Source organism: Triturus cristatus, chromosome 6 (assembly GCF_964204655.1).
Source record: "Triturus cristatus chromosome 6, aTriCri1.1, whole genome shotgun sequence".
Lineage (NCBI taxonomy): Eukaryota > Metazoa > Chordata > Amphibia > Caudata > Salamandridae > Triturus > Triturus cristatus.
Genome location: NC_140589.1, coordinates 1,295,243,406 through 1,295,531,763, shown reverse-complemented (window position 1 = coordinate 1,295,531,763; position 288,358 = coordinate 1,295,243,406). Strand labels below are relative to the sequence as shown.

At 44.5% G+C, this 288,358-nt stretch overlaps 1 protein-coding gene across 2 annotated transcripts; it reads left to right on the top strand.

Annotated features, from left to right (window-relative positions):
• The first annotated feature begins 77,862 nt into the window (after positions 1-77,862).
• GINM1 (glycosylated integral membrane protein 1) lies at positions 77,863-263,696 on the top strand. Of its 2 annotated transcripts, none has more exons than XM_085612251.1 (8): positions 77,863-78,083; positions 151,867-151,923; positions 152,052-152,148; positions 154,951-155,099; positions 191,370-191,529; positions 224,016-224,146; positions 226,387-226,550; positions 258,246-263,696. In XM_085612251.1, exons 1-8 carry the CDS (start codon positions 77,991-77,993, stop codon positions 258,367-258,369), a joined length of 975 nt encoding a protein of 324 aa, XP_085468377.1. In that variant the 5' UTR covers positions 77,863-77,990; the 3' UTR covers positions 258,370-263,696. The 2 variants fall into 2 exon arrangements, with proteins under 2 accessions (XP_085468377.1, XP_085468378.1); XM_085612252.1 differs by having other exon boundaries at positions 77,864-78,083; positions 224,013-224,146.
• Positions 263,697-288,358: the final 24,662 nt, after the last annotated feature.

The window sequence follows — 288,358 nt, the reverse complement described above, 5'->3', positions numbered from 1 at the left end:
ACATGGGCACATTTGCTAGATATGCATGCATGGGCACATTTGCTAGATATGTTTTTGTCTTCAATTAGCACACTATATTAATGTATTCATTAAGTGGTGAAATGCTGAAAAAGGTAGATTCTGTTGCCAGAGATCTGTCACATTCGTTAACTTCATTGATGATTTTAAGTAGTTGCTGTTGCCTGATTGGGTGTCAGCTTCCTGAGCCCTCCACAGGGTGTTATTGAGTGAAATTTGATGATTTTACCAGATTGTGTACCATCATTTTATTGTTGCGTATCTTCTTGCTAGAGATTGCTGTAGCAGCCCAATTTCCAATCGGACCTGCGCTGGGGAAGCATTCAGTGGTAGACCAAATACTATTTTATATGTCCTTATTTGAAGACTTTTGAGAGGTCCTTCACTTGCATAGACCACAGTCGGCAGGAGTTTAGCTTTTATAACTGCTAGTAGTGGCTTGTAAGAAGGACCATTTAGGCTCTTCGGGATTGAGCAGAAGGCATATATATCAGAGCATTTCCTTTTTTAACTGCATACTGATTATTTGTTTATAAGTTAAGTCAGTTGTCTATGTATAAACCAAGGTACTTGTAGTTACTGACCACCTCCAGGCTCGTGTTGGCCAGCTTACATGAGAATTGCTTTTGGACACGGTGATTAATGGTCATGACTTTTGTTTTTGTTGTATTTATTTCTAATAGGTTTACTTTGGCAAAATCTTCCAGTTCATCAACCACTCTTTGAAGACCTACTCTTGTATAGCTTAGTAAAACGACATCATCTGCATAAGATAGATGCGTAACATGCAGTGTTCCCAGACATGGAGGATGCAAGTTTACCTGATCTTGTTTTGGCGACAGATCGGCAATAAAAAGATTGAACAAGTGAGGGGCTAAAATATAGACTTGTTTAAGGCCTACTTCAGTGTATATTTTCCTTCTGAGTCTCGTGCCATCAGGTAGTTTGACTTGCATCCACGTATTTGTGTACAACTGCATTATGGCTCGAAGAGTTCACTCAGGGAGACCCCTCATTCTTAGTTTATTCCATAGGTGGCCTCTAATAAATCAGTCAAATGCCGACTTAATATCTATAAAACATAAATGCCGATTTTTCCGCATGCGCATGCTCTTATCTGCCATTAACCCTAAAGCTAAAATGTTTGTTATGGAACCAAAGCCCCTTGCAGAATCCAGACTTGTTAATAGGAATTATATTGTTTGACTAGTCTACCAGGTCTCATGGGATAAGTGAAGCATAATATTCTGCTTCTGACTCTATAAGGGCGACAAGTCTAAAGTTGGCTGGATCTGTCCATTCACCTCCTTTGTACACCGTGTTAATTATTGACCCTCTCCAACTCTCAGGAAGTGTACTTGTACTGCCCACCTCGTTGAATTACAGTGATAACAGGGCTGCCCAATAGTCAGGATCCCATTTATAGATTGCCTGCGGAATACCATTTGGGCCTGGGGCACGATCCACTCGACCTGAGCTTATTACTTTAGATACTTTATCCTCTGTGTATTGTATTAGGGGCCTGTCTGTTGGGTGATTCAAGGTCTTTGAGTGAACTTGTCTATTTTGTCACCTGTATACGGTAGTGCAGCCTGTTCCGTTGGGCTAACCGAATCCACAGACATAGCATTAGTGCTTAGCATTCTGGGAAGTAGGTCTGCTGTTGTATTATGCGTCAAAACTAAAGGATGGTTGGTGATCCTCGTACCTTCATCACTTTTGTGTACCTGTTAGAAATGGGATTTCTGGTTGGCTAGGGCTTGCACCTAAGCGAGACAGAAACCACCACTCTAGTCAGGGCAAGGGAGTTACACACTGATGATAACCCCTGCTCACCCCCTTGGTAGCTTGGCACGAGCAGTCAGGCTTATCCCAGAGGCAATGTGTAAAGCATTTGCGCAACACACTCACACAGCAGCAACACACTGGGACACTACAAAAGAAACTCCACACAAGGTTATATCAAAAATAGCCTTTGTACTATCATAAACACATTAGAACCATAATCACACATTTTACACTGTGCCAACTGGCACTAGGCAATAGTCACAGGGGATTATATACAGGACCAGGCCAATTGGGCCATGGTCAGAACCATCAGAACAGGTAAGTAAATATAAACCACAACCAGTAACTACTGGCACAATGATGGCCTAAGCATTATCACAGTCAATCAATCAATCAATCAATCGAGACTTTATTTCGGTATTATTTCACACCATAAAAGTACACATATACAACACATTAAATATTAACATCAATCATACATAAAAAACGTACATAGTACATGAGGCAGATAAACAGAATAAAATATAAAGTGCAAATGATGTCAGGTTTGGTAGGTGCTAAAAAGATCTTCCTGTGGGTAAACTGATCATAATTTGAGTGATACAACTTCACTGTTCCAAACAATTTCTCATTTTAACAGTTAATTTTAAAAATTCTATTACATGTAAAACACTATCACTATGCAGAAGCTGTAAATACACAAGAGCTGGTCTAATTTGATTAAAATTAAGTTTTTTTAAAAGGGCAACAAGATAACGTCTACGCGGATATTCATAAATCTTACATAAAAATATAAAATGCAGCATGTCCTGTGGAGACTTTCCATCGCAGCCACAGGGAGCAGCAGTCTTATTAAAAATATCAAGTTTTGGTCTAATTAAAAGGTGATGAAAAATATTGAGCCTAAACCTTGTCAGCAGAAATTTTTCATGCGAAGTAAAACTGCCCGTTAAGTACGGCTCCATCGTATCACAGGTTTTAAGGATCACGTATTTTCTGATACTGGGTTTCATAAGCTCCACCCCTTCTCTTTGGGCCACCCTATCCAAGAAAAAAGCTTGCTTGATTGCTACCACGTCCCCCTTTACAATCCCGCCTGGGTTTTCAAACAAATTCAGACGGCCAAGCCGGAAAAAGCAGGATTTCAAATATTTTAGCCAGGGGACGCACATTGAATTATCCTGGGATACAAGGTCTTTCACAATCAGATGGGTCAGCGGTATATCTTTATTTAGCCACAAATTTACCCAGCAGATCAGTGGTCTTAGGGCAAATATATCACATAAATACTTTGTCCCCAATTCTTCATGAACTGCCATATTCGATGTACTAGCGGGAACACAGAGAAGACGTTTAAGAAAATTGTTTTCTGCAACCTGTAACTGTTCTCCAGTTACATAACCCCATAATTCGCTGCCATATACAGCGGTAGCTACTGATTTGGCATTATAGAGTTTAATCATTGCATTAGTTGGCTTCTTCCCCAGTTTTGTTGCAAAATTAAAAATAGAGGCATTTACCCTTGCCATTTCCCCCTTTTCTTTAGCCAGGTGAGGGCCCCAACTAAGCTTGGAGTCGAATAAGACACCAAGATATGAAAATTATTGTGTAGTGGGGATTGAAACATCATCTAGTTTGAAAACAAAATTCTTTTTTGGTTGGCGGCCAACATGCATAATATATGATTTGGCATTATTGACCATTAAGTCTCTGTCAGTCATAAAAATGTTAAAAGCGTTTAGGAGAGCCTGAAGCCCCTTCTCCGTTCTAGAAATTAAAACCGCATCATCTGCGTATAAAAGAACTGGAATACTCTGCCTGCCAACTCTAGGGCAGTCTGCCTGTACCTCCTGGAGTACAACATCTAGATCATTAATATAAAAATTAAAAAGAAATGGGGCGAGAATGCAGCCCTGGCGTACTCCCTTCTTAATGTCAAAGTTACCGGTAGTATCCCCATTTGCAGAGTACCTAACATTGGCACTGGTATTACTATGCAAGTCCACCAGAGAATCAACAATCCCCCTATCCACACCCTTCTCCCTCATGGTCTGCCACAGCCTTCCCCTGTTAACACAGTCGAAGGCCGATGACAGATCCATGAAGGCAAGGTGAATAGTCCCCTTCTGAACCACCGTATATTTGCTCAAAACCAAAAAAAGATTGAGGCACTGAGTTATGGTAGAGCGACCACTGCAGAAACCGTACTGAGAGATTGACATAATATCATTGTCAGCCACCCAACATGACAATCTCTGCAGCAGGATTCTCCCCATAATCTTGACCATAGAATCAATCAATGAAATTGGACGGTAACAAAGAGGGCTGCCCTTGTCTCCTTTCTTAAACACAGGGACAATCGTTGATAATCCCCAAGCCATAGGACAACCCACTTTAGCAGCTGCATTAAAAACTACAACCAAGATGGTGCCCCAGAAACTCGGGTCGGACTTATACAAGTCTGGAGGAATCCCATCAGGTCCTGGAGCTTTCCTGGCTGTCAATCCCTCTATGGCCTCCATAACCTCACTTCTATTGAACTTAAGAGTATCTCCCTTAACACACAGTATTAAGTTAGTTTTTACAGGGAGTACTGAATGATACAGTTGTTTAAAATGAAGTTCCCACTCCTCTTTGGTTATGCAACAAACTAGACCATCACCTGGGTCTTCTACCAGAAATGGTTTTTTAACTAGCGCCCAGAATCTAGAACTACTTTTTAAGGTGGCGGGGTCAAGTATCTCACTCCAAGCCTCCTCTCTTAAAGTTTCCTTATGAGATGCAATAACAGATTTATATTCTTTCCTGCATAGTTTTACATCCACCTGATTTCTCGGTTTGACTGCCAGGGCTCTCCTAAGATTGCGAGCGGCTTTAGAGCAGTCATGATTAAACCACCTTGGGTCACCTTTCTCCATATTATTTACGGGGACCAACATCAGCTTGGACATCTTCTCCGTCAGGTTTTGATATGCAATAAGAACCTGCCTTGGATCTCCCCCCTCATATGTACAGGTCTTTATGTCCTCAGTGCATTTATCTATAACATTTTTATATAATCTATCTTGTGTGACCATTGACCATTTAAGTCGCCTCCTCCCATCAGTTGTACCCAGCCTGCCTGAACTGCAGATCTGTTTTTCCATATTAATCCAGGGTCCCTTTAGACGGATTGTCAAGGGATTATGATCACTAAATTCACTATGAGCTATATTGAACGAATCCAAAAAGGTCTGCATTGGCACTGAAAAAAGCATATGGTCAATAATGGTGCCCCTGCCATGCCCTTTAAAGGTAGGAATATCAAAACATTTTGAAGGATCCCTAAGTGTCATAGCCAAAACAAGATTTAGATTGTTCAATAAATCATTACAAAGTTCCCCGTCTGCCGTGTGTTCCAGATGTAAACCACCCATGCACTCACACGGTAGATCTGTTAGACGATTCCTCAGAGGGTCACCACACGGGTGCACATTAAAATCACCCATGATCATAAGATTATGAGTGAAATCCTTCATAGACGTAGTAATAAAAACATGCAAAGCAGGTATTGGAGTAGACGTTGTGCTAGCATTAGGGGCATTATAAAAATTCACCAGACCAGCCGAACAGTTTTCACCAGTTAAAACTAACCCCATCATTCCAGAATGATATGATGCGATTCTACGAATCTTGCAGGGGAATGTAATAGAGACAAAGGTCACCAGTCCCCCCTTTGGTCTACCTCTGATTGATGGTATAGCTGGCACATAAAAGGCCTTATATCCTTCTATAAAAAGGTCACACTCTACTGACCAGGTCTCTTGTAAACAAATTACCTTGAATTGCTTAATATAATTAACCCAATTGACATCCGCCAACTTAGCAGCCAGTCCCGCGATATTCCACGGGACAACATTACTGGTCAATGCTTTTCCCTGTAAGTTTTCAGCGGATGCTAAATCATCTATTACTTCAGTACCCTGGCCCGTAGGTGCTGTATGTCAGTCACACATCTCTAGACCGGATAGCACTTCATACCTATTCTGTGTATAGACATTAGACCCATGGTGGTAGTGGCCAACAGAATTAATCCCGTTCTGAGTCTCGGCAGCATTACCAGACCCATATGATTTTGCAATGTTATATACAAATTGTGTGTTCAACATCGGGGTCTGAAATTCAGCCGCTGAGCTAATTAACTTTTGTTGTGGTGGATTTTTGCACAGATGCGCATAAAAGTACCCTAGTGGACGCACACATATACTATTCTCGTTATATATAAGTGTGGATGCTCTTAAAAGTACAGTTGCCACATGTTGGGGATGTTTAAAATTCACAACAATTCAATCCCCATTTCCTAACTTTTTTGACGGGCCTACCCAGTCCACCCTCCTTACTGCCATTATCTGATCAAGGAATGGAGTTGGGAAGCCACAGTTTTTATTAAGCCATGCGACTGTCTTATTTTTGAGTGAGTCATGCGATTCACCATACGGTGAGGCAGGATGGGAGCCACAGGGTGGAACATTAGTTAGGACTACCACATACGGTGCACAGTCAGGTGGCAAGTTAAGATAGTGATTGCTCCTAGAAGGCCTATGATCTAGTCTACTCCTCGGGACTATGCTAGTGGCTATATTATGTTGCACCAGCGGGGCAGGAATTGCTAAAGTATCTGGGGTAGTTAGAGCCTTATTCACAGTGGTGGCTCCTTCAGCAAAATTACGAGTGTTACAAATGTTCTGATACACTTTACCACTCGTCACGTCTCTCAGCCCTCCTGCCGTAGCCTTAACCTTGGCCCTTTCGCTTGTGACTACTGCCATGTGTGTAGATACAAGTCCACCAAGCCTAGCCACCTCCATAGTCAGGATATCTATCTTAGTAATCAGAGGTCTCATCATCTCCTCTAGCCTCTCCTCTAACTTTGCCTTTAGATTTTTAATAAGAATGGCAAACTGATCAATAATCATATTAGCACCGCTTTCAGTATTTCCAGTAAAGATGAAGGGGTTTATGGTTGGACCGGTGCAAATTGACTGATCCAAGTCACATCTTTTTTTGTTATATTTGGTCCCCCGTTTAGGCTGCACTTTCCTGCAGTTTCGCACTGGCCTTGAAACTAATGGCGCTTCCTCTATTTGTTCACTTGCCATATTGTGTTGGACTGTGTGAACCTCCACACTCACCACCGTTGGCACCATTACATTTTCTGTGGCAGTGTTATTCGTAAAATCACACTGGGTGTCCACCACTGGTAAGGGCAACTCCACCACGACCGGTGCTGGGCTCTCCCTCCCTAGTGAAGCACGCCGGTCGCTGTTAATCTGGCTTACTCTCTTCACCAAATAATTGTCAATAGTGCCCTGGCCGGTTGCATACGTTTCATTTTTAGATCTCGACATGCTGGGCAAATAATGATGAAATTAAATTTAGAAGCAAAACTCACAGTGTATACCCCGATATATTTCAGTCTCACACAGTATATGAACCACAACAGTCAGATAGAAGCGGACTAAAGGTGATGGTCCAGTCTCGATTGAAATGAGCCCACAATAAATCACACAATATCACGATTTAAATACTTGCAGCATAGAATGACTCCTCCTGGCTTAGGGGGGTGGCCCGACCCAACCTCTACCGGCCCCCTAACGGCCACACAACGGCCCGCCCTCTGCTCGGGCTCAGCCCGTCGCCGCCCGCGCGCGTCCCGCTACGCGGAGGGAATCGTTCCAATTCAGCGCCTCCAGGTGCGGAAGTCGTCGTGGGTGGGGGCGGAGCTACTGGCGGGAATGCTGGGCTTTGGAGTTCTAGCCCTCCTGCGAGCGTCACCAGAAACAGCAGCGCGGTAGGGAGCGTCCACCCTCCGCGCACGTACTGCAGCCCTCTCTCTGCGCCCACCGACCCCAGGTGCAGTTTTAGCAATAGTATTCCTTGGCTTCAGCGTGCGGCAAAGTACACCCGCTCTGCCGAGGGAGTCGTTCCAATTCAGCGCCTCCAGGCGCGGAAGTCGTGGTGGGTGGGGGCGGAGCTACTGGCGGGAATGCTGGGCTTTGGAGTTCTAGCCCTCCTGCGAGCGTCACCAGAAACAGCAGCGCGGTAGGGAGCGTCCACCCTCCGCACACGTACTGTAGCCCTCTCTCTGCACCCGCCGACCCCAGGTGCAGTTTTAGCAATAGTATTCCTTGGCTTCAGCGTGCGGCAAAGTACACCCGTACTGTCATATTAGACACCATCCTAAAATATCATAGCATGACATTAGGCATAGCCACATTAGTCCCAAACCTCATTAGCATAAACACATTAAGCACTAGGGACTCAGCAGCCCAAACACATTAGGCAATAATCATGGTGCATAAATCACATTTGTCCTAGGCATCACATAAATGACATGGGGCAATAAATTACCAACGTAGCCACATTACGCAATAGGCATCATAAGCCTAAACAGGGCACCACCGTAACACAGCACCTTATGCATAACCCACATTATGCATCACATCACAGTAGGGCCCACCTTAGATACTGACCCCATGCCAGCTGGCATTTTCTAGGGCTCCAATGCCCTATGTCCAGCAAATTCAGGGCTCAGCTGCCAATGCAGTGAAAACTCAGGGCTCAGATGCGCTGGGGTGCGGGGTGCAAATCACCCCTTTCTCAACAAAAGAACTGGCCGCCAAGCGTTGCAGCTGCCCACTGTCCTGCGGGGCAGCTGTGAAATTGCTTCTGGCACTACTGTGCCTGGGGAGCCCCACTCTGGGACTCCACCTCACGAGGCCTCCACCGGCCTCTACTGCGAGGGGGGGTCGTAACTCACCCGCCCCTATGAATCTCGGGGGAGCAGCTGCCCACTGCCACATGTGGCAGCTGCTCTGTGTGTAGAAAACTGCACCAGTAAAACTCAGCGGTGGCACCACGGTGCCTCTTGGAGCACCAATGCTGCTCCGCTTAGCCCCCACTTCACCTTGGCTTCTCCTGGTGCACTTCCCTCCATACAAGCTATGGAGGGAAGTGCTTCGAGCCCCACTCACCGGGCTCTCGGGGGATTCATCCGGTCTTCCTCTGTCACGCGGACTTCTCCCCTCCACACAGGGAGGTCCTGCCAACCACACGCGGGTCTCTCTCTGGTCACGGGAGCCCCGCTTTGGACCCAAAGGCTTGCCTGGCTTCCTGTCGCTTGTGGCTACGTCCGCTTCCGGGTCACGCTGCCACCCCTCCGGCCACGCCCCCAACCAGGCCGCAGGGGTTCCTTTCTTCTTGCGGTGCAATGTGGGGTGGGCACCCGCTTTTCAATGAATCTCACATGCAGGGTGGGCACTCACCGAACTTGGCAAAACGCTGGGTAGGCTCCCGCTAGACCACAAAATGCGGGGTGGGCAGATTCCCTCTATAATCGCTGCACGCCGCCAGCTCCTCACTCTCCTCTTGGGCAATCAAAATATAGCACTCTCGAGGCGCTAAGCCCCTCAAGGTTCCTGGGGTAAGCTGGGCAAGGAATCCAGCAGGCATAACAAAAAAGTCCTTGGGGCTGAGGACCCCAGCAGGGAGCAGCCAGGCAGGCCAGCACGCAGGGACCCCAAGAAGCAGTTCCTCCTGGCAGAGTGTCTCTCCTCAGCCCAAGTAAGCACAAGAACAACCTTTTTTCATGGGGTCACAGCCCCTATCTTTATACCACTTTTCCCCTTTGTCTGCAAAGCAGAGGGCTTGGGCAAACCAGTTCTAACCGGTTCTGGAGCACTCTGTTTACCAGTCTCCTCTTCTCTATTGTTAGGTGGGGGCTCGTCATCAGACACACCACAGGGGGGCGGAGCCAGCATTCACTAGGGCAGGCACCATCCTATTCAGGGACCAGGGACTTCTCCTCCCACTACTCCAAATGCAGATGTCTCATTCAGCCTAGTGCTGACTCACCCTTCCCCTCCTGGAGCCACACACACCTCACCAGCCCCTGTCACTCAAAAGCCAGACATGCAATTCACATCAGGCAGGCAGACACATAGCACACAGAAATGCCAACTTCTAAAAGTGACATTTCTAAAATAGTTATAATAAATCTGCGCACACCATTGCGTAGCATTTGTTATCACTATTCCAAACATACCAAACTTGACCACGCTGCGCCTCTCATTTCATGGATTACCACTGAAACACTTATCAGGGAATCCCCAATGCATTCTTATGGGAGGGCAGCCCCACAGTAGTGAGAAACCAAAATGGCTGTTTGTCACTACCAGGATATGTCACACACTTAAGGTACATGTCGTATCTTTTACCTACAATGCACCCTGCCCATAGGGCTAGCTAGGGCCTACCTTAGGGGTGACTAACATGTAGTGAAAGGGGGGGGTCACGGACATGGCACACACTTTAGATGCAACGTCACAGCAGCAGTAACACTGCGCGCAGAGGTCCTGCAATGGCAGAGACCTGAGATAGGTTTGAAAGGCTACTTTGGTGGGTGGCGCAATCAGCGCTGCAAGCCCACCAGTAGCATTTAATTTACCAGCCCTGGGTATATGGAATACCACTTCACAAGGGACTGACAGGTAAATTAAATAGGCCAAACAGGTGTAGACCAATCTTACCATGTTTTTCACAGAGAGCACACACACTTTACACTGGACAGCAGTGCTAAAGTGCCCAGAGTCCTAAAACCACCAACACCATGTCAGAAAAAAGGCCAGGAGAAAGGCAAAAAGTTTAGGGATGACCCTGCAAAAAGGGCCAAGTCCAACAGTACCTCTTTGGCAAAAGTGTTTGTTAAGTAAAGTATTCAGGCTGGCTTAGTAACACAAGCAACGTTTATTATTTTTGATGATCTTGTGAGGCTGTTTACTGTCTCCCAAAAAGCTCTAGTGTGTGAATGTTTTGCATTAAAGAGGAGTTTAGACAAGAGAATGTCTTTTTGTATTCTCTTGTCATCCCAGACTGCTCCTTAAGGTTTTTAATTTTTCCTATGTTTCCTTAGACACGACGAAGTCCGTTGTGGACTTAACTGTTCTTCTTAACTCCTTTCTTAAGCTCCGGGCTTATTCCCCCAGACATTTGAACTGCATATGCCGTGATCTTCCAGTCTGATTAATTGCAGGAACATCATTTAGTAAGTTTGTTAAAAAGGTGAACCAGATCTCTACTTGGGTGCCTATAAAGGCATCACAATTTATTTTCAATTCCTTTGCCTTGGTAAATAACTAGAGTTTTGCTCGACCATCTTAGGCGCTTTAAGTCGACTGTTGTTATTTGCCCTACCTTTGGTGGAGCTGTCACATGCCTTGGAGGAGAAGTGGTTAATTCGAGGTGTTGATATGAGTGTTCAATTCTCGTGGTATATTTGATGGAAAACTTCTTTACTTGAGCAAGCAGTGGTAAGGTGAGGATTGTGTAATCTATTGTGGACCGGGCATTCACACCATGATATATGCATTTTGGAGGTCTATCCTGCTGGGTTCTACTGTTTATTACTCTCAGACCGAGATGTTCTAAATCTGTCACTAATTTTTGTCCGCTCTGGTCATGTCGCTTGAATGATAAGTATGCTCGGGGTTGCACTGACCATATTGCATTTTTCCCAGTTAGATCAGTCATCTTCCTCTGATGTGTATATTAAATTGGATTTGAAGTCGCAAATTACGATTATTTCCCATGTTGGGTTCTCAAAGCTTATTTCTATTATCGCGAATGTCAATTTGTTAAATAGCACACTTTTTATCTCTGCTTGGGTGCGCATATACATTTATGAAAATTATTGTACTTGTTGTCTTTCTGTGCCCCAAGTCGATTTTTATTAGTTACATATCTGTTGTTGAGGTAGGCATTTAGTGCGGTAGAGACATAGACAGCAAGACCACCCTTTGGTCTTCCATATCGTTAAGATATTGTCGCTCTTACATGATGGAGAATGTAGCCTGCCATTTGAACTGGATTAATCCACACTGTCTCTTGGAGGGCAATAACCTCATTGTTTTTCCAATTATCTGGTGGCGAGTCATCCTGCAGTTCATGATTTGCCCCTGAAATATTCTACGATATAAGATTAAATGACGACTGATTCCCTTTACTTCTGCTGTTAACAAGTCATTCCCTTACTGTATCATTTCTGATCGGTGCAGTCCAGCGCCAGTCATACTCATCCTGGGTCTTCCCTTGTGTTTTTGATTCTAGCTCGATATCTCTCATTTTGCCTCTTGCGCTTTGTAGTACAGAGCATACTGGAGTTGTACCATGGTTGTAACATCGGCTACCGTGCAGGCGTAACAGGGGTTAGGGGTAGCTTTGCCTTATGGGCTTTGAGAGTGTTATGCCCCAGGCTTCAAACTGTTGGGCTGCATTTAGAATTAGTGATAGAGTCTCTGCTGTCTTCCAAGTAGACAGTGTTTGTTCGTTTTGCTTCTTATACCCCTGGGTGATGAACTCGATAGATAGTAGATTGGTTGAAGAGAGATGGATTAGTGTTGGTATAGCTGCCATCAGTCTCAGGATGTTTCCTCCATTCAGGTAATATTGAGGATTTTGTGATGTATAGTGTTGTGTTAGTATGATCTGATTGTTTAAGGTTTTTTTAGCTGCTCCTCTGTTTTTGTCAGCAATGGTGAGTAGGTACTAGGCTCTGTCTTTTCTTGTTGTTGTTTCAATATTTTGTTCTTCATGTTGTTCTTATGTAAATTTACGTTTATTAGTGTCCGGTCATTGTGCTCTTTGTTTGTTTGAGTGCATCTCTTTAGGATCTTCCCGCTGATTTTTGTTGTGATTGATACTTTTCTTAAGAGTAGATAAACCTGTATTCGGTTTTATGTGATTATCAAATTCTCTGTCGTCTGCACAGTTTTAAGGTGGGTTACAGCAGTGTCTGAATACATTTTATTCCTTTTGTCCCAGACAGTATTCCCGTCCCTCAAACAACCTTCTCAGATCGGTAAGGTTCTTTGTTTCCATTGGTGTTCTCTTTGAAGAAAGCCTTGAGTTCAAAGCTGTGGGTTCTGCGTGCTGTTTATCCCCGCAGTTTCCTTTGTTGTAGAATCTAATGAATTTAATAACGAGAACGTCTTGTGAATATACTTGTGTTCTTCCTTGGCATCTTGGTTTATTGTTGGAGTGGTCATTAGTAGGTCTTCTTTCTCGGGCTTTGGATCAAAAATTGGATATAAACTGTTCCCATGTTGAGAATCCTTTCCTTTATGCTGAAGATGCTTTCTAGCTTTCCTAGGTCGTTTTTTCTGTCTCTTTGTTTAGATTGGAGCCAAGGGATTATCTTGTTTATTGTGTTGGTTTATTGATTGCTGAGCAAATGCTCCATTGCTATCTGCTGGATTACTGGATAGTGATGGTAATTTTTCTAAGGTTAATGCTTTTTTGGGGGGTTTTACAAAGTTCTTGCACAAAGCTACTAGGCTCTGATTTCTTTTTCTTTGGTGATGTTATTGTTTGTGGAGATATTATTTTTTTAATTTGTTTGAATACTCCTGCACTGGACCGCTTGGCACGATGGACTGATTGCTCTGTTTAACCTCGTTCAACATACTCATTAGGAAGGTTGGTTCAGTTCTTAATTTATCAACAATTGGGCCACATGCACAGTTTCGAGTTGACAGTGGCAGTTCTATTTTTTGGTGTTCTGAGTTTTAAGTTTTTACCTGTGATATGCGTTGCTATTATGTTCATTAGATTAATCTGGATGTCCAGTTTGTCCGACTGCATATTGAGAACACTAATTGAGGTTTGCAGGGTGTTTATTAGCAGGGTGTGAAGGTTTAAAAGGTCTTCCACTTTTATTTACGGTTTATCCTCTTTCTCCTTTGTCAGTGACATAATAGTCGGTTCCTTTTTTTCACTTATCCCCTTTGTTAATGTTGTTTTATCGGTCTTACCATTGCTGCTGTACATTTGGGCCTGTTTTTTGCGATTTACCTTGCTTCCTTGATTTTTCTGCATTAAATTCAATTCCTCACAGTTTAATTGGTCCAATGCACTTCATATCTAAATTACTGTTTGTCGCTAGGCTACCAGTTGATCTTTGGCTGAATTACTGGTCTGATTGTCATCTGGATTCATTGTTAAAACTTTTAAAGCCTGCATTAAACCCATGTTGTTTATGAGATTGATTCAAGCCAAGAGTCATTCGCTCTTACCACATTAGAATTATCACTATAATTGTCAAGCTGTGTGACGCCATATTAAATTCCTAGTGTGCACTTGGGCTTGGGTCACTATTCTATTGCCACCGGGATTAATCGCTTTAGACTCCTCCTCCTACATTACTGTTGTTTTTAAATTCTGGTTTGTGTTAGCGTTTAAGTCCATTTCATGGTGGAGTGTCAAACTTTTGCGTCGTCAGCGGTTTCGGAAGGCCCATTATTTTATCTCTGGTTGTGTAGATGAGAGTAGCTAGATCCTTTACGAAGGATTCATTATCCCAAATATTGATTGGTTGGGTGATATTAATGTGAGGCTAAAAGTGGCCTTTTTAGATTTTATACCCAAACCCCTGCGCAGTATGGAGCGAGATGACAGATATGAAGACCCTATATTAATGATATCTCAGAAAAGAGTGGGGGTCCAAGGGATGAAGTTTAAAGACTCAAATAGTTGTAATCCCCAAATCCACAAACTGATAAACATAAACAGCTATGAGTCTCACATAATTGAAAACCTTGACACAATCGTAAGGGAATGCTAGAGATAGTGAAGTTGTGAGTTCATGTGTACATGTATGTGTGTACGCATGAGTATAAAATATCCATCATCCACCCGAAGTGGTTTGCTTCATCATCTGGGAATTGGGGACTAATTTAGAGAACCATCTTCTACTTGGCAAATCGTAGATCTTGGTCTCTTTTATGTCCCAAACTGGTAACTGGTATAGTAATTATGTTAGATGATGGTAGGGTGTGATGGTCGCAGTGCTAGTGAAAGGTGATAGTGTGTAAGTGCTGTATAAAATTTGTCTAGCAAGGCACTGAAAACACTTTATTGAGTAGCTACCTTGTTGACAAAGTCTAAAAACAGTGCTCTAACAGTTTCAAAATATAATAACTGTGTTGGAAAACGGTCTACATGTTTCTGCTATAGGATGAAAGTCATCCAAGCTTTCGTCAGGACCCAAAAAGCTACTGCGAAAATACTATTCAAGTTACTAGTGAAGTGATGTATACAACCTGGACCCTAATGGAGGGCCAAGAAGCTCCGTAGGAGGTAGTTTACATTCACTGACCTGCACAAGTGGAAAGAAAGAAAAAACGAAAAAACACAACATAGCAAAATAACCCTTCACACAGTTTGATTTTCAAGGTTAACATTTAGCATCCAGAACAATGTCCGGTATACAAAATACTCGTAGATGTATTAAGACTATAATAAGTCTGTAAACTTAAATAAGATAGAACAACTTAATAGCACTCACCCAATGCGTGATGGGTGTGCGCCTCACCTCACCTGGCTACTGCTCAGGTATAAGGAGGCCCCGCTCTGTAAAGGAATCAGAAGGTTCAACAGTATCAGAACCTAGTTGTTGGTTCAATTAAAATCGCTATCGCCCAACCGCATTATGTTAAGAAAAGCCAGGACTCACAGAACGCCGCCTGAATGCTACATCATTGGTAAAATCTCAAGACAGTACTAACTATCGGTAATGTGTATGGGAACTTCATGATCGGCCTCACTAGGGGGCCAGCCAGTCAAAATGCATGTCGATTACATCGAGTCCGTGCCTTTGCACGATCGCGTCGAGAGCGACGCTTAAATATTTCTGACGGTAAGAGAGTGATGCCAACTCACCTATCCGTCGGTACCTCTTGTCAGTGCTGAGCTCGTAGGGGAGGCAACCTGTGATGTGTGAGAGCTCAGTTGAAATAGAGAAAGCCGGTCTTGGTTGTCAGGGCAACCGGGAAAAAACGCGGCCGTCATTAGAACGCTGTTGAAAGCGTCATCGCGTTCCGTTAGTGAGCCTGGGAAATGAAGTATTTCGACCGGGGAGTCTGACGGAAGATAGTAGAAGGAACCACAACTACATCGTCATCCCGTTCTGTTCATAAAGTAGGGAAAATAAAGTGTTTAAACCGGTAGTTCTGACGTAAAACGGGTACACTGGGCCGGCAGGTACAAACAGAACCCGTGTCCCATACTAAGTCAGAACAAACATTCAGGACTGGAATCGACCAGATAACGTGCCAGTCTTTGTGTGGCCACACCAAACAGGGACAAGCGAAGAGAGCTTATGGTATATTGAGCATACCAGGCTAGTAGCGCAGTAAGAGTGAGAGGTACTGATTGGTGTCTACTCTCAGAGTGAGGCCCATGGGATATCGTCATTCAGCCCATTGCGATCACTTTGGAGTCTAAAGACCCATTTCTGTTCCTTGTGGAAGAGGAAATTAGTGATGTCTGTTATATGTGGTGGGATGAATGGTTGTTCCAGGACTATCCACCTTATGTCTTCTGGTTTGTGATTTAATGTGAGGAAATGGTTAGTCATTCTAGTCGCTTGTTTTTTCCGCCTAATGGTACTCTTGTGTTCACTTATTCTCACTCTAATTTTGCGGGTGGTCATCCCTACATATTTAAGTGAGCAAGGACATGTAATCAGATAGATGACTTTCTCTGAATTACAGTTGGTGTGTTTGTTGAGAATCCAAGGTTTGGGGGTACCAATATCAACCGATTTTGTGGGTTCAGTCTGTGGGCAAACTGAACAGGAACCACAGGGATAATGGCCCTGAACAGGTGGCAGGTTCCAAAGTGTAGATGTAATAGAGTTCCTCTTGACTTTAGGTCGTGTGTGTACCAGGTTGTCCCTGAGGTTCGTTCCTCTCTTGAATGAGAAGAGTGGAGGAGGGATTTTTTCATTGTTCAGATTCAAAATACGCCAATGCTTACGTACCACTTTTTGCACGTCATTTGACAGTGTACTAAAGGTGTTAACAAATGTCAGTCTCTTTAGTGGTGGTTTTGGTGTAGCTGGCGCAATGAGAGCATCTCTGTTATTGTTTGCCGCTCTTTTTTTGGCTTGTCTTACCAGGTGTATAGGGTATTTCTTTACTTTCAGTTGTTGTGATAAATCGGCTGCATGTTTATCATAAGTCTCTTTGGTAGAACAGTTTCTGCGTATCCCTGAAATAATGGGACGTCCCATTATTTCAGGGATAGGGTCACTATTAGAACCCTTGTCCACTTTTGTAGACTTTTTTCTACGGCCCTTGGTCAAAGAAATGCCAACATATCTCCAGGACACTAAAGACGTCCTTAGATTGTTACCTGAGACTCCATTTGACATCGAAACAGACCTACTGGTTAGTTTCGATGTCGAATCACTTTACACCTGCATTCCCCAGGATGATACATTAGAAGCCATCAGGGGCTTACTTGATACGAAAGATCTGGTTACGATTACCCCGATTAATTTCATCATGGAATGTGCAAGGTTGGCAATGAAAGAGAACTTCTTCAGGTATGAGGAAACCATCTACCTCCAAACCTCAGGCACATCGATGGGAAGCATTTTTGCTCCCAGCCTGGCGAATCTCTATGTTCATCTATTTGAACAGAATAATGTGTTGACCAATACCAATCCCTTCCGTGACAGAATTGTCATATGGAAGAGGTATATCGACGACATCTTGGTAGTCTGGCGTGGGAACGTTACTACCTTGCTTGATTTTCATGCGTGGTTAAACACCCAAAACAACTTTCTGAGATTCACAGTGACACACTATAAATGCAGATTGCCTTTCTTAGACATTGTCATTTACCCCATACAAGGGACTCTGGGGAGTGAACTATACAAGAAACCCCAAGCGAAGAACTCTCTGTTGAACTTCCAGAGCCATCATCCCAAGTCTTTAAGAAATAACTTACCTATCAGACAGTTTCTGCGCATACGCAGAAACTGTTCTACCAAAGAGACTTATGATAAACATGCAGCCGATTTATCACAACAATTGAAAGTAAAGAAATACCCTATACACCTGGTAAGACAAGCCAAAAAAAGAGCGGCAAACAATAACAGAGATGCTCTCATTGCGCCAGCTACACCAAAACCACCACTAAAGAGACTGACATTTGTTAACACCTTTAGTACACTGTCAAATGACGTGCAAAAAGTGGTACGTAAGCATTGGCGTATTTTGAATCTGAACAATGAAAAAATCCCTCCTCCACTCTTCTCATTCAAGAGAGGAACGAACCTCAGGGACAACCTGGTACACACATGACCTAAAGTCAAGAGGAACTCTATTACATCTACACTTTGGAACCTGCCACCTGTTCAGGGCCATTATCCCTGTGGTTCCTGTTCAGTTTGCCCACAGACTGAACCCACAAAATCGGTTGATATTGGTACCCCCAAACCTTGGATTCTCAACAAACACACCAACTGTAATTCAGAGAAAGTCATCTATCTGATTACATGTCCTTGCTCACTTAAATATGTAGGGATGACCACCCGCAAAATTAGAGTGAGAATAAGTGAACACAAGAGTACCATTAGGCGGAAAAAACAAGCGACTAGAATGACTAACCATTTCCTCACATTAAATCACAAACCAGAAGACATAAGGTGGATAGTCCTGGAACAACCATTCATCCCACCACATATAACAGACATCACTAATTTCCTCTTCCACAAGGAACAGAAATGGGTCTTTAGACTCCAAAGTGATCGCAATGGGCTGAATGACGATATCCCATGGGCTTCACTCTGAGACCAGTACCTCTCACTCTTACTGCGCTACTAGCCTGGTATGCTCAATATACCATAAGCTCTCTCTTACTGCGCTACTAGCCTGGTATGCTCAATATACCATAAGCTCTCTTCGCTTGTCCCTGTTTGGTGTGGCCACACAAAGACTGGCACGTTATCTGGTCGATTCCAGTCCTGAATGTTTGTTCTGACTTAGTATGGGACACGGGTTCTGTTTGTACCTGCCGGCCCAGTGTACCCGTTTTACGTCAGAACTACCGGTTTAAACACTTTATTTTCCCTACTTTATGAACAGAACGGGATGACGATGTAGTTGTGGTTCCTTCTACTATCTTCCGTCAGACTCCCCGGTCGAAATACTTCATTTCCCAGGCTCACTAACGGAACGCGATGACGCTTTCAACAGCGTTCTAATGACGGCCGCGTTTTTTCCCGGTTGCCCTGACAACCAAGACCGGCTTTCTCTATTTCAACTGAGCTCTCACACATCGCAGGTTGCCTCCCCTACGAGCTCAGCACTGACAAGAGGTACCGACGGATAGGTGAGTTGGCATCACTCTCTTACCGTCAGAAATATTTAAGCGTCGCTCTCAACGCGATCGTGCAAAGGCACGGACTCGATGTAATCGACATGCATTTTGACTGGCTGGCCCCCTAGTGAGGCCGATCATGAAGTTCCCATACACATTACCGATAGTTAGTACTGTCTTGAGATTTTACCAATGATGTAGCATTCAGGCGGCGTTCTGTGAGTCCTGGCTTTTCTTAACATAATGCGGTTGGGCGATAGCGATTTTAATTGAACCAACAACTAGGTTCTGATACTGTTGAACCTTTTGATTCCTTTACAGAGCGGGGCCTCCTTATACCTGAGCAGTAGCCAGGTGAGGTGAGGCGCACACCCATCACGCATTGGGTGAGTGCTATTAAGTTGTTCTATCTTATTTAAGTTTACAGACTTATTATAGTCTTAATACATCTACGAGTATTTTGTATACCGGACATTGTTCTGGATGCTAAATGTTAACCTTGAAAATCAAACTGTGTGAAGGGTTATTTTGCTATGTTGTGTTTTTTCGTTTTTTCTTTCTTTCCACTTGTGCAGGTCAGTGAATGTAAACTACCTCCTACGGAGCTTCTTGGCCCTCCATTAGGGTCCAGGTTGTATACATCACTTCACTAGTAACTTGAATAGTATTTTCGCAGTAGCTTTTTGGGTCCTGACAAAAGCTTGGATGACTTTCATCCTATAGCAGAAACATGTAGACCGTTTTCCAACACAGTTATTATATTTTGAAACTGTTAGAGCACTGTTTTTAGACTTTGTTAACAAGGTAGCTACTCAATAAAGTGTTTTCAGTGCCTTGCTAGACAAATGTTATACAGCACTTACACACTATCACCTTTCACTAGCACTGCGACCATCACACCCTACCATCATCTAACATAATTACTATACCAGTTACCAGTTTGGGACATAAAAGAGACCAAGATCTACGATTTGCCAAGTAGAAGATGGTTCTCTAAATTAGTCCCCAATTCCCAGATGATGAAGCAAACCACTTCGGGTGGATGATGGGAATTTTATACTCATGCGTACACACATACATGCTCAAAAATCAGATAGGAGGGAGAAAGAAGGGCTTAGGTCCACTCAGCCTCCTTATCTCAATATATCAAAAAATCAATGGGAGAGTGGATCACTGGTCCTGGGAGAACCAGGGTATTGCATGGTTAGTACTTTGTACTGTTTAAGAAACCCTCATTCACGTTTGGTAAAGGATCGAGATTAGCGGTATATCTTGATTCTCCGCTAGATTTTTCATTAACGTGATCGCATTATCATTGGGTTAATCCAATGCTTCCTCCACCCGGAGGCTTTTACCACTGGTGGTCACAGTAGTGATCGTGAATAAAAAAGGTGAGGTGATTGTGGTGAAAAGGTGTTGTTTAAAAATCTCGTAAAGCCAGTAGATTTGTTTATTGGTACTGGATTCGGGATAGGTTTAAAAAAATTCTTGTAATTGTGCACACATCAGACTTATTATGGTCTAGTGCACATTTAAAATTAGTGTCCAAAAAAGGTCGACATGTTTCAGCCCTCGTCAGCCCCGAGGGGTCAAGTGGGCTTTCTTCAGGACCTGGTGCAGAATAGAGTGGCCTTAAGTTCAGGCACCCTTGTGGAAGTGCGGAAAAATATTGTTTCCTTTTTGGTCGCACATTCAATCTAAAACCATTGAAAAGTGTTTGTCGGGGGAGGGGGGAAAAAAGAGGGAAAATAAAAACACAGAAATCATTGTGAATTCATTCAATATATATGCAATCATAGAACGGCAAAACTTTTTTTCGAGTGAGACCCATTTTTGTTAGGGAAGACACTCGGTATGGCAAACTCCGTCCCTCCTTTTTGTAAGAAAAAGACCCTTTAACAATCCATTTTGTCATATTCACATTTGTGAAAATAAAAGTAAAACCAAATCTCAAAACATCTCCTCATTACCATCAACAAAAATGCGTGCTCTATGCTCCCCTGTGATTGGTTCAGGTTGAGGGGTCAAGAGAACAATGGAGAGAACAATTCTAGATGTTCACAGGAGGTGATTAGGATATTGGTCATAAGATGGCGCCAAGTTAGAAATAGGACTAGGACGGGACTCGTGATCTGTGCTGTATAGCACGGATGGTATCGATAAAAAACCGAGCCGTGTATAGGGCTAGCGTCATGGTTGGTATCAGACCTTATTTGTAGAGAGATATATAATTCATGTCATCATTAAAAGTATGCAAGTAAATTCGTGCATTGTCTCGTATGATACTTAAGTTTAACAAAGGACAGAGCTATGCGGCATCTCTATGTAATAAGGGACTCTCGTTTGTGTTGGTTCCGTGGCTGGTTGTAGGAACTCTCAGAGATTGTAGACTTATGGCAGAAAATACAGTAGTGATGCGCGACTCGACCTTGGAAAAGGGAATTACAGTGCGCTGTTTTAGTTTTCAAGGTAAGTAAAAATGACGAGTAGCGATAACTCTCAAATGGCTTTTAAGTCGAGCAAGACGAGTAATGATGACTCTAGATTACAAGACATTGTGATACAAAACCCGCTAAAGAATACTCGTGCAGTGTCTGCATTTGTTACCTGGTCTCCTTGGTTTCAGGCCACAACGGGTACTCTAGGGGGGTCGCTTCACGCTCTAGTAGTGATTGGAGAGAAAAGCAGTGCTTCAAAGAAAGTATATCTTGAAAAATACGTTACGGTTTTGCGGCGGTCCAAATCGCCTTCTATTACCTCTTCGGCGTCGGTCTGGGACCTGTGCTGACTCTGCCTCCTAGGACCCGGTGAAGACAAGGGTTCCAGGTTGGCTGATTCTTTTAAAGGCATAGAGGTCATAGATATAGAGGAAAGCCTAACTAGTTTTTTCGTTTCCTTAAAGATTCAAATCATTGGTAGGTGGCCGTTTTGTTATCATGTTTTGAGCAGAAAAGTACTAGTAGGCATTAGTCAATAAAGTTATCTTACCATAGTTGGTTATTTTATGTACTGACATGATTATATCCGTTAATTGATTCATTATGTTCTTCATTACCTCTGGGTGTGTGGTACCGTGATCTTGTGAAACTTTTGGTGATTACGTTTTTTATTGTTTTTTTGAATAGTTCTGATAATCAAGGGTTCGACTTTGTTTTTTCAAAAAATGATGACATTATTATTGCGAAGCTCAGGGTTATTGGTAAGACATGCCTGAACCGGACAGGGTCTGAGTAAGTCAATAGTACATTGACACTTGTACTTGCTGTAGGAAATGGAGAGGTTGAGGAGTCCTAAAAGCGGTACATAGTGGTATTATGCCCGCGTGGACCATTGTTCTTTTTATAGGTGAAGTGTTGGCAATATCTGCTTCGTTTTATCATGAGAAATGAGGAAATTGATCTTAGTTTCCAGAATAACGCAAAAGTTCACAGACTTCTTAGTACTCCATGTTGATGGGTGTTGGTGTTTCAATCATGTATTCTTGAGGCTGAGCCATGGGATATTATCGTTCAGACCTCGTCTGTGTGTTTGGAGACGATATACCCATCTTTGTTCCTTTTCGAATAGTATTTTTTCAGCATTGAAGTTTTTAGAGGGTAGAGTCTCTAAAATTACCCATTGAAGGTCATCAACAGTGTGTCCTTGCTCAAGGAAGTGGCAACTCATCTTCGTGGTCATTTTTTTACATTTTACATTGCTTCTATGTTCACATAGTCTCTGTTTGGCTTTTCGGCTCGTCATGCCAATGTATCGTAAACTGCAGGGGCATGTAATCATGTAGATTACATGGGTGGTGTTGCAGTTGGTGTGTGATCTAATTGTCCATTTTAAATCAGGCAGTAGTTGCAATGTCTTAGTTGCTGTTGTTAGGTGACATACTGAGCAGGTGCCGCATGGGAAGTGTCCAGTTATGGGTGAGTTGTTCCATGGCCCTCGTGGGATTTTATTGATGGGTTTCTCCGGAGGTCTTGTATGGACGAGTAGGTCTTTCAAGTTCCTAGTCCTTCTATTTGAGAACCTTGGTTTTGGCCATTTTAAGGATCCGGAGGTAAGGATCTTCCAGTTCTTGTTTATGATTTTCTTGATGTCATTGGACATCGTGCTGTAGGTACTCACACAGGTGATGAGGTCTGGTGTTGGTTCTTTTGTGATGGTTTCGAGTAGGGCTTCTCTCTGTTGGTTTTTCGCCCTCTTTTGGCATTTTTCGATGGTCTTGATAGGGTAGTCTCTTATACGGAGTTTTTCACTGAGTTCCCTTGCTTGACTCTTGTAGTCTCTCGTGTCACTACAATTACGTCTTAACCTCAGAAATTGCCCATAGGGGAGGTTATCTCTTAATGGACGTGGGTGAAAGCTCTTATATGACAAGAGACTATTCTTGGCGGTTGACTTAAAGAAAGTTTTAGTGTGTATTGTGTCATTTTTGATGAATATTGTGACATCCAGAAAATCCAGGTTGTTCGAACTTGCTGTATACGTGAATTTTAACCACGCATCTCTAGCGTTCAGCCATTGGTGGAATTCAGTCAGGGTTTCTCTATCCCCTTCCCATATTAGGAGCACATCATCGATGTAGCGTTTCCAAAAAACGATTTTGCTTCGAAAAGGGTTAGAGATGTCAAAAATATGGTTATCCTTAAAGTCACTGACATAGAGTCCTGCCACACTAGGCGCAAAGGTGCTCCCCATAGATGTTCCGTGGCACTGCTTGTACATTGTTTTATTGTATTGAAAGTGGTTCTCAGTCAATGCTAGTCTGCAGCATTCAAGGACAAAGTGTCTCGGTGTTTTATGCTCCCATTGCTGGTTGAATAGTAGTGTCTCTAGGGTTTCTAGAGTCTTTTGTTGGGGCAAGCTTGTATATAAGCTTTCAACGTCTAGACCAACTAGTAACATCTTCTCTTCTGAGAATTGTAGGTTCTTGAGAAGGTTCAGAAGGTTTTTAGTGTCCTTCAGGTAGGTGGCAGTCTGTTGTACTAGTGGTCTAAGATAGTGGTCAGCAAATTGTGACAATGGTTCAAGGATGGATCCTATTCCTGAAACAATGGGCCGTCCTGGTGGTGGTCGTTTTTCTTTATGGATTTTGGGGAGGGAATAGAAGTACGGCATCCTGGGTGATTTTGTCAGCAGGAAGTCCGCTTCTGACTTCGAAATCCAATTATTGGTCTCTGCTTCGTCGACCATTGAAGCAATCGTATTCTGTAAGCGTGGGGTAGGGTCTATAGTGATCACTTGATAGAACTTGGTGTCACTGAGAAGATCAGTACATTGTTGGTTATACCCTTCTTTACTTAAAAGTACGATTCCCCTACCTTTATCCGCTGGTTTGATTATTAATTCACTGTTTTGACGTAATGTATCTAATGCTTTTTGTTCAGATTTGGAAAAATTGATGAACAAACCCTTCATCAATTTTTTCAAATCTGAACAAAAAGCATTAGATACATTACGTCAAAACAGTGAATTAATAATCAAACCAGCGGATAAAGGTGGGGGAATCGTACTTTTAAGTAAAGAAGGGTATAACCAACAATGTACTGATCTTCTCAGTGACACCAAGTTCTATCAAGTGATCACTATAGACCCTACCCCACGCTTACAGAATACGATTGCTTCAATGGTCGACGAAGCAGAGACCAATAATTGGATTTCGAAGTCAGAAGCGGACTTCCTGCTGACAAAATCACCCAGGATGCCGTACTTCTATTCCCTCCCCAAAATCCATAAAGAAAAACGACCACCACCAGGACGGCCCATTGTCTCAGGAATAGGATCCATCCTTGAACCATTGTCACAATTTGCTGACCACTATCTTAGACCACTAGTACAACAGACTGCCACCTACCTGAAGGACACTAAAAACCTTCTGAACCTTCTCAAGAACCTACAATTCTCAGAAGAGAAGATGTTACTAGTTGGTCTAGACGTTGAAAGCTTATATACAAGCTTGCCCCAACAAAAGACTCTAGAAACCCTAGAGACACTACTATTCAACCAGCAATGGGAGCATAAAACACCGAGACACTTTGTCCTTGAATGCTGCAGACTAGCATTGACTGAGAACCACTTTCAATACAATAAAACAATGTACAATCAGTGCCACGGAACATCTATGGGGAGCACCTTTGCGCCTAGTGTGGCAGGACTCTTTGTCAGTGACTTTGAGGATAACCATATTTTTGACATCTCTAACCCTTTTCGAAGCAAAATCGTTTTTTGGAAACGCTACATCGATGATGTGCTCCTAATATGGGAAGGGGATAGAGAAACCCTGACTGAATTCCACCAATGGCTGAACGCTAGAGATGCGTGGTTAAAATTCACGTATACAGCAAGTTCGAACAGCCTGGATTTTCTGGATGTCACAATATTCATCAAAAATGACACAATACACACTAAAACTTTCTTTAAGTCAACCGCCAAGAATAGTCTCTTGTCATATAAGAGCTTTCACCCACGTCCATTAAGAGATAACCTCCCCTATGGGCAATTTCTGAGGTTAAGACGTAATTGTAGTGACACGAGAGACTACAAGAGTCAAGCAAGGGAACTCAGTGAAAAACTCCGTATAAGAGACTACCCTATCAAGACCATCGAAAAATGCCAAAAGAGGGCGAAAAACCAACAGAGAGAAGCCCTACTCGAAACCATCACAAAAGAACCAACACCAGACCTCATCACCTGTGTGAGTACCTACAGCACGATGTCCAATGACATCAAGAAAATCATAAACAAGAACTGGAAGATCCTTACCTCCGGATCCTTAAAATGGCCAAAACCAAGGTTCTCAAATAGAAGGACTAAGAACTTGAAAGACCTACTCGTCCATACAAGACCTCCGGAGAAACCCATCAATAAAATCCCACGAGGGCCATGGAACAACTCACCCATAACTGGACACTTCCCATGCGGCACCTGCTCAGTATGTCACCTAACAACAGCAACTAAGACATTGCAACTACTGCCTGATTTAAAATGGACAATTAGATCACACACCAACTGCAACACCACCCATGTAATCTACATGATTACATGCCCCTGCAGTTTACGATACATTGGCATGACGAGCCGAAAAGCCAAACAGAGACTATGTGAACATAGAAGCAATGTAAAATGTAAAAAAATGACCACGAAGATGAGTTGCCACTTCCTTGAGCAAGGACACACTGTTGATGACCTTCAATGGGTAATTTTAGAGACTCTACCCTCTAAAAACTTCAATGCTGAAAAAATACTATTCGAAAAGGAACAAAGATGGGTATATCGTCTCCAAACACACAGACGAGGTCTGAACGATAATATCCCATGGCTCAGCCTCAAGAATACATGATTGAAACACCAACACCCATCAACATGGAGTACTAAGAAGTCTGTGAACTTTTGCATTATTCTGGAAACTAAGATCAATTTCCTCATTTCTCATGATAAAACGAAGCAGATATTGCCAACACTTCACCTATAAAAAGAACAATGGTCCACGCGGGCATAATACCACTATGTACCGCTTTTAGGACTCCTCAACCTCTCCATTTCCTACAGCAAGTACAAGTGTCAATGTACTATTGACTTACTCAGACCCTGTCCGGTTCAGGCATGTCTTACCAATAACCCTGAGCTTCGCAATAATAATGACATCATTTTTTGAAAAAACAAAGTCGAACCCTTGATTATCAGAACTATTCAAAAAAACAATAAAAAACGTAATCACCAAAAGTTTCACGAGATCACGGTACCACACACCCAGAGGTAATGAAGAACATAATGAATCAATTAACGGATATAATCATGTCAGTACATAAAATAACCAACTATGGTAAGATAACTTTATTGACTAATGCCTACTAGTACTTTTCTGCTCAAAACATGATAACAAAACGGCCACCTACCAATGATTTGAATCTTTAAGGAAACGAAAAAACTAGTTAGGCTTTCCTCTATATCTATGACCTCTATGCCTTTAAAAGAATCAGCCAACCTGGAACCCTTGTCTTCACCGGGTCCTAGGAGGCAGAGTCAGCACAGGTCCCAGACCGACGCCGAAGAGGTAATAGAAGGAGATTTGGACCGCCGCAAAACCGTAACGTATTTTTCAAGATATACTTTCTTTGAAGCACTGCTTTTCTCTCCAATCACTACTAGAGCGTGAAGCGACCCCCCTAGAGTACCCGTTGTGGCCTGAAACCAAGGAGACCAGGTAACAAATGCAGACACTGCACGAGTATTCTTTAGCGGGTTTTGTATCACAATGTCTTGTAATTTAGAGTCATCATTACTCGTCTTGCTCGACTTAAAAGCCATTTGAGAGTTATCGCTACTCGTCATTTTTACTTACCTTGAAAACTAAAACAGCGCACTGTAATTCCCTTTTCCAAGCTCGAGTCGCGTATCACTACTGTATTTTCTGCCATAAGTCTACAATCTCTGAGAGTTCCTACAACCAGCCACGGAACCAACACAAACGAGTGTCCCTTATTACATAGAGATGCCGCATAGCTCTGTCCTTTGTTAAACTTAAGTATCATACGAGACAATGCACGAATTTACTTGCATACTTTTAATGATGACATGAATTATATATCTCTCTACAAATAAGGTCTGATACCAACCATGACGCGAGCCCTATACACGGCTCGGTTTTTTATCGATACCATCCGTGCTATACAGCACAGATCACGAGTCCCGTCCTAGTCCTATTTCTAACTTGGCGCCATCTTATGACCAATATCCTAATCACCTCCTGTGAACATCTAGAATTGTTCTCTCCATTGTTCTCTTGACCCCTCAACCTGAACCAATCACAAGGGAGCATAGAGCACGCATTTTTGTTGATGGTAATGAGGAGATGTTTTGAGATTTGGTTTTACTTTTATTTTCACAAATGTGAATATGACAAAATGGATTGTTAAAGGGTCTTTTTCTTACAAAAAGGAGGGACGAAGTTTGCCATACCGAGTGTCTTCCCTAACAAAAATGGGTCTCACTCGAAAAAAAGTTTTGCCATTCTATGATTGCATATATATTGAATGAATTCACAATGATTTCTGTGTTTTTATTTTCCCTCTTTTTTCCCCCCTCCCCCGACAAACACTTTTCAATGGTTTTAGATTGAATGTGCGACCAAAAAGGAAACAATATTTTCCCGCACTTCCACAAGGGTGCCTGAACTTAAGGCCACTCTATTCTGCACCAGGTCCTGAAGAAAGCCCACTTGACCCCTCGGGGCTGACGAGGGCTGAAACATGTCGACCTTTTTTGGACACTAATTTTAAATGTGCACTAGACCATAATAAGTCTGATGTGTGCACAATTACAAGAATTTTTTTAAACCTATCCCGAATCCAGTACCAATAAAGAAATCTACTGGCTTTACGAGATTTTTAAACAACACCTTTTCACCACAATCACCTCACCTTTTTTATTCACAATCACTACTGTGACCACCAGTGGTAAAAGCCTCCGGGTGGAGGAAGCATTGGATTAACCCAATGATTATGCGATCACGTTAATGAAAAATCTAGCGGAGAATCAAGATATACCGCTAATCTCGATCCTTTACCAAACGTGAATGAGGGTTTCTTAAACAGTACAAAGTACTAACCATGCAATACCCTGGTTCTCCCAGGACCAGTGATCCACTCTCCCATTGATTTTTTGATACACACATACATGTACACATGAACTCACAACTTCACTATCTCTAGCATTCCCTTACGATTGTGTCAAGGTTTTCAATTATGTGAGACTCATAGCTGTTTATGTTTATCAGATATGAAGACCCACCTTCTTTACAAAAGTGTATGGAGTAGCATGATGTCTCTGGTTTCTCTGATGAAGACCATGACTGATATATAGCACCCTTTATCTATAAGCAGGAGGCTAGAAGACCTGGATGTGGGAGAAGGAACATCACCCCTCTAGGTCTCTGGCTCATCCTTTCTCAAAGATAAGCTTGATCCCAAGGAGATTGCACACCTCGTTCCCAGTCACAGCTGCTACCTGGTCGGAGGAGTGGGGTGGGTGGGGGAAATCGTTTAAAAAAAAAAAAAAAAACACTAACCTCCCTGCCGGCCAGCTGGCCAGCCATCACCACTTCTCCTGTGTCCTCTTCCTGGCTTCTTGTGAGAAACAGGAAGCAGGAAGCACCAGGGCTCCCAAGCTCCCCGCAGCCAATCACAATGCTGCAATGCAGTGTTGTGATTGGTCTGAGTGCCGTGACATGGTGCTCAGCCAGGGGTTGGAAAGGTGGGCATGTTCTCCATGCAAGCTGAAATGCAGCCGGCATATAGAACAGGGAAAGTGTGAGTGACTGTTTTGGGCGGCCCAAGAGGGCCGACCAAACAGTCATTGCGTACTTAGGGGGTTGTACCACTCCTGCCCTGCTCTTCAGCCCCACCCCGCCCCCTCACGCGAGCTGCTGCAGTAGGAGGGCAGAATAAAATGATAATAACATTAGGTATTATAATTTAATTTTTTCCTTTCTTTGGCCACGTCAAGACAGTGGGGCGACACTACTCCCCCTTAGCGTTCCTCAAACTGGACCCCATCAATCAAAATGGCAGCTTATGGTCATAAAACCCTTCCCAAAAGAAGTAAGAAATCGTCTGGTAGCAGAATGCCCCAGACCTTCAATTGAGGTACAGGTAAACCAGTACAACAGGCATAGAACCTAAGTTTATCACCTTTTTTAGGTAAGTTTGTGAAAAACCACAGAGAGTATTTTACAGATCCTGGAAAGTCTGCCAAGAAATGCTTATAGAACTGCACCCCTTATCACAACGGACTGTTACTGCAAAAGACCAGATATTTTGGCAGGTTTGACCCAGAAGGCAATTTGCCCTTTGGGAAATGAATTTCCACTATCTCAACAGAGGCAAAGGTTTATTTTGTTGCATATTGACCTAAAGTTATTGGGAATTATCTTCAAGCAAAGGAGATCTCCTGTGGTGAGATCCTTTTGTTAAAGAGGTGGACTAATTTTGTGAATACTTTAACTCCCTGAAAAAAGTACAGGCAGCTCTCAAAAAAGAGTGTAACCAGAACCTTTTTGCCAGTGGTGGCAGAGGAAGAGAGCGCTCTGCTGGCAATGTCACTATCTTAAGCTTCCTACTGAAGGCTCCCACACAGACAATTTTCAAAGAGTAGACACCTTCTTTCCGTCCTGGGTCAAAGGATTCTTTTGGAGAGTTGCCAATTTGTTTCCAAATAGAACAGAAAAGCACGATAAACTTATTGGTACATAATTGGGCTCAGAATATGCAGAATGGCTGAATTCAGAAGATTGTTCTCGGTTTTCAATTGGAGTTTCATACAACCCCTCAAGACATATCACCTTCCAGAAAGATAAATTCGCACTCACAATCCAACCTGTTGATGAAGAAATTGCAAAAATTAGATGCTGATCAATGGGACTACACCTATAACAGATTACGCTATGTACCAATGCTATCTTGCTACTAATGGTTGATATATTATAAAAAGAACCCAATATATATTTTTTAAAACAATCAGTCTCAAAGAAGTCAATACCTGGATTCTTTAGAGACATTTCAAGATGGAGGGCATTTACCTACTCATAGACCTTTTAAGAGAAGGAGACTTCATGGTGCTGCGGGGCCCATGGATTCTTATATTGTGGTCGTTATCTTTCTTCCTCACTGCTGCTTCCTCCAATTTGAGTGAGGAGTCACAGTTTAAGAATACCCAGGGCTTCAATTTGACTAGCTTTCCTGCAGGAGTGGAAAGAACTGTATTACACCTTCCCTCCTTTTTCCATGATACCAAGAGTCGCTGCAGATCAGCAAACATACAGTGGATCTGGTCACTGATGCAGGGTGACTTAAAACCTTTTAAAAATGAAAAGACACAGACTCCTCTTTGGCAATGTAAAGACAGCTCTTTACTGTCGCAACAGGGAGACTGACCCTTCTCAAACAGGCAGGCAGCCATCCTCAATTTGATACAAAGCAAAAGTGAAAAACATTGTCATTTTCAACGCCAACAGCTCTACCTTTAACAAATGCAAGACCTATTGGACTGGAAATGCAATCGGTCTCGCATTTGTTGGAGTTAGAGCTATTGGCATTATAAATGCCAATTTTTTTACCTAGCCATGTTAGAGGGTGCAGTACCATATATGGCCAAAAGAGGTCCCATGGGACCTTTTTTGGCCACATATAGTACTGCAACCTGCAAAGTTGGAGTTATTGGCATTATAAATGTCAATGTTTTTTACAAAGCCATGTTGCAGGGTGCAGTACCATATGTGGCCAAAAGAGGCCCCATGGGACCTCTTTTGGTCACATTTAGTACTGCACCCTGCTAAGTTGGAATTAATGGCATTATAAATGCCAATGTGTTTTTTTACCTAGCCATGTTGCAGGGTGCAGTATCATATATGGCCAAAATATGTGGCTAAAAGAGGTCCCATGGGACCTCTTCTGGCCACATATAGTACTGCACCCTGGAAAGTTGGAATTATTGGCATTATGAATGGCAATGTTTTTTTACCTAGCCATGTTGCAGGGTGCAGTACCATATATGCCCAAAAGAGGTCACATGGGACCTCTTTTGGTCACATATGGTACTGCACCCTGCAGAAGATATAGTAAATCCACCCTACCCATAATGCATTGCATGCATGACAGTACCACAAGTACATTCAAATAGCTATGTCCATATATACAATTAGTAGTTCTGAAATGTGACAAAATAATTATTATATTAATTCCGGATTAGGTTGTACTCTGTGGAGCTGATGAAGGGAAATTAATAGAAGGACCAGGTGTGTGTCCTGCCTAAAGCCCTTTAAGATAATAGTGCTCTGAGATTGTAGTTAAAACCTAGGGAGTAACAACACATGTAACAGGGGGGTGTCTTCATGGAAGGTTACAAGAAGAGATAAGGCGGTACTAAGGAGAGACTACTAAGCCTATTGACCAATGAAAAGCCACCATTTACAAAGGACAGGGACAGGAGCCAATTAAAAAGATGGGTGGAAAGTGGGCGGAGCTTCATTGTAATTGTATTTGTAATTGTAATTGCATTTATATAGCGCTTACTACCCCTGACGAGGCGTCGCTACTCCGGGACAGATAAAGGATTAGTGTTGAATTTGTATAGTGAAATATGAAAGTAATTTAAGTGGTGGATAGGTTAGTCAGTTATTTGGATTTGAAAGGATAGCGGAAGGATAGGAGAGAAAAAAGGTTTATTTTTATATAGCGCTTGTTACCCCTGATGAGGTGTTGAAGCGCCTTTTTTTCTTTTTTTTTTGGGCAGCTGCACGCTACTCCTGAAACCCATATAGGATTAGTGGTGAATTAGTATAGTGAAATATGAAAGTAATTTGAGTGGTGGATATTAGTCAGTTATTTGGAGTGAGAAGGATAGCGGAGGGATAAAAGGGGGTGAAAGGTTTGCATTCATATAGTGCTTGTTACCCCTGAAGGGGTGTTGAAGCACTTTTCTGGAGAGTAGCACGCTACTCCGGAACCCATAAAAGGATTAGTGTTGAAAATTAGTACAGTGAAACATTAAGTAATTTGAGTGGTGGATATGTAATTCAGTTATTTGGATAGAGAAGGGTAGCGGCAGGATAAAAGAGGGAAAGAGGTTTGTATTTATATAGTGCTTGCTACCCCTCATGGGGTTTGAAGCACTTTTTTTGATGAGTAGCACGCTACTCTAGAACCCATAAGGATTAGTGTTGAATTAGTATAGTGAAATATGAAAGTAATTTGAGTGGTGGATATGTTAGTCAGTTATTTGGATTGAGAAAGGTTGTGGAGGGGTAGGAAAGGGAAAAGGTTTGCATTTATATAGCACTTGTACCCCTGATGGGGTATTGAAACGCGTTATTGGCGAGTAGCACGCTACTCCGGAACCCATAAAGGATTAGTGTTGAAAATTAGTATAGTGAAATATGAAATTAGTTTGAGTGGTGGATGTGTTATTCAGTTGGATAGAGAAAGGTAGCAGGGGGATAGAAGAGGGGAAAAGGTTAGCATTTATATAATGCTTGCTTACCTCTGATGAGGTGTTGAAGTGCTTTTCTGGCGAGTAGCACGCTACTCTGAGACCCATAAAGGATTAGTGGTGAATTAGTAAAGTGGAATATGAAATTTGAGAAGTGAACATGTATGTCTTTTGGATGAGTAAAAAGGGGTTGTGGAGGCGAAGAGTCAGAGGGAAGAGTTTAGAAAGGTTTGTCTTGGGGATTGGTATAGTAAAAGAGTTGTCAGATGGTGCAAGGAGGGGTAGAGTAAGGGAGAGTCTAGAAAGGGTTATTTTGGGGATCATAGTAGTGGTATGGGGTTTGGGATAAATGAGAGAGTGGGTGTAGAGGATGTATTGGTAGATGTATAGGGTGAGAAATAGGGTAGTGCATTGGAAAGAGTAGTAGAAAGAAGTTTGAGTTGAGTCAGAAAGTTGGATTAGAAGATATATTGAGAGAAGTATAGGGTGAGAGATAGGGTAGCGCATTAGAGATGCTGAATTAGAAGAAAGTGATAAATATATAGATCCATAAGTATATTGACATTTTATAGATGCATAAAGGAGGTAGGTATATGTAGACTAAAGATATTGATAGAGGTACAGGATGAGAAATAGGGTAGTGCATTGGATATGCTTTTCAGGAGGAAAGTAACAAACACACAGATCCTAGTACATGGAAGGTACATAGATACACAATGGAAGAAGTACATGTAGACCAAACATGCACCAGATAAACTCTGGTTTTCAAGTGTTATTGTACTTAAAAAAAATGTTTTAACATAATTATTCTACATGTTTATACAAAGCAATCTGTCACAAAACGGTTAGATACCGGAGGGTCAGAGGGAACATTTTTAAAGACCGCACAGGATTATATCCCCAAACAAAGTATTCAAGACATTGGGCTTTTGTTTCTCATTTCACACACCACCTTTTCATCTTTCTTTCTTTGCTATTTTAGACCTCAGGGTTTTCAGTGTCTTTTATACAAAGCAATACACAAAGATAGGTATATATCTATAGTAAAAATAAATGATTATGTACAGAGGGATATGCTGTAAATTTCTGTTTGCGTATGGTGCTTATGTGGGGAAGAGCCAATTCTTGAGCAGTTTTTTTTATGCCCATATCCTGAATACAGCATGACTCGAAGAGACAACGCAAGCGCTGCCTAGGTGAGACCTAAAAAGACTCCTTGGGCTTTCACACAAACTCTTATCATCTACCAGTTCTTGCCTGTTCTAGAATAGCAAAACATAAACAAATGGCATGTATTCTTTTTAGGTCTCGCCTAGGCAGCGATTGTGCTGTCTCTTCAAGACATTTTAAATCTGAATATGGGCTTTACGCTCCACCCAATTTCAAGGACTCCTCTGTTACATGTGTTGTTACTCAGATGGTTTTTGGCACTATTTGTTTCTTTAAGGTAGAGCACTCAAGACTGGTGCTTGTGGTTTAGCTCTGGTGTAAACAGGGCTGTAAATCTTGCTCTTATCTTGCCCCATTTACAGGGATTTAAAAAACCAAGGTCTGTTTTTTTGTTTTTCCCTTTGTGCTTAATGCTATTGATGCTTCCCCAACATTATTTTAAACTGATTACTAGATCTGTGAAGCCTAGGTGCATGCCGTAGCCAATTTTTAAAATATATGGCTCTTCAATCAGGGGTTGGCAAGGCGCAACTACTCACCTGTGAGGGTCTCATGGCGCTCATCACTCGCTCTCTCTCCTGTAGCCTCTTCACTCGCTCTTTCAAGTTCAAGTTTAATTCATGTTTATTTGGACCGTTGGTCCTCAAACATTACATATATTTGTTAAAATATATCTAAAATTACACATCCTTAAATACATTAAAACGCATCTTAAAACACACATTATTATAAAACCCTCCATCAATTATATCAGGGTAAGTATTAAAAACTCATTAAAATAAAGAAAGACAAAATGCCTTCACTCTTTGCATAAATTTCCCAATGGCAACGGCAATATCTAAATGGCTCATTTCAGTCACCAAAATTACTGCCTGTGTCCCAATTTTAATCTCATATTTTCTAAATATCGGTCTTATAAACATAATTCGAATATCAAGAAACTTCTGGCAATCCATTAAAATATGTAGCAGATCACATAAGGAGCACAAAGTGCAAATACAACTTCCCGTCTTATCGATCATTGAGCGTTTTACCACATTATTTACATAACAAGGGTTCACCCCAATTCTTACCCTTAAAACCTCGCTTCGTAAATGACAATCGGGTAACCTGTCAATGTAGGGGAAGCATTGTCCATTTTTCCATGCAGCAGTCATAAAATGAACTGAGATTTTGTTCAAATGGTAGTTTTGGTAAAGGTGCACAATTTAACCTTCATTAGGCAACACAGCTTTGTCATGATAGCTCTAGTCTCTCTCACCCATTTTAATTCACTATTCTGGATTTCGTTTTTACACCATTGTGATATTTTGGAGTTCTCACCTACTCCTAGGCGTTGCCAGAAAAGAAGTAGAGCCATACCGGCTAAAATACTCCATGAGGTCAGTCCCAATTCAAGTCTTACGGCCTGGACCATTGCCGACAGAGGGAGTGTGAATAGGTTTTTTAAATTTTTACCTTCCTCAACATCCCAACCCTCTTTGCCGCTCAGGTATAACAATTACGCGCCGTACAGAAATTGCGGGGGTACCATGGCCGAATAAGCTTTTAAAACTGTTCTATCTGACATCACACCATAAGCTTTATTGAATAGTTTCAATCCGCTAATCGATGCTGATGTTTTTAATTTTAGCGCATCTAGGTGGGTATGCCATTTCAAACTTCTTTCAAGCCACATTCCTAGATACCTATATTCTGTAACCGTTTCTATTTTTTCAGCCCCCAAAAACCATGTGAACCCAACTTTCCTCCGGCCAAAGCTCAAGGTTTTAGTTTTGTCCATATTAACAACAAGTTTTTTCTTGCAACAATAATCATTAAATATATTTAGTTTCCTTTACAGGCCAATTTCAGTTTGGTCCATTATCACAAGATCGTCTGCATAGAGCAAACATGCAATATGCTCACCATCTTGTTTCGGGCTTGCCCCATTTACGTTCCCTATGGTCAACGACAAATCTGCTAAGAACAGAGAAAACAGCAGGGGGGCCAGTACGCATCCCTGCCGCAGCCCGTTTCCAATTTTAATCTTCTCAGATAAACTTCCATCTGTGTCCAAGATTATCTGGGCCCAGTTCTTTGTATGTAGAATTTGTATCAGGCTTAGCAAATCTTTTGGGATACCATATCTAATTAGTGTCTCCCACAACAGCTCCCTGTCCACCAAATCGAAGGCTGCGTGGAAGTCCACAAAACAACAGAACAAGCTTCCCTGCTGTTCGATCGACTTCCACGCTATGGACCAGAGAGCAAAGCAATGACCAATTGTGGAGTGGCCTGCTTTAAAACCCCCCTGTTCCGGGGGTATAATCTGATTTTCCTCCGCCCAGTCTTTAAGTAATCCCAAAATTGCTTTCGCAAAGATTTTTCCCCCTATATCCAGGAGATTTATTAACCTAAAATTCTTTGGAGATTTTAGATCACCCTTCTTATGAATTGGTCTTATAATTGCACCCTTCCAGCTTTCTGGTACAATCCCTGTCTCCAAGATCACTTGGAACATCTTTGCAAAAAACTCTGCCCACCACTCGGGTCTAGTTTTTATTATCACTGCCGGAAGATTATCTGGGCACGAGTAAGGTTCGAACTTGCTATAATTTTTTCTTATGTCATCCCTCACCCGGGACCAAACTAATGTCCTTGCCTCGTCTTGTATTGGCCATTTCCCATATATTTCTCCCAGATAGCCCACCCAGTCATATTCAGGGACCATACAATCTAGGGATCCTACTTTTCTGCCCACACTTTCTTGGACCGATTTCCAAAATCCTTTGACATTTCTAGTTTCAATTACCTCCAACATGTTTGCCCAGCAGTTATCTTTATAAATTATTTTTTTATTGTTAATGTTTTATATTTTATCCTGGATGACTGGAGGGCCTGAGATAATTCCACATTAAACTTTACCCTTAATCTTCTCTCCTTCTGTCTGATTTGTGCCTTGGCTGCACGGCATTCTTCGTCAAACCAAGCATGCAACATTTTTAATGACTCTGTGACTTCCAGGCCCTAACTTTCTTGATTTAAATTTTATCTTTAGAGTATCCACCAACTTGCTTATGGTGGTTTCAAACCAGGTGCTTCCATTTCTAGATGGAATTTCTTCTAAAGGGATAGCCAACTGGGTTTGCTTTAGCTCCTCAATATGTTCCGCTGTTATTCTAGTTGACAGCCATTTAGGATGCTCCACATGTACCTGTAGAACCCTTTCTCTATTTTTGCGACTTCATAAACATAATTCTGTCCTCAATTGGTAATGATCGCTGCCTTTCATTTTTACCACCTCAAAATTTTTGATCAACCCAAAACACCAGGCATGGGAAAACACATAATCTATTGGGCACGGTTGCTGGCCCTTCACAAAAGTGCGGCTCGCTGGCCGATCCGACTGCATTCTCCCATTTACACATACCATGCCTAATTAGCCATTCAACTGTGTAAAAATCACATCTTGTGGCGAAGTCTCTCCTCTAGTTAAGATGGCCACTTCAATATTGTAAGATGTTAGGAATTCCTTATGCCAGCAATCCACCCTTCGGGGATCCAATCTATGGTTAAAATCGCCTAGCACCAATAATACATCCTTCTGATAATTTACACTTACAGACGGTATAGCCTCTTTCAGCTTTCCCAGATTCTCCTTATAATCATGGTCCTTTCCCTTCTGTATATAAACATTTATAATACATACTCCATCATAACAGGGATCCGACTTCTGTAGCAGAACCCTACAACCTAGTGCCCATTTACAGTGTAGCTTCACATTTTCAACCTTCCTGGCTAACTGTGTGGAGATCAATGTTAGTTGTCCCCCCGATGGCCTCCCAAAAGTGTTTTTCTTTGCTGCTTTTGAGTGTTGGACAAATCCTTCTGTAAATAGGGTTGCTAGGGTATCGTCACACAGCCAGGTCTCCTGCAGGCACACAATATTGTTACTCTTAACTAATTTATCAAAATTCTTTTGAATCGATATTTTCTTGTAGCCATTTATATTCCATGATAGGATTGATAGGCTGTGTGACGACCCATGCTCCTAGTTGATTTCGCTCAGGTACCCCACCTCTTCGTACTCCATAAATTCTGGGGATGCTAGGACATTAAACCTGTTTCCAGCAAGTATATCTCTTTCATATCTTGCAGTTTCGTTATCAGTTATAGTTATCGCAAGATCCTCCGTTTTATTCCAACATGAATTGATTAATCTTATCTGCCGTAACCCTAGGCCAGCATGGCTCGTAAGGAAATACTGCCCCTGAATTTCCTCCCTTCTTACCAATCTAATCCCCTCTTTTGCAGCTCATTTTTAGATTTTTCCACTGCGACTTTCACCAAGGCAGAGTAGAAAAGAACCTTGGTTACTTCACCCCCTTTACTACTTGTAACTGATAGAGATCAGGGTATCTAAAATATGCCCACTACCACGGATAGAGTAATCACACAGTTACACGCACATACATTCATCATACGCTAGGGCCCATTTCACTAACATACGCTCAAATACTCTACCAGCAATAAACCTGTGGAAAGAAAACACCTAAACACCCTGCATCAATATCAGGTCGATCAGATCTGATTTAGTGACTGTCCTAATCAATAACATAATCTACACAACATATATAATAATGATCAAAAATATAAACTCAATAATTGACAAGAAATAAAATTCAACACCATGTTTAAAATTATATTGCTTTATCTAAAATTAGTCAAAGTAAAATCAATCAGAATAAATCATTTCTCATAGTTACCTATTCTAACTAAGTGTCAGAACGGGTCAGGACAAGTCTCTCAGTAAAGTCTCTCAAGACGAAGTCCTCTGCATCAATCCTCAGCAACGCAGCTTCACGCAGCAAAGGTAAAATGGCAAGTGGCAAAAGGGCGGCAAAAGAGTGGCCAAAAGAGTGTGGAGATCCCTCCCTAAGCTAACAGTTTTTATAGTGAAAAATACAATGGAAAGACTCATCAGGTTTGTAAGAATACGCTGAATCACTGAGCAGAGCGAGAAGGAAAGGATGCAACATTGCAACATTTGTGAACCTCCGCTCAGGAAAAATACACACAGCGAAGACTACGGAACAGGAACCAAGAAAATAAAACATGTATCACATTTAATCCGGTTTCTCCTCGGCCATCGAGCCACAGTTCAGAGTTTTCCTCTACGGCTCCTTTGTCTTTCGAGATTGCCAAGGACACTTTCACTTTTCTTGGAGAACACCCAAAACTGCTGCTGTCCTCATGGAAAGTTTCATAGAAGGACCATGGTCAGTCACCCTCAAGACCATTTCCAGCAGGGGTCGCCCTCGACACGTCTTTCACATATTCACTCGAGGCCAGGCTTCAAAATTAGCCATCATGGATTAGGCCTCCATAGGCCACAATAGACCATCTCAATTAAAAGAAATAAAAACAACGTTACTACAGCATAATGATTAAACAGTGTTAACCCCACTAATACCCTTATGTGTATGCATTTATCTAGCTTTTGCGACATAAAAAAGCATTAATTCAGACAGCGTTTTGTGCTCAAAATAAACAGCACACAGCAACGTTTAAACATGAAAAATTGCACATTATTTTTTAGAAAACAATAACAGCACACACATGCTAACCCTCGTGTAACTTTCTCTTATGTTAAGACAAACAAGTTGATTAATAAAAACACACTTGCACAAGACAAATAATTAATTGTTATTAATTAATAATTAATAAAACGCATAGACATACTAGAGCTCCAAAAGCCCCTGAATTTTCTAAAAGAAAACTCTGCTCCAGCAATCCCCCCTTTGGTGATTTTATCACCAAATAAACCCAAAAAAAAAAATTAGTGAAAATTTAGTCCCATTTTAGGAGAAATCAGAAATGTCTTTTCCCCTTACACAACATTAAACACCAGTCACTCTTTCATCATCTCTCTTTGTCTCTAAATAAACACTCTCCCTCAATTCTTCTAGTTCAATTTCTTGAGGTTCTCTTTTCAACTTCTTATTTTTCTTTTCCTTATTCAATTTATTTTTCCCTCCCATGTTTTTACAACACACACACACCAATCTTATTATTAATAAAGCCACAATTATACAAGACAAGGGAAACAATATTCTACCTATAATAGTACTACCTATTTTTGCAATAAAATCCTTAACAGCTATCATTTTATTAGCTATTTTAGTCCACAAACTCCCAGCTTCAAGTGGTACTAATTCTTCATGCAAATCAGTAATATTTTTGATATAGACCTTCAGGTCTTTACTTTCATCAGGAATGTAAGTGCAACAATGTTGAACTTTCAATATTCCACAAACTCCACCCTCCTTGGCCAAAAGAATATCAAGGGCAAGTCGATTTTGCATAGACATGGCACGTACGGCACTTAATTCCGTATTCACCAAAAGAAACCCTCCTGCGGTATTTGTCGATAAGCGATCAACCACTGTGGACAGTTTCCGAATTCCATAAGCATTTAAAGAAATTCCCACTGCTGGAATCAAAACCCCAAAAATATCACCCACAATTTCAGACCAAGTTTCTCTCTTAAAACGTGTTAATAAGTTAATATCTTCTACATCTCTTATTTTATCTGTATGAAAAATCTTAGGAAAAACCAGGCCCACATAACACGTGCCATACCAATGGTCAGGCAACTTGTAATAAGCCTTGTTCCCACAAACATAGTACACTCCTGGAAAAATCGTATCTTCTCCACCTCTGAAACCCCAACCTGTCGCAATGAAGTATGTATCATGGCACTCACTAGTTCCCACAAAATATGTATCATATTGGGATTTCCTTCTGGTAATGCAAAGTTTACCCTTCTGCGGCGCATCTAGAGCTAAAGTTGGACTAGCCCCATTTCTCAACTCTTTTCCCATCTCAATGTCCCAAATTGTCTCACTCACTTCATATTTTCCCCCTTTCTCATGCATGTTCACTCTCCTTTCTTCTACCATATCCAGGAAAGCTCTCTCCTCTTCTTTCAAACTGCAAGTTAAATTATTCTTAAAAATGTAATCTAATGTTAATCCTTTTTCTTCAATAAAAGTCTCACCAAAAGTGTTAGCTTCTTTAGCTGGATTCAGCTCTTTGTTCATTGGCAAGTGCCCAAAAATACTATCTCTGTTAGACATCTTATAATCTACTTTCCCTAACAAATAAAAAACACTACTTAAAATACTACAGGAAATACCATATGTAGCTGGTAAATGGTGATAAGTAACACCCTCTGAGACGGATGCAGGTAATTGCATACAGACGTAGCAATCCCTTACTTCCATTGTCTTCACATACTCATATAACAGTTTAGAAAAAACATTACTAGAAAAATTATTAATTGACCTATCTTTGTGTATGTAACTACTACTTCTAATTGGAACTACTTTTTGTGAATTCTTCTCTACATTTGTCACATTCTCTATATTCATTCCAAATTCTACTCTAAAAGTAACTAATAAAACTAAAACACCCCATAGAAGCATTAATAATCCAGTACAACAGCAGCACATTCTACACCACCTCTTAAAGAAGGCACATCTATTTCTATTATCTTCTATGTTAGCCATTTTAGTTTAGCCTCTACTACTCCACTACTGTTTGAACTTCTTCAATTCTTCAGCAATTCTTCAGCTTTCAGTTTATCCAAATGATCTCTTCGTTCACTTGATCCAAGTGAATCCTTCTTTCACTCAATTTGGATACTTGTCATTCTTCACTTCAATTTCTTCAACATCAAATTGTATCAGATCTCCAACATCAAGATCCTCAGTACTCGACTCTTCTCCAATGTCAGTCAAGAGTACTTTCAAAATTTCACCAGTATCTTCCTCAACCACTTCTCTCAAGACCACTTCCGGATTATCTCGAGTCACTGTTTCTTCTTTTCCTCCTTCAGACAGTGCCACATAAGACCATTCCGGTGATCTGTACTTTTGGTTGGGTCTTCTTACTCTTTTTATTTCCACTGGTTCGTTTGATTCCTTTGATTCTTCTCCTTCAGCTTTTGAACTTTGACTCAAAACTTCATTCACTTGTTCAGCTTTCGATGAATTTGCTCTTATTACTCTGTATCTCAGCCTCTTAACTCTGTTGTTAGGCCAACGATCTCCTCTTAACACCTTTTTCGGCTTTGTTTCTTTATTACTCCTTTCTCCAATCCAAGTTCTCTTTCTCAGAACTCGACCCTCTGTTTGTTCATCCTCATCATCTGTTTCAAGTGCCTCTTGTTTCCGTTTTCCAGCAGCTTTCTTCTTCTCCACAGATTTTTTCACCACTGTTTGAGACTTCCCTACTCCTGTCCCTCCTCGGGTCTCCGACACGCAATCTTCTTGCTGTCTACTTGTCCCTTCACCTGGCTCATCAAGAATGTTCCCTACACATCCTCGGGGGTCTTCCGCAATCTGTCCCTCTCTATCTTTTTCTGACCCTACTTCTTCAAGTATAATCTCAAGTGGTTCTTCAATCTCCTCCTCTTCTGATTCAGGAGTAATCTCTGTGTGATTTCTCTTTTCTTTTCTTTTTCCTTCGCTGCTGTTTGAAACTTCAGGCTCTCTTACAGAATTTGATCTCTTTTCTGATACTCGCAGTGGTTCATTCGAAGCTCTTCCTACTTCTTTCCCCACTGATTCTGTATCTTCATCATCACTGGAATCTGACTCTTCAAAATACTCTTTACCAGTCCCTTCTTTTGGGTTAGGAACTCTCAGAGTATGACTTGCATGTACCCAGTGCTTCACTCCAGCACACTTTACTGCAGTCATCGTAGTCAGAATAACTTGTCTTGGCCTTCCCCACCTTGGAATCAAGCAATTTCTTCTTCTGTGTACCTTAATCCTCACCCAGTCTCCTGGACTCAGATCATGGGCTTGCTTCTTCTCAAGTGTGGTAGCTTCTTCTCCAACCTGGTGAAACACAGAATGAACTGCGTCAGCCAGGCCTTTACAGTAATCCAAAATCATGTCATCAGTTATTGTCACCAACTTATTGACAGGCACGAATGCATGGCGCATAGCACGTCCCATGATTATTTCATGCGGGCTCAAACCAGTAGTTCTATCTGGAGTAGATCTCATTGTCATCAGAACTAGAGGCAAAACATCTGGCCATTTCATGCCAGTGGCTAAGCACATTTTTCCAATCCTATTCTTGATCGTGCCATTAATCTGCTCAACCACACCAGAAGCCTCTGGTCGGTATGCACAATGTAGCTTCTGCTGTATTTTCAATGCTTCACAAATCAAACCCATGAGCTCATTCTGAAAGTGTCTACCTCTATCAGACTCAACTGTAACTTGAAACCCGTACCTAGGAATCAACTCCCTCAACAGTAACTTTGCCACTGTTAATCCATCATTTCTTCTAGTCGGGTAAGCTTCCACCCACCTTGAAAACAAACAGACTACCACTAGAACATACCTCAGTCTGTTCACTTGGGGCATTTCAATGAAATCAATCTGCATTCTTGTAAAAGGACCTCCTTCTCTGCCTATTGTTCCCAGACTCACCACTGTCTTTTTCCCAGTGTTAAATTGCTGACAAACTAAACACCTCTGACAGATGCTCTCTGCAATTGTCCTGAACTTTGCATTGTACCAGGTCTGTTTAAACGACCTAACCATCGCGTCTCTACCCAAATGTCCCTGGCCATGATACATCCTTGCCATTGACGACAAGATAGAGTTAGGCATCACTGGTCTGCCATCTCTGTAGACCCAAACATGGTCTGTTTCTCTTGGAGCACATCCTGCCTTAATCCAATCTTGTTTCTCTTCATCTCCTGCCTCATCTTGTAACTGTTTCACTTCATCCCAGGTCTCTAGGACATTAGTAAACATCACAGAAAGAAAAGACATTTCCCTCTCTCTTTCCCTGTTAATGGACTGATTGGTCTTGGCACAGTACTGCGCAACATCATTGGCGTACCTGTTACCAATCGTTATAAAATCCTCCCCTGGACCATGGGCAGCACATTTTACAACTGCTAACTCTTTAGGCAGCTGTATCGCCTCAAGCAATTTTCCAACCATTTCAGCATTCTTTATTGGAGTTCCACTCGATGTCAAGAAACCTCTTTGTAGCCAAAGTTGGCCAAAATCATGCACCACTCCAAATCCATACTGACTATCAGTCAACACAGTCGTCCTCAAATCTTTCCCAATCTCACAAGCTTTTGTCAATGCTATTAATTCAGCAACTTGTGCAGATTTCACTCCTTTCAATGGTGATGCTTCCATGACCTCTGAAACTTTGCACACCGCATATGCTGCACATAGCACACCATCATCATTCCTCAAGCATGATCCATCCACAAACAACACATGGTCATTCTCAGGTAAGGGAATATCCCTTATGTCTGGTCTTGGTTTCGTACAGTACTCAAGCACATCCAAACAATCATGATCATCTTCCATCTTTATACCCACATTTTCAATATCCGGCAAAAGTGTCGCTGGATTCACATTCACACATCTCTCAAGAGTCACATTTGATGCTCCCAGAATCACTTTTTCATACTTAGTCAACCGACTATGTGACATGTACTGAGTTCTGCTTCTTGTCAAAAGAATTGCCACATTGTGAGGTACGAATACCCTTACAGGATATCCCATTATGATTCCCTCACTCTGTTCCAAGCTCCTGCATGTTGCAGCCACAGATTTCAGACAACCTGGTAAACCCACAGCTACAGGGTCAAGAGTTGATGAGAAGTACGCAATAGGCCTTCTCAATTGTCCATGTTTCTGGATTAACACTGAAAGTGCACATCCATTTGTCTCACTGCAGTACAACTCGAATTCCTTTTCATAGTCAGGCATACCCAAAGCTGGAGCCTCACACATTTTACTTTTGAGCTCTTCAAATGCTGCCAATTGTTCTGCATCTAAATCTAATGGATCTGTCATTTCACTTTTTGTCAATTTAATCAGTGGCTTAGCTATCAGGGAAAAATTAATTATCCACTGACGACAATAACCCACCATACCCAGGAACATTCTCACTTCTCTCTGGGTTTTTGGAGCTTTCATTTCTCTGATTATTCTGATCCTGTCAGTAGTCACTTTTCTCAGACCTTTTTCAATATTGTGTCCAAGATAATGAACCTCTTTCTTGCAAAATTGCAATTTGGCTGGAGATACCTTTAACCCTCCATCAGCCAGATGATTCAGTAAAGCTATGGTATCCACTTCACAAGCTTCACGTGTCTTTGATGCCACCAGTAGGTCATCAATGTACTGCACTAACACTGAGTTTTCAGGCATGATCAAACTCTCCAACGATTTCTTCAATAACTGATTGAATATCGAAGGACTCTCCGTATACCCCTGTGGGATTCGACACCATGCTAAGATACGCTGGCCAAACCTAAATGCAAAAATCGGCTGGCTGTCATGATGCAATGGAATTGAAAAGAACGCATGACACAAATCAATCACTGTATACCACTCAGCATCATGTGGAATTTGATACAGAATCACTGATGGATTTGGCACAATAGGACAACATGCCACCACAATTTGATTAACTTTTCTCAAATCCTGTACGATCCTAAATTTGCCATTGGGCTTTTTCAGTCCCATTATCGGTGAATTACACGGACTACTCAGTAGTTCTCTCAGAACTCCTTGCTGAATCATTTTCTCAATTATAGGAGTTATCCCTTCAATTATTTCTGGTGTCATTTTGTACTGAGGAATGTTAGGATATGTAATTCCCTCTTTCACTGCAATTTTCACTGGATCTACATTATTCATCAATCCCACATCCTCTCCAGTAAAATCCCAAACTGCTCTTTTCACTGTGTCTCTCAGCTCTTGAGGCAAATCCTCCGGATTAAACACAGCAAATGCACCAATTAACTCACTTTCTCTATTTTCTAGAGTCATTCGGTAGAAAACATCATCATCTGGTGTCTCAAAAGCTATTCCATCTGGTGTACAAAAGATTGTGCAATTCATCTTACACAATAAGTCCCTACCTAACAGGTTCACTGGACTCGTGTCACAGACAATAAATCTGTGCATGTCTGAAAATTTCCCTATCTGTACTCTTACTGGTTCAGTAAGACGTGTTCTGATTTGTGTATTGGCTACACCAACTACTTGGATTGCTTCATCCGAGAGAGGAAGATTTCTAACATCTGTTGACCTGACAGTTGATCTTGTCGCACCTGTGTCTACCAAAAAAGTAACACTCTCCTCATTTATTTTCCCATCCACAAATGGTCCTGCCTGGTCTATTTCTAGAGTTGCACCAAGTATGCACTCTTCCTCCTCTCTTCGGCACCGTCAATAATCACCCTCAGACTCACTCCCTTCACTCTTTAACAAGTACTGCTGTACTTTGTTAGAACGTCTTGGTTTGTTTACCTGCTCATCATTGTAGAATCCTGAGTCCTGATTATATTTTTGTACCCCTCTATTCTGCGGCAAGGGCGGTTTTGGCTCTTGACTCTGCTGTCTCACAACTTTCTGTTGTTGCTGTTGATTATTCCCTTCATTCTGGTTCTGCACCTGTTGATTTAAAGATTTACTCTCATTACTCACTAATGGTGGATTAGGACATTCAGATCTCCAATGTCCCAGCTGGCCACAGTTGTGACAAGGGAACTTTTTCTTTGCTTCCTCAAGACTTCCTTTCCCCTTTCCTGCATATCTGGGTCTATTTCCTGCATTATTTCCTGGATTATTCGCCTGTTCCACTAACTGTGCTTCCTGTCTTTCTGCAACTTTCACTTGTGCCCACATTGCTTTCTCTTTCAGCTTTCTTTGTTTTGCTTCAATTTCATCACTGAAGTATTTTGCATGTCTCAGAATCTCATCTACTTTTTTACTCTGCCAATCCACCGTGTGTTCACGAATTCTCTCACCAATTTCAGGTCTTAGGCCATATACAAATCTGTATACAAAGTGACTCAAGTCTTTGTCACCCAGGTGTTCATCTCCACTGAATTGTTTAAAAGCCAGTATCAGCCTCTCGTAAAAAGCATGAACTGATTCTTTTGCTTCCTGTTGTGTTCGATCTATCTTAACCCAGTCTGTCTCTTTTGGAGGAACTTTACTCTTCAGGTATACCATCACCTGATCATACTTCCTCATTACTTCTGGATCTGGTGCCCCTGTTCTTGAATCTCTTGGATATTCCTCAGTAGGCCAACTCACAACTATTTTACACTCAGTCCACAAGTCTGCTGGAACAATTATATCAAACAGACTATTCAGGTCAACCCACAGCACTTTTGACAATTTCACAAACCTATCTACCTGCCTATACCACTCGACGGGCTTTTCTCTCAATCGAGGGAAATCATTCGTAAATGATAAAATATCCTGTCTGGTCCATGGAACATGTACATATCCTCCTCCAGGTATTTCTCTCATAGGGTAATTATCCACTGTTTTCTCCTTTTCTCTTACTGGAAATGCTGAATATGTTGTTCTATCTACAGATTCCTCTCTTTTCTTATACCACCTATCCTTCCACTTTTCAACATCACCCCATCTTCGCAGTAATGCCACCATTTCTTTAATCTGTCCTGTTCTACCAGAAACATTCAAATTTTCAATATCCTTCTCAGTAAAATCCATCCTGTAAGTTCTCTGTAAAGCTTTCACTTTATCAATGTCAACTCCTTGCTCATTTGCTATTGCTCTTAGCCTGTCATGTGTATTCCTTGCTCTCCAGGTAACACTTTTACACATAAACAATAGCTCACCATCATGATGACTCTTCAGTATTTCTACTGGAACTGTTCCTGTCACAAGCTCTTCTAATTCTATACGTAACCTAGCCACATCAATAACTTGTGAATCCTTATCCTTTTTCTGAAGAACCTTCATCCAATCATTTAAATCATCAACTGTTATTTCAGCAGTTTTTCTCACTGGAACCACTTTTTTCTGCGGTTCTAAAATTGTCATCCCTGAACAACCAGGTTCACTAGTATCCAATAGTTCACTACATGTGTCATGTCTCGTTTGTCTCAGGTCACTTCTTTCTGCTCTTTTATCTGAATCTCCTGAAGGACCAACTGAATTTGTCAAATTATTCCCAACATATGGAATCACTAGTCTATTCTCACCTGCTCTCTGTTTATCAAACACAGGCATAACTGGACCTATAGTTACAGGCACCGTAACAGCTTCCAGATTCTTCGTTAACTCCCTAATTTTCTCAGTCAGTTCTGTTGTCGTTTTTGCTAATTTTCTAGCATTTTCCTCACTACTTCGATTTTCTCTCTCCCTGAAAGAACTATTACTTCTTGATTCAGGTGTCACTTTTTCTTTCTCAAAAATACAGACTGTATCTCTTATCGGAGAAACAACTGGTGTACTCTCATCTGGTTCTGGTCTATATGGAGGTGGTCTCTTGTAAATCATGTCATTTAAAACCTCATCATCATACTCATTAACTCCAACTGCTCCTTCTTCAATTGTTCTCATAGGATATAATCCCTCTGACATATTAACATCTCGCCATCTTTTCATCCGATCATGATGTGTTTCACGATCATGTCTCCTCCCAAACATATTCCTGTAATACCCTCCAGACCTTTGCTTTTCTCGCTCATGAACTTCCTCTTCCCATTCCACTAAAGCCTCGAACTGCGTAGGTCTCGGCTTCGGGTCCAGACGTACCATCTTTTCCCGTAAATTTCTCAACACGGCCAAATTAAATGAACCATGTTCTGGAAATGCTAGAACACCATCTTCTTTAGTATACCTAACCCAATTCTGTAACCATATACAAGTATGTAATCCATATTTCGCAACCATGAAGGATGCAGGTGTTTTCGCTGGAGGTAGCAACTCACCCTCTCTCGTTTTAACCTCTTTATCTTTGGTAAACCACTTTTTAACTTTCCCAAAGAATGTTTTTTTCTTTTTCTCCTCTTGATAATACATTTTAGCGCTTACCAAAACTCTCTACTCTTTCCGTATTATAAATATACAATACGAGCTTTTCAACCAATAGCAGCGCGACTCACACTAACGCACCAATCCTGGAGCGTCTACGTCACTAAACAGCTCTTCCAATCCCTGCGCGACACACACTAACGCACCAATCCTAGCGCGAACCCTATTCTGATCCACTATCCAATCAGAGCGCGGACTTTCTGACGTCAACAGTCGCTGCAGTTTGTCTCTGTCTTCTGTCACTCGTCTACCCCTCCTTTACAAAATCTCTCAGTAGACTTTGTGTCAAGATTTCTACAAAATCTATCAGTTACAACATTAAAACATCTCCATTGTCTGCTTCGCTAACCACAGAATAGTAAAGAGAGTCTATTTTCATAAGAAACCTTTCATTGACACAGTAGCACTTCTTCTACTCTGCCCTACTAACATACATTCATTAACTGTTTCCTCTAGGACTTGTCCAAAGAGTCTTACAATCAACTAAATGTATATACATTCACGCACATTCATGCAAGAAAAATATAGTACATGCACACAGAATCCTGTTCTCGGGAAGCAGCGCACAATCTGTCCCACTACAGAATTATAACATACATTAACTAAGCAACTTCGCCCAGTTCCTCGAACAAGTTCAGAGAATACCTATTACTCCTCCCGCGATAAGCTTTAACGGAAATCCTTACGGATCCCTGGGACTTAAGACCAGAGTTTCAAAGATAACCTTCACTACGATACACACTCCTTACATACCAGAAATATATCTAATAGTAACATACGACGATGTCACTGATTCCGAACCCAGACAATGTGAACGCGCAACTTCAATTGTCACACGTTATTCCTTACAATCCCGTCTTTCCCGAGAGCAGCATATACTTCCCTCTGCCCTACTACGGAACTGCTACAACAGCTTCCAAGTTCCAGAAGCACTACATATAACTCAACATGACGACTTCAACATATAATATTAGTACACATACCATTATCGACAAAATAAAATCAATAATCAATAAGCCAATGTACAAGCAATCTTATCAGATCAAGACAACCATCTAAAACCATCCTCTGCTACCAGGAAATTGATAGAGATCAGGGTATCTAAAATATGCCCACTACCACGGATAGAGTAATCACACAGTTACACGCACATACATTCATCATACGCTAGGGCCCATTTCACTAACATACGCTCAAATACTCTACCAGCAATAAACCTGTGGAAAGAAAACACCTAAACACCCTGCATCAATATCAGGTCGATCAGATCTGATTTAGTGACTGTCCTAATCAATAACATAATCTACACAACATATATAATAATGATCAAAAATATAAACTCAATAATTGACAAGAAATAAAATTCAACACCATGTTTAAAATTATATTGCTTTATCTAAAATTAGTCAAAGTAAAATCAATCAGAATCAATCATTTCTCATAGTTACCTATTCTAACTAAGTGTCAGAACGGGTCAGGACAAGTCTCTCGGTAAAGTCTCTCAAGACGAAGTCCTCTGCATCAATCCTCAGCAACGCAGCTTCACGCAGCAAAGGTAAAATGGCAAGTGGCAAAAGGGCGGCAAAAGAGTGGCCAAAAGAGTGGGGAGATCCCTCCCTAAGCTAACAGTTTTTATAGTGAAAAATACAATGGAAAGACTCATCAGGTTTGCAAGAATACGCTGAATCACTGAGCAGAGCGAGAAGGAAAGGATGCAACATTGCAACATTTGTGAACCTCCGCTCAGGAAAAATACACACAGCGAAGACTACGGAACAGGAACCAAGAAAATAAAACATGTATCACATTTAATCCGGTTTCTCCTCGGCCATCGAGCCACAGTTCAGAGTTTTCCTCTACGGCTCCTTTGTCTTTCGAGATTGCCAAGGACACTTTCACTTTTCTTGGAGAACAACCAAAACTGCTGCTGTCCTCATGGAAAGTTTCATAGAAGGACCATGGTCAGTCACCCTCAAGACCATTTCCAGCAGGGGTCGCCCTCGACACGTCTTTCACATATTCACTCGAGGCCAGGCTTCAAAATTAGCCATCATGGATTAGGCCTCCATAGGCCACAATAGACCATCTCAATTAAAAGAAATAAAAACAATGTTACTACAGCATAATGATTAAACAGTGTTAACCCCACTAATACCCTTATGTGTATGCATTTATCTAGCTTTTGCGACATAAAAAAGCATTAATTCAGACAGCGTTTTGTGCTCAAAATAAACAGCACACAGCAACGTTTAAACATGAAAACTTGCACGTTATTTTTTAGAAAACAATAACAGCACACACATGCTAACCCTTGTGTAACTTTCTCTTATGTTAAGACAAACAAGTTGATTAATAAAAACACACTTGCACAAGACAAATAATTAATTGTTATTAATTAATAATTAATAAAACGCATAGACATACTAGAGCTCCAAAAGCCCCTGAATTTTCTAAAAGAAAACTCTGCTCCAGCATAACAAAACCTACTTCTCTAAGGTCCTCTGTGTCAATGCTACAGAGGCTTACACATTTTGACAGGGAGAATAGAAGTTGTGATCGATTTAGTGGATTTAATTTCCTAGCTTTTTTCCCGCCTTTACCCTGGCTGGAAGGTTCTAGGAAAACCCATAAGTCGGGGGTACATTCTTGCCTTACACCATGGGGGCCCCCCATTAATCCAGCTTCCCTTATCTTTGTTAGTACATCCCCTTTATCTTTTTTCATAAGGGTCTTGCTACACCTCGGACTTCTAGGTCTCGATTGTGCGATTATCCTCTTTTCTGTGACTTTCCCCTCCTTCACTCTCGGAGTTTTCATCAGATTGCTTTTGCTATTCTTTGATCTATCTAGCTGATTCCAGTGTCCTACTTGTTCAGCTGGGGGCCTTACATTATTTTCCTTCGACCTTTGCGTCACTTTCCTTACTGGGGTTTCATGTTCATTCCTTACTCCTTTCCCTTTTCTCACCTTCCTTACAGGTTGTCTTATAGGTTGTCTATTTCTAGGGGCGACCTCCTCCCCCCTAGACCACGGGAAGCCCATCATATAATATCTCCTTTCACCCCATTTTCTTACGATCATTGGCTGTCGGGATATATACACTTGGTTCCTCTTTCTGTGCGTTGGGAGCCCTTAACACAACTTCCTCTTTACTACCTACCCCGTTATGATCTTCACCAACTTCACCAACCGGTCTAATTAATGCCAGCATTAACCCTTTAATTTGTGTCAATTCTCCCAACATTGCTTTAAACTGCTCCCCTTGTGTTTTTAAGAATTCATTATTTAGTAAAGATACCTCTAACAAGCCTTGCAAGGTTTTTTGGAGGATCCACATAACCTCAAGCATAGAGGCACTCAAGGTTCCTGTGACCTCCAGCCCCTGTAAGGGAGAGCGCAACAATTCACTCCCTGTACCAAAAGAGAACTCTATGCCAGCGTTCTCATTAGTTTGGGTAGTTGTTCCATTACTGCCTTTTATACTCAGTTCCTTGCTACTTGGCATTTCATCTTCGCCTTCATCCACAATTTCGTGCTCAAGTGACCGCTGGAACATTCTTGGCGAAGAGGACAGCCGTGGATTCAAAGTTACCCCAGAGATATTAAAAATGGTCTCATTTGGAGAGACTAAGTCCAACTCGCCCGAGGGCTCCGAGGTTGGATATGCCACGGCGCTTGACTCCTGATCCGTCATGTCCTTCCCCTTAAAATGTCTTCCAAAAAAATCTTTACGCAAATTTGACACTGATGAGCCACCTTTTGTTGTCTTTGATTTTGCTGACTGTGGTGTTAGCGTCAGGGATTGTGTATTTCTTGCTGCTTGTTTTTTCCTTCCGGTTGGCTCACTATGCGCCCCTTTTGATATACAAATTTTGCTCGCTTCGCCTGCCGCCAGAGCGTTTGTCTCATTCTTTTTCCCATTTTTTAAACCTTTGCGGGCTTTTGCTTTGGCAGGTGCCATCTTTTAATTACTTTCTTCGTCACTCGCCACTCGCCCTTAGGTCTCCAGTCCTATATCGCATTAGAATATATCCTCACTGTTACAATCCTCCACAGGGGTTCCCGAGCCACTTTTAGCAACTCAATGTCTTGTGACTGCAACAGTCACTTTTACTTTAGATTTGGTGTCCTTAGTTATTTCAAAAACAGAACAAACCTTCTACAGTTTAAACTTTATGCAAACTTTATGCGAACTGTGAGAAGCCAGCTGCACCTCACAGGCCCTCTGCAGCACTCACCTTACCTTCGAGGCTCCAGACTCCAGGAGTTAACCACCGCCGCCGCTGCCGACACTCCTGGCACTCCTGGCACTCCAGGCCGCCCGCAATGCGGCAACGTGGCGCGGTGCTGTCCAGACCGGTCCGGGCGGTAGTGGATGTAGAGCGACAGGGGAAGGGGTCTCAGGCGGGTCACAAGCTGCAGGCTGCAGGCGGTAGGTAACCGGTGGCAGAGCTGTGAACAGCGAACAAGCACAGGCGGACTGCAGGCTGCAGTGGCGGCATGCGTGGCTCCTCCTCTCGCTCTTTCCCCTGTAGTGGCCAGCTACGGGGTTATTATCATGGCATTGACCAATTCGTTCGCACTGCCCTGTGGGTACAGACACAGAGATGTCGACTACCAATGGCAGATGTCTTATCCAATCAGTGTTATGTATGTGCACTGACGTGTGCACTTAAATGCAGTGATTTAAAAAGGCCTCGAAGGCAGACTCTACTCTTGTCCACATGGCCTGATTACTGACCAGTAACGGCCCGTTACTTGGGCCCTTCACCATAATGGAGAGCACGATCGAGGCTTCAGCGCTTGATAACGTGCCAGCGATGGGCATCAGGGGCTAACAGCACTTTTCATTAAGTGCCATCAAAAACACTTCACGGATTCTAGATGGCTGCTCCCATTAACGCCGCCAATGGATCTTCTCTGGAAGCAGATAATATGTACATCGGAACACAAGGGGGGCCTGCGGCCTGCTCATCTCACCATGGCCTCCCCAGCAGCTCACAGAATGCACCCATAACAAACAGCGCTTAGAAACGGAAGAAGGGCATCGTGAAGAGTTATATAAACGTACAATTATTTTTTAGGTCTCTGGACCATCCGGTCTGCCGAAGGCAGAACCGGAAGTCCGGAGAATTAATGTTTTGGAGAAGAGGGGCTTGAACCCGCCCCTCTTCTCTCCTCTTCTCCATTGGCAGGCCTCTTGAATGCTGGCCAGCCATTGGAGAAGAGGTTTGTCACTCTGAACAGGCCCCGTCCTTTTCGGATTCGGGGGCGTGTTTTTTTGTTACTTTTCGATGGGCGTGTTTAAACGTCCCCTGAATCCGAAAACACGCCCCCAAATCCGAAAATGCCACTGCCTTTCTCCGAGGCATTACTGCTTTGCCTCGGAGAAAGGCAGTTGTCTCTCTCTGATTCTGTCGAATTTCTTGTTTGCCTTTAAACTCCAGACTGCAGTGCCCTCCCCTGTCTGGCTCCCTCACACACCACCCCCATGCTCATCTTCCCCAGTGGTGACGGTCCGGCAGGAATGTCCCGGTGCAGCGGCGTGACGTTTATTTTGGGGGTTGGGATCGTGTGGCGTTGCGATGCGAGAGGTGACGGCTATTTGCAGTGCTCTTAGTTGTGCAGGGGGGGAGCGAGGATGGGGGAGGGCCGTGCAGTTGTGTCGAGCTGTTTTGGGAGAGAGTTGCCGGTAGAGAAATGCGCCGCTTCAATGGTTCCTAACGTTGTCTGTAGAGCGCTTTAGCATAACTTTTTATATGCAGTTATTTTAACCCAAGTAAACTTTGTACTCATTTTAACAACATTTAACAGATTAAAAGGACAACTTTGTAGAGATTTGAATCTGTTAGCTGCTTTTCTCGTCAGCGAGTGCTTAGCTCGCTGAGCTACCTAATTTGGTAGTCCCGGCTGCTTCCTTTAGGGAGCCCAGGTGTAGGAGCCACTTACATTCATTAAGGGGGTCCTTCTGCTTGCTGCCTGTTTCTAGTTACAGCCTGCAGATCTTATCTGTGATTTGTGTTTAAATGTGAGCTCTCGCGACAAAGTTGTAAACCTGATTGATTTGCCGACTTTGAGACACGCCCGTGCCCCCAGGCCTGTATCTCCTGGCCCCGGGCCTCTGCAGACAGTTCACAGGGGCGCCTTTGTCTCCCAACAATAGCCACAGAAGGAGCCCCCGTGGGGGGCAAACAACCCAAAACGTAATATAGTTGTCTGGCGGCGGGGCTTGGCGGCCGCACTTCCGACCACAAGATGGAAATGTGAGCACGTACCGGGTGTTGTCACTTAGTGAGGTGCCCCCCCCCCTGTCTTGACTCCTTGAGTGGTGCAGACGTGGGGTGTCTGACTCTGGACCTGTGGGCTACTGTGGGGGCAGTGTGCAGGCTTCAACTGCTCTTCCCGGGTTCCCAGCCAACGTAGATCTTATCTGATCCTGGCTGCAGCTGACGCTCAGTGTCTCGCCTTTGTTCTTGCGCACCTCTTTGACTGAACACTCCCGGCCCTGTGGGTGTAAGGTACTCCAAGGAATTCTTCAGCTTTTGATACGGAGTTCGCCGTGTTTTATTACCCTGATAAAGTGATGCAGGGAGACGGAGCACCGGTTGTGTTTCCTGTGTCATCTGTGACACCGTCAACCTCCTGGTTTGGCCCTAGCGGGCACCCTGCAAATTAACTGTTGTTATATAGTGCCTCACTTATGTTTCAAATCACTGTAAGCAATAGCTGTTGTCATTACACTGTTTAATATTGCCCAATTTGGCCTCGGACACATCACATGCTAGCTGAATTCGCAGGAGTTCAAACTCCTGCCCCGGGCCAGTTAATAGTTGTGACGTACGTCAGATCTCTGGGGCCAGCAGCGCTGTATTCTGGGATTCACCTGGGCACGTACGGGCCTAGGAGCCGCAGAGGGCGAAGAGCTAAAGGTGGGTTGAACTTGTAATGCTGTAATACCCTCCTTTAGAGTTCACTGGCAAGTGGAAGTATCTGCAGCTAATTTAACCCCCTTTAATTAAGGAAACCCTTTAAAGGACTGCTAGTTAATTGAGCCCACGGACACGATGTAAATATTGCCAGAAGATTCAAGCCTATGGTATTTTCCGGTGGGAATGACGTCACACGTATATTGCTGTTTTATGGTTTTAACGTAAATTATGGTGGAACTATTCTAAATTGTGCTTGAGAATCATAACTCAACACCACTGCTATAAATAACTAACTGCGGTATTGCCTGCGTCCTTCCATCTTCAACACAGTATTCATAGTTTAATCAATGCACTCTACAACTGGATCTATGGTAGTGGTGACATTTGAAGTAGCAAAAAGTAAATATGTGTCAAATTTTGAGGTTACTGTGTGGCTCTGTGTGTGTGTGTGTGGCTCTGTGTGTGTTGGTGGCTCTGTGTGTGTGTGGCTCAGTATGTGTAAGTCTGTGTATGTCTGTGTGGTTCTATGTGTGTAGCTGTGCGTGTGTGTGGCTCAGTGTATGTGTAGCTCAATAAGTGCATAGGTGCCTCTGTGTGTGTATAGATGGCTCAGTATCTTTATCTGGCTAGCTCTGTATGTGTAAGTCAGTGGCTTGGTATGTGGATGTCTGTAGCTCTGAATATTTGTGTGGATAGCTCTCTATCTGTGTCTGGCTGACTCTGTATGTGTGGCTCTGTATGTATGTCTGGGTGATACACTTTGTATGTGTGTGGCTCTGTGTGGGTGGTTCTGTATGTGTGTGGGGTTGGCTCTCTCACTACGTCATTCTCTCTCCCTAACTCTCTCTCTCTCACTACCTCACTATCTCTCACTACCTCACTATATCTCACTATACTACCCTCTGTCTCACTAACTCTCTACCTCACTCTCTAACTCGCTACTCAACTCTCTCTTTCTCACAGCAACACAATATCACTACCACAGTAACTATCTCTCACTCTAACACACTACTTAAAAACTTCACTCTCTCTCTCTCTCTCTCTCTCTCTCACTACCTCACTCTCTATTTCAATACCTCACTCTCTCTCTCTATCTCACTACCTCACTCTCTCTCTGCTAATGCAATAGATATCACATATGCAAAAAAAAAGTTAATGCCAATAGAAATGACAATGCCATTTATTTAGGGATACAAAAATAATTAAAAAATAATGAGCAATACCAATAGCTCTCCCTATAATATTGCCGAGACCATTGCATTGTAAATGCTTGTTATTGAGAGGAAAGGGCCTCTGAAAGGCGAGTACGGCTGGGGCAGAGAGCGTCAAATGGCAACTAACTGATGGGAATCTCCCAATGTCATTGTGTGGCAGATGGTGCTGAAGCTGCTTGTATACAGACAGAGGCAGCTGCAGGGAAGTTTTCAGTATAAAGTTGTGCTTGTCACGAGGGCGCTTTTTCATCCGCCCATGCCTTTTCTAACAGCAGCACTAAGCATGCTGTAACTTGCAGTTTCAACTGTACGAATGAGCCTTCAGGCACTAGCATGCTTAGAGCTCTATGGTAAAGACACGAGCGGAGGGAAAACCTTCCTTATAAATGGGGTCCATAGACAGCTGCGTCTGCATGCTGATTAATTTTATCTAGAGAATTTTCTTCAATTTCTGGCGCATCTTTCAAGATTTTAACTTTTGGTTGAGGAAGTCACCAGAAGAAATCTCAAATGACCAGTAACGGATGCCTTCTGCTAAATTCAGATGCAGCCTCTTGATCCTGGACATAAATGAAATTTTACTCAAAAAATCTAGATGTCCTTGTCTTTATTTGTGTATAACAAGCAGTTTAATTAGTTTAATTGATTTAACAGCAGACATTTCCTTTATCTTTCCTTCTACACACCTAGAGATCAATGTGGAAAATCCACACGCTGAAATGGGACCCAGCCTTTTGTAACACATCAACTTGGATTTCTTCAAGCATCCCAGGGCCTTAGACTTGAAGTAGGAAGGTACCTCACGCTATCAAACAAGACAGATATACAAATGCACAATTCAATTCTGGGGTTGTATCTAGACATACTTGCTGTTGTATTTCAGCACTGATATAGTGCTGACAACCCCTATATGGGGCACTGATGCTCTTGCCAACCTGGGCAGCAAGGTATACCATGTCAGGTGTGGGTTGGAAGGCTGCTGATTTTCAACAGAGCACAGCCCCATAAGGGGTGCACGTGATTAGGCCCAGGAGCACCCCTTGGTCCTGTCTCCTCCTCTGCTCCCCTCACTCCCTGGCTAGAGCAGGGCAGCGAGCTGTTGTGCCCCAGGGCTTAGCAGTCTGGTGGATGAGGAGCTGTGAGAGCTAGACGAGCTGTTTGTGTTTTTCTGTAAACTGGCAGCTTTGAGCATCTCCCTTTATGGTATTTCTTAAGATTATAGACTACTCGGCTGGTTACTTCAATGAGTTGTCTGACCTGATATTTTGTTTACTGTTTTGGTCCTGAGGTGGCACAGTTGAAGGGAGAAAAAAAGGTTGCTACTAATAAAGCGATACAAACTTGTTGGAAATGATTTACTAAACTACTCCAGGTGACATAACATTAAGATAATCAATAAGAAAAGAACCTTTTGGGAAGGGTTACAGGGACATTTTTAACACGCCTATGAGAGGAAGTGCTCAGAGAAGATTTTTTGGATGATTGGGTTCATACTTCCAGATGTAAGATGCTTTATCAACGAAACAAAAGCAAAGGTTGCAATTCCCATGTTTGCCGGAGGAATATACTCTGTAGGTTGGGCCAGTTGGTGCGATAGGAAGGAGTTATTGTATATTTTGCTGACCTCAAAAACTTGCACGTGCTAATGGTTCTGCGGTTCTTTACACCACTCCACTGAACGCCACACCACTCTGCTCCACGCAACACCACTGAATTCAACACCAATCCATACAACCACACCACGCAAAATAATTACAATCCACATAATAGCACTCTACACCAAATAATTGAAAACTCATCCAGCGGCATACCAACAACAGATACTCCAATACCATGTACTCACCTGGGCCCATAAGCACACACACACAGTTGGGTAAAACCGCTGGAGTAAAAGTTTATGTTTTCTGAATTTAAGATTAGTTACCTCTTATTCCTAACTAACCTCTCACTGATCAAAAAGTTCTTTCCTCTGGTCGATGGACCATTAGTTGAACTAGTTGATGGTGAAAAGACATAAATGAATCCTCTTATATTAAAACGAAATGACCACAGACTCGGGAAAATGTTAAATCTTTATCTAAATTGATGGCATGTGAACCCCTTCAAAGTACAGTACAGTCACCGTCACTCATAGGAGAGAAGATTCAATTAATCAATCAACAAACACATACTTTGTACTTTTGCAATGACTTATGCCCAGAATGGAAAGGACAGAGAGAAAAGAACATCTGCAAATTCACAAAATTATAATTACCTATGATGGTGTGAAGACCAACCCCCTGGCCAAAGGGCTGGTAAGGGTTCCCCGGGATAGATCAGGCGACAAAGGCTTCAGGACAGGAATCAGGACAGGATAGATGACCTCTCTAGAATACCGGCGACTGAGTCACACCCCTCTCTGACACTCTCTTCCTCCTCAAGATTCTTCTGCGATCTTCTTTCTAATCCTAATACTTTAGGATATCAGACTCAGCATTCGATTTTTATCAGCATCTCTCGCTACTCTGACAGCACCCACTGCTCACAGCTTCTCAGCATCAACGTCTCTCTGACAGCATCCCGACCTCTGCATACTTCAGCAAATCTCCGTCTGACTAACTAACTAAGACTACCTCAATTATACCTTTCGTTCTTCATGTACCACCCACTAAAGTTTCAATGTCGTAAAAATACTAATTCTGATTGGTCAGGCAAGGGGGGAAAGATCATCACACCATGCTTATATATCACTCTTTTCAGTTAGCTCTTTGTTAACAAACCCATTCCCTTAATTTTTATTCATATTTTATTTTCCCACCCGCATTCACATTATATTTGCAACAAATGTATTAATTAGAACATATAGTCTTATTCATTCAGGTTCTTCACTACCGGTTCCAAGGCTTCAGGCAGACCGTGACCTTGTCCTCTTCTTAACCTACTTGTCATTCTTCTGGGCTGTCTCTCAGCTGTCATGCGCAAAACCCACGTGTCTCGGCTCACCTCAGACATACCCAAGAGGCCCAAATGCACACTAGTGATAGAGTCAGATGTTACTTTAAAAAATAAATGGTTTCACTGTATACCACCCATCTCTACTCTAACCCTCTTTACTTATTAATACTTTTCCCGCATTAGCATTAGTAAAATAGCTCGATTTAGTTTCAGCTAAGCAGGTGCCATGCACGCGAGTCTTCAAGACTCTATATTAGTATTTTCTGCTCATGCGCAAGAATTTCCCTCCAAGCAACAGCTCGTCATACTGCGTAGATGCACTTGACGCAAGCGCAATAAAGATTTCCCGTTTGCAGCCATTTTAGAAATTCATTAGAGTTACTCACGTTAGTAAACACACATGCAAGCTTCTCTAAACCCTCATTTTTATGTGGTGCGCATTAGTTTCACACAATACGTAATTAATACCATGTTAGGGAGTTAAATGAGAGGATTGCTTCCGAGCAAGTCTCTTTTCTACGAGTTCTTGCTCCATCAATCCTCTCTCTGATGGCATTTTGAGCCATCACAAAATTACCCATCCCAATCAGATGCCAAATTTAGCATATCTAATTTTCTTTTCCTCCATCTTCATTCTTAATTTAATCTTTGTTTTGCAAATCTTTCATTCTTTTATATAACTTCGTTTTCATTTCCTCCAGCTGAATTTCTTCATATTTTCTTTTCTTTCCCTTTCCAGTCACTTCATATTTTCTTCCCTTCCTTTTGTTTCTGCAACATTTACACCATATCATTATTGTTAAAACTATTATTGTTAAACCAACTAACGGAAGAACTATTTGACCTAAAATACCTTTTCCTAAATCAGTAAACCAAGTCCCATACACTGTCCCATACACTGTCAACCTCCAATGGTTTCAAATCTTCTTGAAGTTTTGTAATATTCTTAATATACCCTCTGATTTCCCTACTTTTATCAGGTATGTAAGTGCTGGTGACAATTAACAGATTCTATGTGAATTTAGAATGACTACCACTGAAGGTATCAATGCACCAAATATGTCACCTATTATTTCTGAAAAACTAGCCCTCTTTCTTCATGTTAGTTCATTAGTGTTTTCATTGCTTCCAGTGTTTCTTTTTACGTGATAAATTTTCAGAAATACAATCCCAAAGTAGCAACTTCCGTACCACCGTGCAGGCAGCTTATAGTAAGCATTATTCCCACACACGTAGTAAACCCCAGGAAATACTGGATAAGTTCCCCCTTTTAATCCTCAACCTCCCAGAATCAGGAAGTTATGTTCACATTCACTGGAACCAATAAATACGTTATTATAGTCTGTCTTTAATCTATGGAGGCAGGTTTTCCCTTTCTTCACAAAGTTTAGGGACATCGCAGCATGAGCTTTGCCAGCTGTATAAATGCCCTCTTTCTCAGCCCATGGTGGTAAATGGGTTTTCTGTTCAGCAGCTTTTCTTTGCAAATCCTGTCTCCTTTCTTCAACTAAATTCAAAAACACCTTCTCTGCGTCATGTAATGTGCATGTTAGGTTATTTTGTGTGGCTTTACTATATCTATTGACTTTGATGTAGCGCTTAAAAGTTTGAAAATTGTAGGGGTGCGTTATATTCACTGTTAGTTGGCACCCGCATATAATCAAATGTGTGCTCAGGTATTTTATGTGCAATGTATTACGAATTGTATAACCTATATCGATTTTAATAGAAGTGTTAGCTATGTACAAGCATCTTATGTATATATTGAAGTAATGAATAGAGCTTAGTTCTTTTAAACACTGTGATGTTAAAACGTGTAGATTAGAATTCGTGTCTGTAGACTGTTTAGTTTGACCACACATGAAAGAAAGACGTAAATGTCAATACTGTGATTTAAGCCTGCTTGTGTAACCGAAGTAGTGGCCAGAATTCGCATATATCGTTGAGGCGAAAGGCCTGGTATTTTCTTATGTTAGCCAAGGGCAATAGGCCAAAAAGGATTTATTCCAGTAGAGGTTTTAGGCTGTAGTAAATTGCAACTTAAAGGATGTGAAGAATGTCTGCTTTGCATGATCTCACCCCAGGTGCAAGGACAGTTGCTCGTTAGTAGAGAAGCTCTTTGTTCACAAATTGACTTATGTAGTAAAAGCCAGACATGTTTGTGTATTGGAATGTGCCAATCGTAACTCCTAGTGCGGATGGCGTCTGGGACTCAAGGCCAAGCGATGGACGATGGAACTGGACAGCGCTCTGTGGAAATTTACTGAAAGACGACCCCGCAGAGGAGGAGGCGCAAAGGGCGTGTTCTGGGATTTGGGGTTCTGTATTAGGGACAGCGCCCCGAGGGTGGAGGCAGATCAGAGCAGCCCAGAGCAGAGGAAGGCTAGGCGAAGGGATAGAGGGGGCAACTTAGACCAAGCTCTCTAAGTGAAGACTTCTTATGAAGTTTCACTCTGACACCTTTTACTGGATGAGGGTCTCAAGGGATTGCTAAGTAGGGATGTCATCTAGTGCAGAGTAGGGACAGAGATGGTATGGTTCAGTGTCCCTAGTATCGACAGTTGCTTGGTAGTGTTCTACCTCATGCTTTTAGAGATTGTACTTTTAGTTATTTTTAGCCGTATGCGGATTCTCCGTAGAGTAGCTTTTGTGTTAGTGCCTATGTACTTGTTGTGCCTCGTATTGAGGACTTTGTATCTCCAAATCTTTATGCTGATAATAAAAACCAGAGAGCCAAGAGATTAAGTCTCGAGTCCTTGATTATGGCAAATTGTGGACAGTAATTTTGATAATTGTGTCTTTCCCTCCACGCTATTGGGCAAGTAAGAAGTTCCATCTGACCAGAGTGGGTTCCAGTAGATAATTGCGAGATACTAAAATGGGCCGGAGCAGTTGGTAGCAAACGAGGATGGTTTCTTTCTGATAGCGAGGGAAGATTAGATAAGGATAAGTGACCCTTGAGGCCCAGAGACGATAAGTGATGCTGAATCATCAGATGGCGAGCAGCAGACGGCAGCAGATGAGCATCGACGGCGAGTAGCAGCACGGCCGAAAGCAGCAGTTCCAGGAGTGAGTATGAAAATGAGATGTTGTAGATTGCGGTGTTGATTTGTTGTGTGATGTCTTGCGGAGTTGTTGTGTATGTCGTGTGATTGTGAGATCAGGCTGTGAGCGCGCGCAGCCCGGGAATTGTGGTGTAGAAGACACCTGAGATAGATTTTGTTGACCACCCAAAGGAGATCGTGAGGTACCATCGATCACCTGGACCGAGATAGGGGGAGCGAATGCGTGTGTGTATGGCAACTTAACGCTGGTCGTGGGTTGTGGTGTGCAGATCGGAGTGTTAGTAACCTATCAGAGGCGATCTGTCTGGCCGGACGGGGGCAGACGGGCGCCAATTGAGGTCAACAAAGTCGAGAGACTGTGGACGAACAGTCAGAGGCTGTGGACGGACAGCCAGAGAAGTAACTTAATTGGTTATTTCAGTGTGTGAATGGGACGTGAGTAAGCGTGAAACGAGTTTTGGAGAAGGGAACTGCTGCGAGCGAAGGAAGGTGACGTCAGAGAGTGTCGCGCTGTGATAGGCCGGTTGGTGTGAGTCGCGCTGTTATTGGAGGATTGGAGAACAAGAAGTAAATAGGTCGCGAGATTGAATTTGCTCATCATGAAGTGCCTTAGGGCTTTGCGAGAGTTGTGTAGAGGCGATAAGCATGTGGTTGTTCGTGGGGGAGAAGAAGCCCCTCCCGAGGATACCCCGGCACATTACATGGCACAGAATGTGGGGTTACATACTATAGTTTGGATCGAGAATTGGCACAAGATGACACAAGGCGAAGGGGAATTAGCTTTCCCGAGGTATGGCTCATTTAGACTAGCAGTGCTGTACCAACTGAAGACGGTGATGGGGTCCTTAAGACCCTTGCCAAGACCAGCACAGTTCGAAGCATTACATGCGTGGATAAGAGCAGCGCATGATAAGGAAAAGGGAAGAAGTCAGGAGAGGATGAGGAAGTCGATTAGGGCATTTCAGGATGCCAAGTGGGACGCAGCGGAGAAAAGGTGGAGAGTGCAGACAATTGAGGAAGCGAAATTGTATCCCGCGCTAATGGAGGAGACGGGGATAAGGCATGGGAAAGCACAGGAAGAGGATAGTGATTCTGATGATGGGGTATTGCAAAGATTGCTAGACGAGAGACCACCCCCTTATAATCCAGATGAAGCGGATGATAGGTGGGGTGAGAGGGGAGAAACTAGGAGGGTAACAATCCAGTCTGAGACCCGAGTGGAGGGGTTGGTTTCGTTTGAAACCGCGAGTTCACAGGGTCAGTCTGAGGCTAGTGGGAGGATTGAAAGAGAGATGAGGTTACCGGATGCCTTAAGGGTACCGGTCACCATTGGACCGATTGTGTCAATATACAGTCCGGAATCAGAGGAAAGAGAGAGGTCTGAACGAGTGACAGAAAGAACGAGGAGAGAAAGCGGGGAAAGTGAGTTGGAAGGGGCAACGGCCCGACCTCCAAGCCCTGTACAATGGAGTACACCATTAGCAGCGGTGTCAGACACATCTAGGGGCGAAGAGGACGAGAGACCGGTGAGGCCGAGGACTCTGATGGAGTCGAGATCAGATTTGGGGTCATGGGTACCGCCAAAGAAGCAAATGAGCTGGAATATGGGCAAAGCGGGGACAACCCCAGTTGCCTTTACGAGCCATTCTGCTCCCATAGAACCACCAGAAGAAAGGAGAGAGCAGGAACCGGAATGCGAGTATGATGAGGGACGTGGAGCAAGTTGTCAGGTGTTGAAAGGGGCCTTGAAGGCAGGAATGATAGATGTAGTAAGACTTAAAGCAGAGGCGGATGAAATAATATATGGGAATCTACCTCTTGAGAGAGTAGTGACATATACTCCAGATGAATTGCTTTTTGTAGCAAAAGATGTGACTCGTAAAGCACGAGCGGCACATGAGAAACTGGCGGGTTTGGCTAGAGAATATGGGGTGGATCTGTCCAAGACTAGAGCATTACAAGGGAACCATAGGATGCATTGTACTGAGCGGGAATTGGAAGAGAAAAGAGTTGTTGGTCTAAGGTCACATACTAAGGAACTGATTGTAGCTATGAGAATATGGCTGATGCTTGACAAATGGCAAGAGAAATGGGATAGGAAAAAGAATTCTAGGGGAGCGAAAGGAGGGAGCTCTGAAGGAGATTTGCAGGAGGTAAAGATCCTTCCCTTGAAAGAGGTGGCGAATGGAGGATATGTGCATGTACCATGGAGCAGGGGGGATTTGGCATCATTTACGAATGATTTTCCCAGGCTCAGGGAGAAGCCTGCAGAGTGGTACAAGCAAGTTGAGCGTTTTGTTAAAATTTCAAAGGTGTTGTGGATAGATCTGAACACCTTATTCGATATCGTGGTTCCGGGAGATCTGTGGAACGCATGTAAAATTGCTGTTGATTGGCCGGACTATGAGCCTGATAGGAACATGGTTACAAATGGTCCGTCGCCCGTGGTAATGAGGCTGTACGATAAGGTAATTACCTGGTTGAAATCGAAGGTTTCACCCCAGGACATCGATTGGGTGAAGATAGACAGGACAGTGCAGGAGCCAAAGGAGACAGTACATGAATTTTATGAGAGACTTTTGAAGGCTTTTAAGCAGTACAGTGGTTTAGATGAGCTGGAAACGAAGGACATGGGACAGTTTGTGTCTAAGTTCGTGCTGGGTTTGAAGCCCGAGGTCAGTCTTATGATACAGCAGCATTTGATCTGTTGGCAGAATAAGCCTGTAGATGAGATCTTGCGGTACGCCAGGTACTGCACGGATGAGATTGAGTCAAAGCACAAGAAGATGAAGGATAACCTATTGCTCATTCAGATGCAAGCTGCTCAGGGACCGCCGAATGGGGGTCCAGTGGTGCGGAGACAAGGAAACTATCAGACAGGGAATCAGAACGCGCAGGGTCAGGGAAGGCCGAGGCCCGTTGACCCTAGGACAGGCATAGATGTAGCGATCTTGAAGAAGACGACTGCTTGTCACCAGTGTCACCAGGTGGGACATTGGAGGCGCGAGTGTCCCTTGAACCCCTATAATCAGCCGCAGATGGAGGGAGGAATGGGTCAGGTCCCTGGGGCAGAACAGGTACAGACGGTGACTGTACCGAGAATGATGCAAGGGGGGACCGGCGTCTCGCAGGTGCAGGTTCCCCAGCCACCCAGGATGCAGAACATACAGCAGGGAGCTCGGACTTATTTGCAGATGCCCATGTTCGAAGTGGGAGAGGAGAGGGATGCAGATTTGCTGGCGCAGTTAAGTCTAGGCCAGGACGATGATTGCATACTTAGGGCCATACTAGAGGTAGATCAGAGAGGACCCTTTGTGGAAGCAGAACTCGACGGACGCCCGACTACCTTTTTGGTAGATACGGGGGCTACCAGGTCAACCATAAGGTCAGCAGTGGTCCCGGGGGTAGCCCTCTCTGGAGAATGCATACAAGTGGTTGGAGTGGCGAACAAGAGGCTAGTGAGCCCCTTGACAGAACCGATTCCAGTCAGGATAGGCAACTTTAGGGATCGACATCAGTTCGTGGTGTGCGATTCTAGCCCTGTTTGTTTGCTGGGAAGAGATTTGTTGTGTAAGCTCAATTGCACAATCTACTGTACCCCGAAAGGAGTAGAGGTACAGACAAGGGATGATGACGCGACCTTTAAGGTTGCAAATCAGCGGGTGTGCGTGGAAATGTACCCGGCTTTGACCGTGGAGGAGCTTCCACCGGATTTGAGGGAGTCTGTATCGACCGATGTGTGGGATCTAAGCGGAGAGGAGATCGGCTTAGTCAGGGGAGTGGAACCAGTGAGAATACAGGTTAAGCCGAACGCGGAATTCCCGAGAACACCCCAGTATAAACTGTCGCCTGAAACAATTGCAGGGATTAAACCTGTGATCGAGTCTATGATTAGGCAGGGAATTCTGGTGGAGATCATGGGTAGTCCATGTAATTCACCCATTATGGGACTGCAGAAACCAAGTGGGACGTTCAGGATAGTGCAAGACCTGCGGAAAATAAACGACATAGTTGTTCCATGTTGTCCAGTGGTACCGAATCCATCTGTGATACTGTTCCAGATCCCATGCGAAGCTGGATGGTTCACAGTGATTGACTTATGTCAGGCATTCTTTTCGATTCCCCTACATGAAGAGAGTAGATTTCTTTTTGCATTTAGGCTAGAGAATCGGATATTAACATGGTGTCGTATCCCACAGGGGTATACGGAGAGCCCGTCAATTTTTAATCAGCTCTTAAAGAAGAATCTTGAAGGTCTTGTGTTGCCGAAAAACTCTGTTTTGGTGCAATACATTGACGACCTGCTTGTCGCGTCAGAGACAGAAGATGCTTGCAGGGTCGATACCATTGCGTTGTTGAATTTCCTGGGAGAGAACGGTCACAAGGTGTCTCCAAACAAGCTGCAATACTGTTTACCTGAGGTACAGTATTTGGGGCACAGAATTGAGAAGGGTAAAAGGAAAGTGTCTCCAGATCGCATTGATGCGATTCTGAGAATGCCAGTTCCCTCGACACAGAGGGAAGTTAGAATGTTTTTGGGAATGGTGGGCTATTGCCGCCAGTGGATCCCAAACTTTTCCTTTGAAGCGAAGCCTTTACAGCGGCTGACGCGAAAGGATGTAAGTGATCCGGTACCATGGGACGACGACTGTTTGAAATCATTTCTGAGGCTGAGAGAAGCCTTATGTAGCGCTCCTGCGTTGGGAATGCCGGATTACAACAAGGCATTTGCATTATTCTGCTGCGAAAGAGAAGGTTGCGCATTAGCAGTGTTAACCCAGAATCATGGAGGTGTCCGTAGACCAGTTGCTTACTTCTCAGCTACTTTAGATCCAGTAGCTTCTGCGTTGCCCGGATGTCTCAGATCCGTTGCGGCGACAGGTGTCAGCATCGAGAGATGTGAGAGCATTGTGATGGGTCATCCTCTTACTGTACATGTGCCACATTCTGTTGAATGGTTGATGACTAGGACTAAAACACAGCACCTCACGAATAATAGGCTGACTCGTTATGAGCAAGTTATCCTTGCAGCCGATAATGTGACATTGAAGAGGTGTGCTGTTTTAAATCCTGCTACATTGTTACCTGTTCCAATTATAGATGATAATGAAGATTGTGAGGACCATGATTGTCTCGACGTTACGGAACTATGCACCAAACCGAGACCTGACATTGTCGATGAACCGCTCCCGGTGTCAGATGAGATTTTCTTTGTGGACGGTTCATGTTTAAGAGACAGTGTCGGTCGATTGAGAGCAGCGTTTGCTGTATGCACCATCACGGGTGTGGTTGAAGCCGCTTGTTTAGAAGGAGTACACTCCGCGCAGGTGGCTGAGCTCATTGCCTTGACTCGTGCCTGTTTGGCAGCCGACAAGATCCGTGTAACGATTTACACGGACAGCCAGTATGGGTTTGGTGTGGTTCATGACTTCGGACAGCTATGGTCCCAGAGAGGGTTTATGACGTCTTCAGGTTCTCCTATAAGAAATGGTGAACATGTACGGAAACTGTTAAAAGCATTGCAAGGTCCAGATGAAATTGCTGTTGTTAAATGTGCTGCCCACACAAAGGGAAATGATTTCGTCTCGTTGGGAAATAACTACGCTGATGAAGTAGCCCGATTTTGTGCAGAACAGGGATGCAACTTCACTGAGACCTACGTCGAGGAAACTGGGGAGGAGGTGGTGTATGGTCAGATGTTAGCTATGGCAGACTCATGGGAGGAACTGAAACAGCTTCAGGAAGGGGTCTCGGAGCAGGAACGTGACAGCTGGATACGAGCGGGATGTGAGAAGGGAGATGTGGATATATGGGTTTAGAATGATGGACGAGCGGTGTTGCCGGAAAGTTTGTTGAATCCCATGGCGAGGTTGATACATGGTGCTGTACATCTGGGTAGGGATGCCATGATGAGAGTGTTTCGTCAGACTTGGTATAACCCGAAGTTTCGTGCAGTGGCTGAAACTGTGTGCCAGAGGTGTGTCACTTGTCCACAGATGAATGTGGGGAAAAGAACCGCTGTGACGTTGAGCCACATAGGGAGGTCAGGGGGACCTTTCAATAGGATGCAGTTGGATTTTGTCGAAATGCCGAAGTGTAATGGGTTGAGGTACATATTAGTGATAGTATGTGTCTTTTCCAGGTGGGTGGAGGCATACCCTACACGCAGATGTGACACACTCACAGTAGCGAAACTATTATTGAGAGAACTCATTCCAAGGTACGGGTTCCCGACATCCTTTGAATCGGACAGAGGAACTCATTTCCACAGCGAAGTTATGAAGTTGCTTTGTGCTGCTTTGAATATAGATCAGAAGTTACACTGTAGCTATAGACCAGAAGCTTCAGGGATAGTGGAGCAGGTGAATGGAACTCTGAAGGCTCGGATGGCGAAAGTGTGTTCGCTAACGTCTCTGAAATGGCCTGACGCATTACCTTTGGTCCTTATGAGCCTCCGAAGTGTGCCTGATAGAAGGACTGGGTTGTCACCCCATGAAATCCTCATGGGAAGAGCGATGCGTTTGCCTGCAATACCTGCTACTGCTCTGATAAATATCACTGATGATATGATCCTGGACTATTGTAAAGGCCTTGCTGACGTGGTCCGTTCTGTGTCTCAGCAGGTGCAGACAGCAACGGTTCCAGCTGCGAGTGACCGGTGCCACGACTTGGACCCAGGCGATTGGGTCCTAGTCCGAAAGCACGTGAGGAAGAGTTGTTTGGATGCTAGGTGGCGCGGCCCTTTCCAAGTGATTCTTGTCACGAACACAGCCGTTAAGTGTGGAGGTTTACCGAACTGGGTGCATGCTTCTCATACCCGTAGAGTCCCAGCACCCTTGGAAGATACAGCCCCTCTCGAGAACAAAGATCCCAGTGAGCCGACAGAGCCTCCTGAGAGGGCCAGTCAAGCTGTAAGGGTTGCTGAAGCGGCCGATGGTGCACTGAATCGAGTTGGGGAAGAGCGTGAAAGAAGTACTGACCCAGAAACCGGCGAAGGAGCAAGAGGTGCAGTGGGTAGTACAGAATCAAGTTCTGCCGAAGAAGAGGAGGTCAGTGCACCGGGTATCGAAGGGAAGACCGGAGGTGCTACCGAAGCAGAAAGGGTTTGGCCCGCAAGACAGAACCGGGTAAACCTGAGGTTGGCTCCGGACACAGATCTTGCCCCAGTTTCGGAGGAACCAGAAGAAGAATCAGGTGACGAGGAGAATCCTCAAGGGGGTGTGAGAAGGTCCAAGAGAACTCAAGTGCCAAGTCGGAAGTACGCTTCACCAGAGTGGGCATATCAAGTGACTGATGCCAGGGTTACCGAGCACGGGAAGGTTGAGGTCGATGACATTGGTCAACAGTGTCCCGCTCCAGAGGGTGGAAGTGTTGCTGAAGGTTCCGGGATTGGAGATCGAAGGAATTTTGACGATCCATATTCCGAGTCCGCCATTCCTGAGTGTCATTCGAGGTATGATCTTGGACAATTTGGAGTTCCCGACGTTCACGACTGTGCCAGACCCACAAGAACTGATCATTCTTAAGCTCGAAATATTGCAAGGAGTCTTGGAGCTGTTGGGACCAGCGCTTATGTTAGATTGATTTGAGAAGGTTGCAAGCAGAGAAGAAGATAACCTAGATCCGAGCGGAAGAAGAACAAAATTAGGGATTTTTCCGTTATAGAACGAAGAAAAGTTAGGGAGGTTTGCCTAAGTTCACGAAAGAGACACTAATGAGAAGGAGACTTACCCTTTCAGAGACTGTATTGGACACTGAGTCTATTCCGAAGATGGCAGATCCTGCAAACCCACATCGTAGGGCTAAATTGATAGTAGGCACGTTGGTAGGAGTTGTGATAGTCACCATATTTGCGGTAGTGATAAGTTCATACATGGTGGCTCACAGGCAAGAGGGGAAGGTTCAGGGAGCACCCACACCTATTACCCCAGGGCAGAGTGGTGTTAGTATTAGAGAACAGGAAATATCGAAGTTGAGGGATGATCGCAGACTCCACATGGATCTGTCCAAGGGTGATTTTAAGCTTAATGCGTATGCAAGGTTGCTGTATGAGTATGTTGATGCGATGAATGTGAAGGATTGCTATGTGTGCATGCAGTTGCCTGCTTCAGTGGATGAGGGTATCAAGTACCATCATCTCCCATTGACATATGGGATTTCTTGTAGTTTATTACTCAGTTTATTTTATGACAGGAGACAGTTCGAGTATTTCTTTTCAAATTTTGACACGGTACTTCCTGAAGTTCCGGCAATCAAGCATTTGAACAAATATGATTCTAGCAAGAAAGAGGACAGACTCCTAAAGTATTTTAGACCGACTATGAAGTTGGATACGGCGCATGCTCACAGGAATAACCTGACATGTGCGTTATCTGAGATAGAGAAGAAATTCATAGACCAGGTAGAGGACAGATACAGACAGTTGACCCAGACACGACACACCGGAGATAGTCCAGTAGATTGAACAGACGAGGAGAGGGCTCACAGATCCAAGGGAAGTTATGGACCAATAGCGTTAGATGAGGTACAGAGAGGGAATTTGTGTATTGGAAGGCCTCAATCCGATACGGATAAGGTCGCAGTAGGACATAGCACTTGTTCTCAGACCTTCACAGTGGAAGCTTCTGCTAAGAATTTTATGGTAGGTCCAGTAGAGGTAATTCCGACAGTATATTATGTATGTGGGAAGAATGCTTATGTCAGACTACCTGCGAATTGGTATGGCATATGCTATTTGGCTATCATATTCCCGAAGATCTATCACACCGAGGACTTGGAGTTGTTAGAGACGAAGCGACAGTCTAGGAAACGTAGGGCTACGAACGCCGGTGCAGTGATTGGGGACATATACGGAGCAATGATACCTAGTATGGGTGTGGTATTGAATGACGTGAAGATTAGGAGGTTGGCGACTGTGGTTGATGAGTTGTCTATGAACACGGCGAGATCTTTGTTGTTGGTGGCTGGAGAGATGTTGTCGATACGGAATATGGTTATGCAGAATCGCCTTGCTTTAGACGTATTATTAGCAAAAGAAGGCGGAGTCTGCAAATTATTGAAGGTTCAGGAATGCTGCACATATATTCCAGACAACACAAAGGAGATAGGGAAGTACATAGACAACATCACGACTATTCACAAGGAGATTATGGATTTGACGGAGGAGAATGTGTGGGAGAAGATTGGATTAGGATTTGGAAGAGTGGGAACTTGGTTTGCGAATTTGGGAAGAGGATTTCTGGGATCAGTGTTGAAGCCGATTATTATTGCTGTGGTTTGCGTGATTTGTTTGTGGGGATGCGTGAAGGCATGGAAGTGGTATCAAGGAGGCAAGGTTGAAAGGGCTCTTAAGGCAAACGAGAAAAGGATGGCGAAGCTCCAGGAGCAGCAATATGAGAGTCTTAAGAGACTGGAGGGAGTTCGACATGGCAAAGTTATGACTAGCGCGGTCTAAATCAGTTCTAAAGAAGAGAAATGTAATGGTGTGATGAATGATGTCATCAAAGGGGGGAACTGATGTAGCGCTTAAAAGTTTGAAAATTGTAGGGGTGCGTTATATTCACTGTTAGTTGGCACCCGCATATAATCAAATGTGTGCTCAGGTATTTTATGTGCAATGTATTACGAATTGTATAACCTATATCGATTTTAATAGAAGTGTTAGCTATGTACAAGCATCTTATGTATATATTGAAGTAATGAATAGAGCTTAGTTCTTTTAAACACTGTGATGTTAAAACGTGTAGATTAGAATTCGTGTCTGTAGACTGTTTAGTTTGACCACACATGAAAGAAAGACGTAAATGTCAATACTGTGATTTAAGCCTGCTTGTGTAACCGAAGTAGTGGCCAGAATTCGCATATATCGTTGAGGCGAAAGGCCTGGTATTTTCTTATGTTAGCCAAGGGCAATAGGCCAAAAAGGATTTATTCCAGTAGAGGTTTTAGGCTGTAGTAAATTGCAACTTAAAGGATGTGAAGAATGTCTGCTTTGCATGATCTCACCCCAGGTGCAAGGACAGTTGCTCGTTAGTAGAGAAGCTCTTTGTTCACAAATTGACTTATGTAGTAAAAGCCAGACATGGGAGTGTATTGGAATGTGCCAATCGTAACTCCTAGTGCGGATGGCGTCTGGGACTCAAGGCCAAGCGATGGACGATGGAACTGGACAGCGCTCTGTGGAAATTTACTGAAAGACGACCCCGCAGAGGAGGAGGCGCAAAGGGCGTGTTCTGGGATTTGGGGTTCTGTATTAGGGACAGCGCCCCGAGGGTGGAGGCAGATCAGAGCAGCCCAGAGCAGAGGAAGGCTAGGCGAAGGGATAGAGGGGGCAACTTAGACCAAGCTCTCTAAGTGAAGGCTTCTTATGAAGTTTCACTCTGACACCTTTTACTGGATGAGGGTCTCAAGGGATTGCTAAGTAGGGATGTCATCTAGTGCAGAGTAGGGACAGAGATGGTATGGTTCAGTGTCCCTAGTATCGACATTTGCTTGGTAGTGTTCTACCTCATGCTTTTAGAGATTGTACTTTTAGTTATTTTTAGCCGTATGCGGATTCTCCGTAGAGTAGCTTTTGTGTTAGTGCCTATGTACTTGTTGTGCCTCGTATTGAGGACTTTGTATCTCCAAATCTTTATGCTGATAATAAAAACCAGAGAGCCAAGAGATTAAGTCTCGAGTCCTTGATTATGGCAAATTGTGGACAGTAATTTTGATAATTGTGTCTTTCCCTCCACGCTATTGGGCAAGTAAAAAGTTCCATCTGACCAGAGTGGGTTCCAGTAGATAATTGCGAGATACTAAAATGGGCCGGAGCAACTTCATTGTTAGGAAAAATTCACCCATAAACTGTGCGTCTGGACTACTAAGCACTGGATTCATATTCTTTCAAATAGGAATTTCTGAAAATACTACATCTAAGTTTGAGTAATAATATTGAAGTTTTCCTGTTCTTTAGAATAGACTTGTCAGTATACTACATGAAATACCGTATGTTAAAGATAAATGATTGTATGTGGCTCCTTCTGCCACTAAAGCTGGTAATTTCGTACAAAAATAACAATCACTAATCTCCATCGTATCTACATACTGAAACAACAACTTTGTGAAGACATTTAAAGACGTGTCATTATCTGATAATGTGTGATGTAAATCTATCTCATCTGCTGCTTCTAATTTCACTCTATCTCCTTTCATGGTAGCTGTCTTTTCATTAGTTTCTGTATCGTTCTTCTTGTCTGTTATCATGAAATAAGGAACTGCTACTGTTAGGAATATCCGTACTGTGACCACTTATAAAATGCTACATATGCAAGCCCTACAGCATTTTTGAGTGCAACTTCGTTTTGGTCTTTCAGTAACCCTGTCTTTAGCCATTTTAGTCTAAGAAGATTCCTCTTCTTTTCTTTTCTTTACTTGTAAATTCTAACTTTTGGTTCTCAAGGAGGCCTCACTTTCCCTTCATTAATCTGTGCAGCATTTACTTCTTCTGTCTCTTCACTCAAATCCAAATTTTCAAATTCCTCTAATATTACGTAGGTCCACTTAGGACCCTTGAACGTATTGTTCAAGATTCTCAGTCTTGGACTTCTTCGAGTGTTTTTCACAATCGACTGCTTAGACTGAGTTTGACTAGTAATCTCATTCACTTGTTCAGGTTTTTCATGTTTTTCTCAAATAGTATTTTAATCTTTTGACTCCACCTAGCCGGTTATCACCTTTTCTGACCCTTTTAATTTACACTGCACTTTCACCCTCTTTGTCTTTCTCAAGAGCTCTTTTATTTTCGTTATTTTTTGGCACACTCCTTTCTTCCTCTTCTTCAGAGTCACTCTCTATCGCTTCTTGTTCAGGTCTTGTTATTGTGGCTTCATCTGCCTGAACTTGTTCTTCTTCTTCTATCTGTTCCTGTTCGCGTCTTAATTCATATTGATCTTCTTCTGCCCGAACCTGTTCTTCTTTTCCTTACTGGTTCTGTTCAGGTCTTACTACAATTTGTTCTTCTGCTGCCTGAACGTGTTCTTCTTCTCCTATCTGTCCCTGCTCAGGTCTTTTGATAGGTTTGTTTGCTTTTGCCTGAGTATGTTCTTCTTTCCCTATCTGGTCCTGCTCTTTATCTCGAGTAGCTCTGTTCACCTTTTTCTGAGCGTGTTCTTCTACACCTATGTGGTACTCACTAGTTTCTTGCCTTTCTAATCTGGTTCTGTTTCTTGTTTGAATAATAACTCACGTTAGTAAACACATATGTAAGCTTCTCTAACCCTCATTTTTATGTGGTGCGCATTAGTTTCACAAAATACGTAATTAATACCATGTTAGGGAGTTAAATGAGAGGATTGCTTCCGAGCAAGTCTCTTTTCTACGAGTCCTTGCTCCATCGGGAGCGATAGAAAGGAGTTATTGCATATTTTGCTGACCTCAAAAACTTGCACGTGCTCATGGTTCTGCGGTTCTTTACGCCACTCCACTGAAAGCCACACCACTCTACTCCACGCAACACCACTGAATACAACACCAATCCATACAACCACACCACGCAACATAATTACAATCCACATAATACCACTCAACACCAAAAAATTCAACTCCACCTAATTAAACACTACTCATTACCACATAAATACAACCCACATAAATCCACTCTATACCACATAACAATCCATATAAAAACACTCCACACCATGCCACATAATTCCACTCAACATAATTTCACTCTATGCCACACTGTTCCATGCCACACTATTCAATTCTACACAAAACCATTCCACACCATATAATTTAAAAAAAAAAAACATGATTCCACCCCTCAACACAATTCTACCACACACCACGTATATCCAATCTACAACACATAATTCAAAATCGTACCATAAATTTTAACAGCACACCACATAATTAAAATGCACTTCATAACCCTCCACAACACAAATACCATTCATCATAATTACACTCCATTACACACAATTCCACTCCACATAATTCCAATACACTCAAAAACACGTGATTACTATCCACATAATACAACTGCACACCATGCCCATAATTCCACTACACAAATCCACTCTACACCGCACAATTCCATGCCACACAATGCCACAACTAACAATTCCAATCCAACGCACATAATTCCATTGCACACCACATACATCCACTCCAATTCATAACATATATGTAAGATACATTTACAACGCCAATAGCTGTAACTCTCAAACACACAGATCTGAAGCTTAGCTCCTACCTATTTCTTCTTTTTCGTTACCAAACAGGTAAAGCTATCCACACAGTTCCACACCACACAATTTAACTCCACACATCTGCAATCCACACCACATAATTACACACCAAACCACATAATACAACTCAACAGCACAATTGCACAACACACCACATATATCTAATCCACACCACACAATTCCACATCGTGCCACAAAATTAAACAGCACATCATATAACTAAACTCCACTACATACCACTCCACAACACAAAATACCATTTCACATAATTTCACTCCATAACACACACTCCCAATCCACATAATTCAAGTACACTCAATACCACATATTTACTACTCATATAATTCCACAGCACACCATACCACATAATTCCACTACACAAATCCACACCACACAATTCCATGCCACACAATTTCACAACTAACTAATCTAATCCAACACATATAATTCCATACACACCACATAAATACATTCCATAACAAAATACATTGCCATTAACAATGCCAATAGCTCTAACTCAAACAAATGGGCGACCGATTGCATTTTCAATCCTTGTTTTAAGAAAGGTGCAATCTAACCTCCTATGTCCAGCAACAGGGACAAGACACACTGCACAAATAACAAACTAAATTTGCAATTTAAAAAACGTAGCATCCTATGTTTTCAAAGATCAATGGCTCATTATTTGAAGACGAAACAATGTCACGACGTTTAGTAAACAGTGTACAGTGTCCATAATAATTAGGATGCTTAAGAACGAATGGTGACTTTTTGAAGCCCACCTTAATGAGCAGGGTTAAAAAACCTTTTGTTGCTTATTTCCCTTAATTTTAGAGAGTCTTGGTCCTGGGAAAGTTGGATGTTGCAAAATGGAGCAAGTTTCATAAGAAGTTTTTTTTTTTTTTGCAACAGTCTTTAAGAATCTGCTTGCAACATCCAGGACATAACATTGGCTGTGTGCCCAGCCTCAGATGGGAAGTGAGTCAGAGTCTAGCAGTTAAATTCACCGTCACCCAGACCGGCTGTTTTGGGACGAGAGAGTTTACAGTAGCGTAAGAAATAGCACAGTGAAAAGCTGCCTCAGCTGCTGACAGTATTGCTTTGTAAAACATCATATCCAACCGAAAACATAAGTTCTTTGTTGGAAATTGTGGAAATGTAAAGAAAATAATCCAATCACACACGTTAATACAGCTATTCTCTTATACATATGTTATTAGTTATCAATGTAAGAATGGGAAATATTTTAATGCATCAAATGAACTTTGAGATAAGTCGAAAATATAATTCAGAAAACCGTCATCGTTCTAACGAAATTCACTTGAAAATGAGTCTTGTCTTAGTGTTCAGGATAAGACACGTTATCATCAGTCTATTTCAACATGGCCGCCAACATGCATACTATACGCAGTGTTTATGCACGCCTACTCTTATTCACAGTTTGGCTTTGGGAATATTTACACCCCGGCCAGCTAGGGTCCTGTCACAGTTGGCAGCGGGGGCTGCTCCTTACTATAACGTCCTCCCCTGGGTTCTGCATTTGTTTGTTGCTTGCTGGCTGAAGATGGAAGCTACACGGTTTCTCCCTATGCTACTGTTTCTGTGGCGGGTTTTCAGCTCCTCTGCATCAACGACCTCACCGCCTGCGGACCTTAAGGTATCAGAGTGGGGCAGGACAGAGAGGCAGCGGCAGGTGCAGTGAGTGGGGTATTGTGAAGGGAATCACTGTATTTCACAGTGGAGTGGCTGCTCGCAGTGGGGTAACGCAAAATACACCCCTCGCCCCAGAATGTGATGCTGGTCCGGAGTCTTACATGTCTCGCAGATATATATGCATTGGCTTATGCTGAATGGGGCCCCTCTGAAGGGTGGGAGCTTGCGCTGTAGGGGCCTACGTTTGGCCCTTGTCTGTTCGTAATTTAGAGGGTGGGGTCCGTAATGAGGGAATAAGAAAGTGATCAAGGAAAAGATAATTTCCCCAATACCTCCTTCAAAAGTTGTAATTATTAAGCACTGAACTGGGCATAAATAATACGAACTGAGCTTTCCATTTACATGGAGTTTATTTGGCTACTATGATGGAGAGTGATCAACAATTGTGCGCCTAGGAGGCTGGTTCACCAGACTATTGGTGTGACCAGCTCACGGCTATAAAAGGTTAAGTGAGGCCTGATGATTAGAATGGTTATTGGGAGTCTATGGCTGGTGTTTGTTCTTAATAAATTTGAAAATTCTTGACCACGAGTGCTAGAATGTTTTTCTTTTTCTCGACTCATGTGGTCAATTGTCCTTTCAAAAGAGCACAAGCCCCAGGCCTTAGGACCACTACTCATTTATTTAGTGTTATGCCAACCAGGCAGGGCACCCATGTTGACCTCCTTTGAACCTGGAAAGCAGAAAACAAATCATGAACGAGCAAGTTGTTTACTGATGAGCTTTGGTCATTATGTAATGTTATCTTCTCACAACTACATGTGGTCATTTTTTTTTTTTTACTTAGGTGCTCCATAAACCAATGATTCCACATCCATATTTTACTCTAGTCTGCAGCATTTTGTCATTTAGTGGGTGAGTTGGAAAGTAAAACTTTAGCGAACATTACAAATTTGAAACCTTTTGCTCATAGGAACAAATTTGGAAACATTCGAGCAAAATTGTTTTGCAGATAGAATTGGCATTGTGGGAATATATCCTGCCTAGCTCTAGTCAGACCCTTGATGTGTCATGAATTGGAATAATAGCTGAGGTACAAGTATTACATTGGTTATTTTCTTGCATGTAAACAGGATTTACAGTGTAGATTTTCATTTATAAATCACATGCTTTTGTTAATCTACTTGTCACTGCAAAGCAATGAATGTTTGAGACAATTCATTAGTCTACATTTAAAAAATAATTCATGCATCTATAAATATTTAATCATATCTGCCATGCAGTATAAAAAAACTAATAGCAATGTTGATTTAAGAACCTAAGCCCTTCTATATGGAAGTCTTCAAGTTTATATTAGGGCTGGCATCTAATGTCAATGCACTGTTTAAGATACGTTATAAAAAGTGGGCATTGGACCCGAGTGTAGTTTTACACACAGGGATCTCAGAGGTTTGAGTCATATTATGTTTAACATCTGGCAAAAGAACGCTTTAGATGTCTTGCCAAGCGCAAATGTCATTCATCACCATACAGGGCACCGGCGTATCGCTCACGGTTACAAACTATGCTATTGACTTAACATTTGACTTTCTTGCGCCAATGAAGTAGTGCTTACAATATACTATTCATGTAGTAATGCTGCACGATGTAGCCTTCTCTGTCTATTATATATAGGCAGGCACTTCGAATTAAAGGCATATACATTTGTTAATGTTTGATTTATTAGTGCTCTGAAGTGACATCCTGATGATATGAGCGCTGTACAAAAAGAAAAATGTATAATATAAAGGGAAACGTGCAAAGGACAATTACAAGTTACTTCACCTGTTATTCATGTGCACCATTGCCACTAAATATAGGGTAAAAGGTGGAAAATGATATTATAAAACAAATGGGAGGTTACCTCGTTAGATGTATTAAAAGGGCAGCTGTACCAGGATTAAAACACATATTCTGTGTTTAATTGCAAATAATCTCACAAAGGTAAGATGGCTTGCAGTTGCAGCTTCATGTTTGTCTGATTACCCTCAGCTGCCTTTTTGCAGATCACTCTAACATCTGGTCTTTCAGAAAGTTTGGCATTTGAACATGTGCTTTCCTGTGTTTTTCAGCTTCCCTACCACCCACTCCTTTTTTCACAGTTACTAGGTTACACCTCTTTATCCTTTATCAGCATTTTACTGGCCAGACCTGGCTAAGGAATGTAAGGGTCTTACAGGCACATGCATCAACCATTTTTGCGAGCGAAAACGGTGCCATTCGCAAAAATCGGCTGTTTGCGCCCGCAAAAAGGGCATTTGCGATGCATCAACGTTCAAGGCAATCGCAAATTGAGAATTTGCAATTAATTGCTATTTCTCAGATTCTGATTCCATTTAAGGAATCGCAATTTGCGATTCCTTAAATGCAATGCAAGAACCACTTTAACCCCTTCAGCGCTGCGCGGATTCCCCCGCGGTGCTGAAGGGTTCGAGCGCGGGCGGGGCCATGACGGAACGGTTCCGTCATGAGCACAGCTCATCCGATGCTCATGACGGAATCGTTCCGTCATGAGCATGGAAGGGGTTAAAATAGCGTTTTCGCTACTAGGGGGTGAAATTACCATGAAGTTGAACTTGATGGTAATTTGCAAAAACTTAGAAAAGTGCATTTTTCAAAGTTGAAGGTTACACACACACATGCCCTTGGGGCATGTGTGTGCACAACATGTGTGCACAGAGCAATTTGAGGGGTGCAAAAGGGTGTCCTTTGGACACCCTTGCACCCTTGAAATTGCATGCGCAATTTGCGAGTACCTATTAGTACTCGTAAATTGCGCATGCAATCTCCCATTTATTCCTATGGGCAAGTAGGCCCATAGGAATGAATGAGAAGGCATTCCTTAATTGCGACTCGCAATTTGCGAGTCGCAATTAAGGAATGTTTAGGAATCGCCATTTTACAAGCGATTCCTACATGCATAGGCTTTTGAGAGTCCTTAATTGCGATTCTTTATTAATCGCAATTAAGGACTCGTAAAAGCTTTTCTTGATGCATGTGCCTGTAAGTCTGTACCGTGGTTCCAACCATGAATTGTTGATGAGACCTCTGCTCCTTGATCAGTTTCAACCTGGCACCTATGATCATACAATAAACCCTTGTGAAAAGAGAAGTTGCTGCATGCCATATTTCTGATTGTGAGTGGACATATATATTTTAGAGGTATAGGTGCACATTACATTTAGGTTACCATTTCATATTTTAGGGGTAATCGCATATATGATTGCCACCTCACCTCATGTCATTAGACCCTCCTATTCCCAGTCCTGTGCATTAAAGTAACACTCTAGTGAAATCTGGATTTGTTTTCATTGACACACTTCAACTGACATACTTGATAACTATTTGTAACAAAAAACAAAACGCTCAAGATTGAAATTTAGTTTTTTTGATTACATGAAAGGGGGTGGCTACGCTATGTACATGTTTGTTCAGCAATGTAGAGTAGGTAGTATGTATGAAGAAATGGAGAGGAATGATGCTATGTTTATTGGCAATGGAGTGTGCCCATTGTATGTGGGAATATGTTTGAAGGAGAGACTACTTACAGTATGCATAGGAGAGATTTTCATGACTTGCACCAGGGCAGAGAGTGAGTTCCCATGGTATGTAAGGAGAAGGGTGAGAATGGGGATGTAGGTAGGGAAATGGGAAAGTGTCCATAGTTATTGTCAAGTGGGTGAGTACACATGGTGTGTGTAGAAAGGAGCAAGGGCCAATGGAAGTTGCAGAGGGAGGGGAGAGTGTTCACTCTTTGGGGGAATAGTGAATGCCAACGGTATGACTACCTGGATTGGGGTCTGGGAGTGGGATGTATGACGCAGCATGTACCCAAGCAAAGCTTTCACTTATATTATATCAACCTCCCCTCATCATTCAGACAGTCTCTTGGCGGTCAGGAATGATCATTCGCCATACCTTCTCAGGTATGAAATATTAACTACACATCTACCAGGCTTTCCATGGATACCTATTAATATGTTCACTCATTAATTTGCAAACACATGCAGATTCTCCCAATTCAGTTTGAACAAAGCACAAACAATTAAAAGATACAATAAATTCCTCCCTTGTGGTAAATAATCATAAATACATTTAAGACGACTACACCACATTCTGCTAGCTACAAATGCTTCTCTGGGACTGGACCTGAATAATAATCAGCTATACATTCTCCAAATTTTGAAGCAGAGTATTTTTACACCCTCCTGCTGTTCGAAAGATCAAGTTCATGGTGCATAGCTTCAGAATCCATGTGCTGCCTTTAAATAGTAATGTAATAACTAGAAATACATGCCCTTTGCATGTCTGGCATAGATGTTCAGGCATACCAAGGACATTCATTTCTATTGATTACATCCCTAATTAATGTCACAATATGGATCCAGTAGTCTTGTACGATGAACATGATAACATAAATCTACCTTGCACTGTTTCTAAAGCCTTCAGATGAAACAGCCTACACAGTTCTTTTAACATAGGGAATTTTAATCAGAGCCCAATCATGTATGTGAGCTGCTCAACATTTTGGTTTCTCAGTTTTACGTTTTAGTCGTGTGGCATACACCTGTCTCATTCTTCAAGTGCCAGGCTAAAATCGATAGTCCTCTTTCTCATGCGCAGGGCGTATTCATAACTCGAGTTAAGCCTCTTGCTGAGCAGGCTTGGAACATGAGGCTTTTGGGCCCAGTTTGGAAAGCTTTTTTTTGTGCAAGAAGATCTGACTTAATCTTGAGTTTTCAGGAGTAAAACTCACAAGGGATAAAATGTGAATTGTTCACATATTGCAGAAAGTACACCGATGTAATGTGCAGTAGATGGAACTTGCTGTTATTCTCCAGTGTTTAACTTTACAAAATGCAGTCTTAATTAATTTTTCTCTGTCTGGAAAATTGACTTCATTGTGTGGCCTCTAGGCAAGCAAACGTCAGCCAAAAATAAATTCTCCAGGTTACTGCGCATACATTATCCCTAACAATGAAATTACAAAATTCATAACTTCCAGACTGTGGCACGAACTAGAACAGTTCCAAACCTGCCTTTTATACATTTTGGGTACCATAGGAATTCACCAAAAAAAACCCTTGTCATAGTTACATCACACTTGACATAACTCTCTTTAGCATTTTTAAATAACGCTTACACAACCCCTTACACAATGCTTACACGCTGACCTGTAGAATCCTGATAAACCCCTACCCACGTCATCTTTGTAGATAGGCAAGGGAGGTTACAGGCGTAGGTGGGCAAACAGATTACACATCTGTGCACGTAGGCCCTTCGGCAGGTCAGGGCTGCTTACTGTGACACGCGAGCATTATCAGTATAACAAGCTTTCCAGTGAACATGTAACTTCTGACTTTATGAAAGTCCCTGCAGAAACACGAAATGGGGCTAATAGACAAAATGGCTGCAAGCAGAGGCTAATTTAACAACATATTTTTTAACAGTTCCTCCTTTTAGCCTCTGCAAAATACATTTTGTCCAATTGAGAGTATATTTTAAACACATAAAAAGAACTTTTCAATGAAAATACATAATAATTCAAATCAATGTTATACTATGACAGCTGAGGGTACGTTATCTGCATCATTCAAGCTTCCTGTATCTATTTTCATAAATTAATCTATCTGTTGCTGAAGCATAAGCTGCTTATTAACATCACAAATATCTAGAACCATACGATTCTGCAAAACTACAAGTCTTGCCACCTGGAGTTCCTCAGTGATGTTACCTAGAGCTGTTGTAGTCTAATTAACTACTGCCTCAACTACTCTAGTGAGTCTTCCTATGTTCCTACTGTTAAGAGGTGGACCAACAAAGAAAAATATACCCAAGTTCACGTCAACGTATTCTTGCAATGAGGTGTCAGTCTTGTCCTTTGCCTTAATATCTATCCTTCTCTTGGTCCGAGCTAGTAAAGGATTGTGAGGCGATAATCCAGTCTTATGATAAGAAGCTGGAGCTAAATAAATGGAGGTGTGGAGGAAAGATACGTAACATATCCCTGACCATGCTGGAGGTAGATAGAAATAACTCTTATTCCCACAAATAAAATATGTATTATGGGATGCTAGAAAACTACCTAAAAGTAAGACCCGTTATAGTCCATACAGTGTTACAATCACTATTACCTACAAAGATGGAACCAAAACATTTTACACATAGGGGGGCTTGTGTGTCTGTTATTGTTATAATAGGGAATCCTTTTTCCAATTTAGTCTGTGCCCTTGCAAAGACACATCTCGTGGCAGAGGTACCTCTAGCATATTCTTCAGTTCCCCATCTGATCGCTTTGCTTGCGGATTACCATCATCATCTGGGTAACATACTGTATTCAATTTCTTATTAAGACCCCCTACATCAGCTTTAGAAACGCCCCTAATTTCTGCAGTCCACAAAAGTGCAAACCAAGCACGACAAGAACCATTGTGTGAGAATGGGAGCGGGATGAGAAGAGTTCCCCCTGCACCCTGGTGTGCAGGTAACAATCCACAAACCCAACAATTAGAAATATTAGTAATGCTATGAGTATAATGTAACATTCAAATAAATGAATTATTCTCGTAGGAGAGTCTATGCCTTTCATCTAACGGTGGCAACATAAAATGGTACTGTTCTGAAGGTGTGGGTGTTGGAAGTACGAGTGAATGCACAGGAAATTTCACATGTAAAAACCAAGCTATAGCGCAAATTCCCATAACACTAGTTAAACTTGCTGCTAAACAGATGGACATCCATTTTTGGGTTTTCTCTTTCGACGTAGGGTGTTGAATATCCTGGTGTTCTTCCTTCATATTTAACGACCAAAAATCAACAATGTCTTTAACTGAATTGTCTCTTAAAAATGCTGCACAAAAAATGTTGTTTTTCAAAAGGGACTATGGTTTTTGTCCAATACATGTATCAGTCAATAGGAAATTTCAGAGAAAAAGCAAACATTTGAATCCAACAACTCTTCTTCACCTCAAAAAAGTCCAAAGTAAAAAATAAAGAAGAAACAAAAATTTGTTGGAAGCTTGCAGTTCAATGATAGCAATGAAAAAGAAAATCAATATAACAAGTACTCAAGAAGAATCGTCCACAAGTTCATCCCTTATAGCCTCAAGGATCGTTAGATATACTGCCACTTTCAAAGGATGGAATTCGGGTCCCCTATAAAATCCTGTCAAGGAAAAGTCAGGAAACTGAAGCTCTGGGGCAAGACAAACAGGTATCTTACTTCTGACTGGATTCCTTGGCCAAGAAGTGGAAAGTTCTGACTCTATCCCCAGTCCTGGGCAAAGCAGATTGTAAACACTTGAATAGTGTCAGGCGTTTTCTGCACCAAAAACCCTCGAATTCTCTCCATTCAAATACTGTGGGACGGATGATTTTGCCACAAAAAATCAATTTGTAGTTCAAAAGTCTGGGTTCTTCCACGGATTCAGGATATCCACGCCACAAATTGCACCACACCTAGTTCGGCCGCCTCTGCAGCACAGAGTCCCCTGCCAAGTAGGCCCTCTTACCGGACCAGACTCGCCGCACCCTCTTCTTCCAAGTCTTTGTTCAGTTAGTTGCACGAGGTCCCCAATATTTCAGCAGTAACATATTTGCCTGTCTGATTTGTCGGTATGGAAACCGATCCCTATCCTCATCCTACGCTGTCCTAGTTACACTGCAAACCCGTGGCATCGGATGCACTGACATCATCTGCATAATAGGCTTTCGTCAGGGCATGATTGTCAAAATAATTCTGTCTATTACTAGGACCTGGATGCTGTTGAGGGCCCCTTGTCACTCCCCGTCCCGTACCTCTACCTGGTTTGTGAAGCAATGGGCATTCGGATCACCAATGTCCGTCTTGTTTACAATATGCACATTGATTTGTCCCAACGGACCAAACGCTCAAGAATCTTGATTATTCCTCTTTGGGAGGTCAGCTCTAAATACTCCGCGACCTCTACCTCTCTGTGGCCCATAAATCTATTGCAACAAAATTGTAGTTTTTAATTCATTATTTTTACCCTCTTTCTTTTCCTTTTCATCATTTACTTGATTCTCGTAATACTGGGCCATGTCCAAAATCTTAGGCGGGTTAGAGGAAGCCCACGTACTTTCAGCTACTCATAACTTATATTAGTATCAGAAGTTGTATCTTGACCACTGTAATCATGAAACGTCATTTCAAACCTTGTGAAAAAGTCAGGGACCGACTCCTCTTTCCTTTGTTTGCAAGCTACCAATTTCGCCCATGATATTTTCTTTGGTGGCAGTATCCCTTTCAAGTAGGTAATGATGTGACCCGGTAAATCTAATATAAGCTGTGGGGGTTTCCCCCCGCTTTCCTATCAATATCCACTGCTTGTAATTGAGCTCAAGTACCACCAAAGGCCTCATGGTCCTGTTTGCGGACCATACTCCAAAGGTCAGGGGGCAATATCAATCCAAAAACACATCAAAATCAGCTAAAGTCATAACACAAGAAGTTATGGCAGCATTCAATTAATCATAAAATGCACTCTGTTTTTTTCTAGGATCAGGCAAAGAATTTTTAAGGGCCAATGCGTCCGATCGCCTCCAAGGGGAATATATCCATTGGAACCGGAACCCAGCCGGGTTAACACCCTGACCGTCTCCTACAGCTTCTTGAAACATGGGGGTTGCTTCTCGCATAGGGAAAGCTTTAGTCGGAGCCGACATGAGCCTCTTAAGTTTTCATTTCTGAGTGAACATATCTTCTACCGCTAGTTTTAAGGGAGCAGCGGTCAGTGCTCCTTCATTTGTCCTTTTACATACCCTAATTAATTCACAAGGAGCTTCCTCATTCATATTAGTCCTCCAGTCCTCTATTAGTGCATTAGCCATTTCCCCTACAACACACTGCTAAGTCATTTGTGGGTATTGTGTCAAAGTCGGGAAAACCTCGTCCAATCGTATATCGTCTATCTAGGTGTAGGAAGTTGTCTCTCTATAAACTGCACTAAAACAAAGTACACTATGCAGAGTCTCCAAGGTGACCCAGATTGGTATACAGAGGCAATAGTAGATAATATTAACACTCTATTTGTGATAGGTTGGGCGAGCAGTTAGGCTTATCAGAAGGTAGTGCTAAGCATTTGTTGTACTCGCAGATGAAATAAATGATACACACAATCAAGAAATAATCTGAGACCAATTTGCAAAAAAGAACTAATCCAAGACCAATTTGCAAAAATAACATTGATTTTTATATAATTTTCAGATCAAGAACTACAGTAAATACTTTTCAAGATATGAATTTTTCAATTTCCCAAAATAAGTCACTCTTGTGCGTAATTAGATAGCATTGAAGTCAATGGGAGAAAATAGGAAAATACATACAAAATAGTACTGTTGGATTTCGAGGTTCTCCTTCTGGATTTAGGTAAGTAGCACTTCCAGGTGCAATGTTCCACCAGTGGATTCTGGGTAGCATCCCGGATTAGGTTGGGAGCAGGATGCTGAGGTCGTTGCTGGCTGGTGTGCTACGAAGAAGGGGGCGGGCAGGTTGCATGGACGATTTCGGCACAGCTGGGCCACTCAAAGTGAGTCAGGGGTCTTGACATCCCTCGACGGGCGTTTGATTCCTGGGCAGTTGAAGTCTGGAATGGACTCTTTGTCTTGGTCTAGGTTGCAGGGTGTACGGTACCCCAGTTATTGGTGCGGAACAGCTCTCGTAGGTCCTGGTGTCTTCACACTTGGTGGGGGGACAGTTCTGACCCTCCGGAGCTGATGTACCTCATTTTGCAGGAATTCTGCGTCGGGTAGTAGCATATCGGTAAACTGGACTGTGGCTTCAGTGCCTGCGTTCTTCAGGGGAGTAGTGTTTCTACCCCATGGGAGTTATTTGGTGGAAAATGAAGGGCAGGGGTTGCTCGTGTTTCTTGGAGTCCTCACAGCAGCAGGACGAGACAGCACACGATGATTGTCGAGTCCTGTAATTAGCAGGCAGTATTTTGTGCCAAAAATTCTGCAGCAGATTCTGTTCTCAGGTCAGCAGCTCTTCTTTATGTCAGTCGAATCTGAAGTCCAGGGGTAACATCTAAATATTAAATTTAGGTAATAGCCAATGGGCTACTTACCTTTAATGTGGCTACACTCTCTAAGTGACCACTTTCTGTGGACAGAGTGGCTACCCTATACCTGATTGGTTAATTCCTGCCATCCCAAGATGGAGGAATTGGAAAAGTCGTGCCCACATCACCTGCCCCACCTTAGGGGTGGGGCTGGCTGAATATGGGCTCACAAACTATTACCAAAAAAGAAAGACCCGTGAAGTCTTACAGATAAAATTAGGTCTGGCCATTCCTGAATGTGGTTACATGACATGACCGTGTTTTTAACCTTGGGATGACTCACGGAATGGAATAAAGCAATTGGAATTATATACGTGAGCCAGACCTAATTTTATCTGTAAGACTTCACGGGTCTTTCTTTTTTGGTTTTGGGCTGCTTATAAAACCCCCCTGTTCTCTCTTTCTTTAACTGGGACACATAATCATTCATATGAGTAAGATATCGATGATGACAAAATCGTGAGCAAACTGGTGAGAACCTGCCAGCAGCTCCTGTGGTGTTGCGCACGTGAGATACTTTCTCATTTTTCCACACCTTTTCTCTTTCTTTTTGTTTTCCACAGAAGTTGGTGGAGTAACTTTTCACATGGTTGGTTGTTTTTTCACTTTTGGGAATTTGTAAATACTAAGTTTTATGGCACCAGGGATTTAACAATAGTTCATGACAAGAACTACTGTTGATGGCGTAATAGTTGTTTACATTACCCTCCTAGTAATCCTATGTAATTAAAAGAAGTGCCTGGATATTACCAGGTCTGTTTTTTGTATTATTTTCTCACACCATGAGGTCAGAAATATGTCTGGTGGTGGCAGGCTGGCTAAGACTAGTCGGAGACCACACCAGTGCTTGGTAGGTTTTCAGGGGACCTTTCGTAGGTGTCTTCTGTGTGCATTAATAAATCCAACATTGGTGAGTTTATTAAGATGAGATGTTTGGTACCAAACATCTTAGGGTACGGTGAAGCCATTGTGGAGCTAGGAAACCCGTCATAACAAGTATCCAGCCCATCAATGTACTTTCTGTGGCTTCCCTGTGCATTTACAGTATCCAAGAATTGACTTCGATGTTATAGGGTGATATCCGCTCATGCAGATATGTCCACACATGGGATATAGGCACCGGGAAACCTCCAGATAGCTGTGCGCCATACAAATTTTATTTAATAATATAGTGCACCCTGCCTTCGGGCTGTAAGGCCTGCAGATGGGGTGACTTACATATACCTCATGCAGTGTATGGGGCATGGCACACAGGGCTGTGTGCCATGTCGATGCTTTGGTTTGCTCTGCACCAACACACAGCCTGCAAAGGCAGTTTGCATAGTCTTGGTGAGGGTCTCTGTGATGGCACAATTTGTGCTGCAGCCCCAGAGGTCCATCTTCAGTCCCAATGCCCTAGGTGCCAGGGGTACCATTTATTAGGGACTTACAGGGGTTGCTGAATTTGTGCCAGTCGTGGTACAGTTTTAGGAAAGCGACCTGGCGCTGGGAACCTGGTTAGCAGGGACCCAGTGCACTTTAAATTCGAAATCACATCTTGCACCAGGCTAAAAGTGGTGTCTAACCATGTCAAAATAGACACTTCCCTACACTAGGCTAGTGTTGTTGAGCAGCCTTAGGCTTATCAGAGAGGAGTGTTGGACATTTGCAGCACACATAGTTAATAAATGATGCACACACTCGAAACAGATATTCACACCAATTTGGAAAAATAACAGGTATCTTTATATATATATGTCTTGAACCCAAGAACTTTATCAGGTCAGTACTTTTTCGGCATAGACGTTTTACAGTTTTAGCACAGATAACCAACAGTGCGTTTTTACACGTAATGCTTTCATATGGGAGAAAGAATATTCACTGCTTACATATACTTGTGAGGCGTTTCCTTGGGATTCCTTTTGTTCGTTAGGGGGTAGAGGGACAAGGACCAAAATTCCATCAGCTGAATGGTTGTATCTGCCCTGGTTGCAGAGCTGCTGGATGGGTTGACAGCCTTGCACGCTATGCAGTAGAAAGGAGGGGGCACTTAGAAATAAGCTACAAGTGGGGACTTGGGAACAAGTGTGGTAGCTCCCAATGGGGGGCTCGGTCACTGAGGGTCCTGGGAGCACAGCAGGGACCAGTTGATTAATTCAGGCACAGGCAGGGTGTCCCGGATGCAGAGTGTTTGTGGTTGGTTGACTCTTGTCCATCAAGGCGCTCACTGGTGTAGGGGTGTGACTGTACTGGGTGTGCTCCATGCCTACTTTGCATACTAATTTCCTGCCTGTCCTGGTACCAAATGGGCCTCAGGGCTCGGAGTGGCATCTTCCAGGTCTGCCGGGGTTGCATATCAAAGGCGGCACGGCTTTGAGACCTCCATCCTTGGTGTGCTGATTGCTATCTATCCTGTTTGGAGGAGGTGTAAAGACCTGCCCTAGCAGGCACTGTTCCTGACCTCAGAGAGTGGGCTCTCACCTCCTAGGCGGTTAAGAAACGCATCTGTGGTGACATGCTGGACAGGACCAGTCAGCGAGCACACTAGTGGACTATTAGGTTTCAGGGAGTAGCTCTACGGTACCCTTAGGGTGCATGTATTAATACGTCCATCTGAAATAAGTGTGGGTTTTTTAATACGAGACATCTGGTGCCAAACATCTTTGGCTTCAGTGAAGCCATCATGTAGCTGGGGAAACTCATAATCACCAGCGCCCAGTACAAATATTCAAGAGGGCTTCCCTGTTCACAGCGGTATATCTGAACATGCAGATATGTCCTCACATGTAATATAATGCACCCTGATTTAGGGCTGAAGGCCTGCTGTAGGGGTGACTTACATATATTGCAAGCAGTGTATGCAGGCATGGCACACAGGAAATGTTCCATGTCATGTTTCCACTTTTGTTTGCACCTTGTCACTCAGCCTGCAATGGCAGTTTGTGTGAGTAGGATGAGCGGTCCTTTGGGGTGGCACAATACATGCTGCAGCCCTTAGGGACCCTCTTTAGCATCTATTCCCTTGGTACCAGGGGTACCATTTACTAGGATCTTACAGGGGTGCTAAAGGTATTGCCAATTAGGGGAACAGTTGTACAGTTTTAGGGAAAAAGATCTGTCACTGGGAACCTGGATAGCAACAACCCAGTGCACTTAAGCCAAAATTGCACCATTTACCAGGCAAAAAGTGGGGGTGACCATGTCAAAAAGGGGCACTTTCCTAGACATACACATTTGAAAGCATGCAATATTACCTCATACCCTCTTATAATTCCATCCTTCCACTACCTCTTTTTCCTGTGTGCTTTTCCATTCCCTGCTCACCGCCTCTGTCTCATTACATCATGCCACCCTTTCATTCCTCCCCTGCCCCTCTCCTTTCTTTTCCTGTGTTCCCTCTTGCTCCCCCCCTTCCCCCACCAGGCTCTTTTCTCCTGCTGTCCTCTCACTCCATTTGCCAGCTTTTCATTTCCTGAGGTTTCTCATGCGTGCCACCTGAACTGGGTGTTTGTTATTTTGTTTCTCAGAATGTTTTAAGATTACATCACGTGTCCCACTTATGTCAGCCACATATTCTGATCTCATACCAAAGCGTATATCTGTTCAGCTCATATATGGTGAGTTAAACTGAGTAACTTAAATGATTTAAATTCTAAGGGTTGAGTAGAAAACCTTACTGAATTCTTCTCACGTGTTCTGAATAGATTGCCACTAACTAAACTCTCAGTAACACAATTCGAACATCTTGATCTCTCTGCTTGTGTTCTTCTAGACCATTTAACTTGCTGTGCTACAGAGATACCCTCCAAGTACCTGTGTTTACTTTACTTCAAGTAACTTTGCTTTTTCCTTTATCCTAATCTGTTCTTTTATCCATGCCTGTTTACAGGGGTAGAGCTCTTGCTTGAATGCTCCCAATTGAAATCCATTTAATCTTCGGGCTAACATCAAGAGTAATCATCATAATCCTGATGTACAGTGCCTTGTCCCTTGTGTAAAATGCCGAAGAGTCCCACTAAAACAAGTACATCTTCTCGCTAAGACCTATTGGTTAATAACTCCAGTATCAGTGATGGACTTTGTTTTTCCATGCCACTAAGTTCACATGTAACACGTTTATTGAAGTCATAGAGAATTAATAGTTCTACCCACGCTTCAGAACAGATCTCTTCAGTGCTTATTTATGACTTTAATGCACATCCACTTGGGCGACAGGGTGGCAGATGTATGTCTGTATGTCAATTAAAAGAATTTCAGATACCTTCAGTGATGAGGCGCCATCAATATGAATTGTACCATAGTCAGGAAAGATGGATAAACTGGAATGCAGTCCAGAGTAAGAGACTCGTGCATTCCACCTTCCATTTAACTATTGTTTTCCTCAGTAAAAAGCCCGAAGTGCAATGGGAAACCTAGGGCATAGGTCCCACAGTTCACTATGCCTCCCATCAGTGATGAGGCCCAACAAGGCTAAAACAGATCTGGGCTGCTTTTGTGACGTGTTCTTGCAGGTCAGACTTCAGCACGTCAGTGTTAATAATGCAGCATAACCAGTGCTAATTTGCACATGGTCGGTCACTGTTTGAAGTGGCACAGTGATCCCAAACAAATTATGTTGTAAAATTATTTTAATCGTACTTTTTTTAAATTCCCATTTACCACAATATTTAGTGTTGCTCTATGATGAAATTATGCTCGGCACAGAAATGCCTCAAGACTTTCTTAGTCCGATGTCGTATTGCTGCTCTCTTGCCAAATTTGGTATGACGAGCAGCAGCTAGGACATTATCAAGCAAATGTTAAAAGCATAGCAGCTCAGCTTCCATTTTTTTCAACCATGATTTTCTTTGTCACTTCACCTCATCAGCATTGGGAGTCAAACATACATAGGCAGCAGTCTAATTGCAAAGCGCAGAAAGCCTCCATTGAACTTTGCACATTGAAGACAAATGCACAAAGCACAGCAAAGACTTGGTAATTAAACAGGAAGAAATTACTGTGCCCTGTAAGCCTGGCCTGTGCCTCTGAGCTCATTTCGTGTGGCTGGAAAGGTGGTGTATCTTGAGCCAAAAGTTATCTCAAAAAGTGGCAAAATCCCATCTTTGTACAGAATGTGTACCGGGTTCAAGTAAAGAAGGCAGTCACTTTGGGTGCATTGGGCCTGATTCTTAAAGGTATTTGAAGGTGCACAAATAACTAAATTTACAAATTTCAACTCCGGATCTGCATTAACAAAATGTGAGCTTGTACTCGTGATAGTATTTGATCACATGTATTACACCATCATGGTGTAACAATACATTTTGGCAAAAAGACTCCAAAAGGCATGTTGTGGGCTTGGGATATCTGCTCGATGAGGGGACCTCCCACAACCATATGTGGGTATTTAGAAACCCTTGGCAGGCACATTCCCACACTGGTTACACTTTTAAGGGCAGGAATAAATTCCATTTAACTAAAAGGGAACCCCCCCCCCCTCCCCCCCATAGTTGGCTGGTTGTAAGTAATGGAGTTTCTCTATGAGCGAAACACACTTTCCCTGCGGAAAAAAAAAATATATTTAACAAGCCAACTGCATCTGGGCATCTTTTAAGCATAACAGAGAAAAACTACCAAAAGGGGTTGTTCTGTTCCCCAGACTGAGGGACAGGAAGATACACAAAATTCTCCACCTACCCTCAGTTGGGTGGTGTGTCTCGCATACAACCCTACCTAACACTAAACCAGGGAAGACAAAAATTGTCTTAATACTGCCCTCACACACTTGACAGTGTCATGCTTCATCATTGGGCCGCATCATACATCCAGGTGCAGACCAACACACTGGATGGAGCACAATTTTTTTTTAGAACTATGAAGAGTAGTGGTGAGGGTAGAGTAAATATAAAAAAGACGCAACGAAACACAAAAGTGTAACACAAATCAAAGGAAAAACAAATCTTCCCCTTAGAAGAGGGACCAAGAGAGGTGCAGATACCAGGCGCGGTGCGTCCATTGGGGCGTTGGGGCGTAGCCCCCCCCGCCCGCAGCTCTCTCGGCGTCTGAATTTAAGTAAACACTCAGTTTACTAGACGGCGAGGGAGAACAACTGACAATTATGTCAGTCAACATGACGTCAAACCACCCACCCCCTTCAGAGTCTGAAGGGGGTGGGCGGTCCGGCGTCATGTTGACTGACATGCAGTCAGACCGTCACCAGGGGCATGGATCAGCACAATGCACAAGTGCGCATGATTGGGGACGGAGGGCGAATGTTCGCACCGTGCCCAGTCATGCCCACTTGTGTTTGCAGTTCTGGCGCATGCCCATTAGGAGAGCGAGGGTTGAGCAAAGGCTCAAACCTCGGTCTCCTAATGGGCAGGCGGGCGGCGTGTAAAACGTGCCCCCAGCCAATCGGCTGAGAGGGCTTGCCACGCCCACTTGCAAGCAGTCCGTGCGTGGCTGTTCCCGAGTGTAGGCGCCATTGCGCCAACGGACCCGAGGCAGCGGACCTGCTCAGGTAGGATTTTAAAATTTTATTTCAAAACTCCCCCCCCCCCCCCCACCTCCGCGATACATTGGTGTTACTCAATTCTCTCCCTGTCTAGTCGGAGAAAGAAAATTTCAACATCTTCTCTGTTTTAAAGGAGTAAGCAGAAGTTTGTCAGAAGATTTTGTCTGACATTTGACCACTATCGCTGAGCACGCAGCAAATGCTACAAAATAAAAACAGAATCAAAAGGCCGTCTTTGACCATCCTCTTTTTAAACTCCTTCAAGGCAACTTAGGACAGTTACGCTAATCGTTTAACGTCAGGTAGACCTAAGGGACGTTTAGCAATATTAAATTCAACCCTTTTACCGATAGGTATCCTGTGGGTCAAACTAAACTCTCCCTTTTTCAACGTATTGTGCTTAAGCACCCACCCGGCTTACAAGCTATTATTAATACATTTTTGACGCGAGTGGGGTTGAAGTGGCCGAGGCCCTGGCTGGCGAGCTAGAGGAAGATAGAACAATAAATAATAAAGACAGTCACATTATCAGGGAGTAGATCTCCAATGTTCATTTATGCATGCCACTCCCGAAAGAGCTCTGTTGAGAGGAAGGGAGGGGCAGACCCTTTTAAAACACACCCAGTTTGGAGAAGCATCGAGTGCCTCACTTATGGAATGGAATGGAATGGTTGATCACATATTGGTCCCAGGCTAGTTATTTCCACACATAAGAAGGCATAAGGTTACTCGCACTACTCAGTGACCACATCCTTGTTACGATTGACCTAACTGCGCTTATCCCAGCAGTCAAATCACAAATTATTATGGGAAGTATTGAGGTTGTTAGATACAATAGTCCTGCATGAAATGGTCTGGGGTAAATACGACACAGTTTCTTGCTAAGTTAGCTTTCACACATGAGACTGCTTTTTCAGAATGGTTGAAGGACCAACCGAGGCCAAGAGAGGTGACAACATCCCTTGAATAAATTTATAAAGCAACTGATGCTTTACTCTGGCACACCACAAAGGCTAATAAAAAAGAATCCAAGGCTGTTTCGACCGAGAATCGCTCACACTAACTTACGAACTATTTTAAATACACTTCCCAGAGATATTTCTATGATTCAAATGTCCAGATTAATGTACAAACCAACCATATACTAGAGGAAATAAAATGTAGACAAATGCCTCGGGTACCATGACTAAGGCAAGTGTTATCGAAGATAGTGTACTATTTTGTAGAATTATTAATTCCCCATACCTTACTGAAGTCCCAGCCCTTTCTCATAATGTAGGGGGTCCAGGAAGCTGATTGGAATGCACATTTTACTCATAACTTTCATGATGATTATAGTGTCCTGCTGGACACGTTCTAGTGTTCCACCCACACTGTACACCCACCCATCACAGGCGTCACCGGTCAGGTGACCCTGTTAATAAAAGGGGCCGGGCGCATGTGCTTTCTGCAGCATGTGGGCCTAGGGCCCACAACGCTACAATGATGACACTATTTCTGAATACATTAGTGAGTTAAAAACGGGAAAGAGTTGCATTATGTTAGATGTTAGGGTTCTCTAGTCTGCCCTGAATAAAAGTAGCTTAGGCAAAGTTGCAGATTCAGATAGGGTCTCAATTGATATTTACCAGGAAAATGGTAAATGAACTCCGCTGCTAACTAACCTTTCAATATCAATCGAACAGGGAACACTACTGACCACTTGGTTTGAAACAACAATCGTCCCCATATTTAAGAAGGACAATAGATCAGACGCACAGTATTGCCATCCAATTTCTTTATTGGATTAATCTGTGAAATTACCAGGTAGAATTATACTAGATATATTGGAAATATGGTCTGAAGACAAATCAATCTTATCTGATCTCTAATTCTGAATCGGAAAGGATGAGCGCTGTAGTTGTTGCAGACTTGATGATTCCAGAGCCGTAAGAGGAACTGAAGGAGGTGTGCCTCGAAGCCGCAGGCAGTCAGGCTACCAGCTGTAACCTAGCATTGTGGTGAGCAGGAAAACCTGCTGTTTGAATTGAGAAGCAAAATTGATGGTGGTTTGTTTTCAAGAAACTAGCAGGTATTCATTTCAAACATCGCTTTGCATTGTGGTGGCAGGCAGGTTGTTTGAACAGAAATCAAAGAAGCTTTGAAATAAAACCATATTTCTACTCTATTTATTGAGGGACAGATTTTTGTAAAGCGCTACAAGGCCACATTGTGGTTAATTCCAAGCACTGGAGCTACACAGATAATAGAAACAGAGTATGTATTAAAAGTCGGACTGGGCTCTACCAGCATGCTTCTGATGCTACCCCTTTGTAAATGATCTTTGCTAAATGCCAGTCAGAGCTGCTCAGTGTTCAGGGGTTTTCTGAAATATAGGTCTTTGGTTTAAGCCCACAGGTTGAGAGACCCCAGCACTCCCCAGTTTTTTCATCCCACTTAAAGCCCCGGCTATAATATTTATATCAGTCAGTATTTTTTTTCATTGCCCTTCTGCCATACTGTACACCGAAGAGGAGTTAGTCTGTTCTAGAGTTTATTTATGTTGAGAGAAAGAAGTTCGAGGGTCTCACTGCTCTGGCACAAATGTTAACCCACGACTCTTCAGGAATTTCTTAGGGTAATTTCGCCACCTGATTTGTCCTGTATCTATGTGCAACTGTGGGACACTTGCATCTACGGTGTTGAAGAAGGTGTATTGTGATTCAGGTACTAAAGGTTGTGAGTGAGGTACTCAGAAATGCATTGTATCTCGAAGTCTGTTATGAAGCTCTGTGGTTATACTGAATAAGCAGCTACCTATGTTATATGACATCTCTTTATTAATGTTATAACTGCACTTTCACAATTGCTTTATTAACCTTCCTGCTTTCTCAAATTTGCTTGAAAATGCACCATTTCTCTTCTCTTTTTAGGTCGAGGACTACCGGTCTGCCGAAAGGCAGAACCAGAAGTCGGAGATTTAATGACTTTGAGAAGAGGGGCTTGAACCAGCCCCTCTTCTCCCCTGTTCTCCATTGGCTGGCCTCGTAAATGCTGGCCAGCCACTGGAGAAGAGGTCAGTCACTCTGATTAGGCCCCGTCCTTTTCGGATCGGGGGGCGTGTTTTTTGCGAGAAGTCTCAGGGTGGAGACAACAGCAAAACACGCCCCCGAATCCGAAAAGGACGCTGCCTTTCTCCGAGGCATTTTGCCTCGGAGAAAGGCGGTGGTGTCTTCCGGTGCCCTCGGCTTGTTTTCTCATTGCCATCATCCCAGATGAGAGTCCCCAGGAATAGGTATGGGTGAAAGCACTTAAGGGTCACGTGAGATTTCCCCATAGAAGGCAAGCACTGTATGTACCCCCGCCCCCGGATGCCAGGGTTCGTGCGGCCAGACTCAGCAGGGTATGGCTGCATCTCCAGCCTGCTTTGAGAACGACCAATCGTCTGACGTCCACAGAGCTGGTGTCTTATTGGTGGGCGTGTTGGTGCAGTTAGGTGTGTGCAGATAGATCGACTCGTAGAAAGGCGGAGGGGGCGGACCCTAGTTATGTTGAGGGGCTAGCTACTGTACTCATTTGCATCACGATTTCAGAGAACGGCTTACTTACCCTTCCCATATTGCAGGGGGACAAAAACTTGGCATTTCTTTTGTATATTCATGAACTGAATCACTTACCAATCTTCAAAAAGGTCTCCCACATCCTATTGTACGGCTCCCCCCTGCCGGAGGTGCTCGCATGTTTTGCTTTCCCATTTCATGAGGTGCAGGCAGAGTCACGTGACGTAACCCGGGCCCTCCTCCCGGAGGGAAGCGTAGGATTCGGAAACCCGGGAGGGAGCGATGCTGACAGTCACAACGAGGAGCTAGGGCGGGACTCGAGGGAGACTGCCACTCGTGGGGACCACAAGCCTCTGCCAGAGCTGCTTCTGTTCAGGACTCTCACTCTACTGAGCATGAGCATGTATCTACCCACCCACGTGCCCGACCACCAGTGCTAGCAGGCACTCAACCTACTGAGCTTTCCAGAGACATGCATCGGTTACTGCATTGTTTCTTATATGTCCGTACGTGTGTTATATTTTACACGTGCGACGGCATTCATGGGTCGGGAAACCTGCTGCTCATACATACTACATCTCGCTGTTCTAGTGACGTTTGCAAAAAGTTCTCTTAGGGTTTCGTGCAATTATGACGTAGTACTGGTTATTTCGTATATTCCACCTATACGATGCACATGAATTAGAGTCGCTAATTCCGACTCTGTACAGTTTATTATTCAATCAAGGATTTATAAAGCGCGGCAAATCACCCGTGAGGGTCTCATGGCGCTAGAGATTTCACACCTGACTCTGGAATGCAATACTTTCTGTGGAATTAGCCCCCACCCCCCGTGTTTAATGTTGTTTCACGTGCACAAAGACATGCTTTACTACTCTTTACGAGCAAATGAGATAACTTTTGTTCAGTACGTCATACACCATAACATAAATGGTGAATATTTGTAATACCTGCATTATTATCATCATTAGAATCAATAACAATTCGCATTATAATTTGTCAAAAATAATCATTGTATTGTTATACGCAAAATAAAAAAAAATGCTCAGCAAGTGTATCCTCAGAACATTTATCTACAAAGGGCGGACGCTGGTTAGTTTCTAGATGGCAGTTTTTCTCCCCAAAATAGAATTGTTAGATTACCCGAGTCTTTGATGTCACTGTTAAGGGGCAATTCGATGGCCATTGACGATTCGTCTTATTTGTTTTGGAAAGACGGGAAGATTGGATGGTGGCTGGAATTTTTGGGAATCGGTTGAATGTTTTTTTTTCTCATTGAGATTTACAGTATTATTTGCAAAGGGTGCAGTAAGCACGGACGCAACATTATCACGTTTATTAAAATATATATATGAGTACAAAAGGTAACATACTTAAAAAACATAAATAACGTATTAATTTAGACCCGAATTCATACTAGAGCGTGCGCAGTGGTTTTGTTCGCTTCTATCTTGGCTGCCGTAAACAAACCTTAACAAAAATTAAATAAAACCAGAGGAAATGTGATATTTCACTGAAGTATAATTTAAAGTAGTCTAAATATTCTTTGAGGAATCTTTAGGATAGTAATTAATTCATACAATTCTACAAATAAGATCTATGTCAGGAACCTGGTGAGTGCCCTTACCATAGGGCAGTGTTATCCCAAGAAACGTAGAGTGGTAATTAAACCGGCTAGGACAGTTAAGAAATGTTAGATATGTAATGAGCTGAACTGTTGAGTGTACTTGAATGCTTATTTCCCCTTATGTGCATTAGAATCTCTGAAGACAGGAAAACAGAAGACCAGGGATTTCAGGACCAGCTCGAGTGTCTTTCTCTTCTCTGTCCAACTCCCCTTTCCCCCTGCTTAGAGCAGCTGCTAAACGCAGTGTGTTCTGAGAGGAAGGAATTGGGAATAAGCATCTTCTGCCTCTGTGGAGAATCAACGGCCTTGACAATCTATCTATTTATCTGGATCCAAACACGTGAAGTCACCTACACTATAAGAACAAGCATTTACAATGCAATGGTCTCGGCACTGGTAAAGTTAGAGCTATTGGCATTGCTCATGACATTATTTTTATTTATGTTTTTGTTTTTAAAACATTTAAAGAAACGGCATTGTCATGAGCAATGCCAATAGCTCTAACTTTAACAATGCCGAGACCGTTGCATTGTAAATGCTTGTTTCAAAATTTTCTCGGGGGGAGAACCCCCCCGAACCCTCCTTATAGGGGTTTGGGCTCGCTCGCAACGGTGAAGTATACCAATCATTTTACGCCTCACCACTTTCAAATGTCACCAGCCGCCCCTGGCAGATACATATACTTAAAACTACCTAGCTGTCAACACTCCATTTTGTTAGCCCCTGGTAGGATTAAAACCAAAGATACGGGGAAGGTAACGACTCTTCTAGCCCCACTGCAAATACCAACATGTTTCTGCCAGTTTTTTTTGCGCCTAACCAGGTCGCTCTGGCATTCGTCAGGGTGTTGGTACCTAATTTCTGGTCTTCACCCCTGTTCGGGTGTTTATTACCTTTTTACTTTGTGCGTTAGGCAATGTCCCAATGTCACTATCTCTGGAAATTTCCAAGAGGAATCCTATTTCTAAAGAAAGAAGAAGCAAAAAAGAGCAAAAATTAAATCTATAATTCTCGTGCTCATCATTTTTATCATTATACATTCCTATTTTTGAATTCCCCCATGTGTCATTAAAACAACTCCATTATCTCATAGCAACCCAGTTTTTTGCACACACCTGGTTCCCTATTGGTAAGATCACTACACCGCGTGAGAACACAAACAGGCAGAATGGCAGAGGGTTTTAGTTTGAAGGCGTTAGGGGACATGTTAGAGAGAATTCAGCGGGATGTGGGACACCTTAGCGCAGAGAATAAGAGTCTTAAACAAGAAATGGTAGCTTCACGACAGGAAACAATGATGCTATCCCAAAGAGTTAGTGAGATGATGCCTTCAGGCTCTCCTCCTTCTGTAGCAGATGTAAAGGGTTCCTTGCCAGAAACTAACCCTCGCACAGTGGCCCAAGTTGTTCATTCAGTTTCACCCCTTATTCCTTTAGCACCACCTGAAAGGTTTAGTGGGGATCCTCAAAAGGCCCAATTGTTCCTCACGCAATGTTCCCTTCATTTCATGTGTCGCTCAACCCTATTTCCAGATGCTCAATCCCGAGTGGCTTTCATTTTGTCTTACCTTAGTGGGGATGCCGCCAATTGGGCTATGCCTCTGGTTTCCCGAGATGATCCTTTTTTATATGATTTTGAACGCTTCAAGACAGAGTTTCTTCGTATCTTTGACAGGAGAAGAATTTCCCAGGCCACTGACAATGAACTTTTGGAACTGCGTCAAGGATCCAAAGATCTCCTCACGTACTTAACGCAATTCAACAAATTGTTAATGGAAACTAATTGGCCACCTGAGAAGAGGGCTGCACTGTTTTATCGAGGCTTACGGGATGAGATAAAGGATACACTTGCACAAATTCCAAACCGACCTACAGATTTTACAGAATTAGTAGACTTAGTGTTAGAAATCGACTTTCGCTGTACGGAGAGAAAAGGAGAAAGGAAGTCTAGAGATATCAAATGGAATTTTTCACGTTTTGACAGACCTAGAGTTGAAGGGAGTAAAACTAATGGATCCACATCAGAGAGTGAACCAATGCAGATAGGAACAGTGAGGGGTCCCTTAAGTAAAGAGGAAAAGGAGTCGAGGAGAGCAAAGAAGTTATGTATGTACTGTGGAGCAGCAGGACATTTTGTGAAAGAGTGCCCAAAGAGACCTAAACCTGTTGTGTCGGGAAACTCTCAAAACCATCTGTAGGAGGAGCCGCTCAGATGGCGAAATGTGAAGAGAAGGTTCCAGAATCTCATTGCATAATGAACACCCTTCAAACTCAAGCACCGCATTTGATCCTACAGATGACGTTGAAGTTCCGTGAACAAGAAATCACAGGAGTAGCCATCATGATTGATTCCGGAGCTACGGGGAACTTCTGTGACATCAAGTATGCGAAGAGGATGGGAATCCAAGCGAGGTTAAAGGAAAAGAAGGAGTTGGTTCGAGCTGTAGATGGGACCAATCTTTCATCGGGTCCCATCACCCATCACACTGAGTTGTTAGAATTGGTCCAATCAAATGGACATCGAGAACATCTTCAGTTTAACTTGATTGATGCCCCACAGTTTCAGATCATTCTGGGTATCCCGTGGCTCACCACACACAACCCGACAATTGACTGGGAGAATCGGACTGTTGAGATGACTTCTGTGTTTTGTGCCGAACATTGTTTCTCCTCAGATGAAGAGAGTCTAGAACCTTCCACAGCCACCTTGTTGTCTTACACAGGAGATCCTATTGGGGTGGTCGAGTCCATACTTGTTCCGGAGGAATACAAGGAATTTGGAGATGTGTTCAGTGAATGTGAAGCGGAACGATTGCCCCCCCATCGCTCTTACGATTGTGCCATTGACCTTGAACCTGGGGCCGTTTTGCCCTGCAGTCGGATTTATGCATTAACGGAGGCCGAGAACTTGTATTTGAAAGATTATTTGGATCGTTACTTAGCTAACGGGTTCATTAGACCATCCCAATCTCCGGTCTCCTCACCATTGTTTTTCATTCCAAAGAAGGAAGGGTCTTTGAGGACTTGCATCGATTATCGAGCCATCAACAGAGCAACAATTAAAAACCGCTATCCGTTACCTTTGATTTCCGTCCTTTTGGATCAGATCAAAGAGGCTCAGATATTCACGAAACTAGATCTTCGGGGAGCTTACCATCTTATTCGAATGAAGGAGGGTCACGAGTGGAAGACAGCCTTCAGAACCAAGTACGGGCTCTTCGAATATCAGGTGATGCCCTTCGGGCTGTGCAATGCTCCCGCAGCCTTTCAACATTTTATTAATGATGCCATGGGAGATTTGTTGGATAAGGTAGCGGTGATCTATTTGGATGACATTTTGATTTTTTCTAAGACTCCACAAGAACATGTGAGGCATGTGAAGTTGGTCCTCGAAAGACTTCGACAACATCAGCTCTATGTGAAACTAGAGAAGTGTGCGTTCAGTGTTCGCACTGTTGAGTTTTTGGGGTTTGTACTGTCACCAGACGGAATTACCATGGACACCAGGAAGGTGCAGGCTGTGGTCGAATGGCCATCTCCCACAGATGTCAAGGAGGTCCAGCGATTTTTGGGGTTTGCCAACTTCTATCGTCGATTCATTCAAGGATTTTCTCAAAAGATTCTCCCCATCACAAAATTGTTAAAAAAGGGAGAAAAATTTCAATGGACAGAAGAGGCGGAACAGGCCTTTGTCTATCTCAAGACCAGTTTTACATCGGCCCCAATTCTCCTTCATGCAGATCCTTCTGAACCTTTCTTTGTAGAAGCGGATGCCTCAGACCAAGCCATAGGTGGAATCCTGTCTCAGAGACACCGATCTACGGGACAACTACATCCAGTAGCTTTCAGGTCTAGAAAGTTGAACGCAGCAGAGCAGAATTACACTATTGCGGAGAAAGAGCTGCTGGCTGTAAAGGATGCGTTTGTGGAATGGAGGCATTATTTATTAGGAGCCCAGCATAAGGTCACAGTTTTCACCGATCATAAAAACCTTCAGTTTTTGAAATCAGCCAGAACCTTGACTCCTCGTCAACTACGCTGGTCCCTTTACTTTGCCGACTTTGATTTTGTGATTACTTATCGCCCAGGCAGTAAGAATGGCAAGGCGGACGCTCTGTCTCGAATTCAAACAGAGGCCTCAGAACATCCAGTGGAATCACGCCCAATTATTCCTGAATCCAAGATTGTATGCACACTTAGTTTCACGAACTATAAGGAAGAAATTGGAAGACAAATGACTACAGAGGAAATGTCCGAATGGGCAGATCAAGAAACAGACCGAGAGATTGTCAACTCCTTGCCTTACCATCGAGGTGCGTTATATTTGCCAACCAAAGCAATCCAAGAACAAGCCTTGAAAGACTGTCATGATCAACCATTAGCAGGGCATAAAGGCATGGCCAAGACACTTGACTTAGTCCAGCGATACTTCTGGTGGCCGAATATGAAGGCTCATGTGAAACGCTATGTGGAATCCTGTCACATCTGTGCTCGAGGGAAAACCAGTAGGCAAGCGCCCCAAGGATTTTTACAACCCCTACCTACTCCCACAGAACCCTGGCACACAGTCACATTGGATTTAATCGTAGACCTTCCAGTGAGTAGGGGGTATGATACCGTTTTAGTAGTAGTGGACACCTTTACTAAAATGAGTCATTTCATTCCTATAAAAGGGGTTCCCACAGCTAGAGAAATAGCCAAACTTTTCAGTGAACACATAGTTAAGATTCATGGGGTGCCTAAGATCTTGATTTCTGACAGGGGTCCTCAGTTTGTCTCTCGATTCTGGAAGGCTTTCATGCTGGGATTAGGGACAGAAGTCAGGCATTCTACCAGTTATCATCCCGAGACTGATGGTCAAACGGAACGAGTCAATCAAGAATTGGAACAATACCTACGCCTGTTCCTTTTGGCTCGGGATGGTGAGTGGTCAGACCTGCTGTGGATGGCAGAATTCGCGCACAACAATGCGAAGAATGTCTCCACTGGATTTACTCCATTTTACCTCAATTTTGGAAGACATCCAAATCCCTTCAGTTGTAGAGAAGAGTTTGGGGTTCCGGCAGCAGATCAGTATTTGAAAGAACTATCCCGAGCTCACAAATCTGCAGAGTCTAATATTCTAAAGGCTAAGGAGAGTTATAAGCGACAAGCAGATAAACACAGAAAGAAGGCCCCTCAGTATCAGGTAGGAGATTCAGTGTGGTTATCCTCTCGACACCTGCGATTGAAGGGGAATAGAAAATTTCAACCACGGTATATTGGTCCCTTCTCTATAGAACAGGTGTTAGGGCCAGTGACAGTTAAGCTAAAGTTGCCTTCACAATTAAAGATTCACCGTGTATTTCATGTTTCCCTCCTTAAGCCAGCAGTCCCCTATCTTCGCAAGGGTACCCCCCCCCCTGCAGTGAGAATCAAAGGACACACTGAGTATGAAGTCAAAGAAATCTTAGACTCAAGAAGGATTCGAGGGAAACTATATTACTTGGTGGACTGGAAGGGGTATGGACCTGAAGAGAGATCTTGGGAACCGGCCTTAAATGTGCATGCTTCCCACTTAATTCAACGCTTTCATTTGCAAAATCCTCTCAAACCTAGACCGATGAATCGGTCATTGAGAGGGGGTACTGTCAGGAACCTGGTGAGTGCCCTTACCATAGGGCAGTGTTATCCCAAGAAACGTAGAGTGGTAATTAAACCGGCTACTGTAAATTATTGGGTTAATGTTAACCCGGTGAAAAAGACCCTTTCAAGATGGCCGCCGCGTTGCCCGCGAAGTATCAGAGGCCCCAGAAGAGACGTTCTAGTCTTGAAGGCGCTTCGGAATGAAGCGGCTCGCGAGCGCGCTCAACGGCGCACTTCAATTTGAATCTGAGGTAGAGAAGTTCGAATTCGAAGCGCGCTTCCTTTCAAGTAATTCAGTGGAAGCGGCGCTTATTCAAAGACATTATTTCTCAGAAGGAATTCTTTCCCATTCAAGGGTTAGTATTCTAGTGTCCAATCCTTAGTTGGGATATTAATAATTCGTCTCTTCAGAGGCCAGTTGTTCCAGCCTTCCAGGAGTTCCAAGAGTACAGCGTTGGTGAGCCCAAGAATCTTCATAGTCAAGTAAGCCAAGAATTTGCTCTGCTACAGCGCTAAGGAGACTGCAACTTTGGAGTAGCGCGTTAACCATTGTACCCTACCTTCCTAGCGTTCTTCCCTTCTCCTTTCCTTCCTCTCTATCCTTCCTTGATCCTTCTTGCGCGTACTTCCCTGAAGCCATTTACCTTCACTAATTCAACGAGAACTGTTCCAGATTTCAGAGAAGAGAGACTTATGTGAAACTTCAATTTATTAGACAAATATTCCGAACTTTTATGAGAAAACCTAAGTGATAGGTCGAGCTACCAGTAAGGTAGGAGAAGTCCCTTTCTCAGTTATTAGAGGAAAGGTTGAAAGTAGAGTTGTGATCCTAATGTAGTGTCTTCCATGTGTGCTAGGAAGCTCCAGTTCCAGAACAGTAGGAACTAAGAGACCTCATTACAGAAGAGGAGCCTACACTCTAGCAATACCTGGTAGGACAGTTAAGAAATGTTAGATATGTAATGAGCTGAACTGTTGAGTGTACTTGAATGCTTATTTCCCCTTATGTGCATTAGAATCTCTGAAGACAGGAAAACAGAAGACCAGGGATTTCAGGACCAGCTCGAGTGTCTTTCTCTTCTCTGTCCAACTCCCCTTTCCCCCTGCTTAGAGCAGCTGCTAAACGCAGTGTGTTCTGAGAGGAAGGAATTGGGAATAAGCATCTTCTGCCTCTGTGGAGAATCAACGGCCTTGACAATCTATCTATTTATCTGGATCCAAACACGTGAAGTCACCTACACTATAAGAACAAGCATTTACAATGCAATGGTCTCGGCACTGGTAAAGTTAGAGCTATTGGCATTGCTCATGACATTATTTTTATTTATGTTTTTGTTTTTAAAACATTTAAAGAAACGGCATTGTCATGAGCAATGCCAATAGCTCTAACTTTAACAATGCCGAGACCGTTGCATTGTAAATGCTTGTTTCAAAATTTTCTCGGGGGGAGAACCCCCCCGAACCCTCCTTATAGGGGTTTGGGCTCGCTCGCAACGGTGAAGTATACCAATCATTTTACGCCTCACCACTTTCAAATGTCACCAGCCGCCCCTGGCAGATACATATACTTAAAACTACCTAGCTGTCAACACTCCATTTTGTTAGCCCCTGGTAGGATTAAAACCAAAGATACGGGGAAGGTAACGACTCTTCTAGCCCCACTGCAAATACCAACATGTTTCTGCCAGTTTTTTTTGCGCCTAACCAGGTCGCTCTGGCATTCGTCAGGGTGTTGGTACCTAATTTCTGGTCTTCACCCCTGTTCGGGTGTTTATTACCTTTTTACTTTGTGCGTTAGGCAATGTCCCAATGTCACTATCTCTGGAAATTTCCAAGAGGAATCCTATTTCTAAAGAAAGAAGAAGCAAAAAAGAGCAAAAATTAAATCTATAATTCTCGTGCTCATCATTTTTATCATTATACATTCCTATTTTTGAATTCCCCCATGTGTCATTAAAACAACTCCATTATCTCATAGCAACCCAGTTTTTTGCACACACCTGGTTCCCTATTGGTAAGATCACTACACCGCGTGAGAACACAAACACGACTGGAAGTGAAGTAAATTTAAAATCGAGCTTCTAATCCGCTCATATATTCAAAGTATCATAATCTTTATTCTTTCTTCATCAAAAGTCTGCCAGACTATATCGTTCTCATATTATCTGGTGAGTGATAACAGTGACCATCACCCCATAGCAAACGCGTCACTTTTCTGAACCGCTACTCTTGTAGCTTCGTGTTACTTACAAGAGTTTACGAGTACTGTTCTAAACCCGGGACCTTGGGGGGCGGTGCTCTTGTCGTCACATTCTGGAGTCAAATAATGCATTAAGAGAAGGAGAAAGCAAAACGACAGGAAAATGGAAACGATGTCAGTTAAATGTTTCTCATTTATCTACTGTATCGACACGCTTATCATAGCTCTCTTCTAACTCTGAAGCATAAGCTCCGAAAGCATTAGCCACACTGTGTCTGTTTTTTGTAGCTTAGTTGTGGGATATCTTAATTAAAAATTGTCAATGCGCAAGATAGATCAATTCTATAAATACACCCAAAGCTCTCTTATTTGCATTCGGCATCTACTCACTACTCCAAAGAGGCACTATCTCCGATGGCCCCGCAACGGTCCTCCGCCGATCCAGGTTTTTCATTGTTCGCCTCCATATAAAGAGCTACGGAGTATGTAACTCGTCGCTTCCCCCAATCGCGTCAACACGTCTCCCGTAAGACGGTACAATTCATAGACCTAGAGAGGGGCTCAAGCTGTCTCCCATGTATCGAGGATAACCCGATTGGCGGCCATTTTTAAACTGTCTGTTCTAATAGGAGATCACCTCAAATGTATATCCAAGTGGGATTTTACTATACAGGCTTCCAAACAGTATGTAGTTTTTAATACAGTGTCCCATACTATTATATCCCTCATGAGGGTTACCCTTGTACTTCCTATATGTCAGTGAATCTGGAGGTATATTTATCCACAGGAAAGCCATAGAGTACCTATTCTTAAGAAATCCCATTTCTTCATTTCTTTATGATTCCATGTAATTGGAACCAAGGGATACAATCATTCAGTCCCTTTGTACTACTCTTCAGCCTTTCCACCCACCGTTGTTCCCTTAGTAACAGGAAGTTAGAAATGTCACTCATATTTGGTGGGATAAAGGGTTTATCCAGTACTGTCCACCTTAACTCTCTTCCACTGTGTTTATACTCATTGAAATGGGCCGTAAGTTTTCTATTCGTCTTACCACATCGTATCGTACTCATATGTTCCAATATGCGGGTTTTTACTCTACGTGTTGTCATACCCACATATTGCATCTCACAAGGACATTTGATTAGGTAGATTACATTTTCTGTATTGCATGTGGTATGTTGTCTCAATTCCCATGGGTGATTCAGCCCAATATCTATACTTTTACCATTGATTGACAACGAACAAACCCTACAGTAACCACATGAGTAGTGGCCTTCTACCGGTGGTAGAAATTGGTTCTGGTTCTGAGTATTCCCAGGATTCCTTTGTATCCTGGGACGTGTACTCACAATCTTATCCTTGATACTCGCACTTTTCTTGAAGGAGAACAGAGGGACAGATTGATCTAATCCGTTTGCATTCAGAATTCGGCAGTTCTTATGTATGATTTTTTTCAGATGATTGGATATTGTGTTAAATGTCGTCACACATATACTCCTTTCTATGGTCTCTCTTTCGTTGGTTTCCAATAGAGCTTCCCTATCACAGTTTCTTGCTCTTTTCTGTGCTCTCTTAATTACATGTTTGGGATTGTCTCTGTTTCTGAGTTTCTCACTCAAGCACTCCGCTTCCTTTTTATAGTCCACGACCAGCGTGCAGTTTCTACGAAGTCACAGGAACTGCCCATAGGGTAGATTTTCCCTAAGTGAACGAGGATGGAAACTATGAAAAGATAGTAAGTTATTTCTGTCTGTCTCTTTGTGAAAGACACTACTGATAAGTGTCCCACCTTCTGCTCTGATGTTTAAGTCCAAAAAAGGCAGTGAATCATTCGTTGTCATACCCGTAAAATACAAAAACGGGTTCCTTTGATTGAGCCAGGTCAAAAAGGTTTGAGCAGAGTCTCTACTCCCTCTCCAAATGATAAAGACATCGTCTATATACCTCCGCCACACCCTAATATGATTTGAAAAGGGGTTGGCTTGTGAAAAGATCGTTTCTTCCTGAAATTTAGAGACATACAGGCAGGCTAGACTGGGGGCACACGAACTCCCCATGGATGCACCATGGGTTTGTAAATAGAATCGGTCTTCAAATTTAAAAAAGTTCCTTGTGAGTGCCAATTCCAAGAGGCAGAGTATAAATGCCCGCGGAGTTTGGAAATCCCAATCTTCTGCAAAGAGGATGTTTTCAATAACCCTCAGTGTTTCTCGTTGGGAGATATTGGTGTACAGCGACTCTATGTCGAGTCCAATCATAAGGTCACTGTTACTGTGGAATTCCATGTTCTTAATAAGATTGAGTACTTCACGTGTATCTTTTAGGTAAGCTGGCATCTTCTGTACAATGTGACGCAGATAAAAATCACAAAATTTGGAAAAAGGCTCCAAAATCGAATTGATCCCAGAGACGATGGGACGACGAGGAGGGGGACGTGCAGATTTATGCACTTTAGGCAAAGTGTAAAAATATGGCACCGTAGGATGCTGATTACATAAGAATAATGCCTCCTTTTGACTTATCCAATCATTGGCAGTAGCTTCTTCTACAAGCGAGGTAATCTGGATTCTTAACTCTTCTGTTTGATCATTGTTTAGAGTTATATAATTTCTTCTATCATTCAACAGATGAAGACACTCTGCATTGTAGGTATCCAGTTCTTGAATCACTGTTGCACCGCCTTTATCAGCGGGTTTAATAACCACAGATAAAAAGTCCCTTAATTCATTAAGGGCTTGGTTCTCCATCGTGGACATGTTAAAAAAGGGCTTGTTGTTTTTTGTCGTCCCTAGAAGGTCTACCTCTCTCAAGACCGACTGCTCAAACACTTCCACTTCTGGAGGTAACTGATTCAAAGCTGGAACGAAAGTGGACTTATTTCTAAATCCTGTATCGTCCTCTCTTTCAATGGTATTCCTCCCTTCAAAAAATACTTTTAAACGTACACTTCGAAAAAAGCCAGCTAGTTCACATTTTAGTTTGAAAGTGTCTGGTTCGTTTGTGGGTAGAAAACCAAGGCCTCTCGATAACACCCTCTCTTGTGTCGGTGTCAAAATCTTACTGCTTAGATTCATAACTAGATGTGTTCCCTGCTGGTGCTCGGTTCTCCTTCTCGGGCCATGCTGCGGGTTATCTTCTGATTCATATCCTCCCACTGTACTCTCTGTGTTCTCTGTGCTTTCTGTATCCCCCTGCCTCTCTCTAAAAAAGGCGGATAATCTTTAGGGAAGAATTGGGGTGGACCCATCGGAGGGTACATGGGAGGCCATCCAAATCCCATTTGAGGCCCTGGCTGATAAGGGCGCATATACCCTCTTGACCAGCCCCTGTATCTGGGTCTATAGTCACCATAATACAACAAAATAGACCTGGTAACATCAAGGCACTCCTTTAAATCAATTGATTACATGGGATTCCTAAGAGGGTAATGTAAAAATATCTTACTCCTTCATACGTAGTTCTTCTCATGAACTATCATTAAATCCCTGGTGCCATACAACTTAAACTTTACTAATTCCCAAATGGTGAAGGTAACCAACCATGTACAAAATCACTCAACCAATCTCCATAAGTGACTGTGGTGCAAAAAATATAAAATAAAAAATAAAGTGAAAAATGAGAAAATATCTCACGTGCGCAACACCAAAGGAGCTGCTGGCAGGTTCTCACCAGTTTGCTCAAGAAGTGCAACCAGTATTGACTCCCTGAACTAATTGAGAGCTGGTATGCGGGCCCGTGGCTCTCATTAGGTAATTAACATTGGTGGCCTTGGGCCGTCGTTATGTGTGTTTTTTAAGCCAGAGTTTCTGTTTTTGAGTCTTGAAGTGGGATATAGGTGTTGTCTCTCATGAATTTACCAGCCATGTCTCTTCTTTTATTTTTGTTTGCATATTTGCAGTCACTCCCTCTTTTTCAAAAAAAGACAAAGTCCGGGGAAAGTGAACGCAGACCTTTGATGCCCTGATGAATTTGCCGCAAATTTGATAAGGCAATGAAACATGTTGGCCATTCCTGAATGTGGTTACATGACATGACCGTGTTTTTAACCTTGGGATGACTCACACAACGGATTAAAGAAATTGGAATTATATATGTGAGCCAGACCTAATTTTATTTAAAGACTTCGCGGGTCTTTTTCTTGTTCCTTTTTGGTTTTGGGGTTTGCATAAATTCTTTTTACACTTTTTACACTTTCCTAAATGGGACACACATTTTTCTTTATGAGAAAGATATCGATGATGATAAAATCGTGAGCAAACTGGTGAGAACCTTCCAGCAGCTCCTTTGGTGTTGCGCACGTGAGATACTTTCTCATTTTTCACTTTATTTTTTATTTTATATTTTTTGCACCACAGTCATTTATGGAGATTGGTTGAGTGATTTTGTACATGGTTGGTTACCTTCACCGTTTGGGAATTAGTAAAGTTTAAGTTGTATGGCACCAGGGATTTAATGATAGTTCATGAGAAGAACTACGTATGAAGGAGTAAGATATTTTTACATTACCCTCTTAGGAATCACATGTAATCAATTGATTTAAAGGAGTGCCTTGATGTTACCAGGTCTATTTTGTTGTATTACAGTTTGAGTGGAGGGTGGCCTGGCATACATTTTCCCTCTTTTACTCCTAATTTGAATATATCTATAGTCACCATCACTGCTCTCACTACCTGAACTTGAGGTGTCTGTATTCTGTCGTGTTGGCTTCCTTTGTGTGTTTAGATTTTCTTTTGTTTTCACATATTCATCGTTCATATACGGGTGTACTTTCTCCCTGGAAATTTTTTTGAGATCTTTTTGTAACTTTTGTACTTTAGAATTAACCAGGTAATCTTTATACTCGTTCACGATTTTATTTGTCTCTTCCAATTTCTTTTTAAAAACTGAGATTTGAATCTGAGTTCTCAGATTGTCCTCACTAGTTTGAATTTTTATCAATAGCTCTTCAGAGATTTTTTTGGCTGTATCTATAATTAGAATTGGCCAATCTCTAGAGCATCTCCAGGCAATCAATGACCAATTCTTTCTGAACGAGGCATCCTCCAAGAAGATTAGGGGTTCGTTGACTACAAGGAGGCCCCCCCGGGCTGAGTTTGCTCTAAGATATTCAGTGAGGATATCCCCATGTAAAATAGTCTTAACTTGTGTTCTTTTTAACTCCGTCAGAGATTCCCAACCCTCCACCTGTGTAAGTGCCTGTGTAAGTGTAGTGTCCCCCAAAAGGGAAGGGCATGCCAAAATCCTGGCTGCTGCCTCATCTCCATAGGTGAGACCTTGTTCCTTCATTCTTAATCCCAGTACCAACTGCTCTTTATTTTCTTTATTCTTATTTTTGGGTAAGAAATTCAGGTAATTCCTGTTCACGTCTCTACGGCCGTGCCTCTACTAAATATCACAAAACAGAAGAGACAAGGGGCTGAGTTTTCTCTGACTCCCTTATCAATATCCAAATCTCACACAACAGAGAGAAACTACCAAAAGGGGTTGTTCTGTTCCTCAGACTGAGGGACAGGAAGATACACAAAATTCTCCACCTACCCTCAGTGGGGTGGTGTGTCTCACATACAACCCTACCTAACACTAAACCAGGGAAGACAAAAATTGTCTTAATACTGCCCTCACACACTTGACAGTATCATGCTTCATCATTGGGCCGCATCATACATCCAGGTGCAGACCAACACACTGGAAAAAGGTAATAAACACCCGTACAGGGGTGAAGACCAGAAATTATTATGACAATTTTTGTCTTCCCTGGTTTAGTGTTAAGTAGGGTTGTATGTGTGAGACACCACCCCACTGAGGGTAGGTGGAGAATTTTGTGTATCTTCCTGTCCCTCAGTCTGGTTGTGTGTGATTTGGATATTGATAAGGGAGTCGGAGAAAACTCAGCCCCTTGTCTCCTCTGTTTTGTGAAAATTTTCATCTTTTAAGCATAATCAGGTGAACACTTCCTAAATTTTCACTTGCAAAAATGCCTTTGCACGTGAGATACTCGGAATTCGCAAGCAATTCCAGACCCACCACAGAATATATTCAACTGTTAGAAGTTACGGGAGTACTCTTGAAATTCTCTGTGAATTATAAAAATCATGCAATTACCCCAAACCTAGGCACAAATGTAAATGAGTAAATATCCAGACATTTACGAATCCGCCCTGAAATGAGTGGTGAAAAATGAATGTTGATAGTTTAATACGGTAACTGTTCCGGTAATGCAAGTACCTTCAAAACTCAATAATAAATGGAAATGCGGGGTTAAGAAAGGGTGTTGTTTAGGTTCCACTATTTTTGTCACTCACTGAAATATGGTTTCAAATCTTGTATTATTACTGACCACATTACAGGAAAGGAGTCCCCAGATAGCATCAATTCAAGCAGGGCATTTCTAAAGAATGGTCCAAAGATGTGGATCGGAACTAGTTGCAAGTAATTTACAAAGATACAAAATTGATTTATTTTTCTTTTAAAGCAAAGCATACTATAGCATAGCACACACTTGACACAACCATGGAATGTTTCACATTTATTTGCACTTTTTAAGTACAACTAAAACAATATGTGACCAAACAATTAGCAAATGTTATTTTCTTTGGTGCTATATCACTGTGAAGTGCAATTGCAGGGAGCACAATAGTGGCTTCTTAGTCTTGCATTGCAGTGTATTCTTAAAATGAGATTGAAATCAAGCAACTGTGGAACCATCAAATACAGTGTAAAGGGAGACATTTCAGAACTGTGTTTTTTTTAACGTGCTAATACAATTCAGTGCTGTTTGTGAACATGCACAGAGATCTTGGTGCAAGGTAGCTCCCTTTACCCTGGACTTGGTACAAGTCCTACTATGGCACATAAAGTCAATAATTTGTGGGTCTTACCTGGATTTCTTATTTTCAAGGTAGATAATTTCAGTAAAGATCATGTCACTTTTCAGCTCATGGTACTTTTGCATTTCCTACAGACAGAAAATCTGTTCATACTCAGCAGGGCTTTGGTCCTATTCCAGATGGATTACTTCCATGTAGTCTTTGCATGAGTGCTAATGACATGATCCATAATCAATCAGCTAGATCATATCTGAATGTACATTGAGCCTCATCAACTTGATCTTGTGATCATATTCCAAAATTGTCACAAGGAAAAGGACAAGATTTGTGTAAGGTGGTCCCCAAATACTTTGCCGGTCATGACTTATTATTAGACATTAGCAAAGTGACTGCCTGATCCAGATTCAACCCCAAAAACATGCACACTTCGGAAACCAGCCCAACTTATCAACTTTCAAGAAGCGTTGACACACATCACTCCAACGAAGCAGTTGAGTTCCCCCCACCCTTGCTCCCCCCTCCACAGCAACCGTTTTCTATTGAAAATGTAATCTGGTCACAAAACTGCAGTAGGCACCCTGTGAAGACATATTTTCTAATATCCCTTGTACCACAGACTTCTAGGTTAGGTGACTGTAAATGTTTCCACTTCAACTGTATACAATCCATGTGTACTATACAGAGACATGTAGAAGCTGCATAGTTCATTTGTCCAACAAGAGTGCACAATGTGTCACAAACAGATATTCAATGGAGTTTCATTTCAAAATTTCACTCCTTTAGAACCATGCTAAGCACCAGTTAAAAGTGACCCAAATTACAAGAAGCGGTAATTGCACTAGAAGGAGGAGAAAGCATCTAAAACCCACAATATAACTGCAGAGAGTGCCATGCAGGCTGCGTAAAGTCGTGGCCAGATCTGTGATATCAGTTTTTTCTCTACACTTAACAAACCCCAGGATTTTAGAGCCCCCCCCCCCCATTCTTGTTGTTTTCTCTTCCTCTTTCTTTTTCTGTGATGCCCAGGTTTTTTTCTGTCATTATTTTCAAGATATTGCCTCTGACATCTTTGGGCATTAGTTAGGTTTTTCGATCCTGGCACTGTGCTTAATAATTTCTACTTGCAGGAAGACAAACATTTATGGCACTACTTTCTCCTTTCAAGCGGCAAAGCTATGGAATTCCCTACCTGCAAAGGTCAAACCCACTGACCGTCACTTAGTGTTCAGTAGGATGGTTAAGACCTGGTTATCACCAATGTGATCCAACAAGGAATCCACGCATTCTTATTTTCTTCTGACACGCCGATAACCCCAGGACTCTAAGGTCAAGGAAGTGCTAAGTTAACAGAATCTCTTCACAAGCCACACTTAATACCAGGAAGAACCACGTCCCTTCAGAAACATATTACCCGTGCATCTGAACAAACACAAAATGGAATGATTGTAGCAAGCCTCAGGATTGTCCTCTCCTCAAAATCTCACCAGTCAAACCTAAACAACCAGCGGTACGCACATCCTACAAAACTCAGTACCACGTATTAAAAAAAATAAGTACAAAGTCAAACAGTTTCAGTAATGGTCAATATCTGTGTAAAAAAAATGATAGACTGTATTAACACCATCAAGAGCCAAAGGTAACAATTTATAAGTAAAACTGACGCAGGGTTTTAGGTTGTGCGGTATGCGATGGCGCCCACAGTTTGTACGTAAACGTTTAGGGCTGAAAAGTGGCACGGTGCAAATAGGACGAGGGGAAAACAAACCCTAAACCCCTTTCAGTAGACAAGAGTCTAACAGTGAGAGCAAATCAGGATGCCTATGCACACGTTGTGAATAAAGCTGTATCAATACAGAGAGTAAGCATAAGAGCAGCAGTCTAGACATAAATTACAAAGTCCACCAAGTTTTGTTTTTCTTGATTTAATATGATTCCGTTGCCCAGCCAACACGTGTTTCGTCCGGGTGTGTCTACTTACCGGATACCTGCTACACTCTCGGACGCACTCATCTTCGAGGTCCTGATTCATCTGGGTTACTCCCTAATTACTATCCCTATTTGGGACGTTTATACCTTTCCCGCGCAGCCGGGACGGAATAATAACCGGCGGAGAGATCCTTCACCTGTGCACGTTCTTTGCCTGTATGCCCTGAAGAAGTCGTGGGTTTCACACCCGGACGAAACACGTGTTGGCTGGGCAACGGAATCATATTAAATCAAGAAAAACGAAACTTGGTGGACTTTGTAATTTATGTCTAGACTGCTGCTCTTATGCTTACTCTCTGTATTGATACAGCTTTATTCACAACGTGTGCAGAGGCATCCTGATTTGCTAACAATTTATAAGTATCACGTGCCTACGAGTGATGAACTTTCAATTCTTCTTTCTACCTTTTATACTTCCCCAGATTGCATCCTACCTCAATATTCCAAAACAAAACTCTGCATGAAAATAAAGCTGATTTATAGCTAGGGATTATTCTCTCTCCTAGCCTTGTGTTTGAATGATCTCTCATTACACTCCATCCTCTGCCTGCCTTAATTTTTCCGAGTGTAGTTTACTCCTAACACATGCCCGACACCTTTCTCTCTCTTATACTTCAGTAAACTAACCATAACCCTCCTTACAAATCCTAAACGTCTGCATAACCATTCCTGCAATACCTAATCTTTTATAATAAATCTATTCATCCCGCGCCTATAAATCGCAGTGTCTCCTTATGCGTAACCTCTCTTTGCGATCTTATGGTACTTTTTCTCCTCCTCCCTATTTATTTATCCCATTTGTTCCCACTTGCATGAACTCAATATAATAATTACACCAAACTCTAATTTCTAAAAACTTGAGGAAATGCTTCTGTTTCCTCAGAGCACAAGACTATCCTCATAACCAACACATTTACAACAATGATTAATAACCACTGCATTAACAACTAACTTTGGGTTATAGAGTAGCATGCTACCCACCATAAAGTGCTCCAACACCTTCGGGGTAGTAAACAGTGTATTCAATTACAGTACAATACAACTGTAAAACATGTCTGATTCTGACACTTTTTTATGATCTGTGTGTTGTCTAGAGCTAAACCCTGAGCGGCCATTCTCCAGATTAAGAAAGTTTTTTACACTACTCCTCACCACACCAGAATCTTTATATTCTAGGAAGTCCATGGGAACAATTCCAGTATGGCAGATATTTCTGCCCTTCCACACGCCATGTGTCTAACAGCAAATCAAGTTTCAGACTGCCAGCACACTTGTGAGAGCTAATATTATGGCGAAGACTTCATGGAAAGTACCACACCAGTGATGTAAGGGCCAGGTGTGAGCCCGTCTCTTTTCTTTGTCATCTGACTCTGTACCTGCAAAGTTTCATGCTGTGCCGCAACAGTGGTCCTCAGCAACAGTCTTGAAGGTAGAGCGCACGGTATTGCAGAATTTACTGCTTTACATAATGCATTATCTGTCACCTCTTCTAAATACCTATTCATAAAAACAGCCAAAAAGAGGCTAACTGATACTTTGTTTTTGAGCAAGAACACTTGTTTAAGAGGACTCCAGTTTCACTCTATCAATGCTGCATGGTGAGTTAGTTTCAGATGCATTTGGCTTTCCTAAACTTTGTACTCCCAGAGAGGAAAATAATGAAAAGAAGCTGACCAATTTTGGTCTTCATGGACTAGGCCCTTTTTGGCAGACCTATCAAATGCAAGTAGGGTGCTCACATTTTTGGAGGATGGTTCTTTATTCCTCTCAGCCCTAACCTGAAAGTCTGGTCCACTGAAAATAGGCCCCTTTTTTATACGTTGTTAAAACGCCACAAAGGTCTTGAACTGGAGTCTACAGAGCAGAAATCTGAACTTCTTATAGAGATATTATGGCAATCATGCCATTCATCATAACCCTGGTCGAGAAGATCTTCGTGACTTAGAATAGGGCTTCTGCACCGGCCTTACTAAGAAATTCCACTCAGATGCACAAGCCGACTTCAACATACCCTGTTTTAGAGTTCACTGTTGTGTTGGAACAATGGGGTGGAACGTTAGTCATATAACCCTGTGAGGGTTTGTGAAACTAGTGTTCCAGGTGGGGCAGTGTTAGAAATGGGAGTCTCTAGTTGGCAAGAGTTTGCACCTTTGTCCAAGTAGGGACCCTTATTCCTAGTCAGGATAAGGGAGTTACACTCTTAAAATAACCCCTGCTCACCCTCTTGGTAGCTTGTCACGAGCAGTCAGGCTTATCTTAGAGGCAGTGTGTAAAGCATTTGCACAAAACCGACAGTAATACAATGTAAGCACTACAAAAGGACACCACACCAGTTTAGAAAAATAGCCATTATTTTTATATTCTTAAGACAAGACCAATACGATACAAATCCACAATACAGTACTTACAAATCTTCAGTTATCAAAGTATCCTTGAAAAACAGTTCCTGGATGTCGATCACTCCGTCCGGAGCTATCACGGCGTCGTGAACAAATAAATCCAAACCGTTCTGGCTGATCGCGGCGTCGCGGGTCAGCTACGGTGTCAGGAAGACCCGCAAACAGTACTTTTCAGAAATGCAGGTCGTCGATGACCTCTCGATGTCCCACGCGTTGCAGGTTGATCTCCTCTCTGATGGAGTCAGGAGCGCTGGCGTCGGCAAGCGTCGGGTGCTGCGGTGTGAAGTGCAGCGGTGCGACGGGCGGTGCCCTCAGGTCGCGGTGCGAGCAGCGGCTTAGTGGCGGCATCAGATGGCGTCGTCGGTGAGACCAGGGTCGCTGTGTGAGATGAAGACTGTGCTCGTCACGATGCTGGCAGGTGACAGTGCAGCAGCGGCGTCGTCGTTGCTGAAGCGCTGTCGTCAGCTGATGAACTGGAGTCGATAGCACCGGCATCAGTAGGCCAAGGCTGCAGTGCGGGATGAGGGCGGTGCGTCTTGTAACTTTACGAGCGGTGCCCTCGAACCACGGTGCAAGTAGCGGCGTCGAGTCCGGCGTCGAGCGGCGTCATCGGGGATACCAAGGCGTCGTCGTGAAGCAAGGCGGTGCGGGGTGCGGTGCCCACAGGTCACGGTGCGAGCAGCGGCTCGGTGGCGGCATCAGCAGACGTCGTCGGTGAGACCAGGGTCGCGGGGCGGCGTTGTGGCAGTGCTCTCTGCGGTGCCAAAGCGAGGCGTGAAGTGAGGCGGTGCGGGGTGCGGTGCCCACAGTTCGCGGTGCAAGCAGCGGCTCGGTGGCAGCATCAACAGGTGTCGGCGGTGAGACGAAGTTTGCGGTGCCCTCTGCGGTGCCTTCAGGACACGGAGTCGGCAGCGGCGTCGTATACGGCGTCGGGCTTGAAGTCTTTGCTGTTCCTGAGACTTCTTGAACAGGCGGCAAGCTCTACCTCAAGCCCTTGGAGAAACTCACAAAAGTAGATTGCAGAAAGTTCAGTCCAGTCCTTTCACTGCCCAAGACAGAAGCAGCCACTGTAGGCCAACACAGCAAAGCACACAGCAAAGTGGTAGTTCCTCCTCACAGCTTCTCCAGCTCTTCTTCTTGGCAGTCTTCTTGGTCCAAAAGAGCTCTAAAGTTCTGGGGTCTGGTTCCCCTTTTTATCCTCAATTTCTCTTTGTTCTCTGAAGGCAGAGATGCCGTTGCCTAGTCCAAACCAGGGCAACTCACATGTAGAAAAGGGAAGGTTTAGGGACTTGCAAGTGTGTGCACTTGCCAAGTCGACATGGCAGCCCCAGGCTGCGCACAGGCTCTGCAGTGGCAGCCAAGAGTTACACTTTATGGGGTGTTTGCGTGGGTGGCACAATCCAGTGCTGCAGCCCACCAACAGCATTTGATTTATAGGCCCTGGCACTCGCAGTGCACTTTACTAGGGACTGACACATAAATCAAATAGGCCTATCATGGAAACACCAATCCATAACACAGTTTATACAGGAGCACTTGCACTTTACCACTGGACAGCAGTGAGGAAAGTGCGCAGAATCATTACACCAGCAAAAACAGAGTCAAAACCGGGAGTTCAGAAAGCAAAAACTCAGGGGAAACACGCCAAAAGATGCCAAGTCTAACACATGTCCCCTCCAGCTGAAAGTAGGGAGAACTACCCAACCAGAACTACCCAACCTCCTGGGAGTTCTCTTCACTAAGGCGGAAGAACCTGGACAGACCATCTGCGTTGGCGTGTTCTGTGCCTGGGTGGTGTTCCACCGTAAAGTCCATTCCCTGTAGGGAGATGGACACCTCAGCAGTTTTGGATTCTCACCCCTCATTTGCATCAACCATCTGCGGGGCCTGTGGTCTGTCTGAACCCGTAAGTGAGTCCCAAACAGGTATGGTCTCAGCTTCTTCAGCGCCCAGACCACAGCAAAAGCTTCCCTTTCTATGGCACTCCACCTCTGTTCCCTGGGGAGTAGTCTCCTGCTAAGGAAGACTACAGGCTGGTCTAGGCCCTCTTCGTTCAGTTGTGAGAGCACCGCTCCCACACCATACTCTGAAGCGTCAGTCTGCACAACAAATTCCTTGGAGAAGTCGGGTGCCTTGAGCACGGGTGCCGTGCACATGGCTGCCTTCATGGCATCAAAAGCTTTCTAGCAGGACTCAGTCCAGATCACCTTTCTGGGCTGCTTCCTGGAAGTCAGCTCTGTTAAGGGGGCAACAATGGTGCTGTTGCCCTTAACAAATCTCCTATAGTACCCGGTGAGACCTAAGAAGGCTCTCCCCTCTGTCTTGGTCTTGGGGGGCTCCCAAGCCAGAATAGTGTCAATCGTGGGTTGTAGGGGCGCCACCTGGCCACTTCCTACCTGGTGTCCCAAGTACACCACAGAACCCTGCCCGATCTGGCACTTACTGGCCTTGATCGTGAGGCCTGCCCCTTGCAGAGCCCTCAACACTTTACTGAGGTGCTGTAAATGTTTTTCCCAGCTGAAACTGAACACAGCAATGTCATCCAGGTAGGTGGCACTGAAATCCTCCAGTCCAGCCAACACCTGGTTGACCAACCTCTGAAAGGTGTCGGGGGCATTCTTCAAGCCAAAGGGCATCACCCGAAACTGGTAATTGACCTTCTGGGGTCGAGAATGCTGATCTCTCCTTGGCCCCATCGGTTAAGGTAATCTGCCTGTACCCAGACGTTAATTCAAACGTGCTGAGGAACTGGGCAGCTCCCAACCGATCAATGAGCTCATCAGCTCTGGGGATGGGGTGCGCGTCAGTCCTGGTGACGGCATTGAGCCCACGGTAGTCCACACAAAACCGTAGTTCTGGAGTGACACGGGGTGCAGCAGCCTTTGGGACCAAGACCACTGGGCTGGCCCAAGGACTGTTGGAGGGCTCAATCACCCCTTGCGCCAACATCTTAGAGACCTCCTCCTTGATGCTGGCCCTGACCCGGTCAGTCAACCTGTAAATTTTGTGCGTTACAGGAGGGCGGTCACCAGTGTCCACGTCATGGGTACACCAGTGAGTAACACCTGGGGTCAGAGAGAACAGTGGGGCGAACTGTCCCAACAACTGGCGACAGTCCCCCCTGCTGCTCTGGAGTTAGTGTAGGGGAGAGGATCACACCTTCCACTGACCCTTCATGCTCCATGGTAGACAGGAGGTCAGGGAGAGGCTCACTCCTCTTCCACCCCATTATCTGTCACCAAGAGCATACTCACTTCGGACCTCTCGAAGTGGGGCTTGAGGTGGTTCACGTGGAGGATCCTCAAAGGGTTCCTTGGAGTCCGCAAGTCTACCAAATAGGTGACGTTACTTTGCGCTCCACCACCTCAAATGGTCCAGTCCAGTTGTCCTGCAAGGCACAAGGTTCCACTGGGGACATAACCCACACTTTTTGCCCAGGTTGAAATTCGACCAGAGTGGCATTCTGGTCGTACCACCTCTTCATTTCTTCCTGGCTTGCTTCTAGGTTCGCCTGAGCGAGTTTCCTGAAGCGGGCAGTTTGGTTTCTGAAGGCCAGCATGTAACTAAACACATCCTGGGGAGTTTTCCTGGGAGCTGCCTCCCAGCCTTCCTTTACCAAACTGAGAGGTCCTCTGACAGGGTGGCCATACAGGAGCTAAAAGGGGCCGTACCCAAGAGACTTCTGAGGCACCTCCCTGTATTGAAAGAGAAGGCATGGCAAGAGGACGTCTCACTGACGCCTCATGGGTTCTGTTAGATCCTTGATCATGCCTTTCAAGGTCTGGTTGAATCTCTCCACCAGACCGTTTCCTTGTGGGTGGTAAGGAGTGGTGAACTTGTAGGTTACACCACACTCCTTCCACAGGGATGTCATATACTGTCAGAAACCACTTCTCTGGGGAATCCACGCGGGAAAACATCTCCATTAATGCCCGGCCCACCACTGGCGCCGACGTTGTCCTGAGAGGAATTGCCTCCGGGTACCGGGTGGCATGGTCCACCAAGACCAGGATGTACCTGTTGCCCATGGACCAGTAGATCAGATGTGACCCTGACTGATCATTAGCTGCCTGGTCTGTAGCCTGCCGCCGCAGACCCTCCAGAGTAGGGCACTCTTTCTGCGCCTTGAAGAATTCCTCCCTGGTGGGACCCCCTTCTTTCTGCCAGTGGGTCAGCTCAGAGATGTCCCCCGGTTCGGCTACCTGCTCCCCTGTAGGCAGTGGGGCGTCCCCCTCGAGGTCCGCCTCCTCCCGGTCCGTGGGAACTTCAGGGGCCGGTTTCCCATGTCCCCTGCCCTTTCTCTTGGCAGGGACTTGGGCCATTGTTCCAGGCTCTAAGTCCTCTTGATCACCCTTTCTGGCTGCCATTGATTGAATAGACACACATGCCCACTCTGGCAACCCCAGCATCTCCAAGTGAGACCTGAGCTCAACATCTTCCATAAGGACTGCTCCAGGTCGTTACCTAGCAGACAATCTACAGGCATGGTAGGGCTCACAACCACCCTCAAGGGACCTGAGGGACCCCCCCACTCAAAGGGAACCTGCGCCACCATACACTGGCGCTCAGAGTTGTCTACAGCAACTACTTGGTGGAATGCCCCTGGGTCTACCTGCTTCTCAGAGACCAGGTTACACCAGACTGAAGTCACACTGGCTCCAGTATCTCTGAGAGCCTCTACCCTTTTCCCATTGATGGTGACCCAGGTGCTATATTTCTTTGTGTTAGGGGGCACCTGGTTTCCTGGGACCATCTCACTGTCCCCTAGTGAGACGAGGGTCATTTCTGAGGGATCCCCACCCTCCTGTGGGCACCCCTCCTCCACAAGCGCTACACTAGCCAACACCTTGGACTGTCCACCGGTGGGTGGCTGGGTCCCCTTTGGCCACCTGGGGTCCCCCTTCAAGTGACTCACCTGGTCACATGCAAAACTCTTGCGGGGGCCGGTCTCAGCAGGCTTTCCTGTAGAGACCCCTTTCTTCTTATCTCCTGGGGTATGGGAACCTTTACCCTGGGTACTAGTTTGGGGCCCTTTAGAGAACTCCTGTGCTTTACCCTTGTCCCCCCCCCACTTTTCTGCTGGAGACCCTGCCCACCTTTGGCTGAGTTTCCGACAAACGCTTTCTTGTGGGCCCTGGTACACACCCAGCGGTCCGCCTCCATAGTAAGCTTCCTGGGGTCAGTCAGCTTACTATCAACTAGGTGCTGGCGCAGATCTTCAAAGCATAGACTAGACAAATGCTCCCATGCAATCAAATTGTAGAGCCCCATAAAATCTGTCACATTAATGCCCTTCATCCAGCGACCTGCAGAACATATCCACACATTCCAACCAAGTGTTGGTCTCAGACTTTTTACTGGACCTAAACTGATCCCTGTACTTTTCAGGAGTGAGTCCATACCTAGTGAGGAGAGCGTCCTTTATGTCAGCATAGGTGAGGTCCTGCCCCTTACCCAAAGCTATCAGGGTATCCCTAGCTTCTTCTGGAAAGAGAGGCCACAACCCTGCCCCCCAGTTCCTTCCAGGGACCCCATTCATATGAATAGATGACTCATACCCTTGAAACCACCTTTGTATGTCATCCCCCTTTTTGTACTCTTTACCTACATTTTTGGGGATGTGTACAATCCTATCTCTGTGCGCTGAAGCGTTGCTGCCACCATCTGAGCCGGTTCTACTTTTCAGCTCCAGCTCATTGAGACTTCTCATGATCTAAGATCATCTTCCTTTCCTCCATGGCTTTTCTTTTGTCCTCCCTCTCACTTTCTATCCTGAGTTTCTCCAACTCGAACTTCCTTGCTTCCCGCCTGTCCTCCAGCTCCTCTGGGGACAAGCTACTGCTGCCTTGCCTGGAGGGTTCCCCCTCACCCAAAAGCACATCCACCCTAGGAACCGGCTCCTCTGCCTCTCCAATGAGATCACCAGATTGCCCACTGGCATGTCTGGCTGCTACCCAGGCCCTCGGCGCCTTTTGTAGCTCCTCCTTCCTAGTGAGGCCTCTGACCTGGACTTTCAGATTTTTGCAAATCACTTTCAATTCCTTGACATTGTAGAATTCCAACCTATCCTCCTCAAAGGCAATTTCCATGGATGCAATAGATGAGGCCCCTGATTCAGACATGATGAAGTAGCAAGTTAAAAATTGGCAAGCTCAAAAATAGGTCAAAAAGGTAAAAAGAACAAGTATGTGGTACGTAATGGTCTGTGATATGGTAGTAGTGCACACCAATCACTGTAAGTCAAGTGCAAACACAAGTCCTATCCTCACTGATGACCACCAATGTTAGAAATGGGAGTCTCTAGTTGGCAAGGGTTTGCACCTTTGTCCAAGTAGGGACCCTTCTTCCTAGTCCGGATAAGGAAGTTACACTCCTAAAATAACCTCTGCTCACCCCCTTGGTAGCTTGGCACGAGCAGTCAGGCTTATCTTAGAGGCAGTGTGTAAAGCATTTGCACAAAACCAACAGTAATACAATGTAAGCACTACAAAAGGACACCACACCAGTTTAGAAAAATAGCCAATATTTTTATATACTTAAGACAAGACCAATACGATAAAAATCCACAATACAGTACTTAAAAATCTTCAGTTATCAAAGTATCCTTGAAAAACAGTTCCTGGATGTCGATAGCTCCATCCGGGGCTATCACGGCTTCGAGAACAAATAAATCCAAACAGTTCTGGCTGATCGTGGTGTCGTGGGTCAGCTACGGTGTCGGGAAGACCCGCAAACAGTACCTTTCAGAAATGCAGGTCTTCGATGACCTCTCGTTGTGCCACGCGTTGCAGGTCGATCTCCTGTCTGATGGAGTCAGGAGCGCTGGCGTCGGCAGGCGTTGGGTGCTGCGGTGTGAAGTGCAGCGGTGCGGCGTGCGGTGTCCTCAGGTCGCGGTGCAAGCAGCGGCTTGGTGGCAGCGTCAGATGGCGTCGTCGGTGAGACCAGGGTCACGGTGTGAGATGAAGACGGTGCTCGTCACGGTGCTGGCAGGTCACGGTGCAGCAGTGACGGCGTCGTTGCTGAAGTGCTGTCGTCGGCTGACGAACTGGAGTCGATGGCATCGGCGTCGGTAGGCCAAGGCTGCGGCATGGGATGAGGGCGGTGCATCGTGTAACTTTACGAGCGGTGCCCTCGTACCACGGTGCAAGCAGCGGCATTGAGTCCGGCGTGGAGCGGCGTCATCGGGGATAACATGGCGTCGTTGTGAAGCGAGGCGGTGTGGGGTGCGGTGCCCACAGGTCGTGGTGCGAGCAGCGGCTCAGTAACGGCATCAGCAGGCGTCGTCTGTGATACCAGGGCCGCAGTGCGGCGTTGCGGCGGTGCTCTCTGTGGTGCCAAAGCTTTGGCATGAAACGAGGCAGTGCGGAGTGCGGTGCCCACAGGTCGCGGTGCAAGCAGCGGCTCGGTGGCGGCGTCGACAGGTGTCGTCGGTGTGACCAAGGTTGCGGTGCGGCGGTGCCCTCTGCGGTGCCTTCGGGACACGGAGTCGGCAGCGTTGACGGCGTCGGGCTTGAAGTCTTTGCTGTTCCTGAGACTTCTTGAACAGGGGGCAAGCTCTACCTCAAGCCCTTGGAGAAACTCACAAAAGTGGATTGCAGAAAGTTCAGTCCAGTCCTTTCACTGCCCAAGACAGAAGCAGCCACTGTAGGCCAACACAGCAAAGTGGTAGTTCCTCCTCACAGCTTCTCCAGCTCTTCTTCTTGGCAGTCTTCTTGGTGCAAAAGAGTTCTAAAGTTCTGGGGTCTGGGTCCCCCTTTTTATCCTCAATTTCTCTTTGTTCTCTGAAGGCAGAGAGGCATTTGCCTAGTCCAAACCAGTTCTGGTCAGTCCTGGAGCACTTTGTTGACAAGACTCCTTCTTTCCTTTCACAGTGTAGGCCAGGGACATCCAACGCACCACAGGAGGTGGAGCCAGCATTGTGGAGGGAAGGCACAGCCCTATTCAGGTTCCAGGTGCAACTCCTCCCACCCATCTACATGTAGATCTTGCTATTCAGCCCTGTGCTGACTCACCCTGTCTACTGGAATCCCCCAGCCCCTGTCACTCAAACTCCAGACAAGGAATACACAACCTAGCAGAGGCAGGCTTGGATGGTATGACAAGAAAATACCTACTTTCTAAAAGTGGAATTTTCAAACCCAGAATGTTAAAACCAACTTCACTAAAAGATGCATTTTATCATTCTGAGTTCAGGCATACTAAACTCGAATTTCTACCATGTTCCGTGGGTCAGTTAGGATTATAGGATGTAATAATCAAAATGCCCATTTTGGCCTATGGGGAACAGGTAGCCTTGCAATAGTGAAAAACGAAGTAGGCTGTAATTCACAAGTAGGACATGCACACATACCAGGGCATGTCCTACTTTTCACATACAATGCACCCTGCCCATGGGCCTACCAGAGGGGCGACTCACATGTAGAAACGGAAAGGTTTAGGGACTTGCAAGTGTGTGCACTTGCCAAGTCGTTGTGGCAGCCCCAGGCTGCGCACAGGCTCTGCAATGGCAGTCCAGAGTTACACTTTACGGGCTGTTTGCGTGGGTGGCACAATCCAGTGCTGCAGCCCACCAACAGCATTTGATTTATAGACCCTGGCACTCGCAGTGCACTTTACTAGTGACTGACACGTAAACCAAATAGGCCAATCATGGAAACACCAATCCAGAACACAGTTTATACAGGAGCACTTGCACTTTACCACTGGACAGCAGTGAGGAAAGTGCGCAGAATCATTACACCAGCAAAAACAGTCAAAACCAGGAGGTCAGAAAGCAAAAACTCAAGGGAAACACGCCAAAAGATGCCAATTCTAAAAGGAAGTTACTACCTGGACTCTGGAAACGTTGGTTGTGGATGAATGTTGTGTCTTCCTTTCAGTGGCAACAATCTGCCGCCGGTTCCTGGTCACCCCTGCAGTGGGTGTTGCTTTCTGGGTGATAAAACGCCACCTATTGTGGTAGCATGAGTGCTTCAATATTGTATTTTGGGATGTCTAGGAATGGGTTGAACAAAGGGACAAGATGTCATGCTGAGAACAAGGGATGATGAGAAGGACCCATGGGAGATGGACGAGGCGACCAGGGAATACACGCCACAGTAAGTCCCAGGAATCATCTTTGGTTTGCAGCACTGTGTCACAAATTGTTTTGCAGGAGGATGGCACACTGGCGGCTGAACAGACGGATACTGCTGGCCTGCCTTGGCACTCGAGTGGAGAGGTGGAAGGTGCAGTTCAGACTCCATCAGGGACTGCCGGCAATTAGTCTGAATGAGACTGCTGGAAGATATTTGTAGGGTGTGATTGGCCATGGTCCTGGTACATGAGTATGCCACTGGGTTGGGCGGACAGCGTGGCTGTGGGCCTCCACAGACCTCAAAGCCATACAGCAGTGGGGTGCTATACATGGAGCATACAATGTAAGGATTCAGTATTGTATCTTTTTGTTATTTCTGAACCCTACGGGGGTATATTTCGGCTTTCTAGGACAGCTGGAGTGTGATTAGTTGTGTGCCTCTGTTGGGTGGGGGTGGCATCGACCTGACTCCCCCCCCCCCCCCCCCTGTACATCATAGGGTCTAGTATAGGGTTTTCTGTGTGAGGGTTGGGCTTTTGGTTTTTAGGCAGAGCGCCAACCAGTTTGTTCACAGTGGGGTGGGAATAGGGAGGATGTGTTTTCAGCACAGGATGTTGGGCGGGATGTTGTTTGTTTCTTGATGTTCTGTGATTGCTCGGGGTGGTATGGGGGGTTCCTATTTCAGGGGTGCTAGACTTTTGTAATGGTACATACTATAATATGGGGTACACAAATGGTACACACATTGTCATGCTGCAGGAAGGGGAAGGCATCAACCCTGCGAGTGTGGGTGGTCTTGAGGAGATGGAAATTGCCAAGTGGAACTAGTTTGCAAGATGCGATCATATAGGATAGTCACATGAAAATAAGGTAGTCACATGGAACGTCAGTGGCTTGGGTAGTTACGTGAAAAGACACAGGGTGCTCTCCTACTTGCAGCGCACAGGAGTGAGTATAGCCTGTCTGTAGGAAATGCATCACACAGAGGGGGAAACATTTAAGAAAAGGTGGAGGCGTCAAATCATTTCTTCTACGTATTGCTCCTAAGCACGAGGGGTGCTGATTTAGGTGGGCCCTGGGGTCTCCTTTGAGTTGATTTACTCTGAAGCAGATCCAGGTGGGGGTTCTGTGTTGGTGCAGGAAATGATGGATGGTGTGGACATAACTATTTTGAATGTGTGCGCCCCAATGTGAACAATAGGGAGCTCTTTGCGTGTGTGCAGTCCCTACTGACAGGTAACATGGCCGAGTGTCTTTTACGGGTTGGGGACTTCAATTGCATGCTGGATGCAGATATGAACAAAAACCCTCCCCGTACCCTAACCAAACCTGAACTGACAGAAACATTGGCGATGATCATGCACAAGCTAGACTGTGAGGACATTTGGAGAGCATTGTATCATGCCATAAGGGAGTTTTCCTGTTACTCTGACACCCATCACACCAATAGCCGGCTGGATCCGACCTTGGAAACTGCTGACATCTGGGCCGAGATACAGATGGCTACCTATCTGGGGAGGTATTTATTTGATCACTCCCAGCTGCTGCTGGAGTGGGGAGGGGCAGGGCCCCGGCAAGGGTGAGATATTTGCGATTACCGATGGATACCCTGCTGAATGTGTCGATTTTAGACAGACCCTGGGTGAAAAGATCACAGAATATCTATTGGGTAACTGAGACTCTACGGGTAGTAGAGGAAATGAATTGGAGGTACTTAAGGCTGTCTTTGGGTGGTGGGGGCAGTGTCTTGGCAAGATGTGTGGTCTGTGGTGGCAACTGCAGAGGGAACTCAGGGACATAGATGACAATCTAACAGAAGCCCAGAGAGGGGAGATGGAAGTCACAGATGCAGAGGAGACTATTGTAGCCCTTAAGAGACATCTGGGGGACACATGGAGTGGGCTTGACTAATTCATGCGTCGGGAACATAGACAGTGGTTGCACAGGAAAGGGGATAAACCCAGTAAGATGCTGACTTGGTTGCTCAAGCATGAAGTGGATAAAAGCCCTATTGTGGCTCTTGGAGACGAGATGGGTTCCTGGCCACATCCCACTGGGTCCTAAATGACACCCTGGGGGAGCATTTACGAGAATTTTATGGAGGAGGAGTGGAGGCCGATGTTGCAGTGGTGGACGGATATATGGATGGTGTGGAGCTGCCAGTGTTGCCTCCTTTTCTAAGAGAGCAGATGGAGGCGGACATCACCCTGGAGGAAGTGAAGGAAACGTTAGGCAAAATGAATAGGGGGAAAGCACCGAGCGGTGATGGATTCCTGGTGGAATTCTACCAGGTGTACTCCACATAGTTAGCGGAACTGCTGCTCGAGATGTTCTGGGAATCATGGGACAAGGGGATACTGCCCCCACCCTTGGAAAAGGTGTCCTTTGTATGGTTTTGAAGTCATGGACTCATGTGATGAGTCTGACCTCATATAGCAAGATGTTGTGTAAGGTTTTTGCCTAACTGTTAAGTGGTGTAGTGGGTACACTGATACATGAAGATCAGTGTGGCTTCATGCCCAAACTCAGCGCAGCCCTCAACTTGTGTCGGCTTCCATACTTGATGCACTCGGTAAGCCAGAGCAGGTAGGACCTAGCAAAAGAGTCAGTGGATATCACTAAAGCATTTGACATGCTCAAGTGGAATTACTTGCTGCAGGGGCTTCGAAGGATGGGTTTTGGGCCACACATTTGCAAATGGATGAGTCTCCTGTACACGGCTCCTTAGTCCGGGGTACAGAGTGGAGGCCTTGTATCGGATGAATGGGTTGTGAGGCTGAGTACAAGGCAGGACTGCCCTCTTTCCTCCCTCTTCTTTGAGCTGGCACTAGATCCTCTGGCATTGGGGCTTAGAAGGGAAATGAGGGTCTTTGGTGTAGAGGTGGGAGATTCCACACACCTAATCTCTTTATATACAGACAACATTCTGTTTTACTTGCAACGTCCCGTTGAGGCGGTGCCAGTGCTACTGGCACATTTGGAGGTTTTCAGAGTGGTGGCGGGAGGACGCATTAACAAGCATAAATCGCTGCTGTTTCCATTGGTAGCATTGAGGGGGATCCCAAAGGGGGCTTTGGCTCAACTGGGTCTGAGCTAGGAGACTTGGGTATTCCTTTACCGTGGACACTCTCTGGATAGTCAGCAACAATATAGTATTGAGCCGCTGGTGAGAAAATTGATGAAGTCAGTACAAATCTGGAATACACTGCAACTATCTATGACGGGGAGAAATGTGGTGATTAAAATGGTGTTCTTCCCCTGGTGTTTCTATGTAGTCCAAAACGCACTTTATACTCTGCGGTGTAGCTTTTTTAAGACCCCTTACAGCCTCATGATCTCATTGGTATGGGCTAGACAGAGGGGCTGAGAGGCGCGGCTGCTACTTAAACGTGACTTTTTGAAAGGAGGCCTTCCAGGTTTGGAACTTTACTATTATGCCTCTAAGTTGCAACATGCAGCGCACTGGGAAGTTGAGGAAGACAATTGTGAAGTGAATGCTACGAGGCACATATGGTGTGCATTCGCTGATGGCACTGCTGATAATGCGGCTCACGTATGCCGAGTGATGTACTCTACCTGATCAGGCAAGTGGCGGAGGTGTTGGAACGGATGGTAACTAGGGCCTTGAAACCATCGCCCTTTGCTAGTGCTCTTATTCTCTGGACATTGTTGCCCTTTAGCCGCATTAGTGAGGACGACAACAATATTGCGCTAATTTTGTCCTCCACCATGTGTGACAAAGAAGGAGTATTTGAAATTGCTACTGACAAAAACAAGAAATGGGGGAATCCTCCTAATTGCAGTATTTCTATTAATAAAAAAGATGTTAGGGTTCTGGCTGATTCAGTAGCTCCATTTACTTTGATCAATGAATGTGAACTTTCTGATCTTGACGCAGAGCAACTTCAGGACTCGCATATAAATATCTTTGCATATGGTGGTAAAAGAGTGGAAGTCGTGGGGAAAATCGATCAACTTTAGAATTTGAATGTAATCATACTACCCCATATGTGTATATTGTAAGGAATGGTTCAGACTTATTGGGTTTGCGTGTTCATGGTGATCTCAATATTCTAATCATCCTAACATGGTTTTGTCTAATTAGAAAAAGTATTAGTTCCATCACCAGAGTTGTTAATCAAGTTAATGAGTGTAAATGGGTCAATGAGTTTCTGCATGTGTTTAGGGATGAGTTGTGGAAAATTAAAAGGATTTCAACACTGCATCATTCTAAAATAGGGGGCACGGCCTTTAGTACACAAGGCATTCAAAGTCCCAATGAGTTTAAGAGCAGAACTGAATTCAGAGCTTGAATGACTATGTACATTAGGTATTATTCAACCAGTCGAAGGTTCAGAATGACTCGCTTCTGTAGTCCTGGCCCACAAATCAGACAAGTCTCTGAGATTGTGAGTTGACTTGCTTGATTTGAATTTAACCATTTTCGGTTGATCAACAACAGTTACCCAACATGAATCCATTGTTGCCTACACTAAACAGGCTGAGTTTTTCAAGTCTCTTGACATGTCTGCTGCATACTATCAGATTGAGCTATGCATAGATTCCAGGCACCCTACGTTTTTTGTTACACCTGAAGGAGCTTATCATTCTATCCTCATGCCTATTGGTTTAGCGTCTGCTTCTTCAGTGCTTTAAAGATTAATGGATAATTTATTCAAGGATGTAGCATAACACAAGAGTTAGGAACGTTAGGAAATCATTGGTACTAGTGGCATAACTCTCAGAAAAGATAAGTGCAAGTTTTGTTGTCAAGGGGTTGACTATCTTGGTCATTTTGTGTCTGGTAAAAGTATTTGACCTTGTGGGTCATGCTCTGTGTTCCCCCTCACTGAAACGACGAAGGAGATCCAACTATCACCCACCTTCAAATGGGTTCAAAAGAGGCAGACCAACTGTAACGCAAGCAACTGCGTTTAAACCATCACTTGCCCCTGCAACTTGAGTTACGTTGGCATGACCACGAGATTAGCAAAAACTAGGATTATGGAACAACGCAATAACATCCATTGCCACAGACTCCAGACCAAACTCTGTCTGCGCTTTGCAGAAAAAGGTCACCCTCCAGATAGTCTGAGATGGACCTTAGAGGCATACCCTCTTCTGAATAAGCAGGCACTCTTTAGGAAAGCAAGGTAGTGGGTGTTGCTCCACAAGCGATGAGATGGGTGGAAGTGGGGAGTGGTACTCCAGTGTATGTCATGCCCTCACACACCTTTACAGGTGTAGAGCGTCATCATTAGGCACTGTTCCTCGTAGGGGTGGTGCTGCAGTCCCTCACGGGCCCTACTAGAGGGCTCTCTGTCGGAGATCTTTTAAGGAGTAGCCGCAGTTGTGCATGAGGGTGTGGGGGCCAAGTGGTGATAGTGCGTGTGATTAAAATAACCCGTCGGTACCCTAGTGGATTTATTGGTGAGTCCTCTGGGTTAGGATAAAAGACACAGTGCGGGGATGGAGCTGCACTATATGCTGGTTAAAGAGAGGGTTCAGCGATTATAGTCCCTCTACTCTCGATCCGTGTAGTGGTGTTCTAGTGAAGTTTATAGATAAAAGGAGGTCGACATGTTTCGCGCTCTACACGGGTCCCTAGTGGATCCCGCAGCGCTTCATCAAGACCGTCAGGAAATAGTGTAGAAAAAGTAGAGTCAGGGAAAGACACCCTGTAATGCTACAAAACCTGTAGATGAGGTAGCGTGTACCTGGATAGGTAATGAGTAACGGATTATGCGTATACTCTGTTTCAAACCTAGTGGAGACAAAAAGGGAAAAAGAAGGGGGGGGGGGAAGAGACACAACTAATGTCATTGGCAAAGTAAAGGCAAAATGCAGAAACACATTAGCGACTACACAGAGCTATAGGATTATCAGTGACGTCCCCTGCGGTGGATACATTAATGTTGGCATATGTAGTAGGAGTGTAGGAGACTCACTCAAAAGTTTGCACTCACTATAATGCGGATGTTTGTGCACAGCTTGCTGACAAGGAGTTTAGTGTCGTGGTAAAAACCACGATGTGTCAGACAAAGGTCCTAGCGAAGACCGAACACGGAGATTTACCTCGTGTGATGAATCTAATTGGTCTCGAGGGAAGGAAGCAAGTTGTGCTGGATTGTCAAGGTCTCGTTGTGAAGAATCCATCCTGTGGTAGTGTAGCCTTAATACCTCAGTGGGACTTCGAAGGGGGAGGGGGGGGGGGGGGGGGAAGGCTGTCAGTGGTGTTAGCAAACATCGTCCAAACCGGGTATGTGGCAGAGTGCATCAGGGAGACGGTGAAACAGCGGGACTAGCGCTTGTATAACCATAAGAAAAAGACGGTAGTAGTCTTAAAGTCATGAGCACAGAATACACAATAAGGGGAATTGTAAGTTAATGTGCAAGGCGCTTGATACTGTAGGCGCTAAGTTAGTTCCTAGGTGGGGGTAAGGGATACGTCTCTGAGTCACGGTGTCGGGGGCGGGAGTTGACATAAGCAGACACCCGGTGTGCCGTTTGGTGCGGGACCCATCATAGAGCAGAAATGGGGCGTAAAATACTGAACCCCACGTAATAACACTGGTGAATAACTGAAAATTAATTGGTGGTTACAATATCGATATCATACCATTCCCTGGGTGGGGAAAGGCTTCTTCGGCAAGAGGAGGGAGAGTGGGGCGGGAAGGCTGTAATGGGAATAAATAGTGAGACGAGACTGCAATGGTTAGGAAGCATAAAAAACTGCAATGCTAATATCGGTATGACTATGGGATTCGTCGTGGGATAACAAGCCCTACGATACAGAGCCTCATTCTTGAAGCCCAGACAGAAAGCTGGATATCCCGTGATGAAGCGGCATTTCTTACCAACAACGATTCCCGCATCCCATACTTTTACTGCTTACCTAAGATTCACAAAGGGGTGTCCCCCTCCCCGGGTCGCCCGATTGTATCCGGGGTCAACTCTCTGTTGGAACCCCTCAGTAAATTCTGTGACTTTTTCTTAACGACCATTGGTTACCAAGACCCCAACATACCTAAGAGACAACACAGAGATCTTCAATCTCATAGAATACTTCCCAGAACCGGGATCCATCAACCTCCTAGTCACCTTGGATGTGGAAGCACTTTATACGAACATACCCCAAGACGCTACGATAGCTGTCATGGAAAAGGCCCTCCACAACCTTGACCCTTGGCCGTATGTCACCCCGATCAACTTCATCTGTGACTGCGCCACCATAGCACTTAAAGAGAACTTCTTTGCTTTCAATAACAAACTCTACCATCAAGTCCAAGGTACCAGCATGGGGAGTACCTTCGCGCCGAGCCTGGCCTGCCTCTACATAGCAAATTTTGAGGAAGAACACATCCTCAACATGACCAATCCATTTACAGCCAAGATCCTACTGTGGCGAAGGTGCATCGATGATATTATCATCTTCTGGAAAGGTGAAGAAGATGAATGTCTCTCCTTTTTCGATTGGATCAACACCATTGATCCATTTCTTAAATTCACAGGCACCATATCACGCGAAGCCATCCCCTTTCTGGATTTATCCATCTCCCTCCGCGATGGCACCTTGATGACCACCAACTATAAAAAACCCACAGATAGAAACAGTCTCCTCCTTTATCACAGTCATCACCCAAAATCTTTAAGGGACAATCTTCCAGTTGATCAGTTCCTTCGCCTTCGGAGAAATTGCAACACACTAAGAGTGTATGATGACCAAGCTAATATACTCACAAAGAACCTTGAAGCCAGACAATATCCCAAAACAATCATCAAACAAGCCCGCAAAAGAGCCAAGAATAATCACAGAGAGGCCCTCTTAGAGACTAAAGAAAAAAACAAGACCGACGCACTGACCTGCGTAACCTCATTCACCCCTAACTCTAACAAGATCCAGAAAATTGTTAAAAAACATTGGAGAATTCTCGAAATGGGCAACTTCAACCCCGGACCCACACCTCTGTTTGCCTACAAAAGAACACAGAATCTAAGGGATATCCTTGTACATACCCATCCCAAGAGCACGACTCCACAACAACCGACACTATGGGCATTACCACCAGTTATTGGCCATTACCCATGTGGCTCATGCTCAGTTTGTCCCCAAACTAGATCATCTAAGGAATTAGACTTGGGACTTACCAGACCCTGGCAACAGAGACGACATACTAACTGCAATTCGAAGAATTGTGTTTACATGATCTCATGCCCATGCAGATCCAAATACGTAGGCATGACAGTTAGACCAGTGAAACTACGGATCGGAGAACACAAAAGCACTATACGATGCAAAAGAACCACAACTAAACTGCAATCTCACTTCTTAGAAATGAACCACTCCCCTGAGAGTCTACTATGGACCGGTATTGAGTCTAATCCCAACTGGACAGCAACAACCCTATTCAGACAAGAACAACGCTGGGTTTTCAAACTCAAAAGCAATAGAGAAGGGCTTAATGACGACATACCATGGAGCGAATTGGCCTTTTGATTCACGTAGATATATTTAGCCTCTCCTATGCGTCTCCCTCAGGATAGCAGACGTGTCACTAGATGTTACACGCACTTCACCCCTATTTTGATAAGATAGGATTCTACTGCCAATCCAGACCTTTCTACTTCGTCCTCAGATCCTCTTTATCAAGTGTGCACAGTACATCCCGCGCTACATGGGTGATTACCTTGATGTCACCACTAGCACTTTTGCCCCACATCTATGGGCTACCCCAGCCACATCACTCCTCATTCAAGCTCTTTTCCAAATTTCTACTACCAATCTTGGATTACTGAACAATATACCATGGTCTCACATGCACATTGCTTGACATTTGGATGCTCCACCCTGTTGGTACATCATTTGTGACCACTCCCATCAATTACAACTTTATTGGTACACTAGTGTAGACACACTTATTTTAAATATCCTTCCAGCTACCCTACCCCAATGCATGATTATTTGTATTTTTTCAACTCGTGTCTGACTGGTCTGATCTGTTACCTTTGTCAACTCGAACAGCCACCATGACTCGGCATCACAGTTTACATAGGAGTTGACTGTTTTTCCTACAAACAACACCCTTCTAAGATGGCCGCTCCTCATCGCACTCTCTCTCCATACTCTGACTACCTCTCCGCGGTCGCTTTCTCCATGACGTTTCCCTCCCTAGCAAGCGCGACTACATATACGAGGTGAACATGGACAGCGTTTACCGGCGGACTGGTAGGCTACTAGGTCTCCAGGCTTTGTACTGGCGGTGAGAAGTAAGTTGACCCAGGGCTTGCTATCCCACGACGAATCCAATAGTCATACCGATACTAGCATTGCAGTTTTTTATGCTTCCTAACCATTTCAGTCTCGTCTCACTATTTATTCCCATTACAGCCTTCCCGCCCCACTCTCCCTCCTCTTGCCGAAGAAGCCTTACCCCACTCAGGGAATGGTATGATATACCAATATTGTAACCACTAATTCATTTTCAGTTATTCACCAGTGTTATTACGTGGGGTTCAGTATTTTACGCCCCATTTCTGCTCTATGATGGGTCCCGCACCAAACGGCACACCGGGCGTCTGCTTATGTCAACTCCCGCCCCGACGCCGTGACTCAATCAGAGACGTATCCTTTACCCCCACCTAGGCACTAACTTGGCGCCTACAGTATCAATCGCTTTGCACATTAACTTACAATTCCCCTTATTGTGTATTCTGTGCTCATGACTTTAAGACTACTACCGTCTTTTTCTTATGGTTATACAAGCGCTAGTCCCGCTGTTTCACCGTCTCCCTGATGCACTCTGCCACATACCCGGTTTGGACGGTGTTTGCTAACACCACTGACAGCCTCCCCCCCCCCCTCCCCCCTCCCCCCTCCTCCCCCCCCCCTCCCCGAAGTCCCACTTAGGTATTAAGGCTACAATACCAAAGGATGGATTCTTCACAACGAGACCTTGACAATTCAGTACAACTTGCTTCCTTCACTCGAGACCAATTAGATTCATCACACGAGGTAGATCTCCGTGTCCGGTCTTCGCTAGGACCTTTGTCTGACACATCGTGGTTTTTACCACGACACTAAACTCCTTGTCAGCAAGCTGTGCACAAACATCCGCATTATAGTGAGTACGAACTTTTGAGTGAGTCCCCTACACTCCTACTACATATGCCAACATTATTGTATCCACCGCAGGGGACGTCACTGATAATCCTATAGCTCCGTGTAGTCGCTAATGTGTTTCTGCATTTTGCCTTTACTTTGTCAATGACATTAGTTGTGTCCGTCCCCGTCCCCCCTTCTTTTTCCCTTTTTGTCTCCACTAGGTTTGAAACAGAGTATACGCATAATCCATTACTCATTACCTATCCAGGTACACGCTACCTCATCTACAGGTTTTGTAGCATTACAGGGTGTCTTTCCCTGACTCTACTTTTTCTTCACTATTTCCTGACGGTCCTGATGAAGCGCTGTGGGATCCACTAGGGACCCATGTAGAGCACGAAACATGTTGACCACCTTTTATCTATAAACTTCACTAGAACACCACTACACGGGTCGAGAGTAGAAGGACTATATTCGCTGAACCCTCTCTTTAACCAGCATAAAGTGCAGCTCCATCCCCGCACTGTGTCTTTTAACCTAACCCAGAGGACTCACCAGTAAATCCACTAGGGTACCGATGGGTTATTTTAATCACACGCACTATCACCATTTGGCCCCCACACCCTCATGCACAACTGCGGCTACTCCTTAAAAGATCGCCGACAGAGAGCCCTCTAGTAGGGCCCGTGAGGGACTGCAGCACCACCCCCACGAGGAGCAGTGCCCAATGATGACGCTCTACACCTGTAAAGGTGTGTGAGGGCACGACATACACATGGAGTACCACTCCCACCCATCTCATCCCTTGTGGAGCAACACCCACTACCTTGCTTTCCCTTTGCCCACTGCAACCGCAATAGGCTGCTGCCCCTTTACTTCCCTTTAGGAACTGGTACCATCTACATTTTATTACATGTATCCTTTGGAGCATTGGTCCAGGACCTTGTTCGAATAGGCTCCTTGTCCCCCTCTCTTTAATTGTGATTACACATACTCTGTAGGAAAGAACAGCATTGGATTTTCCATCTGTCTTGTGACAGTAACAGAGTAAAAATGAAGATATCCCATGGAGTGGATAACCTGACATTTCCTCGCCCCCACACTGTTCCAATTCCATCCTTTCTACCATGCAACCAACCACTGAGCGCTCCCTACGGCATGTAGCCGTTCAGGTCAGACACAGTACCGTATGACTGCACACCCCTCCTCTGAGTGCACCCTTTTGATATGTGGTCATTTATGTCAGTCAAAGCCTCCGTACTGTGGTGCTCCTACCCACTCCTCTTGTTGAACGATTTGTTTGACAGACTCTTTCTACTTCTACTTTATAGGCTCCTTCCTACATCTGTTCTACAGGAGCGTTATTAGAACTGGCCAGTTTCCCACTTTTGAGAGTCCCGTGGCCACCCCTTTATGTCATTTCGACGTGGCTCTCCTCCTTTCACTGGGGCTACTAATTTCTCCCAGACCTCAAGTCTTTTTTTCGTGGGAGTTAGACTGCCCAATATGGTTCTTCAACATGAGTGCACCCTGACAAACCACTGCCACACATTTAATTGGCAACAAGTGACTAGCCCCACAAATGACCATTCACCAAACACGGTGAAGAATTTGGATATAGGTTTTATTTTATCCAGTTTGTAACCCCCTTGCAATGCAAGCTGGTACATATGGCAATACCTCTATATGCCCGTAGTGTCTACCAACCTTCCACAGTCGACCAGCTTCATATCATGATTAAGCAGCCACTGGAATACACATGGCAATATTTCTATGTGCCCACCTCCCAATGTCGCCCAACTTCACATCATGATTATGTAGCCGACTGATTCCGTTCAAAACTCCTCACTCAAGATGGCCGTCACCTGTTTCCAACGCAAACCGGTCACACATGAGCACTTACGTGCCGATCAGCAAATGTGCCCGGGCAGTTTCCGGTACTCGTTCTGAGTTCAACGCCTCTGTGGATACTTAAACCGGACCTGCACACACCCCCTCACTCTTCCAAGCATGGTGTAGTGAGGGGTAGGTTCCCGGCACTGGATTGCGGCTGAACTGGGAGTACGACTGCTCCCCTGGGGGCACCGCTGTACGCCCACACAGCGTGCATCCATTTTAGCTCATCTCTATTGTCTTTTTTTTTAACCTTGCCAATACATTTATCTGATTCTGAACCGGCAGGATGTTAACTTTTGTAACGTACATCTTCTGCCTTTCACTCTATGGAGCCTGACCGTAACCCAAATCGGTTGAGTCCCTAGTTGTAATTTTTGAACGGTGGTTGGTTTCCACCATCCTCACCTCAGTACCATGGTGTGTGCCATGTTTTGCTTCTTTGACTTTATACGGCTAAACACTCTTTAGTTGCACTAACCACCCATGCATGTGATTTGGCTTGTTTTTGCTTTGTAGGCTGCTGTGTTCATTGTCTATTTTGTTTAATTATGATTTCTGTTATGGTGTTTCCTTGTCCTTTCCCTTGTACAGGTCGGTCCATTCTTTATATAATAAAAAGGTACCTCAATGTTAGGTAGCAGAGTGCTTGGTTCATCTTGGAGAGCTTCACCGAACCAACCGATGTGTAGATAGTGTAGTTTTTCTGGTCCTGACAAATTGCCACGTGGTTTCTCACACACTAGGCGAGAAACATGTTAACCAACCACTTGTAGCCACCCCTCACCATTATATCAGCGGTGACATCATTAATGTTATTAATTGGGACCAGTGGGCTCGCAGATTAAATTAATTTTGGAGCACCACTGTTCCTCATTGTATCCCCTCACACACCATTCCACCACAATACCTTGTCCAAATCTACACCACGAGGCCACAAACCCGCACCAAACCTAACGGCTTGGGAAAAATATCTCAAAGAGCCCCTCGTAGGGTGCCCATCGGGCATTGCAGTGCTGGCCTGACGAGGAGCAAGCCCTATGATGAAGCATGACACCCAACTGGGTGTGTGAGGGTCCCACTTCCCAAATTGGGAGACACCCCGTCTCCACCTTAGGGTATGTGTGTTTACCGACCCAGCCTCCTCCTCCTTCACCCACAGGAACTGCATAACTCTTCTCCTCAAAATATTTTGGAAGCAATTGAAAAAAAACACCCAAACCTGTGAATATAGATCGACTGAGGTCTTTTTTAGGGCTCATAGAATAATATCTATAGCGTTGCGTGTAGCAGAATCTACTTATTTCACCGTAATAAAAGTGACCCCCACCTTGTCGTGAGGACACAGTACTTTAAAAACTTTGTGTGGGAGGTTAGTTTATCTTCAGAAATGATCACAAACCACAGGTTGATCTATTCAGCACCTCTGGAGGAGGTAGGGTCACTCCTCGTATTGCCAAATGGCAGTACACGCTTCAGGAATTTAATTCCACCCTTGAATATGTGGCCGGTGTAAAGAACCTTGCTCTTGCTGCTGATTGTTTGTTGAGATTACCTTTTTGTGAGACAGATTCTCACCAAGAATATTCAGATGACCTGGAGATGCTATGTGCGACTAGCTTTCTGGAGGTTGCCATGAAAGGGGCATTGTCTGAAGTTCAGTGGAAGAGAACACTAGAGGATGATTGTGAAATACAAACTGTTAGGAGATAACTGTCTCAAAGATGGCCCAATTCTAAGATGTTACATGATAACTTAATTCCTTACCAGAAGGTTGCTGGTGAACTATCAGTGGTCGATGGTGTGTTGCAAATGTGTGGGTTACTAGTGGGTCCTAACGGTTTGCAGAATAAAGTCATGAACTTAATTCATGAAGGGCATATTGGCGTTTTGTGCCACGAAACGCATATTGAGAGGATTTTTGGTGGCCTGTGGTTGATGAGGGTGTAGAACATTTTGTCAGGGATAGTTGTGCATGTGCTATTACCGACCAAATGCACGTGACTACACCTGGTCCTTTCATGCCTGTAACCTGCTGTAACTTGCTATGGCACAGATTAGCATTTCTGGTCATTTTGGTATCGTGTTAAGTCTGCCCAAATTTGGTCTTGTTTTGATAGATACTTTTCCAAGTTGCCTGAAGTAAATATTGTGGAGAATATAAACTTGCGTGTCATCATTGAGTTTCTTCAAGCGATCTTTTTAAGAGAGTGGCAGGTACCCTGAAGGGTTAATTATTGACAATGGTACTCCTTGTGTCCTGAGAAAGGCATGCACTTTTGGCATCTTTGGGGATATGGCACATGAGGACTTCCCTTTAACATCCCTGTAATAACGGATTGGTTGAGAGAGGGGATCACGTGTTTAAAGATCAACTGCAGTTGCCATCGATTAATGGTTTAGAATGGAAATCTGTATTCAGGGACATGTTGTGGGCAATGAGGACCACACTGCACATCAGTACTGGAGTGTCACCTTTTACCTTATTGAGAGGAACAGTAGCTGGGGTGAAGTTGAGTGGATGGACAGAAAGCGAGTGAATAAAGTAAAGCCGGAAGTTGTTGATGCCAGGTGTAAAATTCTGAATAAATACTGTACGGTAGGCAGGGAATATCATATTCTTTTCCATCAAGAAGGTTGACTGGGTCGGGATCAAGAAGCCAGTCCATGTGCAGAAAGTATTTTCTAATTTCTCTGCTCCTGTTCAACTCAGAGGTCAGGGTTCAGGTGGTAGTGTTGGAAAACAGTGAAGTGTGGAACAAATCTTTTGTCTGAAATAGATTCAGTTGGCGGAGTATTTCGCCATATTTCAAAGATGCTTACCAAGTCATGTATGAGACATAGTGTGTATATATGTACCTACCAAAATGAGATAAATCAGACATGTAGAGAATCATCAGTGTCATCAGTCAGAATTTTATCAAAAATATAGATTGTTTATTGTAGTCATCATCATATAAAAATCTATATATATCACAATACAACACATTCCAAAAGTCCATAAATAACTAAAGGACTAAGCTAGGGATATATTAGTGTGAATCCATAGGACCTATTTGGGGTATTGTGAAGGTATTTCATAGTGAAGCCTAACCAGCCTCACCACATAATATCCTACTTTCCTAATATCCTACTTTCCTAATGTCCCACATCAAAGTCTTTAAAACCTTTTTGAAAGGTAATTGCAAAGCTGCACAGTATCATGGTGGGGTAGGATGATGGGGTTTTGCTCTGATGGAGGGATGAATGAGTTCTATCCGAACAAGGGCATGAGGAGAGGAGCCTGACTCAATAAATGTACACCATTTTGCAACATTATCTGGTTTGAGCTTTTTAGAAACCATTCTGTTGATTAAGCCTGTCAAAGGTAATACACAGCTGTACGCCTACTACCAATGGCCAGCAGCAGAGTAAAAAATAGCACATTAGACACAGCCATTTGCCTACAACCTTGGGGCTAGCAGCGCAAATCAGGCAGAAGTTTGAAACATTAAACTGTAACAAAGAAAGGATAACCATACCCACTCCCACATCCCTTGTGGCTCCATACAAGAATGTCTGTGTTAATACCTAGATCTTGCGACAACACCAACGAGAGGAGCTATAGATGGTCGGAGGCAACCTTGAATCAAGAGTAGGAGAATAAGTGGGAACCAGTCGGAGTAATTCAAAGAGGGGGAGGAAGTAGGCTCTAATTTCAGAGGATAATATTTGTAAAAAAAGGGGCCACCAGTCGACGTAAGAGATGAATTTGAGGTCTAGAGCTAAGGACAGTTTTTCCTTCCCTAGTAAATACCATAATTTGTGTAGCTAGGAAGTATGATCTGGAAACTTAGTGGTGCCCAAAGGGACAAAACCACCTGATGAGCAGCGGCAAGGGCCAGTGCCATTTGCCTACCCCGAGTGGAATGTAAAGGGAAAGCCAGAGGGTTCGGGAGCCCTAAGACAGTGTAGGCAGGAAACCTATGGATGGAGGTATGAAAATATCAAAGAGAATTTGATCTCTAAATCTAGTAAGTTTCTGGCAATGCCATAAAAGATGTAGGAGGGCCCTGGGATTTCCACAAACCTGCCAACAATCCTAAGAATGCCCTGAATCCCATCTGTGAATTTGATCTGGTGTTAGGTATCAATAAGAGACGATCTTGTAAGCAGTTTCAGTACTGGCCATGTTGTGTGCTGTGTGGTGAACCCTGAGAAAGATGTCTTCCCATTCCTTAGGGTGTGAGCCTGCCCCATCTGTCTCCCAGCGAGTCTGCCTTTTGGTGTTTGCAGGGTGGCATTTCTGGCAAGCATGGTGTATAATTCAGATATGAGATGTTTATCAGCCTTCTTAAGCAGTAGCCCTTTCTCGAATGGAGTCAAGGACACCCGCTCTCGTCCGATATCCCAAGGAGGTCACCCAGCGCTGAAGCTGTATATATAAACAATATGTTCCATCCCTGTAAGCGAGTAGTCAGCTTGTAATTGATTGAAGGGGATGAGCCCATTCTGGTCACAGAGATCCTATTCGTTTGCAGCCCCCATACTGCTGCTGTTGGAAAAACCCTGGTGTCAGCCCCAGGGGATAATCCGGGTTACCTAAGATCGGCATCATTGGAGACGGGAATGTTGTGAGGCCAGATCGCACTGCCACCGCATCCCATACTTTAAGCGTGGGTTTCGTGATCGGGGAAGAGTATAAGCCCCAGGTCTGTTCTTGCATGGTAACCAGACCTATTTCCAAATACTAGAGCCTGGAATGGCTTGGTCCATAAAGGAGCAATACTTTTCAGATGTTGAGTGGTTCCATTCCACCAAGAAACTGAGTTTTACTGCTTGGAAATATTGGAGCACCATTAGAACCCCCATCCTTTTTCTGACAAAATCTTTTACCACCCCACAAGAAGTTGCTTATTGCTAGTTGCAAGGATCACAGAGTCTTAGGAGGAGGGATCAGGGAGAGCGTCTGAAAGATGTATAAATTGTGCTGGAGTATGGTGACATTTTTTAGCTGCTATTTGGCCAGTCTAAGACAGCTGAAGTTGTCTCCATGAAGCTAATGCTCTGTCTGGGAGATAAGGGCCGAATAATTATAAGACAGAGTCCTGGAAAGGGAACCGGCCAATTTGATACCAAGATAATCAATGGAGTTCTTTGCCCACTGAAACGGAAATTGTGCACGCAGGGCAAGTTTGTGCGCAGGCTCCACGGAGAGGTTCAGAATCTGTGATTTCTGAAGGTTTACTTTAAACCAGATACAGCACCAAATAGATGGAGTTCAGAAACTAGTGCAGGGATTGAGGACATGGGGTTGGTTATGGATAAGATGACTTAATTGCATAAAGGCTGATGAGATGTTGGTCACCTCCAAATGCCACACCGGTGCTGTCAGGATTATCTCGCAGCCGTTGTGCAAAGGGTTCCATATAGAAGTCGAAAAGAAGCGAGGATAAAGGGCACTCTTGTCATGTGCCCCGAGATATTGTAAAGGAGGAGTAGAAGAGGCAATTAACCATCACCGACACCCTAGGTGTGCTATAGATGCATTGGAGCCATCGGCAGAACTCTTCCCCAAAGCCAAACTGGCGTAAGATTGCGAGGAGATAGGACCATTAGACGCAATCAAATGCTTTTTCCCGGTCTATGGAGGGGATCAAAGCCGCCCTCCTAGATCTTTGAATCTTATCCAGAAAATGGAGAAGGCGCTTGGTGTTATCTCTGCATTGACGCGCCGGAATGAATTTGGGTTGGTCAGGCCTGATTAAATCCGGGTTCAGGCGTTGTTCCAGGAACCAGTGAATAGTTTAGCATCTATATTCAGTAAAGAAATGGGCCTATAAGACCCACATTGATTCGGATCCTTGCCAGGTGTCGGTATAACCGAGGTAGCGGCTTCCAACATAGAGGAAGAGAGACAGAATCTACGAATGAATTGTACAGTCTAGTGAGTATGGGCTCAAGCTCTTGGCAGGAAACCTTATAAAAAAGGCCACCAAAACCATTTGGTCCTGGGTATTTTAAAAGTTTCAGGAGGGAAATCGCCAAGATTACTTTGTCAATACATATTGGTTGCTCTAAGCCTCTAACTCTATGGAAGGAAGGGTAGTAAAGTTAGCTTTAGTAAGATCGGGAGAGGGTCTTTCTGAGAGTAAACCGCGGTAGAGTAAAGGGAGCTATAAAAGGCCCGGAAAGCAGAAGCAATCTCTGCATTAGAGTGAGCTGCCAGTGAAGGCCCGATTAAGTCTTTCTAATCGTACCTGCGTGGGTTTGGCTGTGAAGGCGATAAGCTAGCATCCTCCCGCATTTATTGCTGCCGAGATAGAATTTATGTTTGAGGCAAACTAAAGCATATTCTGCCCGATCGAGATCAAGACGTTTAAGGAGGAACCTCTTCTTCTCCTGTTCCCTCCAGACCTTCGGGCGGCCGTCTCCTTATAAATGTCCTCTAATTCGTATACTTTTTTTTTATAAGAGAGTCCCCTTATCTCGACGTTTCCGATTCTCGGCAGCTGAAAGCGTGATAAGTTCTCCCTGACAAGTTTCAGGGCCTCCCAGACGGAAGATAGAGGGACCTTGCCATTGTCTTTAGTCCGAAGATAATCAGTAATACTGTCGAAGGGAGTCTACTGCCACTTGAGACTGCAGCAAAGAATCTCTGAGACACCAGTGAGAAGACAGTGGGTGAGTCACATTGATTCGGAGAGACAGGGATAGGGGGCATGATCCGACAGAGAGCGGGGAGCAATGACTTTCCTCTGCGACAAGTGCCAAGAGAGACGCAGTTGCGAGAAAGTGGTCTATGCGTGCATACATTTTTAATGGGCTGCTGAATAGAACGAGTAGTCTCTAGAGAGTGGGAGAAGATGCACAAAGACATCCTATAACCCACAGTCTACCATCCACTGTAGACCCGAAGCAGAGAAAGCTCCCATTTTCTCAGAGCACTGCCCAGAGCATTCTAGTGCGATGTCCATTACTAAGTTGATGTTGCCCCCGATCAAGATGGCGGATTCTGGGGACCTGAAGACAGGAGTCGGGGAATTCAGGATGAAGGGTTCTTGACCTTCATTAGGTGCATATATGTTTAGTAAAGTAAAATTAAAGTTACCCAATTTAATTCTAACTGCAAGAAGACGCCCCTTGACTTCGATGGTCGTGTCTGGTACCTCCCCTTTAAAACCACAGGAGAAGAGAATGGCTACCCCCCCTTCTTGGAGAGGCCAGAGGACCAGATCTGGCGAGGGAACCACTGGGAGTGCATTCTGGGTCTATCTTTTGAAAGTAGGTGTGTCTCCTGCAAAAGGCCAATATCGCTGCCAGACTGTTCCAGAAATGAAAGCACAGCAGACAGTTTGGTGGGATTGTTAAGGGACTGTACATTGAGGTACAAGGGCTTACAGGCGACAAAGCACACAGGAGGTGGGCAGATGGAGGGCCGCCAAAGTAGAGAGCCGCCCAATGCAGTCTGTATGAAGGAGCTCCCTCCAGTTTGCCATCCAAATTTGCAGAACTGTGAGGGCGTTCAAACTGTCAACGTACCTCCAAGTGGCCGATAGAGTAAGGGTCCTCACCGAGGATCACAGCTTCTATAGGAAGTGCTGCTGATATTGAGGGGGCCACAAAGGCTTCACAGTCAAAGTCTTCCAATGACTGAGCAGTCATCGAGCGTGGGACAGGCCCATGGCAGCAAGGTCTGCAATTAATGCCAAGCGAGAGTCCAGGTAAACAATCCCTGGGCCAGGAAGCGGTGACAAAAACTAGGCTTATGGCATTGGGGATCTAAATAGAGCCAGCGGGAGGCACCCACAAGCACCGCACAGGAACATCCCCAAAGCATTTTGGAGGTGCTCAAGGATGCAGGGACCCCAAAAAAGCTGGCTCCAGAATGTCTTGCAAGAGTCACTGTATGTGAAGGGGGGCAGGTGATACACCGTTGGTTGCTCTGGCCAGTGCCTGGATGTAGGGGGCCCGTCAAAGCTTCAGGCCCATGGCTGTGAGCCAGCAGCCTCTCTCTATTCCACACCAACAGCTGCAGATGAAGGGCCACGACAGGCCGTAGGGCCTATGCTCCATCCGCTGCCGCCATGTGGCCTCCCAGTGCGACTAGGCAGCATAGGTGATAGGTGAGTGGCCACCTTGAGCTCACAGGGCTCCGCGTGTCATAGGTGCTGTAGTCAATGAAGGGTGGGGCTAGCTCTGGAGGGCAATAGCCCCTATTCAAACAGGAAAGTAGTGCTTAGGCCCAATGAGCCACTTACGCCCGACTGGCCCAGGGCCCGTTCAGTCCCAGTCACCTCCACCAACTAGGACACTATCGCAAGCCACAGCAGCTCACCTCCTCTGCAGTAGTGGCAAACCTCAGTCACAGCAGGGGCAGCGTAGCGGGGCAGTCTCCACTTCATGGGAGACCCCACGGGCCGCTGCTGATATGGTTCCTATTCACCGCTTTGGGCAGCCGCTGTGTGTACTTCCGGCACTTCCACCGCTCCGCTCCGCTGCAGAGGGCTAGGCAGTCCATTCCCAAAAACAGGTAGACTTTGATGATCTTCGATCATGGAGGTCGAGGGGAGGGAGAGAGAAATGGCAGGAAGGGCGCTGTAGAAGGTAAGAGAAGCAGTGGGTTGGAGAGAGTGAGAAAGATGTCTCACCTGCCCACCATCTTGGCCACGCCCCCCTGGTTTGAGCTTTTATTAGCTGAGTTCAGCCTTATGTTGTACTCTCCAGAACATCCTCCTTTTGGGGACATTGCTTTGGGAGTCCGTCTATATAAATATTCTGCCCGTAGAAGAATGTTACTTAACTTTGGTGACACTTTTTTCTGGTAAGTACTCAGATTTTGCTGTAGATTTGTCATTGTCCTCCTGCCTCCCCTCTTTTGAGGACATGTTCTGCTCTTCAGAATCTCTTTTTCTATTGATAGTGATAAACAAGTTATGTATATCTTTGAATTAGGTCTGGGGATTTGTGCTCCTCCTATTTTTCCATTATAGTGTCTACAAACAAGAAAAACTCAAACAATTCTATTAAGCAGTTTTGTAATCTTTTTAGGTTCCAGCCTACGGTTTGCTAAAGACATCCTGGGGACATTCATAAACATAACATTACATATGTATTTGTAAAGTGCACGTTCACCCAAGGGTGTCTTGGAGCTGTATAACAGATGTTTATTGTTACGCAACTCGGTGGTACTCAGAAAGTTGACCTAGGAATGCATTCTGTCTGTTGCTTGCCATTGGCTTTGTGGTTTGTTACTCATGTTTTCTTGCTTTCCATTTGCTGGCTTTATTTGTTTCTCTGTCCAGCTTGAGTTTGTACCTTCCCTTGCCCAAACCTTATTTGCAGGATCCTTCCCAGCGCTCCTTTTCTGTAAACAGGGCTGTCAATCTTGTTCTTATCTCGTCACATTTGCCTTGTATTCAAAGACCAAAGTCAAATGTCAGGCGCTGTCTTTCGAGGGCACTTGTTTACTTCTATTTCTCTGACTTCAAAGTGAGAGGATTTATGTGACACTCTTGCTGGATACTGGGGGTAGGAAAGAGTTTCTTTCTAGCACACGACAACTTTTAAATGGACCGTATAAGTATTTCAGAATTAGGTACACAAATGAAGCACATTTTTTGTTATTTCTGAAGTGTGTTGGAAACAAATACTTTAGTATGATCAAAACAAATCATTACACTAGGTTATGCAATTTTCACACATTGGCGTCTGTGCACTGTATAGTTTTATTAGTAAAACCGTATGTCTGTGCAAAAGTAAGGGTCATTTCAATAAAACAATTGCTGCCTGTAATGGCAGTGTGCTACCACACCATCAATACTCCACTCCACTCTACACCACTCCACACCACTACACTACACTACACTCTACTCTGCACACTCCACTTTTCACCACTCCTTGCCACTGCACTCTGCTCCACTCTATACTACTGCATTTTACGCCTCTCTACTCTACACTTCTCTACTCCATGCCAAAACACACTACTCTACACCACTGCAGTTTTTGGCACTGCACTCTACACCACTCCACTCTAGGCTACACCACTCTGCTCTGCACAGCTCCACTCTAAACCACTCTGCAATTCTGCACTCTACGCAATGCACTTTACTATGTAACGCTCAAACCTATGCCCCTGCACACTACCCCAATCCACTTTACGCCACTCTAATCTACACCACTGCACTCTACAACACATTACTCTGTGCATTACACTCTGTCACTCTACGCTACTGCAATTTACCCTGCACCACTCCACGCCTCTTCACTCTACTCTGAAACAATCTTCTCTATGTCACTGCACTCTACACCACTATATTCCACTCTATGCAACTCCACGCCACTCTGTTAACCACTGCACTATATACACCTGCACTTTACTCCACTACCTTCCACTCTGCATCACTGTACTCTACGCAACTGCTCTATTCGCTACTGTACTCTACACCACTGCACTCGGACATTCTACTCTGCAACACTGCACTTTCAACACACAGAACACTGCGTCACTCTACTCTGTGCACTCTGCTCTACTCCACTCTACGCCACTGCACTCTACTGCACTATACTCTACTCTGCAACACTCAACGCTAATCTACTCTGTTCCACAGTACTCTATGCCACTCGACTCTGCACTACTGCCTTTTGCATCCTAACTGTACACCACTCTATGCCCCTGGCTCTATTCAGCGCCACTCCACTCTGCACCACTGCACTCTACTATGCCCCACTCTAATGTACACCACTGCATTCTACCACGCTGCATTGTACACCACTGAATTCAATGCCATAGCCCTAAATGCCACTGCACTTTATGCCACTGTAATCTGTAACACTCTACTCCAATGCACTCCACACCGTTGCCACTTCAGTGTATTCCACTCTACGCGGCATCACACTATGCCACTCCAATACACAACGGGCTCTGCCCCTCCACTCAAACACTTTACTCCACTCTTCGGCATTCCACTCTGACACTTCATGCCACTCTCCCCCGTGCCACTAACTTTTAGCCATGCTAAACAGCAGCCACGCTGGTGTACAACATGTCTAAAATACAGTGGCAAAGCCAATAGGTCTTGGATAGGCGAGACAGATTGGCTTTGCCAATACCTGTTTTCTTATTTCATTGTTCCAAGAGCAGCAGGCAGTTCTCTAATAACAAAATAAGAATAAATGAACGCAACAAGCAAACTTGCTGCAGCAATTCATTCTTAAATGATACATTACTGCTTTATATGATCCTCTTTTTCTTCGTGTATGCAGACAAGACATTATCATGTAAAGTAGGAGGCATAAGCATGCCTAGCCCCAAATTGAACATTTTAAAAACCTGGGGGTGGGGGTCATACCCACACTTAAGGGATGCATGCTCACACATAGAGGAGTCTTTACAAATAAGACATTCTGGTAGAACAACTGTGTCCAGAGTCCCTAACATTATCTAGAAATATTTTTATTTGTGCCCTCTTTGAAGCTGGGAAATTAGGCAGAGTTGAAATGTGCGATTCCCTAACTAAACGTATATGTTACTTATGAGAGTCAGACCTAGTGGTGGTTAGCGCTAGATGATTGAATTGACAGAAATACATTTCATGATTGATCCCATTCTGAAAACTTGAGACAATTCCAGATGAGGAATATTCGAAAAGATAGTTTATCAAAAGACATGTTCTGTAAGAGAATTAATCTATATATTTGCATAACCAGAGGGACAGCGACTCTGATAAACTACTGTATATTTTATTAAAGTGAAAGAAAACTGTCTTTCCCAAGTATATCAGTGTTACGAACTATCACTTCCTCTCTGATTTCCTAAATCCACTTCAACTTATTTCAGAAAGCATGCTTGATTTTTTTTTAAAAATGTTTACCTTCATAAAATATTCTGAATTTGCTGTTCATTTTGAATGTCTATTTGATTGTGTGGTGATCTTTTGCAGGAACTTATCAAAATAAATGTCACAACACCGAATCAGAATGAACACGCACAAGTACAGGTGAGTCCATGTTAATTTTTTATTAATTTAAGGTCATTATTACCTCTTTGTTTGCTTAATTGGAATTCGGTTGCAAGATTGTCCGCTCTGTAATTCAGGTTTTTTTAATCTCTTTGTATCTCTTATAGGTAACTCTTATATTCAGGTTGTCTCAGGGACAAACGTACATGAATGACCTTCCAGTGAAGAGTGGGGTCACCCGGCTGATGTTCGACACCCTTATATGTGAGTATTCTTGTGACCTAACTAAAAGGAGGACTGTAAGGCCATTATTAGCCCTTTTTAGACTATTAGCCTGCATTCAGACTGCAAAGCACCCAGACATATTGAATCCTGCTTTTTCAAAATATTTTTTCAGTGCTGCGGCTACACATGCCCTGCATCCTTAAATGTACTGCATTATACAGTTGGCAGAATGTTCCTTGTAATTCCCACAGTCAATGTCCATTGGCTCGGGGCTGAGATGGCAGGAAACGTTTACAATATGAACCTGCTGGCTTTTAATCCCTCTCTAAAATAATCTTTCAAGCTTACATTTATTTTTTACTAATATCACTGGCTTAATGTAATTACAAATGCATCATTTGTCACTATACTTGTTCACAGGCCGCTCTTCTATGCCCATAGGTGGTTTCCTATCAATTCCAGAAGAACACTTTACATGATTGCCCTTCCTCACTCCACACCTTACTGACTACAATCCTGGCATGCTTATCTTGTCTTACATTCTTGTGTCCCTTGCTCAGCACTACAAATAGAACATCCAAAAGGGGTATTGAAGGAAGAGAAAACATACTGATAAGCCAGTCTGTTCGTAGTAAACTGAGTATCAAGTTATATCTCCATTGTTGCAAACTTCAAGCCGCCTCTTATGTATGCATCCTAGAAAGTTGTCTATATATTAATTTCTCGCAGCCTGCTTGCATGCATTGTAGGTGGCTTGCATTGCCTTGTTAAAACTTTAGATAATGTTTCTGTGGAAATACGGAAAACTAAAAAAAAATTAGACCATTGGCTTTTACTCCACCCCCTTCCTGCTAATTCCTGATGCACAGAAACTACACAGAGGAGCACATTGTGAAACAGGTTGACATATTTCTTGATGGTTATTTTCCATAAGTTCTTCCCGTCACACAGGAATTAAATGAATATATGAAGTCGCACCTGTTCTGCAAGAATTTGCACGCTCCCAGCTTTTCTATGGCAACCAGAATAATATTGGGTTTCAAGAAAACCAGTAAATAACCTTGACCAACTACGTGGAAAAACCACAAAACTGAATTCATCTAGCACTAAAAAGTAGATGGTAGTATTGGCCCGCTTCACAGTATTAATTATGTGTTAAACTTGGAAGTTTGAAAGACTAGAAGGCTCTGTTGATATTGAATGTTGTGAGCTGTATGTTGCACATCGACCTCTACAGTAGGATTTCAACCCACCTGATCATGGTTGGTTCTACAGAACACTGTACGGGGTAGCCGCCTATTGTGTCATCGGCAATGGGCACCAGGCTGCTCTCCGAAGCTTGAAGCCTGAATTTCACAGAAAAGGTCGCAGCAAATGCCCTTTAACTTAAAGGGAAAAATATCTTTGTATCTAGCCTTTCTTAAAGGTGCAATAGACACACAATTGATAGACGGAATGCAGAACAAATCAAAACGTTCACTCCCAGTCAAGAGATCTGGGTTACATCCATCATGCTTTTGCTCACCATGCCACCCCAGTAAAGACCTGGCTATATGCAAATCAGTCTTGACACTGTGCCTCATTGGAACAGTCCAGCCCGAACTGCCAAGACAGGTCCTCCCTGGACGGGAAACAAGCATCCTAGGACCGGTTTCGGGGTTTCACTCCTCTTCAGCCAGGATAGCTTGAATCCAGTGGCACAGTGAGGCCCAGACGTGGGTCCCGTGCTCTCCATGCCACTGGAGTCAACCTATCCTGGCTGATGAGGGCTGAAAGCCCGAAAACGGTCCTAGGATGCTTGTTTCCAGTCCAGGTAGGACCTGCCCTGGCTTGGCATTTCGGGCTGGACTGTTCCTATTGGGCGCAGGGTCACGACTGATTTGCATATGACTCGGTTCAAACTGGAATGGCATGGTGTGCAAAAAAACGATGGAATTAGGCCCAGATCTTTGTACTGGGTTGAATGTATGACATTGTTCTGCATTCTGTCCATCAATTGTTGTTTTTGCATTTCTTAAAGGTGCGGCACAGACACATGCCAGCTGTGTTCTTGCTGGGATGTGATCATTTAAAAAGGGACATCTTCCATGCTCCATTGGTAAATGCATTGTACCAGAGTACCAGAAATAAGTGTAAGCTTTTAAATGACTGTCTGCGGTGTTTAAAAAGCCTCCGCAATCTACACACAGCCTGTCTTCGATGCAAGAGCGCATGCAGTCTGTTATGAGTTTGTGTGCTACATGTTCAGTTTTCCTTCAATTTACATACAGGTCACAACCTTCCCAAAAAATTCGTTTTTGGGCTGTCCTGGCGCATTCTGAAACACTGTCATTGAAGTGTTGACTTATATTTAAATTGTTTTTTTTTTTTAGAATTTAACAATTCTTTTGTGCTCTGAATAACCTATAATAATGAATATGTTGACAATATCAACGAGTCTACACAGTTTGCAACTGATATGAATTGTATGTTTTTCCTTATGCAGGTGCGTAGCTTACATCTTTTCTCATTGTAGCTCGTCTAAGGGTTTTAGTGTTACCTCTTCACTTGTGAAGTCATCAGACTAATAAGGCGTCACTGGTTTCTAACCTCTTGTTGAATCAGGGTGTTGGCAGATTGCATTAGTGTGTGCTTGCAGTGATCGAAACAAAGAAACACAAGTCTGTATTCGTAGATCTGTCTTTGTCTCTGTCCTCTTCCTCTTTTATCCCGGAGGCATTTAAAATTTTGTAAACCTTGTAGAAATAATCAGAATCCTATAGGGTTCAGGAGGTAGAGGATATGGGATTAGTCCTTTATTTTGAGAGGTGGTAAACTCGTATCCTTTTCCTTTGATTGCAGCAAGTTTAGATTCGAATAATTCTGCTGGTCAGGGACGCTGGGGCTCTATAAGCATTCGAATTCTGGTCCACGAGTGGCCCCTGGCTTCGAGTTCAGATTCCACACTGATCGTTGTTGAGGAAGAGTTGACGGAGATCGACGGGCATGAGGTACGGTGCTTTGATGGTTTGTACTAGTAACCCTAGTAGTGATGAGTATGAACGCCTGTATTGATGTGCAGAGAGACCATTGATGTCCTCTGTTAATGTCATAGACAGTGTGTCATGAACAGGTGCATCTACTGAGAGCAAGGGCATTTCTCTTGGTTCTCTTATAGTTTGTTGTGCTGGCTAAGAAAGTATCATGCTGTGAAGCCATACCATGTCAGAAGAGTGCCATACTTATTGAAACAAAAATGTAATAATATTATATTTTTATCATTTAACTTTGTTCTATTTCGGAAGCATGCTGCTTTTGTTCCATTGATCCACGCAATCACATAGTTTGTGACAACAAAATACAATTTAACTCTTAACAAAAGTAGTTTTAGGTGTCAGTAAAATCTTCCCAATGCGGAAGGGGCTTTTGCAACCAGGTCCAAATCACAACTAGGATGGGATATAAAAGGGACATCCCCTTCTATTTGCAATTTGGAGCGTAGCGTATCAATGTTTTCTGTCTTCAATTGTGGTGTCTCTAACCTTTGAATAGATAGACACCTCAACGGTAGCATTATTTCATTTGCCAATGGTCAGCAGTCTCCGCGGGACATCTTCCCCTGTCAAAATCATGACGGCATCCTTTAGGCCCGGGGAGGCAGCGATTCTGAGGACTACTGCTAGCTCTCCCCATGTCTTGCCACATGGTAATCTTTTCTCGTTTTTTTTTTTTTTTTTTAAAGGATCACCGAATTATTTAATTAACTCTGTCTACTTGAAAAAATTGTATGTTTCCCACTTGGAAATGCATATTCAGGGGCTTCTGTCTATGAGAAGTGGATTACTGGTTGAAGTGGATAGTCCTCTTCAAGTAATAAAGGCATTATTCCTTTCTAGGTCCAGTTAAGGCTCATTAATTTGAACCTGAGCTTAATCCTTGGTAGCTGTAGCACAGAGCAGACAGGCTTAATTTAAGATAAATATGTAAAGCATTTATCAATACCAAATAGTTAAAAAGTAGAAAACAAAACAAACAAAAATCCCACTCCAATTTATAAAAAGAGAAAATTTAAATGTGCTCATATACACCAAAACGACAACAACTGGTTGTAGGGAACCGGAGATATATTTTAATTTTGTTGTTGTTGAAGTTTTAAATATTTCTAGTGCCAAAAAGTGCAGAGCGCCAACTGTGGGTATCTGGTCGCGCTAGACCCAGGCAAAGTAAGGGCTGGCCGAGATAGGCACGGGTCAGATGCAGAGACCAAGGTCGAACTTGTGGAAAGGTTACCTTCTGACTTCTTTTTGTTGGAGAAAAACTCATTAGTGAAGTAGTCTGTGGGTCCAGGTGCCAGCTTGATCCAAAGAAGGGCTTGTCATCCTCAGCCATTTGGTGTGAATGTCCTTGGTGGGAGTCTCGGTTTTGCCGGAAAGTTGAGGCTTGCAGCATCGACAGCAGGAAAGTTCAGAGCGGGCAAAGTCTGACGTCTGTGCCCAGGAAGGTTTCGTCTGCTGCTCCTCAATGTCTCCCTCAGTGGAATCCCTATACGCTCTCACATAGAAACTTTTCTGGAAGTCAAATGTCTTTCAGCGGGACGAACCAGCAAGTTAAATCTGATCGGCGATGAGACCTCGGAGGCAGTCCAGTGGTAGCCATTAATTCTTTTTGGATTTTTTTTTTTTTTTTTAAAGTTGGAAGTGTATCGCTTTGCAGTTCTTGATGGGGAGAAAGCCCAATCCTCATCAGCCAATGGTCCGGGACCTTTTGCACACCACTTGGGGTTAGTCCTCAGTCTCCAGCATTGTCCGGGAAAAATCCAGTTGGAACTAATCAGTTGGGCTCAGCAGAGTCTTAGGCTTCTTGAAGCGTTTGTGTTCCTGGAACTTCACAAGAAGTTAGCCATCTAGCCCTTGGAAACCACTCTTCAGTGCTGGGTATAAGTGGGTGCAGGCCCAGCCCTTGGGGATTCTTTCCACAAGGTACAGTAGGGATGGTCCATTTTCTGAAGTCCAGGGTTCAGCAGGTGCAGTCCTTCTGTCTTCCACAAATCTAGAGGTGTTCTGAAGAAGTTACGTAGTGGTGCCATGTTTATGCCTGGCACTAGCTTGTGGGTAGGGGAATGTTTCTGTCCAATAGGGAAAAATGCCCCGGGGCAACCCTACACACTTTCAATCAGGGTTCTTAAAGAGCGCGGCTAATCGCCCGTTAGCGTCTCAATGCGCTAGGCACTTTGACATCATTTTCTGGGGTCTAGCCCTAAACAATCCCACAATGCCATACTCTGCCCAAAAAATCCATCATGGCAGAATCTTTCTATTCCTAGACAGAGCTTTGTGCACACCCTTGATGTGTGACTAGGGAAATGTGGAACTCTCCCTCGAAACCAGTTCTGTAACCTGTTTTCCCCCAACTGGGATTGGGAGCACTCTGACTACTTGGACAATGGTAGAGGCAGGCCTGGGTGTGAGTTCCATCATCCTGTGAGAGGGGATGCCCCTTTGAAGCCTGTGGAGACAATGGGCACATCCCCCACTGGCCAACGTTTCAGGAGGAGGTCACACCTCCTCCTGTCAAGGCCCCTTCGTTTGCTTTTCCTGGAGCCATTCGCAAGCAGGTTGCTATGTGACAGTTGGGGATTAACTCTGAAAAGGCTACCAGAGACATTCAGCAGGAAAATGCCAACTTCCTAAAAATGTTACAACAAACAAATGATGGACGGAATGCTGACAATGCAGACATTCTCCCCCAGTCAAGAGATCTGGGTTGGGGGCGCTAGAGGGCGCACGGCGAGATGGCCGCCTGCTAAGTCGGCTCCGCTGGTCGGTGTGAGGAAACGGCAGATATCGGCGACATGCGACGATCCTAGCGCCCTACAAACGGGGGCAAAGCCCCTTAATATATGCTGGACTAAATGTGTGATGGTTTGAAACTCTGGCGCTGCAGACCTCCGACGAACGCGATACTCCGGACGATCGTGGCTGGCAGAGGTGCGGACAACATGGCGGCGCTGGAGTAGCAGAGCGGTTTGAGACGAGACTAACGGGGATCGCCTACGGAGACGAAGTGAGTTACCGTCGCTGCGCTGTGGAGCTGCTGGCTGGAGGAGGGGGTCTCTGGAGCTGTGGCCCTGGACCGGCGTCAAGGCAGAGCGAGGTGGACGGCGCTGGCGAGAGGACGACCTGAATGCAAAATGGCGCCCGCCATGTCGGGCTCGGCTGCAGAAGAGCGGACACAAGTGAGGAGCGAAAAGAGGAACTAGACATTTGGTTTCTGAAGGCAACGAGTGGGACACGGCCTCGCTACACGTAAAATCACTCGGAGGAGACCGGCGGTAACCGATGGAGAGAGGCTGAACCGGGCGCTACAACGGATGCATGTAGTGCAGGGCTGATTGCGTGCTGAGAGGGCAGCTGAAGTTGTGCACTGCAGAGCTGGCGTAGGGTGAGTTGAGCGCCTGACACAGTTGACTGGCACTGGGTGCGAAGCGGCAATCGGGGAACCAGGAGAGCCGTCTGAGGTGAGGAGGAACACCTGAAGTGCTAAATATTGCAGTGTAGTGCAGACGCGAGCACCACAGAGACCACTCACGGAACGAAGTGCGCAGTGGACGAGGCTTGAAGCGTGCGGGGAGGTGTGTGGCGCCATGGCAAAGGCCGACCGCGGCCAGACGAAGCTCCAATCTGACGCGAAAAAATCGACAAAAGCGCACACGGCGTCATCTGAGGAGGCTGCGGAGATTGCACAGTCGGCGCCAGCGGGAATGGAGGGTGCCCTCCAGGCCATACAGCAAAGCCTGCAGGACATACATGGCAAGCTCGACTCTATCACGCTTCGCGTGGACAACATGGCGGCGAAGCTGGATGGCCACGGGGAACGTCTGGTGGAAGCGGAGACCAGGATATCGGCGGTGGAGGACGAAGCGCACGCCACAACCCGAAAGTGTACGGACATGGAGCGACTGCTGGACGTGATAAAAAACAAGGCGGAGGATTTGGAAGCGAGGTCCCGTCGCAACAACGTACGAATAGCGGGAGTTCCGGAGTCCACAAACATAGCCAAGATGGAAACTTATGTGGAGGAATTGATTAAAACTGTGTGTGGAGTGGAATCCCTATCACCCATCTTCCTAGTCGAACGCGCGCACAGAACACTAGCACCAAGACCGAAACGTGGACTGCCTCCGAGACCTATAGTGGCGCGGATCATGAACTACCGGGATCGCGACACCATTCTGCGTATGGCCCGAGAAAAACGCAAGATCAACTATCAGGGCAACGAGCTGGAGTTCTACCCGGACTTCACAATAACGGTGCAGATGGCATGCAGGGAGTTTAACCCGATCAAAAAGAAGCTCCGGGAGTTGCAAATTGACTATGCTATGTTGTACCCGGCGCGTTTGAAGGTCACCTGCGACGGGAAAACAACGCTGCTACAGACGCCTAGGGAAGCACAGGACTTCATCAAAAGGACTGTTAATCGGCGAAAGGAACAACGTCGAGCGGATCCCGCCATAGACTCGAACTGAGAACTAATACATGGATAAGTGCGCTGTTGGTCATAATAGACGATAAAGATCGAGGATATGATGGTGATTGAGTGTGGTGAGCTACACGCTGCCGGCTGGTCCATATATCTTTTGGGGGGTGGGTGTCGACCGGAAAGCATACTGCAAGAGAGAGCGTACGGGGGAGGTAAGAGGCAGATACTGCTGATTAATCTATTGTACACAAGCTCTCTGGCAAGTGCACGGAGAAGTAAGGCATGGCAGACGTGAGTACAAGAGCTCTGTGGGGAAAAGAGGGCCGGAGTGAACTCCCGTCGTGTGAGATATTGACTCCCTGATAGCACCATAAATGTTAGGATATATAACTGTTCTGATGGAAGCTGAGGGGTGTGCTGGGATTTGGCATGTATTGTGATTATACAACTGACCACATCCATTAGGTTGGATGGAAAAGTGCGCTCTTGGTGGATCCCCCACGCGGGTGTTCCCCAAATCCAGTTGGGTTGTAATGTTACAGGATAATGGGAAATGTCTTTGGCAGAGTTGGGTTGCTAAAGTGGGTGGGGGGCGGAGGAGGGGGCGTTGGGGTTTGTTTATTAGGTTTTGGTACGACAGAAGCAACAACACTATGAAGGGTGGTATTGTGACACGAGGTGCGGGCAGGATTTGCGAGGTTGACTGCAATGGGGGCGACGTCCGAACAGAGGTTGTGACATTATGGACCGCATGGGTGTATGATGGAGGGTAGAGCGCTACGTGATACTGGATTATCTTTACTGACGTGGAATGTACGGGGGCTGAACAACCCCAAGAAAATAAGGCAGGTTTTGGCATATTTAGATCGACATAACATTGATATTGCAATGCTACAGGAAACACATATGACGCCGGCAGCCCCTATGCGAGTGGGTAGTAGATGGGCGGAGACGGTGCAGTACTCGTCATACTCTTCCTATTCCCGAGGGGTCATGATACTGATTAAGAAAGGGGTGCAGTTTGATGTGGAGTCCACGCATAAAGAGATGAGATGGGGCGCTTTGTACTAGTGATGGGAAGACTGCGGGGTCAGCAAGTGGCATTAGTGAATACTTATGGACCAAATATAGATGACCCAGACTTCTATGATGAGGTATGGACACGATTGGGGGAACTACCTGAAATACCACTGATCTGGGGGGGAGATTTTAATATAGCGTTGCGGGACGGATGGGACAGGTCGAGTAACACCACTGAACCGCATACTAGGGCTAGGAGAAAATTGCTGGCCATAATGGAGGATAGGGAACTGGAGGATATCTGGAGAGCCAGGAACCGGGAGAGCAGAGAGGCGACACATACGACAGCGATTAGTAGTAGCTGGTCCAGGATAGATTACTGGTTGGGAAATGAGGCGGTGCTCATGTGGACGAGATCCATATGCCACTTGCCTAGGACGCTTTCGGATCACAATCCGGTAAAGCTCACCATTGAGATACCGAATTACACCCCTTCCCCCATTTAGCTGGAGATTTAATGCTAGAGCGCTAACTGACCCTTTATATGAAGACGCAATTGGTAAGGCCGTGACGGAATACTTTGAATTAAATGCGCCAACCACAGAAGACCCCGGGTTGCTGTGGGAGGCGTTTAAGGCTACCATTAGGGGGATCTGCATTGGAACAAGTGCGGGCCTACTGAAAGATATTCGCCAACAGTTGGCATCCTGTGAGCAGAAAATCCGTGAGTTAGAGAGAGAATATGAATGTACACAAAACACGACACTACTGGCCGATATACGAAGCAACATAACTAAATACCAAACGTTAGCAGACGATGAGTTGAAATATATATCGAAACGACACGTGGCCAGGAATTACGGCGAGGGTGGTAGGCCGGGTAGAGCGCTGGTGGCCAAAATATGCGCGGGGAAAATGCCACAGATAGTACGCGGGGTACGAGATGAGAAAGGAGACATGCAATATGGGGCACAAGATATTTTGAGGGAATTTAGAGCCACATACGGTAAGCTATACGAGACTCAGCAGACAGCGACGGAAGAGGAGACAGGGAACTATCTGGAGGAGGTAGCGATAGCCTGGCTATCGGATGAACATAGAGAGTATTTGGCGGAACCCATTACAGTGGAGGAGGTGAAGGAGGTGATCAAAACTCTCCCCAATGGGAAGACACTGGGCCCTGACGGGTTCACGGGTGAATTTTACAAGGCATTCATTGACCAAATAGCCCCACATCTGGTGGAGATGTACGGAACTGCGCATGACCAGATGCGGTTACCGCCCACGCTCCGTGAAGCGCTTATTATTGCATTATTAAAGCCAAAAAAGGACCCTGAATACTGCGAATCGTACAGGCCACTCTCCCTCATTAATGTTGACGTCAAGATTCTGGCCAAACTGTTGGCGAAACGGCTACAGCCGCTAATGACCCGATTGATTCTACCGGATCAGTCGGGATTTATCCCCACCAGATCAACCACGCACAATACGCGCACCCTATTTGCACTATCACACTATTTGCAACCAACGACCAGGGCGGCTGCGGTCCTCCTGGACGCGGCCAAAGCGTTCGATTCCCTGGAATGGCCGTATTTGCACAAGGTGATGCGGCGGATGGGATTTCCGCTGCGCTTTCTGCAATGGATACAGCTACTATACACAGCCCCGGTGGCGCGAGTGAGAGTCAATGGATATGTGTCGGACCCGATACCTATATGCAGGGGGACGAGACAGGGCTGCCCACTGTCCCCATTGCTATTCGCACTGGCGATGGAACCGTTGGCTTGTAGAATACGGCAGAAACATCACTACTCGGCGTTACAGTTCCCTCAGCGCCCGCTCCACATCTCGCTATATGCGGACGATATGCTCCTGTATGTGCGAGATCCAGAAGTGCATTTAAATGCATTGCTAAGGGAGTATGTGCGCTTTGCACAAACATCCGGGATAAGCATTAATTGGGCGAAATCGGTCATTGTTCCGTTATCGGACACTACTCAGCCGCATCAGCTGGACTACCCAATAGAGTGGCAATCGGACCCAGTGCGATATCTGGGAGTGTGGTATCATAGGGACCCAGAGGAGGTGATCCGAGCGAACTATGGTAGAGTGGTGGGAACGCTGGAAGGGAAAATAGATGGCTGGATACAATTGCCCCTCTCGTTAGCGGATAGACTGGCCATTGTAAAGATGGTTGTATTACCCAAACTGCTGTATCTATTCAATAATATACCGATACAGCCACCAGCTGAAGTGTTCCGTAGAATCACAGCGATGGTACTAAGATTGATTTGGGCGGGTAAACACGCTAGGATTGAACTGAGGACGCTGACGTTACCATATGCGAAAGGTGGGTTTAAAGTGCCGGATTTTCGGTTATATTATTTATGCGCACAAGCGCAGTTTGCGCACTACTGGTATCATCCTGTACCGTTCCTAACACACACAGCGGTAGAGGAGGGTGATGCAGCTCCTGTTCCGCTAAAGGCAATACTTCCACATAAGCGCGCACCGCTGCATAAGCGTGACATCAATACAATAGATACGACGAATAGAGCGTGGCAGGTAATGGGGAGGAAAGCGGGTAAACTACCTTTGTACGCGCCGGGTTTGCCCCTTTTACAACATCCAGCATTGTCGGTGACTCAGGAGGAGGTAGGGATGGGACTGCTGAGACGGGTAGGCATGGCCACAATGGGGGATTTGTTCCCTAATGGGACATTTCAGGAACTAAGCGATCTTACCTATATTAGTAATCAAACATTGCTGTTTAGATTTACATATTACAGATTGCAAAAAGCCATGAGGGTGCTCTATCCTTCGTTCCCTGAGGAGCCGCCACAAATGCAAGCGTTGCAGTTCGTATTAACCACGCCCACTGCCACTAAACTGGTGTCGAGACTTTATAGTAAATTGCACGAAGATATTGCGTGCACAACGCAGGCATCATTGGACAAATGGAATAGTGCACTAGAGGACCACTTGACACTGGAGGAATGGGAGATAGCCTGTTCACTAACTGAAATGCTGACACCTAATGGTAATTTAAGAATGCTACATTACAAATATTTACACCAGACCTATTATACGCCGGCTAGACTTTGCAAGTATGGTTTAAGGGAGGACTCGCGCTGCTATAGGTGTGGGGAGGAGGGGGCAGACTTCTGCCATCTGGCCTGGAGGTGCGCAGGGGTGGCGGCTTATTGGGTAAAAGTGATGGAGATGTTAGGAGAAATGGTGGGAATGGAATTGGGGTGTTCGGAAAAGATGTGTTTGCTGGGGATAGTGCCTGATCTGCGAGCTATGAAACGTAAATTTGCTGTGATTGCGCTTCTGATGGCCAAACGGCGTGTATCGCTCTGCTGGAACAGTAGACTTGCACCATCTATTCAGCTATGGCTCAAAGATCTAACTTTCTGTAAGGACACTCTCAAAACCTATGAGGAAGAGCTTCCGGGAGGGTCGAGACCACGTGATTACTGGGTGTACCTGATTGACTATTTACAAATGCATCAAAATGTGTGATAATGTTGGGCGACGGAGGGAGGGTATGGCTGCTTAATACCATAAAGATACTGCCTGAGGGGAGCTGGGAAGGTCCTAGAGGCCGGATGATATTGTACCACGGCCTAATTGTTTTGGTTTTGTATGTTGAAATGTTGATTGCATTTCCAAAATGTGAATAAAAAAAAAAAAAAAAAAAAGAGATCTGGGTTAAATCCATCGTTCTTTTGCCCACTACGCCACCCCAGTTCAGACATGGCCATATGCAAATCAGTCTTGACCCTGTGCCTCATGGGAACAGTCCAGTCCGAACTGCCAAACCATGTCTTCCCTGGACCGGAATCAAGCATCCTAGGACCGGTTTCTGGCTATCAGCCGTCATCAGCCAGGATAGCTTGACTCCAGTGGCGTAGTGAGCACGGGACCCACGTCTGGGCATACCCATCCCACTTAGGGCGAAAAGCGTTACAACAAACAAATGATGGACGGAATGCTGTCAATGCAGACATTCTCCCCCAGTCAAGAGATCTGGGTTAAATCCATCGTTCTTTTGCCCACTATGCCACCCCAGTTCAGACATGGCCATATGCAAATCAGTCTTGACCCTGTGCCTCATGGGAACAGTCCAGTCCGAACTGCCAAGCCATGTCTTCCCTGGACCGGAATCAAGCATCCTAGGACCGGTTTCTGGCTATCAGCCGTCATCAGCCAGGATAGCTTGACTCCAGTGGCGTAGTGAGCACGGGACCCACGTCTGGGCATACCCATCCCACTTAGGGCGAAAAGCGTTACAACAAACAAATGATGGACGGAATGCTGACAATGCAGACATTCTCCCCCAGTCAAGAGATCTGGGTTAAATCCATCGTTCTTTTGCCCACTACGCCACCCCAGTTCAGACATGGCCATATGCAAATCAGTCTTGACCCTGTGCCTCATGGGAACAGTTCAGTCCGAACTGCCAAGCCATGTCTTCCCTGGACCGGAATCAAGCATCCTAGGACCGGTTTCTGGCTATCTGCCGTCATCAGCCAGGATAGCTTGACTCCAGTGGCGTAGTGAGCACGGGACCCACGTCTGGGCATACCCATCCCACTTAGGGCGAAAAGCGTTGGCTTGGCAGTTCGGGCTGGACTGTTCCCATGAGGCACAGGGTCAAGACTGATTTGCATATGGCCATGTCTAAACTGGGGTGGTGTAGTGGGCAAAAGAACGATGGATTTAACCCAGATCTCTTGACTGGGGGAGACTGTCTGCATTGTCAGCATTCCGTCCATCATTTGTTTGTTGTAACGCTTTTCGCCCTAAGTGGGATGGGTATTCCCAGACGTGGGACCCGTGCTCACTACGCCACTGGAGTCAAGCTATCCTGGCTGATGACGGCTGATAGCCAGAAACCGGTCCTAGGATGCTTGATTCCGGTCCAGGGAAGACATGGCTTGGCAGTTCGGGCTGGACTGTTCCCATGAGGCACAGGGTCAAGACTGATTTGCATATGGCCATGTCTGAACTGGGGTGGCGTAGTGGGCAAAAGAACGATGGATTTAACCCAGATCTCTTGACTGGGGGAGAATGTCTGCATTGTCAGTATTCCGTCCATCATTTGTTTGTTGTAAAATTTCCTAAAAATGGCATTTTCGGAATAGTAATTTACAATCTGACTTGACAATCAGCTTAGTTTTTGGCGTTCTAATGTGTTATCATGTAACCAAGTGCTTATCTATGGGAGAGCCAGCCTTGCTACATGTAAAAATCAACACATTTTGAGATTTCTCACTACCAGGACATTTAAAACGTAAGTACACAATGTATTACTTTTCAAATACCATCCACCCTGCCCTATAGGCATTTAGGACCATTGTTAAGCGTGCCCTTTTTAAGTATTAAAAAGGCAGGTTTGAGACTGGCATAAGGTTTATTTTGCAATGTGAAATCTGCAGTTTTAAAACTGCACACTCAGGTTGCATGGGCAGGCCTAGAGGCATGATTTGTCTTGTCACTTTACTGGCGACGCAATGGATGCAGTAATCCACTAATTACATTTACTTTACAGGCCCTAGGTAAACTGTGTACTATATAATAGGGACTTATAGGTAAGTGAAATATGCCAATCAGGGATTATCCACTTCTACATGTATTTAGGGGTCAGAGGGCATACACTGGTGCTCGATGGCATTACCGAAGTGTTTAGAGTCCATAAACCAATGAAATGTAGCAAAAGGTGTGTGTGGTGTTGGGGGTGACCACTCAAAAACAGCATTTCCTTACACAGTCCCTTGAAGGCCTCCAACCTTCCTTTTGCTGCAATCATAGGGAGTAAAAAACTGAAACCTTGTAAAGAACAAGTTACTTACCTTCGGTAACGATATACCTGTAAAAAACATTAGTTAGTTATAGATTCCTTACCTTAGAATTACCCCCAGGCGTCAGACTGGATCCGGAAAGTTTTTTCTTCAGCAGTACCTCTGCATGTCGGAAGGTGGCGTCGGTCGGGTCCACGTCCATCGTTGGCGTCGTGGTCACAGGGATGATGTTGGGGTAGCTACTTTGACGCCGCCCTCGCGTGCTGACGTCAGTTCTGTACACGACTTTCCGCACCAGAAACACAGAGCCATGCAAGACACTGACCACTGGTGCACAAAACTAGGGCCCTGAAAGGATATCTCTAACCCTAGAAATCAGTTCGCAGAATGGGAAGGATGGGTGGGGCAGTAAGAAATCTAAAACTAACTAATGTTTCTTACAGATATATCATTACCGAAGGTAAGAAACTTGTTCATCTGAGAGAAACATGTTAGTTATAGATTCCTTACCTTAGAATCGATACCCCAGCAATACCAACCATGGTGGTGGGTCTGCGAACCAAGATCACACCAGAAAGTCCTGGAGAACAGAACGGCCAAAGAAGCAGTCTCTCCGGACTTGGCTGTCCAGACAGTTGTGTTTCGTAAACGTGTTCAGTGATGCCCACGTAGCTGCCTGACAGATGTCATGTATAGGAACTCCTCTTCCCAAGGCAGTAGCGGCCACCGTTGCCCTGGTGGACTGGGCGGGTAGCCCCACTGGAGGCTCCTTTTTAGTCAGAGAATAGCATGCTTTAATACACAAAACGACTCATTGAGAAATGGTTCGTTTGTGTATGGCCCGACATTTCTTGGCGCCCACGTAGGCAACAAAGAGTTGGTAATCCACCTGGAACAGGTTTGTGCAACCAGATAGAAAGAAAGCGCACGTTTTGGGTCCAGACGGTGGAGCCTCTCTTCCTCTTTCGAAGGATGCGGAGGGGGAAAGAAGGTGGGCAAAGTGATAGTCTGCCCGATGTGAAAGGCAGTGACAACCTTCGGAAGGAAGGATGGACGGGTTCTGATAACCACCTTGTCCGGATGGACAGACAGGAAAGGATGTTTGGAGGAAAGACCCTGGAGCTCACTCACCCTTCTGGCAGAAGAGATGGCCACATGGAATGCAGTCTTAGAGTTAAGAGTCTTAAAGGACAGTTGTGAAGCGGCTCAAAGGGAGCGCACATTAAATAGGTTAAAACGAGATTCAAGTACCACTGAGGCATAGCGAAGGGGATAGGAGGAAAGAGATGAGTTATGCCTTTCAAGAAACGATTAACAACCGGGGACTTGAAAAGAGAAGGCTGTTCGACAAGCTGAAGGAAGGCAGAGATGGCCGAAAGATAGCCTTTGATAGTGCCCAGAGCAGAGCCCTGCTGGGCTAAAGAAAGAAGGAACAAGAGAACTTCAGAAAGAGAGGCAGAAAGGGGATCCAAATCCTTTGCTGTGCACCATGCCACAAACTTGTTCCACCGGCAGGCGTATACCGTCTTAGTGGAGGGACGCCTGGCTGCCAAGATTACATTGCAAACTTCGGGAGGCAGGTCGAAAGACGTCAACTGCCGCCGCTCAATCTCCACGCAAGGAGGTGGAGGCTGGACAGGTTTGAGTGGAGGACTGTCCCCTGCTGCTGCTACAGAAGATCCCTCCGAAGAGGCAGTATGATCGGAGGATCGATGGCCATGTTGAGCAGCTCGGATACCAGACTCTTGGTGCCCAATCCGGAGCCACAAGAATGACATGGGCCCGGTCATGCCTGATCTTCTTCAGCGCTCTGGGCAGAAGTGGTATAGGCGGAAAGGCGTACAACAGACCGCAACTCCACTCGCAACGAAAAGCACCGCCTAGCTAGTGCCACCTTGGAAATTCCAAAGCTCAGAATTGGTGACATTGCGCGTTCTCTTCAGTGGCAAATAGATCTAACCAAGGCTCTCCCCACTGTTGAAAGAGACCTTGCACCACCTCCGAGTGAAGACGTAATTCGTCTGAGTTCGTCCGCTCTGGCGTTCAGGGACCCTGCCAGGTGTTGAACCACCAGGGATATGCCCTGATGTTCCAGCCATGTCCAGAGGTGAAGGGCCTCCTGACATAGGGTCCACGACCTCACCCCACCCTGTTTGTTGCAGTACCACATGGCAGTGGTGTTGTCTGTGAACACCTACACTACTCTTCCCCGGACAGAGGGAAGGAATGCCTTCAGTGCAAGACGAATCGCCCGAAGCTCCAGAAGGTTGATGTGGAGCTCGGACTCCGCCGGTGACCAGAGGCCTCTGATCTCCGCCTCTCCCATGTTTCCGCCCCATCCCAGAAGGGATGCATCCGTCACCACCGTGTGCTCTGGTTGGGGAAGGGAGAGGGATCGGCCGTTGACCCAATCCTGGTTCGTGAGCCACTACTGCAACTGTCGAGCAGTGCCCTCTGAGATCTGGATGCAATCGGACAGATTGCCCTGATGCTGCGCCCACTGGAACTTCAGGTCCCACTGCAGAGCCTTCATATGCCACCTGGCATGATCGACCAGCAGGATGAAGGAGGCCATGAGGCCCAGCAGCCTTAAGGTCATTCGGACCGAAACTCAGGATAGAGGCTGAAAGATCAGAATCATAACCCGAATATCCCAGACTTGCTGCTCAGGAGGATAAACCCGAAAACCCCGTTGTGTCCAGAACCACTCCGATGAAGAGGAGCTTCTGAGAGGGAATCGGGTGTGACTTCTGCACATTGATGGAGAACCCCAGTGAATGCAGGAGGTTGGCCGTAGTCTGGAGGTGGGAGACGACTGCCTAGGGCGAGCCCGCCTTCAACAGTCAGTCATCAAGATAGGGGAAGATTGGAACCCATGATCTGCGCAGATGAGCTGCGACCCCCGCCATCACTTTCGTGAACACCCGAGGGGCGTTGGTAAGGCCAAACGGGAGCACGGTAAACTGAAAATGCTTGTGGCCTACCGTGAACCGCAGGTAACGCCGGTGGGCTGGCAGTACGGGGATTTGAAAATAAGCGTCCTGCAAGCTCAACGCTACCATTCCAGTCTGCTGGGTCGAGGGCAGACAAAACCTGAGCGAGCGTCAACATCTTGAACTTCTCCTTCCGAAGGAAGCAGTTGACGTTCCTGAGATCCAAGATAGGACGCAGGCCTTTGTCCTTCTTGGGTACCAGAAAGTAGTGGGAATAGCAACCACAACTTACTTCTGGGGCAGGAACGTGCTCAATGGCACACTTGGCCAAGAGAGCCAAAACTTCCTGCTGGAGAAGTGCCAGGTGATCCTCCGACATGCAGTGGTATTGAGGTGGCATAGCTGGAGGGGTAACCTTGAAGGGGAGGGAGTAGCCCCTTCGGACTATTTGCAAAGCCTACCTGTCTGATGTGATGGTGCACCAGTGGGGGAGGTGATGGCGAATCCTGCCACCCACTGGTGTTTGATGGGCCTGAAAGTTCGGACTAGGAGGTTTTGGAGGCTGCTGCAGAGGGGTGTGTGTGTGTGGTGGACTGACCCGCCCGCTGGCCCCCTGAACTACGGCGTTGGTTCCTAGGTCCCCGGCCGCGCAAAGGTTGGGGAACTTGCTGCGGCATGTGGCTCTGGGTGGGACGTAGTGGGGCACCCCTTCAGTAGCCACGAAAGGGGCGAAAAGCAGACTGCGCTGGGCGGCTGGAGAGGCCCAAGGACTAGGCCGTAGCCCGTGAGTCCTTGAAACGCTAAAGAGCGTTGTCCGCTTTGTCGCCAAAAAGGCGACGGCCATCAAAGTGCATGTCCATCAAGGTGTTGTGGACATCCCCCTGAAAAGCCAGTCGATCTCATCCAGGGGTAGCGACGAAGGGATACAGACGTGGAAATCGTCCTGCCAAGACAATCAGCGGTATCCAGCCCACAACGGATGGTAAACTTAGCTGCATCCCTCCCGGCGGCGACAGCCTGGGAGAGCACTGTCCGGGCCTCCTCCGAACACTGAGGCAGCACCTGCGCCACTGTATCCCACACAGAGTGGGAATAACGGCCCAATAAACATGCAGTGTTTACCGACCGCAGTCCCAAGCTGGCAGAAGGAAAACTTTTCTTCCCAAGATGGTCCAGCTTCTTGGATTCCCTTTCCGGTGGAGCGGTAGGGAATGCGCTCTTGGAAGTGGAGGTTCGGACCACCAAACTCTCTGGGGTGGGGTGTTGGGAGAGGAAAGTGGGGTAGCCCGGAGCCAGGCGGTGGTGTTGGGCAATCATCCTATCCACGGGCGCCCCCATGTTGGGCATGGACCACGAGCCCAAAAGGACGTCGTTAAGGGCCACATTGAATGGCAGCAGGGGCTCCGAAGAGCACACTGCCGGCTGAAACACCTCTGTCAGGAGGTTAGTCCTGTCCGCCATCGTAGGAAGCTAGAGATTGAGGACCTTGGCCACCCTACGCAACACCACTGCGTATGACGCTCCCTCCTCCGTAGCCACGATAGGAGGAGACATGCCAAGGTCAGGAGATGTGTCAAGACCACTGGCATCCCCCAGTTCCTCTCTCCAGTCCTGCTCAGATTCCATCTGTTCAGTTAAAGGGTCACCTGACCCCTCCCAGTACTCCTCCTCATCCTCAGGTTGCCAATTTGGCCAAAAAAGGACCCCAGGAGTGAACAGGGGCACAAAAACCCCTCTTGGCGCCGGCTCTGGGTCCTCATCGGGTTGGAGGCCGGGGTCGACGCTGGCCGGGGACACAACAGGCGTCGGTTGCGGTGCCGGAGGAAGCGGCGCCAGTGAAGGTGTAATGAGGTCAACCGGCGCTGATCCGAATCCAGGCCTGGATCCAAGGGGTGGCCTGCGGCGCGGTGGCCGTGCCGACAGCGGAGAAGTCCTAGGCCCCCAACCGAGTTTCGCGGGGCTCAAAGGCACGCAGGCGGATTCAGGTCACCCAAAGATGGCATGCATCACCTCGTAAAACTTATGAAGTTGGGCGGGAGTCGCTCCGGGTCCCAAGAAGGGAGGGAAGCCCAGATTTGACATGTCGGGCTCCATGCTTGAAGCCGCGAGAGGGGCACCGCCCGCATCCCTCGTCGCGTCAGCTGACCGAAGGGCAAAGTCGAAGAGCGACAATGCTTCTTCGTCTTCTTTTTGTGCTTCGACTTACCCGAGTGCGAAGACTTCGATGACTTGGACGAGAGGTGATGGCTCCACGACCGGTCCCTCGACCTCCCTTGCAACTGGGACCTCGAAGGGCACGGAGCCGACTGCTGGCGCTCAAGCAGCTTTCGGGACCGCTCCCGCAAAGCCTTCTGCGCGATCGACCTGCAGTCGGAGCACCACTTGGGGTCGTGGTCGCGCTCCAGGCAAAAGAGGCACACGTGGTGCGGATCCGTAACAGACATCATTCGGTTACAGGAACCTCATGCCTTGAAGCTGGGCATCCCTCGTGCACCAGGAGTCGATGGACTCAAAGTTAAGTCGACAAAAATCGAGAAAAAGTCAGTCGAAAAGTGACTGGGTGTACCGCTCTCTCCGGATCTGCGCTAGCTGGCGCGGAAAAAGAAAGAACTGACGTCAGCGTGCGAGGGCATCGTCTAAGTAGCTACCGCAACGTCATCCCGGTGACCACGATGCCAACGATGGAAGCGGAGGCAACCAACGCCACCTTGCATCGCGCAGAGGTACTGCTGATGAAAAAACTGTCCGAATCCAGTCTGACGCCTGGGGGTAATTCTAAGGTAAGGAATCTATAACTAACGTGTTTCTTTCAGATTTAATGTTCAACAAGCTGGTCTTTTTGAGACCCCCAGAATGTACACAAACTATTAGTATATAAACGGCCTCATAAACTGGATTCCCAGTCACAGACTGGCTATTGTGCAATTTACACATCCCTGGTTTGCATATGGGAATAGTAGATTGGTCCCCAACTTTTTTCCTTATTAAGTTATGATGGCTCCACAAAATTGGTTTGTAAACTGTGCATTAAGAGGAAGAAAATTCGTACATCTGGCGAAGCTGCTTAGAGAGTGGCCAGTTAGTTCAGGACGCAAAAACGAAGGCAACAGCCATTCAAGGTGTTCAAACAACTCCAAAGGCAGTCAGCTTTTATACAAAGAGGTATCTGAAAGAGACCATTAGTTATAGATTCCTTACCTTAGAATTACTCCCAGGGGTCAGACTAGATCTTTTTTCTCTCAGCAGTACCCCTGCGTGTAGGTCTACTTCGCGTCCGTCGTCTGCCTTGTGGTCGACGAGATGATGACGCGATGTCCACTAAGACGCCGCCCCTGCACGCTGACGTCAGTTCTTTCTTTTTCTGCTCCAGCCTAGCGATTGGGAGAGAGCGACCCCTTAGTCAATTTTTGACTAACTTTTTCTCAACTTTTTGTCGACTTCTTTATGAGTCTATCGACTCCTGGTGTACAACGGATGTCCCATCGTCGGACTAGGTTTAAACCGTGCGAGGCCTGTAATCGCCCGATTTACAGTTACGGACCCCCACCTCATGTGCCTTTGGTGCCTAAAGTCATGCTCCGACAGCTGGGCCATGAATCCAAAGTCTTTGCTGGAGCGGTCCTGAAAGCTTTTGAAGGCCCGGCAGTCGGCTCTGCGTCACTCGAGGTCCCGGTCGAGAGCAAGGTCTTGGGACCGGTTGCGGAGCCACCATCACCATTCGTCATCCAAGTCTTCGAGATCTTCGGGTAAGTCGAAGCACAAGAAGAAGGCGAAGAAGCAGCGACGCTCTTCACCTTTTTCCAGTCAGTCGGCTGATGCGACATGGGACGCGGAGCGTCGTGGCTCTCCAGCTCTGTCTTTGGAGCCTGCTCCAGGGATGCCACCGAGGTTTCCTCCCCTTCCTGGTGCCAGAGCGTCCCCTGCCAAGCTTCGAGCTTTCTTCGAAATGCTTCATGGCATTTTTGGGTGGGCAGCCTGACTCCGCCGGTGTGCCTTCTGGCCCCATGGACTTGCTAGAAGCCCTGGGCCTTCAATGCTGGCACTCCTGCCCCAGCTCCAGAGGGCCCCCGAGGATCCAGATCTGGATCGACACCGGTTGACCTCACGGTACTTCCACGGCGCTGATCCCGGTGATGACGCCCCCGGTGCCGGATGTGCCCCCGACTGGTGCCGACCCCAGCCTCACCCCTGACTTGAACAAGGCGCCCGACTGACCTCGTTACTGATTCCGGAAGGCAGGTTTGTGCCTCTGTTCATTTCTGATGTTCCTTTCAGGCCTGAATGGCAACCAGAGGAGGGTGAGGAGGACTGGGAGCGGTCTGTTGACCCTTTAGCAGGACAACTTGAAGAGCCAGACTGGTGAGAGGACCTGGGTGATGCCAGTGGTTTGGATACCTCCCCAAACCTTGGCATGCTCTCCCTTCCCCTACTGTGGCTACAGAGGAGGGAGCCTCATACACAGTGGTGTTGCATAGGGTGGCTGAGGCCTTGGGCCTGGAGCTTCCTACCGTGGCAGTCAGAACTAACCTCGTGACAGAGGTGCTTCAACCAGCAGCGGCCTCTTCGGAACCCCTTCTGCCTTTCAATGAAGCCCTCACCAACGTCCTTCTGGGCACTTGGTCCAAGCCCAGCACAGGGGCTCCTGTGGACAGGATGATTGCCCGACACCACCGCCCAGCCCCTGGCAAACCACTTTTCTTCTCCCAACACCCAACCCCCGAGAGCTTGGTGGTCCAAGCCTTATCCTGTAAAGGCGCATTCCCTACTACTCCCCTAGATAGGGAATCCAAGAAGCTGGACCACATTGGGATGAAGATGTTTTCTCTTGTCAGTTTATCGCTGCATTATACACTGTTATACCCATACAGTGTGGGATACGGTGGCGCAAGTGCTGCCACGGTGCCCCGAGGAGGCCCTGGCCGTTCTCACTAACGCAGTGTCAAAGGGTTGAGACGCAGCTAAATTCACCATCCGATGTGGGCTGGATACCGCTGAATCACTGGGCAGAATGGTTTCGACATCAGTAGCCCTAATGCGCTACGCCTGGTTGAGGATGTCTATTCTTTCTGGGGATGTCTAATCCACCTTACTGGACATGCCCTTTGATGGCCTTCACCTTTTCGGTGATAAGGCAGACTCAGCGCTTCAAGGATTCTAGGGCTCTGGCCAGATCCTTGGGCCTCGCAGCAACCTTTCGCCCCACGCAGTCTGCTTTTTGCCCCTTTCGTTTGTACCAAAGGGGGGCCCCACGACATTCGACCCAATCTAACCACCGGTTCATGCAAGCTGCCCAGCCTGTGTGTGGTTGATGATGTGGGTCCCAGGGACGTGGGTCTGGGGCCAACAGGCCAGTCCACCCATAACCCCTCTGCAGCAGCCTCCAAACCCTCCTAGTCCGACCTTTCAGGGCCACCAGAGGCTAGTGGGCGTCAGGATTCGCCATCACCTCCCCCACTGGCAAAACTTCAGGTCGTTCAGGTAGGTTTTGCAGATAGTTCGAAGTGGCTACTCCCTCCCCTTCGAGACTAAACCTCCCTCCTTGTCACCATACTTCCATCGCATGTCGGAGGATCACTTGGCCCTTCTCCGCCAGGAAGTTACATCTCTCTTGGCAAAGGAAGCTATTGAAAGGGTCCCTGTGCCAAACGTAGGTCATGGTTGCTACTCCCACTACTTTCTGGTACCCAAGATGGACAAAGGCCTGCGTCCCATCTTAGACTTCAGGGCCCTCAACCGCTTCCTCCAGAAGGAGAAGTTCAAGATGCTCACGTTGGCTCAGGTCCTGTCTGCCCTCGACATCGGAGACTGGATGGTAGCGTTGGACTTGCGGGACGCATTTTTCCATATCCCCGTCCTGCCAGCCCACAGTCATTACCTATGGTTCACGGTAGGCCATGAGCATTTTCAGTTTACCTTGCTTCATCTTTCGGCTTACCAGCGCCCCTCGGGTGTTCACGAAAGTGATGGCGGTGGTCACAGCTCATCTGCGCAGATCAGGGGTTCCAGTCTTCCCCTATCTCGACAACTGGCTGTTGAAGGAGTGCTCACCCCAGGCTGTTGTCTCCCACCTCCAGACTACGGCGGACCTCCTGCAATCGCTGGAATTCACTATCAATGTGCCAAAGTCACACCTGACTCCCTCTCAGAAGCTCCTTTTCATCGGAGCAGTTCTGAATACAGCGCAGTTTCGGGCTTATCCTCCCGAGCAGCGAGTCTGGGACATTCGGGCTATGATACCAACGTTTCAGCCTCTGTCCCAGATTTCGGTAAGATTGACTCTGAGGCTGCTGGGCCTCATGGCCTCATGCGTCCTGCTGGTGGATCATTCCAGGTGGCGTATGTGGGCTCTGCAGCGGGACCTGAAGTTCCAGTGGGCACAGCATCAGGGGAATCTTTGCAACGTCCTCCAAATCTCAGAGGGGACTACACGTCCATTGCAGTGGTGGTTCAAGAACCAGGATTGGATGAGCAGCAGATCCTTCTCCCTTCCCCAGCTAGAGTTGACAGTAGTGACGGATGTGTCACTCCTGGGATGGGGCAGCCACTTAGGACAGGTGGAGATCAGAGGTCTCTATTCTCTGGCGGAGTCCGGTCTCCATATCAACCTTTTGGAGCTCTGGGCGGTCCGTCTTGCACTGAAGGCATTCCTCCCTTCTGTCAAAGGAAGAGTAGTGCAGATGTTCACAGACAACACCACTGCCATGTGGTACTGCAACAAAGAGGGCGGGGTGGAGTTGTGGATCCTATGTCAAGAGGCTCTTCACCTTTGGACATGGCTGAAACATCAAGGCATATCCCTGGTGGTTCAACACCTGGCAGGTTCGCTGAACGCCAGGGCAGACAAAGTCAGCTGTCAGTGCATGATGGATCACGAATGGCATCTTCACTCCGAGGTGGTGCAAGGTCTCTTTCAGCAGTGGGGAGAGCCTTGGTTAGATCTGTTCGCCACCAAATAGAATGTGCAGTGCCAGTTCTGCGCAAGTGGAATTGCGGCCTCCTGCACGCCTTTCCGCCTGTTCCTACTTCTGCGCAGAGTGCTGAAGAAGATAAAGCGCGACCGGGCCAAATTCATTCTTGTGGTTCTGGACTGGGCACGAAGAGTCTGGAACACCGAGCTCTTGAGCATGACCATCGATCCTCCGATCAGACTGTCTCTTCGGGAGGATCATCCGTCGCAGCAGCAGGGGATGGTCCTCCACCCTAACCTGTCCAATCTCCACCTTCTTATGTGGAGATTGAGTGGCAACAGTTAACAGCTTTCGACCTTCGTCCCGAAGTATGTAACGTCATCTTGGCAGCCAGGTATTCCTCCACTAAAGTGGTATACGCCTGTAGATGAAACAAATTAGTGGCATGGTGCACAGCAAAGGCTGTGGATCCCATCTCTGCTCCTCTTTCTGAATTCCTCTTGTTCCTCCTTTCTTTAACCCAGCAGGGCATTGCCTTGGGCACTCTTAAAAGCTACCTCTCGACCATATCTGCCTTTCCTCGCCTTCCTGATCAGCCTTCTCTTTTCAAGTCCCCTATTCTAAATAGATTCCTAAAGGGCATCACTCATCTCTTTTCTCCTTCTCCTTTCATAATGCCCCAATGGGACTTGAATCTTCTCCTTACTTACCTTATGTGTGCTCCCTCTGAGCCACTACATAGCTGTCCTCTTCGATTTCTTACTTTGAAGATTGCCTTCCTGCTCACCATCACCTCTGCTCGCAGGATGAGTGAGCTTCAGGCTCTATCCTCAAAGCCTCCTTTTATTGCAGTTCATCTGGACAAAGTGGTCCTTCGCACTAGGCCCTCTGTTCTACTCAAAGTGGTTGCCTCTTTCCACATAGGTCAGACCATCACTTTGCCCACCTTCTTCCTGCCTCCGCACCCTTCCAAAGAGGAGGAGAGACTCTACCGTCTGGACCCAAAATGCGCGCAGTCCTTCTACCTTGACTGCACTAAAGATTTCTGGGTGGACGATCAACTCTTCATTGGTTATTTGGGTGCCACGAAAGGTTGGGCTGTACAAAAACTCACCATCTCTCGCTGGGTTGTCCTATGCATTAAAATCTGCTATTCATTGGCGATAAAACAAACCTCCAGTGGGACTGCACGCCCACTCTACCAGGGCGACAGCAGCCTCTGCTGCTTTGGGACGTGCAGTTCCGCATATTGACATCTGCCAGGCAGCCACATGGGCATCCTTACAGACGTTCACCAAACATTATTGCCTGGATAGCCAAGTCCGGAGAGACCGCTTTTTAAGCCGTTCTGTTCTCCAGGACTTTCTGGTGTCAACTTATTCGCAGACCCACCTCCGGGGTTGGCATTGCTGGGGTATCTATTCTAAGGTAAGGAATCTATAACTAATGGTCTCTTTCAGATGAACAAGTTACTTACCTTCAGTAACAATGTATCTGTAAGAGACATATATTAGTTATAGATTCCTTACCGCCCTACCCACCCTCCCTGTTCTGTAAACTGACTTCTAGGGATAGGTAGTTCCTTCCAGGGCCCTAGTTATGTGCATATACGAAATCAAAGGGAGAGCTAGGGAAAAAAGTAAGTACAGGGGTAAGTCCCTTCCCCAGATCAATACAAGACTTAAACAATGTGGACGGACCCACTATGTGTATGTGATTAGATCACTGTGAGTAGTAAGGAACTGGACCCATTACGTGTTCTTAAAAGACCCCTCACACACCAACCTGGTTGGTGTCATACTTCATCATTGGGGTCCCAACCGGGCAGCCGAGTGCCTCCCGGTTGTGCTACGACGCCTGATTACAGCGGAGCTGGTGTAGTGCATAAATGTGAGGGGAGGTTGAATATTTACAGTTAAAAATATCTCTGAGGATCCTTGCCTGAAATATTTTAATGGTAGCGGCTCAGGATATGGTTAAAAAATATAATATGTGTTGTGCAACTAAATTGGATTTATTTACAATGAGTTGCTGTATGTGTGGCGGTATACATGTTTCAGCCTGTAAAAATGTTATAAGGGCTTTCTTCAGGACCAAAAAAGTGAGTGAAAAGTGAGTGGCAAAGGAGAATGGTGCCACGTGAAACCTTATGTAAACCTACACACGCGCTAAGGTGAGTGGTTCAAAAAGTGTCTGCGTACTCACTGACACTAGAACATACCTGTAAGGAAAGACAGAGACACAACAAAACATATAATATCGCAACAATAAAATGCAATCTTAGTAGTAAAGGGTGTGATTGTAGTCAAGAGTCTCTCTGACTACCACAGTGATTGTAGCCCATGCGGTTGGCTGCATGCAGGGGGTACTATGCATGCTGCGTTGGGGGTCAAGGGTAAGTACACAGTATGCGCACATAGAGTAGGAGACTCAAGGCGCTGATCTTAGACTGACATAGTGGTGCTGAGTGGCTCCTAAAGGTGAAAAGAAGACCATAAATACAAGTGAGGAGCACCAGGTGCAGTCTACCGGATAAGTGAATACCAACCCGGTGTGGGAAGGACTGAGCCGCTATTTACTAAGGTCCTGGTTGCGATGTGCGCGTGTAGTCAGGAGTGCATACAGTGAAAGCTTATCCTAGACGAATGGTAGTAAAAGGACTGTCGAGACAGTGGTAAGAAACTAAAATGGTAATGGTAAAAAACTACTACATTCAAAAGCATGCACAGTAATGAGTTTGTAGTTACAATGTATGGGGCAAAATGCGGGAGAATCGGGGCTTGGGGGGAGGGTCGCTCATCCAAGTAACCGATCTGAAAACACAACGATAATTGCTATCAGTACTGAGTCTGGTCGCGGACTCTGTGGGAAGAGGCCTCATGGAGCACGCATAATCTCACTTGGTGGAGATGGTCCCTCTGCTGTAAACCTGATTAGGTCCCTCGCAGTCCCGTCTGGTGCTGGAAGTGCCGGGGAAAAAAAGCTTAAATAGTAAGTGTATGGGTCCCGGTACATGAGAGGTTGCACGTCCGGGTTAAGCGATGACTGGGCACTGGGTGGTGTGCGCATGCGCAGGCATGCGAGGAGCTGATACGTTAAAGTGACGATAGCGCTAGGAAAACACCGCGGCCATCTTAGGGAGGTGTTCAAGATGGATTAAGCTAATGCGAGGGTGGGTGATTATACGATTCAATGTGCCATGACCATGAACAATAATGAACAATAATGAAGGAAGTGAGAATCATAGGGACTCGTGGGTACTATGGAATCATGTACTAGACAGGCTGTGTCAATACAGTTCAATGGAAGCAGGTCGCTGTGAGTGTGTTATCGGACAGCGACTGGCACAATGCAGCAGAAAGTGCAGGAGGTGTCAGACTCCAATAGGAGTGGCATAGAGGAATATTGGTCTTGTCTGCCTGGGGAGTGATCGCACAGGATCCCAGAAGGGCTGTTATGGTACAGTGGGCAGAGATATTGAGTACAGTCAAAATGTATATTGTCAATCAGTGGAGACAAAGCTGACCAGAATAGGTAGTCCTGCATTAAGCTTTGTTAAGGCTGTTCCAAGGGATATTATCATTCAATCCTGTTTTATGGCTGGATAAGCGATATATCCATCTCTGTTCTTTTTGGAATAGCTGCTGTTGGATATTAGGCATGTTAGGGTCAAGGGTTTCTATGATGACCCAACGCATATCATTGGTGGTATGTCCTGCCTCCATAAAATGGTTGGTCATTTTGGTCACGTTCTTTTTGCATCTAGTCGTGCTCCGATGCTCACAGATTCGGGTCTCGACTTTGCAGTTGGTCATCCAAATGTGCACCTGTGGTCAGTGTCTTGCATGGGTCTGCGCTTCTGGTGTGTAGTCATGTCAGAACTGTTGTCAGTGCACAGGGGTCATCGCGACGTCATCCCGGCGACGGACGCGGAGTTCACGACACCACCTACCGATGCGCAGGGGCACTGCTAAGAGAAAGAAATCTGCGGATCCAGTCTCTCGCCTGGGGGTAATTCTAATGTAAGGAATCTGTAACTAATTTATGTCTCTTACAGATACATCCTTACCTTAAGGTAAGTAACTTGTTCTTCAATCTAAGTATGGCAGTCAGTGATGTATAGAGAAAGGGCCTTTGCTGGTCCCCAAATTCCTGCTGTTTTCTGAACGGAAGAGGTTACAGGCAATGCTTGGGTAAGGGTAAGGTAGCTCATTGTTACAGACTCCAGTTTGTTCAGTTATCTTCTCTCTTGAAAAACATCACTGGATGGGTCGTAATGTGAATGTTCATCTTCTGTTACTGCAGTAGAATGGCCAAGGAAGAGGAGTTTTTTTTCTCAAGTTTCCCCGGTAGCCAAAGGCTCAGACCCGATTCAGACTTAGGTTGTTTAAACAAACATATTTGAAAAAAATGGTTACTCCATAAGTCATTGCTACTTTCTCAACCAATGGGACTTTATAGTCAATGTGGATTTTTCAAGATGAGTACCTTCGTATGCAGTTGATTTTGTCAGTTCAAATACTTCCCTTCAGCTTGAGATCTGGGCTAAGAGTTTTTAGGAAGTGCCTGGCAGGCGTAATGCGACATATCTGTGATGCCAAGGTTCCTATACTTTGCCCTAGATGGAAAGTCTTTTTTTCTGAAGCATCAGTTGGCAATGTGCACTTCAATATCTGTTCAGCAAGGGCAGCTCTAAGTGTTCCAAAGGAACTGGGAAAAGTGGTTGGTGATTACATAGCATTTAATCCAGTTTATAGGAGAGATTATAGACACAAAGCTAAGAAACTATTCCCAATGGCAGGCTGTGTCAAGCGTTTTTCAAGATCAAGGATGTCTGGCAAGAGCAGACAGTCAATTTAGGAGGTAAAATCACTACTACATCAAACTCCATGTGTCACTGTCCCTACTTTAGACCCCTGTTTAGAAGATTGTAGTCCCGGTTGCATCCCTCACAGGCTGCAGAGATCCTCTTAAAAAATGTTACCACTTGGAATCTATGGTCTCTGTAGGAGTCTGTCAACCACATAAAGTGTCCAGGATTTGAGAGCCAGCAGGTTAGCACTCAATGCCTTTCTCACAGTACTTCAAGGGTAATTGGTGCTGGTGATCGTTGCACAACTTGTCCAGAAGTAGAAGGGGAGTCAAGGATTTGTTGGTACTCTCCAGGGAAGCCAGGCATCTGTGGTTCTTGTTGATCCAACACAACATTTATCTGTTGATTTGGCATCTCTCAGGAGTACTCAGTAAGATGAAAGAATCTCTGAGTGTGCATCTTTCAGCAGAACCAGATTGGGAGCTGCACCCAGAGACCTTGTGGCAGATTTTTGACATCTGGAGAGAGATGCACATGGATCTGTTCATCATGAAATAAGACAAAAAATACCAATGCTACACTTCTAAATGATGAAGTACAGCAACGTTGAGGATTGCCGTGCTGATCAAATATTGCACAATAACGTTGAATTCTTTTCTACACATTTCTCTGATTTTTACCACTTTAAATATGTTCAGAGACAGGCCCCAGTTGGACAGACTGGTGTTGTACCCAGAAACATTACATCTATCTGTACCATCTAGTATAAGGGTTTCTTCTAGCAGACCGGGCCAGCTTTCCAAGAGCACAGGCAAAATCTATATAATGACTTGACATTTATAAACTTAACAGTTTGTCGCAAGAGGACCTCCAGTAGATTAAGCAAGTTCACATTCATGGCCCCACTGAATAACAATAAGCCTTAGGTACACACTGATCCCACCCTCCACACAAACCAGACGAATTTATGACATGTGTTTAGTGTAAACCATATTATAAGTGTTATGACCCACTTTTAATGTCCCCAAGCTGTACACTTTACTTTTAGGGATATGGCAATATTGTGCATATCTTACTCCCTGAACTTTAATCGTGTCATTGCTGTTGAGCCTTACTGTCTTTGATGAAACTGGTAAGTTCCTTGCAAAAGAAAAACAAGAGAGGACAACCTAAGATTTCTCAAAGGTCTTGTATGGGATTATATAGAGCGGAAAACCAACTCAATCACTGAATTTTATTCTCAGGACCACAGAGTGTCAACAGAGCACCGTATTCATCACTTATAGAATGTTTCACTTGATTTATCTTACTCCTCATACCTTATTGATAATATAGCGTGCGTGTGGACCAAAATAATGATGTGTTTTGCTAACCATAGGGAGATGGATTGGGGGAGGGGGTATGTCTCTGTCTAATTCCCAAGTATGTGTTTTTTTCTAGGTTGTCCACTCCCATAGATATGTACCTCTTTACTTAGTAATACAAAATTGTCAGATCAGTAATGTATTGCCCAGCACACCCATAGCTAAAACATATTTGTGACACATATAGCTCAGTTTGTTATGACCTTTAAGTGTGTTAACTGATTTCAGTGTTTTTAAATAACCCATGTCCAACACTTTTATTAGGACTCAACAAAAACTCCTACATATACATTAATGAACTAAAACATAAACATTTACAATAGATCAAGGCAACCATCACTGTTTATAGAAATTGCTGTTTAAACCTCCAATATATTTGTGATTTTAATTGAAGCATATATTTTCTTACTCTTCCCAGAGTATCACATGTGGACAGTTCTAGAGACACATCATATCATCTAGTGAATCGGGTCAGGCTCAATGGTCACATCTGTATTATGTAGACAACCTACTATTACACAGGGTGGCCTCGATCAGACCTGTCTTGAGGATCTTCATATACAGGAGGAGATATTCTTATTTGTAGCACAAAGGACATGCGTCGGCTCCAACGATGTCCGAGACAGGACACTGTGGGTGCAAACCTTTCTATTTACACAATATGTCCGCTGTTTGCCGGTTGCTACCTCACCCTGCTCATATAGTGATGTACATACACTGGCTCAATAACATACCTACCGCTGAGGTTCTTGTGTTTAATCCCCCGGTGTATACTTTAGATAAAGTGAACAGATATACTATATGTGAGGAAAGCAGTTCATTACATGGTCTGGTTGTGTGACCTCACCATGTAATAAACAAACAAACAAGAAAATGCACAAACTCCAACTGAGGGTTCCAGAGAGATAAATTATTAAGCAAATAATAAATCGCTGCTTTTCATTCAAATCGCAAACATGCATTGGCAACTACCGCATTTAGTGGTTAGTTGGAAAACGTTTGTAAAGTTTAGTACGGCTACTCCAGCTGGATCTGGACAACCAACTCGGGCAGTGAGCGAGTCACATGGGCCAATGAGGCTTGGTAGGACAGTTACCTTGCAGTCAAAGCAGTCTTCAGTCCACTTTTAGGCTCTACGAGTGAACCTCCATAGACATCAATGGAGGGGTCCTGATGCAAGGCATGCAGGATGTTGAAGATGCTGATCCGGTGACAGTGGTCTTACTGGACTACCCCTCGCTCCACGAACCCAGTTTGACGACTTTGGCCACAGGGGTCGATGTCCCTCAACGTCCGGTTGACGTCCAACCAAAAAACTAGTGGCACTGGTCTCTGGTTACAGCAAAACCAGCTGTTCCCTTTAACTGAGGCTATTGTCAGTCTTGAGTGATCAAATTGCTCTTTGACAACTTTCCCATGTCTAGCAGATTCAGGTGGAACTATTGAGTGTCCAGACTTATCTCCCAGGCTGGTCTTCGGTGGTCAGTGGTGGTCAGGCAATCTTGGATACCAACTCACTAAGACTATTTTTGTGTCACTGCAGCTGTAACAGAAAGTCAGCCGACTGACTCTTGGAGTCACTTATTCTGTCTTGGGGCTCGGGGACCAATTTTCCTCAAGCCGGGCACCACAAGCACAGTCCTATCTTTGCTAGCCAAGAATCATCAGGTGCAGTCCAGTCTTTGGTGCATCTCTCTTTACTGGTCCAGGGATCAGCAGGGCAGTCCTTCTTCGGTCCTCTCCAATGCAGACATGTGAGGTCTGGGTGCCAGGGCTACCACTTTTATGCCCAAAACTTGCCCTCGGCCAATGGGATACCTACTGTCTGATGACATCCTTCAAAGTGGAGCTTCTAGCTATCCCAAAATGCAATATTTTGCCCACAAAGGCAGTACCCTTATCTTGGTGTATGGCGCTTGGTAGCAAACCCAAGAGTTGTGGCTACCGATGGGCTACATGCACCGTGGAAAGCTGGTTTTGCAAATGTTTCCACCTTTCTGTCCCCGGTGCCAACCTGTCTACCAGAACAAAAGAGCAACCCCTGTTGTGTGTGCCCATCATTTGCCCTTCCAAGGCTACTTCCCCTTTGAAGCTCGCCTTTTGGACTCACACTATGTTTGGCCTTCCTGTCAGGTCAAAGTAACACCTTTTCCAGTGGCAGGCCCTTTGTGTTCCTTCCTGAGAGTTGTTGAAACCTCCCACCATGAGGGCCAAAGGCGGACTTGTGGCCAGCAACAGTAATCTCAATACTAATGAATTTCAATTCTTAAAAACACATGGGGAAGACATTGAGTTGTTTTAATGGATGAGATGAAGCTACTCCCCATCATCATTGAAAGACCCGCTATTGCTACATAGATTAAAACCCCATATTTGAACCAAAATGGAGTAATGAGCATTGTTCTGCCAGTTTTTGTGGTTTGAACAATATCTGAATTATAGTCCACTTTAACGATTCTGCACTGTAGTCAGCTTTCCTGAAGTGTGATATCAACTTCAATGTTATAGTTGTACTACTGATGGTGCTTTTGTGGCCTTCAATCTGCTTTCTTATCCAAGGGCTTCTCAGACCCAATTGGAGTTCCTTTGAGTGAGGAAGGCAGTTCATTATATGGGGTAGTTATGCAACCTCACTGTGTATTAAACACAAATCCATCTTCGGTCCAGTCAGGCTTGTTTGCAAAACCTTATCTGAACCCTGGGCAGCTGTGGCTTTGAGCAATTAGGTTTTGTTAAAGGAAGAGGTGCAAAGCATTTAGAAGTTCCAAACAGTTAAGTTAGAAAGAAACACAACACTAATGGAATCCGACACCAGTTTTTTAAAAAAGCTCTTACTTTTATGAATTTTTATATACAGAAATGAATAAAATACCCGGAGGTTTCCAGAGATATCAGTTATTAGGCAAATAATAAGTCACTGCTTTTCATTCTAATCTCAAACAATCAGTGGCAACTACCACTGTTAGCAGTGACTTTGAAAATGTTTGTAAAGTTGTAAACTACTTCTCCGGCCCACTTTGGGCTACCAATTCCAGCAGGGAGTGAGTCAAAGTGGCCAGTTATGCTTGCCTGAGCAGTTACCTCGCAGTCAAAGCAGCCTCCAGTCCAGTTCCAGGTTGTATGGGCGAACCATCAGAGGTTTTAATGGAGTGGTTCTGATTCAAGAAATAGAGGATGCTGAAGATCCCGAAGGATGCTGATCAAGCGACAGGGGCTTCCTGAGGCTACTCCTCGATCATGTTGGGGTGACTTTGGCCACATGGGTGGGTGTCCCTCTTCGTACGATTGAAGTCCTGGCAAAATCCAGTTGCCACGAGCCTACTGAAATGCTGTCACTGGGGTTTTGGGTTTAGGTAAAGGCGCCACAGGGAAACTTCACATACGTTATCTGTTTTCTTGCTAAGTAGTTTGACGGTGCTATAAGGTGGGAAGTACCGCCTGACTTCCCAGAATTAAGAGCCTTTGCTCTAAACAGTTATGCAAACAATCCTTAGCACACGCCCTCGTGTCACAACGTAAAAGTTATTTCGTGTTTTCACATTTACAGTTCAAATCAGTTAGCAGAAGAAATAAATTAGTCTTCTCTTCTAGGTGGTTCTTTATTCATTAGGTGTCTTCTGTATGGTACATAACAGCCAGCCAACACGTGTTTCGTCGCAACAAGGGAATGTAATCCCGCGACTTTTTCAAGGCTGTATTACAAAAGAAATTGAAAACCTATATTTGTACATAACTTGAAAACATGTACTTGATGATAATGTCATAGCAACATGGTGGTGAAAATCAAGAACCGACGTAAAGCGGGTGAGCTATGTCGTCCATTGCAATAACAAAACGTATGAATATAGAACATATCACCATGATTCGTGAAATCATAATGTAACCATAAAGTTTCTACAAGTTCTTTATCGAGTGACACACCCCTCAATTAAAGGCAGGGCATCTCGTCCCCTCAGGGTTTTTGGAAAATGATTGAAAAATGGGCTACGTGACCAACACATTATAGCCCATCTGAAGAGACACCTCCTAAGTCCATGCCTTACCAACAAAACACCAGCGCAGAAGTGTGGGAGTGGGAATTGGGCAGAGACAGCTCAGTGAAAGCTGGGAGCGGTTACATGATAAAAACACAAACAGTTCCCAAATGTGTGAAGTTGAGAGAAACATTCTACAAAATCCTCACATTATGGTATCATATCCCAGAGTGGGACCAGACATAATTGTCCATATGCTGGCCAGTTTGTGGTGCAACTGGCACTTCATCATATTTGCTATGGGTTTGTCCCAAATTACATAGATAGTGGAAATAAGTCCTTAAAGAACTAGACAGAACTTTTAAAGTTTGAGTACCTAGATACCCAGCAGTGTTACTACTATGCCTTCCAATGGTGGGCAGATGATCACATAGTGCCCTGATTGGCAAACAGCTTACCAGATCCCTCAAAATGCCAGTGATTGTAGGCAATAGTATGTGCAAGGAAGGAAATCAATAAAACTTAAAACTGAAGGGGAATCACCTCTCTGGGCATTTTCCCCAGAGACTGGCGTAACTGCTCTGATGTCACAATTTCTGCGACACAGTATGGCCAAGTGAAAAGGCAGACCAAAGAGCTACCTCCAAAATAATAGAGAAGGGTGCGCAAAAGTGAGCTAGGAACAACTGTAGGAAAATAGTTCCTATCTTCCATAGTTAGGGAAGTACAGGAAAGAGATACAGCAGTCTTCACTTTCTTTAGTCATCTAATCAAGTAGATTATCAGAAAGAACTGGGGAATTTTGAAGCCAGGGAAGACATTTCTCCATGGTCCTGTTCTATCATCAAAAATTAGATAAAAATTAATGGCCCATGAGGGTCCAACAAAGAACTCTATAAGATTTACACCTAGTACAAGGTAATTATCAGTGCTGAGAATGCTCTATCTGTAGTCGGACAAAAGTGACAAAGTATCTGGACCCAGCAAAGAGAGGCTGCACCTCGATAAAGAACTTGTAAGCATGCAAACCTCTTTGCTTCGGTAAGTTATACTGTTTTTTTTTATGTCCTCCAAGGATTTGGTCGCTCCCCCCTGGAACTGTGAGGCAACCTTGATGGATCTATTGGTCCTGTGCTCACTGCGCCACTAGATTCAAGCTAGCCTGGCTGATGAGGAGTGATACGCAAAAACCTGTCCCAGAATGCTGGTTTCCAGTCCAGGGAGGACCTGACTTGGGAGTTCTGGCTGGACTGATTTGCATATGGCTGGGTCCAAACTGGGGTGGTGTGGTGAGCAAAAGAACAATGGATTAAACTCAGATATTTGTGACTTGTGATTTGTGAATTGTTCAGCGTTCCGTCCATCATTTGTTCTTTTTGCTTTTGTTGCCCCAAGTGGGATGGGTATGGTTAGAAGTGGGTTGCATGCTCACTGTGCCACAGATTTCAAGCTAGCCTGGCTGATATGGGGTGATACTCCGAAACCAGTACCAGGATACTTGTTTCTGGTCCAGGGAGGACCTGGCTTGACAGTTTGGGCTGGGCTGTACACTTGAGGGACAGTGGGCCAAGACTGATTTGCCCATGGCTGGGTCCAAACTGAGGTGGCATGGTGAGAAAAATATTTGTTCAGCATTCCGTCCATCACTTGTTCATCATTTGTTCTTTTTACTTTTAGAAACTTCGCATTTTCCTGCCCTAAACTTTGATGCCTTCTAGGAATTTCCCACCGCCTGGGCCTGTTAATTATTCCCCCACCAGGAACGCATATTGGGCCAAGATAGTGAGTAGTAGGACCTAGGTGAAGCCAGTAGAGGGTCTTCCTGCCAGGTTGGAAGAGGCGGAGCTGTGCCCTGTCCTATTTACATTTCCAAGGGCTGCTTCCAGTACACTATCAAAGGAACTTCGCTCCAGTTTTTTGGCACCCTAGACCTTTTTGAGCCTAGGCTGGTGAAGAAAGGTTAAGGAAGAAACTTTCTAGCGCCAAATGTAGGGATGGACTAGAAGTTTCCCCCACTCCAAAGGGTGGCATCAGGTATAAATATTGGACCTCCTGAACCAGTCATCAGTACACTCCTGGACCTCTGGACATTACAGAAGAAAAACTGCCTTGTTCTCCTGAGGACTGCCCTACTGCTTGAAGCCTGCCTTGTTCCCCAGAGGACTGCCCTGCTACTTTAGGCCTGCCTTGTTTTTCAGAGGACTGCCCTGCTGCTACCAGAGGACTGTCCTGCTGGTCCCAGAGGACTGCCCTGCTGCTTGAAGCCTAGCTTGTTCCCCAGAGGACTGACCTGTTGCTTGTGGCTTGCCTTGTTCTTCTTAGGAATGCCTTGCTGCTTGAGGCCTGCCTTGCTCTCTGAGAAGAAAGACTGGAACTGCTCATTTTATGCCATGCTAACCTGACTGGCTCCAGGTGTCAGTTGGCTGACCTCCTCTTCTGAGCTACAGGGACATAACAAGCTCCAGAGGCCTCCCTGCAACTGCCCAACTGGCCCCGCCTAGACCTGCAACTGGACCTGCCTGAGACCTGCTGCCTTCTGCTGTAGTGAGTTCTTAATACACAAGAGGTGCCTTATAAGGTACTGGCCCCGTGGCTGGCATCAGTTGAGCATCTCCTGAGAAATTCTGAGGTTCTGGACTCTTCGTGCCAGACTTTGAGAAGGTAACTTTTTCAGCAAGACTAAACTGGTCCCTGTATCCAGTCCATGCTCCATCACAATTGGCCTGAACCTGCGACTTTCCCCTGATCTAACACGACCAGATGACTGCAAGTGGTGCATTGTGCTTTTACGCACTACACTTACCTAAAACTTTCAAATTCCACATCTCCAGTTCAAATTGATAAGATTTCTGTCATTTTGGTGTCATTTTGTTTATAAAAATTTACTCTAGTTTCCTAAATGTATCTTCTATTGTGTTTTTACTTACTGTTTATATGCTGCATACTTACTTAAGACAGTTACTCTAAGGTAAGAATGACTACTTTTGTGAAAAGCTACCAGAGGGTTAACCACAGAGTAATCTAGTGACTTGTGGTTCACCCTGACAAGGATTGTGGTTTTTGCCCGAGTAGTACTTCCACCGTCCTAAACCAATAATCCAGTTTCTTATGCCTAGAATATAATGATGAATAGACATCGCAGAATGAATATTCAACTTCTCTATCTTCCGAAACTGGCCATACACTGGGTCTGACTGTTTTCACTCTGACCATGTCAACCTTCGCCTTCAATTAAGAAGCCAGCAGCTTACCCGCCTTAATGCGAGATGAGTAAATATTTTGTTAGGTCCACAACAAGGTATTTTTCTTCTTTGCCTAAGGCTTTCACCTGGAAGCGCAACACTAAGGTTTTACTTCAAAGTTTAGAGGAGGCAATATGTCTGTGTTCCATCCCATGGCCTTAAGCTGTGATTCCAGTTCCTTCCGTGATCTCACCTTTTTTTCTGGCGAGAAGCCTCGGGCATGAACATGCCTCAATGGACTGCTTTAAAGTAGACCATAACATGATGAGACCTACATCTGGGTTGTCATGGGATGCATCCTTTGCCATGCATTCCTTTATGACGCGTGCCTTAACCACACAGATAGCACCCAAGATTCACCTTTAAAGCACAAATGTTATAACTTTGAAAGTTTAGCAGTGCATTCCTTTCTGTTCCTTTGAAGTGTATTTTGGTTTTCATGGTCCCATTACAGATTCCATATCTAAATCCAAACTAAAGATATGATAACGTCTATGTATTTCAGAAAATCTCAGATTAGGATCTTGTGCATGTAGGTAGGGAAAAAAAGATCTTAACTTCTCCTCTCCACCTTCCCAAATTATGGGCAGCATCTATGTACGTTTCCATGTCCTGCTGTGGTCTGTTTATGGGTGTCTGATGCTGAGAATAGACCCCTGTTCCAAAGTGTGTACAAAAATGTAGCCTGAGTGGGGTCTTGTTGAAGTACCCCCAGTTTTGAGGTTCGCAGTACCTTTAAATTGTTGTCCTTCTAAAAGACTTTACCTTCCAATTCAAGAACTTTCCTTTGAATTCTCCATCACCTCACCCTAAACATTGCAGTTTAAGCTACACAAACAATGGTTAGAATGTCCTTCTGCTTGCTCGGATTCTGTAATAGTTTCTTCCTGAAGGCCAACAATTTCCAGTGGCAGTGATTTGCCAACATTAACGCCTCTTAAGGTGAATAAAATTAATTGTCTTTGAAACAAGCCTTGAATAATAGAATAAAGGCATCAATTCACTCTCGTGAACTTCAGTGACTCTCCTGGCTTAAAATGCTTCATAAGGAGGTGGGGGTTGACAAGCAGTTGGAAGATGTTGCACATGCCCCGCTTGGGGCACTGCTAGCAGCCCCATGAAACCTGTAAAAGTCCTCAAGCAGTGAACAACTTTTGTAGCTTCCAAAAAATACCTATACTAGATGTGAAAAAGGTCTACCTGCAGCTGGAAAAAAGAGTGAACTGGCAGCAGAGGAAGTGCAATGTGGCCAGTCATCTGATGCTGTGTTTGGGCAGTCAGTGATTTAATCAATGAAATAACCTTTTGTGGGTAGCTTTCTCCCCGCATTGAAAGTATACTTCTGTGAATCTTGTTGCTTGCCCATTATGGAAACTTGAGAAACTCCAAAGCACGTCATTGCTGTGTCATGTCTATGAGCTGATTTCAGGTGCAAAACGAAAGAAGCGTGTATTCTACTTCCTAATCTGTATAGCATCCACCTAGTGTTCCCTGATTAAGGATTAATTTTCCTTTGGTCATCGAATGCATGTTGAAATGGACAAAATGTGTCCTCAAGTGCCAACTTCAGAAATAACATTTTACTGTTGACCTGACTTTAGAAATAGCATTTTTCTTAGAACCTAGAAATATGATGATGATTTTTTTAAAAAATGTAATGTAATGTATATATGATGCAGAAAAACATATCTTGATAAGTAGTATTGAATGTGTTTCACTGGCACGTCATTGTTTCTTACAGGTTGAACAAGAGGAGACTGTGGTGCTGGAAATCCTAGCCAATGAAGACTTCATTGTGAAAAGACATTCACGTTACATTGTTCCTTTGAATGAAAGCATGCTGCATTCCATACCAAGAGAGAGTGACGTTTTATTTACGGTTCCCAACCACTCGGGAAAAGGTATAGATTGAATGAAAACGCCGACATAGAGTGAAAAGGAAAATGTTATTTTATCTGAAAAGTGCTACTTACGACTAGTCCTGTATTGGTTCAATAATATGAGTACTTTTTAGATTTGTTTGATATGATCGGTGTGGGTGAGCAGAACTGTTTTAGTATAGGCTCTGATGATTGTTTTTTCACTAATTTTGACAAGGTCCACATTTGAAGTTTATAATTTCCATATTTCATATTTCTGGGTTGCCTCCGTCACTTTTTGATTTGCTTATATGTTAAAGTATTGTGTCCAAAGATTTTTGGATTACACTATTACTAAATTTAAATGTGCACTTTTATGTATTCTTTTATCATTGCAGCTCATCAGCTTGCAAAAATGTAATTATTGCAGACTTAGCTAATGAAACAGAAGTACATTCCAAACAATTCCACTTTGTTGATGCTTTCTCTGGCTTTTAACAGCCAATGTCGTTTAATACTCAAATTTCTTTTAATTCATTGTGTACTCTTTATTTTAATTGAGGACTGAAAAACACCCATGCCCATTCAACTTAATTAGGGCCCACTTTGGTAAGTAGTAGCAAGGCACTTTCAGAGGGCAAACAGCTCTTAGAAGGTTTCTGAAGAAATCTATTGTGGAGCATAGAATTACAGAAATATGCATTACCCAGGCTCACCAGCAAATCTCTTAAAGTGTTTGTATTCATTTACGATGAATGTGTTTTAAAGCTGGGCATTTATCAGTAAGCCCTTGCTCCAGAGGCATAATTGAACTGGAGGTATCAAAAAATCAGATTTTTTTAAATCACTGTTAGTACAGAATTGTTGGGAGTTGAATCACTCAAATGTATTCCCTTTTGGCTTGCTTCATGGTAGAGAACGGAACCTTAATATTCTGACTCTCCTTGGTAACGGCTCTGGTGAATTTCATGACTCAATGAAATTTCACACTTGCTAATCATGCAATGCATTTTAGGAGGGTGGCTGTGAGTAAAATCCTCTCCAGGTGGCTGTTATACGTTCAGCTCTGGTCATAATGGCTGCAGAGGAGCACCGAGAAAGAAACTAAGAGCTATTCAACTGCTCGTGGATGGAAGGAGGTGCAAGGGCAAATTCTCCTCTTCTCTTTCTTGTCTTCCTATTGTAGAGCAACATTTTCATTTTTTTATTTGTATAACTTTTAGTGAAGCACTTCACAGTAAATGAATACAAACATTGCAAATTCAATACAATATGAGGTAACAAGGCAAGAAAAGACAATGGTGAGTAAGGAGTGAAAGGAGGTGATCCTTTAGTAGATGGAAGGACTGCTGTATAGAGGCAGAGTAGATAAGGAGAGGATTGGCCTTCTGCTTAGGGGCAGAAGGATGAAGATTACAAATGGGATTGCACACAAACTGATGAAAGGATTACTAGTAGGAACAGCTAAGCAGAATAGAAATTATTGTTGAAAACATATAAAGAAAAGTGAAGAGGTGTAAGGGAAGGCTATGCCATTAATACATTTGAAGACAATAGTGAGCAATCAAAAGAGAATGCATATTAAGGAAGAGAGCAAAAGGCGGAAATGGAGGCAGTGGGTGTTCAGGACAGGCGATTAAACAGTAATGTAAGAGCTAAATGTGAATTGTAGAGGAGCAAGTGGTTAGTTGGATGGCCATCTAAAAGGGAAGGCCAATATTGCTAGCAGAAGTTGTTCAGAATCTTTATAGTGTGAAATGAAAGAATGGATCAAATTTGACTGGCATTGTGCATCTTGAAAGGCAAGAGCAAGCCATAGCAGCAATGGGTAAACAAGGCCAGTGATAAGAAAATAGCCCAAGATTAGCGTGGAAAAGGGCGAGACACAGGAGTAAAAGGGAATGGATGTTGGACAGAGGCAGGGAAAGGGAGCAAGAAAGAAAAATGTTTCATTCTTGAAAATGTTAACATCTAAGAAATGAGATGGCATTCATACTCAACAGAGGTGACACAATCAAAGATAAAATAATGTAGGGCTGGGTCGTAGGAATTGTAGGAGATGAAGGTTTGGGAGTCATTGGCATAGAAGTGGCTGGTTAGCCCAAACAACTGAAATGAGGAAGAATAGTGGATAGCATAGGTGGAGAAAAGGCAATGCGATGTCTAAGTATTGAGCTCTCAAATGCTCTTTAAAGGAGGAGGAAAGCGGATGACTGTTGGCCATCCCATGAGGCAGAATGTTAGTGACTGGTGAGCTAGTATGAAAACTAAGAGCCAGTCAAACTCGAAGTGCCAATAGAAAGACGTGCAGTGTTCTGCTTTGTGTTGAAAAGCTGCAGAAATATTAAGGAGAATAAAGAGAGAACATTGTTTGTCTTGATGGTGGCAGACCTACCCGAGTAAAGGTCCAGACTATTGCAGCTCCCTTAAGAGGACTTGCACGCTACTCTGCAGGAAGCTTCTCATTGTCAAGGTGGCTCTGTCTGTGCTCAACAGACTTCCCAGGTGGTGCTCCGGTTCGTGTCCATCCTACGTCTTCCGTTCAGTGAACTTACCTGGCTGTGCCTCGGTTGACGTCCTTCCATGGCATCTGAGTTTCTGGGATGTTGCTGTCACTCTATTTTCTGCCGTGTCAACGTCGAGTGGATTGTTGCGGTGTGCTCGGGTTCCTGGAGCAGCTCCTGGTTTTATTTCTTGTGTTGCCACAGTGCTATCGACGAAACCTATGGAAGACATTTTTTTAAAAAGTACAAAAAGGTCTTGAAAGACTCCTTTGGGTAACGCATGGCTGTGCTCTCATTATTTTGAAGGAATTTAATTTACCCCGTTGTGTTCTTGGTTTTCGGGGGCTGAGTTGTTTGGTTGTTTTATGACCTGTCAGTGAGACACGGAATATATATTAGACATTTTTCGGGTCCTTTTGGGGCATATGAATGGTATTTGAGTACATCATTGAACAAGGCTGCATTCACTTATAGTACATGTTTAATTATAATGTTTTTGGAAAACAATATTTGTATGTGAAGTAAGAAGTAATGTTTAATTGATTGCAAATATTGAGAACATCTTTACTGTACCTGCAAGTTCCTAATTAAAGGGACTTTCTCAGCCTAACTAGGTGGTTGGGGTTTTTCTGGTAGCCTTCTACTTCACTCATGCGAAAACATTACCTGGTCAGGTCTTGACAGTACGACGAGCCCACGAAGATTTTTCTCCTCAGTGTAAAATGGAGACAAGGAAGTTAACTCTAGCTTACCTGGCCCATATGATTAGGAGTCTGCAGAAGGAAACTCAGGCTTTGACTCGAAGGATAGATGCCTTACAGAGAAAAGAAAATATGGGCCCTGGTCACCTGAGAATGCCAATAGCGAAAGAGTCTTCAGAGGGTACTTTTCTATCTGCAACTGGAACTAGTCAACTCAGGCTTAGACTCGAAGGATAGATACCTTACAGAGAAAGGAAAATATGGGCCCTGGTCACCTGAGAATGCCAAAAGCGAAAGAGTCTTCAGAGAGTACTTTTCTATCTGGAACTAGTGAGGGAGCAGGTGCCTCTGTTATTCATGTTACTACCCCCCACACTATACCATTGTCTTGTCCTGAGCGATTCACAGGTGATTCAACTAAATTTGTCACCTTTATAAACAAGTGTTCGTTACACTTGATGTGTAAGCCGGCTTGTTTTCCCAATGAATAATCAAAGGTTATGTTTGTTTTATCCTATTTGGGTGGTACAGCTGCTACCTGGTCCAGTCCGTTATTAGAAAGGATTGACCCTCTGTATATTGCTGTTGCATCGCACTAGCTGCAGCTGTTGCTTTGTTTTTAATTTTCATCCCATCACTTTCCTGTGGTTCCCTTTATTATCTGTGACACCATTTTCAGAGTATAGCCTCTGTTGGCTGGTCCACACGCGCAACTCTCCCGGAATGTCCTCCGCAGAGCCTGGTCCTCCAAATACAGAAGATATAGAAGCATGGCACGAGTGGTGAGCTCCATTGGATGTTACATCAGCTATGGCAAGTACCATGCCAATTATAACAAAAAAGCCACAGAGTCTGCTCCACAAGCCAAGCATGTAGGAAGTAAGAAAGCTACTAGTACGGCTCCAACCAGGCATTATTCTTGCCACAACAGCATCAAACGGGCATTGATTACTGATTTTTTTTAAAGTAGCCATCAAAACCACTGAGGAAAATTGGCGTTGTCATGATTTTAAGCCCTCTCCTTGATTCGGACGAGCCCTGTCTTACCTAATTGGCCGGCTCCTGTCCAACTCACTTGTTTTTATTCGGTCTTTGGTTTACCAGGATTAAATTGGTTATTGGTTAAAACCATTCACCTTTTAAATTTCACTCCCTTTTCATTCAAAAACCAGCTCCGCTGTAGTTCAGGCGTTGCAGCACACCAGAGAGGCACTCAACCTCTCTGGTGGGAACCCGATGATGAAGCATGTCACCAACTAGGTTGGTGAGTGAGGGTTCTTTTAACACATTATTTTGGTTTTTGCCCACGCTGTTACTCCTAGTTTTGCTCCTTCCCCTGTTCACTCTTTCGTTGTTGATTTATTAAGCCAGGGGGATCAAGAGTGATTTTCCCTCACCCTCTCTTTGTTATCGTCGTATGATTTTAAGCCCTTCAAAGACACAAATACAACTATTAACACTACAGATCTTCAAAGCGAGACCAATACAAACCCTCTTAGTGACAGAATCAACAGTAGAGAGAGCAAAAGGAAAGAACTCCAGGATAAGGGATTGGAAGCAATTTGTGCCATAAACAAAGTAGTCCCGAGTCTCCAAGGTCTAAAATCTAAAGCTCTCCACTCTCTGGAAACTAGCCAAGCAACAACTCTCATGTCATTGAGGCACAAATTCACTACCACTTGTCCTCTTCAGACATCCTTTGTCAGCAGCAACAACAATTTGCATCTGGTCACTGTAGACACGATGGATATAATGAAGCTGACCTAACGCATCAGACGAACACAAACTTCTCGAGTCCTTTTGGCAAGCCATTTATGTCAGTGAGAGTCCATCACCCCGAAGTGCAGGGGTTCGTTAATACAAACACCAATATTCAAGACAAGTCAGACTCCTATCTCCATCCATTGGAAGGGGAACAGCACCTTGGCCAGGAACATCGCCTGTCTACATCATACGCTGGGATGTCATCTAAACCTAATAACTTGGAGAACCACTATTCTAATGTCACCTACCCAAAAGAAAAAGGAATTACCCAGTAGGTTTCTCGGCCCTTTGAGCGATTCACCCTTAGAGTGCCCTCCTTACCGGGAACATCATGTTCGTTCCACACCAGCAGAACAAAGTCGTTCACCAACATCTTTAGTTTGGCCGCTCTTGCTAAATACCATGGATACAATCAGCAAAGCAATGCCTTACCACGCAGACAAGTTATAAGGAGCAATCAAGACTATCATCTAACTCGTCCATCATTCCTGGTAGTTCAAATCATAATACAAGAGTGCAATCCCCACCTGAAAAAATATATAGTTTATTCAAACGTCCCGCAAGGAAAGAGAAACAAAACTCAAAAATCCAGGTCACACAAATTGCGAAACCTATATCAGCGTCAGGTAGCACCTCGACAGAATTCAGGATAACTTGCCGGCGCAAGCTCAATTTGGTCAAGGAAGATGTTAGAGAAGAAAGTCGAAATCTGTATTTAACTTACAGCCAAAGTCAGGGAGGTAACTAAGTCGCCCATGTAAGGGATCACGAAATTCACTCAAAAAAATACACATGTCTTCCTGAAATCACCTCTGACTTTCTTGGAGCTCACGGTGGATAAGAATATAATGGAAAAGAGTTCAGACAACGTGTCACAGTGCGATCTCTTTAAAAACAACAAACTGGTCTTCATTCCCCAATATGTCTCAAGGGGAACCCATGACATTCTTAATAGAAGCGTACTGCTTAAACTATTTAAAGCCCTTTCTCCCCTGAGTCATATCAACACTAGTGACATTGAAAGCTTAGAGTTCAAACAGAACTCGTACTCCATGGGTCAAGAAACTACAACAGCTACGTTAGTTGATAACTCCCTTATCGAGCAGATTTGGCAGCAGAGGGATTCATTTGCCAAATGGGGTATCAAGTTAAAAAAAGATCGCTTCTCCCTGTTATCCCAGCCCGCTACACCTTCACGGATCATGATCTTCTCCCGTACATTGTGAATTTTCAAATCATAGATAGGGCGGAAAGTGACAATCAGCCACAGTCCTTCACGCTGTTAGGATACACCGTAAAATCCAGCCAAAGACAACGCGATGTCTCTTCCAACACAATGCTACAACCTAAAACATCTCAGCTGGAAAAAGGATAGCATTGAGGATATCACGGGTGCATACACCAGTCTTTTCGAGAGATTCAATGTTGAACCATTGAATATAAAGGCCTGGGAGTCCTTCATTCAGGAATTAAATAACAAATTCTCAAACCATGCCTACGGCCATAAAGCAAGAAGTTCAAAAGGGGCAGTGTGGTTCACTAAAAGTCTGAGGAAGCAAAAACAGCAATTAAACAAGTGCCTAAGACAACTACGAACCCAAGGCCCAGTCCCCCCCACCCGCCCCACCCTGGGAACTCCTGCTCTTAATATCAGAAACAAGAAAAGTGCTAAGAAGGGATACTAAGTTGGCTAAGAAAGAGTTCCACGAAAACATCTGAGTGAAACTTCTCCATGCCTATAAACAAAAGGACTCTAAGCTTTTCTGTGAACACATCAACTAACTGTCACACGGCAGGAACCAACATCACAACTGGGATAGAACGGAGGTTACATGGAGAGCACATATCGATCTTAACGATAACGAAACTCCATTCTCAAGTACCCTAAAGCATGGAACACCAATAGGGAAGGGGGCCGTTGGTGCAGATCTAGTCAATGACATGTTGACACACGAATCACCTGAAATCTCTTTGCAGATTCCACAAGAACAAGTCTTAAACACCATAAAAAAATATACGATCTGAGGGCGCTCCAGGGCCCAACGGCTTGCCAAACGCCCTGTTTCGGCATGATCCCTCATTTTGGTCCGGCCTACTTACTCCTTTTTTTACTCATGGCATCTCCTACAGTCTGATCCCTGACTCCTGGAGAGGAAGTATTCTAAATCCAATTTACAAGTCGGGCCCACGCTCTGATCCATCCAACTATAGGTTGATTGCATTAATTGATGTGGAGGCAAAAATATACGCATCGAACCCTTTGGTAGATTTAGAGGACTGGGTCAGCTGAACCAACCTTATATCTCACACGCAAACCGGATTCCGGGCAGGGATGGGTACCCTCATGAATATTTCTGCGGTCACTCTCCTAACCAATCAAGCCTTTGCAAAATCCAGACCCTTGTACGCGTGCTTTATCGATCTCAAAGTGGCCTTCGATAAGGTTTCGAGAGCAAAGTTATGGGCAAAAATGCAAAGCTGGCGGGTACCAACCAAGCTCCTGGAGGCCATAATGAATCTTTACTCGCACACGTGGGTCCAAATTAGGAAAGGAGATGGGCGAAGTATAACCAACAAGATTCCAACACTCAACGGGTTAAAACAGGGGTGTGTGTTAGCCCCCTGCCTTTTTAACATCTTCATCTCCGACCTGGACAAGCATCTTCGGTTAATCCAAGCTGACCCCCCAAAATTGGGCAAAATACCGACACAATGTCTCCAATATGCTGATTACATTGTTTTGCTAGCACAAACTCCTGTAGGCCTGCAGTGACTGATTACGGAATTAGGAGTTTATACCACCTTGGCCCAACTAACGATCCAACTATCAAAAAACAAAGGTGATGTGCTTCTCTAAATATAATAAAACAACAAAAATCGTAAATTTACCCCGAAATTCGATGACCAACCACTGACCCGGGTCGCTTCATACAAATACCTAGGTTTTCAATTGGACTGCAATCTCAACTTTAAGCTACATTTGGACCAAGGACGCATGAAAGCCAAACAATTGTTGTTAACAAAAAAGTTTATAGGCTGTTCTACTGGCCACCTGCTAAAAGTGATTTCTACCTTCCATATCTTATGGCTCAGAATTTTTTAACATTAAAGATGCCATAATTTTAAATACAGCACAATCCACCTTTTTCAAGAGATTGTTTTTAATTCCGTAAGATATCTCCCAAGCACAAATCCGACTAGAATATGTATTAAAAAATCAGATCCCGGCCAGACAAGGTGCACTAGTAAAATATTATTGGAGGATGAGGGAAGCAGAAGACAACACCTTCGCCCACTATTGCTGCGTAGAGATCGAAAATCAAGCAAGGCTAACCAACTCTATCACTACAGTTTTGAAGGAATCTCTCTCGGCATTACAGCTAGAGGAGGCCTGGCTTAATCCTTCAACGTACCCCAGTTTTAAATCCGTCATGAATAAAGCCATCAAACAGATTTCTCTACTAACGGATAAAATTGCCTTTTCGAAAAAACACCATGCTTGGGCAGTGATAGATGCCTATCAGACACGGAAACCCCAACCGTACCTGTTTGAACATTTTTCTAATCAGAAAAAGCACTATCTGACGCTGCTATGAATGGGGTCATTTCCCTCAAAGGATTTGACCCCGAAATGGAAATACACATGGCCATCCAAGCAATGTCGCCTCTGCGGACAAAGGGATGAGTCATTATTACATCTACTATGTATCTGCCCTGCACTATTAGAAACCCAAAAAACTGTCCTTCGGGAAGCCTTAAGGAAGGAACAATAAAGAACATGTAGAGCAGCAGTGATAAAGTGTCTTGGAGGGTCGTTGATTCAATTGTCTTGTAGAGCCATACATTTCTGGAAAATCGCGGCAAAAGAACTGGACAAATTAGGGAATTTTATTCAAGTTGCGTAACAACAATCTGTTTACACATTTCCAATTGCACTGATATACCTGTCAATATTTTTATTTTTACCAGTAGTTTATCGCTTGTGGTCACAACCTAGTTGCCTTTTTTATAATATGTTTTTAAATGTATACTCAAAGTATTATGTTCCACGATAGTTCTTCCAACCTTTCACGATTTTTAACGAAATCAAATAAAAGTATATTTGACTTGACAATTGCTCTGCTTTATGAAGCTGCCCCAAACCAAAGACATTATCAAAAGACAAAAGGCTCCTGTAGACACTTAATGAAGTAATCTCAACGTATATAGGCACAACGGCAATATATTGGATTATAGTGATATTGGGGAGAGAAGGAAGCAAATACACCTCTGATTTGTTTTTTAATAAAAAAATATTTATATAATCCTTGAAATGAAATACTGTTACAAAGTAACACCTTTGAACATATAGTTCTGAGTGAGAGGTGTCCCAGTGAAAAACAGAACCTAGAAAATTAGTGACATATATGTGAAACATATACAAGATTTCCAATGCTTCATATAAACGACCTTTAACATATATATGTACAGTAAACAGCGCTAGATACAGTGATCAGTGCTGGTAAACAATGGTTCATTTATGCAACTTGTCGATGGCATTCGACCCTGTGTGCAGTGTAGGGTCTCTTCAGGACCTATGATCGTAGGGACACCTGAAGGGTAATGGACCGGCTCGTGCAGAGGGTGTGGCACCGTGCAAAGGATAAGAAAAAGATACTCACATGGGTCCCAACCGGGAGCCCAAGTGGGAGGGGAGTGGTGAGCTGGCTATTACTTGAATGCGCACAGTGTAGGAATCCATGTATGCGGAAGATGGCACGATTAAAGCGTTGTCAGGACGGGTCGAGTTCCGATTCTGAGCGCATGAATGGAAACGGGCTACTTCCTTCTGTCGTCAATCACGAGGCCATACTTTTATCATATTGAGGGTGAGAGTATTCTCACTTTGGTGTCTCTTATGGAGAATGAATCAACTGCAGCCTGTGGCAATCCTTCCAAGAAGCAAGACAGCGTGTGTCTGTATGCTCAGGTGCGATGACCTTGTTAACACTGAAACACTAGGTAGGTCTGTGTATGTAGTACAAGATACAACTGTTATTAAAAATATGTTTACATAAACCAGTCATCACACAAATCACATTTGCAGATTTCAAATACATAGGTACATTTCAATTCTCTGAACTACATCACAGTGATAATTACTAATATCAGGCAAAGCATTTTCTGCTGCTATTTTATAAAATAAACTTTGGCATTTTTTAGCAAGAATGTGCAGTTGTCAACCTTGCCTCATAATACAATGAGCATTGCGTCACAGTTTATTTTACAGTTTGACCAATCCAGCATAATTATTCTTAGTAAGTCAAATTGTTCCCAATGACCACACACATCTAATAATTGCACTTGCTCCATTCTTAGCTGCAAGTAATATTGCTGAGATTGTTTGCAGTCTAGCTTCATTAGTTAACATTATGTGCTCTAGCTCAATTTCAGCTTTAAATAAACCATTCAAGAACACCTCGGTTAGGAGGCCATTTTAAAGGTTTACAAGTGGTTATTGGACTCTTCTAGTTTTCATATGTGACTGCCTCCAAGACACATTGAGTACCCTTACCAGTAGTCTAAAGACTTTACTTTTAGGACCATTCAGGAACTCCAAACATATCATGGAGACTTGATTAACGGATATCAACCCATCCGTTATCAATCCAAAGTGTTTAAGAAGAACCAATAAGCAGCTTCTTGATCCCGGTTCAGCCAAAGTTTATAAGTAGTTAGAAAGCTGTAACAAAAAAAGTAGTTCTGTGCTATTGTCTTGATGGTGGCTCTGGAACTGTGGCTCAAGGTATAAAGCCTCTTCAGCAGAAGATTTTGGAAAGACTCCCTAAACCCTTCACCAGAAGTTTCCATTCAGCTGGCTCAGAATCCGGTTACCACTTGGCAAGAACGGGGAAAGCCATATTCCCATTGATGAGTTTATTGCTTGAAGGATCATAGCTATCATTAAATTTCTCTACGTTCTTTTAGTGAAACCGAGTTGTATTTGAAAAAGTGGCTTGCTGTGTCTTCGTTCAGGGATCATGTTGAGCATAGGCTGCTTTGCACGTTTGTGGTGCTGGTCCTGCTAAATAGGCAGACTGATGCAAAACATCTGTAGATTCATTAAAAACCGCAAAGTTGTAGTTTTGTCAGTATTACATAATCAAATCTACCCATACTTGGTTGGTCACATCTTACAAAACAAGTTGGAATGTCTAGTTGAACTGGAAACGGTAGCAGAAGTCCCATCAGAGCTACATAAATTACCCTGAGCTTGAAAAGCATGGGAGCCATGCTTTTTGTTCACCAAAGTTCATTCATAGTAAACTTTTTATGGTGAGCGTCCCTTTCCGACAGAGATGCATTCATGACCCTCTGCTCTTGATGAGAGGGTAACCTGAAATCCACACTTTCAATAGATTGCAATGCTTTGTCTGCCACTGAGGGTCTTAAAACACCTCAAAAAAAGACTCACAATGCCTTTCTTTTGTGAAATGTTGAGACCGCTAATATACAGAGCCACTAGATTTGTGGGATTTTGTAGTGTTCTCTGCTTGAAAATGGATTATGGTACTTGGCATATGGTTCCCCATCATCTGCATAATTTGCTGATGTCAATAGAAACATTGTGTTTGAATCTCAAGCAGGTTAAAAGGTAACTGGACTCCTCTGTAGATTGATGGCAAATTTGGCAGATGGTATTTGTTGGGGCAGAAATGCCCCCTGCATGGTTTACAGGATTGTATGTACCCTTGCCATGAGTGACTCGACTGCATGTAAAACTGTTATTTTTACTGTTTTCTGGCCTACCTAACGTGCTAAGCTAGCTTGGACACTGAGGCTTAGGCTTGTCCATGGCAAACAGAAGGTCCAGAACCTGTTCGATGATCTGGAGGGGCACACCAGTTGTACCTTCTTTACTAACATGAGACCACTGTCCATATCCTGGGTTGTTCACATGAAGCATTTTCGTAAATTAATAGTCTTGAGCATACTTTTTCTGTGTTCCAGGGTGGAGTTCGACCTATAGGTCCCATTCATGTAAAGTTTTACTGAGGTGTAGCACCCAGACACTTGCACTGATATGCCATGTGCATGTTTAGTGTGTGTATGCATATTGAAGGTGTGGGACATGTATGGGAGCAGTGCCCCATCTGTGGTGAGTGTCTCAGTGCTCGGACCAATGGTTTAGCATGGAACAAGCTAGAGGGTGGGATACACTTACCTGATGCTAGAGGTTGGCGATCCAGACCCCGGAGTGAGGATGGATGGAGAGAGGGCTGCCCTTAGAAATCCTGTGAGAACCTCTAAGCTAGGAATTGCTGATTAGATTTCCTGAGTACTGCCATTTGGTGGATGGGAGAGATGGGGGCAGGTGAGTCGGCAGATTCTGTTGTTCAGGGTGGGGGAAGTTTCTAAGAAGAGCCTGTCCATTTGTCTTGCATAGGTTACTGCTTCCTGAAGGCTGATGAAAACCTCTTGGAGAGTTCACACACTTCATTGTGCCCGTGTTTTTAATACTCCACTCAGGCACTGTCCTTTTAAATGAGGACAAACCCCAGGAAAACGAGCGCAGTCAAATTCTGCGCCCTGACCACCCCCTGTGGCAATAGGAGAGACCTTGGGGCAGAGCAGGTCATTATCAAAAATGAGCCTACCAACTAAACCATATATACTATAAAAATATTTCTGTGGGAGTTCCTGTGTCCCTTATTTTGTTGTTCATCTGTTGTCTCCGTCATTGCTCTCTCCTACATTTTGGATAACTAGAAACAGATGCTTTGTAATTAACCTTTTTTCTGCCTACCTTCCAGAAATTTACCGGCATGGCAAGGTATCTGGGACTGATTTAGCAGCTGTAAAATCCTGTTTTTAAAGTCACCCATATGGGTGGTAAAGTTTATGTCACTGATTATTATCTTACACCATACTACAGTTGCCAGCAATGTCAGTTGGATTTAAGTGTGTGTTACCATATTTGGGAATGAGATCACATGCAACGAGGACTGTTTAGGAGCCTCCCAGAATAAAAAGTTGTATATGCCAGCACATCCAGTCACAAAAATGGTCTGACATGCAAAAGATCCACTTTCCTACACCACGTAATTTGTTTTTCTTTGTTGCATAGTTAGCCTTTACTATACCACAAAGACCTATTGCAGAATGTGGTCCTGCATTTCCACTCACTTGTTCTGCTCATATGTAATTGATTTAATTCCCCAAACTTGCTTCAGGAACCAGGATTGGGCACCACGCCATTGCTCGAAATAAAGTCGGGAACATTCAAATGAGGGATGGTTTACGGAGGCCACACTTTTAAAACCCTGAACTCTTTCTTCAAGGGAACACTGCTGGCCTGAACTGCATGATTCATTTTTGGGTTGAATCCTTTGTGTCCGTAGTATTTTTCCACTCTTTTCTCTACACAAGCATTTGGAAATTGCATGGTTCTGTAATTGGAAGCAATAGAAGCTACTCTAAAAGAACGCAGTCATTTGAAAGATTTGGTGGAGCACGCAGCTCCAGCATTGCATTCTTGACTTAAATGCCCACCGTGATCATCTATCCTTGTTACTGATTTTTCTTCATAATTCAGGGATCTGCTTCCTTTGGTGTTAACCCTTTTAGTGAAATACTCTTTCTGAAAGGGACATTTTGTCAATCATTCTAATTATATAATTAAAAAGAAAGCCTTGCATCCCTATTCTGGGCAAGCCATGATAATGGGCTTATAGCAATCTGCTGTGTGCAGTGGACAGTGTTTGGCATCTGGCCCTTGTAAGTCCTGTGTGTGGAGTCTGGGGGACTGGAATGGCTGAGCACTTATCCTTTTTGTGCTGGAGTTAGGTTTGAAGTTGCTAAAGTATAGTCTCCTATCAGAATCAGAAAAGGCTTTATTCGGTAAGATAATTTACAAACCATAAAAGCATAAACAATTTAACATGCAAACATTTGTATAGTACAAGAACACATGAGTTAGAGAGGAGATACAATTTGAAAATGACCAGTATGACCAATACAATAAAAAATGTGTGCAAAGTCGCAATCTTAAAGGAAAAATTGATCGGTTTGTTATCATTTTTCATTGGATAGTCATAAATGAGCCCCCAGCATTTAGACATTTAAACATTTGTTCTGTGCAAAAACGCATGAATTAAAAAAGAGATGTAAATTAAAAATGTCCAATATGACCAATTCAATAAAAATATGTGCAAAATCGCAATCACAGGAGGGAAGATAGTCAGTTTGTTATCATTTTTCTTTACATGGTCATAGATTGTATATTTTATTGCTCTGAAAGACGGAAAAGAAAGCCCCCATCAGCAAAATTAAGATGCATTGGGGGATATTCCCAAATCAACGTAGGGTACCTTATGTTTTAAAAATATCCGTCTTAGAGTCATATAAATTGTATGATGATTTTTATAGTAAAATTAAGTAGGGAATAAAAGAACCATGAAAGATTTACTCGTTCGCTAAAACATATCTCGTAGGTTTAGTTTCCGAGTTTCAGGATAGATTATCAGAGTAATATACAATATATTGTTTAATTTTTAAGCGCTGTGATCCTGATGCTAATTAACATACAAAGCATTAATATTCGTACATGAATTTTCAATAGATGACATTAAAAAGACACCCTATCGTTGGTTATCAGTGTGGTCTAAATCTAGGTTATTCCGACATTTAATAAGATTCTTTAAAAAAGGGATAACGTTTAGGGTTATGCATTCATTTTCAAGACATTGGAGGGCCATAAAGGCAGGGCGACATTGTCGGATGCCCCATATTTTTAAAATTGGGACTATCCATTTTTTCCTCACATCATTATAAAATTTGCAAAACAGGATGACATGAATTGTTGATTGTTGGGATGAGTCATCACAAGGGCAGGTAGATAAATTCTTGGACCAATCGTTAACCGATGGAAAGGTGACCAACCTGTGAAAAATGATCAACCTGAATCGAGTAAGGACGAATCTATCGTAACCCTTTATGGTGTTTTGTAGGTACGGTTGCATACCGAGGGAGGAAGTTAGCATAAGATTTGAGAGGACAGTGGGTTTTGTCACTTCACTCGCAAATCTCAGCCCCTCCATGTGGTGCAAACATAGTTTCTTAAATTCTTTACCTGAAACACCTAAGATTGAAGCTGGGTTAAAAAAGTATTCAGGCTTTCCAATGTCTGTCATGAAGTCTCCTATCAAAGACTAAGAAAGGGTTGTGCTAAAGGTTACCCCTCACGGAATAGAAGTTTTCCCATGTGGGTGTGGAGTTTGGGGCAGGGCCTGATTTTTTTTTATTCAGAAAGACCATCAATGCCAGTGTGAGAGATGACACACATGTTCTAGGCCTTTAGCCACCTATCCAGGAAGGACATTTACTAGGCCTTTTGATGAGCAAGTATGTATTAGAGAGATATTAAGATTTGGGGTCCTGTAGTACCAGATGACCTTTTCACCTCTGGTAAGATCTTGAAATTATCACTGCTTCCACATCTGTTATACCATTAACTGATGTACATGCCTTTGGGGTTAATTAGGCTTTTAAAGCTGCATCTCCTAGGAAGGTAGACTTCCTCTAAGAGTTTTAGTAAGTCTCCTTTTTATGTCCAAGGACCACAACATCAGTATTGGTGATTCTTGGATTGCTGCGGCTGTACTGAGGTACCCAACACATCAAAATACTTTCCAGAAAACACATAATGTGCACCATGAGGAAGTAGCAGAAAAGGTTTGTCAGGAAAGGTGGTTAAAAATCACATAAGGATATGACTGACAAAGCAGTGCCTTTGAAATCTCACAGGCTCGGTGTGAGAAGTTGGCCTGGCATATGCTGGTCACTAGTTATAGTGGCCACCTTGCACCAGTCCAATTCGACTCTTATGGTAGATAGGTTTAAGACAACCTTTTAAAGAAAGCTATCCTAGTGGTAGCTGTGGAGAGCAGCCTTCAGGCTAAGTCTCAGAGGAATGTAAAGCAGCTTGTTTTACCTTATAATCTCTTGAATTACCAAATGAAAGGACACCACACAGGTATATATATCAAATATATATGTATTTATTTCTAGACACACTCTACTAATCTGTTTATGAGGTTAGAAGCCAGGAACACATTCAAATATCAACGTTTCACAATAAGTTAAGCACAAATATGGCTGGGGCCCTAGGGGCGTACCAGACCATATACTAAAAAAGAGGTTTAGGAAAGTCGACTTGCAAGGGGACAAGGCCTAGGGCCTGTAAAGTCGCTGGGGCTTCACTAATGCAGCAGAAGCAGGTAAGTAAAGGACCCACGGGAGACGCGTGCAGTGTGAGAACACAGCCGCGGGTTCCCTATTGATTTCAATGGAGCAAGTCGCGGTTGGATTTTTAAAGTTTTAGGGTACTTCGAGGAAGTCTACAAGCAAGCCACTTACAAGGTAAGTAATTCGAGGGCCAACGCACACTAGGGCACAGGAGTGCACGAGTTACCTCACCCAGGGAAGCCGGGTGCATAGGTGTCTTTTGGTGTCTGGTCGCGTCGCTGTTTTCTATGGAAGCCAGAGAAGGATTGCTGCTTGCGAAGACTGAAGAAGTGTCCGGTGGAATCCAAGGCTGGATTCAAGATGAAGATGACCTGAAAGCAGAAGGGACAGTGTTCACAGTCACTTGCCAGTGACCCGGGGCCAGGAAGATGGATGCCCACGGAAGTAGGTTGATTTCAGGTGATCAAGGGTGTTTTGACTCTTCGCTCACGAGGTCCAGGAAGGATCGACGATGACCAGCAGCTGGATTCGTAGTGTTCCACGACGTCTGCAGCTTACTGAGATGTCGGCACCCGAATTGGAGCCAACAAGCCTTGGCAACAGCAAGTCCCGTGGAAAGTGAATAAAATCAGCGGTGCAGACCAGTAAGGTCTGAGGGACTCACCCAGCGAGGGTGAGTGAGGGCAGGCCTGGAGCAACCAGGGGAGCCCTTTGGTTCGATAAAGTCTTCAGGGGACCCACAAGCCAACGGGCAAGGGATCACGAAGACGCCTCGTGAGGAAATGCTTTACAGGAGCCCACGGTCACTCGGGATGGGGTAGGCCTCTGATTTTTGCTGCAAAACCTGCTGGAGGCTTGGGCCACAAATGGTCCAATGCACGAGTTCATAGAACGTCGTGAAGGGGTTGCACTTGACAATAGTGCACAGTACCCGGGTATTGCTGTTCCTAGTCACTCGTGAGGTCCACTTGCCACAGCTTTGCTGGGGACTCACAATGGCCATCGAGAAGTCAGGAAATCCAGTTCTGGGGCTGCAGGGACGTCGGACTCCAGCGGGAACATTTGCGACCGTTGATTAGAGTTTCTGGTGCCTGCCAAGCAGGGGAGTCACTCCTTGACTCCAAGGAAGATTCTTCTGTCTTCCAAAGGTAGTGCAACGTCGAAGGCCAGGATTCTTCTTGTAGAGCGTGGTCCAGGGTTATCTAACTTGCAATGGCAAGGTTTCCCTATCTTATACTAAAGGTAGGGGAGGGACTAGCTCTATGACCACTCCTCTGGGAGGGCCAGGGTAGGGGGTGGTTACACCCACTTTCCTTTGACCAGTTTCGTGCCAGAGCAGGGACAGGTAGCCCCTGAACTGGTTTGAGCTGGCATATGCACAGAGGAGCCTACTGCTCCCCCGGTGCAGGACTTCAAAGCACTCTAGAAGTGAACCCACCCAGCCCCAATACACTAAATCCTGTCTGGAAGGTGGTGACACCTCCCTGTGGCAGGATGCCTATTGTTGGGCCTCCTCCACTGCGAGTTTCGGTCAGCAGCAGGAGGGCAGCCCAGTGTCTGTGCTGGTGGCGTCCATTTTATGATGCCAGGGCTCTTTCAGATTTCTACCGTGTTACCACAGTAGGTACATGTCGTCCCCTCTAGAAGGGTGGGATCATATTCCCACACCAGTTACACAGCAAGCGTTACACCAGTTACTGGTGTGGGGGTATGATTCCAAGTTGTTTGACACCAAACACGACATGTTTTGATGCAGTAATTCCAAAGTTAGCATTTACCGGGAGGTTATAATGCACTTAAGAGTATATGGTTTATCCGCATTCACAAACAGCCACAGAAAATAGACTCGCTGCAGAGGGGTCCTGCTCATGCAGAGGCACTGCCTCACATTGTAAACCAAGCACCCTGCCCTCCGGATTGATAGGGCCTGCCATAGGGGTGACTGATAGGTTTATATGTGTGTGTATGGTGAGATATAGGGAACGTATACCTACCTCAGTAAGGAGTGCTAACACTACCTCACCCAGGCTGCAGTAGCAGGCCAGTGGTGTCAGATTTAGTCTGCTTCCCAGGGGTGGCATAAAACATGCTTCAGCCCCTGGTAGGTCTGTTAAGTACCTATGCCCTTGGTACCTAGGGTACCATATACATGGGGCTCATAAGGCACCACAGTATCCAATCACTAGTGCATCTAGTATGCACTCCAAGTTGTTTAGAGAGAACAGAGAGACTGGGGCCCTGATTAGCAGGGACCCAGCCAGACTATAGCCAGAAACCAGTGTTAACATCAGAAAAAAGTGGGGGCAACATAAGTGCAGATCCTACTCTCCTACACTCGGGCACACAAAGCCTGGCCCTACGAATTACTGAAATGGACTGCAGCGGAGGGCGACACCCTTGATAATTTAGAAAGTCAAGTAAGGGTGAAATGAGGAGCGACAATATGGGATACAATGATGATCACTCTGAAGGCCAAAACAAATGAAAGGCCTGTATAGTTTTATATCGAATATGTGACACACTGTCAATATTTTATATCTTATTGGTATATGACTGCTCCTTTGCAATGTCCTTTACTTCAGCCATACGTTAGTTGCATGATCTGATGCAGAACCTAAACACTCCACTTGCTTATTTTGTCTCTGCGTATTAAACTGTTCAAAATTGTTTAAGCTTTGTACGTTTGTTTATCCACCACTTCGAGATTTTATAATCTGTTGCATTAATTTAAACCATGCCATGTTTGTAATAAGTATGAGTTGTATACTCAAATTTCTTTATTTTCTTATGTCTTCCTTTAATTTAATTTAATTGTGGGTTTATATAGCGCTAGAATCGACTCCCGGAGGAGTATCTCCGCGCTTCGACCGCTGGGGAACCCGTCCTGGCTCACCCTGAGAGATGGTCCCTAATGGGTATCTCTAAGGTGCGACCAAGCATCCCCGGCGGTCTGGGGGGGCCGTTGTGAAGATGAGGCAAGCTAATGCCCAGAGTTGCCGAGTGTGGTCCCTGACTGGAGTAGGCACCAAGGCGAGAATTATCGAGCCCGCTGACCCCTGGTCCACGACCCTGCCGCGTCGGGAATCGAACCCTGGTCCCGGGCTGTCCTCTGCTTACGGGTCTGCCGCCTCTAACCAGTGAGCCACACCTCTCCACTCTCCTCTCTCTTCTTTTATTTATTTTACTGTACATTGAATGCATTGGCTCCCTTTTTCAATTATGGGAGAATTCTTCCCATAGAAGAAAAACTACATAGTGACTGACAATATGGGCAATGCCTGTTTGGAATGTAAAAGTAATTGTTTGAAAACTGATCTGAAAATAAATAAAATCTATAAAAACGGTTGTGTGTGACAAATCCATACCTAACTCCTTACCAGATTCAGTACCATTGTCTCAAACCATTATTTTTCTGATGGATACTTCTGTTGGTTAGACCTTAATTGAAGTAGAAAAACAAGCAAGAATAAGTGATAAGTATAAAGGTTCTTTTTTACAGCAGCTGGGAGAGTAATGAACCCAAGTAGGATTGCCAACCAACTCTCAAATTGGCTACAGCAGGTGCTCTTTCTATAGTGTATTTTTTGCTGAATTATAGAAACTAATCATGTAACGGACAATGGACATATATGGCATTTTTGAGCAACAATACACAACTCCAGGCTAGCCTCCAACCCACCTACATGGGAAACAGACGTAACACAGCAAGCGTTACAATGCATGCCATTTCCCCTCATGCCGTTGCAATGCCAAAGGTGTGTAGCAGGGGGTAGAAGGTGTTGGATTTAACTCCAACACCTTCACTACTGTTGCACACACTGGAGTTGGAATAGTAAAATTAAACTATTCCAACTTCCAGGCATGCGGGGTAATGGCGTGCGTTGTAACATCATACAACCCTCCTACATTCATTGGTGCAATCACTCCCACCCTCTTGACTATGTGTTATCTGTTTCAACTGACTGCGTGTCCTATTTCTAAAACCTCTGCTCAAGCAGAACGCGTGATCTGACTGTTATTTGATTTGCGCAATCTGACTACAAGTATTATTTCTAAAATCTCAGCATAAGCAGAACGCATGATCACACTCTTGTTGCAATGCATTTTGATCATCCCGGTGTCTTATCTTTCCCTACTAAATTGACCTGAAAGCTGATTGGTTTACTGGCATTGCTCCCCTATACCACCTCCTCATACGATCATACCCCTATCATTGTTGCTCATTAATTTTTTAGGTAAATTAATATGATATATATACATACATAACCCAATCATGCATAACTGAAAAATTGACAAAGTAAATCTCATATCCCTTTGTGGTGAAACAAAGTCCAAATGCTGTGTTGAAGGGGAGAATGTCTCCGGTTGCTTCTCCTTCCTTTGGCCTTCCCCCCCCCCCCCTTTTATTTCCTTTCCATCTCCTGGTATTAGGCTTTTGTCCATTGTACGTGGCTCAGGTGGATCCATGGTGTTCTGGTCTTCCACTTTCAGCGCTGTAGCTGTTGAGTTAAGGACTGTGTAAGGTCCTTCAAACTTGGGGTCTTTCCACTTCCTGATGACCTTCTTGATGTACACTGTCTCATGGTTGTGGGTCAGGGTCTGCCTCTGCAGGATCGTTGGAGCTCTTTTGTTGGTAACGTAAAACCTGTTCAGAAAACAATTCTGCTGCCTTTGTTAGTTGAGACAAATAGTTATACATTTCTTATCCTAGTACCTCACTGCTTGCTTCACCATCTGTTTTTCTTCTGGATGGAGGATGCTGCATTTGAATAGTCCTCCCTGACTATCTGATGGGGTGTGAAGTGGTGAACAGTACTTGGTGTGTTTCGTAAGGCCAATAATGCAATGAGAAGGCAGTGTAACCATTTCTTGTTGAAAGCTGCTGATATTTTGCTAGTTTTGTGTTTTTTTGGAATGCCATTAAGGCGCTCTACAATTTCCTTACTTTGTGGGTGATAAGCTAAAGTCAGTTTATGCTTTCTTTCTAACATTTCTGTGATATGCTTGAAGATATAATTTGAAAAATAAGTTCCATTATCAGATGTTATTGCTTCTGGGACTCCCCACCTCGGTATAATCTCTTTTTCTGATGACGGGGAATGTTCAAGCGTAGTTAGGGTTCAGTATCAGCATGCTGAAGTCATACCTCACTCCTTTGCAGACATTCCAAATAATTGGAGCCATCCTGCATATAGTAGAGTTTCATGCCATTTCCCCCAGAGAGGAGAGGCCAGAACATGTGGACTATGATCCTTATATTTCAACCTCTGTCCTGGATCTCAGTGCAGAAGACCACAATTGCTGGCCTCCCGCATACTGCTGGTGAAGCATGCCAGATGCCACATGCAGGTTCTGAAGTTGGATCTAAATTCCTAGTGGACACAGCACCAGGGCAATCTGTCAGAATGTATCCAGATTTCGGAGGAAACCGTAAAAGCCCTGCAGGGGTGGCTGCTGCACCGTGATTGGGTCAGCGGCAGACTACTCAACTTACCCCACCCAGATTTGACAATGGTGATGGACGCTTTACTTTTGGTTTGGTGAAGGCAATCTGGGAGAGGTGAAGATCAGAGCACTCTGGTTTGCAGTGGAGGCCCGACTCCACATCAGTCTTTTGGAGTTGGGAACCAGTGAATTGGCACTGAAGGCTGTCCTACCCACCATCAAAGGGAGGGTGGTACAAGTATTCCCGGACAACAGCCCCTCCATGTGATATTGCAACAGCAGGGCAGGGTTGTGTCTCGGATCCTATGCCAAGAGGCTCTACGCCTCGGGAAATGGCTAGACTGCCAGGGGATATTCTCGATGGTGAGCCTCCTGGTGAGGTCTCTAAAAGTTAGGGCAGATGAATTCAGCTAATGACGCCTAGTGGACCACGAATAGCAATTACTTCTGGTGCAGAGCATCTTCCAAGAATGGGGAGAACCCTGGCTCATTCTTTTCAAAACCTCAGAGAACGCTCAATGTCAGCATTTTTTAGCGCTAAAGTTCCCAAGAAGGGTTTGTCTTGGATACACATTTTGCCTACAGTGGAGCTCAGGACTCCAGTATACCTCCCGGCTGCCACCTCTCCAGCCCACGTCATCATAGTGGCACCGGATTGGACCAGGAGAGTGTGGTACCTGGAACCAGCTGCATCTCCGTGCAGGTAGACTGAGCGGCAGCAGTTAAATGCATTTGATCTTCCTCCTGAGATCATTGATGTCATCTTGATGGCGAGGCATCCCTCTAAACACTTGGTATATGATAGTTGTTGGACCAGCTCCTGCCAAATTGATCCACTCAAATCCAAGTTATCTGAACTATTGTTGTTGTTTGTTTTGTCCCTGGCCCAGCAAGGATTCTTTGAGAACTGTTGGCTCTCTTGTGGTGAGATTTTTGAAAGGTGTGCAATTCTTAGGCTTGCCAAAACACTTTGTGATGCCACAGTGGAACTTGGATTTAGTTCTCTCTTTTTTATGTGCACCCCATTTGAGCCACTGCACAGCTGCCCATTTGGGCTTCTGACACTAAAACAGTCTTACTCATCACCATAACACTGGCTAGGCATGTGAGAGACTGTTGGGTGTGCTAACCGGGTTCCTTGCGCGGAACCTGGAATGTAGGTTCCGTGCAGGGAACGTGGAATGGACATGTACGGCAGTTACTGCCGGGTTGACTGTTCAGCTGGCCGTGAATAAAGAAGCTCCTCCATACCTCCGTTGTCGTCTTCTTTTCACTGGGAACGGGCTGGTTCAGCGTCCAGTCTTCCTTCCTGCGGGTCCAGTGACTCTTCCGACTTTCCTGCCTGAAGCGGTGTTCATGGCTGATGTGTATTGGGATGAGCTTCGTTGAGCTCAGAAGTCGTTGGACCCGGCATTCTTCCTGTGTTGCGCCTGCTGACGATCTTCACCTGGTGAGGCGTTTGATTTAAGTATTTCCCATCGCTTTCCTGTTGTGGCACTTGAGTTTTTACTTAATCTCTTCGGCGCGTATATCGACGCGCGGCGTCATGGTGAGCGTCATCGCGAGTGCTCCTCGAGTCCGCCTCATTGTTTACCGTTGCCTTGGCAACTGTTGTGCGCTTCAAGGCAGGCGTTTTAATTGAAGATCGTACAGGGAAATAACCGCATGGTTATTCCAAGCGCAATTTTTTTCGTCAGTTTCAATAGGAGGAAGAAGGCCAAGTTTGTTGTACTGTGGTTATTTTAAAGTGGCAGCAACTCGCCCACGCAAGATTATCAATGGATAACGTTGTTGCTCCACCTCCGTTTTTACAGTCACCTGGTCCTCCTCCTATGCTATGGCAACAATGGAAGGATACATTCGAAGCTTACCTAGAGGCAATTGATGGTGATACTTTCACTTAAAAAAAAAAAAAAAAGCTTTACTGGTGTACAATTTAGGTGCTGAGGCCAGGTCGATTTTGCAAACTCTACCTCTGGAGTCGGTTTGGACGTGCACCAGCGGAGGTGAAGATGGCGATTCACTAATCGTTGATGACTATGCTTCGTTAATAAAAACTCCTGATAAAAGATTCAATCCTAAGCGCAATGTAGTTCTGGAGCGTCATAAATTTTTGCAACGCACACAGATGCCTGGCGAATCTATAGATGACTTTGTTGCTGCTCTCAGAATTTTGGCTGTCGAGTGCAATTACAGGGAATTTCGTGATGAAATTATTCGTGATCAGCTGATTGAACGCACATGTGATAAGAAGGTTCAACAGAAACTTTTATCCTCAGATGATCCTGATTTAGAGACTGCCCTTATCTTAGCGAAGAGTGTTGAGCATTCTCAATTCTGTATGAAAGAGTTAAATACACCTGCATCAACATCTGATACTACATCTCGGTCCGAAGTCAAGCTAGTTACTACAAAAGCTTCTAACAAACCATTCAGGGGCACCAAAACTAATGTTTCCCGTGTACCATCTGTGCCTAATTGCCCGAAAACGAGAGCTGAAGGACAACATCCTTCATGCTATCGTTGCAGCAGTGCCTCTCATCTGGGAAATTTTAAGTTTTGTTTTGCCATAAACCAGACTTGCTTCAAATGCGGGAAGAAGGGGCATTTGGCACGTATGTGCAAGGCAACTATAGCCCACAAGGTACCCCCACGTACTGTAAGGGCCATAGAAGAGGACTGTGTGCATCAGTATGAAAATGATGAAAGTTATGAATTATTGATGTTATCTTCGTCATCTATACAAGAAGAGGGTGTTGTAGACATAGCTTCCATTGGAGAGGGTCAAAGAAGGAAAACTCCTGTGTGCACTATATGTTTGAACGGGAAGGGCATTAATTTTCTTGCCGATTCTGGTTCCCCTTTTACTCTTATCAGTGTCGAGGATTTTAAAAGTTTGGGCGACATCCCTGTAGCTCACTCAAGTATAAGGATTTTTGCTTTGGTGGCAAAAGAGTGGAGGTTTTAGGCAAATTTAAGGGGAACTTAGAATTCAAGGGTGATTGTATTTATAGTACTGTATTCATCGTGGAAGAAGGTGCTAATTTGTTAGGATGGCATGAACAAGGTGAACTAGGAATCATCCTCGATCCCAATCATGCAGACATGGTTTTATCCAAACGGGAAGCTAAACAATACTATGCTAGTCTGCCTGATGTTTCTTCTGTGCATACTACCACGACTGATTTGCATGTTGAGAATGATTGGATTCAAAATTACCCTGAAGTTTTTAATTGAAAGTTAGGCAAACTTAAAGGATTCCAACACCACATTGTTCTTAAAGAAGGTGCTAGGGCTGTTACGCACAAAGTGCGAAAGGTACCGCTTAGCATGCGCAGTGAGTTGAGACGAGAGTTGGAACGGTTATGTGCTATGGGGGTGATTGAATCCATAGAAGGGTCTGAGTGGTTGTCACCTATTGTTTTAGTGCGCAAAGCAGATAAGTCTCTTAGGATGTGTGTGGACTTGCGCGATCTGAATGCTTGTATATGGGTGGACCGTCAACCTCTACCGAACATTAATGAGATGTTGTCAACCTTGGAGGGTGCTAAGTACTTTTCTTCTCTTGACATATCTTCTGCTTACCATCAAATTGAACTGTGCAAAGACTCGAGACATCTCACGTCATTTGTAACTCCTGATGGGGCGTTCCGCTATTTACGTATGCCGTTTGGTTTGGCATCGGCTTCCACAGTGTTCCAACGTCTCATGGGAAACCTGTTCAAGAGCACTGCGGGAGTCGTGTTCTTTCAGGACGACATTCTTATTCACGGGAAGACCATACAGGAGCACAATGCCAGAGTCAAGCACGGACTAGAAATTGTTAAGTCTAGTGAGTTAACATTAAGAAAAGACAAATGCAAATTTCTTCAAGAAGGGGTAGATTACCTGGGTCACCACATCTCTGCTAGAGGAGTTGAACCTAAAATGAGACTACTAGATGCCATTCAAAATGCACCTGAACCTAAGAACAGGGATCAACTACGTTCTTTTCTGGGGCTAGTTGAGTACTACGCAAAATTTGTAGCTAACTTTTCTGATAGAACTGTATGTCTGCGTGGTCTTCTTAAGAAAAATGTGAAATATGTATGGTCTGATCAGTGTGCGTCTGATTTCAAGTTGTTGAAAGAAGCAATTGTACAAGCACAGCCAGTTAAACTATTCAACATCAATGATCAATGCATTGTCGCCACCGATGCCAGTAATGTGGGACTTGGTGCTGTTTTAATGCAAAAAAGATCGGACAATAGGGAAGAAATCATTGCCTTCGCTTCCAGAACACTCCGTGGTGCCGAAGGGACCTATTCTACCATTGAAAAAGAAGCTTTGGCTCTATGGTGGGGTGTACAGTATTTTCGCAATTTCTTGTGGGGCAATGATTTTGTTCTCAGGACTGACCACAAACCTTTGGTGGATCTTTTTACCACCAAAGGTGGGGGTAGAGCAACGCCTCGTATTGCTAAATGGCAGTACAGACTCAACGAATTCAATTATCGTTTAGAATATGTTGCTGGTGTAAAGAATTGCGTGGCTGATTGCTTGTCAAGGTTGCCTCTTTCTGAAAATGTTGTTGAACCTGAAAATGATCATTTGGAGATGGTGTGTGCGGTCAGCACTATAGCTGATACGGGAGCTGCCTTATCTGAAGTTGATTGGAAACTTGCCATTTCTGAGGACGTTGAGCTCAGTAGGGTGATGGACTTTGTAACTCTGGGTTGGCCCAACAGTACTACTATTCCTTCGGAGTTAACTCCCTATATGAGAGTTAGTGATGAGTTGTCTCTGGTTGATGGAATTTTGCGCAGGGGTGGGTTACTGGTTATCATTACGCAATAAGGTTTTAGACTTAGCCCACGAAGGCCATTTGGGTATTCGGGCGATGAAGCGGAGGGTGAGGGAAGATTTTTGGTGGCCGGGTGTTGACAGGTCCATCGAACACTGTGTTAGAGATTGTGGTGCGTGTGTATTGAGTGATAAAACTCAGGTAACCTGTCCATCCTCTGTCAGTCCTATTCCTGTCAAAGAATCACCTTGGTGCAAACTGGCTTTTGATGTGGCTGGTCCATTCAGTGGCTTAGGGACTTCTCCCAAGTATGTGCTAGTTTTAATTGATTACATGTCCAAGTGGCCAGAAATTAGGTTTGTGGATGGAATTAATTCTGCTATCATTATCAAATTTCTTATGGAGGTTTTTCTTCATGAGGGATTCCCGGAGGAATTAGTAACTGACAATGGTACCCAGTTGGTGTCTGCTGAAATGCAAGATTTTCTGAAGAAGCATGGCATTAAACATATACTCACCTCTCTTTACCATCCACGTAGTAATGGGTTAGTTGAGCGTTTTAATCGTGTTATCAAAGAGCAGCTACAGTTGGCCTCCATAAATGGTCTTGATTGGAAGTTAGTGATTTCGGACATGCTATGGGCAATAAGAACTACTCCACACTACAGTACTGGAATGTCTCCATTTACCTTGCTGAGAGGTAGAGTTGCGGGTTCCAAACTTAACAAAGATTGGATGTTAAGGAAGGAGGTAGATTCACAAAGATTAGGTATGGTAGCTGATGTCAGAGCTGCGACTCAAGCCAAGTACGGATCCAATTGTCTTAAGCAGTCTTCGGTGTGTCAAGGAGACTGGGTAAGAATTAAGAAACCAGTGCTCGTTCGCAAGGGTTTTTCCCGATTTTCTGCCCCTGTTAAGGTCAGTAAGGTGAGGGATCATGTGGTTGTTCTGGAAAATGGTAAGGTTTGGAATAAGTCTGCTGTTTCAGTTGTGCCTAAGCCGAAGGTTGAGTTTGTGAAAAACAAATTTGGTGTCAACACTCATGGTGCAACTCCAGCTCCTAGCATTAATATTCCTAGGGATCGTGCGTCTGGGAGCAACCTTGCTCCTCAACAAGGTCTTTTGAGGATTAGATTTCTTCCTGCCAGAGCTAGGTCATCCCCCGTCAAAGTACAGGACTATATTAGATTTTAATTTCCTGTATTTTGTGATCAATGCAGTTTTAAGGAGGTGTTGTGATTGTTTTCATGTAATGAGGGGTGCTGTTTTTTTTTGTGCAGGGAGGGGGGTGTGTTGGGTGTGCTAACCGGGTTCCTTGCGCGGAACCTGGAATGTAGGTTCCGTGCAGGGAACGTGGAATGGACATGTACGGCAGTTGCTGCCGGGTTGACTGTTCAGCTGGACGTGAATAAAGAAGCTCCTCCATACCTCCGTTGTCGTCTTCTTTTCAGAGACCTGTAGGGGTTCTCTGTTAACCCACCATATACAACATTCTTCCCAGATAAGTTAGTGTTGAAGACCAGAGCTTCATTTCTACCAAAAGTAGTCCCTCTGTTCCATATCAGACAGGCTGTCACCCTTCCATCATTCTTTTCTCAAACTCATCCCTCCAGGGAGGAAGGGAGATTTCATTGTTTGGACCACAAGAGAGCACTAAGCTTTTCCATAGATTGCACCAAAGATCATCAGGTGGATGATATGTGGGTTTCTCCAGGGCAAAGGGCATGTCGGTGCAAAAATGGACCATCTCCCAATCGATTTTTCCCTGCATTAAACCTGCTGCACATTAGTTAACAAGCAGCCTCCAGAGTGTTTATGGACTCATTCCGTCTGAGCCAAAAGTGCTACCACTGCGTGGCATGCAAGTTGACTGTCCTGGACAATTGTCAGGCAGCTGTATTTACGTTGATGAAGCCATACTGCTTCAACTGTCAGGTCCTTTGAGAGGAGCATTTTGCCCTCTCATTCCAGCAGGACGTTTTAGTTTGAGCCAGTTCACACACTCACCATCTGGGAAGGTACTACTATGGTATGGTAAGTTGAGGAATCTGTGGTTGGAAGTATCCAGGAAAAGAACAAGTTCTGATAGAGATTTTTAACTGCAGGTCCCTTGCATTTTTAATTGTCACAGGTGTAAAACTTTATCTGGAACATTTTCAAAGCAACTCTTACGCACTGGTTTGTGGCATTGTCCAGTTCCGCATTGGTTCTGTTCCCGCTCCATATTTGATGTTAGGTACTAAATTATGGCCACCTCTGTGCACTGACATCAGTTTTTGTCTGTGTCTTCTGGTGTGGCTCTGGTGCTTGCTCCCTCGAGTCTGTCAGTCTTGACAGACTTTTTTTTTCTTCTAAAATGTTTTCAGTGTGCAAGGGATATGTCCCCCATCGTAAAGCCATAGGATTCGAGGCATGTAAAGTTAGTCACAAACAGATGTCAGCAATGGACTCCCACAAGGTCTGTCTCTGGTGTGTGGGCTTCATACACGACTCAGTTTTGTGCGATAAGTGCACTAAGATGAACCCAAAGGCCATCTGTGACCGGGAAGTCAAACTCAGTCATGGAGCATTAAAGGAAGCTGAAAAATTCAGTCAATGGCGCGGGCATGCTCCTGCTCCCTGGGACGATCTTGGAACCAATCATTGTCCAAATTGAGTTCCTAGGGTAAGTACAAAAAAATACAAAACATAAATAGTCCAAACGCGGCTCCCCTTAGTCCAACCGCTCGCACCATTTGGAGTCTTGTTACGCTCAAGGTATTGTGAGGCCACAAACTTCCTATCTCCGACTCAGGAACTGGTTCCGGCCCTCCTCCCGATTAGGCCTGGCTTTTCAGGCCCGAGGAGCAAACCTTAACATATTCAGGAATTTAGGCACACATTAGAGCACATTATCGGTACTCCTTAGGATCCCCTTGCGTGACTTTGGGCCCCAAGAAACTGAGGTGGCCTCCAGAAGAGTTCCTGCTGGCAGGTCTGCCCTCGACTGTGCCACACTACCTTGTCTCAAAGCCAGTTCCAGTTTCAGACTCTGCAGCAATTTCCTACACGGTGTCTCTTTCCATGCTGCACCGCTGAGCATTGACGATGGAGGAGGAGCCAATAGTCATTTCAGACTCAGGTTAACCTGCAGTGACTTCCACAGACATCACGCCAACCTCACCTTTACTCTCATTCCGAACCCGAGTCACTCCTGCAATGCCAACGTGCTTTTCAAACAATGACCATAGTTCCACTCTCATTTATGAGGACAAAATCAAATTTGTGGATTTACAGGATGCCAGTGTCTTAGGAACTTCCCCTGATGCTAGCCTATGCTCTCCTCTCCCTCATTGGCAACTGAGAAGTTTGCCTCTTTTGCCACAATTATAAGGAGAACAGCTAAGGCTTAGTCTTAACCTTGCCTACCACAGAGGACAAGAAAAAAATACTAACAAAATTGCTTCACTCCAAACAGACTAACACTGAGCTCCTGCTACCATTTAATGAGCTCCTCATGGGCTAATTGTTGGGCACTTTGGCAAAACCAGGATCGTGCCCTCCAGTCAATAATAAAATTGCAAAGTAGCATAACCCTGCATAAGGGAATCCAGCCTTCCTATTGCAACACCCGTCACCAGAAAGCTTGGTGATAAAGGCGTCCACTGGTCATCAGAACCCAATTGTGTTTTCAATTATCCCAATAGATCACAAGTTCAGCCCCAAACAGATGTTCTCTTCTGCCAGCCTTGCCGTCCGGTCCATCAACACAAGCTGCCTCCTGGGAAGATATACCAACCTATTGTGGGACATGGTGGTGAACATCTTGCCCTCCATCCCAAGTGATGTATGCCCAAATGTCGAACATCTCGTCCAGAATGGCAGAGACATGATGAGGAAATCCATCAAGTTGTGCCTGAATACTACTGACTGCCTGATTAGACCAGTTGGGGCCAGCATAGTTCTTAGGTGCCATGCTTGGATCTGATCCACCGGATTCTTGAGTGATGTCGAGCATTCACTTATGGACATGCTCTTCAATATTTCTCTGGCCTCAGTGATGCCTTGTTCTGATGAGTTCTTGTTTTTGGCCCACCTACAATTTATGACTTTTCTACTTTATGATTGCGTGTACACAGACACACACACACACTCACCCTCTCTCACACTGTCTGTCACACACGCACGCGCACACACACTCACATTCTCTCACACACTCACATTTTCTCACACACACACATTTTCTCACACACACACATTTTCTCACACACACACATTTTCTCACACACACACATTCTCTCACACACATATTCTCACACAAACACACACATTCTCACACACACACACTCACACTCACACACACACTCTCTCTCTCTCTCTCTCTCTCTCACACACACACACACACACACACACACACACACACACACTCACATACACACTCTCTCACACACACACTCTCTCAGACATACAGACATCTAGTACCCTATTCCAAATTTGGTAGCTCTGGCTATTAGGCCACAACTTCTTCCACATGTTTATCTTGTTTTTGAGCTACAGGTTTTGACGGTGTATACACCATTTATTTAATTCCAGCCAACATGTTGGCGTTTGTAAAGCAGACTGCTTCTTCTTTCCATACTCTTTGGTTTCCGTGTCTTACCAAACAAGGAAAATGAGGTGGAATGCACCATGCTGACAGCTTCCAGGATTTTGACTTTCACATTGTTTTATCTTCACAACGTCTTGTCGACCAAATCTCAGTGGATATATCGGTCCTTGGGAGACAAGACAGCCCAGGAACAGACTGATCTCCTGATGCAAAGTAAAAAAAAAAAACACATGAAAATAAAATAATGATAAATATATAAATAAATGTTCTGTATTGTTGGGGGTATCAGGCTGACGTTGCTGTGGCAAAAGCCATGCATTAGGCGTCGTCCAGGAGCGTTCCCAACCGAGAAGTGGTTAGACTGTAATGAGGGATAATGTTCTTTTGCTTGCCAGACAGTATTGCCTCTGCCCGGGACTTGCAGGAATGGATGTCTTTTAGTGTATGTATTGCAAGTTTCTAAATTGAATTCCCTCCTCCCGTAGAGTACTGCTTTTGTATTGATACAAGGTCAGGAATATGCAAGTAGGAGTATCCGTCAGAAGAATAAATAATTTACCTATAGTAATGGTATTTTTCTTACTTACCTATAGTAATATTTCTGGTGAATACTCTATATACTTGCAGATTCCTCAACACTTGCCCCCCCCCCCACATCTCCCACAGCTCTGAGAAGCCATTTTGTATTTTTAATAATGTTCCCAGTGCACTGCATTCCTTCCAATTTAGTCACTCCTTACACCTCTCAAGGCATGGAAAAAAGGGATGGGAACTGATGTCAAAGTCACAGGATGGCACCATATTGGCTTTGTGATGTAACTTCCATGGAGACACCGAAGTAGAGCAGGAGCTGAGGCGCCACCTGCCATTGTAGGAGAGCTATTTCAACTTTTCCAGATCCCCTGTGGTGCCTGAGAGAATTTCAAGAGGTGAGGAATCTGGAAGTAATCAGAGTATCCATCATAAATATCATTACCGAAGGCAAGTACCTAATTCTTCACCCCCGAGTCTATACCTCCCGTAGAAAAAGATCCTCGGATTCCACTGAGAAAGCAGCCCGCCCCGATTCCATGCCAGTCATCAATAACCACACATAATCAGGTAGGGGGTGAAATGGATTCTTTTTGTTCCACCACGAGTAGACTCAAATTGCCCAATACCAATCTGTGAACAGTTATTAAACTGGGTGAAACTTCATTGCTTCCAAGATATCAATAAATACTGGGTGCCATAGCAATGGTTCCAGCCCAAATGAAGACACCAGGCTGGCTGTTGTTGGATATCAACAATCTGAACCAATTTTGGTTAGCGATAGTGTTTCATTGGGTGAGATATGGCTCCGATTCTGGTGGCATTTTAGTTGGGAGTTTTGATGTTATTGGTTGATTTCCAGAATGCCTACAATTGTAACTCCATCAAAAAAGAACATAGTCTGTATTTGGTAAAGGACAGACTTTAGATTTACTCAACCTGTGAGATGCACACTAATAGGTTTGTCCATTTTCTCGTTTTAGTAGATGTCCTTGGGCCTCTGCAAACTACGAGCCAGTATCTTTCCAGGCTGGTGGAAACTACAGTTGATGAAGAGCCTTCTCCTGGGAAATTACCGGAAACGCCTCTGAGAGCCGAGCCTCCAGATTCTTACAAGGTAACTGTACAGTTCATTACGAGTTTACACTTCGAAATTTGCATTTCAACAACTATCTTTTGTCAGGCTAAAAACAGTCGACAAACCATAGATTGTTGCAAAATATGACCCATATTGTTTTCTGCAAAGAAACTCACATTTTCAACATGTCTATTTAAACGGTAGAGGAATAAACCTGTCTGTATATGGCATTGCTATACGATGGGATCAGGTCACAGATGTGTGCGAATAGGCTAGCATTTGCCCCCTTTCCTGGAGTAGTAATAGCCCTTTGGTTCCATTGTGGTTGGACAGCATATCTGAAGTGGCTTAACCAAGAGGGTGCAAAAAGGCATGGAGGTAGGGCGAAGGCTTTTCTCCTTGGGGAAAATGTTTTCCTCCTGAAGACAAAAGAGGAAATATGAATTTACCCATTGTTTTTTCAGAATGCAGAATTATATACTGTGTACAATTCCTCATTGCTAAAGTAACAACTTGTAAAAATAATAAATTGCATTCTCAATGGCGAGCCTGGAAACCTGTGCTTGCCTAGGTCTCCTAGTGTACAGCGGGCACTGAGTAGGAATTGCAAATTGGTAAAAAAGTTCGTTCAAGCAGAGGTGTAAATCTTCATATATACTTTTCCATTTATCTGGGAGTCCTTCCCAGTCAATTGACACATTTAAACATCTCCACAGAAGGCAGGCAAATCCTAGGGTTGCTGGAGCGAACTCAACATAAAAACATATCAAGGTAAATGAGTGAGATTCTGTACGTGGTGCCCAGCAAAAGCCTTACACCCGGTGTTTGCCACATCATATATTATATTACCTGCTTCATGTGACCCAGTTTGGAGTCGAATAGGTTTCAAGGTGGCGCCCTTTGTGGGAGCAGCCATCCCCTCTTTTCTTGAAGGATGCTAAAGGAGCTTGTGAAGAGGCTATTAGGATTGTTCTTCCTTTGTGGAACTGAATGCTGTTCTGCCTAGTTTAGGAATAACCCGTTTGATGCTGTTCATTAGATGAATATTAAGTAAGTTTCCTTGAAGGCTGTTTATTCCTAACACTAACCTTTTCGAGGGGTCAGTGGGATGCAGACTTTTCCAATCAAGGGCCCCTTTCTCAAATTCCACGAAGCTAGTTTTGCACACCAGTTTGAAGTTCCTTCCAATTGAGGGTTTACCTTAATGAGCCTGTCACCCTGAAAGCCACTTTCAGAGCCGCTACCGGAGGAGCGGAAAGGGCGCTGCGTTCTCTGCAAAGGTGCAGCAGAAGAGTACTGTAACCTCTGCATAGTCACAAAGACCAGCCAGCTGTTTGCCTCTTTAAGTACATCTCCTCTTCAACCAGAGGATTGTGACATGGACAGTAGTCTCTCTCACCCTCTGCCACGTAATTGCAGTGTAGTAACAACAACAGCAGCTCTCTACACCAAACTGCCACTGACCTATGTAGAGCAGCTATTTGAAAGAGCAGCCACAGTTAGTCAAGACACTACTGTTTGGATTCAGAGGTGGTGAGAGTCGACAGTGGGAAAGGTATCGCATCATCTTTTCAAGTGAACCTCGTTTCTCATGGTCTACTGTCACACTTGTATAGGATTTCTTCTGCTTCCTAAACTAATTCACGCATATTCATCTATTAAAGAATTAGTGCAGGAAATTAGTTATCTCAAAGTACAGTTCTCCAGCGTTGATATCTTTCAGATTCAACATCCATCCCTCAATTCTTACTCCCCTCATTTACCTTGTACTTTGTCACTTGTATCGAAGTATGGTGGACCGTGGGGGCAGTGGAAATCAGTGCACCCTGACTTCTGTGGCTTGGTTTTTGGCTCATTCTATAGAAGCGATTGTGCTTTTAGAAGGCACTATTTAAAGCCTTAAAGGCCTGTCAAATCTATGTACTGCTATTATAAATTGCATTTCTCTTCCAGGGGTACTTCATTAATAGTCATAAGCACTGATTATTGGAGATATTTTTTAAAAATGAAACGTAAATGACATTTGCCCATCTATAACCTTTTTTAGGATGCAAACACAATTTGTCCATGTATATGCACTTTTTTTGTTCAAAGAGAACTTGCACTTATTATATAGGGCTTTTGATTTTGAGGAGGATTGCCCTGGACAAGAAATAGGATTACAGGTAAGAAACATTTCCTCCTTTGTGAGCAGTAGTGTGATGTGTGTGAATTGTGCAATATGTTTCAATTTAAAAGAGTTTGACTTAAGCTTTTAACACACATTATTTTATCTTCAGGTGATGTGCAAGTGGGTGGATGATTTCAGAAATGTGCTCTCTGTCTTCTGGCTTGCGGTCTTGCCAGTGATGTTCAAGTTTATGCAAGTGGTGGCAGTAGGATGCATAGTAGCTTCCATTATCCTTCATCTTCTGCAACTTTGTATACCATCCTGTGAAAACAAGTACGTATTCATCACTTTACAACAAATGTTTGCGGAATGTGTAAACTGAATTTACTGTACTTGACTGTAAGTCTTGACTGCTGAGCTGACTCACTTTTCATGCTGTCTATAAAGTGTCGGGGTGAACAGTTTAATTATTAGGGCTGAGAAAAAGGGGGCGTCCCAAAACACATTTTCCCCATGCAGTTTCCCATAGGGATTTTGGACACAACTACAGCCCAAACTGGTGAACCGAATTTCACCAAATTTGGCAGAAAGCTAGATCTTGGTCCAGAAGGAGTGCTTCTTTCAATTTGGTGTAAATCTTTTTAGTAGTTTTCGGAGTTATTAAAGAAAAAAGACTTATGCATAACTAGACGTGGCTCCACATGCCAACAGCAATGCTTTGATTGGCTGGCTGCAACCTGGGAGTTGTGGCTGCCATTTTTAATCAGGACACCGTTCTGATGGGGGTTGGGGTGATAAAGTAAATCTTGGATAGAAGGGGTCAAGATAAAGGTATCCTGTCCTCATGGGACTTATGGAGGGGTTCTGTGAGTGACCCCTCATGGACAAGAAATTCCCCAAAAACATTTTATTATTCGTGCACTAGGATCCGCAGATCCAGTGCAGCACTCAGCGAGATCCCCCCCTTGTGAAGCTGTGATTTTAAAAAAGAACATACACCCACTCACACAACCACTCGCAAACCTACTCATACAGCCATACACAGAGTCACACACCCATATAGTCACTCACACATCCCCTCACTGACTCAGAGAACCACTCACAGTCCCACACAGGCACTTCCAAACTCACTCAGACACCCATCCACAGAACCACTGACCCACCCACTCACACATACCCATACAGCCACGTACACACCACTCACAACCACAATACCACACCCTCTCTCAGACCCACAACACCACTACCACACCCACTCACAGACCCACACAGTCACTCACACACCTGCTTGCACATCCACACAACCAATCACACTCCCCCACAAAACCACTACCACATGCCTTCACAGACCTACAAAGCCAATCACTCACCCATGTAGCCACTCACACCCCCACAAAACCACTCACACAACCACTTACACACCCACTCACATTCACATAAGCACTCACAGATCCATACAGCCACTCACAGGCCCACAAAACCACTACTACAGCCATGAGCACCCCCCATTCTCACACTCACTTGCACACCTACGGAGTTACAACACCCACTCACACAAAACCAAAGGTTACAGGGACTTTATAGTTAGGAAATGGCTATAAAAACCGTAGAAATTCACTGAAAAAACAAAGATGACAGGGGTGTTATATTTAGGGTCAGATGTTACACACAGAAAACCATAGAAGTTCAACAGTTCTAGTTATCCCAAGTAACTATAACTTGTGCCCTAACGTAACTATAACGTGTGCTCTCACCATGCACTGCTAATTACCTCAAATATTATATCACTCATGATGGCTTCTATCACTTCATTAATGATATCACTGCAACATTTGCATATAAATTATTGATAAGAAAACTGCATGGCCTAGGCATGAGTTATAGTTACTTAGGATAACTATAACTGCTAAATTTCTATGGCTTTGTGTGTGGAAAATATGAACCCAACTAAAACGTCCCTGTAACCTTTTGTTTTCTTTTAGTGAATATATATATCTTTATATATTAGTTATAGTTTGGATCGTGTTTCCAGAGGAAATGCATTTTTTGTGTTGCTAACTGGCACAGTTTGACGAATCGCCACGAAACTTTATAAAAAGTGCTATCTTTTTGACTAGCTTCTACATGGAAAGTTTCAGAGTGATCTATCAAGTGGGAGCTGAAAAAAAGGGGGGTCCCAAATGCATTTTCCCCATTCATTTTTCCATAGGAATTTTAGACACCACTACAACCAAACCGCTGAAGAGATTTGCACCAAATTTGGCAGAAAGCTACATCCTGGTCAAGAAAGAGTGATTTTTGTGATTTGGTGTAAATCCGTTTAGAGGTTTTTGAGCAATTTATGCTAAAAAAATGGTATACTGGGGATGTTGTGCCTTCATGGATCCAACAGATCTCCTCTTGAGATCTGGTTTGCTGCCACCACATCAACTAGAAAGTGGTGGGAGCCACCTTAGGACTCAGTACTGAGTCCTAAAAAAAATGCTAAGAAACATAAGGGGGCAGGATAAAGATCCCCTGATCCCTTAGGCCTGGTGGTGGGATCCCAGAGGAATCACACCAGGTGACAGACACTTTAAAAAAAAAAAAATAATTGCCGCAAATATGTGGTGGATCCACGAATCCGCAGCAAAATCTATAAAACAAAAAGCATGCAGTCCGGTGCATTTCCCCCCCCCAAAAAAACCCTGGAGGTGGCCAGGGTACACACATTAGTCATTAGTCAAGGTGAAGGGGTGGCGTGGTCCCACTTCCAAGCCAAATAAGACCCCAGGGACACCATCCCCTGGGGTTGTGCAATTATATGAAGGGAAGGGGGTATGCTACCCCCTCCCTGTGCCTAATTAGGGCCCGGGGACACCATCCCCTGGGGCCAGAATGTAACAAAAGGAGAGGGGGCTGTGAAGACCCCCTCCCCGAACCTTAAAAAGGCCCCAGGGGTCACTTACTGTGTCCCAGGGAGCCCACTCAGGACACAGTTTCCCTCCCTGCACTTCCCCAGTCAAGGAAACATGTTTGCTCCTGTCTGGTGGGAGATTAAACAAGCATTTACAATGCAACGGTCTCGGCATTGGTAAAGTTAGAGCTATTGGCATTGCTCATGACATTATTTTTGTTAATGTTTTTGTTTTTAAAACATTTAAAGAAACGGCATTGTCATGAGCAATGCCAATAGCTCTAACTTTAACAATGCCGAGACCGTTGCATTGTAAATGTTTGTTATAATACTAAAAACATTGAAGCAGTGTTTGTGAAAAGGAGCAATCCGCAAATGTGGGCCACTTTTTGTTAGGGTGCCCTGGCCTAAACTACAAAAACTCCTACATAGGCCCATATGTAGGACTGGGGACGTGTTTCACTTGAGTTTCTAGAAATAAAACGTTTTTGCTTAAAAATGCCTGGAAGTAATTTTAGCCATTTTATCAAAAAAAACTATAAAACTCTAGTAGGTAGGAAACTATAAGTCCTGGCATTCACTGCCAGGCAGTTGGAATGTTTTCATGGTTTTGTGTGTAAAAGCCATGCTGGCCGCAACTGTGTAATAATAAAATAGACGCTTGCTCCTAAATGTCAGGGTATAACTGACCGAGCGCCTCGGTGAGAGCTGGGTGCTTGTCTCCCTGGCAGTGGCGTTGCTGTCCTCTGTGTGGGGGAATGCTTTGCCATGCAGTACAACGATAAGCTTTTACAGCCCGACATGAAAGGGCACCGACGTGACAACGAACAAAAGCCTCCACCCCCTCCTGCTTGCTGGGGGCAGGCCGAGCAAAGCAAACTTCACACAAAGCTGCTGCAGCTGAAGTGAGTCACAGAGACGCGAGGCAAATGCAGAGTAAAACAGTCTCAGGTTTTTGCCACTCATCCATTGACAATACAACTGATTTCCTGTAAAGGGTGATTCACACAAGGGACAGATGCGCGTGAGTCCCAGCGTTTAAAATGTGGGTGGAGGAACATTTTGTGTGTTAGTCAATTAACAGAGGGGGCAGAGCCTTATGCAGTGCTGACACCGAGCGTGGTGACTTATAGTTTAATCGCACAACTCTTAGGACCCTAGGCGCTAAATTCTCGAAAGGGGAGGACATTAGAAGTAGTTACTTATGGCTTTGGGCGCTGTTTGGGGTGGAAGCAGGAACGTTTCCCCATACACAGAACAAGGAGCAGCAAGTAATGTTTCAGATGTGGGTATTGCGCCGGGATGGGGGTTATCTAGGCGCTTGTGCAGTACACGGAGATGAAATGGAGAGCGACAGGAAGCTATGACAGGTAATGTGGATTGAAGACTTGGCTGCCGCCCACCCAGGGGGGCACGAGCAGTAAAGCGGTGCGGATAGTTGGGCCACCCCCCTCCCCCCACAACAAGACGAAGTGAAGCAAGCAGCCGCAAACATTCAGCATACACTACCGTGTAGAATACATAATTTCTTTTGGGGTGGGGGGAGGGGGGGGTACAGGGTTGTCTCTACAGTGCGACATACAAGGATAGATACACTGATTTATGCAAGTTGACTTTCAGCACAGTGTAGTTTGAAACATAGCTTCGTGAGGGGAGTACTTTATACACTACGACATGCAGTGCGACTCATAGGAGTGAATGCACAAGGAAGTTAACTGCGATTGGCTAGGCGATATATTATGCAATATTCAATGCGACCTCTGTGCAGCCCGTTACACACACAGTGCATGAACAAGTCATGCGAAAGTCAGGATTTAAACAGTTGTCATGATTATATTTTGCCAGGGGGCTGGCTACCTCACAAATAAATGCATGTCCCAAGCGTGGGAACAAAACACGTATTTTAACACTTTCACTCCAGACACCCGTGGGCCTTAACTTTATGAAATATCGGAACCCTCTGCGAGCATGGCTGCTGTGGGGCGCAGTTCTGTCCTTTTGTATTTTTAATTTACATTTAGGCAGAAGACCTAGGCATTAAACAAATATCCCTGTTAAAGCCCCCCTCGCCCCCTCCCCCCGCCCCCTCGCCTCCTCGCCTCCTCCCCCCCGCCCCCTCGCCTCCCCGCCTACTCCTTACCTGTAATTGCACACCTGCCCGCGGAGCAGCAAGCCCTACCTGCCGGTATCAGGAGAACGAACGGAAAGTCGGACTTTGTTTTGGTGTCTTCTGCTTTGTTCACATGACTTTCCCCATTACCACCAAGCCCCGCCCACTGCAGTCAGCATTTCCTTAGGACCGCAGTTTAAAGGGTCCGCGCTGCCGATCGTGGGCCAGGGAGGAGACGCGTGTGATCTGATTACGGACGTCAAGGAGAGAAGTGATTTACTACCCACCCTTAACTCACCCAGAAAAAACATTTTGGTTAAATATGAGTGACGGGTGGACTTTACATCGGTTTTCAAATGAATTGGCTGAAAAGGCACAGTCGACAGCCAGCGTTCAAAGACAGTTGTGGGGAGGGAGCTGGTATACGCAGGGCTTGAAGTTGGCTGGGTCTCTTCGGGTCTGGGACCCTTTAGTAATTCAAAACGTACATTGAAACGTGTGCTCATATTCTTGTCCTGTGTTGGGTTCTCGAATAGAGATACTACGTGTAAGCGGTTCCTCGCAACTCTACTACTGCTACTTCGGGTGTTGGAAAATACTACGTGTAAGCGGTTCCTCGCAACTCTACTACTGCTACTTCGGGTGTTGGAAAAGCGTCTGCAATTCACAGGGAAGGTAAAAAACATGGTTTTTAGGTCTCTAACCCCCCCTCCAAAAACAACCCGAGGGCACCGGAAGACACGACCGCCTTTCTCCGAGGCACAGCGAAAATGCCTCGGAGAAAGGGAGCCTCATTTTCGGATTTGGGGGCGTGTTTTGCTGTTGTCTCCTCCCTGAGACTTCTCGCAAAAAACACGCCCCCCAATCCGAAAAAGACGGGGCTTCAACGGAGTGACTGGACCTCTTCTCCAGTGGCTGGCCAGCATTTAAGAGGCCAGCCAATGGAGAACAGGAGAGAAGAGGGGCGGGTGCAAGCCCCTCTTCTCAATGACATTAAATCTCCGGACTTCCGGTCTGCCGACCGGATGGTCCCGAGACCTAAAAATGCTCCCGCTGCCTAGGTTTTAGACACAGTGGTCCCTAGACAGGAGCAATAGACAAGGGGAGAGATGATTATAGACTCAGAGTCAGTACTATATTTAAAACTGTCCAGTGGGACAGGAATATGTTAATTTATAAAATGTAAACAAAACAATAAAGTGGAACACAAGCCTGCTTCCTACTGAACATTAAAAACGAACACAGAATGCAAAATAGAGAAACAAGAAAGGCCTGGGCTGAGTGACATGTTTGTATGTTGCACATTCTGATAACACAAACAAGAATGTGGTGGGACTCCGTTACACATAAATAATCAGTACAAAGGTGTATAAGGTGTACATTAAGTCGACGACGTTTCAATCCCTTTTGTACATTTTTGGATCATCATCAGGACATTTACATTTACATGCCTGAATACAATGGCCTGGGTTTAGGAAGTAAAAGAGAAGGAAAAAGAAAAAACGAAATTAGATTTTAAGGAAATATAGGTATAAAACAGCATGGAGTAACATGCGATGCATGTAGGCGTATCTACTGTGTAATAATGCATTCTACGGTGGTGTCACAAGAAGGGGTGTGAGAGCCAGCGTATCCTAATGCGTGAAGATCGCTGTCCTTAAGTGTCTAATGAAAAACCATGCTGGGATCAGTCAACCGAGTTGGTGAGAGGTTTAAATCACAACTGAATCCAGGGTACGGAAACCACGTTGATCTTGATGTGGCGTGGAATGTGCGGCTATCTAATTAAAGGAAGATGCATAGGGGTGACCGCTAGGTGCAGCGCAGCATCATGCTTCGTGTAAATGATGGGAAAAATAATAAACCTACAATCATGCGGATAAAGAAGTTAACCGCGTTGGCAGTATCACACAGTATACGGAGGATACACAGGAAGTGACCGCAAGGTGCAGCGTGGCATTATGCGAAGTATAACCGGTAGGGCAAAATGGTAATACCTGCAATCAGTCACTGATATGGAGGTTGGGCACGTGGGCGGGTATTACACACGAAGAGCTTGGATTTACCAAGGCAGAGCAGAGTGCCGCAATGAGGTTATAGATGTGTTCTGTGTCCCTGCCAGCAACAGTGCGGGCAAGACACCTCTTGAGAAAAGGGAGGTATTGGACGCCCATCTTACCTCCAGAAAGGTCACACATGCACCCACTGGGCCGCTGGCGGCATCGAAAAACGACCCGAGTGATCAGGAATGTGCCCTTTGCACTGCAGTGCGGTATTTGTTGTAAGCAGGTGTGCTTGCAGAGCAGAGGCGAGGCTGCAGAGCTGTGTTACACAGCGTAACCAGATGATTGGTGTCACCCCATGTTATGGTGTCACCCGGACCCGGTGCGGTACGCACCCCCCTAGTGACGCCGCTGAATCCGATGCTGGGTAGTAATACAACACCACAACTAAACGTGGTAAAAATAATTCTGTTTTAGCTTTTCATAACTCTCAAATTGCCCAGGACACGTGTGAGTAGTACGCCCAGTTGTTCTATTCACTGTATTCTGGTAGTTTTTTTAAAGCCGGAAAGATGGTTCAAGAGTTGAACGTTCATCGCTGAAACCTGCGGTGATGTGAAGGTACCTAGGCTTTCTTAAATTGGGCAACAATAACACATGGCATTTAAGGTATTTAGAAATAAAACGTGTGGCACGCAGCACTAAATAAAAATGATTGCCCGACTTCCTATATAGGCAGGATCGAGGCAGAACAGCCAACTTAGATTTTGTTTTTTAAATGGGGCAAAATAGTGCATTTACAGCTCAATTATTACTTGAAAGTGCTAAAAAGCCTTAGGTTATGAAGGGGTATTCATGGCATATTCGAATATTTTTATGGTGTGTGAAGCAACTCTGACTCTTCACAGAAATGTTGTTGGTAACCCTTAACTGCCCCAAGAGCAAATTGCTCATGTTTCCTATAAAATCATAATTTCTTAGTTTATTTCTGTGCAAACTTGATTAGGGATATAACGGATTAAATCCTTGTTTCTCTTGATGGGCAGCCTGGTCTGCAGGAAAGGTGAGACTGTATTCAGTTGAGCCCCTTGTGACGTGGACACCTGCTACCTGGAATGCAGCACAGACAAAAGGAATTAATTGTCCTTCTATTTGGAACTAGATGGGAGCTTTCGCAGATGAAAAAGAATCTCTGATCACTCAGTGTCCCTCTGGGCAGCAGCTGGGCGCACAATCAGAGCCTCTGCGCCTTGAAGGCTGTGCTTAATTTGTGCTCAGCACTGCACTTATTTAACTGCATGTATTTATTAGAATCCATCACTCGGTGGAGCTGTGTTTTTACTTTTTAGCAAAGTTTGTTAGTGGAACATTTAGCTAATTAATATTCCTTTAAGTTATAAAACTAGGAATTAAATATACAGTTTAAGGTGATAAGTGAGTGCTGCCAGGTGCAAGGGACTTGTGTGAAATACCTAGTGCCCTTGCACTTAATGCTTTGTAAATGAAGAAGTGCTTGCAGGCAATGTTCCTTCCAATTGTTCCTCAATGTTCGGCAATAAAGGTGCTTTGTGCACTGAAAACAAGGCTGCATGCACGGAATACAAGCAACAACTTAATATGAAAGCACATGCCACATGCAAGCTACAAAAAACAGTGGCATAGCAAGGGTACATGGGCCCTAAAATAAACCAGAAAAAAAGTGACCTACCTCACCTCTGGGTTGGTATTAAGACACCCATTACAGGGGTACAGTGGGTTCCTTGCACCTCTGTGCACTGGTGACACTGAATCTGGTGCCCTAATCATTCTACGTATCATTCCTCTCTCTTCGCCATCACCATGAATCTCTTCTCTCCTCCTGACACGTTTTCTTATCCCTATCAACTTCCGCTCTCTCTATTGCTTGTCCTTATCTCATTCATGCATTTTTTTATGTTTTTGTCTTGTCTCCTTGCTCCTCCTTATCTTCCTCACTTTTCTTTCTCCCTTTCCGATCTCCTCTACTTCTCCCTCACCCTGCCTCATTCTTTTCAATCTACATCCTACCATTCTCCCTTCCCCCAAACTCCCTTTAAACTCCATGTCTTCGCTCTCATTCCACCCTTTTTCTATCAAATCTTTATCCTCACTTTGGTTCTCTCCCACTCATCTCATTCCACGTCTGACCTCCTTGTTTGCCACCTTTGTGTATCTATCCCCTTTTTTTAAAAAAATCTATTTTATTCAAGTTATCAATTTGTTACATTCTAAGATTCCCCCCCCCCCACCCCCGATCGGTTTTACCTGGCAACCATGTGAAAAGTCCCTTAGCTACTGTACTAATACATTTTATTCCTCAGGTGATTAACCCATTGACCTAGTGGGTTCGATGTTGTTCTGATAGTCATCTTATTGTCTGTTTCACTCCTTTTCCCTCCCATCGTGTTACCTAGACCTTTTTTGTTCTTCTCATTCTTCCATCCTTACTTTTTTCCCTCCCCTTTTCTCTCCTTTTTATGTTTCACAACCCTTTCTTTCTTTCCTTCAGTATTTCTGGTTTATTCACGTCTTCCTTTTTACCATCGCTTCCATAGCTCATCCTCCCCATACATGCCCCCTTTTCTGTCTTCACTCAGATCTCCAATTTCCCTCGCGCTCCCATCCAAATTTTCTTCCCTCTCCATCTTTCTGTTATTTATATACTTTCTATTATTCTGCTTTCCTATCCAGCACCTTTTCTTTCTTTCCAGTCCCCCTTATTATATTATCACCTTTTCTCTTATCTCCAATCTTTCTTTTCATTCTGTCTTTCCTATATCCTTTGTCCATTTTTTAACGCTGGGACTCCCTACCTTCATTCTCTTATATCCGAATCTCACCCACCCTTCTATATCCCTCTTTATTTCTCTCCTCAATATCACTCCTCCATATTTGCCCCCTCCTCTTCCAACCTCCTTCTGTCCAGCACTATTGCGTTCCAACCTTCTGTTTTTCTTCATTGCCTCTGTCTTTTCACCTAATCTAGCAACTTCCATTGTGTCTCCTTGTCCTCTTTTCTTTTCTACCTCATGACAAGCTCCTACAAAAACCCAGTGAATGAAAATTTGGCCTGGGCAGTCGGGGTGACAGCCCTCGTTCTGGATGACCTCCCACAGTCCGAGTAGCCTCTGGCTCCTATGTGGGTGGCCCAGACTTCTGCACCTCCTGGGCCCAGACTACTGGCTTCCAACCATTTTAAGTGTATGGGTCCTAGGTTGCAAGCTGGGTCCCATTGGCCACAATGCATCTGCAAGCGCCTGGTCTCGGAAGGTACCTTCACTAGAGTAAGCCTCACTGTGGGCATATGCATGCCGTGCATTTCACAAGATGGAATATGTGAAAGGCAGAGTGTAGGAGTGCAAATCAGCCTTCAAGGCCTATGTGCTAAGGTCCCTCTCTTCACAGAGCCGAAACTCCATCCAACTGTGCTAAGGTTCCTTCATTGAGCACTCCAGAGCTCAGTGCTGATGTCCCCATTCCCTCATGTTCTCCACAGGACAGACATGCTACTTCTCTGCAGTCCCTGCAAAACCAAACTATAAGTCCTTCATATCCCTGCCCCGGTGCTGACATGCCCTGAGCTTCAGCCTTCCAAACTCGAACTTTTGTGCTGACCCCCGCCCACTATTGAGAGAAGACTGGTTCGTATAACTATTTCACATGCGTATGGATGGATGGATGGATGGATGGATGGATGTATGTATGCCTGGCTACTCGTCACCTGCACTAACAGAAGCATACAGCCGAAAGTTATACCTTGAGGAACTGTTACCCAACTTATTGGTGCCCAGCCTATCGACCGCGGAAGGATGAAAGGCTCACCTTACAACCCGAGCCCAAATTTCTCCTTAGTTTTTCAGCATTGACTGATCATACCTCCCAGGCTATTTCCAACAGAGGCAAGCAGCACAAATAGATCTTGCCCTAGATGCGGCTGCCGGCAGAAGTGCAGGACCCAGCCTGGCTCAACACCAAGTACAGTGATACATTTACATTAAGATAAAAATGGTTATTCAATTTTAAATAAAATAACTTTAATAATTTTTGTTTAAAAAAAAGAAATCATATATTTAAACTAACAATTCACATTCCAATTAAGGGGGCACTATTAAACCGTTGCAAAGTAATTAAGTACATTTGTTAAGGAAAAAAGTGAACTGATTTATTAATTGGAATGAGACCAGTGCAAATCTTTAAAAAGCAGCACTATCAAACATATTGAGCCCATGGTATATATGGTATGTCTCCACAATGATGAACACACAACCTCCATAGCAGGGCACGTTTTAGCACTGGTAGCGCCTGGTGCAACAGTCTTTTCTGGCGCCCCCCAAAACTTCATTCTCCACGGATACACTCACTACCACCCTCCAACAGCGCCCCTCATCTCTCCATAGCCCCTCTCTCACGTGCATTTCATTTATTTGTTAGCGCTACTCACACCAGAGTATGGTGTCAGAGCACTTTACATCACACACACATTATACAGAGACAATGAATCATACATGTGTAAATCAGTCTGAGAAATGTTGTATACAATTATGAGGATTACAAGGTGTAGGAATCACGTCATCTATACTAGTAGGAAGTATATTTTAGGAATGTTTTGTCTGGAGAAGCACAAACTCAGGATTTACAACGTGCCAGAGTGTTATGTGTTGGCTTCACTAATAGGAATCTATTACATGCAAACAAACCCTTTTTAGCAACATTAGGTTAATGAAAGATGGGGGAAAACCATAACATTTTAACCTGTACTTTGCAGTTTGCATGCACCTCTTTGATGCCAGTTCAAAGTCCACAATGCTATATTAAGATTGTAATTTATGTACTGCAAGAAAAAAAAGGATCTCTGTGATACAAGCAGTCACCCACTGTGATATCCACATAAATACAGTTCTGTGGTCTGCATGCTACGTCTTCTTTGCAGCAGGCATATAAACCCTCTAAGCTACTTTATGATGAGTCAAAATTGACACAAAAAAAGATCAATCTCTCTTCATTTTATAATTGCCTGAATACTGCTGAGCACACAGCATAGCCCTAAAACCAGCCCTGCTCCGTTGCCATCCTGAACTCAGCTATTTGTAGGAGATCTCGTATGCGATAATGAACAAAAAAGAGGCTCGGTATTAAAAGCATATGCCAAGTCTTGAAACAAAATATTCCAGTTCAACGTTTATTTCACACTGCCCCAGATCGGCTTCAAAACCCTCCATTCTTGAATTAAAGGAAGCAGCACCCCCTTTGCCTTTGGTGCAAGTTCTGGGCCTCCTGCAGTGCAGCCTGCCACACACTAAAAACGAACAAGCATTGGCATAGCCAATAGGTCTCGCCTGTGGGACCTTATAAGTGTTTAGCCATGCAACAGTTGCATATAAGGTCCCAAAAGCGAGACCTATTGGCTATGCCAATGCTTGTTTTAACTGCTGCAATCTATTGAAGCCTCACGGAGAACATCAAAGCGGTCGTGCGGCCGCGAAAGTGATCGCAATCAAACATCAAAGCGGCCGCACGGCCGCAAAAGTAATCGCGGTAAAGCGCGACGCACGCGCCCGCGCACATGCACTGTAGCTCTAGGCTGGCCTGGTAGCACTTTTTGGAGCCCTCACAAAATGTCTCGCCAGACCAGCGAATGTGCTGGGTCAGGCGAGACCTAAAAAGGACTTTTCACACCTACCGGGTGGCATTAGCAAAATGTCCTTTCATTATTCCTTCTGGGCTAGTAAGTGGCCGGGGCGATCCCAGTGATAGTCTGGGCACAGGAAAGCATGCAGCCTAAAGGGAACATAGCTTGCAGGGTAATAATAGGATTGGGTGCAAAAAGTGTTTGCCCCGATCCAGACATTGTAATGTAACTGTAATTGGATTTATATAGCGCTTACTACCTCTGATGACGCTTCAAAGCACTTTATGGCGAGTAACTCTGGAACCCAAGGTTAGTGGTTAGTGCAGTGGTTATTGTTGGTTATTGTGATTAGTAATATGGTCTCAAGAAAAATTGCATCCATTTACTCCAGTTACATTGTTATATATGAATACCAGGTAGGTATGATCATTAGCGGGGACTCTGTGGTTTCAGGTGAATGGATGTTGAGATAGATGGGCTGGTGGTGATTGGGTAATGTTAGATTACAGGGATAGCAATTTAAGGAGGAGAGGCTGTGATCTATGAAATGAGGTATCGCCCAATTTCAGAATCAGAATAAGGATTGAGGCAGACAGCCATGAGACTAAGAGGAGGCTATACTGAGAAATAGAAAGTATGAGGTGGATGGAAGGTAGGAAGAAGCTCACTGAAGAAACAAAGGAGAGGAATCAAACTGGAGTAAATCAATGCCATTTTTAGGTCGAGCCTGGGCAGCGCATGCGCTGTTCTGCCTGCCATGCTGTATTGGGGTATAGAATAGAAGCCCCGCCCAATCTCCGCCTGTATTTGTCATTGGATTGTGTAATTGTCCTTCGTAAATGCTGACTTCTGATTCATTAATAGGTTTGTTAGTCCCTCCTTAGTACCGCCTTGTCTTCATTCGTAAGCTCCCATGAGGACTGACCCTTTTAATTTGGTTGTTACACAGTGAGTCTTTTTTAGTCTATAAGCACTATTTTCTTAAAATAGTTTCTCCTACAGCTGGCACGACATGCTTTCCTGCACAATTCAGAGCGCCGTGCACGCTTTCACTTTCTAAGCAGCCGGGACAATGGCGTCCGCTTCATTTATTAGGTCTCACATTTACAAGAGTTTAAGCTATTGTGTAGGTCGTGTGGTGATTCATCATCACCCCTCCTCCAGGGATGTGCAGATATTCCTCATGAATACGCTCTTTAATGGCTCCAGATTGGTTAGTGAAAAGTCAAATTCAGCCTAGGTGACATTATAAGATCGATGTGTCATGACGTGATCTAGTTTGATCCCTCCAGCCCACCAGTTCCATCACCAATACCAAAAGTTCATAGGTTAATTCAGATTCCTGGCTTATCACAAAAAAGCAGCCTTATCATCCTATACAGCAAGCTGTCTAGTCTTTTCGCAGGCCCAAAGAGGCGTGGTGGCATTAGTAGACATAGCCACCTTCAAGTGGGCCAGTCCTTATCTTTTCCTCCTGCTGGTGTCACTTCCAAGCCAGCTGATTTCCCCCCCCCCCCCCACCCCCCTTTGAGAGACATCCACAGTAGGTGGTGGGGTGAAAACTCTTTAATCTGTCGAATTGGCGTGTGGGTACCTCAGAGCGGTGAACCCTGCATGTTGTCAGTCATGGTTAAACCGTTCCCTTTCTATCAATACTCCCACTTACTGGTCATCTTGTTTCACTGAGACCTCGGCAGAATATTGTGTTTATACTTATGGTGGCCAGAACATTTAAGGTGCACTGTAACTCTCACAATCTGTTATCTCCAGTCCCAATTAGATCCCCAACGTGCTCAACAAAGGAGGAGAAGCTATACCTTGCCCTTCAGTATGAGGTTAATCTCCATCCTAATTAGAGATTTTGTGAGCACAATCAGAGGTCAATTCAGTAGTCCATAGTGTAGCACAGACATCAAAACCTTTACTCAGTTCCTAAAACAAATCTTTTCATCCATTCCCAATTTCACAGAAACATCGTTCTTTCCAATTTTATGAGTCCAAAGCCAACATGTGTTTCGTCCGGGGGTCTTATGTTCTTCTGTTGGCTCTATCTTTGGCCTGGCACTATTAAAGGTTATTTCTCTGCCCTATTGGTCTTTCTAAGTTTGCCTGAAGGGGGTTTTAAAGGGCTTGCATGTATTTTTCGTCCTCTGCTTTTGGACTGCAATGAGACCGTAATTTGGTACTTACCTTATTGTTATGCACACCTTTCGAGCCTATGCACTGCTGTCCTTTTCAATCAATCAGTATTTGAATGCATGGCTTATCACCTCTGGCGGTACCCAGGCGCTGAGATCCTGCCGGCCTTAGACGAAGAACCAGGTCTTGACTGAGTCCCTTCCTGAAGTTGGCGAGTGAAAGTGATGTTCGAAGGGGGAGGTTGTTCCCGAACTTGGCAGCGAGGTAGAAGGAGGAATGACCTCCACTGTGGCTCCAGTGGATGCGGTGGACATGTGCGTGGGTGAGGGAGGCAGAGCAGGTAGGTTGAAGGTCAGGCGGTGGTAGATGTACGTGGGTCCAAAGTTGTTGAGGGCTTTGTAGGCGTGGGTTAGCAGCTTGAATTGGCATCTCTTCTGGATGGGGAGCCAGTGGAGACTTCTGAGGTGGAGGGTGATGCTGGTCTGTTTGGGAAGGTTGAGGTTGATTCTGGCTGCGGTCTTCTGCATAGTCTGAGGTAGTTTGAGGAGTTGGAGGGTGGTTCCGTCATAGAGTGCATTACTGTTGTCAAGTCAGCTGGTGCGAGGGTTTGAGTGACTGTTTTCTTGGTGTTGATGGGGATCCATCTGAAGATCTTTCGAAGCTTGGGGCGGGTGTGGAAGCAGGAGGAGGATACTGTGTTGACCTGTCACTTCATGGTGAGTTGGCTGTCCAGGATGATGCCAAGATTGCACGTGATCAGCAGGGGTTAGCGAGGGGCCGAGTGCTGTGGGCCTCTATGTGTTGTCCCATGTAAGGTGTTCTTTGCGAAGAGCAGTACTTCAGTCTTGTCTGTGTTCAGCTTCAGGCAGTTGGACCTCATCTAGTCGGCGACGTTGGTCATGGTGTTCCGGAAGTTGGATCTGGTGGTGACGGGGTCTTCTCTGAGGGAGAGGGTGAGTTGGGTGTTGCTGGCGTATGGGATGATGTTGAGTCCGTGGGTGCAGACGATGTCAGCCAGTGGAGTCATGTAGGTGTTGAAGAGGGTGGACGGAGAGAGGAGCCTTGCGGGGCTCTGCAGATGATACGCTTGGAGGTCAAGGGCAGTAGGCGGATTCTCTACGTGCGTCCTGTGAGGAATGAGAGGATCCACTTTAGGGCATTATCCTGGATGCTGATGTGGTGGAGTTGGGTCATGAGGATGTGGTGGGATGTGGCTCAATGGTTAGAGTGGCAGACCCTGAAGCAGAGTTCTGGCCAGGGACCAGGGTTCGATTCCCGCCTCGGCGGGGCTCAGGCTCAATTTCCTCGGACCTGTCTATTCTCCCCTCGGTGCCTATTCTAATCATGGGTCCCACGCTGCAACTCTGGGCAATAGCTTGCTTAGCCTCCACACCGGCCCCAACAGCGCTAAGGATGCCTGGCTTCACCCTGGGGGTGCCTAGGAGTGGACACTTCACAGGGAAAGCCAGGAGGGGTTCCACAGCGGTATGAGTATCAGCGCCAGGAAACCGCAAAGGCGACACCGCAAGGTGGCCGTCTGGTGACAGTGCGCTCTATAAGTACCTTGACATGGGATACCGTGTTGAAGGCCTAAGAGAGGTCGCAGAGGATCAGGGCTGCAAGCTCACCACAGTCGAGGAGGGATCTGATGTCATCAGTTGAGTTGATCAGGAGAGTCTCAGTGCTGTGGTTTGAGCCGAAGTCTGATTGGGAGGCATCAAGCAGGTTGTTTTCTTCCAGATGTTCAGTGAGCTGGCCATTGATGTTTTTCCCAGGACCTTGGAGAGGAAGGAGAGCAACCAGATGGGGTGGTAATTCTTTGCTGGGGTCGGCGGAGGGTTCCTTTAGGAGTTGTTTCACCTCTGCGTGCTTCCATGCGTCAGGAATGGTAGCTGTGGTAACTGATGTATAGAGGATGTTGGTGAGAGCACTGCCGATCTCCTTCCCTCCCAGGTTTAAGACGTGGTGGTGGCAGGAGTCTGTTGGTGCTCTGGAGTGAATCAAGTTCATGAAGGCTGTGGCCGGAGATCAGGGGTGAACCAGCCGGCGTGCTTGCTGGATCTGCTGGTGCAGCCCATTTTCATTGGGGCGACTGTGTCGGCGCAGTTGGAGATCCAGTCTGCAAAGTTCTGGACAGCCAGATTGAGGTTGCTGGTGGAGTCAGGCCTGAAGGCGGTGGTCCATTGGGTCTCAGGGATTTTGTTCCATATGTTATGTAAAGGGATGAGGAGGTTTGGTGGTAGGTCCCGGTAAAGCATCAGTTGTGAAGTGGACGATGCTGTGGATGGTCCAGGTTAGCTCAGTGACATGGGTTAACTTGATTCTGTTGCTGGCTGTGAAGATGAGGTTCAGTGTATGTCCTGTGTTGTGCATGGGGCTGGTGATCAGCGGTGTGAGGCCGATGTTGCTCATGTTATCCAGCAGGTTGGTGGAGTTGGTGTCGTTGGGGTCGTTGAGGTGGAAGTTGAGGTCGCCGAGGAAGATGTAGGGCTTGGAGTTGATTGCCAGGGGGAGATGGTGTTGCAGAAGCCAGGCTATCGCTAGAGGGTCTGTAGGTGATAGTTCCTCTGATTGTTGTCTTTGCGTCGGTTGGGATTTGGAAGTTGAGGTGTTCCAGAATTGAGTGATATTTCCTCCAATTGTTGTCTTTGCATCGGTTGCGATTTGGAAGTTGTGTTGTTCCATGATTGAGAAGTCTTCGGTAGTGGTGTATTGGAGGGTGTCCTTGTGGATGATGGTGATGCCTCTGCCGTGACCCTTTAGATTGTCTTCTTTCTTGAAATTATTTCTGCATACCATTTCAGTTAACTCCAGGCTCTGTCAGTGTTATGTCATCAACTTTGTGCACAAGCTGCTGCTGTGGACTCGGACATCATTTTTGTTAAAAAATGTTGTCACCTTTCCTTACGGGGCAATCCATAAGATATACAGGAGTGCTTCACCTGTTGAATCCTAGGAGGGCCTTTAACTTTCAGTTGGCATAGGGAAAACACTGAGTGAATGACCAGCTTTTTTTGGGATTCGTTTGTGCTAAGAAGGCAAGCTCTGTCCAGAGATAGACCTTATCCAGATGGATAGTTTTTTTGCATATACATGTGCTATGCCTTGGCCAAAAAGATCCTCCTGGGGGCCCTTGGGCTCATTCTGCTAGAGTTAAGGCTGTCACTTCAGCCTTGGCCATAGATGTTCCACTTCTGCATGTTATGCAAGGTGGCTATATTGGTGTCCATCCACACTTTCAGCAGACATTACTGCCTTGACTCTCAATTCCGCAGGGAGGGGCATTTTGCCCATTCAGTCATGCAGGATTTCCTGGTGTGAAGTGCACTCCTCTGTACCTCCATCTTTTCAGAGGCACTGCCTTGTTATCTATTCAAAAGATGGGGAATCTGCAAATAGAAGTATCCATCTGCTAAAAGAATCCATCAGAAGAGTAAGCAACTTACCTTTGGTAATGCTCTTTCTGATGAATAATCTACTGAAACAAAGATTTTCAAAGACCAACTCTCCTTCCCCTTTTGTGAAGTGGACATCTAGTTATTATTAAGTTTTTGCATTAGACATTGCAGTCCCAGTTCTTAATCTGTTAGTGATGCTCCATGTCTATGGGAGTGTATACTTTTTGAAAACTGAGAGCAGCATGGCGCCTATTTATGGCTCTGCACCGTCACTTCGAGATGTGGGCTGGTCTTCCATGAAGTCCTATGGCACCACCACTGGAGGCATTTCTGAAAAGAAGGTCCTGGATCCATTTTGGTAACTGGGGTGAAGAATATTTTGGTAAATAAAAGTATCCACCAAAAAGAGTGTTACCAAAGGTAAGGAACTTGTTCATTCTGCAAAGATGTGTTGGGTTTGATAAACCCAAAACGAAGAGGACATGTTGCAGTCAAGCAATTCATCTATCCAGCATTAAAAATGTATGTCAATAATTTATGATTGGAATTTGGAAGCTTTTTTGTTGAACTTTGCTCAGATGTTTTTCAGCTTTCAGGCATCTTTGATGCTGCGAGTCTTGGGAATAGTCCACAGATCTCTGCTACCAGCAGATCTAAAGCATAATTGGTGCTCTTATGGACAGAGAACACACTAAGAAAGGATGTTTACCATGATCACATTTGATTGTTATTCGGGTCATTTAAATTTAATGCACCCATGGGACTGATAAAGGATGGGCTTGTTCTCTAAAATTATGTTTTTATTTAAAAGGGTTATGACATTGGATTAGTGCTGTTGGGAGTCTCCTATAATTGGAATATAGATGTTTGAGGCATGTGTGGCTGTAAATACACATGCTTAGCAAAAGCACTCCATCTAGTGTTGGGCTCGAATGTGTGCACGCTGTTGGTTTTCGAAGTAAGTCTAACGAGTCATGAGGTAAAGTGGCGACTCCTCTTGCTTGAAACGTGCATGGTCCTCAACTCCATTATTAGATTGATTGTCCATGGGACCCCCATTCCTCCCTCCACAGGGCTGCTATCAGGAGACGCACTGACAGTGTGCCACCTAGTAGATGACGCACTCTGTGTGCCTCCTGAGGGCTTTGTTACCAATGTCGGTAATACAGCACGAGCACAGAGGCAAAGGGATTCCCACATTTGTATGCGGTACACCCCCACGCAAATGAGGGAACGCCCACTTTAAGATAGTACTGGCACTTTGTGCGCCAGCAGTATTGGTATTACCGAAGGTACCGCACAGCGTTTGCTGCCCCTTCTGTAATACCAAAGTGCCCCGGGCATGCAAAGCAGGCGCAAACCCCTGTTGGGCCCCTTGGGAACTTTATGTAATATGACCCCAGTTGTTTAACTTGTGCCTTTCCTCCAAGCATGAGAGAGCGACCTGTGAGGCCTGCTGGTCTTATTGATCAGAGAAAATGCATAGAGATAGAAGAGCTTGATATTTAAAGATGTTTTGATGCTCCGCCGAGGACACACCAGACCTCTTTGGTTCAGAAGATCCAGAACAGGAGGTACAGGCCCATCTATCTGCTACTGACGAGGGCTCCTTCTCTCCTAAAGACAGCTAAGATTCTGACATGGAGATGCAAGATATCACTTTAGGCAAACGCATGAGTGCTGTGCCCCCTCTGTCTTCACCCCGAACACAGCATGTCTCTTCAAAGAGTCACCTACCCCCCCCTAATCGACCAAAGACTGGTGTTGGGCTTCCACTGCATTCGGGCATGATCGGCACTGACCAGCTGTTTTGTACAAGGTTAGCCTTGGTGCTGAAAAACAGCATCAATAGAATGTCCACGACCCGAAGCCTACTACATCGGACTGTTGTCGACCGTGTGAGACGAAAACTTCAGTGTCGAAACAACATTCCACCTCGGTGCCTAAAAAGACTGCTTTGGAACAGAAACTATCAATGCCAAAAAGCCGGAGTCAAAATACACTTCTGAGCCGAAAACTCACACCTTTACGAAGCATCTTTCGCAGTCGGCGGAATCAGTGCTAGAGAGACTCCAGCAAGAGTTGGACTAATGCCAAAAGCACATAATGATACACACGGAGTCAGGCCGTATCATTGCAAAACCTCCCCATTCAGGAGCTCAACCAACAAAAAGACAATTGTCCCTAGATGAGGCTTTAGAGGTTCTCATTCCTCCAAAGAAAACGGAAGGCAAGGCAACCAGCCCTCTGCACATCAGCCCACCACCAGTGCCTGCTGCGCACCACACTCCATTACCACCTCGTTCGCCTGTTCACCCCACAAGAGACTTACCTGAAGGTTTCCTACATTCATACACAAGGTCGAGGCGAAGATCTATCTTCCATTACACCGCAGAACGATCCCTGGGATTTTTATGATACAGATCCACCAGCAAATTAAGACTTGGATCTCTAGCCAAGCAAACCCTTGCCCCCCCTGATGACGCTACCACCTATCATGACCTCATAGGTGGGGTGGCTACATTGCACAAGGTCCCATTACACACAGGGCCTTAAAAGGATCTTTTTTTTTTTAAACCCTCTCCTCTACTCTGCTTTCTACACAATGTCTACTAATGTTAAAAGGCATGCTCAGACACACTCAATATATTTTTAATTACCCTTTCAGGTCCAGAGTCCTCACACCCAGGATCGACAAAAAATACAAACCATTACCTATCAATCCTACATACATTAAAGGGCAACTTCCTAGTTGTGGCCACAGACCGCAAGAGGACTCTCAAACATCTGGTGAGGCGCCCCTCCAGATAAGGAGAGCAAGAAGATAGATGCAGGAGGTAAGAGGGTCGCTGCACAGTCTGCCAACTTTTGGAGAATCGCAAACTCCTATGGGCTTGGATCACACTACGACAGGGAACATTGGGATAAAATGGAGGACATCCTCCAGTATCTTCCCGAAGAATACAAGAAAAGGGCTTATCAAATTAATTGGAGGTAACATTTATATCAAACACAAACATTTGTTGTGCCCTTGGTGCAGCTGACACTGCAGCTAGGGGCATCCCCTCTGGAGACATGCCTGGCCCGAGTTTCAGGCTTCAAGCCTCAGGTTCAACAAAATCTGCTAACTCTTCCCTTTGATGGGGAGCACGTTTTTGGGTCTCAAATGCACTCCCTTCTAGAATAGATCAAGAAGGATAATGAAATGCCCAAAGCAATTAGGGCATTACAGACACCTTCGCAACTTGGCTCCTTGCCCCGTTCATCAGCTCAGGCAGTGTCCAAAACTACCTCACCTGAGATCTCCACATCCTATCACAAACCACATGCCCAAATAGCCTCCCCAAGGGGATATTAGAGAAGGTCATACAGAGGAAACCATTCTAGGGGCAAAGGCAAGGGGGTTTTAACCAAATCTTTTGCCTCTACCACCAAGCCTTGACTTACCAACCATTCCACCCAATCACACAACACCTGTCAGCTGTTGTCTGAAAAGGTTCTTTTCCGCACGGAGCACGGAGCAATATCACCTCCAACCAGTAGGTATTGGATATTATTCAATAGGGTTTTTGTCCGGAGCTCACTTCTGCACCCCCTAGCATTGGACCACACAACCATAGACCATCAACAGTTGCTCAGAAATGAAGTTCTGTCACTTCTTTAGAAAAATATAAAATAAAAGGGGACCTTTGAACCTTACACCAGCAAGGCACAGGGGTCTATTCACTTTACTTCCTTGTTCCCAAAAAGGATGGGTCCTTAAGGCCAGTTTTGGGCCTTAGACCTCTTAACAAGTACATTCTCTCAGAGCATTTCCACATGGTCCCCCTTCAAGATGTCATCCCACTACTAACAAGGCGACTTCATAGCTGCACTTAACCTGAAGGACATTCCAATTCACCCTGCACATCGCCAATACCTCAGGTCCGTGCTAAATGTGCAGCACTTCAAATTCAAAGTGCTCCCATTTCGGGTCACTACAGGGTCCAGGTTTTTCACTAAATATCTTGTGGTAGTAGCTGCCCTTCATATGCCGGCAAAACATACACTGTGTTCCATATTTGGACTACTGGCTCATCAAAAGCACAATGCATCAAAAGTGTTTTCAACACATGCAAGCCAACATAAACCTACTTCATCAACTAGGCTTTACTACTTTTGCAGCCAAATCCCATCGCCAACCCCTTCAAATACAACCTTACTTAGAAGTCATCCTCAACCCTCTGTTGGGGATAGCTTACCCATTTGCTACCCACATTCGATCATTCCAGTTACTCATTCCCCAGTTTTAGCCTCTTCAGCAGATAATAGTGAGAACAGTTATGCATCTCCTAGGGACCATGGCTTCATGCATAGCAATAGTACCTTATGCCAGACTCTATATTCATCCATTGCAGGAGTGCTTAGCGCTTCAATGGACGCAAGCGGAGGGTCAGTTGGAAGAGCTAGTGTTGGTGACCCGTCAGGCCTGCCACTCTCTGCAGTGGTGCAATACCAACAATCTCCTAAAATTACAGCCTTTCTTAAACCCAGTCCCACAGAAAATCATAACAATTGACACTTCCCTCATGGGTTGGGGGGCTCATTGACAGGATGTGGTTGTCCAGGGACACTGGACAATCAGTCAAACACATCTCCATTTCAATCACCTGGAGTTGCTAGCTGTTCATCTAGTGCTCAAAGTCTAACTTCCACACCTAATTGTCTAGGTAGTCCTCATCAAAACAGAAAACATGGCTGCCATGTTATTCTGCAAAAAACGGGAGCACCAGGTCATCTCATCTCATCTCATTCATTTAGCCCAGAATATCAGGGGATGGGCTCTCTGGTAAAACATTCACCTATTAGCAGAGTAGCTCCCAGGAGTCGACAACAAATGTGCAGATCTCCTCAGCAGGAGGCTCCAATATGTCCACGAATGGGAACTCAACCTGCAAGTCCTCCTCCCATTTTACCGGCACACATAGACCTTTTCGCCACAGCAGAAAATGGCAAATGCTCAAGCTTTGCCTCCAGGTTCCCACATCCACAGTCCAGGAGCAACTCACTATGGATGAATTGGGCTGGAATATTTGCTTAAGCTTTTCCACCTCTCCCACTGCTGCCGTTTGTGGAACACAAACTTCAGCCGACATCTCTTACCCTCATCCTAGTGGCTCCCACAGGGGCAAGACATCCATGGTTCACTACGCTCCTAGAACTATCAGTAGTTCCACACAAGGTACTCCCCAAAAGGCAGGTCCTTCTCACTCGGAACCATGCAGAAGTCAGACACCCAGACCCCATGTCTCTCAGCCTTGCGATCTGGCTCCTGAAGTCAGAGAGTTTGATTACTTAAATCTACCTCAGCCCTGTATGACCATTCTTAAAGAAGAAAGAAGGCCCCCTACTAGGGCCTATTATGTGGCAAAGTAGAAAAGATGTGTTCACTATTGTCATTCAGAACATATTAATCCTCTAGGAAGTATCGATTTCCTCTAGGATGTTATATAATTCATTTACATACCTCTGGGTTAGCTTTTACATCCATAAAGCTCCACTTAGCAGCTGTAGTCACATATCTCCAAAACAGGCAACACACTTCTCTATTCAGGATTCCTGTAATTAAAGCCTTCCGAGAGGGTCTCAAAAGAGTCATTTCTCCAAGAGTACCACCAGCCTCTACATGGAATCTTAACATTGTGTTAACAAAGCTAATGGGTCCTCCATATGAGCCCCTACACTCCTGCCCCCCACCAATTTCTATCCTGGAAGATAACATTTTTAACTTCAATCACTTCACTCAGACATGACAGTAAGCTTCATGCATTAACTTTAGAAGGACCACTCTTCCCACTACATAAAGACAAAGGGGCCCATTAGGATGGCGGGCGGAACCACCACCGCGGTGCATGTGGAAAATTCAATTTTCCGCATGCATGCAGCGGTCCTTACGCCGGCCATATTAATATGGGCAAACATAGCCCATTTCCCGTCCCCCGCGGTGCGACGTGAACCGCCATAAAAATGCGCCTGCCACCGCGGCGGTGGGAGCCAATAGAGACCCACTGCCATGCAGAATGACGTCCCGACTGCCGTACAAATCAGGATGCCCCAAACAGCCAGTCACACCGCAGCAGAGAAACCGCCCAACCAGAGATGGCAGAAGCACGACAGCGGAGTGCAAAACCAGACTCCCCATCACCTGGTCACGACCATGATGGATCCTGCTCTACACATCTTCCCGGTGCTATACCTGATACACTACCAGCAAGTAATGCACCGTCACATACAACGCCGCAGGTACGCAATCACACATCTCCGCACACAACCACAACACACAACTCCAGAGCTGATATACGCTTCCTGTCCATACCAGGGGACAGGAAGACATCCACAAGTGTACTCACACATGTCCTACCCGTCACTAAATCACCCCTCCGCATCCCGGTCACCCATCAACCACGATATCAATGCAATGTCCCGGTCACGTCACCGCAGTGGTAAAGACGCGGGAAAACATGCGCACAATGTAGAAGGCAGGGCCAGCGCCAGGCATAGGAAGTCCACAAAGATCATAGGGCCACACCTCCACCCTCCACACACTAGGCCCCCTCCACACCCATTAAGGGACATGCTATATGCTCCTCCTGTGCTCCCCCATGCACAATAACCAGCTAGGTGAACCCACACCCTCCACCACACACACACCAAACAACCAGGGAGACAGTCTCAGCAGGTGAGGCTGCAGAGGAACACACAGCTCAGAAGCTCAGGGGCCAGGGCAACCCTCTCACCACACACACACTACACTCATGTCAAGCAAACTGAGTCCAATCACAAACTGAACACACACAACGAATATGAACAATCACTCAACTGGACACACTGCCTGTCAAGTCACACAGACACACCCCACACTGACACACAGCCACATACAGACCAGATAGCAGCAATGGAGGACAAGAAATGGGCAAGACTAAAGTGAAGTTGACACTAATGGAAAGCCAAGGAGCTAGCCACAAAGCATGTGTACATCACATGCAAGAGAAGGAACATATAACAACACCCTTAGGCCATCAAATCACACGGCTGGCACAGTGAGTGAAATTAAACCACAGTTACCTCTGTGCAGCAACTCAGGGAGACAGCAAGGCAACCCATGCATAGGCACAGGGATGATAGGAAGTCTCTGAAGTCAAACAGTGATCAGCCACACATCTGTATCTAATAACTTGACACGTGTATGTCATTAGCACAACACACAGGGCCCATTGTCCCACTCCATGACTGTCAAACACAAGTTGGATCCTTCATACATACCCTTCCCCACCCACCTTACACCTGCAACACTCAACACTAGTGTCAAACACACAGAATGGTGCCAATAGTGTCCTGTGAATACACTGACAAATAATCACACTCCCTGGGGGGCATCCACAAACATCACACACACACACTCAGGGATGCATGAACCAATGCTGGCACAAAACCAATAGCCAAACACAAAACCTCACTAACAACATACACAGAAGTACAACAAGCCCAGACCTGTGCAGAAAAACAGTGGAAAGGCAATGGGACCCCAGAGAGAACAGGAGTACACAATATCATCACTCGGGAACAATGCACAGACACCATACCCCAACACAGAGAAGAAGTGCATCATCTCCAAACAATCATAGACACAAACTGGGAGCAAAGGGTCAATAAGAAAACACAGACAGACATACCACACCAGCCATCAAGTGTACATGGTGTAATAGTGTACCACATGCACAATCCTGACAAGTGACAGGTCAAATATAAGAGGAGAAACCAAGGTGCACTCCAAATAAGCCCAGGAACAAGAATATCCCTAAGTGCATGTGACAGACATACAAGTAATGCCCACTACACTTGCAACACACATCTGAATGTATCACAGTGCACAAACAAATCACACACAATGACATGCAAATAGAACATCACACACAGAGCATCTGTCCGCTGTAAGAGACAACACAGGCCAAACACTGCACACATCCACATCAAACACACAACAGATGCACATGCCAATCCATCACATTGCAAACACAGCTGGACATCAGGGGATGCACACCAGGCAATTACAAGGCAACATGCACTCTCAGCACTGCATGCACAACAAGCAGTGTGTGCACAACAAGCATACCAGTTCCACACAGATCTGAGTGCCACAACATGAACCCCCACAACACAAATCACCATAGCACACAGACAACATCACACTCAGGAAGGGAAGAAGTACATCAGCAAACACACATACAGCTCACCAATCACCCATAGATGTACAAGTCTGGGACACCCAGGTGAAAACAACATGACCAGAGGACTATGCAGCACAAACAGTTGAACTGCATTTGAGCAACCATGACTGCAAAACAGTACAAGAAATCACATATAACCAATTGGGAAACTGTCCTGAGTGGCACATTGGTCCTGTGCACAGCTCAGCACCCCAAAGCATAGTGTAGCAAATAAAGTGGTGGGGAGGCACACACACTGGCAACCCGAGGAGATAGCTGATATGAGAGTGAAGTGGGGTGAACGTCCGTAGTGGACATGTCAGGAGTGCACTATACACAAATAGATGGAGTGATCACTCACAATGGGTAGGCATCAGAAGCACAGATAGGTGTGGTATGACTCCACATCACACATGCCATACTGGATACAAAAATGTCCAAGTGACCGCAATGCATGAGAAAATACACCCACAATGTCAGTGTGGATGAGCAGGTCTGCACAGTGAGCACAAACAGCATCAAGACACATGGATGATCAACTAAACAACACTGACTTGCCAGTCACACACTCTGCATACTCACAATTGGCACCAACAAGTAGGTGTCCCCAGACGTGCAAGGACACAGCCACACACTGCACAGTGCACAACCTACAACTCCAACATGTGCACACAATCACAAGCACAGGGATGACTAATCAAACTAACAGGCACACAACTCCTGTTTGACACATGTGTGCAGTTGCCATTGCAGGGGCGCACACACATCTACACTACTGACCAAGTCACCCCCTCCACACTTCATGACCACCCAAGTGCACACATTTACATTTACCCATGTGACTAGGATGACTGGCCATCACAAGATGACCATACACCAACACTGCTGTGCCCACATCAAGAAAGGTCACACAGACATGATGGTCCCTGGCCAGCCTGCCAGCAATCCTGTGGATAGAATCACACTCAGTGCTGGCAGTGCATCCAAACATGAAATGTGTACAATGGAGCTAACATGACCATAGAATGATTAGGATGACAGTAGGTCATCACAAACCAGCATCATTGCACCCCCAAGCCTCAGAGTCAATAAAAACTGAAGTGCATGTCACCTCTGCTAAACCCTGTAAATGATAAAAAAGTGAATGCCAATGTTAAAGTGGCATACAGAGCATGTGTCACATTAAACCATACCCACAGAGAAACCCCTTTATTTAGCAAGGACACAGACAAAGCAGACAACAGGAGTAACTGTCTTTATTACATATTACACAGATAGTCATCAAAAATAGAGAAGCTTAAGACCAGTGTCCAGTCCAAAGTACAGAGTAGGTATGCGAGATCCTGCACAGGGAAGGGCCAAACACAGCAATGAACAGCAAGGCCAGTACCCAGTCCAAAGTGCAGAGTAGGTACATGTGATCCTGCACAGGGAAGGGGCAAACACAGCAATGAACAGCAAGGCCAGTGGCCAGTCCAAAGTGCAGAGTAGGTACATGAGATCAGGCACAGGGAAGGGGCAAACACAGCAATGAACAGCAAGGCCAGTGTCCAGTCCAAAGTGCAGAGTAGGTACATGTGTGCATGAGAGGCTGCACAGGGAATGGGTGAGACTGTACACTGCCATGGTCAGTAACACAGTCAGGGGATAACAATGGGCAGTCCAGGCACTGCTGTGGGAGAGACCGGTGTGGGAGGGGGATTTAGCCTAACACATGGCTGTCAGTCGGACTGGGAGGTGGCTGAGTGTTGGGCCAGCTGGAGTACTGGACCTGGGAGAGAGAGGACCAGCTGAGGTAGAGGCATCAGTGGCTTTGGCATCCGGAGGGCTGCTTGGACCGGGTGGTGTGGTGGCACTTGGACGTGGAGTCATGCTGCCGTGAGACAGTGTGGGAGGGAGAATGTGGAGGGGGTGCCTTTCCACTTCTTGGGGAGTCGAAATGGAAGTTTGGTCTTGGGAGAAGTGGTAGGAGGGGTGGCCACAACAGGCACACTCTCCACCAAAGCTGCACCAGGTGCAGCCAGTGGCCCTCCCTCTGGGGACCTGCTGGATCCGGAGGTATGCTTGGCTTGGCCTTGCCTTTTCTCCTCCATCACCTGTTGACCAGGTGAACCCCCTACACCGACCTCCTTCCCCTGCTTCACAGGTGTCTGGATGGGAAATGAGGTTGTGGGTGAATCTGCCTTAGCGGGCTTTTTCTGTGGACCCTTAGCAGTCACATGCTTCACAGCAGGAACAGGAACGGACTTCTTTTCGTTGCGAGATGCTTTTGGGATAGGAGAGTCCTTGGCTGGGGATACCTCTGAGGTATGTGAGCCTGAGGCCTGCTTCTTGGCTTTATGCCCCTGAGTGTCGCCCTAAGGGCTTTTGCCTTTGCGCTCTGGGGTGGCTTTGTTTTTTTGTGGGATTGGTGTCTGCGCTCTGGCCCGCTTGGGCTGCTGCTGTTGTGTGCTGCATGTGTGCTATATCTTGAGCCTGAGGTCTGTGGTGTGTGGTTACTATCGTCAGATGTAGCCACTGGCAGTGAGGTGGCCAAAGGGACTGGAGCTGGACTCTGAGACTGTGACAGCTGAATGGCTGCTGTCACTGTGGAGGACAAAGACTGGACAGTCCGGTGTAGCCCACCCACGTCTGAATGAATGCCCTCCATGAAGGCAACTACCTGTGCCAACTTTTTGTCATGGTCTAGGAAGGCATTTAGGAGAGTTGTCTGACCTACACACAGCTGGCACAAAAGGTCCACAGACTCAACACTGATGGCAGCAGGGGAGACAGGGGCAGGGGCAGCGGTCCCTGGGGTAAAGGACACTCTTTCCTTCTTACTGATGTGAGCAAGTGCAGCACTAGTGGAAGTAGGTGGGAGGGTGGGCACTGGACACTATGTGGTGGAAGAGGAGGCAGAGTTCCCGCTCCCTGTGCCCGCCAACATAGATGTGTCACCGCTGGCGTCAGATAACCTTGAGGTTGGTGTCTCTGGCTGTGATTCCTCAAGCAGACTCCTGTCCCCCTCCGAGGCGCTGGTCACATCAGTGTCAGTGTGCTCGTGTGTAGCAGTCATGCTTGATACCTCACCACTGGTGCCCATCCCCTGTCCTTCTGTGCCCACGGTAGATGCTGCAAGAGACAGAGACGTAGGGTCAATTCAGTGGCATTAACACAAACATCATATGCAAGCAAAGCACTAAACAAGATGATGATACCCCATGTTGCACAAAACCCTGTGCAGTAACATTGTGCAACCTCAATTCAAAACTCGAATTTTACGCGGCATCATGCAAACTTGGCATAAATGACCCATGTGATGACCACACAGCCAAGTAGCCTGCCCGTGGCTCCGTGTAACCTGACCTACAGATCACTCTGAGCATACCTAGGGCCCTGAGGGGGGAAAAGATGTACAGCCCAACATGTTGCACAGTCACATCTGGAGGCAGCAGAAGGGGACAACACAGATACAGACTCCAACATGACAGTCCGCAATGGCCATGAGCTCAAGCCATCCACCATGTCGTACTTTGGGGCACAACTACAGTTGCACATTGGTGTCAGATGTGTAGTCCTCACAGTTCTGACGTCCGGCAATGCACACATTGATGAAAGCAAACTCAAATGAGGCACACTGCCGTTCCTTTCCATGGGATGTCCCTGACTTCCCCAATGCAGACTATGCCAGAAGGCCACAACTCAGAATGCAATGTCAAGGGCCATTACATCAATGACATGAGAAAGTACAGGTAGGGAAAATGCATGAAGCTGCACCCAACACAGAGGCCACTTACAAGCCTCCTCACAAGCCATCACACTAGCAACATCACAGAGCTCAGCCGGCAGATGTCATCCCACCTCTTGTTTGTGAGATGTGTGGTGTTTTGCCTATCCAATCTGCTGCAGGGTTTGGTTCCTTCAGTGGTGGAGGAGTGCAAAGGATTCTGGTCAGGGAAGGGGCTGGCTTTATACTCCGCTATGTGGGTGTGTCAAAATGGGGTATTGCTGTCAGGTGTGTTGTGTGGTTTGTCCTGGGATTTGTATTTTTAAGTTGCCATGGGGGTATGTCATTGGGGTGTGTTAGCTGTTTTTGGGTGCAGAGCTAGTTTGCTGTGTGCACTTGATGGCCTTGTTGTGTGTGTTTTTTTTGTCAACCGCCGTATTTGTCACGGAGCCTCCGCTGTGGTGGCTATGCTACAGCCCTTCCACCGGCTCTCCCATTCATCACTGTTTGCGATGGCGGCGGTCAGAAACAGCGGAACGTCCTGCTGTCACATCGGGGGAATCCTAATTTTACGTGCGGTCACTCTGCTGGCCTGGCGGCGGTTTATTGTGTTTCCGCGGCAAATGCGACCGCTGCGGACAAATTTTCACCAGCTCCGCACCCTACTGGTGGTCTTACGTGGCGTCGTTCCGCCATAGTCGGGATCTTTTGGCAGTTGATCCTAATCGGATCGCCGGTTTTGCCGTGGTACCAGCGGACAGTCGATTTCTGCTACCATGGTGGTCGGGGTGGTTTTCTGAACACCATCCTAATAGACCCCAAAGTGCTACTACGTACCAATCCAATATTTCTTCCAAAGGTGGTATCTCAGTTCCACTGAAATCAGTTCTGTTAAATTACCTTATTTTTTCTTCATCTGACTCCGTTGCAGAAAGGACTTTACACACGTTAGATGTAAAAAGAGCCCTTGTGTACTATATCGATGCAACCAAATCATTTAGGAAAACACAACAGCTGTTTATTGCATTTTCAAAAATACACAAGGGGAGGGACATTTCTAAATCAGGCATTTCACACTGGATTGTGAAATGCATCCAAACCTGTTATTCTAAAGCTAAACTAACTCTACCTATCCTCCAAAAGCTCAATCTACTCCCAAAAAAGGTGCTTCAATGGCCTTCTTAGGAAACATTATAGATGATATATGTAAATCGACTACTCGGTCTACACCGCATCAATTTATAAAACATTACTGTGTAGATGTCATGGCCTGTAAAGGAGCTAATGTGGGCCAAGCGGTTCTACATACATTATTTGAAACTGCAACCTCCACAGGTTAGCCACCGCTTATGGAGTAAACTGCTTTACTGTCTTTGCTAAGCATGTGTATCCACACCCACACATGCCTCAAACAGTTACTGTTACCCAGTAAGCATCTGTTTGTGGCATGTGGTGCTGTAGATTCACATGCACCCACCCTCCTCCCTGGAAACCCTGTTGGTTGCAGTTAACCATATATTACATTATTTTCAGATGGTCATTTATCACTATATTGGGAAATGATTTGCTTTAATCTCAGTTTATCCTCTTTTTATGGACATTCAACTATAGAACGGTACAAGGAGTTTAGTAAGCTTGTGTGCATGGGGAGTAAGACTGGGTGGGGAAATTTGATTATTTGTATTTTTATTATTTTATTTTGTATTCAGATTGTATTTGATATAATTTTATAACAATGAAAATTAAAATGACTTATTTTAAACTAAAAAAGTAGTTTGGTGTCCCGAAAAACTATACAGTCTGTGACATGAAAGTTGAAGCAGTTCAATACATACATTTGAAGATATTATATAATTGTGTTTTTTTTTTTTTTTTTTAAGGGGACGACTTCTCCATGATGACATTCATGTTCTACCAATCGTTGCTGTGCCTTTACTTTTGGAAATTCCAGAGAATAAGGATGGTGGTTTGAAGGAATACAGCTTGTCTTGCTCTAATAACTAATTTTTGGGTGCGACCTTCTCACAAATCAGTACTACAAACCCAAAATGGTGGATTGTCATCTTTTTAAATCCCAATCCTGTTCACCAAATTTAACTGAAGAAAATAATACATACACTACTTCTGTAATAAACTTTCGAGTTGTTACAGAAAAATTACTTTACATAAAGTTCCTGTTGTGATCTTGAGAAACTGAAACATGTTGCCTTGCTTACAAATGATTTCTCTCCTGCGACCTTCAAGCCATGTGGAACATAACCGTTCATGTTTTAGCATCTGTGCTGCTACTGAAGTAAAAGATTTCTTTCATGATGTCTCCTTTTTCACAGACCATTTTCCACTCAGCAAATAGGACAAAAGCAATTAGCGGATTTAATATGTTTATTTTTTTGGTGACTTGAAGCTGAGATACACTTTTTAATGATGAACAATGTTTTGTCTGCAAAATGCCTCTAACTGTTTTTAAGTGAATACCCCGTTTCCGGCAACCACAGTCAAAAGTACCTTTCATTAAGAAGAACATCAAAGCTACCCGAAAAGTACTCAATGTAAATTATTGCTCATTATGAACTCTAAGGTGAATTTTCTGACTTGTAGGATCATTGAATACAGTTTGATTTAAGCAGATTAACGCATGGATTACAGAAGGACTGCTGCCTAGCAAATTGAATGTGTAAAAACTGGAATGCAGTGCACTTTTAAAAGCACAGAAGAGCTCTTTATTTAGACAAATGTACAAGTGAATCTCCGCATGTCTTACCACTTTTGTAGACGAAACGAATAACTGAATCAATATCCTTTAATGCGGACGTAGAGCAGTCGAATTTCCCCTCATTCCTTTTGTAGTGAGTTAGTACCTTTACAAAGGTACAAGAAAATGTTGTGTATTTATAATGTTTTACAATGTTATTCGTGCTAAAAGGTTGGCGGCATCTTGATGTTGTTCACAGTGAACAACAGTTGAAACCATGCATATCAAAATGTTCTAATGAAAATTGACATAAGGAAAAGAAGATTGCCCATATTAAGCTACAGGGGTTAGGCCTTGTACAATATTAAAAAGAGAAAATGTGTCACCTGGGCATTAAAACATGTAATGGTATTTTTAGTTTGCTAAACCAAAGTTATAGGAGTTGCGAGATGCATTAAATGAAAGTAAGACCTTTGATTCAATTAAATTAATCTTTTTGTGGTATACCAAAATCATATGGGCATTGGCACACATGTGGTATAGTAGCAGATGTACTGTATGCCTTGAACAGTAAAAAGGGGATTTTAAAAAATCTAACCCCCAAATCTGTGATTAGAGTGCAAAGTAAGACACTGAGGCATATAACATTCCATATCCTGAAAATTGATTACATTGATCAGAAATCATCAATAATTTTTGTTTGGATGGGATGTCATTCAGAATTTAAAACAGTTTATTGTGGTAATCCCATTGACAGTTGTGCATAATTACTGCTAAGGCCAAAAACGGGGGTCTTGAAATATAAATCCATTTACTTAGTCCTGCGTTTTATGAAACCGTTCAGCAGTGACTTTTTGCGCAGTTTCCCTGTTCTCATTATTGATGTGTTTTAAACCCATCAGGCATTTTAGGGTCTCATTAGGACTATTCTGAATGAATGAATGAAATATTATTTATAATGCGCAGCTAGGCCCAGTGGGCGTCAAGGCGCCTAAACCAAAATATATAGCTGATAGCAGACAGAAACAGAACCTACTGGTATGCCTTAATAAAGAGCCAAGTTTTCAAGGACTTCCTAAAGAGATCAAGGGAAGGAAGTCGTTTGATTTCAAGGGGGAGTGAGTTCCACATGAGAGGTGCCAATATGGAAAAAGCTTTGGACCCCCATCTAGCCTTCTTGGCTCTGGGGATTACCAGTTGGTATTGCTCGCTGGAACGTAAATATCTACTCGGAACATATCTGGTGAGTAATGAACCAAGAGCATCAGCCGAGCCTGCAGTTAGAGCCTTAAATGTAAGGCAAAGAAGTTTAAAGGTGATCCTTGACGGAATGGGAAGCCAATGGAGGTTCTTCCTCGCTAAGGTCATTGATGACAACCAGGGCAAAGCGAGGGCAAACCGCGCTGCAGCGTTCTGTACGACCTGTAGACGCTGGAGCAAGCCCTTGTTGGCCCCGGCGTACACAGAGTTACAGTAATCAAGCCTTGAGCCAACAAGGGCGATCACCACCTGTTTCCGCGCCTGTGGGGACAGATAATTCACAATCCTTTTTAGGGTCTTGATGACCCCCCAACAGGTCGCCACCGTTCTATTCACCTGTAGCTCCATGGAGAGCTGGGTGTCAAAGATGACTCCTAGGTTTCTAGCAGATTTGGTAGGTATAGGGCAGCTGCCTAAAGAAGGGGGCCACCAGTCATCTGACCATATGTCCTGGTCCTTGCCAAAGACCAGGACCTCTGTCTTGTCCCCATTCAACTTTAGGGAGTTGGAAACCATCCAGTCTGCAACAAGTTGCATGCAGGCCCTAAAGTTGGAGGCAGTTTTACTGACAGAGTGGGTCAGGGATACCATAATCTGCGTGTCGTCCGCATACGACACTACCTCCATCCCCTGAGATCTTACAAGTCTTGCAAGGGGGGCCACATAGATGTTAAACAGGGTCGGACTCAATGCCGACCCCTGTGGCACCCCACATTGCAACGACTTGACAGGGGAGAGGTATTCACCTAGCATGACACGTTGCTCTCGATGTTGTATCGATCTCGATGCTGGGACATTTATCTAACAAATGTAAAGGTACGCGCAACATTTTGAGTATACGTGAAAGGTTAATTGAATTGTGGAAAGGCACCCAGGATAAAAACAATACATACCTGATCCACGCGTTTTAAAAAATTGATGGCAGAGTCTCAAGATCTGTAAGGGGAAAGACACAATACATCAATACAAATGCATTTCTGTGTAATAGATTGTGTTGGTCCATGCTAGTCTCTGAGCACAGGTATTTTGTAATATTCACCTCCTTTGTCTTTAATAAGATCGGGACTCTCCTTTACCAACTGGCTATGATAATATGCTATTTTATTACGAGACAGGACAGGATTTTCTATTACTCTGGTTCAAATCATACTCTCAATATTGCATGTGAAATTAGCTTGCAGTAAAAGGTTTTCAATGTAGACACCCTTGACCAATGATTGGCTTGAGAATATCCTCCAAACTTGCCCCACCAATAAAGCTTTCTAGGGCATAGCATGCCTGACTTTATGAGCTACAATATGCCCTGAAGCCAATCCCTATAGACACATCACCCCTTTAATTCAACGATTTAGAGTAACTGCAGTTAACTGGATTAAAAGGTTTACATAAAAATATCAATGAAAGTGAGGCAGATGTTCTCAAATTCTTCTGCATTGTGTATACTGCTTGCGGCATCTCACTGCACATAACTTCTGCTGTAAAGGAAATTTTAAAAACACTGTGACAGTAGATCCTTTCTTAGTACACCTTGTACTGAATCCCCGCTGTAGAAAATACATTGAGGAAATGTCCAATGATCTCACATCCAGTACTCTCTCAAAAGCGACTAAGCATAACAACATGACTAGTGTGCAAGGCAATAACTTAAATCAAGGCGCATTCTTGTCCTTCCATGACTGAAAGTTGTAAAAAAAACTATTTAACATTACACAGTATAGAGTTTTTAGGTTTAGGAGCATTTAAGTATCTAATTCCCTTTAACAGAATACATACCAAAGGGTGTTCCTCAGACGGTTTGCCCCAAATTTTGTAGAGCCCAGCTGATATTGTATACCCATACCCATTAATAATCCTATATGACGTCTGTCAACCAGCCAATTATACAAAATTGAGAACCTTACCATGTCTGAGAAAATAGGATCAGTATCAGATTCCATACACCATCTAAACCATGCATCTAGGCTAACTTATGGTAGTTAGTTATACTTCTCACCCAGAATACCCTGATAAAACCAGAAGCGGATTCTAAAAGCCAGGCATGTCTGCAGGTGTCCTGAAAGGTTCCACACCGCTAGGGTGAGCTTACCCTCTTAAGACGAGGTTTTGATACTGCCCGTCCAAGTTTATCAACAACTGTTTTAAGACAAGTAGAACAATTGGACAGCTTAATGATAACCCGTGAATGAAAGGATACCATGGCGTGCCTTCAAAAGTGGCATTATCAAGACCACTGGCGCCGACTGTGAATCTGTTCTGCACATCTGGATATTATGACAAATGGTAGGAAAGCTTAGATATTTCCAGCTGACCATTCCTGAACAAAGCATCTAAGCACAGCTACTACTTTAGGGGTAGTGTCCTGCTGTTGCGAGTGGTGCTCTGTAATGCTTTACATTAGCAAGGCATTTAGCAACTTCAGATTTCTTTCTTTGTAATATCTCACACCAAGTAGGGATAATAGAGAAGAAAAGCACAACCTGACTACTTTTACCGGTCTTAGGTTAGAGACCACTAAATTATGAATGCACTTCCGCAGTTGTTTTTCTTACATAGTGGTAATAACTAGTGCCAGGATACCATTTTTGGTCACAGTGCGCTTTATAAGTACTGCCTACTACTACTACTTGCAGTGAGAGGCTTTGATCCAGGGCTCTGCTTTCTTGGCAGGCTCAAGGCATGAAAAGGTAGAGATGGCATAAAGGGTATCTGGTCTGTATATGTCAATTACCTACAGGTAATGTATTTCTTTTTCAGATTTCCTGACAGGTTTTGATTTTCGGTGTTGGTTAAATACATATTTGTAGCTAGTAGTGTTCAAAAGAGAGATGTTCGTTTGACATAATTTTACCGATGTAAGGGAGTCAATAAGGGTGGTGGTGTGCTATGAGATTTTCATTACCATATGATACCTTTTTGTGTGCTGTTTTTAAAATTGGATCATTGACTGTGATTATGTGTTGGTATTAATCTTTCAAGTTGCAAAACTGTAGTAAGGCAAGTTGTTTAAAATTTAGAGATGACCGATCATTTTGATTTGCAAGCACTTCTGTAAAATCTTACAAACTGACTACGACTTCACAGAGATGTCATCTTCAGTGAGAAATTATTATCAAGTTGCTCTGGGTCCCAACTCAACATTATAAATGCGTAAGACGAGAACTATTCTTCTGAAGTAAGTTATTTCGGTGTTGGTTTATTAAAATAATCTGTAGTTTCAGAAACCACTTATTTGCACACCAGAATGCACCACCACTACTAGTTAGCCAGTATTCCAAGAGTTTACTTTTCTTCTATTCATGATTTTAATGGCACTTTTTATCCAAACATTTTTTTATGTACATGTAGAAAGAAATTATTGAATAAAAACATTTTGCAGATATTTGGCAGTGTAATTTTGAGTGTTAACATTGTAAGAAAGGCAATGAAACTAGCAGGTTACAGACAACAAGCAAAGGCTCTGTGGGGAAAGCCCCTACTGGCTGAGACAATCTATAATCTCGTTGTAATGTACCCCAAGAATACAGAACTCACCCCCTGAACTGCGACATAATCCCACAGAGTTGTCAAAAAAGATTTAGATTTCCCTACACCAGGTATGTCTAGTATAGTTTAAAATTCATAAATACGACTCCTTCCACACGTCTTAAGAGACACCTCTCGAGTTTTGTCTATTTCTTCAACAATGTTTGCTTCCTGCTTCCTGTTCTGTTCACTAATCTGCTTCACTCTGTTGTCACCAACTTTTCTGTAGATTCTGTAGAAAGTCTGACAGGATTCCACCACAACTGCCTTCCCATTACACACCCCTTAAAAGAATAGGGTGTGAAACTGACCTCTTATCAATCATAGCCTTCTTAGTGGTTAAGCAATCAGACTCCCAATGCATGGCTTGGCTAAGCCCTGACCAGAGGTCCTTCACGTCACTTGGATGCCAGTCGGCTACCCCCAACTCTTTCTAATGCATACATGTGAAAGTGCTCTTTTGTACTTATTTCTAATAAAAGTTCTGCTTCATTCCCCTTCAATCAAATACCTATTGCATACTCTGCTCAGTGCACCATAGTGCTGCTTTAGCTGATTGTTAAATTGGCCATCTCAGTCCATCTCCACAGGTAGATTCTCACTCCTTCATCCTTCTGATTTCTGCATCTCCATGAATATTAACACTTAAATGCTATTATGTGTTTAAATGTTTAGATCCCAAACTTGCTACTAAGTACAGAGTTACGATGCCCCCGGGACGGGGTTTCCACTGTAAAACTATCAAATAAGTACTGTACGGAAATAATTTGATTAATGGCAAAGGAATGCTTTTGGGTGTTTCTGGTCAAAGATCATCAATAATCTATACATTAGTCTTAAACAAAGAAATAGTCAATTGAACAATACATTTGTCTGCTTATTTATGTTTGCATTGACAGAACAGCTGGTTTGTTACATACAATATTCAGAGTGGGATTTGGGTCTGCCTTGTCTACTTTTGTTTTTTTAGACCAGCTTCTTCTAGCCAATGCCTTGACACTTTGTCAGTCATATCATGGCTCAGCCCAGAGAAATATTTCTCCTTCACCTCATGCTATTGACAGTGTGGGTGCTTCCTTCACCTTCCTTGGAATGCATGAGGTCTATTCCATCTATAGAAAGTGCCGCCTTTGTCTGAGTTCTTTGTTATGGTGCGTTTTAAAAAAAATATTTAAAAATATATATATATATATATAAATCTTTTTTTTGCCTTCTAGCAGCCTTTTTTGACTGCTTTTTGTCCCTTTGGTATAGTGTGCCACAGGCTTCTGGGACTTAAATTGTGTTCTTGCTAGGCTGATGCACAAGCCTTTTGAGCAATAGCATCCTGTGATCTAAAGCTTTTTCCATGGAAGACTGACTTCTTGTTGGTTATAACAACTGCTAAGACTACCATTGCCTGATGGATAGCAGCGTGCATTATCTTTCACTACACTTTTCATGGAATTCAACTGTCATACCATGTAAGGGCACACTCAACCATGGATAAGTCGGTATGCTCCAGGCATAGCACATGGAATACATCTAACCACAGATTACTCACCTTTAGAATATCCCCAGGTGCTAGACTGGATCTAAAGAATTTTACAGCAATGCTACTTGGAGCCGATAGGTGGTGCCTTGTGACTCTGTGGTGACTCCGTACTGCACTGGAAGTGACACAGCAGAGCAGCATACAAGTGCCACCCTGCAATGATTTCAGTGCCTTTGGGCACAACTCGATGTGGACCTCGAAGCCGCTTCAAACTTTATCGGTCTTTAACATCTTCAAAATGTACCTCAGATGGTGTGCCTAGGACGTTATCCCCCCCCCCCCCCAAACCCCTTTCTGGGCCTGTTACAACACTAGTTCACAATTCCTTATCAACCCCAGAGTCTGTGCTAGTCCCTTTTGTGCCTGTGATAATGCCAACTCTGGCCCTGGGCGCAACGATGACACCAAGCTGTTGTCAGCCTGCTCTGGGCCTATGTAACACCACGAGATGACTAAAGCACAACCAGTCAGTTTTCAACCAGACTCAAGTTCTCGACCTCTGTCTTGACACCACTATATCAGAGGCTAGAGATGACTCTGACGCAGTTCAGGTTATGTAAAATGTCCCTGTGAAACTGAGGGGGACAGCCTGGTTCCCCATCATAATGCGGATGATGGACTATTCCTGGATTTGCAATGCACTAGATTCCAATGTTATCTCCTTTTCCCCACAGCTGCCCCTGAAGAAGGGATGTGAACCATCCCGAAATGCATTGGGCTTTTTTTCTTAAAGAACTGACTATCAAGTTCACTGCCTTTGTGCAGTTCGTCATTGATTGTATCAATGTGGTTTCTTTTCCTTTGTAATTTGTATATTGATGCTATGTTCAATTTGATTGTTGTTGTGTGATTGACTTACAAATACAGTCATTCTGTGACATGCTTTGTGTTTATTGACCATTAGATTGCTGTTTTAAACAGTTCAAACTCACGTTGATTTTCTCTAAACGGAAAAAATATTATAATTGGTCTTCATATATGTACAGCAGTGCACTCAGTATACTGGTGTCTGTTCACCAGCAGTTTGCTTGTTCAGTTGAGAGGTGGGCTTCCTCGACTCTGTGTTGCATGCTTCATTTGTTTACTTGTACGAAATGTGACTCCATGTTTACACTTGGTGTGCGCTAACTTACATATAATTGGGTATTATTTCTGCTAGCCCGTCCCTAATTAGCTGCACCCCTCATATCGATTTTTCAAAAATGTCTTTCGAAAGCATGTCCAACCTAACCGATAACAGAGCTGACACTCTTACATACTCATCATCACAGGTCAATGACATCTACTCACTTATACAAGATGCACCGTCTTTCAATGCACAAAGTGGTTCCGTGTCGCAACAAATACGCCAACTTGAATTTGTCACCCGCAGGGCTTTAAGCCAAAGACTTCATGCTTCCACACTTATCCAATATCACAAAGTCCAACGTATCCCACGAGGACTTCGTCTACCTATTAAACCGTTACTATACAAGTTTCAATTCAATAAAGCCTTTATGGATAAGTGGCAAGCAGTATTGAATAAATGTTCATTAGACCTTATTTTATTGCTCATCGAGGAACTTGCCCGAACAATTCGAGAATTAGACGAGGAAATAGTGTCTTTAAAATCTGATCTATCCACCCGATGTGAGGCTGACTACTGGAAACTTACCCTTGACGATATCAACAACAAACTTGAGACATATGGCAAAGAATTACAAGAGCGCAAATTACGGAAATTCCGCAGAGACACTATAGATTACAAGCTTAACGAAGTTTACACCTGGGCGGAGGTATACGCCCGCAGAAGACCATTTCAGAAACCCAACCCCTCATCTCAAGAATCTGTCGTCTCAGACCGTGAACTTGATGCCACACGTACACCAGTATCGCTTCCTGATGAATTACCAACAACGAGTGCCTTACCCACGGATAAAGATACGAATGTTCAACCTACCCCTTCCTCTTCTTTTTTGTCCAGCGGCCCATCCTCCAGTCGACCTCCGGATTCAAAAAAATCAGGAGGAGCAAAAGAAAAGGAAAAAGATTTGGAAGCCCGGAATCTGAGGAGCAAAGGCAAACCCTTACCATAAATATTTCATCTGTTCCTTTATCTCCATCTCAAGAGAAAGTTTTGAATAAAGGTTTGTCCTTCGTTCCTGTCCACCACACCAATTCCCTAGAGGTAGAAATATCCTTGTTCAAATTCATGAGGAATCTCAGATTGAAACACTTTTTTTCAAATATAGTACCCTCTCAAGATCCAATTGATGGACAAATCGAAGATCCTAATCCAGACTTGCAACGATTCAAACCCAAATCTACCTTTATGCCACCAATGTCTCACAAAACTCTGGACACGTTTGAAGCACTCATCCGCAGTGATCTGTCTAAACTTAACTTCAAGCAACCATTTCCCACTAACCTGAAAAAACACGAAGTTGCCATCATCAACAATTTAGCCAAGGACAACAGACTTACATTGCAACCAGCAGATAAAGGTGGCGCCTTGGTTATTATGGACCGAGCATTTTACGAACACAAAGTTAATCTTCACTTACAAGATACCACCACTTACATAAAACTTGATGAAGATCCCACATTTTTATTTCAACACACTTTGACTCAGATTCTAGATCACGCTGAAGAAATGGTTTGGATTACTCACAAAATCCGCAGTTTTCTTACAGTTTCTCATCCCAGACGACCCAAACTTTACATGCTGCCGAAGATACACAAAAATTTACAAGACCCACCGTTCAGACCCATTGTGTCTGGATGTGATTCGATCTTCATGCCAGCAGGCCAACTCGTGGATCACTTCCTTCAAAAGTTTGTACAAACGTGGAGAAGCTTTATCAAGGACACTACTCACTTCTTATCTCTTCTCAATCAAGTCCACAATTTTTCAGAATCATGGTTTCTCTGTTCGATCGATGTGACATCCCTATACACATCTATTCCACTGTCTGAAGGCCTGGAAGCCAGCAAATGGGCATTACTTCAGTTACCAGAAACTGCCATAGACAAAGTTTTCATCTTGGAGCTCCTTACTTTTTGTCTCCAACACAGTTACCTACAGTGGAACAATGAGTTCTACCTACAGATAAGCGGCACGTCTATGGGTTTTTCCGGCGCTCCTGCCTATGCTAATACGTTCATGGCCAAGTTCGAACATGACCACATCTTTTCAGACAGCATCTGGAGTGACAACCTTGCATTTTACGCAAGGTTTATTGACGACATTTTTTTGATTTGGAAGAATTCTGAAGCTTTACTAGTCCAACAAATTGGTGTACTAAATCAAAAAAACTCACGCATCCAGTTTACATACAACATCAGCACAGAACAATTGTCTTTTCTGGATGCACTGATCATGAAACAATCCAACTCTTTAGCAACAACAGTCTATTCTAAACCTAGGGACAGAAACAACCTTCTACTTTTCTCCAGTTTTCACCCTCCGTCACTCATTCGCAATCTTCCGTACTCCCAGCTCATTAGGATTAAGAGAATTGTTTCTGACAGCCAACATCTGGATTCATCACTTCAAAAACAAGTCACGAAATTCAAAGAGCGTGGTTATCCTGAAACAGTCCTTGAGACAGCCATATCCAGAACTTCTACCAAAACGCGCACAGAACTCCTCACTCCTTCAGAGAATAATCCTCAGAATCGTCATGTATTCGTTTCCACATTTTCCACGAGTTCACGGCGCAGCCGTCAGATCATCAAAAACAGATGGGAAGTTCTCAAACATGAACCAGATTTCAACAGCCTATTCTCTTCTGAACCCATCTTCGCATTTACTCGCAGTAAAAATATCAAAGACATATTGTCAGCTACACCTACAGTTGATCATGATGAGTTTAAAGGCATGCAGAAGTGTCACAATTGCGTCAATTGCCATAATGTTATCACTGGCAATGTCATTCACCATCCACGTTCAGGTAAAGTCATCAAACTCAGATACACTGGCACCTGTGACAGCACTAATGTCATTTACACCATCAAATGTCCCTGCGGTTCAATGTATGTTGGCAAAACTTCCCGCAAAGTCAAAGTTAGGATTTCAGAACATAAAAGTTCAATTCGTACTAACAGTCTCAAATCTCCCTTGTCTGTACATTGGTCAGAACACCACCACACTATCGCACAATTAAGATTCACCATACTCGAAATGATGCCTCGCAACACCCAGACTAACATTGAAAGGTTACTTTCACAGAGAGAAGTTTGGTGGACCAAGTACTTACAGACCTTGCTACCCTTCGGACTCAATGACAGATTAGAAATGCAATGCTTTTTATAACATGTACATGTGTCATTTTGTCTTTCTTCCCCGCAGTTTGCACGTCTGGCTCAGACTGAGTAATTCAGCACTGTTCTTCTGGTTTCAGTCTTGATGTCACGCGTGTTATTTTTACTCATTTTCCGCAGATTGTACGTCTGCTTCAGACTGAGCAATTCAGCACTGTTCTTACTCTGGATTTAGTTTAGAAGTCACGATCTCTATATTTTATTCATTTTCTCTCGTAGCGTACTCTGCACTTCGTTATTATTCACCCTGTCTCACATTGGATTTGGTTGTTTATCCCTTCACATCTGTCACCGCTTGCATTTCTGTTTTCTCAGTATCCTTCCCCTTTTCTTACATTGCAGCACCTCACAATATTTCCACAATTTTTCCGACACTTTTTACCTTTTGCCATACACCCATGTCTGTTTTCGTTCCATCATTAGCGCTCCACCACTTGGTTTTCCATTCCCACCTTGTTGTGCCACATTCACTCGCCTTTCTTTCCGGCCGCTTCACTTTTTTCACATTTTGCTAATTTCCTCATTGCATCATATATACATGACTTTTTTCCACCTGTGAAGCACATTACATTCTAGTTTTCTTGTCGGCCCGCAGCCCACATCGTAGTCCTCTTTCGATTACTATCAGGTTCGTCTTTACGTGTTCACGTGGTTGTCCATTTAACTTCCTGGTTCTGTTTGCTCGCGTCACTTTCCCAACCGGAGGTTCCCAGCCACAGTTTCTTTCCTGTCCCAACACCATACGTCTCTGTGGTAAGTTCCTTGCCCCTCTCTTTTAGCATTTTGTTCAGTCTGGAGCACCATCGTTTCATGCTTCACCCCGTTTGAATTTTCCATTTTCTTCGTTTGTTCCACAGTTTGTCTGCGCATTTAACACACCACGCCTTCGGGCATCCATTGGGTCAAACTCCGCCTCTCGGAATTCTAGCACGTGACCATCCAGTAAGTTTTGTTCTGTTCTCCGTTCAGTGCTAAGCTTATGATTTAGCCGGCCTAGCTTCTCAGATTTCCTCTCATCACACAGTGCTCTGACGTATGCGTTTCCCACTTGCTGCCATCTCTGTGAACCCCGCATCGAGTAACATCGTCTCTTCTTAATCAGTAAGAACTCCTTATTCTTTATGTCTTCTCACTCTGTTTAGCTCCACGGGAGACTCCTTCACCTTTTGTCTCGTCACATTTTCATTCTGTCAACCTCTGGGGTACTTTGCACACATTTTTCATTTTGTAGAATACTTTGGACCTGTTGTTGTTTCTAACTCAAGCATGGCATCACTTCCAATTTCCTCACGATGTTTCTTTTGGAATTGCTTCTGCCTGATCCAGATCAGTTTTTCGTTTCCTGTGCCTTTGATACGATGCATCTTGTTAGTGTTCTTGTACGAGTACTTTGAGTTTTTTGCAATGCACTAGATTCCAATGTTATCTCCTTTTCCCCACAGCTTCCCCTGAAGAAGGGATGTGAACCATCCCGAAATGCATTGGGCTTTTTTTCTTAAAGAACTGACGATCAAGTTCACTGCCTTTGTGCAGTTCGTCATTGATTGTATCAATGTGGTTTCTTTTCCTTTGTAATTTGTATATTGATGCTATGTTCAATTTGATTGTTGTTGTGTGATTGACTTACAAATACAGTCATTCTGTGACATGCTTTGTGTTTATTGACCATTAGATTGCTGTTTTAAACAGTTCAAACTCACGTTGATTTTCTCTAAACGGAAAAAATATTATAATTGGTCTTCATATATGTACAGCAGTGCACTCAGTATACTGGTGTCTGTTCACCAGCAGTTTGCTTGTTCAGTTGCGAGGTGGGCTTCCTCGACTCTGTGTTGCACGCTTCATTTGTTTACTTGTACGAAATGTGACTCCATGTTTACACTTGGTGTGCGCTAACTTACATATAATTGGGTACTATTCCTGGATTTACAAAATGCTACTGGGCTAGCTAAATCTCTAGAGACTGAGCTTGACTACCAACCTGGGGCAACGAAGAAGAAAATGCCTCCTTTGCAGTCATTGTGCAAAGGGTAGCAGAAGTGCCATATTTACAGATGGAACGAAGGCATACTTGTTATGTCACCCTTCAACCAGGAGGATAACTTATCTGAGCCACTACTTCCATTCAGCGAGGCCCTCATGGCCAGCCTCATGGCCATCTGGTCAGTTGGCCTGTGCCAAGCAACATAGACATGCTTCTGATGATTCTGATTTTTGAAAAAGCATTCTATGATTGAAGCCTGGTGGTACAGAGGACAAGTATAGACCATTCTAATGCCTTTTCGACCAATCCTCTAGGTAGTGAATAAAAACGTAATGATGCTTTGGGAAGGAGAATATTTGCTTTGGCAAGTTTAGCCTTAAGGTCTTTGAATGCTGTGTGCATCTGGACAGGTACACATACTTTATAGGCTATGGCCAGTGAAATCTTGCCAGATGTCCCAGGAGACCTCAGATCATGGCTGGCTCGTGCAATACATGATGGCCAGGACGTGGCAAAATAAGTCTTACATGCTGGCTTGGACACCACAGACTGTGTTGCCAGAGCTATTGACCGTAGTGTATTACTGAGAAGGAACGCGTGGATCAGATCTACCTGGTTTTCAGATGTCCAAGGGTCTTTGATGGACATGCCCTTTGATGGCTCTAGATGGTTTGGAGAGAAGGCTCATGCAGCACTTGTATGATTTAAGGATATTCAAGCCACATTATGGTCCTTGTAAAACCTGTTTCCCACAAACCAGTTCCACCAACAGTACAGGAATTTTAGGTGTTATTCCAGTGGGCTGGCTTATAGACAACCTCCGCACTCTTAATTTATACAGCAAGCTTAGTCCTTTTAGGGCAGCGGTGGTGGCTGTGGCCGTGGCTGGTTGCAACTGCTAAGCACTTAAACCTGCCTTCAAAGGCCCATACTCAACCGGAAGCAAGCAGGAAACAACATTTTCTCTCCAGTTGGATATTGCTCATGCCGAACAGAGGAGTCTTGCAGATCATTTGAATGGGCTACACCCTGCCTTTCATTTCCTCTCTGCCCCAATTTTACCCCCAATGTCCGAGTGAATGCCAGCTGATCATTTTGCAATCTTGCAGGATGAAGTCAACCTTCTTCAAGCCAAGGGTGCATTACAGCAGATGCCAACTTTGGAGAAATGAGAAAAGTTATGTTTGCACTATTTCCTTGTATCGAAGAAGGATGGAGCCTAAAGCCTATACTAGACCTCCAAGCGCTGATGCCTTTCTGCGGGAAACCAGATTCAAAATGTTCTCCTGGGGGGTGTAGCCTAACCGGGAATGGTGGAGGATGCAGATCGTCCGAGCTCCAACTTCCCATAGGCCCGAACGCATATTAACGACCGGATATCAGGTCCAATATCTCTTGCAGCAGGACCCCAATGTGATTTTTGCCAAGAGACACACCTGATCAGGGTGGACTGCCACTGCATGATGCATCCTAGGTACCCGCACCAAAGCTGGTCATTCACCGACACAAAATCCTGGGTGTTCTCTTCAAAAGGGGTTAATACACTAAATTAACCAAAACGACTAGAGAACCAGGCAGGCGGTTCCTGAAGCTGACGGTGGACAGAGGTGGGGACACACTGCCTTTTCTCAACATTCATGCCCCAAATCAAACTATAGATGCCTCACTATGAAAGACACTCGAGGAACAGCTGCGTCCTTTCTAAGAGGATCTCATAGTGGGGGGAGACTGTAACTTGGAGTGAGACCTTGGTCTTGACAGCAATACAGCGCAATGTCAAGGTACAGGCACCATGTCCGGGCTGCTCAAGAAGGAACTTGCAGATGCAGGGATTTTTGACACTTGATGCAATTTACACCTGGGCTCAAGAATGTTAGAATTGAAAATGTAATGTCTTGTTGCTCATACTAAGTTCTGCATTTTGTTGGCATTCATTACGCCATTCTATTAGTAGCCGCCATTTTATCCCATGATCGAAGCTGAGTTTCTGTCCCACATTGCTTGCCTCAGCAGAAAACTCCCTCAATGTCTCCTTAGCTGATATCTCTCCAAGGCCGAGCTTCGCTGCACTAATGAATGTACTGTCTATTGTCATCTTAGGAGGCTGGTCAGACTTGGTTTGTATTCTCTACTGTCTGACCAACTCTTCATTTGTTTGGAAGGCCGAGAGGTGGTCGTAAGTGACCTGGGTGGCCTAATCGGGTCACTTCCTTCAGTTGGCACCCGAACAGGGAGTCCATTGGGTGACCCATCTTCGCACGCAGACAGGTCTAGAGGACGGGGCCACGCTGGGGCGGATCGTGGCAGATCGGGGATCCCTGCACGATGGAGCTGCCCTGCCTGTCTGACCAGGTGATGCCTCGCCCAGTGGTCACCCCGACTGGGGTCCTGAAAGGTGAAACCCTTGGATCTGACCGTTTGGTCCGAAGAGTCGGCAGTGGAGAATAGATTTGTTCAACCTGCATGCACCAGGTGAGTTTGCTTTGGTTCTTTGTGAATATGGCGCCATTTTGAGTGATCTTTGGTGTGGTCTGAGGACCACTTTTGAGTTGTGCTTTGTAGGTCTGCCGACCAGTTTTGGATACAAGGTGTCTAAGGACATTTTGCCAGGCAAACAAATGGATTTGGATTACTTTTGAAACTCCCTGGGGTTTGACTAGTTTTTGGCTTTTGTACTGTTGGTTTTGATTTGTAATTGTGGTGCAGTCTGATGACTGACTTTCGTTTTTTTTCTTTGCTTCATACGGTCCAAGGACCGACCTTCGTAAAGATAATTGTAAGTCATTCATCTGGTACGCATAGCAAATCTTTTTTCTCTCTCAAGATGCCATGTTTTAGTAAGTTATGCTGTTTGAGGTGCCGTTGCTGTGCTGCTGATGCTTGATTGGAGGAGAGGCAACCTGCGGCTCTGGAAGGCACTCCAAACTATGACATGTACGTTAAGCACAGCCTTGGCCCTATTATATTTAGTACATTATGGCACAAATATGTGTCGTTAACAGGTACCTTTGATGAACAGAAATTGAATTTCCTGCAGGATAAATTGTTCGCAAAACGGAGTAGGCAGTCGATGTTTGATTCTCTCCAGGTACGGCAAAAGGAAGCTAAACAGACGAATGAGAGCAGAAAAGGAGGCTCGAAGAGGAAAGATGCAGACAATAACACAGAAGGCAGTAGCGTATGATAGAGGCAAAATAGAGAAGGGTATAGAGTGTGCTGACCGGAGGTTTAGGTTGCAATGTGATAAATCCTATGTTGCCCAAGAAGAAGGTGACCCTTTTGCAGAGGATCTGTTAGATACACAACCCCAACCTCCATATGCTCCGCAGAAAATATAGGAGTTCATAAGGAAAAAAGGGGGAAGGTGCACTTCATCAGTAGTTGTAGGAAACAAACACTTGTAGTTCAGAAGTCTTTTTTTTCTGTTTTCTTTTTATTTGAAGATGATTGACACAGAAACGGCACACAGCCAACGCGTTTCGTTCCCTTGTGCCTTGGGAACTTCGTCAGGGCTGTAATAATCATAAAACCACCCATGAATACACAATAATAACACAAGAAAATAACACAAGATACATATTACATAGGAAGAAATTATATGTGCAAAAAATGGAACCAAACATGTACATGAAAATGAATGTCACAAACAATCAAAAGAATAATCATTTGAACAAAAAGAACCACAAATACATATAAAAGTGACCCAAAATCAATACAAACGACATCAAATGAACTAACAACACGGACAGATGAGACAAAATTTAATTACCATACAAATATAAATATGTATATAAAAATGCAACAATGGATACACCCACAGTCATATTCCTTTTGATGATCAAAATGTGGCATTACAGCCATCATATAGGATATCTTAAAAAAAGGGGCAAAGACATTTCCTTTTAGAGAGATTAGAAGACATGATAAAAGAGAAATGAGGGAAAAGCAACATAGAAACAACAGAAGACGGAGGAAGGAAAAAAGATCATGATTATATAGAAAGTGGAAATAACGGTCAGTACAATTAGCAAAAAACGAAAAAAGGAGGGGGGGGGGAAAGGGAAAAAAGAGGTGCTCACCAATATAATTTCAAATGATATTTGTGGGGAGAACCCCTCAAGACATGTGATGTAGATCCTTATATTCCAAAGGGTTCTTAGGTACAACCAAAACCCGCAATTGAGACCTGTGGACATGAAGCATAAAGAAGCTGCTGTCCAGTAGTGTAACATAAGACAACTTAAAACAACATCACGATAGGGCAATACACATCACTGTTTCACATTCTCCAATGATGAAAAAACTAGTGTCAGCCACACGTCTCACCTTAGTAGGTGTAAAAGAAACATCCAATGTAAGGACACTTCGATTATTAGGTAGTCCTGAGTAAGTGGGAATTATCCCAAGAATTATCTGTTGATAAGAAAGAAAGGGGCAGCGTAGTGAGCAGATTAATTATAATCAAAAACAGTCATAGAGAAACGTGCGCCCTCAAAGGTAAAAAGTAATGTCTATTTTAGAGCCACATATAGCTAGCGTGCTCTATAGTTGGATTTCCCAATCTATCCCTAATCAGAACAAAATATTGTTGTCCAGATATAGGTGTAAATGGCCTCGAAATTATAAATCCCTCACATTTACCCCAAGATCAACAACATCTATTGACCAAACAGCGCTATGAAAGGAAGAAATAAAAAAGCCCTTTGCTACCACACTAACAAATAATAACAATGGTCACCTAAAATTGTTATCACAATTAGATACGCAAACCAATACGAAAGAAACAATAAGAGGAAAGGGGGGGGGGGAAGCCTAAGTTAAAAGTCAAGGCAATCACGACATAAAAGAGGGGGGGTGAATCACATTTTTGCCAAAACGGACGATAGCGATCAAACGTACACGCGTCCTTCTGCTAAGTAACAACAATTTACATCCGCAATAACACCCGTCATTGACGGTATATATTCCAGCCCGACGTCGCTTACCCGTATCTAGACAAGTGTCACTGTCACTGCTTTCCGTGTTGAATATCGCCAAGCAGAGGCAGGGAAGCATCCTGGCCTTTAAGCAGCGCGCCGGACAATCACATGACCGCATCCGCGTTGCCAACGAAAAGAATAGAGCAATAGAAAAAGGACCATGGCTGCGAGAGAATTTCACAAATAGTCGGCCATATTGGAGTATCCAATATACCGAAAAAGATGATACCAGTTCACTGCAAGTGCGTTATTTATATAGGATAATGTAACGGTCCAAGAGCTTAAAGAGCCATGTTTTTAAATCAAATCCACAGCACCATATACGTAAATAAAGATACTGTATTCAGTTACATGAGCAGAAAACGGAACACGAAAAAACAACATTTACTGGCAAGCCATTTCTTTAGAATTGCAGCCATATCCAAAGGTCAGACTGCCATAAAGAACACGAAAAAACAACATTTACTGGCAAGCCATTTCTTTAGAATTGCAGCCATGTCCAAAGGTCAGACTGTCATAATGAACACATGAAAATAGAGATATCAGTGCAGTAACCCGAGGCCCACGTTTATAAAGGGCATCAAAAATCTAAGAAATTGTGCATAGGTGCAACCCCAAACTAAATCCATTGAAGTGCCCGGCAGTTGATGCCCAAATTACTGTAACAGTCCTTTGTAGAGAAAAGATCCTTCCTTAAATAGGTTTGATTTAAAATTCAAGTACCATAAAAAACACTAAACATAGTTGACAAAAAGACTAGTTAAAAACAAGTCCTATATACAATTTCACCCTCAGTGTGTAAACCAAAAAGTGAGTGATGAAGACATGCACAGAAAAGAAAAGGAGCAGTGTGTTGAACATAGAACAAACTCCAGATTAGAGAAAATAGTCATTCCAAATAGTGACACAGTCAGACTGACCCGAAAAGTGTTCATATTTACACAAGAGAAAGTAGGTAAGCCAGTCTAAGAAAAAGTAGAATCTATGAATCCATGTTCACTTCCTGAGTAGGTTACAGAAAAACGGCTCCATTATTAAGAAGCCAAGCAAGAAAAAGAGAATCATAAATCAAGTTCTTGTATGTTGTTATGTCACCTTCAGATATGATGTTCGCATAAATGTTGGCAATGGCTATGGTAGGCCCGATCCCCTATGTATCTCCGAGGTCCCCAGGGAGTAATTTGATGAGTCCAAAACTCACTGGCTCCTGTGATTGCAAGAATCGTGGCTGGAAAAGGAAAGAGAGCGCAGCAGTCCTCACAATATCAGATAATTCAATTTGGTGACCGAGTCCTGAGACTTCGGAGAACGGAGACACAATGGATCATCAAACTAAGAGCGGTAGAACATGGCCTAAACTTTGATAAGGAACTACATGTTTTCCTGTCTGAGTAACTACTATGTAGTGCTAGCCAGGGTTATAGATGGATTCGTTGCACAAGGAAATATACCATAACATGTCTCTGTACTGTGGGCTTACAACCGAAAAGGTACCGCAACGTGCAATGTGACCTCATGATGTATAATTATGTTTCATGTAAAATGCACCTAAAATGAGTAGTGCGCATACTGTTAAGAACTCGCATGTTGTGGATGGGTTTGACCAATTCATCGAGTTTTCCACTCATAGTCATGTACTGTGATGCATTGGAAGATTACCCGTAAAAAGTCTATATTGTGAATACATGAAGGATGACCACTGTTTTGTTCTCCACTGGCAGCTTTCCGCAGAAGGTTCCAAAAGAAAATTGTATAAGTATTGGAGAAGTTGCCTTGAACTAATCAGCATTGTTAACATATGTACTATGAGAATTGCCTTGTTCTTTGACTACAGTATTTCACAAATGGCCCCTCTAAAAATGTATAGATGTTTATCAATAGAATGGCCTATTGAATCCTGAAACTAAAACATACTGGGGTTTGACTTCTCTCACCTGTGTTTTATGCCATGTTGTATTGGATGACAATCATAATCATTGAAAACCGCTAGGAAATTAATTGCAACGAATGTTTTGTTCTCTGTTTATAGAATTCCTCTAATTGTTATGTCGGGGAATTTATGGATACCCAAATGACAGACTAGACTATCGAATTCTTGAATTAAGGCGGACGGGGGTCTTTTTGCACTCTCCCTCCAAACTTTGTGCACTTTCCTCTCATTCTTCTTCTCTAAATTCATTTATGCCCTGACATTTGAAGCATATATATTGCTTGTACTACGAATCTCATGCACCACACTTTTGGGGTCCTAACTCTTTATACATTGGGTTAATAGCGACCTTACTATACGAACTGAATGGAGTTTAAGTATATATTTAAATATTCCAATATGGCGCTCGTACTGCAAAACCATTATCCACTCTAAATGCAAGTGTTTATTATTCGCTCGAAATGTAAGGAGCACCTCACCTCTGTGTATTACCTTCTTTTAGGGACATTTTAATGTTCTAAAATAATGGGTCGGTGGTTACCTCAATAAACGAATATTATTAAGCAACCTTTACCTATTCTAATATGGCGCCCGCACCGACGAACACTAGTCCGTTTTTGAATATCTGTACGTGTTCGCGCACTTCGGCATAGTGCTAGTTTTACTTCCGGTACGAAACAGGTTCATAAACCCAACCTCGAGCGGCACTGCCTGTTGCAGGACGATGGGATTCTAAGGACGACACTTCGCAAAACTGAAGGTATTCGCATTAGGTAGTGTGACGCGTAGCGGGAGGTCTGCTCTAACGCACTATCGGCTGCCACTGCCGCTAGCGGACTCATTCTGCTTGATAGGTCTTAAATGGTTCTGTGCATTACTGACTATCGGCTGTAATTACCGCTAGCGTACTTATCCTGCTTGACATGTTTTTAATGGTTTTGTCACTAATATTAGGTGAGCAAGATGCACTATTCCTCTATTTTTGACTGTTAAATGGCTCCAACCACTAATGTTAATATTTTAGTGATTGAGGGCAAGTGTGGTGTATAGCGTGGTACTTGATAGGAGGTCCTTTTGCTCCATACTTCGCTATTAGAAAGTGCAGCACCAAGGCTGGACAAACATGGAACAACTCTCTCTCCATTTGTCACACGGATATAAATCTGCTCACAACAGCCTAACTTTGGATAAGCAATTCAAATAACTTCGATATATAATTTTCCAAAAACACTTTCTTTACATACCCTAGGACCTTATCATGGCTCCCTAAGCAGTATCCACGGGATATTCGAAGAACAGCAGAGCAGACTAAGCTTGCTGGTGACTGTGTAAGTGCTCTTTTATAGTTTTAACCACTCCTCTAACTATTTCGTATTGGATTTTGAACATGAGGTTATTTTTCTCCTGATCTGAGTAGGTCTTTTCTTGCAGTCTGCATTCTAATGTGCACATTTTCTGTTGTCCATAGACGTTCTTTTATTTGGCTCGAACGACAAGAGACATTCATTACTTCTGGATCTAAAAAAACGGTGTTTCTAAAATTCTTAGGTGCATGTAAGTCACACATATATGATGTGCTTACGTCTTACTAGGCTTAGTAATTTCTATTTTATATTTGTTTTCTCTATCTGTTTTTATATGCAGTTTTTGCCAAACTGTATAATACCACATCTGGCTCATAGGATCTGTATACTCAACAGAACTTTGGAGGTTGTAGACGGCCCCATCACAGCATAATATGCTTTACTACAGACTTGAAGACAAATAAAGGTGAATTTTTGGCTTTTTAGACATTGGAAGAGGCAGGTTAATACCTAAGCTCTTTTATTGCTAACCAAATTGAATTATCTGATATTGTGAGGACTGCTGCGCTCTCTTTCCTTTTCCAGCCACGATTCTTGCAATCACAGGAGCCAGTGAGTTTTGGACTCATCAAATTACTCCCTGGGGACCTCGGAGATACATAGGGGATCGGGCCTACCATAGCCATTGCCAACATTTATGCGAACATCATATCTGAAGGTGACATAACAACATACAAGAACTTGATTTATGATTCTCTTTTTCTTGCTTGGCTTCTTAATAATGGAGCCGTTTTTCTGTAACCTACTCAGGAAGTGAACATGGATTCATAGATTCTACTTTTTCTTAGACTGGCTTACCTACTTTCTCTTGTGTAAATATGAACACTTTTCGGGTCAGTCTGACTGTGTCACTATTTGGAATGACTATTTTCTCTAATCTGGAGTTTGTTCTATGTTCAACACACTGCTCCTTTTCTTTTCTGTGCATGTCTTCATCACTCACTTTTTGGTTTACACACTGAGGGTGAAATTGTATATAGGACTTGTTTTTAACTAGTCTTTTTGTCAACTATGTTTAGTGTTTTTTATGGTACTTGAATTTTAAATCAAACCTATTTAAGGAAGGATCTTTTCTCTACAAAGGACTGTTACAGTAATTTGGGCATCAACTTCCGGGCACTTCAATGTTTGCTTTACTATTATCTTACAGCCTTGAGGAAGTCACGGTGGTGACGAAACGCGCGTTGGCTGTTTCAGAGAGAACACTCTACGTGTCAAAACTTAGCAATCATAAGAACTGCAAGACTTGGGACATACATGTTAACGAGGGATATATTCTTCTCTGTCTGATGTTCTGTTCAAGTTTTGATATAATATGCTAAGATGAAATGCTTTGTGCTTAAAAACCATTAAACCAAATTCACAGCATACACTTGTTGGTCTTGTGAAATTCCCCATGGGAATTGGTTCTTCTCTCTATGACTTGGTACTTGTAGTGCGTATGATTAATTTCTAACGAATGTGTATTGTGCATAAATTAGTTGAGTGCCGGGGTCTTCCCCTTTTGGTCTGGGACCCTGTCTGTCTTCCAGCCCGCTAGAAGGACCCGATGCGCTGCGTTCAAGCCCAGGGCAATCAGCCTGCCCCTGATCGAGAGCAGAGGGAAGGTCAGAGCATTGGGCAGCCCTAAGATAGTGTAGGCGGGGAATCTCGGAATGGCAGTATCAAAGGCTCTGTCAATTTCATCGAGGAGTTTCTCCCAGTACCTCATAAGCTTTGGGCAATTCCACAGCAAGAGGGTGCCAGGCTCCCACAGCCACACCAGCAAAGTCTGTCGCACTGCGAGTTCCACTTAGTTAAACGGGCCGGGGTATAATACCAGTAGGATACAATCTTAAATAAGGTCTTTGTATGGCCGATAGTGTGTGCGAAGTGATGTGACCTGTAAAAAATATCCTCCCAGTCCTTATCTGAAAGGGTGCACCCTATTTCAGCCTCCCACTGCTTCTGCCCTGTCGAGCAAGCCCCCTGAGCAGCTTTCGTGAGGAAGATATAGAGTTCAGAGATAAGTTTGCTATCATCCTCCTTCAGGAGGAGCCACTTCTCAAACAGGAGGAGCGGTCTGTTGACCAGGGGGCGGACCAGGGGACCATATGTCCAGTGCAACAGTTGTATGTATAGAAAGAGGTCCGAATCTGCAAGGCCATAACCCTCTCAGAGCTCCTTAAAGGGAATGCGACCCAGGTGGTCAAAGAGATGCCGTAGGTGCTTACACCGGCCCTCCGCCCACTGTGTGCCCACCCCCCTGCCCGTCCCGGGAGGGAAGTGGGGGTTTGATCAAATTGGGGACATGGGGGAGGGAAATGTGGTGAGGTTAGCCGATTTAGATACTCTATCCCAAACAATCATAGTGGGGCGGGTGACTGGCGAGGAATAGAATCCCCAGGAGCGCGCCGATCGAGGCAGCCAGACCTCCCTCCAGATATGCCGACCAGCCACTGGCTGATCCATAAACACCCAATGCTTTTCCGTCATGGGACGGTTCCATTCCACAAGGAAACACAATAGCGAGGCCTGAAAATAGCAGGTTAAGTTTGGGACAGCCAGACCTCCCTCCTTCTTAGGTCGTCGTAGCAGCGATTTCTGCAGTGTGGACGAGATCGGGCCCCAAATGAAACATTCCACCTCCGTTTGGATGTGCAAGAGCATCATCGGCGGGGGCGATAAAGGGAGAATTTGGAAAAGATAGAGGGCCCGGGGAAAAACATTTTTACCGCTGTCAATCTCCCAAGCCATGACAGGGGTAGATGCTGCCACTGGGCGAGGTCTTTCCGGTTGCATGAGAGTAGAGTAGCATAGTTCAGTTCTGCCATCTTGTCCAGACTACCATAGAAAACCAACCCCAAGTATGTAATGCCCTCTGACACCAAGTCAAAGTCAAATTCGTTCTGCATTTAGTTAGCATTCATTACGCCATTTTATTAGTAGCCGCCATTTTATCCCATGATCGAAGCTGAGTTTCTGTCCCACATCGTTTCCCTCAGCAGAAAACTGCCTCGATGTCTCCTTAGCTAACATCTCTCCAAGGCCGAGCTTCGCTGCACTAATGAATGTACTGTCTATTGTAACATACCTCTGCTGTTAGCTAGACCCGTTCCCACTTTCTAGAATGGCAAGCACGGTCTGAGCAACCTTGGGGCAGAGATAGCGTGTACCCGGCCCCAGGACCACAGCCCATCCTTGTTTGCCTCCTTTGTTCACTGTTGCACGGATCAGAATTTTCCAGTCTGGGTGTGTACTTGGGGAATTGAAAATGTATCATTCCTGATGTCATGTTGCGGGGAGTCCGTCCCTTGGCAGTCATCTTAGGAGGCTGGTCAGACTGGGCTCCGCTGCAGTGTAATACAATTAAATAACTTGGTTTGTATTCTCTACTGTCTGACCGACTCTTAATTTGTTTGGAAGGCTGAGAGGTGGTCATGAGTGACCTGGGTGGCCTAATCGGGTCACTTCCTTCAAGAGACAAAACTTTTTTACTCTACTGTGCACCTTTTCTACTCCCGTGTTAACTACCTATTCATATCCCGCTTCCTACTGAGGAACTTGACCTCTGCGCAGATATTTGACATCTCCATTTTGGAGCAGACACACGTACAACTTGTATGGGCAGAGCGCTGGCTCCTGCGAGACCTGATGGACATGGCCTGCATCAAAGACGCTATCACTGAGTATTTCACACACAATTCCCTCCCACCCCCTCCCATGCTCTGGAATGTTATTAAAGCCACCATATGCTGTGATATGTCATCCATCTCTATAGCTTGGTCTCGGTAAGCACGCCTGTTCGAAGTGAAACTTACTGAGGAGATGCTCTCCTTGGAACACTTGGACAAGTAGCATCCCACATCATGTGCTAAGTGACAACTAGCCATACTGAGGTGACAACTCCGAGCACATAGGGTCAACAAAGCTGAACTCTCACTCCTAGCACTCAAACAAAAGTATTATGGGGGGGACAACACAGCGGGCACCCTTCTAGTATGGAGGCTATGCCAACAACACGCTTGATCCAATATCACCAAGATCAAGGTGGGTGTCCCTGACTGGGCTACCAGGGAGCTGGATGAACAGGAAGGTTTCGGGGCCTACTACGAACACCTCTAAGATTATGGGAGGAGCTCAAGCAACAATCTACTCTTACCTCCAGTACTGCCCTTGGTGGCCTCTGGACCCCCACTTTGCGTGTGACTTGGAAGAGCTTTTCTCTATAGTTGAACTCCGTAGGGCCCTTAGAGAACTTCCCAAGGGTAAATCTTCAGGCCCAGACGGCTTTACCCTAGCTTTATACACAGTTTTTTTTCCAGCAACTACAAGACTACCTGCTCAAGCTTTACAGTTCATTCACCCAAGCCACTGGCCTTACGCCGAGTATGTCCAACGCAGAGCTCACCCTCATCCCCAAGCCGGGCAGGGATCCAACACCCTGCTCCTCCTACCGCCCAATAGCATTATTAAACACGGATGTGAAACTCTACTCCAAAATGCTTGCCAGTCGCTTAGAAACCCTCTGCCCGGTTTGGTGGACCCTGACCAGGTCGGCTTTATGAAGCATAGGCAGGGCTCTGACAATGTTTGGCGTCTTGCCCATTTCGCAGAAAAGATCCACTGTCATAATCGCCCAAAGTTACCCTGAAACTGGTCCCAGGATGCTGGTTTCCCGTCCAGAGAAGACCGGGCTTGGCAGTTCAGTCTGGACTGTTCCCATGCGGCACAAGGTCAAGACTGATTTGCATATAACTGGGTCTGAACTGGGGTGGTGACGTGAACTAAAGAATGATGATGGATTCAACCCAGATCTGTGACTGCAGAGGAGTGTCTGAAAAGTTTCAGCGCTCTGTCCATAATCTCCTTGTGTTTGCTTTAATCGCCCTGCCCTCCTCTCCCTTGACGCCAAGAAGGCCTTGATCGGGTGAGCTGGACCTTTCAGAGTGCAATTCTCCTGAAAATAGGGTTAGGCCCCAATATGATCAGCAGAAACATAGCCTCCTATGTGGCACTCACTGTGACCATCCGAGTGAATGGCCAAACAACCCATTCCTTCCCTCTGTCTCTGGTCACCACAGTAGGGCTGTACCCTATCCCCCATGCAGTTTGCCCTTGCAGTGGAGCCATTGGCTATCCACCTCAGGAAGTTCCAGGCTATCAAGGGCATCCGTTTTGAAGAGAGGATCATAAAGTTCTTTTATATGCTGATGACCGCCATTTTGCGCTGACTGAGCTGTATACCTCTCTCCCTGCAGTGGTCCAAGGACTCAAAATATATGAACTAGTGTAGGGATACAGGATCAACCTGGCTAAGCCGCATGCACTTAACGATCCCACAGCAGCACCTCCAACACTTGCAGACACTGGCCCCTCTCCACTGGTCTACACACTCCATCCAATAACTGGGCCTTACCATCACCAACTCCCTCGCCACATAGGCGCAGGCTAACTGGCTACGCTATGATAAAGCGATCTTCCAAGACCTCTGGCGATGAAGACCACTTCGTCACTATATTCAAAGAAAACACCATCTGGTGTACATTTAATGATAGCATTCATCTTTTTCAATAAATCAAGACATTTCACATTTTCAATGACCTTTAATAATTTTGTGTTGAGATCCTTGTTTTCCATTATTTCTCATGTGGTTATGAAAGTATATAAACTGAGAAGTCTGTAAGCTGAGCTAGCAATTCAGAGACTATCAAATCATTCGACCAATGCAAAGCTGAATTTTGCCTTCTCAACACAGCCCGCCGTCAATATTTTCAATTGCATCATTGGTCATCCCATCCCTGGTGGCCACTCCACTCGACTCCTCACACTTTTTGAAACGCTGGTCCATAACTTTAACGGGGCCTTGTCTCCAAGACATACGATGTACTACAACAATCCTGCCACCTATACCAGTGGAGATGAGCCCCCGAGAACACCTTGGACCTCTCACAGAAGCCATGGGACTCGCTGTGACGTGAAATCGCCAAAACACACAGAAGTATCCCTCAACAAGAAACTGGCCACAAGATAATGATATAATGGTATTATACCCATGCCCACTTGCAGTCTATCTGCCCTGCAACCCCAGCCTCGTGCTGGAAATGCATAGCGCAATTAGGTGACTTCCATCACATATGGTGGGTATGTCTACCTAGTGCCATTTTTTGGAAGGAGATTCTATGCCAATTAAAAAGTGTTATGGGCTTCCCGATACTGTCAGACTATCACAATATTTCTTGATAAAAACCCAACGACATAGGAAGCAATGACCCACGCGGACTGGTATCTTATGACACATAACAAGCGCAGAAAAACAGCTCCTAGCTTGAGCCTGGAAATCTCTCTCTGCTCTTCCTTTAGCATCCTGGTTCATGAAACTCTGGCACACCATGGCAATGGAGTACCTGACTCAAACTGTAGTACAATTGATTGTATTGCTTATGATAAAGTCACCTCTGTTTCTGCTCTTGTATTTTGCATTGGATTGATGGAATGTTGTAATGTCAAAACTCAATAAAACAGATATTAAGCAAAAGGAAAAAGTTCGCCTAGTCTCAGATTCTTTCTGGTTTAGAAACCGGATATTAAATGTTTTCCCTGACGCATATTTTTACATACCTGCCTTCAGTCCCACATGCATTATCTGTAGTTCATGGGGTGATTGGAACACTTTCAATGTACTATAGTCCCCTTCAGCCGTGCCTCAGCCCACAGTTCACAAAAGTGTTGGCGGTTCTCACTGCCCACCTTCAAAGGCCAGGGATACATGTATTCCCATCCCTCGACAAGTTGCTGTTCAAGGGGGCTTACTGCAATCAGTCATAGACCACCTGTGGAAGACAGACATAATCCTGACATCTTTTGGCTTTCCCGTCAATGAGCAAAAGTTCCACCTGTGCCCTACATAGAGGATTTCCTTAAATGGGGCTATCTGGGATATGGTGCTGTTCAAGGCCTTTCCATTGCTGCACAGAATCTGGGACATTTGTAATATCATCCCAGTGTTTTATAGTCATTTCTGTGGACCTTGGTGAGGATGGCTATAAGGCTTCTTGGACTCCTAGCCTCACACATCTTCCACGTTGAAAAACCTCGAAGGCAGAAGTGGACACGGCAGTAAAACCTCGACTTCAGCATAAGGGCTGCCTCTCAGACTCCATCCAGATCTCACAGGAGACAGCTCAGGATATTCTGTGGTGGTAGATAATCAGCCAACCTGACCAGCAGCAGACCACTTTCCTTTCCCCAACCAGACTTTACATTTGTAACAGATATCTCACTGCTGGGTTGGGGGAGGGGGCAACTGGGAGAGGTGGCGATCAGAGGGCTCTGGTCTCCAGTGGAAAGCCGACTCCATATCAATCTTTTCAAGCTTCGAACAATCTGAACAAATGAATTGCATGCAATTTCGGTGCAACGGCCGTACACCACATTGGTACGTATAATACATTCATAGATTTTCCCACCACAAATGCAATATTATTCAATAATTCTCAGTCTTGTTTATGCAGTTTAAATGATACAATGTTAACAGAAATAGGTTTAGCAGAATTTTTCCTTGATTTAGTACATTCAAGAGAACTTTTTCTGCTGACCTGAGTGAAACTATTAGAGATTTTTTTTTATAAGCGGAATGAACAATAATATCATGTGGCATAGGAGAATGTTGAAACAAGATGGAAGACTATGTAAACATAATTCAATATTGGCAGTATCTCAAATATAGTGTGTTATTTTTATTAATAGAACATTTGTGCTCTCAGTTACAAGATTTAATACAGTGTAATAACAGCCCACCCTTAAAGGCTTAATGTCATTAACATATGCTCTTTCAAAAGAAATAAGTCAGGCTTACTCCTTTTGTTGTAGCTTTTCATAATAAATAGATCAAGTGTATAGACCTTGAGGAAGCCATTTTACTTTCAGTTCTGCTCTCTGGTGTAAAGAAAAATATGTTTAACAGTTATTTGAGGATGCTTGGGGTCATGGAAATGTTAGTCAGAGTACAGGAACAAGTGAATGCTTTCATTACAGAATGTTCTTTCCATGGTTCAGGGATCACTAAGGAAATGCTTATCTGTTGCTTAGCTCTGTACATCAAGGTTCACAGAGAACTATTTACAAAGTTGATGTTGTGCAGCTGTTCACATGGGACAAATTGCAGTTATTTTAGCTCTGCTTTGTGGTAATAAAGCATTGTATGAAGTGTTTCCAGAGACACGAGTAAGGAAAGAAGTGTATCAATTGTTGGCAGCAGTAGGTGGCAAACTTGTCTAAGAACTGTCCTGCTACAGATGCACATTTTCAATGATCTTTGATAATTTTGTGTTAAGATCATTCTTTTCCATTATCTCCGATGTGGTTATGACAGTATATAAACTGAGAATTCTATAAGCTGACTCAGAGACTCTCTGAGCTAGCGATTCAGAGATCTTTGCTGCAGC

What these genes read in the sequence shown, in the direction of transcription:
- GINM1 (XM_085612252.1), top strand. Translation starts at nt 77,991, where the DNA reads ATGGAAGCTACACGGTTTCTCCCTATGCTACTGTTTCTGTGGCGGGTT. An exon ending in CACCGCCTGCGGACCTTAAG is followed by an intron (nt 78,084 to 151,866) that starts GTATCAGAGTGG and finishes GATCTTTTGCAG; the next exon opens with GAACTTATCAAAATAAATGT. An exon ending in TCCCAACCACTCGGGAAAAG is followed by an intron (nt 191,530 to 224,012) that starts GTATAGATTGAA and finishes TTCTCGTTTTAG; the next exon opens with TAGATGTCCTTGGGCCTCTG.